The sequence below is a fragment of the Meles meles genome, chromosome 3, assembly GCF_922984935.1.
Source record: "Meles meles chromosome 3, mMelMel3.1 paternal haplotype, whole genome shotgun sequence".
NCBI classification, from domain to species: domain Eukaryota; kingdom Metazoa; phylum Chordata; class Mammalia; order Carnivora; family Mustelidae; genus Meles; species Meles meles.
In genome coordinates, this window is record NC_060068.1 from 38,585,995 (window position 1) to 38,874,352 (window position 288,358).

General features: G+C 45.3%; 1 protein-coding gene across 4 annotated transcripts; it reads right to left on the minus strand.

Annotated features, from left to right (window-relative positions):
- Nucleotides 1-12,347: 12,347 nt before the first annotated feature.
- On the minus strand, nt 12,348-140,269 carry SEMA6A (semaphorin 6A). 4 transcript variants are annotated; one of them, XM_045999131.1, is made up of 20 exons: nt 139,571-140,269; nt 74,728-74,865; nt 72,450-72,567; nt 68,071-68,131; nt 67,032-67,094; nt 66,234-66,335; nt 60,642-60,732; nt 57,582-57,701; nt 56,800-56,888; nt 55,696-55,913; nt 51,782-51,913; nt 49,470-49,625; nt 47,876-48,052; nt 47,394-47,534; nt 47,227-47,307; nt 44,292-44,350; nt 42,031-42,051; nt 41,843-41,893; nt 36,475-36,639; nt 12,348-16,611 (listed from the first exon to the last, which is right to left on the minus strand). In XM_045999131.1, the coding sequence occupies exons 2-20, from the start codon at nt 74,825-74,827 to the stop codon at nt 15,410-15,412; spliced, it is 3,147 nt and encodes a 1,048-aa protein (XP_045855087.1). In that variant the 5' UTR covers nt 74,828-74,865; nt 139,571-140,269; the 3' UTR covers nt 12,348-15,409. The 4 variants fall into 4 exon arrangements, with proteins under 4 accessions (XP_045855087.1, XP_045855088.1, XP_045855089.1 ...); XM_045999132.1 differs by lacking the exon at nt 41,843-41,893 and having other exon boundaries at nt 139,571-140,268; XM_045999133.1 differs by lacking the exons at nt 36,475-36,639; nt 41,843-41,893 and having other exon boundaries at nt 139,571-140,268.
- Between the last annotated feature and the right edge of the window lie 148,089 nt (nt 140,270-288,358).

Here is a 288,358-nt window from a genome sequence, read left to right on the forward strand (position 1 = left end):
GATACAGGACTTGATCCCAGGACCTTGGGATCATGACGTGAGCTGAAGGCAGGTGCTTAACTGACTCAGCCACCCAGGCATCCCCAAATTTATCTTTTTTAAAATGAGGGATTTGGGGCTCAGCGAGATTAAGTCATTTTCCCCCCAAATACCCCCAAGCTTTTCAGTGCTAATTCTTGAACCCCCAAGTCAGGCTATGCTCCCACTTCCTGTCCTTAGATGGCACGTGAGAAGTTTTCCAGAGGACAAGATGACGACTGATCTGCATGGAGTCTCCTCAAAGTCCAGGTATGCTATGATCTGGCCAGGTAGGATCGCTTCCAGGCCTCCCCTGACATCAGCCATCCCAGCCATTGACTCCTGCCCCTGGGCTTTCATCCCAGTTCCCAAGGCTGAGCCTCAGGCTGGTCAGTTTCTGCCAAGCGTGTGCATAGGGAGGTGATGTACTTCAGAAGCTCAATGCACCGTTCTGAAGTGGCCGCTGTAGCCTCACGTGTGGATGCTAGGAAAGCAGCAGTGTCTGGGACTACACCAAGACAGGACACTGGAGGCCAAGGGGCCCCAGATGGTCCCAGAGAGCACCCTGCTTTGTATATTCTGAGTTCCAGGCTCTCGTGAGCCCAGTGAACTCCGGCAGCCAGTCTGTGTGATAACGCCACGTCCTGATAACAAACTGTGATTTTACTTAACTGAAGCTTGACAACGTGTCATGTTAGTTTGGGCCCCAAGTTGCACCCTATGTCCAGAAGGTTCCGTGCCCCCTGATTCACCAGTGCTCTGTGCAAACTGCCTTCATCACCATGCCTTCCAGAAGATTGGCAGGGATGATTTAGCTGAATGATGCTGCCAGTGGTCCCACTTGTTCTAGATGCATTACAGCGGCTCAGTCGGTAGCTTCTGTTTCCCCTCTCACCTCCTTGTGAGCCGACACGCGCTCTCCCTCTCATACAGCGCTGGTCCCCGTCCTTAGGGGATGTGGACCTTCTACCATCTCTGTATTCGGAGAAGCTTTTGGCTCTGAAGCCTGAGCCTGAGCTTTCCGGGGTCCATCTGCTGAGGCGTGAGTACTCACTACTGAGGGCATCTTTCTTTTGAAGATTCTGGGGAAAAGCCTTTGGTCTAGCTTGGGCCACCTGTCCACCTCTTGTTTTGGGGAGAGGAAGCAATCATTAAAAAAGGGGACGCCAACTCTCCAAAAGAAAAGTGAGATGATGCTGTTATTAAAAAACAAACAAACAAGGAAACATGACCTCCAAATGTCCACCTTTAAAAAAAAAGATTTTATGTATTTATTTGACATAGAGAGAAATCACAAGCAGACAGAGCAGCAGGCAGAGAGAGGGCGGGGGGAGGGGGAGCAGGCTCCCTGCTGAGCAGAGAGCCTGATGCGGGGCTCGATCCCAGGACCCTGAGATCATCACCTGAGCCCAAGGCAGAGCCTTAACCCACTGAGCCAGCCAGGTGCCCCTTCAAATGTCCACCATTACCTGAGGCTTTTTTGTGTATCCTCCGCTCATTTTTCCCTGGGTCCTTACCATACCAAGGCAAATGGGAAGGTTACTTTGTTCTTTCCCCATGTATGGCACTGTATTCATTTCAGTCCAGTTCCACCTGCATTAAAAATGTGTAGGCTGGGGTTGTAGGTCCCTCCAGGGCCTGCCACATCCTTTCGAGTGAGCTGGATCCCATGAAGCCCCCATGATGACTGACCATCATGCCTGTCAATCTTCTTCTGTTGGTTTGGCATCTCATGGTTTTTTATTTTCATTTTTGTTTTATTTAAGATTTTATTTATGTATTTGAGGGAAAGAGTGCACACAAGCAGGGGGAGAGGCAGAGGAAGAGGGAGAAGCAGGCTCCCCTCTGAGCAGGGAGCCCCATGTGGGGCTTGATCATGACCTGAGCTGAAGGCAGCTGCTTAACCAACTGAGCCACCCACGTGCTCTCTCGGTTTTTTATCTTAGTGAAAAGTCTTCAGGTTCTGGGTTTCCCTCCTCCTCCTTGGATAACTGTCCCATCCCAGTAATTAATCCCATTAAAGGTCATTATTAAGTGTGTTTCAAAGACCCTAAAGACTTAGACTCATTCTCCTCAAAGATCCTGAACGAGACACAACGGTATTGTCTTCAGCTTGAAGAAGTTTCCTCCGGGAATAGCCTTACCCAGACTCAGTGACGGTGAAGAAACGGTGTGCGGGGTCTGCTGCCACTGCTGAGAGGGGTCCGTTACCAACAGTCCTCTGGACCCACCACCTTCTCTGGGCTCTCCCCAGTTCTCTGCACAGATGTGGGGAGAGAGCACCCACGAGCGAGAACCTTCGCAGGAGGATGAAGCCCCCTCCCACCCTTGCCCACCCACAGACACATCCCAAACTTCTTTACAACAACATAATGATTTTCCTCTTCAATTTTTGAACAAGTGAAACTTGAGGCTCGGATGCCTTATTTATTTTAAAATCAGACTTAACTCCTTCCCACACAGCCCAGATGTTCCTTCACTTTTCCTGTTTTGATTTCCTCTTGACATGAGGGATGAATGATAGAAACTGGGGCCACCGGAGGTGTCCCTGGAAACAGCCGTGAGCTCCTTGAAGGATTCCTGACCTGCAGACTCCCCCCGTCCCTTGATCCAGAGTGTCCCGACCACCTCCCCACCCTGGAGATCTTGCCTCTGAACATGGAAAATGGGTAAGCCTGCTAATTCAGGCATCCTTGGCCAGCCTCCATACCCTGCCACATCACAGAGACAGGTGAAGTTCCAGAATAAAAATAAACCTAAAATAAACGGTATTTGAAGACCTTGAAACAGATTAATTTAGACGGGGTTTGAAAAAGAATGGGTTGGCTTTTTTCTCCCCCTCCACCCTCTTTCCTTTAATGTTTTTGCGGGGATTTGTTGTTGTTTCTTTTCTTTCTTTTTTTTTTTTTAAGTGATGGAGCAAAAAGTTCAAATTCTCTTCCTTTAATTTCTTACTTCAAATTGCTGCAGAGAGTAATGAAGGCTCAACTTGGCGCCGATGTTTTTCCTTTGTGTAGAGCGGGCACGCAATTAACGAGAGGACACTCGGGCTGCTGGGGACCCGAGAGCTTCTCTACCCTTCTGGCTCCCACCGCAGGGAGAGGGAGAAGCAGATATTAAACACCGTTCCAAAAAAAAAAAAAAAAATTAAATAAGTGAAGAGGAGTCCTGGTCCTTGAACTACCTCTAAGAGATATCGTGTTACATTTTTTCAGGGTTTCCTAGGAAACTGCTTCTGTGTAAAAACGTATTCTTTGTCTTCTGCTCTTTGCAAAATTGTTTGAACCATCATATCTCATAAAAGGTTGCTTCACAGGCAATTTGAACAGCATTTAAAAAAAAAAGTTTAATCTGCAGTTTGCTGCACCAATGAAGGCGATATACCTTTATCGGAGGCTTGAATGCCTGATTGTATTTGCTGCAAACGGATAAGATTATGCCATTATTTCTGAAGCATCTGTGAAATCAAATCTTGTTGTCTTTTCCCCCTCCGAATCATGAGTCTCCCCCCACCCAACACACTTAAATTGCACTAAAATATCTCCTAAAATAGTTTTAGGAGGTTCTTATCAGCACTTACACAGCAAAGCATCAACGGAGGGAGAAACAACCACCCCTCTCATATTCAGCGCACATGGGCTTGGTCACCAGAGCGGAGACATTGTGTGTCCCCAGTACCACCCCCCACCAGGTCAGAATCCCACCAGGCCCTTTCTGCCGCCATGGGTCAGCTCTGATGTATATTCCACTACCCCTGCAGATTCAGTGGGTGTGACAGTTTTGCAAACACTGGGGTACTTGACCATGCACTGGGGCGGGGAATCTCAAGATGGGTAAGGTTTTAGGGTATTGGAAAGTTTGGTGGCTTTTAAACATTTGAACTCTCAGCTCCTAACTTTACGTCTTATGTGAAAAGCTCCCGGAAGATAGGACGAGCATGTCCGCAGCATCCACGCAGATGCGCCCCTATGAATATGTGCGGGATGGGCTGCACGTCGCTGTCTGGGTTGTTGGACATGTCACTAAGGGCTTAGTCTGCCTACCATTCCCGGTGTCATTAATATGGGGTTCCCTATGGTGTTGGCTTTCTCTTGGTTTCTTATCTTTTTTTTTTTTAAGATTTTATTTATTTATTTGACAGAGAGATCACAAGTAGGCAGAGAGGTAGGCAGGGAGAGAGAGAGAGGAGGAAGCAGGCTCCCTGCTGAGCAGAGAGCCCAATGTGGGGCTCGATCCCAGGATCCCGAGATCATGACCCGAGCCGAAGGCAGAGGCTTAACCCATTGAGCCACCCAGGCGCCCCTTTCTCTTGGTTTCTTACAGGCACTCTTGGTCGTGTTAAAAAAGCATCCCCTAGGCCACCTCGCCTGATCAGATCCAGGATGATTAAAGACACCGGCCATGGATTCACCCAAATGTACATCGTGGGTCCACCAGTTACCAGCTCCCTGAATGTAGGAAAGTTCTTCCGTTTTCTCTGTGCTTCAGATGCCTTATCTTTCAAATGCACGTAACGAAGGGTAGGATTCTCATCAAATTAAAGGAGCTCATCCTGGTGCTGAGCTTGTGCTGGTGGGCGTGGGGTCCATGCTGCGGCTCTTCGGACGATCGTGGTGGTAATTTTCTTTCTGTATGGATGAATTGTTGTACACCTACTATATATAGTTCCTGCCCTTGATAGGCTAACAGTCGAATGGAGAAGCAAATCTTTCCAATGCATGGTGGTAACTATTAGAGACCTTTATGCCTGGAGTACTTTGGGGGAGAAGAGAAGGAGAGCCCGGTGCTGCCTGGGAGCACAGGGAAGGCTTGCTGGAGGCTGGGTTCCTAAACCAGGTCTTGATATAGCACATGCACTGGCTGATTGAATTTTATTTTTGTAAAGTGTGTCTATTCACGTATGCACGCATGTATGTGTCTACAACACGTAGGCACCATGCAGTGAGTTGTATGTGTTCTTCTGTGTGCAGAATGGGGAAGCCTGCTGATGTCCTACAGGATCCGTTCCCGCTTGTGTCTTTAAAGTAGTGCATGAGGACACCTGGGTGGCTCAGGGGGTGAAGCATCTGCCTTCAGCTCAGGTCATGATCCCAGGGGCCTGGGATCAAACCCTGCATCGATCCAAGGATACCTGGCGTCAGGTACTGGTGGCCACCGGCATATGCCTCATGGACGAAGGGGGTGAGTGACCTTTCAGTTTTGTCCTTTGCAGTGCATTCTGGGGTCCATTCTGGAGACCAGAGAGTCTGGCCCGGAGGGAATAGTTCAGGCCGAGCAGGTAGGAAGAATCCTTAGGTAGGAGGCAGAGGCCCTATTCAGTGAGGGCACCCCCCTGCCCTCCAGAGCCCTAGCATCGGGGGAGGGAGGAGGAGGAGAGCAGCTCTCAGGTGCTGGGAGGCCCCCAGCCCCCGCTGTGCAAACATCCTGTGCCTGAGGGGGTTACATGTGTGCCAAAGAGCCAGACTCTCAGGCCAAGCTCCTCTTCTGTTTAACCAGGCCCGGCTGGCTGCTTTTGTTGGCACATGGGAATTTAGGAGAGAGAGAAAAAAAAAAGACATTTTCATTATCAGCAGGATGGGGGACTTCAAGTCATTTATTTAATTTGAAGATTTTAAGGCCCGGGATCTCGGTTTGGAATGCCAAGCTGGAGGAGGAGGACACAGCACGATTTCTGAGTTTTCCAACCCCTGGTAAACATTCACCTCGTGTGACTTTTCCACACTCCTGTGAGGCAGGCAGGGCAGCCGTGACTTAAATCGACTTTGCAGATGGAGAAAACGAACCTGGGGAGAGTTTGAAAGACTCCCCCCCCCCCAAACACAGAGGCCAGCTCGGACCGGAAGCCAGGCCCACAGACTCACAATGTGGGTGCTTCTGTTCAAGCTCCTTTGGCTGCAAGAAGCAAAAACTCTAAGTTGCCAGATTAGGGACAACTGTTCCTAGGAGCCTCTGGGGGCTGGCCTTTGGAGGGGGGAGCTGTCCTTGGGGTATGCCACCCTCCTGGTATCTTCCCCCCTCCGGCCCCCCCGCCCCCTCCCACTGAGCCCAGTTCTTCCCTGGGCCCAGGCCTGTCTGCTGCTCTGGCCAAGTAATTAGAGAGGATCTTTCTGGGTCACTCTTTCCTGAGGACAAAACAAGCCCTTTGGTTTCTCGATTAGAAAGCTCAACAGATTGAGTGACAAGGAAAAGTTTTTGATCTTGCTCTTAGAGTCACCTAATTAAAACGAAATGCAGATGCCGAACACCTAGTAATTTTCACCTCACTGACTTTGGATCCAATTACAGCCCTTCCCTACTGACTTACACTGTTTAAATTACAAAGTCAGGAGGAAATATGATGATTTACCTATTTCTGTTTATACATATAAGTCTAACACGTTATCTTTTCTCTCCAACCAAGAAATGTGATCACAGGTCTTCTCTTCACCCTGGAAACAGAGGGGGATGAATCCTGGTCCTTAAATAAAATTAGACACCAATAAGAACTGAATTCAGCCAACACCTGGGTCCAGCTTCAATAGATAGCTCTATTTCCCACACCCCCAAAAATGTATCCTTTCCCCAGGAATGTTCTAGAAGGCAGGTCTTTTCTGTTCAGCACGACTTTAGCATTTGGTGTGGTCCTGGAATGCATGCTTTGGCCCAGAAAACTCCCTTTTTAGAGTCAATCGGTTATTGACTGGCACCCTTCAGATCAGAGAAAATCAAATGTTTCTAAAGGCTTGCTACCTTTCCTGAGAACATAATTGAATAGGTAGCCCTGTGTAGCAGTTGGAATTACATATATATTTTATACCAAAGTTATCATAGTTGGTGGCAACCCAGCCTAAAATGAATTTTTCTGTCCTGGGAAGAGGCTTTGTGGGAACAGGGCTTCAACTGGTAAACAAACAAATGAACCCAACAACAACCAACCAACCAAGCAGAAAGAGGACAATGGAGTTCTAAAAAGAACAAGGGCACCTGGGTGGCTCAGTGGGTTAAGGCCTCTGCCTTTGGCTCAGGTCATGATCTCAGGGTCCTGGGATCAAGCCCCACGTTGGACTCTCTGCTCGGTGGGGAGCCTGCTTCCTCCTCTCTCTCTCTCTGCCTGCCTCTCTGCCTACTTGTGAGCTCTGTCTGTCAAATAAATAAATAAAATCTTAAAAAAAAAAAAAGAATGGCCATTTTCCTCTCCCACCGAGTGACATCCGTGTGCAGTTTCCTGTCATGGCGGCTGGTGGAAGATGCTGGCTTCTTCACAGCACTGCAGAAGAGTTCTGTGTGGTGACTGGCTGGGCCATGTGTCCCCCAGGCAGGAGGGAGGCTGGGCGCCCCATTGCGGAGAAGATGGTCCTGTCTCTTCTGCACTGATGCACTCACACCAAGTAGCTTATCAATCATGGGAGGGCCAGTCTCTGGCCATAGCAACGTGGAAGAGGAAGATATATACCGAGCGAGAGACAGTCTCCACCTTCTGTCTCTTTCTGGGTGATTTTGCTAGCTCGCCACCAAGTTATCCCACCACTGACACCAGAGAGGAAGGCTTGGTGTCGAGTTGGTACCCTAAGTGGCTGATGGTGCCAACTTGAAAAGACAACAGTGATATTTCTTACTTATCTTTCCTTTCACACTTCCTTTACCTCCATCTTCGGTGATGGGAAGGGTGAGCAAATTCTTTACCCTTGCAGGTGTAGGGCTCTTCTTCTCTGTTTCCAATCAACCCTGTGTTCTCTTAGACGCTTCCTAAACTTCTCTTGTGATGTGTGCAGCTTGAGTAGGATGAAGAAGCTATAAAAGCTGGCCTTTCACCTCTTTTTTGGTCCACTGAGGGTCTTTGTCACTGCCCTGGAAGTGGCAGGGTGCATCTCAAGGAGGGAGGTCGCTGAATTTGGCTTTGGCTCTCCCTTTTCCTGCTTTGTGGACAGTTCCTAATAACACGGCAGGCCTCAGGACTTTGCAGACACAGGAAGGAAGAGATGTGTTCTTTAATGATGGAAAAAATCTTAGAGCACAATGCCCTTAAAATAGAACGTGTGTGCCTAGCCTTTATTTTGGGGCCTTTATATTGTTGTAATCATCTCTCCTGGGAAATGCTGTGGGAGGCTTTTCCCCTTTGGTGAAGCCGAGGGCTGGTGTAACCTGAGGTGTCCCCAAGAGGGTTGAGGGAGTGACGTCAGCTCACAGGTTTTTGAAACATTACTACATTTTCACGGTAATCCGTGATCCAATGGATTCCTTTTCTCCCAATCCCAGTCTCTATAAACTGAGGACAATCCTACATGGGCTGACCCAATGGACATGATTAGGTTGCAAACTGTAAGATGCTATCAAGGTAAATTGTCATCATTGCTGACCATTGGAAGCTCTGCCTCCCTTGGGTGGTACCATTCCCCTTGTAATGTCTTTGAAATAAACCTTAGCCCTACTGTTGAAATTCGTGCTTTTGCACTATGCATGCAGAAAGTTCAGTATCCACGCCAGAGAATGGACACTAAGTTTGCCAAGGTCGGCTCACATCCTTACCAGCCCCATAACACAATGAGGGCTGTTGTCAGGATGAGCGGGAGACAAGAGAGCGTTGGGCTCTTGACACAGATTTTCCATCATCTGGCTCATCCTAGGACCCCTGGGAATCCCGCCTGAATTTCTTTCATGTTGGTTTCCTGGCGTTTGGTATTATGTCCAATGTCACTTCCTCCGTTTTTTTTTTTTTTTTTTTTTTTTTTTTTTTTTTTTTTTTTTGCTGAAAATCGCCAGTGAGAAATGCTTCTATTTCATGGTTACCTATTTTCCCCCTTCATTAGCATCCCCTTATTTGGACCATTATTGCGGCCCATTAACAGGACCAATGACTTGCTCTGGGTATGTTAATGATTCTCAAGAGACTCATCTATGTGAAAGTGATGAGAAGAATGAGAAAGTCGCTGGCCACCTGAGTTCATTGTCAGGGGAGCTGGAAGGGGCCTGTGTCCAGGCACCTCTGCTTCTGTCCCTGAGGCTGTTGTTGATGACAGTTTATTTTTTACCAGAACGCGCTCAGGCAGAACCCACATTTTACCAGGAAAAGGGGCAAAAGAACTTCCAAAGGGTCCCCCTTCCACAAACACGGGCTCTGACCACTGGGACGTTTTGGGTATTAGACCCAAGAGCAGAAAGCCTTGTGATAAGCATTTGTGGGCACATGTCTGCGTGGACGTGTTTGCAGAGGGGGATGGGGAACTCCCCACGACTCAGCTGCCTCTCTTGATTTGCTCGGATTTCATTTCCATTTGCTAGAGGGACATCTGCACATTTTCCTGCCCAGGCACATTTAATGCACATCAGTGCAGCCCAGCCCTCTGTGGAGGTCACCCGCCCCCCCGCCCCCAGGCATCCCCGGGGGGTTAGAGTTAAGGAGACACAATACTCTAAATGGAATATTGAAGATCCCCATCTGTCTGGCAGTCCCGATCAATAAATGGGAGCCCTTCCTTCCCGGTTCTGTGCAAGAGATACGTCACCACCCGGGGTTAAGACAAGCATGAGATGGGGGTTTCTAAGGGTTACCGAGTGCATGAACCCAGCTGTCACCGTGCTCAGCCAAGACGAGGATTATGCCCTTAATCATGTTATTTTGTTATGGAGGCGTTCTTTTAAATTCCCCTCGCCCCTTTCCCTCGAGCAGAAACATGCCAGTGCCTGACTTTGTAGTTGCCTTCTGGATACTTCTACGCTCAACTTCCCGAATGACTTTTTTTGAAAGAGCTTTTGTTCGGGCAATTCAAACGTGGGCACTGGGGTTCTGGGGTCACGCTTTGTGTGGCTCCTGCCAACTTATAAGGCTGAACTACAAGACCTGTTTGGGTTTCCTTGACACGGCACTTAAGGAAAGCTGGCGGTCTCAGACGCCAGCTGTGGGCCCCCCCCGGCTGCCTAGCCCGTTGGCTTTATTGGGACAGCCACCCCTTAGGGCCTGCGGTCTAAAAGCCCTCTGCAGAAACCGCTCACCCTGCCACCAGCAAACAACAATGAGAGAGCTGGGTTATCTGAGGCACTTCTTGAGTCTGAGCGAGGACATCCCAGGGGTCCCAGCAAGAATGCCGGCTGCACCTGTTCAGTTCTTGTCACCCCTTCACCAGACCGGAACAAAGCTGACTGCGGCGAGAGCCACCATAGCGGGTATCCAGTTGCAATGCAGGGATGGCTTCCAACCGGTCTGATTCTAGCTCCAGCCCGCCCCCTTGACTCAGCCCCCAAGAAGGCCTTCCCCCACCTGGAAGGGGGAGGCGTGTTCTAAGAGAAGGGTTGGGGGAGGCATTGGGCAGTGCGTGTGGGGGCTGTGTTGAGGTCTTCCTAGCCAGTCTTGCTCTAATGTTATAAATGATTGCGGGTATGAGACAATGCATCTGTTCTTGGAAGAGCTGCTCTCCCACCAGCTCTGGGATCACCGCAAATCCTTTCATTCCCTGGGTCTCAGCTTCCCCATTAAAAAAAAAATAAAATCAGAGGAACTGTCGGTCATTCTTTCAGTTTTATATTTGGCTGGAGCCGGGCAGGGCAAACCCATGGGTCACACGAGGGGAAGGAAGGTCTTTGGTTTGGCAGATTGGGGGGACGGTCCCGTTTCCTAAAGAACCTGAAATCAGGCGAGGAGTTATTGCTCGTGGTGTTCCCACCTACTCGGTGCGCCCTTGGGCACGTTGCCCCGCAGCACGGCCTTTCTCGGGACCAGTCCGTTTTCCACATTGCTGCCCGGTAGCTTTCTAAAGCACAGACACGGGGTACCTGGGTGGCTCAGCGGGTTAAGCTACTGCCTGCGGCTCAGGTCATGGTCTCAGGGTCCTGGGATCCAGCCCAGCCTCAGGCTCTCTGCTCAGCAGGGAGCCTGCTTTCCCCTCTCTCTCTGCCTGCCACTCTGCCTACTTGTGATCTCTTTCTCTCTGTGTCAAACAAATATATAAAATCTTAAAAAAAAAAAAGCACAGACACATGTGGCTTCTGCCTCGTCTACTCCAGAGGCTCTCTGCTGCCCATTCCGCTCGATTCCCAGCACACGGTAACCAGGCCTTTCCTGGTCTCCCCTTTCCCAGCCTTGCTTCCAGCAGCTTCTCTCATAGACCCTGCTCCAGGCCTGATAAACCTTTTGTCTCTCAATGGCAGCGTACCTGGCCACTTTGTACACGTCATCCCTTGCTCCTGGTTAACTGTCCAGAGAGCTCATTCCCTAAAGAACCACCCCAGGGGCGCCTGGGTGGCTCAGTCGGTTGAGGGTCTGGCTCTTGGTTTGGGCTCAGGTCATGATCTCAGGGTCCTGCAATTGAGCCCCAAGTCGGGCTCCACACCAGCGTGGCGTCTGCTTGAGATTCTCTCTTTCTCCCTCTGCCCCTCCCTCCACTCACATGCTCTGTCACTCACAAATAAATCAAGCTTAACAACAACAACAAAAGAATCAGCTCAAACGTAGTCTAGTGCTCCTCAGCCTCTGGGCCACTCTCTCAGCACTTTGTTCCTATGTCCTGGTGGCAGTTTCAGAGAGCCTGCCCATGTCTCCTTAGAAGTGAGGAGCCAGGAACGGTATTCTAGACAGCTTCGTGCCTGACACGCCTGGCCCTCTGGGTGGGATTCCCGAAATGGAGCCGGAAATACCCAGAGGTAACTGCATCACTATCGGGGGGAAGCGAGGCCCCACCTGTAGCTTCCCACATACAAGCTGACTTAAAACACTGAAAAAAAAAATGACTTCAGAGGGTCAAAAGTAAAATACTGAAGCTGAGGGCTTATTTAAATAACGGTTTTAAAATTACTCCAGAGGGAAAAACCTTATCTTGGCATTTTGCAATGCTAGTGCGCAAAATAACAGGGTTACATCCCAATATGCCTCCACCCCAGTCTTCTGGTTGACGAGCGAGAAATGCTAACAAGGGGTGAAATCCAGCACCCTCCCGCTTATTAATATGTAAAAAGGCTTAAGTCTCATCTGGGCAAGGATCTATTTTTCGTGGACCCTACATACTAAAATCCTAGCCTTGATCTCTTAAACTATCAAACCTGCCATAAATGTTTGATGATGAACAAGCCCATAAAAAGAAAAGGCGTAAAATGAATGGAGGGAGTCAGTGCGTGCCCTGCCTTTTAATTACCGGTGGCTTCTGCTACAACCCAGCTCCAGGCTGGGGTACAAGGAGAGAAAACACATCATAATTTGGGTTGGGGGTTGAGGGCTGGGTAGGGGCTGAGAACTGACCCCATTGTTGTTTATGCTCTGGAAACCAGACAGAGATGGGGAAAGTAGAATCCAACCCCAGGAGGGTGGGATTCAAAAAGGAAAAAAACTAAGAGATAAATAAAAGCATTCAGGACACAAAGGGTAATGTAGAACAGTCTTGTTTTATTACTTTTAAGTAATAAAGAGCCTTTTCCTTGCTTTTTTTTGTCTTTTTTTCCCTTTTTTTTTCTTTTCTTATTTTTCTGTTTTACAACATACATTAAGTCATGAATCAGATGTTACGGGATGTGGAGATGGAAGGAAAGTTGGTGACATCACAATATTTTTTACAACTTTACAACAAATAGAAATCTTGAGTTTGTTGCATCTACCAGTGTCTAGCAAGGGTGGAAAGCAAAGGCACACTCAGGTTTATGGACCCTCCCCCCACACGCAGTGGGGGAAAAAAAAAAGAAAAGGGAAAAAGATACTTAAATGCAAAAGACCAGCTCAATACATATGGGCATTTTAGGGAGAACACCACAAGTGATAAGTTGTTGGGAGGTAGGGAGGGAGGATGAAAGTTTTGACACAGGTCTCCGTAACACAGCAGGCAATGAGGCCCACCCGTGGGGACAATAGAGTGGGCGCTGCCTGGTCAATACTCTTGGGGGACAAGCTTCGGGGAGAAGGGAAAAAACGATGATCTGTTTCTAGAAAAGACTTCTTCGTGGTTTCAGGGGTACAGAGTTCAGGGGATGTGAACATTGATTCCGCTAACAAAAGAGAAGAGAAACATAACCACACAAAACAACAGAAACCTACCCCAAAGGACAGCAAAGCCGTGAGGGAGGTTTGCAGGAATGCGAAGCTAATGCAGGAGTCCTCGAGACACACCTAGTCTCACTCTGATTACAGAGGTACCACTTTTGCACCAGCCAACTCAAAATTGTCCCCAATCGTCTTTCTTTAAAAGATTTTTTTTCTTTTTAAAGACAAGACCAAACCCAGAAGATCAAACTGGAAATAAAAAGAGACAAAGAGGCCACCAAATATACTGTTTAACTGTTTAAAAACACAACAACCCCAAACAATGCTCACTGTTTACACTCTGTTGACAGTTCTTTTGTTCGTGATAGAGTAAACAATGGTCCTCTCTGTGTCCTCGAGCTAATGAAAACCAAGGGGGGCAAACACAACCCCCACCCCGCCCCTGTACAAACAATAACACCAAATGGATGAAGAAGTTTGTTAAAAAATTTTAAAAATCCTCTGCCCCAGTCAATGTTTTCGCAGCATCCATTGCCGTTGGCTTTGTACTTGGAGTTACTGATCCATCACACCACGGACCAGCCTGCCTGCATCTACTTCCATGTCATTTCTTTGTGTGCTGAGCCCACGGCTTGGAGACACTTCCCAGGTGCCCGGCAACTGCGCACCCGGCATGTTCTCCAGCCAGTGGACCCAGCAGAAATGAGGGCTGGGACGTTAGTCCCTTCTCTGCTGGTCAATGAGGATATCACTGTGTTGAAATGATCTGAGAATACCGGGGAAGCAGGGAGCTCTGGGGGGATACAGGGTATTGTCACCCACCACACTGGTGTCCATGCTCGATAGCACGGCCAGAGGGTGGTTGGAGTTGGCACTAGAAGGAAGTGTGAATTGGAGGGTGTGCTGCCGCCTAGCTTTCCCAGGGGGCAGGCTTCTAACCACCACCACTGCATTCTTCTTCCATCTGCTAGATGCTAATCTTTCCGGAGGGCTGGAGTGGGGGTGGGGGGAGGGAGGGTCAAATAAATATCTGCATTTATTTCAAAAGGCGGGGGGAAAGTTTATCATAACGACAGTTTACAAGTGTACACAACTCAGGGTGTAAGGCACAAATTTACATGTGGAAAAGAGGCTATTCACAGATGTAACCCCACGAAAAACCCGTGTGAGCAAACCATTAATTTATGCAAGGTAGCAGCCAGCATATTAATTAGTTCACGCCTTTAGTGGATTTTGTTTGCTGTCTCACATGCAAGGTGAAATGAGATGGGTATCACAAGCTGGTGCCTTCACAGAAAGTAAGAACCACTGACAAAGCCATGTTGGCAGCAACGGGACGTTGGACGTGTCATTCTAAAAGTTCCTCTCCCGGTTGCTTTAGAAGTTAGGATCTGGAAGGACTTTTAAACTAATTAATTTTTTTTTTGCATGTTATAGGCCAGAGACCTGACCAGCAAATTAATGGGTTGATTTAAATAAATATTCCCTTCTCAACTTTTTCCTTTAGCTAGAGATCAGACAGTCCAAACAGAAAGCTCAGAATTGCAGCTCCAACTTATTTACTCAGTGAATTTATTGTAAAAATAAACTCAATTATTCCAGTTAATGGATTTCCCGTTAAATAGTTTGAACTTTCAAGGGGCCTTTCTGAAGCGCTGTTCATAGGATGGTATGTGGAAGAGTCCTTTCCTTAAGGAAAAAAAGGGTGAACAATAAATAAAGAGTTACTTGCGTTAACGGTCACGTTATTTCATTAAAAGAGAGGAGCAGAAATCTATGACATAGTTGCCCAACATGGCATTCATCTGCTAATAACAGAAAGCTGTAACACTGGTGGGCATTTCACAGTATCTGCGCATAGTAAACTTCTGCCATTGTTAAAGTCTGAGTTAGAATTATCAAGGAATTCTTTATTTTTTATTTTTTTTGTCTTTTTAATTTTCATGATTTTTAAAAATGTGTTTTGTGTTTTGCCAGTGGAACGCCAGCCCTGGTGGGCAGCGCCCCGTGCAGTCCTGGACAACAGGTTGCAGTCATTGTTCCCCTGCAGGTGCGCACGGTGTGGGTGTGGGTATGGGGCGTGGGTGCGGGTGTGGGCGGGTGCGCGTGCGCGGGCGCGCGCGCATGCATGTGAAGGTTGGGGCGGGGAGGGTATGTGCTTTTGGCTCATGTTTGTGATGAGAATTCAAGTCTCTCGTGAGTCCGACCTGCTGCACGGCGCGAGGGGACGGTGAAGTCAGAGAATGGAGGTGAGTCCCGCGTCGCAAACCTTCACCCCACCACGTGGCCCAATTTTCCAGAGTCCCCCTGCGCCCCCGAGCGGGGGACCCAGCGTCCTCCGCGCCGCCGCGGCCATCTTGGTCTGGTGGGTACTCAGGCAGTGGAGGGCCTCGCCGAGCTGGGCGCGCGCCTGGCCGTTCCTGCTGGTTCGACACCTGACCCCTCCCCCTGGGATTATGTACACGCGTCATTGGGCTTCATGGATGTGGAAAGAGGGGCGAAGGAGGGTTTGGGGGGCACGTCCGGCTTTAGCGAGGGGGTGCGCTTCAGCCCCGACCTCGTCAGCGAGTTGTAGGCGTTGAGGCTGGGCTGCCGCGAAACAGTCACGGCCTGGCCGGAGGGCTGTGCGCCGTGCACCTGGATCGAGTCCACCCTCTGCGGGGCAGGGGGCGGGTTGTCTCCCCGGCCAAAGCTCTGGTTTCTGGACAGGTGGGAGGAATTGGAGCAGTTAGTATTGTTTCTTTTGAGAGTGGTGGCCTGGTGGCTTCTCGTGAGTGAGTTCGTGGTGGGGTAGCTCCTCTTATAGTCAAGGCCGTAGGAGGAGGAGTGGTGCATTTCCAGCCGCTTGCTCAGGCCGTTCTGAGACAGGGAGGCTCCCGGAGGGCCCAGGGAGGCCTCCCGCTGGGGGACTTTGGGGGGCAGGCTGTCCAGGTTCTCCACCAGGTTCACCCCGTGGTTGGGGCTCTTGCTGCTGAGATGCTCCTTGATGGTCTTATATTCCAGGGTGGCGGCCTGGTCCTCCAGCGCCATCTGGGCCACCTCGCTCATTTTGGGCTGGTCCACGTACTCGTGCTGGTAGCCCTGCTGTGTGATGGGCAGGACCACCACGCTGGGGATGTGGCTGGGGGAGGCCCGCAGGGGCAGGTCCGTGGGGATCACAGGGGAGCCCATGGGGGGCATGTCCTTGGTGCAGGCGTTGATGAGGTTCTGGTTCCTCTCCCACTCGCGGCTGCCGCGGCTGGGCTTCCGCTTCTGCTGCAGCGTCGGGGTGGACTCCGGGGTGGGCAGGGCCGCCAGGTCTAAGTGGTGCTGATCAGCCTTGATGAGCATCTTGGCCGTGTTGCCGGGCGTGGCGAGCTTGCCGTTGTGCATGAGTGGCGTGAGGATGGCCTCCGGCTTCGGGTCTTTGGACTGGGTGTCCCCAAAGAGGCCGCTGAGCTTGGTGACGCTGCTCATGGAGCCGCGGCGCGAGTGGGTGAGCTCCTTCTCCTTACGCTGCACGGCGGACACGTCCTTGCGCCTGTGGTCGCAGACGCAATAGACGATGATGCCGGAGAAGACGGCCCCCATGACAAAAGCCAGAATGACCGCAATGGCCAAGAGGGTGACAGGGACGAGCTGGTCATTGCCTTTGAGGTAACTTTCCCGAATCACTCCTGCAATAGACATCGTATTGGGTGTTAAGAAGTGAAAGCACGCCGCGGGGCTTTATTTTCGTTTGGCGTTCACCCCGTTAATTAATAACAGTAATAAGTGACAATAGCACCTCTGCCTAACTTGTCTTGGGGCGCAGCTTGCCAGACATTAACTAATTAATCCTCTCCAAGTCGCCTCCCCTCCCCGTGACATATGTAAATAGACTTCATTTGTTGCCTTCTTTGTGTTCTGAAAAAGTGCCTTTTTTCCTACCCCCTCTCTCAAGCATATGCTCTTTCTACTTGCTTCAGTCTGTGGAATAGGACAGTTTTCATTTATAAAATTTGCCCCCCACCCCAATCTTTTCCCAGTCTTCCCCTCAGGAAATTGGGATAAGGGAGATACTTTGAGTCTGGGTGGTGGGTGGGGAAGAGGCAACAATTTTATGCCTGTTAAATGAACAAATGGCCCAAGCTGCAGGGTTCCAGGGTCTTCTGTGCTGACCTCTTTGTGGGCACCATAGTCTCTATCTGGAGAAAAAGCTATGTGTGCATTTCAGGCAACTGGAAGAAAGACTTTGTGTGTCATTTATGGTAAAAAAAAATAGCTAAAGCTCACATTATAAATGTTTATGCTGATTTTGTATCATCCTTCAAAAAACCAAAAACCCATGCACGCTCAATTTCAGGTAAATATGCTGAATATTTGAATGAAGCTCTTCCCTTACTTGAACTGAAAGAATATTTAGAAAAAAAGAAAGACCATTTGGGGCCTTGGAGTGGGTTTGAGAAGTGTCAGGTCTCATTATTACGGCTAGAATTTGCTGTCACGGTGAGATTCTTCAGCAGAGCTAATCTCTTCAATTTAATAAAAATTATGTGACTACACCCGTCAATAATCTTACACTACATTAACCCAGAGGCAGTGTTTCTCTGAAGAAAGTTGCCTTCCCTGTTCCTGCTTAATCAGCCACCAAGCTGAGAGACTATAATCAAATGCAAACACTGAGGCTTTTATTTTTTAATACCAAGTGAGAATACACATCACAATTGTCAGATCTTAAGTGCTTGATGCGGTAGCTAAAAAATAAAATCTCAAATACCTCAATTCCTGCCTCTGAAGAGTGGAAGAACATGAATACATTAGAGGCACTGCATGGGCTGAGGAAATGTAAACATTGTTCCTATTATGGAAATGATAGTAAGACAGAAAATGTACCTTCTCTGGTCTCAGGAGACACATTTTTCATCTGCTAAATCAACTCTTTCTGGAATAGGTTTAATGTATTTTACTGGCAGATATCACTGGCACAGAATTAGAATGAAATGAAATAAAAACCTCTACCCCTTCCTAAACCCACAATTCGCAGCCCTTCAACTTCTGCTGAAATGCTTCCTATGTCACAGCTGAGACCTTGAAGAAATGCAGCTTTGTCATAGGGTCTTTCTGCTAAAATATTATGATTAGGGAAGCAATGGTTTTAAATCTCAGGTACCTTTGCCTGTGGAAGAGAACATTCTCTTTCTCTTTTCTTTCTAAACATTCCTCCTCCCCTCTCTTGTGACATCACAGTTGGTTGCTGTGGAAATGATTGTCCTATGACAAAGGATTGCGACTTCAGGGGGAATAAATAGAAGCAGCAAACATCTCTTGAGAAACAAAGATTCTGTGATTAAACAATTGCCCTTGGTAATGAAGAGCAGGGCAGGGGATTCACCCTCTGGGGGAAAGAGTGTGTAAGATGGCAAGACCCTGAATAATTTCCAAATGTGACACTTCTTAAATATTTCCAGATTTATCTTCGTGAACTTTCAAGGGGTAGAAGTGGAGAAGCAAAAAAACAGCAGTAAATTAGGCTATAACTCACACCTTTTATAACCTGGAGCTCCCCAAACTGTGAGGTGTCTTGCTTTCAAATATGTTTAAATACCTAGTCACCAAGAAACTGTGCTAATGAAAATTTCTTCCTTAACTTTGCATTTCCTTGTTTTAATACTAAAATAGCAACTGATTTTCTTTCCGTTTTGATTGTTTGGGGTTCTATTGAAGATCATTTTTAACCACCTATGTACAATGGCACAAAAATGTACACCTGTGAATAAATGGGTTTAATTTACGTCATTGACTTGGAGATCTCTGGAATCTAACCACTCTGGAATTAAATCTAGATTAGATTTAATCTAATCTAATCTTAGATTAGATTCCACTGATGTGGGTGTGGGGGGTACTAGGTAGGTTTTTCATGGCACTGGGCATTTCAGGGATCCCCTCCTGGCAATCACCTTCATGGGGGCTGTGTCTTTCCAATAAATGCGTCCTTAGAATAACAGGTATCTACAATTGGCTGTGGTATTTTATGATTTAAATTCACCTCTCAGCTTAAGAGGAATAGGGGAAGAAGAAGGCTCAAGTAGTTGAAGGCTCAAGTAGTTCATTTGTCTCATTCATTTTTTAATTGGGAAAGCTGCAAAAATTTCAAGTTTATTCATGGCTTTTTTTACTTAAAGCTATTGTTCTTTCCCGTCTGAAGGTCCTTGACTATCTTAATCTCATGGAAACCACTTGCTCTTTCACTGGGTCAAATGTTTTTAGGGGATGACATTTGAGTTCAGGTTTTTGGCTGTTAACAAATCAAGTAGGATATGACCTTTGAGAAAAATGGTGTCTCAAACAGTCCCCCCACCCCATCTCATTTTGTTATGTAAATAGTGCCCTTAAAAGCCTGCATCTCTTCACTTTTGGGATATCTACCCCAAAGCAGGTGGCCTTCCCTCATTTGCTTGTGCAAATTCAGAAATCCCATGTACAGAGTTAGAAACAGATGAGAGATTAAGTTGAAAGCACAAGTCAGGAAGATAAGTTTTAAGTCATTTTTGGAAAATGCCTTCCAAACTTAAAACTTTCTGCTTAAACTGGGAAAAGAGCAAAGGGGCATTCATAGAAATGATTAAATAAGCTTTGTGACATTGGCCACTGTGAAGGATTGAACATAGTGGTCTTGTCAGAGACGTGGGGGGTGGGTGATGGTACAAGCAACACCAGAGATCTCTGCGGGCTTGGGGTCTTTGGTGCCCATGTACTGCTGGGTGACCTTTTAGCATCTCTGGGCCTCAGTTTTTTTCATTTGTGTTGTGGGGTTAATACACTTAATGCCTTACTGGGTTAAGAATCAAATGAAATAACGAATAAGAAAGAACTTAAATGCTGTAGTTTGCTGGACAGATCTGTAGGTCGATAGAAGCCACAAATGAGACCTGGTGGGCCAGCAGCTCATGGAGGGCTTAAGAGTTAACAGCTACAACCTCTCCATTTGGTTGCATTTGCTATGGGTCTCCCCAGGGAGAGTGCTGTTCTTCTCAGCACCAAACCTTGTGCCGTCCAAATGTTGCCAAAGGGATTATGTTGAGGCAACATAAGGGAACACGTACCTCTGTCTCAGGACTGCCCATAGGTCTTGCATTTTGAAATAAGTAAAACAACAAAAGCAGGAAATGTTGAGCAAAATGCAGTAATTCTAGTTAGACGCCTACTGGAGTAATAATCCTGCATCTGGCCCCTTGAGGGTGGGGCCTTTTTTTTTTTTTTTTTTTTTAAATGCATTTCTAACCCTCACTGTCACCAGGGCTCCTTAGTTGGACACTTAATAAATGATTATTGGATAAATGGTTTTGCAATACATTGAACAGACACTTTCAAATGGGTCTGTAAACTTGGTGGGGCATTTTTGCAGTGACCATAACCTTCTGAATTTGCAGAACCAAATTATATCTCCATTCACAGAACAGAATATCGTCATACAAAATCCATTAGACAAAAGAAATCTATAAAGGTGCTCAGTATAAGTTCAAATAATAATATAAACTATTTCAAAAATGAGAAACTCATTCTGAGATAATTCCAAAAGAGACGATGAGGGTAGATGGGTTACTTGTAAGTGGCTCGTCTGGTTGAGTTGAGTAATTGAATAATTTGAAATAAATACAGCTTTGCCAAGGGAGCTGGTTGAACGTCATCAGTGCTTCACATGCTGCATGGAAACTCTGGCAGGTGGAGGGGCTTTTGTAGGGGGGAAGGTCCCTCTCCAGGTATCTCCCCTGCCCCCCACCTCCCAGGGAGACCAGTAAGACCTGGCGTCTCTATCCTGGAGCTCTGAAGTGCCTTCCTTTACCAACCCCTGGGCCTTCAGCTCTCTGCAGTTGAAAATGGAGCATTATAATGAAAACAGTATCTGAAACATCCTTCGCATTGATTCATTAACCACCAGCTATTTCTCACCAGTCATGAGGTGCTAAATGGTTATTCTTTCCACCTTCCTATTGCAGGAAGCAAGGCACACAATGGCTTAGAGATTTCTCTGAAATCATGCCTTAAATTGGCAGAACTGAGAAAGAGAATCTTCATTTTTTTCCTCCCCCTGAGGTGACAGAGTTTTCAGATGCCGGAGGGATGCTAGAGGGAGGTCTCAGAGGGACAATGGGCCACTCTGTAGAGGCTGAAGCAATGAAAAGGTTGTGAAAAACCCCACCCTCCAGGCCCCACAAAATGTAATTAAAATAAGAACAGTTACAAAGCATAAAGAGGAAGTCCAACACAGTTGTGAATTTTCCTCTGATGATCATGTGAAGGCATTTTGAGATTTCAAACATCGGATTCTTTATTTAGAAAACAGTCATTGTCCTGCTGTGGGATTGTCTGCGATTGTCTGGTCTGCATGGGAAGCCTAGTGACAGGCTCCAGGACGGCATGTCCCAGAAAAGGTCTCCTAACTCAGGGTTGAACTGGGATGTTCTTGATTCCTTTCCTCTCATTGTCATGGCATAACAAGGGTTCAGCTCCCATCTTTGTGCGTGCCTTCAGCAAACATTTCCTGAGCACAGACCAACACCTGTGCCAGGTGTTGGAGACAAAGTGAAGAAGGCACAAACCCTGCCATCCACTAGGGGAGAAGGCCTGTGCTAACGCATGAACTGCTTTCAGAGTGGGGAAGCGCCGTGAGATGCATTGCTTCTAGCTCAGGGTAGGATGTCCGCTGAAGCAGAACAGTAAGAGCTAGTATATGGAGGGAAGAAAAGTGGAAGCTGTGTTCCTTGTGGTGAACGGCCTAACTCCCGTCTAGTCTCTCATGCTCTAGGCACGAGCTACTTGGCTGAACTCTCCCTTGCTTCTGGGCATTTACACAGGCTGCTCCCTGTGCCTGGAATATCCCTGCTCACCCCTCATTTTTCTGACCTCGTCCTTAAGGCCTCAGCTTAAATGAGGAAATCTTTTCTAACTTACTCCAACCAGGTTAGCTCTTCTGCGAGTGCCCTGGCGATCTGCACTTCTTTCTTAAAGTCACCACTCTTCTATGTTACTTTATGTTTGTTTTTCTCACCTAGATTGTTTTAGGAGGGAGATTCACCCCTCAGTGCCCAGGGATGCAGGTGCACAGTAAATATTTGCTAAATAGTGAATGAATGCAGGAGGACTTGCAGAGGAAAAGTAAGAACAAGAGCTAAAGACCATTAGAGAAGAAAGCCTTGAATGACTGAAAAAGAGATTTAGAAGACACGTGCATTTTGGAAGGAAAGTTCTTGGCTAATTTACCTGCAATTTTAAGGGTTGTTTTGCCTGAGAAAGCTGACTTTCAGCTTATTCTGCCTGATGTTGGCTCCACCCTTGGATCCAGCTTCAGAGAGTCAGTACCTTTGCATCAGGAGCGCAGCTAGTCCACCTAAATTTATTTTCACTGTTTTAAAAATGAAAGCTTTTTTTTCACCTACACTTATCCCCTGCATCCTAACAGAAATAGCTGGGAGAGGGCTGTCCTGTCAAAGCATGAAACGAGACAAATGCAAACACATAAAATCAACTGCACCTGTTAAGCCACGTGCCAAGGAAGAGCCCTCCCCATGGCCACCCCGTTATCTTGCTCAGTACAGGAGCCCCCGGCAGCCGGGCTATGAAATGGTTAAGTGCGCACTTTCCCCTCTCACCCCTGCTCACTGGACTGCCTGTTTGGGAGCTGCTGTGATATGATGGATGTGTCTGTCTCCATAGTGAAGTGATTAATAGGCATCTGTGTAGACCGGACCCGGTGACCACAAAGACAACAAAGCCTCTCTGTGTCCTTTAGAGAAATATGCAAAGGCAAAAAGGAGGATGGACATTTCCTTCAGGGCCAAGCCAGAGCGGGTTTCGTGTTGGGCCTGAGAGCTAACAAAGATGGCAAAACACCAAGAAAAGCCCTGGAGTAGGATCCCCTAAAAATAAACTCTTGATTTTCCTTTAGAGTAAGACAAGCCTGCAGTTTCCTTGAAATCCTCATAACAACTTGGGTGAATGGAATCTAACAACCCAATTTTTCTTGTTTGAAAATCTTATTGGAGCAAAATGCCAGGCTCCCAGTCCTGCAAGGCAGTATGAATGAATGACCTAATCGCGGGCCAGGCATCATGGATGCTAACCACAGAGGGCCAGCTGTAATCCCTAGTAAGGAGAGAAGAAAACAAAACGGGGGGAAAAAACCTCCTAACTGGAGACAATTTATCCTCAAAGCCACACCCCGCCGGTAGAGATGACCGTAGTGAAAATGCAATGGGAACTCTCTGTGGTTATCTTGGCAGGAAGGAGCCCTCTTCTTGTCTCAGGGCATAACGTGAACCAGATGGTTTAAGAATAAACTGAAAAGCCGGCAGCCATGGAAGTGGGCTCAGAGTTTATAACTCAGACTTTCCTTTTCCTGCCCCCCACCATCCTGAAGATTAGGTGCTGGGAGGAGTCATGGTCCTCAAGGGTATCAAGTTAACCACTGACCAAAGTAGAGGCAACTTCCTGGCTGTATTAACTATCCTCAGTTCAGAAGCTGTTTTAAAGCTCACATAGTGAAATAGTGCTTACTGTGGTTGCCTGTGGATGAAGCCACTTCCAGTATTGTCACCTATGAAATTGATGCTTTTTTTTTTTTTTTATTGTTGTTGGGATGCCATTGCAGGTCGAAAAGGGAGAATGAGTGTGAAATTTGTTCTATTTCACATTTTTTAGAGGAGAAACAGCTTAATTTCTCCTTGTGCCAGTGGGAGCCCTCAGGTCTCTGAGGTCTCACACTTGGCACTGCCCGTGGAGGGCTACACCCTAGCATGGATTGTGGTCTTGATTGGGCCTCATGATAAGATGGTTTTTAAAAGCCAAGCCCTGAAGTGTTGGTCTGTGGTTGCATGTGTTAGAACTGTCACTGTCTTTGTGAAGATAATGATTATTTCACATGGGCAAAGTTTTAGTGCAATTTATGTGGTTACTTTCCTTCTTTGTGAGGTTCTCTTCCTAATAAGACTGGAAACCCAACATCTAAGCAATTTCTCAAACCAGAGAAACTCAAAGCATTTCTGTTCTCCAACTTCCTACTCCCATCGTCTTGCTTTGCTCTCTCACAAGGCATAAAAGCTACAAAATGGGGAAGAGGATCTCCCACTAAAATTTCACTAATATTTGAAATTCAGGTGATTCTTTGAATCATTTGCAGTGCTTAGATTTTTTTTTCTCTACAAAGCAAAGATAAATATGAGGAAACAGGTCTGTTTGAATACTAAAGCTGCCACAGAAATACAGTTCTTGAGACCTGGATTATAGATGAGGCTGGGTGTTAACTGGTGAAGAACCTAAACCTAGAAGTCATACAGACCTGGGTTTGTGTCTTGGCTTTATAACTAACTAGTTTTGTGACCTTGGGCAAGTCACTCAGTTTCTCTGAGCATCAGTATTGATTATGAGACGAATGTTGTTGGAAGGATTAAGAGGTTAAATAAATGAATGCATGTAAAGCATTTGGCATCGTGGAGGACATTTGTTAAGGCCCAGTTAATGTAATTGAAGGGGTGCCTGGTGACTCAGTCGTTAAGTGTCTGCCTTCTGCTCAGGTCATGATCCCAGGTTTCTGGGATTGAGCCCTTCAGTGGGCTCCCTGCTCTGCTGGGAGCCTGCTTCTTCTGCCTGGCTGTCTCTCTCCCTCTGTCTGTCATGAATAAAATCTTTAAAAAAATGTGTTAAAAGTATTTCTGGAATTTCTGACAAGTTACTTGCCTTGTACAGGGTCCAAGATAGGCTTTTTTAACCCGGCACTTTGCTAGGGTTTGACTGTGTCAGCCAAGAGTAGAAAAGTAAAGATTTAAACATAAAATCTTAGAGAATGACCTTCATTAAGATAACCCACAGCCACTTGCGAAGTGTCTTAAATCATTGCTGCTTGGGGCGCCTGGATGGCTCTGGCAGTGAGGCATCTGTCTACCTTTGGTTCAGGGCATGACCCCAGGGGGTCCTGGTCCTGAACCCCTTGGGCTCCCTGCTAGCAGGGAGTCTGCTGGTCCCTTTGCCCCGGCTTGTGCACCCTTTGCCCTGGCTTGTGCACGCTTGCACGCTCTCTCTCTCTCTCTCACATGTGCACTGTCTCTCAAATAAATAAATAAATAAAATCCTTAAAAAATTAAAAAAAAAATCATTGCTGCTCAGCATCAGCATCACCTGGAACTTGTTAGAAATACACATCCTTGGGTCCTGCCCAGATTTTTCTGAATCAGAATCTTTGGAATTGAGGTTCATAAATTGGTGTTTTAACAAGCTCACCAGGTGATTTTTATTTTCACTAAAACTTGAGAAACCCTGCCCGGCATGACGTGAATGATAGGCCAGAAAATGCATGTTTAGCTTTAAAAGTCCAGCCTCAGATACCACCGAGGCAAGCCAGACATTCAGACTGATGGCTAATATAAATAAATAAATGCAGTCTTCCTTGGTGTTCAGAGTCTGGGTGTTTAGCAGGCCTTGGGTATGACGGCTCTTTACTGCAGTTCACATTTTCTGGCAAAGAATACAAAATCAGTGTGATTTTATTGGAAAGACAAACAAATCCCTAACACTTTCCCTTGGTACCTGACAGAAGCTTGACTCAGGGCTTCAAGTGCGGCGGCCCTGCTGTAGCAGAATCAGCCCAGTTTGCTTAGAGCCACAAGCTGTTGGAAAATCGCCTGTGGTTTATGTGCCCCAGCATGCAGACATGGAGGGGAATGTCTGATGTGCCCCTCTCCATCACAGGGGCCCTCCAGGAGGGACTGGTCCTGCAGAGCCCAGGTGGGTTCTAGGTTGGGTCAGCCCCATCAGGACTGGGTCCCAGGGACAGAAGCAGCAGCGTCTCCGGGAGCTCACTCTGACTAGGCAGCCTCCTCAAGGGGCCTGTGCATGACATCTTGTCACCTAGAAACTGAGTGTAGTGAGTGCACAGCCGTGAGGCAACGTTTGACAGTGGGTCAGGGCCTCCTTCCTCCTCCTCCTGCATGCTCTGACAAGAGAATTATGAAACTCCTAAAGTTTCTTTTATATTTCTGAATTAGAGGAGGGACTGGAGCTCATTCCCCAAATCCAGGTCCTGCTTTCTGATCATAAAGATGCCGAGCTCAACAGCGCACTGCACACAGCTTAGTGCTTCCAGATCTGCTGAGTCGAACTGATTCTGCAAATCCATAGACTTAAGATGTAAGACATCTTCAGTTACATTAAATTTCTGCTGTGTGCTTTTAAATCACACAGCGCAAGGCCCATCAGCACTTAGGGTATATTTATTGCCGTAACAAATGTCAGATGATTGTGTCCAGTGTTATCCATTATTTATGAATAACAGAGGCTGTAGGACTGGAAACGACAAGCTTTAATATGTCCAAAAGGTTAGGCATAATGCAGATTGCTGCTTTATAAATTTCTTGACACTATTTTCCCTCCTAATAAAGCACTGTCAGTGCTGACCGTCCTGAACTTTGCATTATTTCTGTACCATTCATGACTGCCTCTGCCTTCAGTGAAGACGTGTAATTGTAGAAACATATTTAACAAGAAAGCATCCTTTTAAAAAGTAAGGAAATTTTAAAAGTAATCAGAGTAGGAAATTCCTCTTATCCCATTAAAAATTAAATCTCTTTATGAAGACAGTTTCTCGGCTGTAGGCTTATGAGAGCTTAAGAAATATTAATTAAAGATGACAAACCCTCGCACTGCCATAATTAGCTTTCTGACACCGATGAAGATCCTGTCTACCATGCACTCGGTATGTTTGAGCATAGCCACCTACTTTTCGCTAGTTAACTTTTCACTGGTTAACCTTTCTGTGACTGGAGGTGCTGGGAGGTTTACAGGTGATGCAGTCTGGGGCGATCTTGTCGGGCCTGCAGCTCGGCGCATATGCTTCATGGAACTTGAACTCTCATTCCTGCAGCCTGTCTCTCCCTGGGACCCACACGTGAATACAGCGTTCCCGTTCTCACTCACTCACTGTCTCTGGTAAGGGTGTGAATTGTGTATTCTGAGCAACACTTGGAGCTTTCGAGCCTGTGCTCACGTATAATGTCAAGAAAAGAGAAGCTGTCCTCAGGAAAATTTCCCAGTTCCCACTTTTTGGACCTTCCTAGGCTACTTTGTTTATGAAACAGTAAGGTTTGCAAAGTGAACCCTATAACAAGCCCTTTCTTTAAAACAAAGCAAAAAACAAACAAACAAAAAAAACTCAAGGAAGTGAGGCTATCAGAAAGCTTTGAGATAAAGCTAATATTATTTTTCCATTATTATGCATGATCCAAAATACAAATCGACTCTTTGATGTTTTATTGTTAGAACAAAACAAATCTTAGAGGAACACTGTGCCGTCCAACCAATTAAAGAGCTAATTTTTAACTTCTCCAGATGTTCAGTTAATAAGATCATGCCTAGGGCACCTGGGTGGCTCAGTGGTTAAAGCCTCTGCCTTCGGCTCAGGTCATGATCCCAGGGTCCTGGGATGGAGCCCCGCTGGGCTCTCTGCTCAGCAGGGAGCCTGCTTCCCCCTGTCTCTCTGCCTGCCCCTCTGCCTATTCATGATCTTTCTGTGTCAAATAAATAAATAAGATCTTAAAAAAAAAAAAAAGATTATGCCTAACCTAGTCCCTATAGTCCTCGAAAGTTCCATTAAGCTGTCAAAAAACTTTATCATTGTGTGTGTTTTTGTGCAGAAGATAGAGAATGGGGAAAAAAAAAGATTGAGGGGAAAGGGTGGGGGGTAAAATGAATTCATGTCAAGGATGATGTGGCTTGGAAAAGTGGCTACAGATTAAAGGTAAGAGGCATCTCTAGAATGTGAATTGATTGGTAAAATACCCTAAGGTGTAAGTTGGTGATTTTAGAAGAAAAAATTCAAGTCCGCATAATCATAATTTCAGGCCTTTTTTTTTTTTTTTTTTGAGAAAATGAATGTTAGGTGAAGAAAAAGATTTTAGTTGGTATCTCTTGAAAAGAAACTTTAAATATTGGTGTACAGATGCAGGCAGGGAGATGAAATAGCTTCTTATACGAATGACATTTAACTTTTTTTTCCCCCCCATCTAACCTTTCCACAATAATCTCATCAAGACCTTAGATAAATTCAGAAGTTGTCAGGAGGATACGAAATTCATTAGATCAAATCTACATCTCTGCCCGCACTGCTGGGCACGTCCTCTCTTTCCACGTGGGCTGCTCCGTCCGGCCCCTCCTCCCAAGCACGGGCTCAAGGGGAGCCGTGCACATCCCGAGTCCCAATTCCTGGCACCCAACCTGCTTATGGTCCCGCTTAACTCTGCCTTTGGTAGGTGGCTTGGAAATAACTAATCTAGTAAACCCTGGATTATATCAGCGTTTCTTTCTCAGCTTCCCCAAATCTCAGAGTCATATCTGGATGAAAACTCGGTGCCATGCATCCCAGAGTTTCAACTAGAGAGACAGAGAAGCACAAATTGGGAGTTGAGCTGGCTTGGAGTTCTACCTAGGATAGAGCTCGTAGCTTGGCAAGGAGTATCTACCAGGGAAATGCCAGTGAGGTGTAGAAACAGACACTTTAGATCCAAAACAGATGTAAAGTTCCGTTTCCCCAACTTGCTGTATATGTGTAACTCATAACCTAATATTGAGCTATCCATTCGTTACATGTCTGTCATCCTCTTGATCTCTGTCCTTCCTTCCCTCCCATGCTCCTTCATCCCCTTTTCCCACCCGTCCACCTTCTATCCGCCACTGCCCACAGCTACAGCCCAAAGCCCTTAGCGTAGCTTTGAAGGCTCCAGACTACCATTTCAATCTCAGGTCAAGTTGTGGCCCTCCAAATAGTCCATCACTCTAGTCACAGCACACTCTGTCTTACACTCTGTACTTTCTTAGCTTCATGTTCCAGTCATGTGGCTTATTTGGCTTGGAATGGCCGCCTTCCCCCTTGTTATCCTTCAGTACTTTGCAAGGCCTTTCCCTCAGATCCCAGCTTGGATTTGAGCTGTGTCTCCCTTCCTACTGTCTCAGATCACCACTGGTTCCTCTTTCCTTCTCTGACTCGGACTTCACTCTGCCCCACTGGCTAGCCAGGAGGTCACCTGCACATAGCCCCTGAGAAACTGATTTCCTTGACTTGAAGACTTAATGTAGAATTCAGATCAGTAGCCACTGTAATACTCAGTTTATGGCTAAATGTTTGTGGAAAGCATGAACCAAGAAAGTGAGGTTGCCCTTTTGTCTTGCTTTGAGCTGGGTTTTTTGTCGCCATTATTAGACATATTTCCTGGTGCTTTCTAGATTCTAGTTGATCTCTTTCAAAGGCATGGAAATGAGAAATGGAAAAAAAGGGCAGCCGTATAATTAAAGAAGAAAAAATTTAACATATTAGGTTTACATAACAGTTGATAAAAACCTGAGGTTAAATAAAATTAGAAAGAACCAATAGTTTTAACCATGCCCTTGTTTAGGAACAGTTTGCTTTCTGAGTCTTTCTAATTTAAAAAGGGCATTTGAGGTGAGCCTGGGTGTCTCAGTCAGTTAAGCATCTGATTTGTGGTTTCAGCTTCTTCTGATCTCAGGGTTGTGAGATCAAGGGGCCTTGGACTCATTGCTCAGCAGGGAGTCTGCTTATCCCTATCCCTCTGCTCCTCCCACCACTCCATGCTCTCTCTCTCTCAAATAAATTTTTTAAAAGTGGCATTTGAAAGCCTACATTCAGTAATTATCTGTTGAATTACTCTATCACATTTCAAATGCATGTATAACTTTTAGTGATAATTCTCTAATAATATTTTTCACAGAATGAAAATTTTAATTCCTCTTATATGGGTTATTCTAGGGTTTTCTCAGAGTTAAAGGGTAGATGTAATCTAGACATTAGATTTTATGTACTCACTGAAGAAATTACTAGGAGCCTCTCCCCATAGGATTGCCAGGTAGCAAGTATGCAGAACATCCAGTTAAATTTCAACTTAAGCGGAATAATGTTATACTAGTATGTCTCAAGTGATCTGTTGGACATACTTATCCTAAAAAGTATTCATGACTTATCCGAAATTCAAATTTAACTAGGAATTCTATAATCTAGTAACTTTACCCTGGTACCCCTAAATAATGTGCTTCTAATGATTCCCACAAATATTCTTTGGACCTGTCTGTACTTTGGAGATGAAAATAACAGAGAGTAACAAAAATGGTGCCAAACCTTTATGGGGCCAGTATAGGATAATTTGCAAATTAAAATACTAATGGACTAAATATCAAAAATTGTATCTTATTTTTCATCAGCAGCAGCAGTAGCAACTTTAGATACTTTTCATGAACTTTGAAGGATTGCTTTCCTCTAACACAGCAGAAAAAAGTGTACTCTAATTCAGAATGGTTGTTGGGACAACAGTAGTCAGTCCCCGTCTGCTGAGTGTTCCTGTGCTCTGAGCAGGCCCACTCCTACCCGGTCCAGTCAGGTGTGGATTGTGGAGGGGCAGGTGGGGCTCCTGCCCCACCCACGGGTAGTCTTCCCCACCAGACTGAACCCCGTGCTCTGAATTCTCCAAGACTGCCCAGCTATCACATTTGAAAATGGCTGTAATGCTATAGGTTTTACTAATAAAAGCTATGCAGATTATCAAGGCCTTCTTTTTGTTGGAACAAAGTTAAGGCTGTTGGAAAAAAAGCCCGAGTTTGGCAGCATTTCTACCCAACCTTAAAATGTGAGTGCTGCATCAACCATACCTCCCACCTCTCCCCTCATCTCCCCTCCTCCCTGTGTCCAGTGGCGCATGGCGCCCACAACACGGTGCTGAAGGAAAAGGGCTAAAGATACGGGTCTGAGAAACTGTCTTCCAAAAGCTGTGTCTTGACATCAGCCAAGCTGCTTTGAGTTGTCTGCTACCCTTTTCTAAAATCTGCTGTGCCCACTTCAGCTTTGTTCACGGAGGCAGTGGTGGCCAGAAAGGCTTTTCGGGGCACTTCTTGACTATGTGTGCTTTGTCTGTCTGACAGTTTGCTGGTTCTTGGATAGGAGCAGCGTCTATCTCTAGCGTAGCCTCTGACTCCTTATTGGCTTCCCATACTGCATGTACAGCCAGTCATAAATTTTGCTTGAGACGCCTCAGAAGACATTTTTGTTACGGCAGTGGTACTGAGGAAATGGCAGAGAAAATCTGTCCCAAGTGCGGGAGTCAGGAGAGGCGGAGGACCTTGTTTTTCTTCCTGTACTGTTGTCCTCCCTAACAATTCTCCCTGGATGTGAGATCACCTACATGAGACTTGATAGGAGCCAAGAAATTACTTTCCCCAGAGAATCGGGGCACTTTAAAATCCCCAATCCATTAGATTTTAAGGATCGGAGATTGTTAAAATGCTAGTGCCATTGGGGCCACACTCACCTCAAAATGGATTTCTCAGCTTGTTAATGAGGAAAGCCTGGCTCTGAGGTTTTGAGGCTCAGAATAGGTAGAGTTTGAATGGGATCAGGGGGACAAAGAGGTCAGGAGTAGGTTACTGCCAGGTCAGGGGACACTGTATCACGAGTCCAGACTGGTAACGGAAAAGCAGATGGGCAGCAGAAATGCTGATGCTCAGCTTTCCCTTGGCCACAACTTGGGGAATCACTAGCTACAGGTATCCTTGGGGGCCCACAGCTGGTCTGGAGAAGCTGCTCACCGGATGCTTAGCAAGACTAGAATCAGTAATTTCCTTTTAGTCTAAACCCGTTTTACTCTCAACTCCTACTTGACCAAACTTCTCATCCCCAGTCACAAAGCTCAGTAGTTGGAAGAGATGTCAGAAGTGCACTAGATCATAACATTGCAACACATGGAGCCCAGCCCACAGAAGCATGGCGGTTGTAAATCTTGTTCCGCCGAATGCCAGATGCCATGTTTTGATAGTAGTTGAATCCCCACTGGACTCCTCTAATTGCCTGAGGCCAGAGTTACCCAAACTTTAGTCATTCAGCTACCGAAACTATAGTTTTAGTGGTATCCATGAGTCTTACCTACCATATTACTTAGTAATTTTATCCCCCTGGACTTCCCGCATTCGCATTTACTTGGTATTTTATTTAAATTACCTTTAAAATGACTTTGAAGTAGAAACTTTGTCGTTATCATAAATGGGGGTAAAAGCATCACTTTTCATAGATAGAAGGTAACCATAAAAAAGATAACTGAAAGCAAAACCGCTTTAATTTCCAGTTGGTTCCAGCTGCACTCATTACCACCTCAATAGTTATAGGATGAATAAATAATATATATTTTTAAATGTGGTAAAACCAAGAAAGAAGTAGCCAGGGCTGCATCCAGTTTCTCAGCTTGGTGATTAAAGGGCTGGCTCTAGAGGCTCCAGACATCTAGGGACCCAGAGATAAAACAGAGCAGTTGGCTGTGTTTTTCCTAATGAATCTGGGGGCTTTGCATAGCAAAAAGCATAGCTTTTTGCATAGCAAAGCCCCCAGCCCAAACCTGTTTATTCTTCTCAAAGTGGGAAGTGGCAAGTTAAGGGAGTTGTTAACAATGAAGCACCAAACTGAGGCTCTTCTCTTGACATAACCAGGAAGGCCGAAAGAGAAATGAAAAGGACATGCCCTTCCTGCACAGGATTCAGTATTCTTGAAGGCCGTGATGTCCCCAGTGACCTAAATCCTGTCCAATAAGAAGCTGCCTGTCCCACTGGGAGGCCCTACTGCTGGAGGCCACACGGTGTTGGAGGAACCGTTGATGAACTCTATCATCTAGAAAATTCTGTTCAGGATTGTTGATGAAGTATGGACAACATACTCATCACCATACTTGACAGACCTTATGAATCTTGGTGCAGTGTTATTTCCCAAAGTAGAAATTGCTTACACAAATGGCTTGTACACTGATTAAAATATATTCAACATTTACTGTATGTTTTAGTTTAAATTATTCATCTGATCTCTAAATTTGGTTTCCACATCTTTTTGTGTGCAGCGAGTATATATCTTCTTGACTAAATGTAATTGATAGTATCTCACTTTAGAGATTTTCCAAAATATATAAGCATACTACAGCGCTGGCATTTCCAATCAAATGGGAACATCTTTGTATATATTGACTATTTTATCTGTTGTCTGACAGCTCACAAGAACTCTATAAAGTCTGAAGTAGGGGATTTTCTCCTGCTCTGATGTATTGTGTCCTAACAGCAGTGGTCAGCATTTACATTTTATATTTATGCTACACAGCTCCCTTGGCAGATCAGTCAGTGCATGGCCAATTTCCTTAAATATCTCGCAGTCTTCTTGGAAATCAGGTTTTATGGTATTATTACTTTTGGTCAGAAACAAGAAGTGCAAGAGTGGCTATTAATTTTCAGTATTGCTTAACCTAAAAAAGAAACCTCTTATTTCTTTGGCTGTGGGAAAGGGGTGGGGGGTGGGGGGGAGATGAGCCAGATCTAAAAATAAAGTGGATTTTCTTTCTTATTCATATGCAATTAGAGCCCCTTTGTAACTACTCATTACCACCTCAATAGTTATAGGATGAATAAATAATATATATTTTTAAATGTGGCAAAACCAAGAAAGAAGTAGCCAGGGCTGCATCCAATTTCTCAACTTGGTGATTAAAGGGCTGGCTCTAGAGGCTCCAGACATCTAGGGACCCAGAGATAAAACAGAGCAGTTGGCTGTGTTTTTCCTAATGAATCTAGGGCTTGAAAGGTATCAGGCAATTTTAGAGAAAAGCAGCAAGGACAAGAGACATTAGACAAGGCCAGTAGGGTAATGAAGGGCAAGGCCAGTTACTGAGAGAGAAAATTACTTCATTTTCGGTGATAATGCTTCTGCGAGCCTTACAGGCCTCTTAGTATGGCTGTCTCTGTACACATACAGCGTCAGAAGGCTACTCACGGTGTAGAAGGAAAGAGCCTTGGAACATTCCACAGAAGGGCAGAGGGCTTGGGTCTATTATTTGGAAAGGGGGGAGGCTGAGAACAATGGTAGCAGAAGGGGTTAGATCGCAAGGTGAGGATTGGTGCTTTGACAGAATGTGAGGAACGCACAGGATTAAGTCAAGACGAAAGACAACAGCAAGGAAAAGAAAGAAAAAGACAAGCAAACATACTCTGGAAATGCAGGATTGTTCGGAGGATGACGTGGGACATAGAGTGGGGCCGGCTCAGCGGTGGTCAGCAGATCTGCGGGGCAGAGCTGCGGGCTCCTGGGCTTGCTGGCCTCTTACTCAGCAGCCAAAATGAAAAAACAAGGCATGGGGCACTTGACTCCTCCTCAGAAAGCTGGTGAGCGGGACACATTTTCTGCTTAGCGGGGAAACGTGTGATGTTTTAGAAACAATTCCAGAGTATATTTAGCTCCTAAAGCTGGGGCACACAAATGTCACATTCCCATGAGACAACTGACCCAGTGAAAAGAGCACCCGCCAGAGGCCCTCGCCAAAACCCATGAAACTCTCGCATCCCGGGAGATGCTTGCACACACGGATGTGACATCTTTAAGGCACCCACATCAGGAAATGAAAAGAAGCGAGGAGATACGGATTGGGCCAAGTTAAGGGACGTCATCATGAGTCAGAAAAGAAACAAGACTTTTCCAATGGAATAACGCCATCACCAAGTCATACCACACGGTGCTTAGCAAAACAGAACAGAAGTTGAAAAAAAATCATGAACATTAAACAGAAAAACAATTCAGAGCAAAATGGAAATTAAAATCATAAAAATCATGGCCAAAGGAACATTAAGCTACAATTTTTTTTTTTTTTTTGGAAAAATTTTTCTGCGTAACAACCCATTGTCATTGCCCCGTCAAAACCGTAATCAATTGTCAGAAACCAAACTTGAATTTGACAGGGCAAGGCAAGGAGTTAACAGCACAAGAACAGTGATCATGTTACACACCCATGCAGTCCCCTCTGCCACCATTGTTTGACAATTTGTAGACTGCTTCCAGCTTTGTCAATATTCATAATAAGACCCAAGAGAATGAACAATGCCGAATTTTAAAATGATCTGTCAAAGTGTTAATTGGACTCTTTGATAACCTCCCTCCCTTGGGGAGTTAACGACTGGAGAAGATTCACGCCACCCGTCTCGGTGAAGTGAAGAGGAAATGATTGGAACCAACAGCCAGCTATTTGGTTGACATACTGAATGCTTTACGGGAACGGCTGTTTGGTTTTTCAGAAAGTCACAGTGGGCAAACACCCAGTGAGTTCACGGAGCCATCTCTTCTGGAGAACTCGGCCAAGACCAACACATCTGCGGTCTGGAGCCACACATGACAAATAATGGCACACGGTAGGCTTGTGGCCCGCCGTGATGGTTCTGTCCCGCCACCCGGGAGCCTGGCACGCTCTTGGAACGGGAAGAGCGGGGATGCCTCCAGCTTCGGGATGCTGCTGAGGCAGAAGCCACTCTTCTTAAGATTTGGGGCAGGGAATATGAATCAGAAGTTCTAGAGGAATAAGAAAATGGACTTTGGAGGGGACACGCTCTGGAACAAGTTACAAGGGCCGCACCTGCGCACGGCGGCTTGGCCCACGCAGCAACGGAGGTGAGTTGCAAAAAAGAGGGCGAGAGTCCAGTGCATGGGTCAGCCTGGCAAACGGCCTCTTGAAGTAAAGATGGAAATGTGTACCTAGAGAACCCCAGGAGGGGGGACGCGGGACATGATAGAGACTGGCCTCCAAGGGTCATGGTGGCTGGTCTGCCCTCAAGACTCCAACCCCCGCTTGGATGAAACTCTTGAAAACATATAGAAGTGAACAATTCTGAATGAGGGGAAGCAGCTCGCGACATAACTGGGCCTTTCAGGCTCTGATTTACAAGACTGTTTTCTGGACAAGTAAAGGCCTCTTCGATTGCAGCTGCAACTAAAGTAGGATGTGTTACCAGAAGCAGCCACTGGCGAGAAAAGAGAGGACATTTCCTGTCTCTCGTTGAGCAAAGAAAGCAGGGGAGAATTTAGGACAGTTCACAGTAGAGTCCCTTTCATTGAGCACAGCTTCCTTTCCATTTTAAATGCATAGCAATTCTGCTTGATTAAATGACATATTTTTGTCTCAGCCGTTGTCCTCAAAGGGCAGTTACAGTACATCGCGGGATCACGGCTCCATTCAAATTCAGCACCACGCGTGAGTGAGGGACGCTACCGGCCAGAGGACACTCTGGCCCACTGTTTCCCCATTCACGCAGGAAACAGGCCTTTGCTTGGATTGCATGCACATGCCGAGGCCGGCCCTGCCATCCGTCCCGTTAACGGAATGGGGGAAGAGGACCTAGAATCCCAGAATGAGCTCAGAGGAGTGGAGAGGGGCCTGCTTTGGGCCAAACTGCACCTCTTTTGGGTGAGGGAGCTTAGAGGATGTGTTATTTGTTTTGTGTGGTTTCTCCTTGATCGCGGAATAATTTGGGATCAAGCCGAGCACAGAAGACTGGATTGCAGTCTTTTTTTTTTTTTTCTTCTCTTTTTTTGAGAAGCTTTCAATCGGAGTGTGTTGGAGGTTCCTTCAACACTGCTACGGTTCAGCTGGAAGCAGTTACACAATCCTCCTCACTTTTCCCTCCCTCTCCCCCCAGAGGAAGAGTCATTTCCAAGGCCTTACCCTTCTTGTCTTGGTGATTACGGGAAGACACCGCCCCCAAAGAGTCTGTGCTGTCGGGTGAATGGAGCAGGTCCTTCCAGTCCAGCATTCCCGCCCTAGACTCATACCCCTCTTGAGCCGCCGTGTCTGACGTGGTGGTACTGGGCAAGAGGGAACTGGAGTGCCCTGTTTTCATCACAAATACAGTTAGGGAGTACATCGCTGGACACCCCCACATTCCCTTTGCTCAGAGGCCAGGAGGGGCCCCCCAGGCTGGCTGGAGGACTGAAAGGAGGCTGCCCTCGAGGTAACAGCCTTGGGGTTGGGGTTCTGCAGAAGACTCCCTGCACTTGCAGGTGGAGGATGAAGGGCCACAGCCTATCTCTGCTGCTTGCTCGGTGAGCCTGGGAGATGCACTTGATCTCTCTGGGCCTTGATTTTCCTTGTGCACAGAATGGGGATGATGACACCTTATCCTCCTCACACGGGGAGGATAAGGTGACATCATGGGGAAAGTGCGTAGCAATGTCTGACACATAGCATGTGCTCAAGAAGGACCGGTGGCCTTCTCTGATACTCATGTAGCACCACTAAAGGCAGGATGTGTCCACTCTGGGGGACACCCTCTGTGACTAATGGGGTGGGTGGATGGTAGTGGAGGAGCCTCTTGCCTGTTAAGAACAACTCTTTGGTCCCAAGCCCTTCTCCCCGAGCCTCTCTCTTGGAGGGTGTGTCTTGCGTTCAGCATCAACTCAGCTTCATGGGTTTCCATTTCTAAGGGAAGTGACGGCTTTCTAAAGGGAGCTGCTCCCACCCCCTCTTCCCTGGAGTGGTATCCTCTGCTGCCCCGTGTTGCCGTGCCTATGCCTTCTGTGTCTTGTTCCAGCAAAGTCAGCCTCATGGCCTCCTGACTCTGGCTTGGGAGAGGCCGTTCTTGAGGCCGCACTGACTGACATGCTTTAGATTAGAAAGGGACATCCAGAGGCTACCAGAGGATGACATCAGGAAAAGCATGGCCAAGTTGGGGCAGAAACTCTGGATGCTTCTGTGAACACATTCCTAAGCTTTCCTGCCACCATCCCACAAGGTTAAATACAGGGCACACCAGGTGCTTTGATGTAAAGTGCCACAGTGATTTAAAGGAAGCCCCACTACCTGTTCTCTCTGGGAGAAATAAATTTTAACCTCTCCGTGATTGTCGACTTGTCTTTGGCTCATTAAACCATCTTCGCTATGGCACCCTCCTCTTGCACGGTGTCTGAAAGACCATCGAGGCAAGTACTGTGAATGTGGAGTCAGTGGCTCAGGCAGAAAGGAGGAGAGTCACAGGTGGCTCCAGCCTTGGGCTGTGATCACCACGTATGTGACAAATAAAATACTGGTGACCAGGAAGGAAGATGACAGTGATCAGTGTACTGCGTTCTTCTTTATGACACTTATTATAATAAGTTGGGTTCCCAGGAGACTCTAGTACTGCACGTAACAGACAACGTACATTAAGAAGACCAAGGGAAAAGCAAAGAAGCCAAGCGGCTCACCTATACTCTAATGATTTCTGCGGAAACGCCACTCTCAAATGCCAGCACAGCACGTGCGTAACATTTAAGAAACCTCTTTCTGCGTAAATTTTGTTCGCCTCCACGCAGCTTCCAACATTGGCTTTGGTGCACATAGTCTGGTTTCTATCCAGCTGCTAGGAACATGTTCTTTGCAACTCAAGAATGCTTGCCTCTAGACTTTCTCTTTTTTTATTTCTGGGTTTCACAGCGCATCTCTTAATACCAATAAGAGAACAGGAGTAGTGAAATTAAGCCAAACTTGAAAATGCAGATTTTCTGACTTCTTTTTTGCTTATATTGCGGTCTGAAACAGAGCCTCTTGTTTTCCACTCCTGAATCCTACACCGCTCTTAGGCGATACGTGGTCATCCCAAGAGAGAATTCAGCACCCAGCCGAGGCAAACCATTAGAAATCATTTTGTAGGGAGTTAGAATGGGGGGTGGGGTGGGGTGAGGAACAAAACCCTTTCCTCCAAGTAGCAGGAATTTCTTTTACCTGAATTAATACGCATTTTGAGTACTTTCAATTTAACTGTGTTCAAGGGGCAATTTTATGGTAATGCCATAAGTATGGTTTAGGGAGAACATTTCTTAATACGGTAATCTAGGGGAAATATATGCCTAGGGGACACATTCTCCGTCAAAAGATTTCCTGGACCATATGCTGCAAATACATGGAAAACTCATTGGTAATGGAAAGCTATGGCTATGAGAGGAAATTAATGTGGACCAGATGGTAGTTAGGTAGAAAAATGCTTTACACAAATGTGAGAAATCAGCTCCTTCCTACTGCTGAAGTGTTAGTCTAATGCCCACTGCGTCCCCATTTTCTATATGTAAATCTAGAGAAACTGTGCATCTGATGTACTCAAGATTAAAGAAAAAAATTGAGCAGCCTGAGGTTTGTATTCTTTTAAACTTCGGCTTGAGATAGGCAACACGTGTCACCACTGAGCCAGACAGTTGGAGAAAGCAATGCCTGATTCTCAAAAATTTTAGAACCACCTTGTAAGAGCACAGTTAAACAGCAGTCCTTCATTTGAAATCAGAGAGGTGTGTTATTACTACTTCTCCAAGCTTAAAATGTTAAAAGGAAATCACTTACATTCTTTCTTAAAATCTGATTCTACAGGCTGTATCATTTTTGTATATTCCCTAAGAGACTCTGTAAGCAAAATAATGCTACGCAAATAGGCATTTATTTGTAGATACGGTGTTACAGGTCAGTAGATTTGGAGCCTATGGTTTTGTCTTATTACTCCATTGAGAAGGGTCATATTTTAATCAGTGGAGCTTAAGATGTGTTCCTTTTTTTTTTTTTTTTAGAGTAATCTCTCCATCCAACGTGGGACTTGAACTCACGGCCCTGAGATTAAGAGTCGCATACTCCACTGACTGAGCCGGCCAGGCGCCCCTGATATATTATTCTTATAATATGCAAAGGAATAGATTTTAGGAGTTAATTTTAATATGCATCATATTGTTTCTCTATATCTACAAGTCTTTGTGACTCCAGAGGTTAGAGACCCTTCAAACCACTGTTATCCATTAACAATGATTGTAGCCAATTAGACACAAAACAAGAGATACTAAATCAATACAAGAAAGGGAGAGAGAAGGAAAACAGGGTCCAATTCACTAAAAAGAGGTTCTTGCAGTGTGACTGCTGTTGCACAGAATTTTTGCCAAGCAGAGAGATTGCAAGAGTTATCGCAATGATTCCTTTTTGTGAGTCAGGCAGTTCGCGTTTCATGGCTCTATGAGCCTCAGCTCAGCCACTGAACATTTTAGGGGGGATGTGCAAAGGACACAGCTAGAAACAGTGGGTGCATTTTAGACTTTGTGGTTGGCTTCTTAGTCTGTGTCCGTGCTCATACAAATAGCAATTTGGTCTTTGATGGTAGAAATACAGTACCTAGTCCAGCACCTGACACCATGGTGGGCATTCAACACATATTTGAGTGAATTAATTAAATCTGTTCTAGGTTTTTTAACTCCAAAATAAGCATCTCTTGGAATAGTTTGTGAAAAGAAAGTCTCCTGTGTTTTTGTAAGTACTGTCTGGACCAGTTCTTATTTTGGTGGTCAAGTCAGTCATCTAGCCACTTGACACTGGACAGATGTAGCTTAAAAATGGACAGGATCATTAGTTGAAAGGAAAATTCAACTCTTCTTTAGTTTCATCACAGAAGCCACTGATCAAGAGCTGAGGGTGAACAGGCATCATCCCTTAAGATGTTAATATGGAGGAATTAAAATGTTCCTTTCCCTTAGTAAAGGAACTAGAGATCCATAGCTTGGAGGGTGACTTTTTGTTCATAGAAAGTGTCCCATCATCTAATTATTCTTTCTGTGTGAGCAATTACCTGGGAGTTAAAAATGGTCTCCGTCCAATTGATGAATGCTGGGGAGGTTGCTGGTTCAATGAGATTTAAGACCTGAATTCCTCAGTATCTGGTAAAGATTATTCAATTATAGGAAATGATTGCAAAGCATGATAGTGGAGGAGAGCAGATGCTCAGTGGGTTCTCCTGAAGGTGAGCTAAGCTAGACGACATCTGCCTCCTGAGAAATTTTTGTTCATTGTTGGTGTTCAGTGTTCTGGCTTGAGTCATAGATAAGACTAAAGGTGGATGAATTCTGTGGGCTCATCTGCTCTATGTGGCCCCCCTTCACAGGGGAGCCAGGCATTGTTTCCCATATCAGCACAGCTCACTTAGGAGTGCATAGGCTTTAGGCCTTCCAAAGAGGCTTTTTATTTACGTTAATTAGACACAGGGAGTAAGAGTTTATTACGTAGAACTGTTAAACACATTTGTAGCCATCTTGAACTATTTCTCTGAGTCCTAAATCTGCCTTGCTTTCTGCCCCCCCCCCCCCCCCCCCCGCCTTCCTTTATTCCCTGCCTCTACATTTAAAGGCTGTCCTGGAATTGTTACTGTTAACATATTTTTAACACAAAAGCTATACGTTTGTGCATCATTGAAACTCTTAGTCCCGGTTATAATGCAAAGCTTCAGTCTTCCATCACATGTGTTTTCCGTATTTAAAAAACACATGAATAGTTTATCCTATAAACGTTTGGGGGAACTCTGAGAAACAGCAGTGGAACACTTCAGTTCCATTTCAGTTTTTCTTCTAAAGGGCTCAGAATATTCTGTTTATGGACTTCATGGCTTTGTTTAATGTAGTGTCTGTGTATTTCAGAGCAGGAACAATGGGGGTAAATCCTGTTTGCACATCGTTTCCCCTGCGTCAGTCTTCCTTGTATACATTCTGAAGAACTCTCACTGAAAATACGTCTAAATACTCATACTCTTTGGGAACTTAAATTTCGATGGCTCATTTTCATGTGATATTGGAAAGGTTTGCCTCCTAAGAACTGGTCTCTGCATGATGTACAGATTTTTTTCCCCCTGCAGAGGGCAGCGCCCTGAAAGTCAGCATTTTCAGGAATGGTACTCTGCCAGTTCAGAGCTATGGCCTATTACTTACATGCACTGTTCTTTTATCTTGGATATACTTATATCCAAAAGCAATTTCTTCTCCCTCAAGAACTCATTAAATATATTCACCGAATTCCCTGAGGTTGGCGAATTTCGTGTTCTGTGGATTAAAAATGTAGGAGCCAGTCTCATATGTCAATTGTCTCTCACAGGCAGTGATTTTTGAAGCATCGTGAGATAGATAAACGATTTTAGTGAATTGGGGCCCTGAAGTAACGAAGAATCTGGTCCATGATGTTTAGGGATGAAAACTATAAGCTATGACAGGGTAAGTGGCTTGGAATTACCAAAAAAAAAAAAATAATAATAATTCTGTAAACTGACCATATACTGTGTTGTAAGACATTTCATGATCTGGAAGAGGAGTTGAAATGTCTATAAAAAAATAATGAGGATAAAAAAATTAATTAAAAAAGAAACCAAAGGTTTGAAAATACTCAAGAGGATTAGTGAAACAGGATTTCCCACATAGATTTCCATCGATATTAAATTATGAGTAATATCTTTCTTACCATTCAGGGCCACGAAGGAATCTGGAAGACAAAAGGGAGGAGAAGGTTACTTAATGTTTAACACTCTGCTTAGTGTGACTTACATAATAAGCAGGAATGAGCTAATAGAGAATTATGCTTACAAATGGTCCCGTACTAAGTGCTTTTTAATTTCTGCGTGTAATACAAGACGCTTTATATCGGGTCCAGTTTCACACACCCCCGTCTCTCCCTGAGTGAGTTTCCTCAAAGTCACTGCCTTTTGTTGTCAAGAGTTAGTAGATGGAATGGGAACTGCGAGTGTATGTGATTCTGGGACTTGAGGCCTTACTTTATAGAGAGGGACGTGTATGTGGGCAAAAGAAGTGACACCTGGACCACACTTAGAAACGCTCTTGTCTTTACGTTCTCCCTTGTGTCATCGTCTCATCCACACGGGTGTGTACACGCTGTGTGTCTGAGTCACATCACTGGTTCATTCAGCTTGCTCTGAGCTCAGCCTCTGACAGTGACTTCAGGATTTCCTCATTTCCTCTTAAAATCCTGTTCAGGAGTCACTGTGCAGTTATCTAAACCCTGAATGCCTGTATGTGAACAGGTCTGTAACAGAAGTAGGTCATGCCTGAGCAGAGAGCAGAGAAGCCACCAGGAAAGGCAGCGGAGGGGGGGTTGTATCTCCTGCCCTGAGTGGGGCTCCCCGAGTGCCTTGCTGGGACTGGAGTTCAAGGTTAGGGAGCACACCATAACACAGAGATTGAAGAGTAAATCGCAGGCTGGGGACCTGAGGGGCTCCCCTGCGTTAGATACAGAGGTTTCCTTTGGTTCCTTTGCCCCAGAACACACAGGTCATGTGGACACGTGACAGAGATGGGGTAACAGCCATTTTCACAGCTTTCATCCAGTCATTCAGTCCCAGTCGACACTCCTGTTTTCTACAGATGCCCATACCACCAGATCATAAAAATAGGAAGAAAATTATTCACTGAAGTCAGCTAATTAAGTTTGCTCACACAGACGCACACACAAACCAGAACTTGTTTCTCTGAAAACGGAGCCATAAGGCTCCAACATGATTAACATGATTTAAGATCCACTGATCAAACATCAAGCCGTTTCATGGCACAGAAGTAATGCAGGCCTTTTGGTGAGGACACTGTCTCCTAGGTAGATTTCTTTCCCTAAGTTTTGTGTTTGAAGACCTAATAAGCTTTGGCCAATATGTAATATTTGCAAATGAAATAATACAGCAAAGAATTTGGGAGATAAGGCTGCCTATAGTCCTCTTTATTGGATTATTTTTGATCTCCAAGAAAAGGTAAGGTAGAAATTTGAGTGGTACCTCAGAGTCTGCGAGTTCAGTGCTCATGCCCCAAGGATTGAGAGTTAGATCCGTGATTTTCATTATGGAATCAGGTATCAGAGTATACCTGATTTTAATTCCCTTAGGAATTTAATTCCCTCAGGAGTTTAATTCCCTCAGGAGCTCTTTTTTGGGTGCCATTTTGAATGAATAAGCTTTCTGGAATTCATCATCTCTAACATGTAAAACACTGCAAACTAACTATTTTCCAAGAAAGTGGCATTGTTCTCTAAAGTGGCATTAATAAACCTTTTCAGGAGAATACCCACGTTAATCAGGTCATAGGACAACTGGGCAGACTTTTGACCAGGGTCTTTTATATGAAGTTCCAGCTAAAATGTTACAACTTAATAACTTTTGAGATGAACTCTAGGTAAGCATAATAGATTGATTCCTATAAAAAAAAGGTTATTTTGAGTCATCTTGCACTTAGTGGGTTCTTTCTGAAATCTTTTTCTACTGTGAGTGGTAATAGACATAAATCAATAAAAAAATAGTTTTTTTATTAGGCAATATGTTCAAGAACAAAACGCTCCCATTCAATTAAAAAGCTAGAGTACAGTGATCAGTCTTTTTATTATTCGGCTAAAAATTATGGTGTAATAAGACATTTTTAAAAACAACAAAACCAGTTTTTTAATGGAAATGCTGATTTGACTTATTGCTAGGCTATAATTAATATCCTCTGGAATGAATCGGTTCCACAGTGTTCTAATAAGGCGCCGGCACTTGAGAGCAACAGCACTGGCACACTGGCTTTCCAGCACACTGTTTTCTCTCTGATATTTAGAAGAGGATTCCTGTTACTTCTGCCTGGTTTGGGGCCATCCACACCCAGCCCCACATGTGGGGTCGTGTTTCTGGGCCATCTGACCGAAGGATCTTTGCACAAAGATGAGCATGGATAAAAAGCAGTACTTACTGTGACAGTCTCCCAGGCCCTCTGTGCTGCCACGTTCTATGTCCTGTTCAAAAGTCAGTCTTAAAAAAAAGGAAAAAAGAACAGGGAGAAGAAGAAACAAATTCAATAATGCACGTCCTTACTCTGGAATGAGTCTGAAGTTTCACTCCAGAAATGAACATGGTTTGCTAAACTGAATGGCAGGTGCAAAAAAAGGAATAGGTAACAGCTGGAAAATCTGTCTCTGAAGTTTATGGAAACAAGTCTTTATGGGACTCTCCAAAGAGAAGGCAGGGTTTAAGCCACTAATTCTGATATTATTCAGGGAGCTAATTAGTTGGTGGATTATTTATATCCTTCTTTTATGGATTCTTTGAGCATTTCTTAAACATTAAAAAAGTTTAAATGTTAACATAACTCTTTTTTAAAGATTTTTATTCATTTATGTAATAGAATGATCACAAGTAGGCAGAGAGGCAGGCAGAGAGAGAGGGGGAAGGAAGCATGCTCCCTGCTGAGCAGAGAACCCGATGTGGGGCTCAAGAGACCATGACCTGAGCCAAAGGTGGAGGCTTAACCCATTGAGCCACCCAGGTACCCCATATTAACCCCCGTTTTTTTTTTTTTTTTTTTTTTTAAGATTTTATTTATTTATTTGACAGACAGAGACCACAAGGAGGCAGAGAGGCAGGCAGAGAGAGGAAGGGAAGCAGGTTCCCCGCTGAACTGGGAGCCTGATGCAGGGGTCCATCCCAGGACCCTGAGACGATGACCTGAGTCGAAGGCAGAGGCTTTAACCCTCTGAGCCACCCAGGGGCCCCTAAAATGTTAACATAACTTTTTTTATAAGTGATATAGAAGTCTATAAATTTAAAAAAAAAAAAAAGAAGGAAAAGAAAAGGTCTCTTTCTCTCTCCTTTTCCTTGACCCCAGCACTGCCTTCCTAGACCTTGATCTGTTTCTTTGCCTAGAAATGACCTGTGTGACAGTGTGTTCCAAAGAACAAATGGCTGGGGGCCTGTAGCACCTTCAAGGGGTGTGGTGGTACATTGTGCTGAGACCCCCAGAGACCCTGCGACCCTGTGACCTTGAGAACCTTGCCTTATTACCCTCGTACTTGCCCACAAGCTCACTCTTCTTTCAAACCCCTTTGGTTACCATTGCGCTGCACAAGGTATATAACAAGACCAGTCTCAGCATCTCTATTTAGATTTTTGAAAGAAGCACGCTGGACTCACTCAGAGGAGTACTGTCCTTTTTGGGGGGACGCTCTGCTCTCCTTCTCACAACATTGTTGACACTCTTGTTTTGCAACTGCCTTTAGAGTTTATTTTATGGACTGTCTAGGAAAACCATCTGGAAAGTCATAGCCTTGATCGAATCATTCACCGTGTTTGCTTTCCAGTGTTTTTCCCTGTTAAAAATCAAATTCGTATTCCACAGATAAAGATTTTCAGAAATATTGGAAGCCAGGATTCATCAGGCTCTGAAGGCTGTTTTTCAAAGGGAGTTCCACATGTTTTGAGCAATGAGATATAGATGTAGATCCTTAAGGGAACAATTTTCGACAACTTAACAACTGAACAATTTTGGACAACTTAACAACTGAACAATTTTTAACAACTTAAAAATTACTTTCTTTTTAAAATTTTATTTATTTATTAGAGAGAGTGACTGCACACAAGCAGGGGGCAGGGGGTGAGGGAGAGGGAGAAGCAGACTCCCCACTGAGCAAGGAGCCCAATGTGGGGCTTGATCTCTGGACCCTGGGATCATGACCTCAGCTTAACCTACTGAGCCACCCAGGAGCCCCTACCTAAAAATGATTTTAAAAAATAAGTCTTACCACCTTTGGTCACACCTTGAATATAGAAAGGAGATAGGTCATTTCTTAGCTTCCCTCCCGTAATTTGTGATCTTTACTCCTTCACCTCAAGGGTTCCCAGGAAAAGATACAAATCTCTAATGCTAGTATGTCAGTATTGCTACTTGTGAAGTGATCTAATCATGAATCATGAGGCAGATTTCCAGGTCAGACTTGAAAACTGTCCTGAGTTATGTTTGTGGGAATACTTTCCCTCAAGTTAGCGTGTGGTGGTCATCAGATCCATGCTCCTGCCTCTCCAGTTATTCTAAAATGGGAGAGGAGGCTCAGAGTGATGCCAAGATGGTTCTTTGCCCTCTTGGATCTGGGGACATGAAAGGAATGGTTCAGATAGAACTGTGCTGCCATATGGCACCTCCCTTGAGTTGCCCTAACTTGTCAAGGACGTGCATTGGATTTCATATCCACCAAAGTAAAGACAGAAAAAACAGAACAAAACAAAACCTTCTAACTAATGCCGTCTAAGCATTTAAAGCCAGGGTAACAATTTTATGCACCAAAATCACAGGCATGATATACTGGCCTGATCTAGCTGATCTGCTGGACAACTGCCAAGAACTGATTGACTCCCTAACGAGTAATAGGGTCAGCTGTTCTTCAGTGTGCGGAATGGCTTACTGGACTCACTGTACCGATGCACCGCTGAACAAATGCTCTATGACCTCTTCTCAGCCCTGCATGGTCCATTAGAGGAGTTAGTTTGGCTGTGGTCAGACAGACCACAGCACTAATCTAATCGGGACCCTGTTGCGCCTTTTCTCTACTCTTCCTACACTGCCGCGATCAAGGCATGCACCTTCTTGTCCCTCTCTTCAGGGAATACTTAGAAGCCCACTGTGTTTCTTTTCCCTGTGTTTTTCAACAGTCTGAGGACGGATGATGAATCAATTGGAAATCTGCCACATGTGATGCTGGCATGTTCTGTGAAATGGGAAAAGGAAGGAGAGGGGTTGGCAGTCCCACTGATGAAGTCTGTGCACAGAAGGCTGGGTGGCAGTGGGGTGACGGTATGTCTAGAATGCGCGGCAGCCTAAGGCTGCCTTACCCTCCCGCACAGCTCAGGTTCCTTACCTGCTGCTGGGTGACAGGTGGGCGCAGGCACCACCTTCCTTTACCCACCCACAGTACGGGTCTCTGGAGGCGATGCAGGTTCTGCGGGAAGAATGGGACCGTGAGCTACCGGGACTGCTCTCTAAGCACTGCAGACCTCCTCATGGTCAACGAGGCCAGATACCTACTTTTTACACTTCCCATGTCGTTCGCACCGGCCAAGGGGAAGCTTTATCACACAGGTGGAGAATGCAACATACAGAGAGCTGCTGGCTTTGTCCAGCTGCATGCCCATGATCCTCTTGTCCTCCACTCCGTCGTAACTGCACCTGGTGGCACAAGGCAGGATGGTGCCGGTCAGAGTCTCTCTGGAGTCTGCTCTCTTTCTCCTGACGTGCCCTCCCACCCTGCCTCCCAGCCATGGGGTGGTGTCTTAGTCTGGTCTCACTGAAGGTGAAGCAGATCCTCTGAGTTGTCCCCCTCCCCTGTGTGTGTATTTATATAAACACACACGTTACTGGCAAGGAGGAAACAATGCTTTTTATGAATTAAAGTATTTTTTGCAAATAATATTAAAAGTCACCTAAACATGCTATCCTCAGATAGTCTCTGCATGAAAAGGAGCATAATAACCAATAATTACTAAGAAAGAGCCAAAGATTCTACGTACTTTTCAGGGTTATAAACGCTCATCTCCTCCAGGAAAAGGCTGTCATTTAGGAAACCACTGTTTCCTACCCTGGCCAAGAACTTCAAGATGATTCCCTTCTCTGATCCCAGGAAAACCACAGTGTGATTCTGGTAAGGGCCGGCAGCAGTGTCCACGGCGATCCTGGTCAGGCGGTATCTAAAATGACGGGACCACGGTTTTTAGCTCTTTGGTCGGTCTGTCATTAAAGGGTCCCCTTTTCCACTTCAAACCGTTGTGACATAGCTTTCTAGTAATAACCCCAAGAAAAATATATGCATGTAGATAATGTTCTCAAGCTGTTCTGGTCCTTTATTTCCACATGCGGAGCATTAGGATGGCTCCAAGGGGAGGACGGAGGTATGTGTGGAGGCCAAATCACATAACAAATAGACAGCCATCGCCATCTGCAACCGCTCAGCAGTGATCTCTTCCATGAGCATCAAGGAAAGGCTGAGGTCTCCCAGGAAGAGGGGAAGAAATACTAACCGAACTCACTGAACATTCCATTTACCACCGCAAGGGCAAGCAACAGATACCAGTTTTCCGTACTCTGCCTCTGAGGTGCAAAGCCTTGTCAGCAAAATGTCGGATTGGAAAGCTTTCCACGTGTATAGAGGGGCTGAGAAAGTGCTGAGGGATGGGAAGGTGGCGTGCTGATGGCACTGTAAATAAAGACAAGGACGTGCAGGCCAAACAGGGTCCATCTGAAGCTGTAGGTGAAGGACATCAGGCCTTCGATAAGTCCTGTCGGGCACCATCTTTAGCGGGTATCTCTCAGCCATTGACCACTCGGTGGATACCTGTTTGTGCCAAGCACCTTGGCAGAAACCAGAAAACATGGGCCCTCCTACAAGTTTTACACCACAGTTTCCAGTTTATGGGCAAGAGCCGTTATAGTCCTTTAACATCTTCCCCTAAAGTCATTGTTTAAAAAATGGTGGTAAAGATGAGTAACATTTTGTTTGATGGCTGCCGCCAACAGGATGGTATTTGGGAAATCCTGTGGAACGGTTTGGAAAAAAACTCTAAAGAGATACAAGAAGGAGTATTTAACGCTAACACAAACTTCTCATCTGCTGTCCCTTCTCTTCTGGCCACCCCTTCAGATTACAAATGGTACAGTGTGACTCCCTCACTCTAGCGTCCTTGCACAAGTGCCGTCCATCCCCGGTCTGTCTGACAGCTAACAAGCTGGGGACAGGACTTGGATGGGATCTGGAGCATGTTTTGCAACCATATCCAACCACACATGTATCCACATCCATCGACCAGCTCTCCTTCACTGCTTCTCTGCTTTTGCCCAGGAGGCTCTCACCCGGAAGGAGTTATCTTTGTTCCCTCTAATTGCTGGCACTGGTCCTTTTAGCCTGAAGATATCAGAACTCTTCCCACTGGGAGTGTGATGGGGGTTTGGTGGCAGACCCCCAACTGGCCAGCATTTCCTAGCTGAAGCAACACCAAGGATAACAGAAGATGTTTGTGGCATTTCAAATCATGATGCACCGGCAGGTTCTCTGAGCATGATATGGAGGAAGGAACAGCCCGGTTAGGGCGTGATCTTCTTGACACCCACCTGACCATTGTCCTCAGGAACCACGGCCTGTTGATGACAGAAGGCACGGCCTCATCCATGAGGGGGTGGGTTTTGATGAAGTTCAGGGTATCATCGGGAAACTCATTGGAGGTTGTGTATTTTTCTAAGGACGATGAGCCAGCGCAGCAACCTGGCCTGGAAAGAAACAAAGGGAGGGAGCTTTTTTTTAAAATGCCTTATGGCAAATTCTTTGAACGGACTGCTTCCCTAAGCATCTGGCATGAGGGAGAATATGCTGTAGGCTGAGAAGGGGAAGTTGAACGGTGCAGAATGCCACCAAACAAAATAGGCTTAGCTTCTCTCCTGGCCACCTCATTCCATAGCAAAGTTGCAGCCAGGGCAGCCTGGCATCTCCCCCAGAAGCCCAGACCAACCTCCCAGACAGTGATGGAGCTTCAGTCAAGGGGGGAGGTGTGTGCTCTGCCCAGGTGGCAGGAGCTCCGCTGCCTGTCCTAAAACCCTGCTGGACGTCCTTGAGGCATATTTGCTCTACCAGAGGAGAGAAGGCAGCTGACTTCTGCATGATGTAGAAGACAGAGGCGCTCACAGAACGGCCAGCCAGCGTAGAGCCCAGCAACACTCACTGTAACTGGCTCTCCTTACCTGGGGCTCTGAGAATGTGCAGGGTTTTTCTTTAGTGTTTTTGATTGATTTGGGCAGGTATGAAAAGCCAGTTACACTGAAGATTCTCTCCTGAAAGGTCATTTCTTTATTTCTGAACAGTGACAGCAGAAAGTCATCTCTACAAGCGGTACCGTGGTTTCAGGAGTCTGGGGACAGCCTAGTAAAGTCAGGTCAGGGAAACCACCACCCCAGTCCTGTCTACACCCTGTCTCTGCTGGTTCAGGAGAGTACACTGGACCCTGATAGCTCTGGCATGATCCAGCCTCATCTACGCACCGTTTTATGGCACTAACCCAGCCAGTCCTGTGAAAGCATCCTGATGTTGGCCAGAGGCACAAGGAGGCACGTGGAAGGATGGGGAGAAACCCATTGTCACCATCCGAAAATCAGTTTGTGTCCTGGCGATAGCTGACTGTCACCATCTTCACACATCAGGGGGAGCACAGTCTGTGAGTATTCCCTGGAATCTCACTCCTCGAGCCTAGCTCCCCTTCCTGCCTATCTGCAAAGCTAACGTTCCCAGGAAGTGACTTTTCGGGGATCTCTGAGCCGGCCACAGTGTGCCTTTTTGCACCTGGTCTGCTCTCCATGAGTAATAGCGAATACACATAGGAGATAATTCAGGTGATGAAGACCGATGAACCACAGAGGGCTTCTTGTGGTTGGGGGGGGGGGCGGGGTTGGGTAACATTACCTGAGTCAGTTCAGTTGAATGGACTGGCCTGCTCTGTGTGGGGGACTAGTGACCGGAGGAGAGTGTTGGAAACCAAAAAAAGGAAGATACTGGGCTTTTCTGCAGAATCCCAGAAATTCAGTGGAAGAACCTGGACACGTTTCTACAGACCTTAGATAGCCCGTGTTCTAATGGAAGTGTACAGCGCGTGCTCTGTGGGGAGGGCAGGCATGGGGGCGGGGCAGAGTTTCTTCCTGTCCCTCTGAGAGAGAACGAATTAGCTGACTCCGTGCGAAGATTTCGCAGAGGTTGCATAGGACCAAGAAGTCTCTGCATTGTCTTGGGATGGCAGGTTCCTCATGAAAATGATTCTGGGGCTCTACATTTTGGTGGAGGGATGTGGAATGTGTCTGGATCCACAACAGACTAGAACCCGGTAGAGCAGAGCAAACACGATGGTCCACTGTACCCACTGGTCTCCACCCGCCCTTGCCCCGGAGTCCTGGACGCAGCTCTGATCCAGCCTGTTACAGAATCCAGGGATCACCATGAATATTTCACATTTGATTAGGGTATGAGGACGTGGGTCTCTGTATAAGGACGGGGAAGCAGGGTGGAGTGGTGGAAGTAACCTACTCAGGTCTGTGCACTTGCACAAGACACATTCTGCCTCTCTGGGCCTCCCGTTTCCCAGCCGTACACCAGCAGGGCTGGATGGGATACTTCCCATCGTCCTAGGATTATACTGGATAAGCCACTGGGATAGAGGTTAAGTAGAAGACTTGTTGTTTTGAATATAGCTAGAGGTAATGCTGAGTTTAGGTTAAGGGAATAAAGGCAAATGGCCTTCTAGGTCTTTCTGTTGTTCCAGCATTTATATTTCTGGGGCCCCATGGAAGGTCCCAATGTGCGGTTCTCTAAGGCATTCACTGTCAGAGGACCAAGGTGCCCATTTTCCGCCATTCAGAATCTCCACAGAAATCTTTACACATACCTGGGCTTGGGTACTCGTTCATCAGGAACTGGTGTCCAAGTGGAATCTGGAGACTTCTGCTCTTTGAACCTCCCCGTGAAAACATTGGCAATGTCGAGCATGTCATAGGCACACACTGCAGACCCCGGGATGCTGTAACATAGCAGTTCATGCCGCGTTATTCTCACAACTGTTAGGCACGCAGCTTGGAAAACAGACTCCAAAGCACCTCTACTGTTACAGGCATTGGAAATTTCAAGTCCACACCCTGATACTGTAAGGAATGCTGGTATACACAGTGAACGTTTCCCTGAATCCCGTTTGCATGGGTGGCTTTAAAGTAGAAGACTTGAGCCTTGTTGTTTTGAATATAGCTATTGAGTAATGCTGAGTTTAGGTTAAGGGGATGAAGGCAAATGGCCTTCTAGGTCTTTCTGTTGTTCCAGCATTTATATCTCCGGGGCCCCATGGAAGGTGCCAGTGTGTGGTTCTCTAAGGCATTCACTGTCAGAAGACCAAGGTGTCCATTTTTCGTCGTTCAGAATCTCCACAGAAATCTTTACACATACCTGGGCTTGGGTACTCGTTCATCAGGAACTGGTGCCCAAGTGTCCATAGTTTGCTTACCGGCAAACTCATAGGAAAAAAACCTCTTCCTTTGGTTATTGCCTTTGGAACTGCATTTGTTCATAACTGGTGGTTCAGAAATTCCCTGAATTTTCACTCACTAACCTTAAAGTCTTTGGAAGACGTTTTACATCTCTAATATTGGGGTACATTTGAAGTAAAAGTGTCTCCACTGTCCACTCATTGCTTTTTTGTGTTCGGTTTATTCCAGCCAGAGACCCCGGGAGGGGGAGTGTATGTGTGGGGAAAGCACACTTATTTTCTGTTTGCCCGCTGCCCATGTCAAGATTTACTTCCTGTTTATTTGCTTCAGACAAAGCAGCTTAAGTCTCTAAAGCACCAACGTTTTGCAAATAAAGTGCTCTGTTACATGCTAAATAATAATAATGGTGGTAATCTCTACCTGTAATTACATCCTTCTCTGGTGCTCATGGAAGGACTGGGGGGTTTTTAATCAGCGGGGAGAAGGCATGAATTATTCATTCACTTGAACCCGTTTGTCTCTAACTATGGTCATTCCTTGATTTTGATCAAATAAATGGCTGGCACCAGCCGGCCAAGAGGGTTCACCAGACTTTGAGGTAGTGACCAAGGCATGGGCGGGAGCACCCAGGCCGGGGCGCTGGGCGCGGTGACTGCGCCGTCCAGGGCAGAGAGACCGGTTTAGTCTTGACTTTGCAAATATTGAAAGGGTATGGAAATCACTTCCTAAGTGATTAGGGGAATTTTCTGCCATCTTTAATTTCATAACACAGTTATTGAAGTATTACTAATAAAGCAAGAATTAGGGAGAGGATTAGAAAGCTTGTTTAAAACGAAGTGGCAGGATGAATTTTCAAATATGTGGACTATATATACATTGTGTACAGAATTGGATAGATAAGACAGCAGTCCCTTTGGTTCTGAATCTCAGAACCCTAGCATGACTTACTTAATTTTGTGAAAATCTTTTCACATCTCCCTATTCTAACAGTAACGGGGATACATAATGTGAATATTACGGTGAATAGGATAGCTACTGAAGTATTTTATGAGGCATTTCATAATAACTAAAGTTACCCTAGAGTTCGATAATCTTCCCAAGGTTAGAATCACTTGTGAAATCCTTTTGTCTTCCTTCCTTTACTCCCTCCCACCTTCTGTTCATCTTTACTTCATTCATCCTTTCTTCCCACCTTCTGTTCCTTTAGCGTGTATTTTCAGAATCCCTAATCTCCAGCAACAAATGCTCAATAAATGACAGCAGTTCTCAGCTAAGACGCGTTGGTGGGCCTGGCAGACCCAGCAGAGGAGGGCACAAATGGGCACAGCACATCTAAGAACTACCTTTTAGCTCTAGCCCGTAAGCCTGTGCAGCTGGAAGAGGAGAAGGGCCTGACCATGGAGGGACCGGTGTACTCACCAGGGAACTTGGGTTTTGTCCCCAGGGCAGAGAGGAGCACCTCAAGGGCTTGAAACAGCCTTTCCCGACCAAGTTTGCGTGTGTGGAGGATGGGGTGGAAAGGGACGAAACCAGAGCCAGTAAAACCAGAGGCAGACTCTAATTTATAGATGAAAATGGGTATGTGCATTGTTACCATTTTCTCATTTTACCGAACAAGTAAGGTTTCTTTTTTTTTTTTTTTTTTTTAAGATTTATTTATTTGACAGATAGAGATCACAAGTAGGCAGAGAGGCAGGCAGAGAGAGAGAGAGAGGAGGAAGCAGGCTCCCAGCCAAGCAGAGAGCCCGATGTGGAGCTCGATCCCAGGACCCTGGGATCACAAGTAAGGTTTCTGAGACTGCATAAGCATGTACTAAGTGAGGGCTTCCTAGGGGACTTCTAAGAAAATACTTTAAACAGCGTATCTGTAACAGACGAGAGTCTACTACTATGTTGTAATTACACAGGAACTCCCCCTCAACTCCCCACCCAGCCCCCCATCAAACTAGAAATGTGCTCTGAAATTCCTCTAGCCCCTGCATTCCTATGTAGCAAGACAGGTTCTTTTTAAACAATCCTAGATACTTGGGTTCCAAAGTATGAACAGTCACGGCCTGAATTTTGTATCTTTTCTATGCTCAAGCCTAAAAATCCCCTCAGATGATTAAGTTTACTCGGATGGAACTGAACACTTCTTGTTGTGGTATGGACTCATATTGTCATGTGTCTTCTGTGGAGAGCTCTTGACTCTCGCCCTCCAGCTAACTGAGGGACGTCAGTGAGTCCTTCGGTGTGTTCTGCTTCAGACTCTCCGTGGCTCGTAAGCATTTCTGTGTGCTGTCCTCCAGTCTCCTCATGCAGGTGCCTGTCATATGAACACCTCTCAGCTTCTTAAAAGTCTTCATCAAAAGAATGATTAGTACTGCAACAGTGTTTATCCGGAAGAGGGGAATACAGAACATCCCAGGTTCTCACAGAAATGAGAATGATATTCCGTGTTTTTAGATTTTATGACTATGTCCGGTCATAAAACAGTGCTAGGACTCTTAGGTTTAAGGTTTGGAAGAGCTCAGTACCAGGGAATCTCTTCTTGCCTTCCTCCTATTTTTTAATCTCTGCACAGTTATGGTCCAGGAAGAATTTTTAGTTTGTCATTAGATTACTCAAAGCCGTAGCCTAAGTAAACATGAACATAGGAATGAACAGGCTGCCAGTATTTCTAGGTTCATTGTTGGATGTCTTGTAAGTCCTCCCTCACTCAAGCCTCTGGAGTCATTGGCGGTTGGGGTCCAGGTTCCTTGAACAGGGTAATAAGCAGGGTCCCTTAGGTAGGGTGCACGATGGACTTGTTGGAATCCCACATGTCACTCTGTAGCCTTTAAATACATTTTCAGTGGTTTTGCTTCTAAAGTTTTCAATCCAGTCGTAGAAATATTTAAAGTCACATAGAACGTTAGATGACCATGAGGAGGAAGGAGGAACGCTCTTGAGTTCCAGGGGTGCCTCTTTCCTCTCCTGACTACTTGGACCAGGTGACAGAATTGAGATTAGTTTCCTCAGGTATAAAAAGAGGGCAACAGTATCCAATTTCTGGTATGACTGGAGAGATTCAGAAATAACACATGAGGCATGTTTCCTTGCCAGACATAGAAATAGGAGATACTGTTATAATTTATCTAATTATTTCCCCTAAAATCCTAATCTAATAATGCTTGTAACTGACTGTTAATTTGTTGATGAAAACCGAGTGTTAAGTGCTTTTAACCACAAACAGCGGGCGGCACATTTGGCGTCAGTTGTGAAGCTTGTACACTGGGAGAGACCCCCCCAGGGAAGAGGAAGCCGGGAAGGACGGGCGAGGTGAGCACTGCCAGGGCACAGTTACCTGTTATAAGGTGTGGAGAAGGTTGCCAGCACGACATCGCGCCCATTGATACGAATCACGTCCGTGACCGCCTGGAGTATGTTAAAATAAAAATGAGAGTCTCCGGGAACCGAGCAGTTGAGGCGAGCCTTCAGGAAAGATGTCCACTGTTTCTCCAGGACTCTCTGAGACCCTCCCATGTCATTCTTACACACCTGAGCCACTCTCGGGAAGACTACCTGCAGAGGAAACACACCGGGGAAAATCAAATGCACGCAACGTGGCGAGATCTTGGTGGAATTTGCCTTTCTTCGAAAACAGAAACACAACAAGGTGCTTAATTTAATCCCGTGTGTCTAAAATTAGTAGCCAAAAAAAAAAAAAAAAAGGCAGGGGTGGGGAGACTCATTGGAACAGCACGTTTTGAAAGATAAGGTTGTGGCATTTAATACAGAGCCACAAATCCTTCAGGGGATCAGCTCCCAGCCAGATAAACTCATTTCCATACCGACTGCTTAGCTTTTTATTTCCTCAAACAAAAGCATACTTGGGAGGCGTCATCTCTGCCATCCTCACTGGCTGCCTCCGGGCCCTCTCAGGCTCCCCATTCCTCCAACCCTGCCAGCTGCTGGGCACTGACTTTGTGCCCTCCAGCTTCCGGACCGCCACCCACCCTGTGGTAGAGGTAACTGGAATGGACTTTCAGTAAGCGTTCTGCCGTTTTTTGCAATAAAGACAATCAACACTCTCAGTTTGCTTAAAGGTGCTGGATATTTACTCTCCTCCTGTGGAATAGCTCCGTTAAAAAGAAAAAAAAAAAAAAAAAAAAAAAAAGAACAGAAAACGATGAGTACACCGGGAAACCACCTCTCCAGACACTTGAGACTCAGTGTGAAGTCAGCCAAACAAACATTAGTCAGTTGCATTTTTAGAAGTGGTTCAGAGGTTCCCTGTGATCTGGGACTGTGCTGAAAAAGGCTCCCAGGGCTCCGAGGCAGAACTGTGTTAGTTGTCACCAGTCTTTGGCCAAGTCTTGTCAAAATGATGACCTTGAGCTTAGATTTCTGGTTCTTCTTTCAAGGTCATTTGTAACAATGGAGCGAGTGAGACTTCAACCCTCCTTACCTTTCCCATGGTGTTGTACTCCACAGCTATTTCCCTGAAGAAGAAGTAGATGTAGTCTCCATAATCCACTGCTTGGACAAAGTACGGCTCTATGGGCAAATGGCATTTTAATTGGGGACATGTCACACAGAGTTAAAAGAACTTCAAATCAGTTGCAACCGGAGACATGGCATTAATTAAAAAGTGTAGGGCCATTAGCCGTGGGGTTAACGTGAACCATTTCTAATGACCACACATGCAAGTGCTAGTGATTCCAGGAGGCACTCAAGCCTACCAATTCTATCTTTCAGAAGTGGTTGCAATGAACAATGAAGAATAAATGAATTTTCATATGTCTCATTTTATTTTCCACAGTGGAATGCCCGCATCGCGGAAGGGATTTTGTACACATCTCCTAGTGAACCCTGACTCATAAAGGGTCGTGAATAGCTTTTTTCCTGCTCCCCACAATCTCCAGTCCCTTGTTCCTTCCATGAATGAAATGTTCAGTTCTTTTCACATTAGACTCTGAAAGGAGAGCTCGAGGCAGGAAAGATGAATGTACTGCATTCTGTTGTGGTGACTCTGGTTGTTGTGTTAATACTCCTGAAACTCACGGGAAGTGAAAGAGGGAGGTAAAGAAATCAGCTGGGGCAAAAGATGGCATTTCCACCTTCCTGTCTGTCAGAAGCCATTACTAAAATGAAACTACAGTCTGGTCTGTCCAGGCTCTAAATCTCCCTCAAGCTACGTATCTCTACCCCCACCGCTCACCCCCCCGCTTCTCTTAATTATTTGTTCACCTTTCAGCCATTTGGAATCATGCTTGACGGTCCGTAGGGTTGGGCTGTCTCCAAGACTCCGGTAAATGACTGCGTCGATGGCAAGGAAGTCAGTCACTGTGGCCGAGTATAGTTTTCCATCTTAGAAGAAACAGAAAAGAGGTGAGCAGGGTGGGAACAAGGCAGTGGGTGTGGGGGAAATAATAGAGACATCCCCCGGACGGCTTTCCTACATCAGGCAAATGAGATAGGACAACTGGGAAAAATCCAAGAGTCGCTGGGAAAATACTTGGCCCGCATTCCTAACCATTTTAAATGAACATCTTGAGAGATGAAACATTTTTCATTTTTAAATTGCATGGCAATTTCTGAGCAGCAGCGGCAGCAGCTCAGGGAACAGGGCAAATGAAAAATGTTGTTTGCGTCACTTGATGAGATGGACCTTGGGTGGAATCTCAAGGCCGAGGGCCCCCGGACGCTGTTGCTGCCACCACGCCGTGGCCAGCTGGATTAGGTGGGAGCCCGGGGAAAGAGAGAAAGTGATGGTATCACCAGAAATGTGAAGTGTGAGAAGTGATGGGAGTCCTTAGCCTGGGCAGGTGAGGAGAGTCAGAGAGAGGGGTTTCAGAAGCAAAAAGAAGTGGCTGAATTGCGACTTTGATCATGAGACTCGCTGCTTCTCTTTGCGTCAGTCGCGAGAGCCACGGAGCCCTGCCCGTGGAGCTTCAAGAAGAGATATATACTTCAGTGTTTCAAAGTCCTAAACAGAAAACATTCTGACACTGAAGATACCAAAGCAAGGAAAAAAGGGGAAGGGGTACCCCAGTTCAGCCTGGCCTTTGTTTGAGAACTCATGGCTTTTGGGAGATGTGCTTTAAAGGTCTATCCAAGGCAGAAGAGCATGAAGAAAGTTGAAGATTAATCCCTAATGCTTTTGGTTCTCTTCCTGGATTCATAAACGTGCTGCGTACAAATAATCCAGTAGGATCTTGTGGAATAGTAAAATCTACACAGGTTGTGAGACAGAAACAGTAATTACGTTCAAAATAAAAAAGAGTCCTTGCGTGGTTCATTTTTAGTGGATGACTTCATTGGCTGTGTGTCCACGTGGCTTACATACACGGTAGCATCGTTTCAGCTCTCCAGCTGGCGGGATAAGCATCAGGTTTTTTTAGAAAAGTTTATCCCAACAGATCTCAGCAAAGTTCTCGATGTCTCCTTTTGGTCTAAAAATAACTGAAATATGCTGAGGTTGGAGGTAGAGCTGTCTTGAGTATCTGCATCGTTAACAGCCACCTATCAATAACGTGCTGACTGGTTAGATCGGACTCGCAGATGGCAGACCTAGCTATTGATAAGCGCACGTCTACAAAAATCACAGCTTTTCTTCAAGAATCGATCAGAGCCCCAGGTTGTGCAGGTATGCCAGGTAGTGGGGGACAGCGTGTGTGCGGCCGTGTGTGTGTGTTTATGTGTGTATTTTCCGTCCTCTTTCCGTTATGCTTTTGGTTTTGCATTCAGCGCTGGGTATCTCACCAGAACTTTTACTTACAACACAGAGCACTGTTCTGCCCTCTTGCTAAGATGACAGTCATTTTCCTTGCAACAAGGATTTTCTATTAATCAGGGCTGAGTTTTCATGAGATTTCCAACAGTCCAATGAAAAGCTCCTCAGGTACGCTTGTCGGGGGAGTAGGAGGGGTGTTTGGAGTGTGCCTGTTGCTCACAGGGCTTGCACCATAGAGTCCTGGAAGGTTCCTGGAAGGCTGGCGACCTTAGCCACTCCTCTGATGCTCCCACCCCCTTTGGTTGACAGTTAACTTCTACATGGTGGCCCACAACTTCCAGGGGCCCAGCAGGTTCAAGTGTCAGGAAGGGGCTGTAGCAGAAGTTACACACTTGGGTACTCTTTGCTCTGGCTTTGCTCTTACCCGTGCTGACTGACGGGTTTGCAAGACTCTTCTACAGTGTCGCACATCCCCGATACTGTGCGCTACTATTGGGGAAAAAGCCTGAGGAGCCCTTCTTGGCACAAGCCATTTCTCCACCCTGGGACTGCAGCCTGAGACTCACAAGCACGTGGCACCGAGGATGAGGTTCAGGGAGCTGAGCTTGTTTCATAACGGAAGCCCTAAAGTTTCCCATCAAGCTGGGATGTGCCAGTTTTGAGCTGTTGTGATGGAAATTACAGCTAACTGCTTTATTACATGCTATAACCACCACTATTACACCAACACTTCTCCCCGCACCCACCTTCTTGCAGCTGGCAATGAATTCCTAAATAAATTCCTAATTAAAACACACACACACACACACACACACACTCTCTCTCTCTCTCTCTCTCTCTCTCTCTCTCTCTCTCTCTCTCTCATATGCATGAGAATCCCAATCTGAAGATAACGGCTTAGTTGCTGCTGCTTTCTACCCTTGGCAGGGGAGGCAAGGGGAAAGGATGAGGAATATGCATCCTGCCCCCCCCTTTATTTTTCCATCAGAGAGAAGCACATACCCTAATCAGGTCAGTGGTATTCGAGGTGTCTGCTGGAAACTTGCAGGCTTATGGACTCCCTGCTTGGACATCTTCCTGCAGCTTTACCTTGTCTCCTCCCTTTCCCCTTCTATGTGTGCACAAGAACACACATGTCTGTGAGAGCAGTCCATCCCTCTCCGAGGAAGAGTTGAAAGAGCAGAGACATGAAAAGGCCCTGTGTCCCAGGTCACGGCGCTGAACCACTGAATCATACCAGCCCCAAAGTCCATCCCACCTTGAATAATCAATCTACATTGGCCGTTCAAGGGGGGATCTTTGATTATTTAAACCCAAACATGCCCTACACAATATGTCACACACTGAGTGTGAAGCTGTGATCCTTTTCTGAGGCACACAGGCACGGGGTGGTAGACAGTCCTTGTAAGAAGCAGAAGTACAATTTCCATGCGAATTTCAAATGGAAAAGGCACTGTTAATTACAGTATTCCCCAGAGAATCAGAGGACGGCCGTGACTGCAGGAATCCTCCAGAGGACCTGCAGAGACAGGCATGTGAGAGCAGATGCAACGAGAGGAAATCACGTCGTTTACCTGCAAACAGTGCGACGTTGGCATGTTTGGCATCATATGGGCATCTGGCCATTCCACTGAATTCATCTCCAGAAGGTTCCAGAGTATCCATCTAAACGAAATAATGGGACTTCTTTAGGAACAGTAACAACCAACAGTAGTCAGAGCAACAAATACCTATAAATCACTTAATATGCGAACTCATTCGTACACATAGTGCAAAGGATCCTCAGATCCCCTGAGATAAGTCTGTTGGTTTCAGGTGTGGAAACAGCTTCGGAGAGATGAACTCACTTGTCTGAGGTTCTGCAGTTAGGAGAGCCTGAGCCTCAGTCATGTTTCCTCGACTCTTAACTGTTAGAGTCAATAGCTTCCCATATCCTTTAGGAACAGCCTAGAAATACGCGTTTTTTTTCCTTGGAAAAGGAAATTTTAAGGCAACCACTGGGGGGGAAAACAAAAAACAAAAACTTCCTCCTTTCCTCCCGCACTGCCTCTGAATTAAATGTTGAGTCATAAACTCTAGAGAATGATCTCAGTCTTTGGTTTTGTTTTGCCTGAGGAGCCCTGTCTTTGTGGGTTAAATCCCAGTAGAAGACACTGGAATTCTTCCTCTGGCTAACTGGCAGAAGAGGATGGCGTTAGGAGAGGCACAGAAACGTTGATGCAAGTGGAGCTCTGGTGGCCCTTTGCACCAACTTCAGAAACCTGTCCCACCCTCCAGTCGTGTAGATGAGAAGGAAAGGTCCAGAAGGTGAGGGGCTCACACAAGTCAGTGGCAGTCAGGAGTGGGGCTGCCGTTTAACATCCACATGTGTGCTCACCCCAGGCCTTGTCCCTGCATGCTAGAGGTTCTTATGGTCTGTCGGTGAGTTTTATTTGGCCATTTTAGTATGGAAAGAAAGAAGTGGGGGAGGGGAGGGAGAGAAAGAAAGAGGAGAAAAGAAAAGAAAAAAAAAACTGAGCTCTATTTTAAAACAGGGAGATTGTAAATGAAACCCGATTTCTTATTTTTGAGCTAGCGGAAAAGTCACCTCAAGCCTTTCTTACCCAAGTGGCAGCAACCAGCTGTAAGAGAAATAACGCCCCCCGCCCCCGCCACTTTCTTCCAACAGGCACACAGACCTCAGCACCAAGGCCTCCTTGCCCACAGAATGTGAGCACACCCTGCTTGTCTTGCTTCTGTAAGTTACCCACCTTGCTTCCTAGGGTTCGCGGGTATGCTAAAGCCTCACCGAATTCTATTTCCCTTTCCTCCACGTCACACAGAATTCCGTTTCCCACCCTCCCTTGCAGTTAGGTGTGCTCACAGAATGAGCTCTGGCCAATAGAATGTGGGCGGGGGAGGCTGTGTTCCCCTTCTAGGTCTTGCCTCTGAAAACCTTCCAGTGTCCTCCACTCCAGGTCTCTGTACTCCACCCTGCTAGATACAAAGGATCCAGTCCAGAATCCCAAGATCCTAGGAGATGGCCGGGGTAGGAGCAGGGTGAAGTTTAGCCTTCTGCATAACCTAGTGGAGCAGAGCCTCCGTCACTGACCTGAGCAGGAGAGAAAGTTCTCCGGGCCAGCCCCTGGCCTCCGTCAGAGGTCGGCGGACCTTGGCCAGTGATTTGGTGGTCTCTGCCTCCTGCCCTATGGTCTTTCTCCCGACACTGTGGGATCTCCCTAGCATTTATAGCTCAGTACCAGAGTCCATACAGTTATCTCCTCCATGTTGTTATTGTTTTTATAACCCTCTGTGGCTCAGTCTTCTTTTGGTAGTGGGAGGTATCTTGTTTACCTCTGGTGGTTGCCTTGTTTGACTATAGGACCACAGTTACAGAGCTGGGAGAAGAGAAGCCTGAGGCAGTGCAAGTGCCCAGGGACGACCCGCTGATAGGCACTGAGTCAGGGACCGTTAAATCACGGTATTTGGAATAGTCGTGCAGGAGGAGTGAGATGCTTCCTGAGCAGCTGGGAGTGGTGTCCAGTTGTGTTTTTTGCCCTCAAGCCCCAGGAAAGGGTTTCAGGGAGATAGCAAAAGTTCTGTCTTCTCAACTGCTTCGAAATAGCTCCTATTAAAGCCCGTCCTATCTGCTCAAAGTCGTTCACAATCCCAAAAGCAGTAGTAGTAGAAACACATATTTTTAGGGGAAAGATATTCAGGTGAGATATCCTTTAAATGCACTCTTCTTCCTTAGCACACTTATGAAAGGTTTGGTTTTTTAAATTTTTTAATTTTTTTTATCCCAATAATAGCATTGTGTTGAACTGTGACAGACTTCACGGTCTTTGGGTCTGGCAAGCATCCAGAGGTAATGCTTAGTCCACAGTGATGCACTGGAAATGCCTTTTCCCCCACCCATGCGTGCTGTAATCCTGGCAATGGGGAGACCATAGACAAGGGGGGATTTATGTTATTAAGTGTGCCTACTTCTAAAAAAAAAAAGGGGGGTCATAGCTATAGCAAGTCAAAGACAAGAAGCAGTGAAGTATTAATGTTTCGGTTTGTGAGTCTGGAAAAGTCCAGAGACAAAACAATGCCATGGTGAAATCCTCTTTCCATGAAGTTAGAACTAATCCTTGTGGTAGTCTCCAAATCTTAGACTTAACAGCAGCCCCTGGAAATTAAATCACCATAGGGTACAGGTAATTATACTAAGAACCAGCCTGACTTCCCGCACAAGTGGAAGAGGTTTAGAGAGCAGGAGGGAAAAGACAGGGAGTATAGTTTTGGGTTTGTAGTGGGCGGCCTGCGGAGTGCTTCCCTAGGTAATCTTATTTGGGGCCTGTAATCTTTCTGATATATTTGGCTTACTTCTGTTTTAAAACTGTGCAAACTGGGGCATAGTGCAGAGGTGGGGACCAAAAATTTGTCACTGTCCTGCTTCAAGTTAGTATAATTCACTTGATGCCTCTGTGCTAAGAGACTTGGGTTTTTGGTGGGGGGGGGGGGGGAAGATGGGCCATTGTTTTTGCTTTGAACCTGTAGTCCTGATCTGTTCATAAAAGGCACTTAAGAGAGACTGTCCGTTCTTCCTGCAGCCAAGTACATTCTTGTCTCCTACCGTCAACAAAGCCTGCTGTGCCAAGTCTGAAAACACACTTGTCTGAGCACTGCCAAGGCAGACAGGAGGACTGCGCGGGAAGAGCGTCCCATGTGTGGTTTCTGAGAGGCCCAGGCTTCCGAACAGGTCCCAGCAGGTGTGGCTAGAACAAGGGAGAGGTGACGGTCTCGCCACGTGAGGCGTCCCGGGGAACGGAACATGTGTGGGGAGAATGAGCGAGACCGTTCCTGGTCTGTGTGTCACAGTGCCAAGAAAACCTGTCATTTGTCATAAAAGATAGCTTTCCAGCTAGGGAATTGGTTGGGAATTGTGAAAAGCATTAATCTTAATGAGTCCTAAACAATGACAAACGGGGATTGAATATTAAGGGGAAGAATGGAAGTCAGCATGTCAGCTGTCCCTGGCCAGAGGAAATGTTTGCACTCACTGCCTGCTGCAGACCGAATGGGTCCTGTTGTTATTAGAAGGTTTGCTATTTTAGGACAGTGTTTTTTACATTAATTTAGATTTTTCTGAATTATCACTTACCTTACCTTGCCACTGAATGTTTTTAGTGGGTCCCCTACATTTTGTGCCTGGGGTGAATGCCTCCCTTGCCTCACCCTAATCGCGCCCCTGCAGGTGCCCACTTCCAAGCGTCAGATGGAAGTTGAGCATGAGATTAATAAGACAGACTCTCCCTCTGATATCTGTGTGAAGGCTGAGGGTCTTTTTTTTTTTTCCTAATTTTAAAAAATGATTTTATTTATTTATTTGACAGAGAGAGAGAGAGATCACAAGCAGGCAGAGAGGCAGGTGGGGGGGGGGCGGGGGAAGCAGCAGGCTCCCCGCTGAGCAGAGAGCCTGATACAGGGCTCAGTCCCAGGACCCTGAGACCATGACCTGAGCTGAAGGCAGAGGCCTAACCCACTGAGCCACGCAGGCACCCAGGCTGAGGGTCTTTTAAAACTATCCCATGAAAGGTTGCTTTGGATATTAGCCCATCATTTCTCTTTGCATTCTTTACACCCCTAGGGCTTCACTTTATGCTGGTGATACCCACATGTGTATTTCTCTCCACGTCTCTCCCTAAATCAAGGATCATCCATCCATCTTCTTGTTAGCTCTGCCTGTTCACATCTCCCAGGCAGTGCCGTCCACAGGGCTGAGCGTCCTGACTGAGCAGGAACCCAAGCCCCACCTCTGACAACCTGCTCCCAGCCCCAGTGCTCCTCTGCTCTTCCTCCCTGTCCCAGTGTGGGCAGCTCCATCCGTCCACTTCCCCAGGAGTGAGCACGCAGTCATTCTTACCCCCTCTCTCTCCTTATCCTGGGCTGCTTATCCGTTATGACGTCCTACTGGTTTTTGTCCCTTGAGTATTTCCCGAATCTGTTCTTCTGCCTTCGTCCCTAGGGGGCACCTACCTCTCCAGTCTCTGCTGTTACTACTTGTCGCTTCAGAGTCTAGCACTTAGACCCACAGGAAGTTTCTCAAGCTCAACAGACTGTTTCTTACTCAGTGCCTTTGTTCCTGCCGTTCCCCCTGCCTGGAATGTCCTCCTCTCTTCCTTTGGCTAACGTCTACTTTAAAACAAAGGTTAGGTGCCTCAGTCCCTGTCACCCCACACAAATGAACAGAGCACGCATTGGGAGGCACTGGGTCAGGCTCTGGACAGTCGTGGAGCTTGAGGGTATCTCCCGGGCTGGGTGCGTTCGTGTTCCCTATGTGAGAACTGCTGCGGGGAGCATCTTGAGAGTGGGTCATCTGCCCCCTTCTGGAAGCCTTCTCTGATTGTACACCTCAGGCTAAGGTGAGCACCTTTCCGTTGTCCTTCCATAAGGCTCGCTGCTCATGGAATTATAGTTTTCTCCCTGTGTGGCTTCCCTAAGGATGGAGGCCCCCTTTTTGTCCTTACAGCCTCAGTGCCTGGCACGTGAGGAACACAGTACATGTGTGCGGGAAGAAGGGCTGCGGCGGGAAGGGTGGGCAGGGGAATGAACAGATGTGGGGCTGCTTCAGCAGCGCCTCTCTCCGCCGCTCAGAACTAACTTGATCTTTTAATGCTCCGAGACTTAATTTTGCTTTCCCTTGCATGAAGGCCCACAGTGGCGAGTACTAAATGGAATTAAACTTCTGCATTCTTAGAAGTCTCTCCTAGAAGAAGCCCACAGTTTGCACTGGTGTGTGTTTGAGATACCTCTTAAAATAGGAATCACTCACAACCTAAGTGTGTTTTTGTGCTCAGAGGGGATGGTGAGGTGGGAGGGAGAAGGTGGGAGGGAGAGAGAGGAAGTCCACATGGTGTACATGGAAAAGTCTGTTGGCACTCTGAACAATGAAGAATAGGGTCTTAGAGAAACGAACTTTGCTGGGAAGGCTCCTTAAAGATGTGTCCGTCAGTCCTGCACAAACAGGAAGCTTAGGAGCCTGCTCAGAATCACTCATGTGGAGCAGTACATTAAGTCCAGTGGGTGAGAGGAACCCAGATGGTGTTGAATTACCCCTCTTAGGTCGCCGCAGGTACATGCACAGTAAATCACGGAATACCTCCGGCCCGTGTGGTTCCAGCAGACAAAACCGCACTTACCTTATAGTTTCTGCAGGAAGGGTTGAAGGCATTCGTTCCACAGACAAACAAAGTATCATCGTTTTTCTTTAGAAGAACTTTAATAAAGTTGTGACACTCATCCTGAAAAATAATTCAGACTCTTTTGTATTCAGTCTCGCCAGTAGAGAAACCCATCCTTCACCATCTCCCACCATCTGCAGACGGTAAGGTTAAAGAGTTCCCCTGTTCAGAATTCGAGCTACTCCTGATGTTTAACCAAAAAATGACGTGGACAACAACGGCTTTTTTTCTTTTTTTTTTTTAACAGTAACTAAAAGCACAGGGTAGAGAGAATGAGCGTACAAGTGCCAACCTCCCACTGTATTAGTTTTAATGCCAGATGTCCCAAGGTCCCTTGCTGGGCAAAGGCTCCTGGCTGAAGTATGTTTTTATGCTGTTCTGGGACTCAAGGTACAAACCCCTGTCTGTCTGCGCAGCTCTGTTCTGAGCTGTTCCTCACCCTCCCCAAGGACTCTGGTCTGTGTGGCGGGCTACTGGTGAGTGTGCTCAGAAGAGCTGGGGCAGCGGGCTTGGTGTCCATAATCCCTGGTGCCCCTAAGTAGTTCGTGATGCAGCCCTAGCAGCTGTCGTAATATTTCATCACATTAAAAGCAAACTGTTTTTGCAAATTAAAGCCTTCAATAAGTTGATGGAAAAAGCAATTACTGGGGGAAAAGGGACTAGCACGATCCATTCCACATCACGGTCTACGGCCGGAGATAACCGTCAAAAACTTAACCCAAAGTGGCAGCTGCAGGAGGAATGAAAATTGCCTACCTTATGTTTTCCCTTCATTCTGCATGTGTCTACATCAGCCTGTCTAGATTTCCATGTCAGTTTCTGCGGGGATCAAGAAAGAAATCAATTAGAGCCTAGAGGTTGTTGCATTTGATTTTAGAAGTAAGAGTTCCCTTGGGGAGATGGCGGCTGAACATATATTTATTGAAAGCTTTCCGCACTCTTTCTCCATGATTAATTCACCATAACAACAAAAGATCAGAGATGGGAACCGTTCATTTAATTTTGAACTCCTATCTATTCATTAAACTACAGAATGATCTTCTTCTCCTTGAGATAAAGATGAAGGAGAAAAGGAAAAAAGAACAAACAACGGCATGGAAATTTCTCATAAAATATCCAAATCAACTTGCTAAGCAACGCTCATTTTGATAAACTGCATGTCCTTGCCCTTTCCTTTCAGTTGATAAATCACTTTTCATAAAGCACGCTTTTCCCCTTAAAATATGGAAGTCATTTACTTAAACATAAAGGGGACATTCACTTTCGGTGGACAAAGGTTTAATTCAGGTTCCACTCCACGTAAATTCATGGACTGAAGGGATCGTCTACTTCTGTGGCAGATTTTATTAACTAAAATACCTCCATGTGGAGTTATAGGGGAAGCTTAAGTTGTATTTTATGTCTTTCTGAAGTGGTTAATGATTAGATTCCTGAGCCACAACAGGCAAATCAAACTTAATACTGTAAGACGTGGAAATGTAACATTGAAACATTTGTGGGGCAAAATTTTACATATGAAAACTGTTATTTTCCTGGACAAACATGGTAGTATTTTATTAAAGGAATTTGGAAATGACCTAAAACTCCAGAGCACACAGACACACATATTTTTTTTGAAGTAGATAGCTCTTTTCAAACACGGATTCACCGCAGATTCGTAGGACCGCAAAAAAAAGTTCCAAATTATTCTAAATTGTTAGTCATGTCATCTCATTCAGTGCTTTCAAATACATAATCCCTTCTAGAGCTGTCCTAAACCCCTTCATTTTAGATAGATGGTTTTAAAACTACTTACTTTGCTACAATAGATTTCTTCTGTGTGTGAGGTGTCCATATCAACAGTATAAATATGGTCCCTGTAAACAATGAGAAATTGATACAGTGTCAGATACAGGGGTCAGGATAGTTAATTTTCTCCTGAATGAGTGTCTGTCTCATTCAAGGCAGATAAATCCATATCCACGTTATTAGAAAAGAGACCTCCGCACGCAAGAAAAAGGCAACAGTTCAGTCTGCAAGAGATACCCCTCGATCACACTTTGCTACTTCTGACAAATCATGGCATCTTGCTGAGAGGGACACCTTTTATGAAAACTTTGCTGTCGTCTCCCTCATACCAGTACTACAATCTCTGTATGTATGTAGTTCAGGAGAGAGGACTTTGAAAGTGAAACTGTCCCAAACCCTAGAACACAGGTGGTTTCCCCACGCCCTTTCAGTATCTTCCAATCCATGGACCAAACACTTGCTATTCAACAGACCACCTTCCTTCATCATGGGAGCTAAAAAAGAGCTCATCTAGGGCTGTTTTTCCCCGTACGAAACTTATTTCCGGCCTTAGCTTTGATGATGTGATTGACAAGATGGGAGATGATAAAGGTGAAATTATTTCCAGAAAGCACTGTTTTCTTCACACAGTGATGGTCAATTAAGGTCTAAAATGTGCTTGAGCTAAAGTTTACATTTCTTGCTTCTGTTCACCTTCCTGTTCTGCTGAGAATCTGGTTGCCTTTACGATCTGCTGCCAATCTCCCCCTGGAAGGGAAGAAACAGAATCAGCAGCTCAGGTGTGGGGCTATATTTAAACATCCCCTTCTGTGTGAGCCGAGTACAAGGGCGTTTTTGTCTGGAATTCAGAAGAAAGAGAAGAAAAGAACCCACTCAACTGGGGAGATGGGGGGCTAGTGAGGGAAAGCAAAACAGCTCATTTTCCCTTGAAATAACATTGACTTTTTCTAAAACGCAGGAAGTCCTGGGGCTGGAAAATTACCCACAGCTTTTAACCAGGACCTCAAGGCTCCCATGTACTTTCAGGGCCCCTCATTACTTAAGAGAAAGTGGAGAGAGTGGGGAAGGAAAAAAAAAGGAATGCTCTGCTGTCAGGATTCCCTTTAATTCCCCCTCCCCCCACCTTCTTTGGAGATCTGGTACTGCTTTTAGGAAAAGTACAACAGAGAAAAACAGAAATACAAACAGGCTTTCTCATGTGAAGATAAAAGTTGGGGGCAAGGCGATTGGCTTACAGAATTTCCTTGCAACTGTGAGCCTTTGAGCCGTGTGTGTGTGTGTGTGTGTGTGTGTGTGTGTGTGTGTGTCTCTCTCTCTCTCTCTCTCTGTCTCTGTCTCTCAGGGTGGTGAGGGGGAGAATGGTGAGCCTGTTTTTGTAAATTGCTGAATTGGGAAGTTCTTGGAACCTCAGTAGGGTGCCAGAATCACCCTGCCCTTTAATTTCAAGGCAGTTTTATTGCATTCGTTTATTACTTGTTTGACTTTATTGGTGGTGCTGTGGGTCAGGCTCATTATTGGGATGGAATTGCCTATTACTTTGGTATCAGGTTTGAGATGACTCTAGGTTTTTCCTTGCCCTTCCTCCCCTGAAAACTTTAAGTAGGAGCTGAACATATGAATTGTAAATTAACAGCTGATTAATATGCACTGGCAAGTCCTCTGAAAGCTCTGGGATTGCCCCCTTCTGGCATGGCCTGTTTATGTTAATTAGCAGTTTGGAGATTACACAACAACAAAAAAGAATTTTCAAAATGGATAGTAATAAGGCAGAATTGAAGGGTCCCTGCCATCAAGGCTCACTCAGTCTCTGGGTTCTGGATGGGACTTGGCTTCTGATGACTGACTGACACCACTTGTCTATAAGAATCAGGAAGCCTATTTTAAAAAATAGAATTCTGTGAATGAAATCTTTTGGACCCCTGCAGTCTTTTTCAGTATCCAAGAGATCATACTACCTAGCAAACAGCACACTTTATGCTAAAACTAAGGTCGTGGTGGGTGGTTATTCCCTCCTGTCCATGTGTACATCCCAGGATTCATAAGCTTCTGAATTCAGTTATTTGAATACAAATTGACTTAATCTGAGGACTTCCCTCTCCCCCCCTCTAGTGAGCAACACTGAATTGTGTTGCTGTGGTTTGAGCCTGGGGGAAGGACTGGACTTCACATCATGTCACTTGCTGCCCAGGAACTGGGATATCTCTGGGCTGTGCTAGGAAAAGGGAGAGGAGAGACCCTAAACATAGTGACCAGGAAACTCCTTCAGGAGTTTTCCCAAAGGTGGGTACTAAAGGCGAGTGGCTATGTGTAGAATGGAAACCGATAGGTCAGTGCAGGGGTCTTACAAATTTGACCTTTATGAAAGGCAGGTCCGTTCTGACCTCTACAGGTCTGTTCATTTTTTAGTTTTAAAAAAATGAATTTGTTTCTCTCCTTTTTCCCCCTTACGTTTCTCCTTTTGGCAGGGGAGCATGGGGAGGATAACACTGTCTGGGTTTTAACGAGCTGGAATAACTGTCACTTTTTAAGTTTACACAGCACTTTGCTCCTGACTCAGGGGCCACTCTGGACCTGCAGTCCACACCCGCACTAAATCATCAGGTACGAGGGTAGTCTGTTACCCTGTTTTCCCCCTTAGAGACTGAATCGCAGACTGAATCATTCATAGAAGATTCTTGACTCAGCCTATTTCTCACAGATCCAGTGTTGAATCATTTGTTTTGACCAGCCTATAGACAATCAACTACACGTATGATCTTCAAGTGCTGCTACATTTAGGAATCCAAAAATGATATTTAAGAAGGAACTGATGGGGGCGCCTGGGTGGCTCAGTCATTAAGCGGCTGCTTTTGGCTCAGGTCGTGATCCCAGGGTCCTGGGATCGAGTCCTGCACTGGGCTCCCTGTTTAGCAGGGAGCCTGCTTCTCTCTCAGCTCTTATCCGCATTCATGCCTCTCTATCAGATAATTAAATAAAATCTTAGCGCCCCCCCCCCCCAAAAGAAAGAAGGACCTGCTCTTCTACCAGAGGGTCACCTACTGAGGACCTCATTGTAGCTGAGGAATACCCATGCTGGCTATGTTCCTGGGCAGAAGCTGGGAGAAAGTTACTGCCAGGACCAGTGGTCCCAGCTCTCCTCCTCAGCAGGCTGCCCAGTACTGGGAGTAAATGCCCAGCTTCTAGAGCAAGGCCACCCCACTTCAAATCCTGCCTTTGTCATTTTGGTCCCAGGCATTTCCCCCTTCGTCTCCCTGGGTTTCTTCCTGTAAGACAGGGAGATAATAGCTCCTTCACTGAACGAGGATTCTTTTCCAGGATCGAATGAATGAACATTTGTAAAGAACTTACACAGCACATACGACTAATATGTAACATGAACGTATTTGTGATGTACAGTTGTTGGAAAGGGCTTCGGCATTTCTCCCCGGGACATGTTGTGGGGTACTCGCAGGATATTGTAATGTGGCCATCGGTTTTTGGTTTATGTCGCATAGCTTTTCGTTTGAGAACACCTAAGTGCTTTAGAAGAATGAACCACTGCTCTTATTGACCCGTTCCTTGTCCACGCTCACAGCCATGTAAGTATCACGGACATAATCTCTGTTTCTTCTTCCCACTGTGACCCAGGTGAAGATCACTGTGGAACCCCACAAGATAGTGTTCCTTGTCGCTTTTCATTTAGAATTTTTTTGAATGAACTAGGCACCTCCAAGATTGGGGATCATCCATTGTTAGCACCCCAAAGGACTTCTTAAAATAATCTGACGTCTCCGGACACATCATGGCCAGAGAGGTTGTGGTCCAGGTTAATGAAGAATAGAATTAAGCCAAAAGCCTAAATCCATATGAGCCCTGTTTGGGCTGTTTTCTTGCTATGCTGTTCAGCCCTTAAGACGCGGTCTGTTTAAACGACATTACCCAGTGGTTGAGTATTTTCTTAACTAGATCCAAATCGAAAACTCTTTTAAAATTGGTGCTACTGTCATTCTGTTGCAGTAATGATATATACTACATACTCACTACAAAGTGACTCTTACACACACACTGGATAATACATGTTTACACATTTGGATTAATTTAACAAGTATCAAGGACAGAAGTGCTCTCCTGGTTGCGCGATTAGATATTTGCATATATGTTCAAGACAAACAGTGGATTATTTAAGTCTAAGCTCCAGCGTATGCAAATGTTTCCATCTAAACCTACCTCTAGTTAAACAGACACAGAAAATCTTGAAAGCATGGTTGACCAACAAAAGTAGCCTTTTTAAGCTCAGCAGCGTGTTGTTTGGGAACGTCATGGTCTTTAAAATGGTGCATCACAGGTACGTTCAGATCTGAGCCCTTCAGATGCTCTTCAGGCAGACGTGAGGGAAAGGTCACTCACCTAGCAGCAACGTAGAGGGTTCTGTTCATGGTCATAATCATCTGGATGTCCAGTCGGTGCCTCTGTGTGGTGTTCCGTCCTGGCTTGTGGCCCACAAACACCGGATACTGTTTTGTATCTGTGAAAAGAAAAGATGGGGCAAGGGAGGGAGAGGAAATCAAGCCAGGAATTGACAGGGCAGGGAGGGGAGGGGCCTGGCCACAAAACAAAACCATATTTAAGTCAGTCCATGCCACCCCTTTCCCTGTCCAAGGAGTCTTGTTATTTTAGGAAAGCCTGTGATAGATGGGTGCTCTTTGAGGACGATCAGGTTACAGTTTCATTTCCAGATGATAATCAGCCCGGACTTCTCTTTCTCCGTGTCACAATTTCTGACTTGTCCCTCTTTTGGGGGGTTAAACTTGCAAGTGAACCCTTTACATGAAGGTGCTCTTTTCTTCCAGTTTTCTTTTCATCTTCTTTAGAGTGCTAAGCCTGAGGGGCAGCCTGCCAAAGATCTTGTCTCCGGACAAAACTATTTCAAAGCAGCTTTCCCATCAATCACCACAAAGGCAATGTGGTCTGGAGGCGAGAACCCTCATCCAGGAGCCAGAAGAAAAATACAGTCTCCACAGGCGTCCAGTTGGAATAATCTACTATTGAAGGCAGCCCCGCTACGTTGGTTGGCATTCTAGGAACTGTGGGAAGTTCACTCTTGAGTTAAGCAATTGGCTAATCTCACAGAAGCGGGGGCTTTGACAGGACAGGGTCAAACGGAGTGTAGCCAGTCGGGTGATCTGGAATTTTCCCTGACTTGGAGATCCGTCAATGAACATATTTCTGCTTTCCTCTCGTTCTCCTGAGCTGAGAGCGGGCAATTTGTAATAATATCTGACCTTTAGAAATACCTACATTTCAAAAATCTCTCTGCCTTTAAACCTACACTCTCCAGAGCACTGGCAATCCTCCAGAGAAACTGAGAAGGAAAGAAGGATGAGTCATATTTAAAAATGTTTTTTTGGGGTGGGTTGTGAATAATGGCTTGAAAGCCATTCACAGATTCATGCTCAGACCCCAACACTGGAATCCCCCAGAGTATCTGAGCATTACTCACAGTGGGTATCAGAGAGCCTTGGCATATTTGACTCACAGTCAAGCTTGGTATGGGATTATCTTGTGCGTTCCCCTGCACCCTCGGAAATTTCATTTACCCATTCATCAAGGAGCTTGCTAAGATAGTTCGTGTCCCTCTACTCTCAAGGATTTGAGTGTCCACTGACATTTCCATTTTCAGCAGCATATTTGGGCTGGGCACTCTTCTTTATGGGGCACCAGAGATCAAGTACCTATCCCAAATGGGGATTAATAAATGTGTATGAAGACTTGGTACCTTGAGTCAGGTGGACTGCCTCTTCAGTCATTTTGAAAATGTGTGAAAGCACACCCTGACTTTTGTGCCCTCATTCTTCTTCTGTGCCAAGTCCTGCCAGCTCACTTTCATGAAATTCTTTCCCTTTTCAGGGACCGTCCAGCAGAAAGCCACACATTGGTGGTTCTCCTTCATATCCCCTGTAGCTAAATACTTTCCTTAGGGTCTGTTCAGTGTTTGTTTTGGGATGGCTATTGGGAAAATGGATATTTGGGTAAAAGGGCTCCCTTTCACCTTTACTACGATAAAACATTTTGTCTTTTGGAGGGAAGGGAAAGAAGAAGTACATGGGCTGATGATCCCATGTGCAGGTAGAACTTTTCCTCTTGAATAGTCATCTGAACTCTTAATCACATGGCTTTCTACCCTTCACAGTGAAGCAGAGACCAAAAGACAGTTGTAAATAGTTAAAAGTAGGTCCTCTGTGAATTCAAAGTCCGGCAAAGTTTTTACCTCGAAATCTAAAAGAAGAAAATAGTGTTCTTTCTTGTTCTCATCTTGTAACAGTGCCCACACGTTGACCACATGTGAGAAGGCACGCTCCGGGCGATACTCACATGATAGTGATATTCTCCCACTGCTGGTTTCCGGGCACGATCGAGGATGGCCTCCTTGTCATGGCCGGACGCATCATCAGAGGGACTCGAGGAACATTTCAGATCCTCACACACATGTTCACACAGGGGTCGCCCCGACAGTATTTAACTGAGTGACAGAACAGCCATCTCCCCAATTCGATGAGACCCCACTGTTGTCTACTAGTGAGTCTCCTATATTATTAAGTCTTAGAAAAGGTGGGTGTTTTGTTGGGTGATGCAGCCTAAAATGCCCACAGAAGAGTGAATGATAGTGATGATCGTGGGTACTTACAGTTGCCATGCGAAATACTGATTGGCTCAGAATCTTCTGGGAAGCCAGCCCCAGCGAAGTGTAGCAGTGTGAAATATAGCAGCAAGACTTCTGACCTCATAGTAGTTCAGCGGGGAGACTTTATTTCTCTACTTCACCCTGCCAGAGAGCAAAGAAGGATATTAATAAATATATATATATATATTTTTTTGACAAGTCAGATCTGTTATCTCCATAAAATGAAAAGACCTTGAAGATAAATTTAAGAGAAAAGGGGTCTCTGTTTTGTATCTTTTCCTTTGTGAATTCACAGATTACTGTGTTTTATATTAGTAACCTCTGTCTGTTACCCACGGCAGCCTCCTTCCCCGCACATCAGAGCCCTTTCACAAAGCTGCTCCCGGAACACAGGACCCAGAACCTTGTTAGTTCCTCTGTCCAAAGCCATTTTAAGACCTTCATAGGTTCCTATTCACAGTTATGAAAACACATTCCAAAAAGTGTGGATGACTGAGAACGCATTTTTTTTTTCTTTTTAATGTAAATGGTTTTCTTCTCAGCAGGTATAAGGCAGCCTGCCATCCCCCAGATGTGTTTTGTTTGTCCAGCTCCGGTTCTTTCAAAAATTTGAAGTGGTTGCCAATATTGGGGGAAAAAAAAGGAGGTTTCTAATAAAAATCAGAAGAGCTGACCTCTTGACCTAAATGACTATTCCCTTCAGGCACCACACCCCACCCCCAACACACAGGCAGACTTGCTTATATGTGCTCGCATGCACACACACACACACACACACACACACCCCATAATGAGCCCTGTTTGTTAATTTCTGTTACCTGCTTCACCCGTTTGTTGAAATAATTCCATAGTAATTCTAGAATGACCTTAGACATCAATAAAACCACACAATCTTTGTTTAAAAAGAAAGAAATGGATCCTTTTAGACTCTGAAGAATACTATAGGGAGAATCTGAAACCACATCCTGAAATGGTGTTTTTTTTTAAAGACTTTATTTATTTATTTGAGAGAGTGAGTGCAAGAGTTGGGAGGGACAGAGCGAGAAGCAGAGACTCTGCTAAGCAGGGAGCCTGACCTGGGGCTTGATCCCAGGACTTGACAATCATGACCTGAGCTGAAGTCAGACACTTAACCAACTGAGCCACCGAGGCATCCCCTGAAATGGTATTGGTTAAAAAAATTTCTCTCTGTATATTTTAGTTTCAAATACTGCCTTGCACTGGAACAGTAGTGAATAAAAATGCCAGATATACTGTTCTGACCAGCTGTGTATGTTCTTAAAAATGCTCTTTTGTGTAGAAAATTCTCCTAAATCTTAGAAATAAAAGCAATCCCATTGGGGCTGCCGAATACAGTGAAAGAAGGCACATAATTCAGTAAATACCGCATAATTCTCAGGCATATTTCAAATACGTGTTAATCTATAGGGGAAATCATGTAAAATGGGGATAACTTTTCATCTTTCCAGAGTGGTAAAGCCTTTGAAGTAGCCTGCCAAAGATGATCTTTGTGGAACAAAGCTATTTTACAGTAGTCCATCGATCGTTTAAGATTTGTGTGTAGGAAGGTCAAACTTAGTAAGTGAGGGGTCTTTGAAAGTTAATTTGGTGAACAAACTGCCAACTTACACTTTTGAGAACACTTAATATTAGATACCTGTGTCTCCTTCATGCCAAAAAAAGCAGTAACAAGTCCCAAGTGTAGCATTGCAACTTACAGTTTCACAGACACAGCTGGGTCTTAATCATTTCTTCAGTTGGAAAGTACACATTAATTAATTTGATTTATCTTGAAAAAGAGGGAGAGAGTCTGAGAGAAAAGCCCGAGCCGTTCCGTATCTCCATCTCTGGTGTGGAGATTAAAATTAAGCTTTACATGATGACTTGCTCACCAGGGCAGTCCATTACCCAGAGACATAAACATGCATTTACAGACAGGTTAAAAGTGATCGTCTGTTCATTCATTGATTTGCCAGTTCTTCCTACTGCAGAAACTCTGAACCCAAAGGGAAGAAGCCTTGAAGTCCCCTTGTTTGTTTCTCCTGGCTTCTGTTCAGTAGAACACTAAAGAGGGGAAATCAGTGACGGGAGTAAGCAAGACATAAATCAGATCCCAAGCAGCTGTTAGATGTTAGATGAGAAACTACACTGGGCAGGCACAAGTGGCAGCATTTACCGAGGGCTCAGGAGCGGTATTGTAGCCTAATACAGAAGCAGATACCTCAGGTCATTTGCAGTGGGTGAAGGAAGAATAACAGACTCAGAACGCTGGTTCTCAGTCTTGGGAAATACATGTGTACTTTCAAAGATTAATTTGTCTCAAGTCTTTGGCCTTCCCCAATTGGCATTCGTCTTTGTACATATGCCCTACAAGCCAACGAGCCTGAGCCCTGGCTATTTTATTGTATCTCCCAAGTTTCGTGGTTCCCATGGTAAGACGGCATGGGGCAGACACACTGTGCTTCACCCCCAGAAGTTGGCCGGCAGGGGGACGCTCACAGAAGAAACCTGTGCTGCGCTTCCTTTAATCCTTACACTTAGCCAGGACTGAGACTGCGATGGGGTATTTAAGTATCTCCAGGTTTATAGTAGGGCTCCATGCCAGGAAAAATAGCTGTTTCATGTGTCTTTCTATCATCATATCATCAGACTGTTAACATGTACATCATAAGGGAGGAAGCGTTCTGGCAGGACCGCAGGTCGTCCACACGAACACTTTATAGTTGTCTTCGGCTGGGGTTGTGATGTATTACTCCCTTCCTACACAACTTTGGGCTCAACCCTTGTAAATACGTAGACAATATATTTTCTTGTTGAAACGATTGTTTCGCGGAGAGATCCCCATTCAATCACATTGTCATTTCCCATTCCACGGAATGCGGGCTGGGTCTTCCCGCTAAGACTGCAGCGATGCAGACAGGCCTTGAGCTTCGGAGAACAAAACACAAAATAGGCACTTCCCTCTGAATTTCAGACTCTGGAGCTAGCTGGGCTGTTGCAATTAAAGAGGTTGTTTAAGGAATTTTTGAGACTTGGAGCAATGCTACCCACAGACTGTGTGTTTCTAGGCATCTACAGCCATTTGATGGTTTCCCTCTCTGTTGACTGTGGTTCTCTGGGCTCCCCTGGACTTAGACTTCAGCAGATACCCAGACAGTGAGATAGTGGGGAGGCAGTCAACACGAGCATTCTTTTTTTTTTTTTTAAGATTTTATTTATTTATTTGACAGAGATCACAAGTAGGCAAAGAGGCAGACAGAGAGGAAGGGAAGCAGTCTCCCTGCTGAGCAGAGAGCCTGATGTGGGGTTTGATCCTAGGACCCTGGGATCATGACCTGAGATGAAGGCAGAGGCTTAACCCACTGAGCCACCCAGGTGTCCCAATACGAGCATTCTAAACAAAAACACTTACTTCAAAAGTCAGTTTCTCCTGCCTGATTTCCCATCTCGTTGTCTCAGCTTTCCACTCTTCTGAGCCTGAAGAGAAAGGGCCTTTGTAGAATCCACCACTACTCTAAAGGTATAACCCTCCTCTTCTCCAACCTGCAGTATTTGTGGAAAACCTTAAGAGCATTTTTCATTTTAATAGGCATCTGCCGGGTGAATTTACTAGATCTATTTGGATTCATCTAAAATTAATTACATGACTTTACTCTGAGTCACATGGGCGAGAATTGTGTTGACTTAACTATATGCTCTCAGCCCAGATAAAAATTGTCTTTTACTGTAATTTTTCCCCTACAGTTTTTAAGACCAAATTGACTTAACAGATCCACGGCGTACAAGTGGTGTTGGGGCTATTGGCTGCCGTGAGCTGAATGATCTGTGCGGAATGCTGATTGGCCAGGAACCCAGCCTCCAGTATTCCAGATTGAGGGCTGAACAAAAGGGGCTGAAAGGAAGTCTGTCTGAAAATCCTGTGGCTGCATTCATGGTGATAATTGTGTTTTGAAATGATCGAGTATTTTCAGTAGTTGGAGCTTCCATCCACCTCCCTCCTGCACACCCATCATATAGCAGCAGGTGACTGTCAGCAAAGCATGAAGTGAAGGGGATGTCACTAAGGTCACAAATGGCCACGTCTTCCTTCTGATTAATCCGGTGCCACGAGGACTGGGGAGCCACGACAAGCCTGTGCAGCCAGAGTACCACTCATGCTTAACCCCAGTCCTCTGCCCAGCCATTCCCCCAAAACCTGCCCTGGAAAATTCTACTCGGGCTCACAGACTGGTAGGACTTGGCCAAAGCTTGGCTCACAGAGCAGAAAAAAAACAAAATTAGTTGCCAACATTTCGGGGGAAAAAAATTGGAGATTTAACATAGAACTCTGGGTTTCTGGCTTCTTAAAAAAAGAAAAAGCAGCGATCTGCCTTCACTGGCCAACATTTCACATGGCTAGTGCTCTGGAGCTGAGTGGGGCCTCCCCCAAGGAGAGCATGCTAGCCCTCTCCACTTGGAAACATTCCCGCCATTTTCCATTGTCTTAGGAAGCCTCATCACCCACTCACCTCACCTGTCTGACCCCTGAAGGCTCTGAGGGCAGCCTCCATGCCCCTCAGGAAAAGCACATTAGCATTGCAGACAAGGGAAAAACAAGCAGAATAGCTCACATCAGTCTTAGTATGTGAGCCTTGGGAGACCCAGTGTCTGCACACACACGTGAATGGATGTTGCTTTTTTGAAGACCCACGTGGGTGCTCCACACATGGAGGACATGTGCCCCAGCAGCATGGGGTGCTTGCCTTTGTATCTGGACTTGGCTGGGTAGATACAACTTGAGGTACTGTCTTCCTGAGTGTTGGCATCTGATGAACTTTTTTTTTTTTAAAGATTTTATTTATTTATTTGACAGAGATCACAAATAGGCAGAGCAGCATGCAGAGAGAGAGGAGGAAGCAGTCTCCCTGCTGAGCAGAGAGCCCAATGCGGGGCTCGATCCCAGGACCCCAGGATCATGACTGAGCCGAATGCAGACACTTTAACCCACTGAGCCACCCAGGTGCGCCCCCTGATGAACATTTTAATAATAAGTAATAATAATAATAAGGGGGAACAGTGAGAAAAATAACTTATCTGGAGACTTGCTAATGCAAAGTACTCTTGGTCATAACTCTATAGATTTGTTCTAGGAATGAAGAGGATGATGGTAGTGGTGGGTTTGATTTTTTTTCTTACAAGGTAAATCATTTACTACTGTGTTTCAGTAATTCTTTTAAAAAGCCCATTTTCTTCTGACATCATAGGAAGTTTTACAGCTAATCAGTAATTCACACTGTCATTAAAAGAAGGAAGGGCACACTAACAGGGTGACCGTAGGCAAGTCACGTAGCCTTGCTGGCTCTGTTTCCTCACCTGTAAAATGAAAGCATATGAAATGTAATGGACTCTGGAGCTCATCCAGGCTCTGGGGTTGTATGATTCTGGGTGATTCTGCCTTGGTGACGAAGGGAGTGAGTATGTGGTGATTAGGGAGCACAGGACATGGACTTTGAACCTGGGCACTCCTGTTTCAAGTTCCTTGAGCTGGAGCTGAGAAATCCGGCCTGTGACACCTAGTTTCAACATCAGGACAAGGTTCAAGTCCCATAAGGAGTTCTGATCTGGCCAGAGAGACTGCAGTTGTTACCACTTAATTATATTCCGATAGTTGGGTTTTACAGTAAGGATGACGTTTCCATTTTTATTGCTCTAGCTTAAAAAACTTTTTTTTCTTTTTTAAAAAATTGATGTGTAACTGACATATAATACCTTGTTAGTTTCAGGTCTACATCATAGTGATTCAGTGTTTCTAGACATTACAAAATGGTCCCATAATCAGAGTGGTTACCATCTGTCACCATATGAAGTTGTTGCAATGTTATTTGGCTCTGCTCCCTACACTGGACCTTACATCCCATGACTGACTTGTTTTATAACTGAACTTGGGAACCTCTTAACCCTCTTCTTCTGTTTCACCTGTCCCCCTCAGCCATCTCCCCTCTGGTAACCCACAGTTTGTTTCCTGTGCCTTTGAGTCTGTTTCTGTTTTGTTCTGTTCATTTATTTTGTTTTTAAGATTCCACATAGAAGTGAAATGTGTTATTTATCTTTCTCAGTCTTCCTTCACTTAGCAGATTACCCTCTAGATCCACCCATGTAGCAAATGGCAAGCTTTCATTATTTTTTATGGCTGAGTAGTATTCCGCTGTGCATATGTGTGTGTGTGCGCGTGCACGTGCACACGCATGCATGCACTCACACACACCACTTCTTCCTCATCCGTTCTTCTATCAGAGGACACTTGGCTCACTTCTGTACCTTGGTTACTGTACAGATTTCTGACCTCGTACTTTGTGTCTTTGTAATGTCACTTTCTTTTTTAAAGATTTTATTTATTTATTTGACAGAGAGACAGCAAGAGAGGGAACACAAGCAAGGGGAGGGGAAGAGGGAGAAAGCAGGCTTCCCACTGAGCAGGGAGCCCGATGCCAGGCTTGATCCCAGGACTCCGAGATCATGTCCTGAGCTGAAGGCAGATGCTTAACTGACTGAGCCACCCAGGCTCTGTTTTTAAAAATCTGAATTGACATCGGTGTAAAAGCTCCTCAGTGAAACCAAACTATTGCTCACAATGTAGGGAACAGAAAGATCAGAGGGTTTTGAATCCCACTTACCAGCTGAAGGTCTCTGAGCCAGATTCCTCAGCTTTAGGGTGATCAAAACAGCATCTCAAGCTTGGATGTGAGCTAATAATGCTCCAAAAAGTTGTACCCCTCAATAAATGTGCATTCTTCTGTTGAGAAACTTAAAAACGGCCTTTTAGTAGTTTTTCTTAGAATTCTTTAAGAAATTCTCAGGTGGGCCCCAGATTAGCAGCTGGTGTTGTCTTTCTTCAGTGGGAGAGGAAGCCCCTCCTCTTCATCCTTCCGTTTTTCTCCTGCCCTCACTCCCCCCTTCCCCTTCCAAGTCACGAAGCTTCCTGTCTCTGGGTGGGGGACCATCTGGGAGAGGCGGAGAGCCCATCTCAGAATGGCGTAATTCTCATCGTGCGATTGTAAATTGTGAATCCTGACAGTCAAAGGAAAATAGCAGTGTGGAAGATGGGCAGGGGATGAGGTGGGCATGGAGCTTTATTACGCACTCTCTGTTACAGGGTCCATATGCATACTGTCTTATTTAAACATTGTGGCAACCCGGGGAGACGGGCCTTATGGTCTTAAGGTCTTAGGCGCACAAGGAAACTGAGGCTCCGGGAGGTTAAGGGATGTGCCCAGGTGTCACAGTCAATCTTTACAACACTGTCAGAAGGGGAGCTGCAGACGTGAGCCCAGGTCTGTGTGACGCCAAAGTCAGTGTCCTTCCAGGACATCGAAGAAAGGGGAACAGAAGGAAGGTTGGAAAAGAGAGAGCTGCTGACATAAATAGCGACTGTACTTAAGATAATAGTTGCATATATGTTGATGCATCTATGCCCACGTGGACAGAGTGGCTTGACGTTCCTAACGGCTTCAGTAATAAAAATCTATCAAAGGAGTACACAGTTGCTTCTACACATATAGGCATGCAAAGGCTCATTCCACTCTACGGCCCTGTGATTGCAGGCTTCACGTAAGAAGACGCAAATGCTCCTGAGCCACAGCATTAGAAGTGGATTGGCTCATGACAACACTGTGGAGCCACTTGCCCGCCAGCCGCTGCCTCAGCAGCAAGATTTTAAAGTCAGTACATCCTAGAGAACAGAGTCTGTTACAAAGGGTAAAAACAAGCTGCCTGCTTCAGCAGCTGATAAGATAAACAGATCTGGACACCCCTCAAGGCAGCGGAAGGAAGCTCTCTGCCCAGAGACAGGAGGGAGAGCAGGGGTTGGTGCAGAAAGCCCAGCTTGCCCAACGCTGGACACTTGTCTCAAGGGGACCCAGCTGCTGATCGTTCTTGCACCAGAGGACCAGTTCAGGGATTGAAGAGTGCTGAGACAGGAGGTGGCCCTCCCGGGCCTGCACAGCCCTGTTTCAAGGCCTGCGGACGCTGAGACGCTGCTGCAGTCCTCGGGATGCATAACCGGGCCACCAGAGAACACTTCCCGGGTGGGATGAGGAACAACTTGGGCCTGGCGATGCTGGTGGAAACCTCCGCTCTACCCAGGCTTCAAGGGCCACATCCACCTCTTGGGTGATATTTGCCTTGAGATCTAAGGTTCATGCAAATGAGAAAAGTGGCCCTAGCCTCGTAATAAAGACCTGATCTCCTCCTCTTCTCAGCCATAAGCAGAAGCCTAGAAACCCCCATTACAGGGGAAATGCCACAGACCCAACCTCAACAATGGCACAGGCATTCAGGGGCGTCTAATCATGAACAGCCACTGTGTGTAATATCCCATTTTAGGCCTAAAACTGGTCACAAAGGAGCAGGAAAACAGCTGTGGATTCAGAAGTCCTGTTAGGAAAAACAGTTTTGTTGGAAAAATAAAGTCAGGTTGTAAAGCATCTTAAAAGGGGAGGAGGCAAGTCTTCTCTTTCAGGAGGTTCTGTGTTATAGCGGCTTTCCTTGTGTTTCCCCTCCTCCCAGCACACGCACCCCTAAGCCGGCACATCCGGTGGGCTTCGCTTGGACGTTTCGGATACAGTCCCCTATCTCACTGGCGCTCCTCAAGTGAAGTCATGACCTTGGCCCCACTCTCCAGAGCTCAGAAGGCTACAGCAGTCCCAGCTACAATGTAGCCGCATCTCACACCAGCTTCTGGGCACCTCCATCTTTCCAGCTTTTATAACATGGCTGAACTCAAACATCTGCTCCAGAGGCAGAAACACGCGCCCCCTTTGTTTTACTGCTAAGGAAACTGAGGCCTGAGAAGGGAGGTCACTTGCCAAGCGTGGCACAGCTCAAAAGTGGCAAAGCTGAACAGCAGTGGACTCCCGACTCCCTCACTGAGCTCTGTCCCTACGTTACACTGCCTTCAGAAAGGCAGCCAAGACTCATTCATTTCTCCTGGGCTTGCTGCCTGATGCTCATTCCTGCCACTGCCCAGGTCCCTGCCTTCTGTCAGGAGCCAGGCTCTGTGCTAGCTGCCGAGGCAGGCAGCGATGGGAGAAAAGGTCTCCTCGTCCCCCCCCCCAGAATGCTCTCTTTAGTAGATGGACCCCACAGCTCCTGCCTGTTGACCCAAGATAGAATACATAAACAAATACCCGTAAGGTTTCACAAAGAAAGAAAAGAGTCCTGTTGGGAAGAATACTGTCTAGAGGGAGGTGGTGTTGTAAAGGCAAGTGGCTGGGGACATCACCCTAGGCCTCCAGCTGGAGAGAGGCTTGGCAGGTTGCGGGGTGGAGGGTCAGTGTAGACTGGGGAGGGTAGAGGAGGCGCCGGTGGGAGCTGAGAGATTTCAGGCTGACCAGGTCTAGAGAACAGTGTGTTAACCATGAGCAACTCCATGCCGATCGGGTTTTCAGACACTGGAACTGGACCATTTCCCTCTTTGCCTAAGGAATTTCAAATACTTGTCTAAAGTAATGGGTGGATTTTTGCACTTCTCCCGAAGTTCAGTTTAAAGAATTATAGGTGAGAATAAAGAGTGTATCACATTACTCTTTCCTTCTAAGAATATGACCCAGGATGAAGAAGGATGGGGGTGGGGAAGCTCTGCAGCAGGAGCTCAGAATATTGGTGGGTGTTCGTTCACTCGAGGTGCTGATTATGGGAGTTTTTCCCTCATTACTCTCCCTGGTTTTCTGTACATTGCTAATTTCATTAAGAATGAAACAGGGCAAAAAAGTAATAGGCTTACATTGAAGGCACTTTCCTTCCGCCTTTAGAAAGATACTTGGAGAGTGACTCTATAGAGAGCAAACTCGAGATTAGTGTCTGGGGCTTTCCACGAAACTTTGTCAAAATCCTGAGTTGCTTTCAACTAAAAAGGCAGCAGTTGCCAACCTTTGATGGGGTGACTCTCCCCAGTCACTACTCCTCTGCTTGCTCTCAGCGCAGTTAATGGAAAACAGATTCTCCCAGCCGCAGCCCTCACCTTACCGCTCCTCACTGGCCTGGGATTGCCTCTGGCTGAGCTGGGCTGCCAGGCTCTGTTCTTACTCCTGTTGGAGTGGAAGTCAGCTTCCAACATGGCTCCGAGAGAAATGAAAACAACCTGCAAAGTCTCTCCTCCTTTGAGCTCGGAATAACAGCCCAGGGGCACCTGGGTGGCTCAGTGGGTTAAGCCGCTGCCTTCGGCTCAGGTCATGATCTCAGGGTCTTGGGATGGAGTCCCGCATCGGTCTCTCTGCTCAGCAGTGAGCCTGCTTCCCTCTCTCTGCCTGCCTCTCTGTCTACTTGTGATCTCTCTCTGTCAAATAAATAAATAAAATTAAAAAAAAAAAAATAACAGCCCAAAGTAACAATATCATCAGTCACACGTGATGGATGCTTTGACTGAGCCCTACACGTTTTATTGCCTCCCCCCCACCCCCCCCCCACCCCTGGTTAAAACAGCCTCAAGATCAGGCAGTGAAAAACACCTTCTTGCATTAAACCTTTTGGATCAGGTTCTCTGGTGTTGGCTGTGTGCTGTCTTTCACCGTGTCCCTTGTCTCTCTCAGTGAATCTGATGCTCTTCCAGTAACGTGAAGGCCAAAAATGGAGTTTATGTTTGACGACAAGCTTCTAATCATATATAGAGAAACATAATATCATTTCAGGATCTGCTCCATAACCAGGCATGTTATTGCTGACTGGTTCTTATCATCTCTGAAACATCTACACGCACAGTGGATTATCTGTGTCTCCGTCTAGACGAGACTCACCCAGGACAGAAATGAGATGGAAGCATTAGCTCTTGGCTTTCCATGATTTTCTTACATTCTTTAGGAAATTTATTTCATTTATTAAGAGGAAAAACCGGTCGTCTTTATATCCGGGCGAATCGGATGAAAACCGCAAACCCATGCATTTAAAGCAATTTAAATTTACTAGTGCCATTGGTAGATAACTGCTGAATTTTCCTGAAATTGAATGAATGATATCTTTATTGGCTTTCTTCATGTTCTTTATTCGGCTGGCTTGATTGACTTCGAGCAGGTATCCCTTTGAACTTGGGTAGAGAGAGCACTGTTCACTAGTTCCTTCTTTTCAGATCAAGTCCAATCTGGTGCTAATACTCCCTATAGTGTTCGTTTATTTGTAATGTGAAATCCTACCCTGAAAATTAATAACGATTTCCAAACATCCTGAAAATATGCTTCCTTAAGGCCAGTAAGCGTAAGTTCCAGGAAATGATGGGTTTGTTTAAATGTCTCTGCCACTTAATGACTTGATTCCTTACATAGGTGACTTCAAGTTCACTGCACAGAAACTTTGAGATTTAAAGCCCTGTTCATGGAGAGGAAGGCAGTAAGCATCTGGATGAACTATTTTCACAGCAGTGGTTGTTTTGAAAAATGCCTCACTTTTTCTTAAGTGTAAAGAAAAACAAGATTTGCTTTTCTGTTTCTCTAGATTTGGATGAAGTGAGTTGGTTTTTGAAATAGAGGCACACAGCCCCTCATTTGCAGTTACAAAAACCAGACCAAACCAAACCCAGGGAACAAACCCTGAAAACCAAACATTCTTTCCTATTTATGTGGTGACAAAATTTGACCTAAATTGGCATGAGACCATCTATAGACTTTATTGATTCCTCTTGGGATGAGTATTTATACATTTCACTGCAAAAAAAAAAAAAAAAAAAAAAAAAATTAATGGAAATGTAGTTGCCATACACTGTTACATTCGTTTCAGGTGTAGGACATGATCCTATAATTCTAGACATTACTCAGTGCTCACCACAGGTGTGTAGTGACCATCTGTCACCAAACAGCATTCCTGCAACTTGACTGTGTTCCCTGTGCCCCACACTTCAGCTCTGTGACTTACTTAATTTGTAACTAAAGGTGTGTACCTCTTAATCTCCTCCATTTCACCCATCCTCCATTCTCTTCCCCTCTGGCAACTACAAGGTCCCTGTTTTTAAGAGCGGTTTCTTGTTTGTTTTGTTTCTTAAATTCCAAATATGGGTGAAATCATACGGGATTTGCCTTTCTCTGTCTGACTTCTTTCTCTTAGTATAAGATCTTCTAGGTCCATCCCTGTTGTTGCAAATGGCAAGGTTCCGTTCTTTTTGATGGCTGACTAGTACTCCATTATATTCATATGCTACCTCTTCTTTATCCATTCATCTATGGATGGACACTTGGGCTGCTTCCACATTTGGCTATTGTACATAATGCTCCACTGCCAAAAATATGAACAGTTTGGTTACTGGATGCTGCCTTCACTGGGGGAGATGTCCCATGCCACTTCTCTAAAATCTGAAGAATTAAAAATGCTGAAGCACATCTGTTGCAAAGCTTTGAGAAGGAGACTGTGGAACTATATTCCTTGGTCCCAAGGAGATTAAAATCAGGATAAAAGACAAGAGCAAAGGAGACGCTTTAGAGCCTAATTCCCAGCCCTGGCTTTGCTAAATGCAGGAGCTCTCTAATTATCCCAGACATACTGCATTGAGTCTCACAGTGAAAACAATGTAATCTGATTTCCCTTTTTTCTTTCTTTCTTTTTTTTTTAAAGTGTATCATATGATACTTGAAAGAATAATTCAGAGATTAGGAATTGCTGACTGAATCATCTTGTTTCCATTTCCTCTGTTCTGTGCTCCTGGTGACGGGTTTCTGTCCGTACTAAGGGCTGACAAGAACAGGCTTCTACAGAATGAGCGCAGCTCACGGAGCGGAGGGGATCTTGGTAGAGAGGGTCTCAGACACGGGTGGGTGAGTAGTGACATCCTGCACCAGCAGAAGGGACTGCCTCCCCATGGGCAGCGCACCCCACTCCCCGCCCCACCCCCGTGTGCTACCTTCCTCCTCCCACCTGACAGCCTCCCTCTCTTGCCCAGCGTTCAATGGGTAGACTTCACGGCCATTTCTGTGCAGCTAGTGGTAGTGTCTCCAAAGAAGCATTCTTTGTCTTTCCCCATGAAGTGACCCTGCTGGTGGCTTTTGCCGATGCCCGTAATCAGAGGGAACTGTCAACTGGCAGTATTTGCTTTATGTACTGGCCTTTAGTTTTCAAATACCTGCAGCTTTGTTTTCGTAGGTAATACCGGTCCACTGAGGGATCAGTTAGTAGAATGAAGAATTTGAATTTCAAGAATATTTTGGGAGGAGAGCTTTTATGTCGGGCAACAGGTGAGGGGAGGGGAGGAAGACATACTCGCTTCTCTTCTCTGAGGGCCTCTGCATAAATGACCCCCTCCACAAACTGCCTGCCTCCATTGCCTCTCACAACAGGAGCCCTGGGCATCAGGCTCAGTGGTGATCAATTCTAGCTCTAAGGTAAAAATAGAGGCAAATGGCGAATAGCAGATAGCCTGGACACAAGGTTAATCACCGCGGTCCAGATTATCTGGAGGGAAAACAGCACATTGTTATCAGCAATTAACCCCTAAATCTAAGAATGAATGAATGAATGAAGAAATAAGTCACAGTTCCCTTAATTAATAGCATGGCAGACAATCAGTATAATTACTGTCTGTGTGAGAGACCAGAATCTGGAGAAAAGTGAAATTATCCAGGAAGCCCGAGCATGACAGGTAGAAGCCCAACCTAAGTGCTGAGGGTCAGACAAGAGAGAGGCAATAAATCAGGGCGGAAGGGAGGGCGAGACCCGTGCCCAGCCCAGCAGACACGCCCAGGCGGCTGGTCACCCTGGGACAGCATGGGGGTCCCTGTACACACATGCAGCGCATTCCTGGGGGAGGCAGTGGTGGCACAGGAAGTGCAGAAGTGGCCCTGAGAGCTCGCTATCCTCTGGTTACCGGACAGCGTAGAAGGTCTGGCTGGGTCCTGCAGGCTTCCTCCCTGGGAAGGATCCCTGGGTCGGAGCCGTGAGATGGGGAGAGCACAGCTATGGCGTGCACGGAGAGGGAGTAACGCACGAACTTCTTTCTGAAAGGGAGATTCCTCAGGTTCACTTTGAATAAGTAAAAGACTAAGGCAGAATAATTTTCTACTCAAATAGCGATACTCTGCCTGTTGAGTTAACAGTCTTCAGCTCTCCGAAGAGCGAAAAAGGGAAAAAATTCATTCAGAAGTGTTCTGCAAGGGTAGGCACATGGACTCCCCCACATTTCTATTGAATCAGCCCTTTCCGGCAGCACTAAGCCAGGAAAGGAAGGCTGTCTCCTCCCGAATCTTATGGAGGAGGGGGCAAGGTACTGTGTGGCATTTGGCTGTGAGGACCTAGGCTTGGATGCTGTGTCTCCGTCTGAAAATCAAGGCCGTGCGGGTGCCCCTCCTCCCTCACGGAAGGTAGACATGGAGGTTGAGAATCGCCAATAGGAATTTTTCCGTTTTTTGCACGTGCTTTCATTCTGAAGGAACGTTGCTTTTGTGCATCATGGATTACTTCTTTAATGTTTGGGGAGTGAGCAGTGAAAATGTGAGACATGGGGAAGTATGAGCCAGGGTGTTGGCCTGGGAGAGGACGTTATTGTCAGTGTTCAAGTTGAATAAGCAACTGCCTTTGTCAGTGGTTTCCCTTCATCTGTCCATCTGCTCCACACATGGTGGAGTTTCCAATGTGCCAACGAAGCTGGGACACGGGGATACTGAGGTCTTGGGCCCCATAGTGGGTTCTGTCCTTTCGGAGCCCCCAGACCACTGTAGGAAGCGTCAGCAGCTGTAACAGAGCAGACAGCCTCAGAAGCTCAAAATACTACAGGTTCAGAGGACTGAGGGATAACACCGGGTAGAAATTTTACAACTGAAACACACCATATCCGTCCGCCTCTCCACGTGCTAACCTAGGACGGTCTTTTGAAAACTCAGGTCGCACTCTCCCCTGCATAAACTCTCCAGTGGCTTCTAACTACATTTATGCCACAACTGAAACTGCCAATCCTGGCTGCAGAAAGCACCACCTGATCTCCCGGACCGCATCGTGTTCCATTCCACCCTTTCACACTTGGCTCCTGCCACCCTGCCTTACCGACCTGTGCCCCCACCCTCCACTTGGAATTACCTCCCATTCTTCAGTTGTCTGTTCACCTTTGACCCTTAGAACCATGTTAAAACATCACTTCTGGGTGGCTCAGGAGGTTAAGCTTCCAGCTCCTCTGGTTGTGACCTCAGGGTTCTAAGATCGAGCCCCATATCTGGCTCAGGCTCTGTGCTGAGCAGTCTGCTTGAGATTCTCTCTCTCCCTCTGCCCTGCTCCCTACTCCCACGCTCTCTCTCAACTAAATCAACCGATTTTTTTTTCTTTCTTTTTTTAAAAGTCACTTCTTTGAACAGAACTTTCCTGACCTGGAAAACAACCCAATCCCACCCACCCCCCCCCCCCGTCGCCCCGTTAAAAAATCACATTGTTCTAAGTTTCTGAGTGGATTTGTCCTTAGTTGATATTTCTACATTTGTATTCTTACTTGCTTTTATCTGTCCTTCCCCCCATCCATCAGAATGTAAGCTTGGTATGGACCAGCTTGTCTTGTTAATCAACATATCCATACATTCTGGAACAAAGCTTATTACTACACAGTGAACTTTTAACAAATATTCATTGAATAATGAGTAAATGTTACCCCAAGAAAGAATATCAGAACAATTTCTGACAGACTGGCGTGAAAAGGGAGTGGAGATGCAAGGAGCAAGGGCGGGTGTTCTCAGATACCTGAAGAGAAACCCTGAAGACAGGAGGGTAGAGCTAACATCAGTGGGTAGAAATTACTAGTGTATAATTTCTGCTCAAAATAAGGAGGAACTTTCTAGTAGTCCCAGGAACACAAAGAAGGACTGGCTTGCCCAAGGGGCAGGAGGCCAGCTGAGTGCTGGAGTGGAAGGAATATTATCTAGGGCAGTCAGACATCGGATGTGGGGCTAGACTAGACAACATGTAAGGTCCCACTGGAGAGCCTTATTGCCTAGGATTCTTGGATCCTCTGACAAGTTCTTCCTCCCACGTACTGAGGAAGCACTGCTTAGAGCAGGAAACCACAGATGGTCCAGGAAAATCCTGCTGTTGACACAGGCTTTTGCTGGAGGCTGCCCATAAAGCTCTGTTGATGAAGTAACCTGCCTAGAACCAAAGGACCAAAGAGAAAGTCCTCAGGATTTGTCCAGGCCTCATTCTTCCAGGATCCCAGGTTGACCAGCTTTTGTAGGGATTAGGTCTGTAGCCCAAGTGTGTACGCCAGGAGAGGGATGGTCATAACCTAATGAACATCATGGGCACTAGCCAGAGGTCTTTTGGCAGGGGAACGTCCAGCATCCGTACTCCCCCACCTCTTCTCATCTCTGCTCAGAGGGCTCAGAGGAGGTCTTCAAGCGTGGGATCCAAAGTTAAGCTCTGGTGTGTGGCCTTTCTGGGCGTGAATGTCATCCACTGGCTTGTTCCTAAGGCACTATTGCCAATGACATAGAGACCCCAAGAGATGATTTAACTCCCCTCTTGTCTCAAATCCCTTCCTGGTGACTCATAACTTTCTCTTGACACCAGAACAGCTGGGCCAGCCAGCTGGAGAGAAGACATACAGATGTTGCTGGCGGGAGCTGGGAGGGCTGTGGGGCGCTCATCAGTGCAGTCAGCCCACAGCACCTCAGTGGGCTACGGAGCTGGGGGTGTTTCCCCTTTGCAGACCAGACGTGGGTGGGGATGCCGGCTTCATCGTGGCGCACGTCTCATCCGCAGCACATAACGTCTTTCCACACAGAGTGCCACAGCTCTTCTGCAGCTTGCAGAAGTTTTATTTTTTTGAGGAACATTAGATCCTTGAACCCATCCATCTGGAGAAGGTGTGAGAGAGAGTTCTTTGGCCTAGAACGTACCACCCACCCAGATATCTGGGCTTAAAACAGATCTCAAAGTAGGGAATGTGTGAAAGACGCAGAAGTTAAAGGAGGGGGTGGAGGTGGGGGGGGCAAGAAAGAGATGATCTTTGTTTCTGAAAAAAAGATTTAAAGCAAAGACGTAAAATTAATTTGATGTGTCAGTTATACACCAGAAGACCTGAAATACGTGTGTATAAAATCCTACATACAAAAGCCTTGCTTAAGCACCATCTTGTACATTGGACGTACTTGCTAAATATTTGTTGATTTTGATTCAAGTGGCTTTGAGTATTTTTAAGTATCATCACATTGAGTTCTACGGTGGTTGTGAAAGAGGCATTTTTTAAAAACAAAATTTAAATATAAGCCAAGACTGATTTTCCGAGGTGTTGTGAATATTCCAGTTACATTATACAAATAAGTAGTAACCCAGGTTCGTCTCTGAGGGAGGGGGGCCTGGAGGTCAGATGTGGGAAAGAAACGCACTTTTTGTGTTGTACTCTTCTAGGCTTTTTGAAATTTTTATTCCTCGTGCATGTGTTTCATATTGGGGGAAAAAAACCAAAACGAGTTAGTTTTTAAAGTCTGTGTCTCCCGAGGCGAACCTGGAACTCGGGCCTACTGATACCTGCCAATTCCCACAATTTTCCCCAGGATCCCATCCCTTCACAATCTGTTCAGCCAGTGGTAATATTCTGGAGCACAGAATGAGGGTGGGGGAGGTTTACAGGCCTTGTGGCGTCAGTCGTGGTAACTTTGGGGGTTTATCTGTGACACAGAGGGGAATATATGCCGGCTGGTAGTTTACACAACACCATAAACCCACCTGTAAGCCATATGAATGGCTGCCTAATGTATCAGCTTTCAAATAAAAATGTAGCCAACTCGCAAAGGCAGGGCACAGTGAAGTCAAATCCAAAGAATCAGATGAGCTCAAAGCAAATACCCTACATATTTTTTATTTTCCATAAACAAGATTCCAGTACTGTGTATGGGAACTGTATTTTCCCTCCATGTGCATCTTCGTTTCTGGGCAGGCTCCTGCCCCCGTGTCCTCTGGCGTCCCTGCCCCCTTTCTTGGGGTTCATCCCCCATGTCAAAGGAAGGCCAAAGGCTGCTTCTCGAGCTGCCCTAAAGGATGCAGGACTTGGGAGAAGCAGGATGCATGTTTTCTTCTGGGAGTGGTCATCTTAGAGTATCCCAGAATGACTGTTTCCTGAGAGGAGGGAACGTTGACTGGTCTAGAGAGAAAATAGGACTTGAGCAGCAGAGCAAAGAGGGCAGAGTGGGACGATCCCCAGTGTCCTGGAGTATGGTCAGTGAAAAGTCTCCTTTATCCTAGTGTCCCTTTCTGGGAGCCGAGCTCCAAGGCTCTGTTCCCCCTTCCCTCTCCACTTGTTTTCTGCACAAACTCTGAGCGAGGTGCTGAGCCGGGCGCGAAGACTGATTTCCTCAGAATGGCCTGGAGAGCTTCACACATGAAGGATGCCTGTGTCCCACACCCTGTGATGGTGACTTAATTGCTCTGGGGGTGTGACCTGGGCTTTGGATATTTTCATAGATCCCCAAGGGATTCTCCTAAGCAGACAGGTTTGGGAACCATGGATATCAACAGATGGGCTCCAAATTACAATCCTAATCCTTCCATTTCGGTGCCTTCCGTTCTAACCAGGGATAATTGATCATGATTCAAAAACCTGTACCCGTGCCAGCACAGAGTGGCTCTTAAAATCTCCAAGTCTATTTAGTGCCCACCTCCCCTCATGCCAAACCACTAAGAAAAGAGAATTTAATCCATTAACAGTGACAGGGAGCCAGGCGGAGACTTCTTCTCCAGCATGAGGCTTGCGATGTATTTTTAATGTAAACACAGACAATAGGTATGTTCTCTTTTATGACAGACCTCATTAACCCTCCCAGGTGCTGTGGTGTAGAGGCCCTGCGAATCCTGGGTTCAGAAGCCTATCTCCCAGCCTTATTGAAACGGCTCTTCTCTTCTACCGTGCCCCGGTAACCTGGGAAATATAAATTTTGATTACTGATTCCTGCATTCGTTAGTAACAGACAACGTATCATCAGTAGCTGGTCACCAGTGTCAGCCCAGACTTAATCATCTGAGCCGAGGAGAAAGTAACCCCACGGAAGAACTGCTTTCCAATTAAAGCAGCACGGAATATGGGATTTGTCTCTCCGGCGATACTCAATTCATACTCCTTTTCATGTTATTTGTGTGGTCTTCTTTTCCTCATTACAAGCTCAGATTTGTGAATCTTGGGCTCCCTAGCAAGAAACACATAAATATCAAGAGGCCAGCTGTCAGACCTTAAAAAAAAACCAACCCTGCACAGTCACCACCAAAAACACAACAGTAATTACAGTTTCCACTAGCAAATGCTACGGTTACGGTTAAAAACCTCTTTCAATGTAACCATTTATTTTCACAGGTTCCTAACCTCTGTAGAATGTATGATTATGTGTATACAGACACACACATGTACACACACTCTTAATTTTTAGAAGATACTGATTCAGGGGTCAGATGTTCTGTGCTTTGTCTTAGCTCTTGTTTCAGTAACAAGGGAAACATGTTTCTCCTTGTACAAGAAACAATATTTTGGGGAAAGGCCTAGGCCAGACTCTTGACTCTTCCTCCTCCCTGTCTCGCTTGTATTTCCTGCTGTTTGTCTTCTATTCTGCCCGCCGGCCTGTCTCAGGTGTTGCTCCTTCCCAGGACCAAGTACAAAAGATGGTCTTCTCCGAGACTAACTTGACCCTGACCACTTTGGAAACACAGGCTTTGGAGCTTGGGTTGTTTCAGAAAACAATCATTGAGCGCCTACTGTGTGCTGGCCATGTTCTAGGCTCTGAGGACAAAAGAAGTCTCTGCTCGACGGAGCTCAGATCCATTCTAGTGTGTTTCCATCCCATTCCTTCTCTCCGTGGCTCCGTGGCCTTGCATCCGTTTATTTCGTCTCCATAAGTCCCAGGTTTGTCTGCTGTATGGTGGGATGAGGGTGATGTCTTCATAGGGTCATTAGGTTGAGAAGAACCCAAGTACCTCCCATAAAGACCTGTTTAATCAACGTACACTTCCACTTTCTTCTCCATCCCCTTTGAGCTTGGGGTTGGCACTAGGAGACCTTTACGTGGCCTCACATTTCCGCATTTTGATTTTGTATCTAGACCCAGTGCTTGCTTCCTCAAAATACTTCCTCACTAGAGTTTGTTCTCCCGTTCCCCCCACACCTCCCAACCACAGCCTTTGTGTCTCGCGGGGCAGAGCTGCCCTTCTCCGGAGACCGCACCGCAGCCTGGTGCTCCACCAGGACATCACTGAAGTTTAAAGTACTCCTTGCGGAGGGGCGGGCTGGTACTTTCTGGTGATGCAGTAGTCAGAGCGGCGTCAATGGAAAAAGGAGGAACCCTTTGTGGTCACTGGTGTTAGTCACTATCGACCTGGCTCACTCATATCTCCCTTTCCAGCCACATTATAGGCACTTACAGGGAGAGGCCCTTTTACAAAAGACAACAAAATTGAGCATTCATTGACTGAATTTATGAGCAAGACACTGTCTCAGGCACTGTGGCCAGTACGAAGATAAGGGATGGCTAATGCACAAAAACTTGGGAAAGAGGCAGCATTAGGAGCCCTCTGGAACCTTCCCACCTGGCAGTCCCAGGTGACGGCCTTGTCCTAGTGCTGTGACCGTGGCTTTTCTGCCTGTGCCCAGGGTTAAGTACACCACGTTTTTGGTAAACTGCCTCTACCAGTAAGGTCGTGAATTTCTCACAATTCAGTTGAATTGGACGAGTTTGCAAGAATGGCTCCTACCAGATTTTCTTTTGCTTTCTTTTCTCTACTTTCATTCTTTGTATCTTGTACTGCTTTTCCCTTGGCTAGGTTTTTTCCAGTGCTTTCCCCATTGCCTCCCACCTGCTGCCCCACCCAGTTCTCCACCGCATTCTTTTTCCTGCCTTGGAAATTCCTACCCTTCCCTTAAGATGCTCTTTAACAAATATCACCTCCTCTGTGAAGTCTTCCAGGATCTCCTCTCCACCCCTCCAGTTAATCACTAATCTCTCTCTTTTTTCTTTGGCAAGAAAGAGCTCTATCAGAGCAATCAAACTGACATTATTTGTTTAGTAATCTACCTGCTACTAGACTGTGAACCTGACAAGGACTGACAAATGTTTGAGGGACGAACAAATGGATCCGAGTGGGAATAATTGCAAATACAGTCACTGTCCTCGGAGGATTAACAGTTTATGGGGGACACAGACGTACTGATAACTAATTGCAAAATAAAGTTCAAATATATATGTGCTATGAGAAAAATGATGCATATTTTAAGTTTTAATTTTTCTAGCAAGGCTTAGACATATTCACTTAGCTCACTTTGTACTGGATTGGAGCCTTGAAGCAGTTACTACGCATTATACTAGAGTTTATTTTTTGAAGGCCTTAGAGCTAGCTGGTCTCAGAAACCCTATTATGTCTACAGGCCCTGGTAACCCATATCAGACTGACATTGCACTAGCCTTTGAGATGCATATATGTACACACACAGGCTCTTGAAATATATATGAAATGTAAGATGCTGGTACCGGTGCAGTCACAGGCAGCCCTCCACCTCCTATGAAATCCCTGACCTAGTTACATGACTGAAAGCATAGCTTAAGTGCATACAGTGCCCCGCACGTGGAAGAAAGTGTTATCGTGAGAAAAGTAAATTTAACATTCCCCAAGTTCTGGATTATTAAATCTGTGACCTTAATATTGCATTAGAGTAGATATTTTATTCAATTGTGTGGACAATGAAATAAGAACTCAGAAAGATACAGCTGGCCCAGACTCCCCTGGGTGTGAAGAGATGATACTTATTTTATCTACTCCTGACAATGAAGTTTAAATTGTTACTTAAAGCTCCTACCAGCAAAATATCCATTCAGACAGAGGTTAATTCTTCACAGCAGTACTTGGCGTTGACATTTTGTCATCAGAGCTAAGCAACTGAACGTTTCTGCCCTAAAAATGGGTGGAGTTGGATCTTCCAAAATGCTGGATAAAGAAAATTAAACATGGCCAAAAAAGACAGCTGTTGCCAAAACAAACAAATGGATTTGGGGCTGGCTAAATTCACTATTTCTAATGATTCAATGCAAGGAAATATGTGGACTTTCTTCCAGTGCGTTGTGAAGTATTTCTCACCTAAGTACTCTGAGAAAGTGATTTTTCCTACACTGTAGGTCATGAAAAGGTGCACGTCTACAGAGGCTGGAGAAGGAAATTCTTTTCCATCGTCCTCCGGACAGCTGATGTTCTAGCTCTGTGCTGGGGCAAAGGGCTAGATACATGTCCTCATGTATCTTTGTCAAACCAGTTGGTTCTAATGAAGTCTGATGGTTCCTCTTATGCAGTCGGAGTTAACAGCCTGCAGGAAAAGCTGGTACCAACTCTCAGTTAAAAGTCAACTCTGAGATCACAAAACCTTAGATAAGATTAAACTTTAACGTCCAAACAGCTCTCAACTGATAACTCCCAAGTCCAAACATCATAAAGCCATCTTAGAAAAGGAATAAAGATGCAACTTTGAGGACAAAAAAAAAAAAAAAAAGGAGGATGACTTGGGTGGAGGCTCGGGAAGAAATATAGATTTTGCTTTAATTAACAGCTTGGGCAGGATGTACGTTGCAGGTACAGTTTCCTGAAGGTCAGATCATTTCAGTGAAGGTGGCCTCATACAGCCATTTGCACTCTCCAGGCTCAGGAGAGGTTAAACACCTAATCAACAAATGTTTAGCCCTCTCTCCACTGACTTCCTTTTCCTTTTTGCATTTCCTCTCTTAACAATTGGATACTATTCTTGAGTGATTAGCATAGCGCCATGTTCTCTTTTCTCATTTTCCAACTTCATCCTTTGGAACCAAAAGTGAATAACAAGGCTTTGTGAACTTCCTGCCCTGTTTCTCGCTCAGGAATAGAATAGAATGCAGAGTTCTGAAGTGCCCAGTTAAAGGGCAGAATGCCCCCTAAGCCCCAGAGGCCCTGTGAGCAGCGGCACCCCACACCCCACTCCATCCCCGGGTCCCCCCGGGTATGGTGCTGAGACTGCAGAAGCAGTGGATAATCAGGCAGTCCAGCTCAGGTAAATTAACTTAATGAAACAGATGACTTTGTATATGTATTAAGTATACCTTTAAAACTGATGAGGTTCAAATTTCCACTCAGCTAATGAGCCTGTGATAGGACCTTGGCAGAAGTGTCATCCTTCTGCCGCCACTAAAAGCCTTTCTGCACCCCTGCATCCTATCTCTCTCTGTTTGGGGGGAGGGGAGCAGTGGGGGAGTAGACAGGACCTTAACAAGCTGCCAAGCTTCCAAAATGCAAACAGCAGTAGTGGCCTATCTGCGCTGTGATTGATGGTACACAAGAATGTGCGGCTCCTTCACAGACGCTCTGGCCGGCAGCAAATGAAGGATTTAAACCTTTGCGCTCGGCAGATAGCCAGGGTATTGTTGGGGACTGCTGTGGCTCTCTAATTATATCCAGCCTGATAATCATCCACTCGGCTGCTGAGAATGGCTGGTACCCGGGGACTTTAATTTCACTGTCCCCCTCCACCAGATAATGCCCGACCCTGTGTCACTTGGTGCCGCACACTGAAGGAGACAAATGAGTTTTCCTCTGACTCTTGTTAAATTAACTAATGGATTCTGGTTGTGAAACTGGCATGACGATAAGCCAAGCCTCTCTGTGGGTCCTGGGCGGACACGTAGACAGTCTCTTAAGGGTGTTATTAACTTCAGGCGTTAAAGTACAAGAGCAGCGAAAACAAGAATCTGGCCAGGGTCAATAAAGATTCTGTTTACTATGAACAGTGATTAACCGGATGGTTTATATCTCAGCCGGTTATTTTAGTATCTCAAGACACAGCTGTAAGAGAGCTGTTCGAAACTAGGTCTAAAACTAAGGATTAAGTGACCAGTTTTAATCAGTATCTTCCTCTTTTCTTTGAGTGCTATGCTTTGTTTCTATCAGAAGGTGGCTTTTATTCAAGATGGCGGTACCTCGGTCCATTTGAAATCAACGTTGTAAATCCTGAAGGACCTTAGGATGAGAGGAGCTGCTATTTACATTACTTTCATTCTACTATAAAGGGCCCCAGCTCTTCTAGTAATTGGTGAAGGACATTGTACTCCGTATGGCAGGGTAACTGTGCAGATGCTAACGCTGTAGCTGTGTAGACACTCCTGCTCCACGTGGCCTTAATTTTTAATATGTATTTTTCTTTCACTTCACTCAAATATTGTGGGTCTCGTTTTCATGCAGCTGAGAAGATAAATGTCCTTTCCCACGTTCCCATCAGAATTCTGTGTGTTCTGGGAGGTTAAAAAATTAAACCTCAGCTGTTCCATACTGTATTAAGACCAAAATTTGGCATCCCAGATGTGAATTTGTTTCCAAAAGGAAACAGAATCTGGTAATTTTTTTTTAGAGGAAAAAATATTTTAAAAGCTTAATTTATTATTTAAAAAGACTCCCAGTTTTCTGCTTTGTATACTATTGTATCCCCTTTGAACTTCTGAAGAGTGAAAACCCGTATTAATCTAAAATTTTTACGTTTAAAAACAGGCGTGGAGTTTGTAGGAAGGAGTTGTAGAACCTTTCTTAATCAGTGACCAAAAAATGCCTGCTTGCCGTCATTTTAGGTGGCATATTTTCAGAAGAGGTCTCTCTGCTCACGAGGAATTCACTTTTGCAAAATAATCATATTTTGTTGTTTACCGTGTGTCAGGCTCCGATCTAATGCTTTACTGTCATGACTCATTCAATCCTCACAACACCCTGAGATGCATGCCATTATTATTCCCATTCTACAGGTGAGGAGACTTCCCCAGGTCACATACTAGTACGTGGGGCAGATGGACTTGAACCCTGGGCTAGCTGGCTCCGAAGCCCGCATCCTTAACTACTGTGTACGCTGCCCTCTAATTACAGTATTTCCCAAATATTAAAGTCACTACACGTTTCCTAAGTGTCTATTTGCGCGCAGGGCATTGTATTCCACGCTGGGTGGTGAGGATGTGGGGGAGGGTCTGGAGTGGGAGAAAAAGAGGGAACAAAGTTTTGAAAACACACATTTTCGACCATAGTTTTGTAAGCCGGGCGGATCTGACCCAGTGGCCGTACTAGGATGCAGCGAACCCTGGCCTCTTCTGATCGGTCCTTGCGGTTTGAGGAATCATGGGACCCAGAGCTTATGTAGTGTGTCTGAGGCATCTGGGTCCTTGATGGGAGTATAAGGGCATGATCAGGCCCAATCTACCTGGAGATATTTGCAGGGCTACCCTTCAACCCTCCCCCCCAAAAACCCCAGGGGTAAAAGTCCTCACTTCCGTTCCAGGGCCTTGTTATTTTCCCTCAGACTCCTGGACTTCAGTAACAATGGCTTTGTAACTGCTGGCACTTCGCGCGGTCACACACAAGCCGGTTGTTAAAGTGTCATTAGCCCAGACCCAGACGGAGATGACAGGTATCAACAGTTTATAATTTACAAAGTGCAGGCTCAGGTTTCCCCATGGCCTCTGCCAGCAGCTCACCACCACACCTTAGCCTGGCCCTGGGTGGGGACTGTACACATTCTTCCAGCGCTGTTTTCAGGGGGATCCATCCTCTGCACCTAGGAAACGCCCCTCTTTCATAACATCTCGGTCTTCTGAGTCCTTTAAACTGTTCACTCAAACTGTGCAACGCTGTCGATCCATTTCCAGGTTAACATTTTAAAATGCCCCATGCAATGAAATAAACACAGGTGCCGCAGAAAGCTCCTGATGGACTGTTTTTCTACTCTGTGTTGTAGGCTTCCTTCTTTGTTTTCCCTCTTTTTAACCCATGGTGCACCAGTGCGCTGGGTGGGACGGGTCTGGAATGACCGGCCTTCCCAGAGCCACTGCCTGGCTACTCTGAGTGCAGATTCGGGCTTTCTGAAGCTCTTTCATTCAGCCTGCTTAGCTGCCTTCTGCCTTTTTTGATGCTGACATGTTTCAATAAAACTTGGGACTAACTGGAATACTTGGGGGAGGGGCCTTTTGGGTCAGTGATTTCCTGGTTAAGCTAAAAGTTGTTTAGAAGGCCCTTGTTATTGAAAATCTGTCCAAAGTACATCAGTGCGCTTCTCTCTGGAGTGAGGCAGCGCTGCCGGAGAAAACTGGTAGGGAGCTGTTGGGAAGGACAGCCAGAAACTCCGCAAAGCTGCATAGGGCTCGGTGTCCCTCTCTTGCTCAGAGGCAGCCCCTCTCTGGGTTGGTGAGGCAGCTAGGACTCCACACCCTCACTGCTCTCTTCTGAACCCCTTTCCCATCTCAGGCCAGAGGCCTCACCTCTACCAGGTGGATAAAACGAAGGCTAGGAGGCCATCGGCCCTCCCTTACCTATCCACTGCCAGACTTCTAGTCACCGCTTGCACCCAAGGCTGTTGCCCCTTCCTTCCGTTTGGGATCACCTCCCACCCTCTGCAGGGAGGCTGCCCAGCAACTTAGTCCTTTCTCTCCCAGTCCGCTGACCTCCTCACTGCCACTCAGAAGTGCTCGGGCAAAGCCCATCAAAGACAAAATCCAGCGGCTTATCTCAGCCAGCCTGTCGATTCCTGAATACGGCTGGAGCTCCTTTCCCTCTGTCCACCCATGCTGCCACCACCGCTGTGCTGACCTCCCATGCAGAGCATAAATCAGACCTTGTTCCTCACTGCTTAGGCCCCCTGGGACCAACAGGCAGTCTCGGGCAAGCTTGGCTCCTGAGAGCCCTGCCCCCTCTCTCACATTGCACATGAGCTCATGGTTCCGCAGATACCAGAAGCCCTTTCTTGCCTGGGGTTCCCTCTGCCTTCCCCTTGGGCTCCCCTGGCTGTCTCCTCCTCCTCCCATGGTGCCTCCTGGCACCTTATTCTTGCCCTTTTATGCTAGTTACCACAGGCTGTAATGGAAAATGTACTTGTGTGCTTACTGGGTGAATTCAGCTCCTCTAGTCCCGTGAGTCCTTGGGTCACGCCCTTTTCATTCACCACGAGACACCTAGTGCTGAGCCCCAGATGGCGCACATAGAAAATGAAGGAATGAGTGAGTGAATGGACACACACAGGGAGACTTTATACTTCTACTACGGAAGTCTTCTCCAGAAGGACTGCAGGAATCCAACCAGAGACTGAATAAGGAAGGCCGGAAGAAATCTGCATTGTAAGCTTTCTAGCATTTGAAATGCCTGACCTAAGCTTACCTACACATAAATTGGGCCACTCCTCCTGGGGGAGAAGAGCATTTAGCCTAATACAAATATCTGTCCTTTTCTAAGGAAATGAGTTTCGAAAGCAAAGCACAGAGATGCTGTGTTGAGAATAGTGACTGGGGTGGCCTGAAGGCAGGCAGGAAGGAGAGCAGCCTGAGGCCCCAGTGAGGGGACTCCAGTGTGAAGAAAAAGCAAGTGGATGGGGGGTAACCTTGCCCAATGGAGGAAGCTAAAGTTAGACCAAGTAACAAGGTCATGAGCCTGACCGGAAACAGGGAAGCTGGATAGCAAGTGGGACACAGAACTGCAAGTCTGCACAAAGAGTTGGCTTTTAGCGGGAGAGGACAGGAAGGATTTGGGTGGAGATGAGTAGAAACTGCAGTGAGGAGCAGAAGGCCACAGTGGCGGGCGGAGGCTGTTGTGAGCACAGACAAGTAAGCAGCAAGGGTTTCTTAAGAGGCTGTGCCCTTCGGAGTTTGCATAATTCAAAACTGACCCTGAGTTTTTGTTCTGACTTTGCAAATGGGTGTTTCAGATGGGAGTGAATGTCAAGAAAGAAGGCGGCCCCCAACCTGCGGGAAACAATGGGAAACAATGGGCAGCTGCCCATCAGCCGAGGTTCAGCTGTAAGGCCTCCCTGTTGGTGCTGATACCCTGCTCACTCCAGGAGAGCTGACATCAGCCCGAGAAATGGCTGGTGCTGAGCCGAGGGAGAAATCGGGCACCTTCCAGCACAGGTTCAGCTTTTATACAGGTCATGATGTAACGGAGAAAGGAGCTGCCGCTTAAGAGGCTCCACCAACCCAAGATTCTGGGACATAGGCCACACCCACTCCCCTTTGGTTTTCATCCACCCAGGTGTTCCTCTACTGGGGAAAATGCTTAGAGCAGGGAGGGATCTTCTAGAACGTAGAATGTACTAAACCAGAAAGAGACACCAGGTATTAGGCACAGCCCTTTAGTTGTGCAAGCATTTTTTTTTAAACATGGGGCGGGGGGGAAGAAATGCCATCCCTGAAATAACTCCGTCAGCTCACTGCTGTTTATTAAAAAGGAAGTGGTTTCAGATAAAGATGCCCACCTGGCTTTTAGTCCCCCCACCCCCTCAGCTCTGTCTACCTGCAAGGAAGATAGTAATTTCCCTGGCACTGGCAGCTTCTCTAGCATCATCAGAGGACACAGAAGGCACAGGGGCGCAGCCACAGCCAGCACCAGTCAATCTGCCTTCATCGCCCTCCCTCTACCTCCCTGTTGCAATTAGATTAGTGCTTTGGTATTATTGTAAGAGTGATTGGAATTTAATTTTAGTTAGGAAGATCGGAGTCCATTGTTTACTTACAAACAAACAAAAGAATCCTCTTCCCAGCACTAGGATTCCTGCTTGGCTGGTTTTAAATTGATGAGGCTGACCAGATATTTACCATCAGCTTGGTGAAGAAAGAGACATTGTCCTGCGGAACCAGAGGCCTGGGAACTGAGTCCGCGCAGTGATGTCTTGCTAACTGGGAGTGGACGCTGACCAGTCGCCGGCTCCCTGTACATTTCAAGAGGTGGGACCAAAACAGGGAAAGAAAAAGTCCCCAAGTCCCTGCAGGGTGGGAAAGGCATTATCACAGTCACCTTGTGAAACAAATGACTGGCAGGCAAACCACAAGGAAACCACAACAGCACACTGGCAACATGCTGATTGGGGTCTGACCAAGAAAAAAGCCCCCCCGATCTTTCAGGCAGTGGACGGTGGCAGAACTCCCAGGTCCTGCCACTCCTGAATCACGTCCTGTGCGTGGCTGCCTTCAGGTACCGCATTGTCAGCAGTGAGATGTTCTCAGAGGTCAGGGAACAGCTCACTGTGCATGCAGCCTCTGAATGGCTGGAGGGCTTTTTATTCAGGTCTCATGTGATTGCAAAGACAAAACAAAACAAACAAAAACAACCCCTACACCACTGGTGTTCTTTTGTACTTTACAAAGGCTGTACTTTTCTGGCTCCAAGTTCAAGACTCCTGGGCCATTGGGAGAGGCAAGATGGACAAAGTATTAGCATGTGTGGAGAAGTAAAGAGGAGGCGTGCCTTAAAATCGACGCCCTAGGGGCGCCTGGGTGGCTCAGTGGATTAAGCCGCTGCCTTGGGCTCAGGTCATGATCTCAGGGTCCTGGATCTAGCCCCGCATCGGGTTCTCTGCTCCGCAGGGAGCCTGCTTCCTCCTCTCTCTCTGCCTGCCTCTCTGCCTACTTGTGATCTCTCTCTCTGTCAAATAAATAAAAAAATAAAATCTTAAAAAAAATAAAATCGAGGCCCTAATAAGAGGAGCTCAACATTTGGAACACCTACCTAGCCAGAAGCCATCCAGACAGCAGTTTGAAGTTAAGTATTTTGATTAACGAGTTGTTGATGAACATACGAACACACACACACACACACGCACCAACACGTACACTTGCAGCAACCTATCAGTAGGAAACCACAGCACATATTCATAATAAATACGTATCTTGAAAGGGGGGTGGGCATAGAAAATGACAGAGCTAGATTGGAGCTAGAGATCATCGAATCCACTACCCAAGTCTGCAGGGAATCCCGCTCTTGCAGAGCACTTCAGTGTCTCGCCCAAGGACATACAGACACGGCACAAATCAGCAAGCCCTGAACACCCCTTAGGGGCACATCCTGGTACTTGGATGTTCCCTTCCATGCGGCACAGTGTTGAGCAGTCTGTGGAGACCAGATTGTGGGTTTTGCCATCAGTCTGGCTTGAACCCCTAGAACTGTTGTTTTCCTAGGGAAAGATTCCTCTACAGAATTTTTTTTTAAGATTTATTTATTTATTTCAGAGAGAGAGCATAGGCACAGTAGGGAGGGGGAGAGGGAGACAGAGAGAGAGACTCAAGCAGACTCCCTGTTTAGTGCGGAGCCCCACGTGGGGCTTGATCTCACAACCTAGAGGTCATGGCCTGAGTAGAAGTCAGGAGACCAAGGCTTAACCGACTGAGCCATCCAGGCTCCCCTCCTCTTCCGAATCTTAACTAACTTGACTAAAAAAAGGGAATGGTAGTAACACCTGCCTTCAGGGTTGCTGCAGAGATTAAATGAACCAACAAGAAGTACTAAAAAAGTGTTGCTGTTAGTAGTAGTAGTCCTAGTTGGGTTTCCACCTTCTTGGGAATTTTAATACATTGAGGAAAAAAGAAAGAACAGGGAGGACATACAAAAATAACCACAAAGAAAGATATAGGAGTATGCATATGGGTAATAAATGCAAGACAGATCACATGGGCAGAGCGTTTAATGGCTATATCTGCTCTTTAAAAACACAGGCCACATGCTCTGTGGGAGTAACTGTCTGCGGTCTTCACCAATGAATATTATACCTCCAGTCCTGCTTGGGCTTAGTGGTTTGAGTTTGTTTTTTTCCAATGTTAGTAACAGGCGTTTGCTGATTCTTTAAAAACGTCCTCTTTTCCTCAGAGTAACGGATTGCCAGGCTTTACTATGTTCTTCCTGATGACCAGTGGATGTCCTGAAGTAATGAATTTGGGGGGGGCTTTCCACTGGTGGAGCCACCCAGAGGGATGGGAAAATGAATTCTTCTGTGTCCCTTAGACTCTGCGTTTCCCAAGGCTCTTCTAGCACTATTAGTTTGTGTGAGTTTTCAGGGTAGTTGTGTTCAGAGGAGCAAAATTTCACTTGAGTGTGGTTACCTGTGTTTCTGCTTTCATCAATAGTTGGTAATATTTTTGTCTGTTACCTTGGTTAACATATTATGTATCTGTTTGAATGTACTTACTAGGTGCTTTTCATGTACTGACATTAATCTTGGAGTTGGCAGTGTTTTTCCATGGAAGTCACTTGTGGGAAATAACATTTTCTTTTTTTTTTAATTCAAATTCAGGTAGCCAACATATAGTACATCATTAGTTTCATATGCAGAGTTCATTTATTCATCAGTTGCATACAATACCCAGCGCTTGCTACATCACGTGCCCTCCTTAATACCTACTGCCCGGTTAACCCATCCCCCACCCACTTCCCCTCCAGCAACCCTCAGTTTGTTTCCTAGAGTTGAGTCTCTCGTGATTTTTCTCCCTCTCTGATGACTTCCCATCCAGTTTCCCTCCCTTCTCCTATGATCCTCCGGGTTGCTTATATTCCACATATGAGTGAAACCATATGATAATTGTCTTTCTCTGATTGACTTACTTTGCTCAGCATAATAACACTCTAGTTCCATCCATGTCATTGCAAATGGCAAGATTTCATTTCTTTTGGTGGCTGCATAGTATTCCATTGTATATATATATATACACCACATCTTCTTTATCCATTCATATGTTGATGGACATCTAGGTTCTTTCCATAGTTTGGCTATTGTGGACGTTGCTGCTATAAACATTCAGGTGCACGTGCCCCTTTGGATCACTACATTTGTATCTTTAGGGTAAATACCCAATAGTATGATTGCTGGGTTGTAGGGTAGCTCTATTTCAAACCTCTTGAGGAACAACCGTACTGTTTTGCAGAGTGGCTGCACCCACTTGTGTTCTCACCAAGTGTAAGAGGGTTCCCCTTTCCTCACCAACATCGGTTGTTTCCTGACTGGTTAATTTTAGCCATTCTGACTGGTGTGAGGTGGTATCTAACTGTGATTTTGATTTGTATTTCCCTGATGGCTAGTGATGTGGAGCATTGAAAAGAACATTTTCAATCATGTGTTCTATAGTGAAGCAAACTTTTCTTCATTGTGTATAAGGTGCAGTTTTAACCATCCACACCTTATCCTTGTGTACCACAACCCAATGCCCCACCTCAGGAAGTCAGAATAAATGGCTTTTCTTTCTTCAGCACCAGACAGCTTTTTACAAAAGTTGTGATGATATGGGCAAACATCGTGTGGTACTTTTGTTTCTTAGAGCTGGAGGCGATATTGGGTTGGTTCGGTAGTTTTTGTTGGATTTTGCTGATCTTCTGAAACATAGGTCACATATTCCTAATTTCAGGCTGTTAAAGTTCTATAGAGTATTGAGTACACACATCACCTGATGTGTGACGGAAAGCATTTTTCCTGTTTCGCAATCTCACAACAAAAGGAATCACTCACAGTTTTTGCTTGGAGAAATCGTCTTGCCCCTATAGCTGGGCGAGCCAGCATGTGGAGCTGCCGTCCATACTCTCTGGTTACACTCCAAAGAAATGGCTCCCAGTATACCAGTGGGATAACCGGTACCTTTCATTGCAGTACATTTCAGTAATTCCTCTAATGCTGACCCAAGTGGATTCTGAAAACATGTGTACCTGATTAATTCTGCTCAAATCACACATACATGTAAAAGATGGATTTCCTTCAATGATGGGACACCAGTAGAATTGCGGACACCATTTCTATCCATGGTAGATGCTCAGGTTAAATTATTATAGCTCTTTGAAGCCCAGATGCTTTATATTTTAGTTTTTATTTTACTTCTGTCCTGGACATTCTTAACCTTTTGATTTTTACATAAAAATTTAATTATTTAGGTCATTGGTCACAGCCCTTGCTTTTTCCAATGTGTCATAAATTTACACTAGACACAGAATGCATGATATTGCTTTAGTTAATTTTTAGTTTGTTGAATAAGTGTTTTTGGGAATCCTCTGATGTCATTGTTGTGTTAAGTCTTACTTTCCATTACAGGTTTATCTTAACTCATTTTCTTGTGCTAAACTGTGTGTTTTTACTCCTTCCTTACATTGTAACATCTTGGTTAGGTAAAAGATGGATCTTCTTTCTATGCTCTGATATTTTCTTTAGATAATGAGATAGCATTAAAAATCTCATTGTTTTCAGGGCATGTAGTTATTTTAAAACAAAGAGAGACAGACAGGTAGATAAATGTGTTTTTAATTAGGAAAAATATCCATTAATCATGCTTCTGATTCACATTCATTTCAAATACCACTTCCAGGGGCGCCTGGGTGGCTGGGTGGGCTAAGACTCTGCCTTCCACTCAGGTCATGATCTCAGGGTCCTGGGATCGAGCCCCACATCGGACTCTCTGCTCAGCAGGGAGTCTGCTTCCCCCCCCTCCTCTCTCTGCCTGCCTCTCTGCCTACTTGTGATCTCTGTCAAATAAATAAATAAAAACTTAAAACCCAAAACTAAAACAAATACCACTTCCAAGTAGGTGAGAAAAACACGAGTACGGTAAATGCGGGCCATTTGAACCCTGTTCTCATCCCCAGCATTGTGGCCGGCACACCATTTTCTGGACCCAGCCTGTGGGTTGAATCCACCATTGGAGACCACTGGATAAACGATTCCTGCATAACCTCCTGCTGAGGGTGTTCCCAAAGATCCCCTGATTTCTGGCTGTTGTGTCTTTCCAACCACTTTTGCGGGAGGGGCTGTCCCCTTGTCCTACTCTGAAATGCCACTTTGGTCTCTTGCAGTTAGAGCCAGGACATGGCAGGATGAGGGGGTGGGGCATGAAGCTGCCTGGGGTTGTTGCCCCAGGATTCCTTGTTTGCTTGTAATCGGGCATAGCTCACAGAGACTGATGTGTTGTGTAGGCCTGTGTTATTACATACCTAATTTCAAGAATGGGAGAGAGAGAGAAAACTTGGCCCAGATTATCATTTTTCACTTGTGTCTTCCTTGGCAGGTTATTCTCCTCTGACTGGCACGAACACCAGCCCACAACTTCTACTTGAGATCAGCATCTTTTGGCACTCAGGTGGCAGGCTCTTTCTGCATGGCTGAATGCAGACAGGAAAAAGTCTGGTGTAAATAATATTTTCCATTAGCAACATCAAACTGATGTCAGAGCTCTCAGTCCGTCCCAAAGACAGTGAAATTCACAGTCACGGTCATAGTTAAGACAGCAGTGTAAATGACTTACAGTGGAGATTTTTGGGCCCCACTTGATGCTGACTGGGGCAAAATAAAGGAGTCACACCGGGATCGTGTCCTGCTCAGGCTGCAAAGGCTTGATAACATTCATGTGGATCAGTGTGAGGACTGGTGGGGGTGGAGGGTGAGCACAGAAACAGTCGACTCACAAGCTGGCCTGGCTGCCCAAAATGCTAATGAGCGATGATCCCTGTCCGGTGCATTTTTAATATTTAAAGTCACAGTTCAAATGAGCGGCTTTTCACCTAAACTGGTTGGGTCTGGTTTTTTTTTGTTTTTGTTTTTCGGAAGTCCTATTATGTCTGTTGTGTGCTGGGGAGGAGAGAGGCAGAGTCATCAAAACCATTATTTTATTTTTAAAATGATAACTAGCCTCCAAGGACATCTGAAAGCAATATTTGTAAAAGGCAACAACCCCAGATTAACATGAGTCAATAAAGGGTTAATTGCTGTGCATGCTTCTATGCTTGGAGGCCACCCACACAAGTTCATTCTGTCAGTACCCAGCCCCAGAGTTACTGTCATTACAAGTTCAAACGCTAATTAATAGTTAGAGTGAACTTGGTAACATCTTACACATGACTGGGTATCTAGGGCAGAAGAAAACTTTTGGAGTTGATTAAGATGCTCTCTTTGTCCAGTACAGCAGTTCTCATGTGGAGCTAAGCCCATGTCCTGTCTGGGTATGTGCACGCAGAGTTGCCCATTCCTTTGGATAGGGAGTTTGAGATCATCATTTCTTACGTCCCTTCCAGACGATGTTTGCTAACCCAGACCATGTTAAGTTCAAGAACTATGCCACCAACACTGCCTCCCACTCTGGTGTTTATAGAAGGCCAGAATCTGGCTACTTCTTTGGGAAGTAGAGTATAAAGGACACTCAGCATTTGCCTTTCCCTCTTACTCTGTTGTGTCTTATTTCTTCCCAGGAGACATCCTCACTCCCAACCTCTCTATGTACAGATAGCATTTTCGATAGCCTTTTTTAAGGACCTAACAGCCCCCTTTTCTTTCATTAACAGGGTTCAGAAAACACTGTTTTTCCCCCTCTCATTTACCTTAGACTTCAGGGAATTTAAAAGCAAACGGGCCCATGTATCTGCTATTCAAAGAAACTAAGTAAACAAGCACGCAAAATTTGAAAAAGGGCAGCTGTCACACGTCAGGATTCCAAAAGAATTTGGTCCTCTTTGAAGGTGAAGTTGGCCTGTGTGTCAGGGCCAACTGGATACCAGTGGGTCAGGGCCAAACTGGTGGGGGTTTTCATCGCTTGAAGCCTTAAATACAGCTGGTTCCTGCGATGGGCTTGGAGAAGCTAGACATGTCTCTGGCAGAGCGTTGAGAGGTGCGAGGAAGTGAGGGCTGTCCGGTGTCCTCTGGAAATTTAGGGCTACTTCCTGCACTCCATCTTTAGTTCCCTAGACTGGCACCCACTTCCTTTACTCCCAGAGGCCGATGCGTCAGCTGCTTGAACCCTTGCCCTGATACTTGTTTGTTATTTTGGAGAGAGCATCATTTCTCATTCTGAGCATTGAAATTCTGTGCATGTATGTCTGTTTGAATATCACAAAGCCCAAGCAGCATATTATGAAGTTGAAGATTTTTTTTTCCCCTGCTAAGCTCAAAAAATACTAGCTTTTCTCTTTCTAGATGATGTCAGTTTCATCTTTTAACTGCTGTGGGATGATGATCTCTTTCCCTGTTAGGCCTGTAACTGAATTTCTTTAAGTCAGGGAAGTGCTGTTTTCCTATTTTATGACTAACTTGTTGGTAACGTTTTTGAAAAACTCTTAGGACCTCTGGGTTCAGTTGAAACTCCCTTCCCTTGCACCTTCCCACAGAGCAGGTGAGCAAAAGGACCCAGCTCCGGAGAGGTTCTCTATCTGGAGCCCCTCTGCTCTGGGGGAGTCTTCCAAACTGTAGATGGGCCTCAACTTCTGCTTTTCCTCTTGGTCTAGTTCCTGCCAAAAATACTTTTTTCTTCCTGGAATAATTCTCATTACTCTTGAAACAAAACAGGCTGTATAGAAATACCCGCTAATATACAAACCCTCATTTGTAGCATCTAGACTTTTAAACCAGGCCAAGAATTTCTGTTTTAAATTCAGAGTGGTCAAGACCAATCAACAGCAGGTGCTCAAGACAGATCTGCATGGGATAATGTCTTCTCCAAAGGTTTATAATCTGACAGTCTTCCTGACCGTCCAGGGCTGTTTAGCCCAGATTAGGTAGCAGAACTAGCACCCCCACGTGCTGACCAGAGTCTGTGCTGGAGGAAGAAGGAAAGTAGGACAGTAGGATAAGGCAACCAAATGCTAAGATAAGGTGGCCCAGCCTCGGGGCTCTTAATCAGGTCTCTCGTGGGGTTGAATTCAGGGCCAAAGTAGACCCTTTCACGTTTGTGGTGGATTGTATAGTATAGACTCTCTCTTCTCCTTTACTTCTCCATTTCGTGCTTTAGTCTTTCAGGCAGCTCTTAAAAATACATCTGGAGGGGGCGCCTGGGTGGCTCAGTGGATTAAGCCGCTGCCTTCGGCTCGGGTCATGATCTCAGGGTCCTGGGATCGAGCCCCGCATCGGGCTCTCTGCTCCGTGGGGAGCCTGCTTCCTCCTCTCTCTCTGCCTGCCTCTCTGCCTACTTGTGATCTCTCTCTGTCAAATAAATAAATAAAAATTAAAAAAAAAATACATCTGGAGGGTCTTTGATGATATGGCAGTCAATGTTCTCTGCTGCATTTCTCATTCAAATTAAATGCCCCTTGTCGGGGTAGGAAAAAAACTCCCTTTGGCCTGTAATACTGCGAAGAAATAATGTGGCTACCAGAAAAGCTGGAATAGACTCAAGGCTTTCTTTTAGTAACATATTCACACTTCTGGTGTCTTACTGTTGAAGGTATTCCTAACTTCTGGCCTGCGGGTAGCCCTTCCTTATCAAAGTGGCTCTCTGGGGTCACTGAGGAATCTCTTTCCCTATCCTCGGTCCCAGTCCCGGGGCTGGGCACAATCTAGGGCCCAGATGCAGGGTGCAGTTTCCTTGTGTATTTCTCAGAAGAGGTCCCCCCACCCCCATGGACTCTCAGGATGGGATGGGTTTTGTCTGCCTCACAGGACTGAGATAATTTTATCAATAAGTTACAAGGACAAAAACTTGTGTAATTACTGTGATATCACCATTTCTAGTCAATGTTTGTCTACCTTGGTATTTATTGCTTTTAGACTTTGGCACAAAAGGTGAAACGTCCGAGGGTTTATCTACAGCCATACCTTCTTCTGTTGTAGAAAACTCCTCGAGAGCCTTATTGGACTTGGTTGCCCAGGAAAATGGCAGCCCGGGGTGGGAGATTTAAGACAAGGGCCAGTCTGGTCTCTCCATGTATGCCTGGGGATGGCACTCAGATGGGGCGACAGTTTGCTCTGCAGAGAGGGGATCTTGTCATCCCGCCATCATCTTGGCCCTGTCCCGTTCCCTTGTCCACGGAGATGGTGGGGGTGATGGCAGAAGCCAGGGAAACACAGTACTGAACTGAGTTATCTTGTGAGGCTGTTGTGATGATTAAGATAGTTTTGAAAGGACCGTAGAGCATTTTGGAAGCAGGAAGCTTTAATAAAATGGTAAGTCATTTTAATAATAAGTATGTGCTGGAAACCAAGGGCAGAGTCTTGGTTGACTGGAGTCAAAGCTCTGGAACCAGACAAGAGTCATAATCTGCAAGGCCACTGAGATTAGTGTCACTCCTCTCTTACCTCAGCTCCCATGGGGTTTGGCTATGGGGCAAACTTTGGGCTCCTATGACTCTAGAAGGCTTCATGAAAGATAAACTGCTGACGGGACATGCTCACAGCCCTACACCGTGGTCAGTTAGCTAATCTAGAGAGCCTGCTCCGTTTTCTAAGACAACCCCGTTTTTGGACTCTACCCTCCATGTGTTCTCCTAGCTTATGTCTAGGAGTCCTTTTGACCGGTGCGTCTCACACATGGACATGGATACCAGCCACCTTGTTGAAATGCATACTCTCCTTCAGTCTGTCTGTCGTGGGGGGCCTGAGCATCTGCATTCTTGTATGCCCTCAGGTGGGGCCGCTGCTGGCTGGTGAGCAAGCAGGTTTCAGATCACCTGTCCGCTGGACCACAGGGCTGTGACTCCCTGGAGCCAGCTAACTTTCCAGATTCCCTGGAGAGCCCCCAGACTGCTCAGACGGACCCTTAGCCTCACAGCCCCCCTGCAGTTAACAAAGCAGCCTAAGGGAGAACGACAGGACTCTCAGAACTCAGGGTTCGGATCCAGAAAGCTGTCCAAGCCCACCCACCCATTCTCCCCGGCTCCCAACTCCTCACCCTTCAGCCATTCCCACCTCTTTTTATGGCTCATTATCACTAGTCTGAGCAAACACAAGCTTCAGCCTGATAAGCAATCAACTGACTTTTCCATAAATATAGATTGCCATGAAAAACAAAAAGAAAAAAGAGAACAGAATGGAAAGGTGTTATATATTCAATTTATTTTCGGTTCCAAACCTATTTTTTCCTCTAGACTTGTTGCCTGATTTCCATTAAGTCATCCTGTTTGCTCTTTGCTTTTGCATCAGTTTTTCCTGCTACTCTAGAAAGATTTTTAAAGGATTTAAAAAAAAAATCTATTAGCTTTTTTTAAAAAAAAAAAAAAAAAAAAAAAGGAAAAACCTATCCTTTTTATCCTTGTGGCCTCAAAGAAATGGTAGGTCATACCGGGCCTGTGTACCAAGTGTCCCGAAGGGCCACAGCCCTGGTTCCACTGAAAAACCTCGAATTCGGAAATACTTGCTTTCATGCTGTTCTTCCAGGTCATCCTAACTGGACTCCTAGTCGAGGCCTGTGCTGAACCCTGTCAATATGTTCCTCCGACATTTGTATTTGCTTATTTTTCAATATTCAGACATAAAAAGCGACTCCTAAGACTTAACTCCTGAAGCGTCAGCAAACAAGGGGTGCGCAGAAATTTGTGGTTTGTGTGTATATGCTCCAGGTGAAAAGGCCTGTGTTTTAAAGCACTTGCCATCTTTTTCTTTTCTCTCTTAACTATTTGATTAATATTAACATGCTGATTAAGAAAAGGCCGTTGTTTTTGTCTGTTAAGGAAGCTTCTACAACAGAAGCTTTTATTTTATAACAGTATTACTGAGAAGCAGGCATTAAGACTGGCTAATAATGGCTTTGGATCTAAACCAGAGGAGAAGCTCCAATGATGTAAACTGCTATACATCTGATACTTAATAAAAGAAGCTGAATAATCCCTTGAGTCAACACCCATGAGTGTGAAGCATTCTGCAAATAAGGAGGGAGCATGATTAGCACTGGTAATGAAGGTATATTATCCCGAGAACCTTGCAATATGTAAGCTCCTCTTTGAGAGGAGCTAAGGTGTCTTCAGGGGCTGTAAATGACTGCCATCAGCAGAAGCACTGTACCTTCTCCCCCTGCGTCCCCTGGTGCTGGGAGACTGGCTGTGTGACTGTCAGCGGTTCTCGTGTGGGACCGTCTACCCTGCCGCTGACATCTGCACCTGCAGACCGGGATGTCTGGCAGCCTTGGGACTTAACTGTCGAGTTTCGGGTTGATGGGTCTTGAGCTGGTTCCAGAGCTCTGTGGGCATCAACAGCTGGCCTTCCAGCCCAGCCCGGCTGTAACACCTTTACCCTCGTTGACAGCTCTCTTTTTTCTTTCTTTCTTTGCTGTACTTGAGGCTTGATTTATGGACCTTAACTCCTGCTTCCAGGGAGGACTGGCACGGTCCTGCTACTGTCCATTTAGTGGCCGTGTGCGTGTCGGCCCAGCGCCGGTTCTGTGTTCTCAAGGCTCACGGTGCGTTTCACTGAGTATCACGTTTCTTGTCACACTGGAGCAGAAAACTGGCTTTGGGGTGGGGTGTGGAGGAGAGTTTCAAGCTACTGCTGTGGGGGACAGGAACCGCGCATGCCGTTCCATACAGACAGCTTTGCAGTGGGCTCTGGAGGGTCACCGCGGGCTGCTGACACATCTCTGGGTTTTCAGTGGTCAGGAGTCATAAAACACACCTCCCCTGTCTGCATTCATTCAAGGCTCTTTTCAGTCTGTAGTCTGTAAATTTCATGGTAGGGACCATACAGACACTGTTGTCATGCTTAAATAACACATTTGTCATTGATACGGCTTTTCCTGCTGGAGGGCTTTAAGATCTGTTTCCCAGCATCCTCTTTTCAAGTGGAAAACTGAGGCCAGGGAATGAATGGGCCTGCCCCCAGATTATGCCCAGTCAACAGAAGGTATAAGCAGACATTTATTTTCTTAGGCTATACAGCTTAAACTACCTATAGTTTAGGTATAAACTATACCTATACTACAGGTAGTATAGTATAGTATAGTATAGTATAGGCTTTACTATAGGTAGTATAGTACCTACCTATAGTATAGCCTATACTACAGGCTATACTACCCGAAAACAGTCCTGCCCTGCCCAGTCCCATTCCTTAAGCCGTAGAGGATAACCACAACAGTTTTATCCAAATGATCCAAAACAGTTTTAAACTCTGTTCTCATATAAATGCTGCCTTGGAAGCGAAAGGAGTTAATTGGACAGGCCCAGTCTTCTCTGCCAGCAATTTTTACTTCTAGAAAGAAGTGTATAGTAACTAAAGTGTCATCTTGTAGCTACAATATCCTGAACCCCTAATTTAAGGTTCTTGGGGCTAGCTGATGGGAAGAACAAATCAGCACTTTTCAGCCTCTCATTGGATCAACTAAAACTAAAAATCATTATAAGCAAACAAGAAAATGGACATGATTTATCATCTCTTAGATGTCTCTGAAAATGAAGGGTGAGAAAGCACATACTAAATTCCCTTAATATAGCTAAGGAGCGCGAAAGAGGCTGCTTTATAACCCTGTGCCATTTGAGGACTGAATCAAGAAAGAAACATGTCTCTCAGAGACTGAGGAGTTAGCCTTAATGGATAAAGTCTGTTTGTCGCCATCCCAAAGCTTATGGAGATCGCAGGTCCTGGAACACCCACCATTCAGGCTAAAGCCTGCAGAGATAAGAAGCAGAAGGATCTTGGTGATTATGAAGTGTGTCCTCTAGGGAAGTGTAAACTTCCACGAAACCCTCCTGTCATTAAGAAGCAGGGCAAGCGTGGGGTACCCGCATGGGTATGGGCCCCCGCTGGCAGCCACAGCTCCCCACTGTTGCCCATCCTCTGACTGGCGGGCTGGAGATGCTACCGTTCCACCTCTGCCAGCACTGACCAGAGAAACAAAATGGAAACAGAGTTGGAACTGGAGATGGGATATACAGGATTTTATTTATAATATCCTGTATTTTATTTATAATGATACATTTATATCATTATTTTGTGATTTTATTTTATAATAAGTGAGAAATGACACTCTCCTCTTCTAATGAGGTGTGCATATCTAATTGTCGTTCACAGAACATGGCACCTGAGTACTTTTCCAGTAGCAGTGGGAACACAGTACATCTTTCATGGAAAGTTCGCAAGAGCTTTCCCTTACATCACTCATATCACGTACAAATTACAAATTTTTGGAGTCTGTAATGGTACATGTATGATAACCAGAATGCTCAGCCAACATGGGTGGATGGTCACAGACTCTGCTCCGCCAAAGGCCAGTGCAGCCTTTGAAGGTGGTGACAGCACATACTCCCTTCAGGGTTGTGACTGCTGTCACTGTTCACGGGCATCCTAGGATCGCGTCTAAATCAGTGATGGATCCTAACCTTCAACAAACAGAAAATAAGCAACCGCATTTCTTCAGGATCTGAATGGAAAGGGGCTGGTGACTGAGGAATCGATCCATCTAGAGGCATTTTTAAGCCACCGTCTTTTTAAAATATAAATGTTGTGACTATTACAACATTATCATCATTATCAATAATCTCAGATCATTGATTTCCATGATACTTATTTCTGTGGTGACTTCTGACCCTCCTCAGTTGTATTTTAAAAGCGAAATAAACGTATGTACTGAAGGTTGGTCACAAGTTTCACACGGTCAGCATGTCTGGATTATTTTAAGAAAGGAGAGATTACCTAGAGAAGGATCCTGGCCAAGGTTATCTGACACCATTACCCCACCATTACCTTTTAATTCGTGAACTTGAAACCAAGTCTGTGAGATAATACTCTTAAAAGTGCTAATGTTAATATCTTAATGGTACAGAGAACTCCATGCCAGGCTCTGCGGGCTTGAAACCTTGCCTTTGACTAGCTTTACTGAATCCCAGCCAAAGCAGAGACGATGCAGGAGAGATGTCTCCAGTGACCTGGAAGGACGTGCCTGGGAGACAGCTCTGTGCCCTGCAGACTTTCCATGGCACCCAGGTGGTCTGCCTCTAACAGTAAGAACAGTGCCTTGGATTCTCCTGGGGCTTTACACAATGTAAAAACGTATCATATCACTTGTTCTGCACCACAACGCTGGGACAAAAGATCGGCTGTCTAATCATTTCACACACGAGGAACGTCATTCTCAGAATGACTCATTAAATCAGAGGCTCCCAAGACTGGCTGACTATTACAGTTACCTGAGGGATATTGACTCTGGCAGATTCCTAGGCCTTACCTCTGGGGGTTCTGATCAGGTTGGCTTCTGGCAACCCTGTTTCGCAAATAGCTTCATTCCTACAGTTCATACCCTTCAGGGTAGGAATCCAGCACTGGCAAGAGAGGTCTTGGGTCAGCTCTGTTTTTAGTATTAGCTTCCATTGGCACATTCAACAAGTAACTCTGAACGCAAAAATGATTGGGTATAGTCTCTGTTCTCGGGGACCTGAGAGGGGAGGGGCCTTAATGAATTCATAAAGCCTCACTTAGGTGAGATATAGGCCATGATCAATGAAAACATGGGTGGAAGACCCTGAAGCAGGGGGCATGTGGAGGAGGGGAATGGCAGAGCAGGGCACCAGGTGGAGAGAAGGTGTCAAAACGGGTCAGGTAGGCATCAGAAACCGAGTTCGCCCATGTTAGAGTTCAAGTGTGGAATCAGTTCTGCTTGATAGTTTCTAGTGCATACATACACACACAGACACAGACACACATACACACACACATTCTCTTTGTAGCTTATGCCTCATCAGCATGCTTACATGAACAGATTTTGGGGGAAAAGAGTAAAAATAGGAGATACTTAGCTAGCACTTACTATAGAAAAGGCCCTTAAAGCAACTTACACATATTGACTCCTTTTTCCTCATGGCAACCCTGAGGCAGACACTACTACCAGGCCATTTCACAGAGGAGGAAATGGAGGCACAGGAGGTTAAGTGGTTTGCCTGAGGTCATGCATCTGTTGAGTGGTGAATTTTGGGATTTGGACCCAGGCTCCTGCCTCTCTGCAGGTGACGGCGGACTGGCCTGACTTTCTCTCTTCCCTCTCACCCTTAAGTTCTGACCTGATTATTGAATTCAGTTATAATAGGTACCTCAGAGGATGTAATCACAACAAGCTTGCTCTTCTGGCTTCCTGTTTGCAATTAAACACAGACCTCCTACAACAACATCATCAATAATCCCACGAAGGAATTGGAATGTCTGGGCTGACACGTTCAAGTATCAGGTGCCATCAGCTTTCTGACAACTAGGGCAGGGCTGTCAAAAAAGTACCCGCTGATGCTCGCCACAAAGACCCTCCTGAGAGGCTCTCACAGGATCCTGTCTATAGATCTGCACTCAGTCCTTTACATTGACCTGAAGAACGGTGACGACAAGAAGTGTAGACATCCCACCCCGTCACAGACACCGGTGGCAGAATTACTAATTAACCTGGAGAGAGGGAGCCACGGCCTTTGTTCCTCTTTCTTTAAAATTTCCCAGAATGTGTAAAATAGCTCTATTCCCAGCCTAAGGCTGCCTCCGATGTTCATGTTTCTTTTTTTTTTTTTTTAAAGGATTTTGTAGCCAGCCGTCCTTTTCAACATGTTTTAGTTTGCCAAGTTGAAAATTACAAAGCGCCGTAGTTGGGCATAGGGATGAGAACACGTGACTTTACCTCGACCATCTCCTTATTCAGGAGGAAGAATGTTTCTTCTCTTTCTCCTTGGAAGGATGAAAGGGGGTGATGCCTCTGAAGAACCCTGAAGGGTCTCGCCCCCATTATTAAGTCCTTGCAGGTCATTGGGTGCTTTGGTACAAAACGAAATTCTCTAAGGTTGGGCCTGTTGGGAGCATGCTCATTCCCGTCTCTCGGCATAGCTGCACAAGGTCAGGGAAGCAAGTTGGATAAGCCCCCCAGAAGGTGAAAGGTGAGAGAGGGCTCCGTCTTAAGCGGGGGCATTAGGCTGCATGCTGTCTGCCAGCAGAAGCCTTCACCCTACGTCGGCCTCTCAACCTCTGAGCCCAGGTCAGTGTCGCTCACAAACCCTTCTGACACCAGTGGAGGACAGTCACTTACACTTACTTCCAGGAAGTGTGAATACTGGGCCAGTTTTACCAACCCAACAGAGACTGACTTCCTAAGTGGTGCCACATGTTGCCAGAGGGGAGGAAATGGAAACATGGTCATGCAACCATTGCCAAAATGCAGGGATAAATAAGCAATGGTGGCGATCCTTCCTCTAGGAGAAAAGTGTCTCCCTGCACTGACGAGGGGCCAGGGGATGCTGGCTGTGCTTTAGAGAGCACTCATTCATCCCCAAGGATCCTTGTGAGTTGCCGAAGGACGCTTCTCCAATATTGCTGGCTTGCAAACTGCCTTGAAACCTATACAGGAAGCCTAAGGAGGTGTCTTCCCTTTGAATAATGTATTCTACATTACATAACTTTGGATCAGACCTATTTTTTTTGTGGCTGTATTGGGAAGCTCTCACTAATACGTTCACTTTAAACCCAAATATCCACCTCATTGACTTTTAAACACTTGGGAAAAAAATAAAAAGCCCCAAGCCTAAGTTTTAGCCGAATTTCTTATAAACCTCGGTGGAACACAACAGGGATACCATCTCTGAACCCCCAGGTTCCGCCCCTTGAAGGTACGAAATCTCAGACCCGCCCTCACTTGGACCGCTTTGGCTGATCACGCTTGGTGTCCTTAGTGTCTGTGGACTATGGCACCGATGCCTTGTGGGCCCTTGCGAATGGAGGAGAGCACAGCCTTGGAGAGCAGCGAATTCTAATGGCCTTCCGCAGGACTGTGTGGCGCTGCCCGTGACAGCGGCCAACGGGGAAAATAGGAAAGCATTAGAGAGGGTCTGTTGTACTGACAAAGTGCAATTCCTAGAACACACTGTGCTATAAAACGAGATTTGGCTCCACAGTGCTGAGAGCAAACAATGGGCTCAATAGGGCCCAGCACTGGTTGCCGGGCATATTCTAGCTCCTTCAGTGGGAGCTGCCTTTCATTCAGAGAAGCAGGAGCCACGCTAGAGAATGGGAAGGAGGGAGTGTTATTACTGGCCCAGAGAAACCCTGAGAGTAAGATGTTGGGGCAGGGGAGAGCCAGAGACTTTCAGCCGAGGGGAAGATTACAGTGCGATTCCGTCAGATGCTCAACACGCTTCAGCCAAGTCGAACGTTTGGGACAGAAGTCACTGCAGATGTGACGAGTAGAATGTGTCCGCCCTCTTTTGCTGGGTTAGTGTAGTATAGGTTGTGTTTGAGAAAGATCTGGGCGGACGATGGGTCTTCCTTAGCTCTTTCTCTCTGGAAAGGCGTGGGGCCACGGAGGCATTAGTGAGTGTGAGTGGGGGCTGCAGAGCTTGGGAGGGTCTCTGTTCTATGTCCTAATCCACGTACGTATGATAGGAGTCCCCGGAAAGCAAATAGTGAACAGCGGCCTCCGTCAAATGTTCTAAACCACCTGCAGTAAGACTACATTCCGCCTCAGAAAACAGTTTTTTTGTCAGTCTCTAGCTGGTAACAGATTCTGGTAGGAAGAAGCTAGGAGTTAAAAGTTTGCTCCCAGCTTGCAAAACAGGAAAAAAAGAGAGGAGAGTAATTCCTACTCAAAAAAGTGCTCCGGGCACTCCGACAGTTGAACTGTTGAAATCAAAGACAGTAAACTGTAGCCTGTACATGTGGGGGCAAGTCCACCTAATTATGAATGGGTCATTGTCAAACCAGTTTGCCCCTGAAATCCTCCCTTTAAACTGATTTAGGTTTTTCAAAACTCCATTTGAACCAAAATCTTTGGGCAAAATCACATTGCAGTCATTACAGTTACAATCAAAGGTATGAGATGAAGTTAACATTCTGCTTGAGGTTCACATGAAGGCAACATATAATTATTTCTGTGTAGAAACTATCTGTCCAAGAATTACCACATCGAAACCAAATTCATGGAGAAAATCTTGCATTTTAAGACTTGCCTCGAAAGGAGAGGCGGGCAAAAGGCAAAGGACCCTCGATTTGGCCACCTTCTCAAAAAATTTCATCCGTTAAGCACGTCCCTAACAAGCATACATAGACACAGAACAGACAATGAAATATCCCTTTTGGAGAGGTTTTATGTCCAGGAGCCCGGGGATCCCCAAACCCCCGAGGATGGAGAAAGCCGTTTCCCACCAGGCCTTCCCCCGTAAGTGGGAGAGGCAGGCAGGCCAGGCTGGGGAAGTGGTCATGGGCACATCCCGCCCACTCCTGCCTCATTTGTTCACATCATTAGGAAGGTGCCAATTAGCGCCTATTTTGGTGAAGGTTTTGTGTTGGGAACATCTGTCCACTCGCATCTGGCCAGGGCCCAAGTCCATTTCACAAGGAACACCAAACAGCTGTCAGATGGTCCTGGGTTTGGATGGAAACCAAACGAACACAAACCTCCTGGCCACCGGGGAGGCGGGGCACCAATCCCTATTCTCCAACTCCGGATGCACCCAGTCTCTGAGCTCTGACTTGTTAGCATATTCCCCAACTCCTGGCACGCAGCTTCCTGATTTTTGTATATACGGCTTTGCCCATCGCGGTAAATACTCGGGATGGATAAAGCCAGAATTAACTTGTGTTTACTCGAGAGCTAATGAGCAGTGTGACCCTGGTTTTTCTTCCGAGATCACCCAGCTTCTTCTCTGCCTTGCCGTTACACCGCAGGAAGTAGGGGGGAAGGCTGGTTGGACTAGGGATTTACTTTGCAGTCCACCCACTTTGCTGTTTTGTGGTTCAGCTACCAGGTTTTCTGAAAAACAAGGGTTTACAGCCAGAGAACCACTGTGACGTTTTCAATTTCTTGGTACAAGTGGGCAGTGCCAATACTCCAAGTCATATTGTAGAAAATGACCTTTTCGTATGTATACATTGGTTCTGAGTCAGATACTAAATTAACAGAAACCTGAATTTTGTGATTTTAAATATATTAACTACAATCAAAATATTGCATACAGAAACTCAGTGATAAAATCTTAGGTATTATTCTCTGGGAATTTGTACATCCTCTATTTCCAGAAGACAAGAAAGTTGTAGCTTGGGGCATGTGGCAGAAGCCTGATAAAGTCAGGCTCCTACCAGAGCACCAGACCCCACAAAGGCAGATTAAAATGGAACAAAATCTGGTCACCTCACCTAACTCCATATTTAATATTTTGGAAATAACCAGTAGGATCCAGTCTGTAATATAGCTTGATCCACATAGTAGGTATGCACTGAATATTTCCTAAATAAAATAAGGAGTGATGATTCAGTCAGTTATTATGAATCATGCCATGATGTACAAAAGAGCAGAGAGACAGAGACAGAAGCAGGCAGAAAGACCCTTCTGGATGCTATCATCTTGTCATCATCTTGTCTTTTCAGTTTTAATTTATATGCCAAGAACCATACTCTGCTGGTGACACAAAACACTGAATTTAGTCAATTCTAGTAAGAGAACCTGTTGTCAAATTATAATAGGCTCATTTTTATTGATTGCTTATTATGTACCAAATATCGTTCTGGTACCTACAGTCTCATTTAGTCATGAGAATGGCTTTATGAGATAGGCGCTCTTAGTATTCCCATTTTACAGATGAGGAAGATGAGGCACAAAAAGCTTGGTAACTTCCCCAAGATCTCAGCCAGGAGAATCGGAAAGTCCAAGAGCTCATACTTTTAACTACTCTCTCTTGTCAGCCCTTCAGAAGACAAGAAGTCAAATCCCAAGGGGAATGTTGACCCTCAGCTCCACTCTTTGTGTGTCTAGCCCTCCTGTGGTCTTGTTCTTCCTGAAGGGAGTACTAAAATGGTAGAGAGACCCTCATGGTCATCAGTAACCATTTTTATTGAATTCATGTCAGTCATTCTGCTGCTATGAGCTGGATGTTCTTGGAACCTTACCACGTTACCTTCGGAGCCTGCTGAGAACCCGCTGAGATGGCCACCGAGTGGGAAATCCACTCTCTCCACTTACTGTTGAGTCTGGAGTATGCTTATTCTGACATCCCAGAAAGAGCAGAGTTGGCACTACTGTCAGAAAGTACTTCATGCCACAGTTGAGGCTGTAGTGCGTACATTTCGCCTTCTATCTTCAGAGAAAAAACTACAGAGTGCTGGAATGGAGTCTTTGAAGGTTTGGAGCAGGGGAGCGTATGGACGGTTGAGAACTCTTCCCCGAGGGCTAATCATGCCGGAGCCTTGGAGGCCATCGAGTCGAGCATCTCCCACCCAATGGTGGCTCAAAGTTTTTTCTTGACTGTAGTAATTTTTAGTTAAACTTATCGCGGAAGGCCTTTTAGACGTATTTAGCCCTAGTTTATCATCTGTCGCTCTTTTGTGCACACAAACACACAACATATACGTGAAACCGGTAACGTCCTCACACGTCTTGTTCAGTGCTTGACTTCATATTCGGGAGCTCGACTTCAGTGTGCACGTCATCAGGGCGTGTGGTTCTGGACACTGTTGTCCTGTGTGCCATCAAGAGCCTTGGTGATGGGCACCTTCAGATTTGTTCACGATGTATGAAACCTGCGCAGCCTCAGCTTCTTGACCCTGTAGTTAGAGGCAGTGTCTAGCGGGGTCGGGTTCACTGCAGACCAGCTGGTGGGAATCTGTGTTATGTTCTTTCCCCTTTCACGGGCGCTGAACAAAAGTGGTTGTGTTGAGATGAAGTAACACTAGAGGGCAGCCTACAAGTTGGAAACAAGTCGCAGGACACCAAAACAATGATTGGGCACACACCAATAGGTAAATAATCCATGGTTCAGTCTCTCAGCGCTCGGAGACAAACTCATATATGGGGGCCCCCACATAATGAAATTTCTCCTTAACGTTGCATTTGAGTCGACCTTTAAAAAAATGAGACCTGAAAGCAACCGTACGAAACTTGTCTCCCTTCTGGAAACTCCCTCAATTTTTTAGAGCCGCCTGATGAGACCCAGCCGGTTTTGTTTCCCTTCTGTTCTTCAACCTCTTCTTAAAACACAGACCAAAACTTTCCCATTATGAGTTGTATTTAGAAACCCCTGAAAGAATGTGATGTGAAGGGTAAATATAGAATCTTCCATCTTTTTGGATTCTTTTTCATAGCATTAACATTAGTTCTTCTCAACTCTTAAGGGCATCAGGGGAGTCTGCCGGACAGCTCTGCTATACTGACCCTTATCTAGAGGTTGAAACCATGAAGTAAAACCCAGGATACCTCAGTCACTGATGTAATGAAGGTTTATTTCTTCCCAAGTGAAATCTTATTAGATGCATTTTTTTCTTCCACTCTGTAAGCAGTGTCCAATTTTAGCACAGTGCAGCAGATAAGGCCTTGCGGTCTGCGAACACTGTGTTATTAAATAAGCAACACAATTTAGGTGTTATTTGTGTTTTGTGAATGATGTCATCTGTAACATTGTACAAGGGAGCCGAAGAGGTAAACACATATGCCCCAGCACAGAGCGGGGTGGGAAGGAAAGGACCAACCATGTGAGTCTGACTTCAGAGCTCCAAGTAAAATTGTTCAGAATGAACAATTGTTCAGAATGAAGTAAAATTGTTCAGAATGAACGGGACAGGAGCAGGGGGCTTGGTATCTGATCTCCCATGCGCCCACCATCGGCACTCACCTTTCCAGCGCTGTGTAACCCATTTTTATAGATGCGCCGGGCGGTGCTTTGGTTGTCCTCTGATCACCCACCTCCTGTGTTGGTATTAACCTCCCTAACGGGGAAGAAAGAGACCCCAGCCGCCAGACCAAATGGGACAGTTGAAATGCTCTGAATTTCAGCCTCTTCAGCACTCCCTTTGCAGAGCTGGGTGTGAGCACAGTAGGGCTAGGCTTTGGTGTCTGGCCTACTAAATGTCGTTTAAATACAGGGTATGTTGGCTGTGAAATGTGTACTCTCTGGTGTATAAACCTGAGTTCCGCTGGCCCCCCACTATCCTCTCAGTTCCCCCAGTAGGACAGTGAGGAGCCATTTTTCCTCCTCCTCCTTCCTTACCCCACACATTCAGCTGGTCGCCAGGTCCGGACGGCTGTATCTTGCCAACACACTCTGATTCTGTTTCCTTTTTTCTGCTCCCAGTGCTAGCAGACTTATGTTTCTCAGACACACATCTGATGACGTCATCTTCTTGCCCAAAAGCTTCAAAAACCTGCAGCTCCGGGTCCCCCTCCTGAGCTAGGGAGAGCCTTCCACAGGGAGCTCCCAATCTCCTTCTGTCCTCGGGCTTCCATGCCACATCCCCAGTCGCCAGGAAGACCCCCTTGCTGCTCGGGAACCCAGTCCTCCATTTCCCTGCCTTGGGCCTTTGCTCCTGCTCGTCCCCAGACCCATGGCTCTTCCTCCCCTCCTTCCCACCTCCTGAAATCTCCTTCACGCAACTCAGGTGCCTCCTCCTTCACAAAGTCCTGCCTCGCCTCCCAGCCAGACAGAGCGCCCCTTCCTGCCCTTCTTAGCATCCTCAGCTCAGGACCTCAGCTTAGCAAACACACTCTGCTGTAGGGGTGGAGAACTGTCGGACTTTACACCACAATGATTTTTCATGTTATCTCCCTTGCTTGGCAGACGGGGGCCACCTGTGCAGCCTCTCTTATCCATGCGTTGTGAACTAGGTCATCACGGTGTCTCTGCAGCACCCCGAGCTTGCCTAGAGTAAGTGCCACCTCTGTACTCTGCTGCCTTCAGTAGACCTGGTAGCAGGGACCAGAGAATAAAATGACCTTTGTTGGAGGGAAGATCCATCCACGTTGACCTAGACAGTCTGTGTACTCCTTGATAGAAGCCTGCGTCTGTTTGATGAGCTACGGGCCCGGGAGGATACTCCTGCTGGAGTATCTTGTTCAACTTTCTGCCCCTCAGGATCCTCCCTGTACCACGGTTGCTGTTTATTTGTGGCCCTTCTGTAAAACAGGACCAGAAGCCCCATCAAAAACATCCTCAAACAGCCTCCATTTTTCAGTTCATCTCCTTTCAGAGGACCACTCTAGCCCCTAAGAGCCTCTGGGGACAGTGTCCTGAAATGGCGTTCCACTGAGAAGCAGGAACTTGGGGCCCAGTTGCACTGACACCACACTTGGTGTCCTCGGAAAGCTACTTCTTTTTAAAAAAAATTATCATTATTGTTATTTTTTTATTTGAGAGAGAGAACGAGCAGAAGGGGAGGGAGAAGCAGGCTCCCCGCTAAGCAGGGAGCCTGACGTGGGGCCCCATCCCAGGACCCTGGGATCATGACCTGAACCAAGGCAGATGCTTAACGACTGAGCCACCCAGGCACCCCTTGGAATGCTACGTCTGAACTTGTTCTTTGTCTTTGTTAAACCTGCGTAACAGGCAGAATGTGATGGCGTCTGTGCTTGGGAGGCTGTAATCATTTTTCAGAATTGTTTATGTATTGAGAAAAACGTGCAGAGGAGTGGAGGTGTCCAAAACTCGGACTCAGAAGGTTGGGTACCCCGTTCCAAGCCCTTCCCTCTCTGGAGGTGTACTCAGGCAAATAATTTGACCTCTTTGAACCTCGGCTATCTCATCTTTAAATTGGCATCACAATCCCTGCCCTGCCTAACCCAGTTTGTAATGATGTCCAGTGAGGCAATGTTTATAAACGCACCTTGAAAGATATCCTTGTAAGTAAGGTCTTTTTTATTCATAATAACTCTTATTTACTGGTGATGCTGATGGTTATCAGCTAGCCTGATTTCGGAATGTGATAGCCTTCCTAGGCTGAACAAGTCCCATGTTTACACTTTGTTGCTGGAAGCCAGTCCATCCTCTCCCCGAAAAGGTACCACCTGGGCAAAGTGTGTCTTCACTTGAAACACAGGCAGTGAGAAACGATGAAATATGCAAATGCGTTATGATTACTTTCAATAGAAGAAGCACTTGGAGTTACCACCACTAGGTAGGGTGGACAACAAGCAAGAAGAGATACTGTCCTAGTTCTACATTTAAAACCTTTTCAAGTTCTGCTCAGAAGAATTTGCATTTCAATAACACTGTGATAATGTCAAGCTATTCACAACATTTCAAAGCCTTCTCTTGCACACCTGGCAGTTGTAGGAGCTGCTGGGGAACTGGATGTGGCTGTTTCCTACCAGCAAAGGCAATTATGTTGTCCTTTTCTTCTCGGGAACGGATGTGTTTGGGCAATATTAACAGGTCTTATGTTCTGGACATGACAAAATATGGGAATGAAAGCTCCACCCTCCAAGATATCCCACGAGAATTAATTAATCAGCATGTTCAATATGGTGAACTTCCCCTCACCACAAATGAGAGGAAACACCTTGTAGATAAAAGTTGACTTTTGAATAGAAAACCTTTCCCTGTACTCTGTACATCCCTTTAAAGAGAAAAGTATCCAGTCGATGTTTGTTACCTTTTTTCTTGGCTACACAGGAAACTTACTCTGTTCTTTCTACTTTTGATACCATCAGCATCTCCCCTTGGCTGGGCAAGCCCGAGATCTTTGGGTAGACTTTACTTCCACTAAAAGTAAAGCCATATTGCATGGAACAGGACAACCATCTTTAAAATTATCTTAGATAATCACTACCCTAGAACACAGTAGAGCAAAATGACAGATCAATTTAACTTAGGTAATTTCTCATTATAATGCTTATAGATTGGTAAGATTAATTATGAAAGTTAAGCATTTATAATTCATAAGCACAAATTATGCCCAACTAGATGGGCCATGTGCTATTAGAATTTTATATAAACTATAGAATGATTTCTCACACAGAAAATTAATAAGAAACTTATAATATATCTAATCAATATATATGATATCTTTTATATTAGACCCTCTAGTTAAAAGTTGAACATTAAGTAGTGCATTAACTTGATAAATTCAGCTTCTTGGTATCTGTTGTAGAACTCATGACACAGGGAAAAGTACTTTTAACCAAAAGTAAGACCTATTTCTCTCCCGTGCTTACAGTATTCCCCGGTCATTACATTTAGCACATGGTAACGGGTACTTTAGGGCAAAGGAAATCCCACTTGGTCCACCACCCCCAGTTCTTTCATTTGAAAGAATTCAAAGTCCCATTCAGTCTTGGGAAGGAAGGGCCTTGGGTCCCCCTAAGTGCCAGTAACTATCAGTTTTGATAAGTAAATTCCTTTAAAATGAAAAATGGTTCCCCCAAAGATTAAAAGTGCTCTGTATCAAGTAATAAATTTCAATTGTCCCTCAAGTGATACTTCTTCCTTTGACCATTTTGCAAATGATGCAGAATCACATTCTTCACATAAGAATCTAATATGGTTTGCAGAGCAAGATAATAGGAAGCATGTTCAAGTCACTGCTGTCTGGAAGTGTTCCACCAAAATACAGCCTCCAAGGTGTTGGTGTCTTGGAGGCACAAAAGAAAATCTGTAATCAGAAATCATTAATTAAGGTTAATTAAAGTCCACATTGTATCTGACCGACGTTCATACAAAAGTATTGCTTACTTTTCTTTAGGCTACGTGCGCAATACTTTGTCTGCCCGGATACCAAAGAGTAATGATAATCTTGTTATTGCCGAGAGGCCAGCCAGTTGAATTCACCGAAACTCTTCCTCCAACGAAAAAAAGCTTCTGATCTGAACTATTAGTGGCAATGTCCTCCCCATGCCTTTGCCTTTTTAAAAAACCCCCCAAAACAAAAAACCAACTCACCTAGGAGAATACTGTAAAATGAGCAACACCTATTTTCTACCCTGCCAAAATAATCAGAGGTCCATCATACTGAATTTACAAATGCATGTTTCCTTAGCTTCCCAGAGATATGGGGAGGGAGCAGGGGAGAAAGGCTGGGGGGGTGGGTACAGTAATTGCAGCCTATGGGTAAACCAGACCACATGATCAGAAACTGCTGTGACACTTAAAAGTGTTTCTCCTCAAGGAATTCCGGTGCCCAGAAGCCTGGTGAAGCCAGTAGCAATTAAGGCCATGTTATCCTTTTAATTTACTTGAAATTATTGGCCTCTAAAATCAGTCATTTAGTGTGGTTGCGTGGGGGAGGGGCCAATATAATAGGCACGTGCATTAAAAATGCTTGTTGATCTTACAAAAAATTTCGGCAGGCTGGATCTGGGGAATTAAAAACGGCTGCTTTGAAGCTCACCCTGCAATAAAACCCAGTCATTTTCTAGTAAGGAAAAAAAAAGTGACTAATTTTCTAGATGAGACCCCTTTGTAGTGAATTCAAGGTTTCCTTCCTGTGCATCTGCCTGGCTTTGTATTTGATGCCTTGCATGTCCTGAATTCAGGGCTGTTTGCTTCAAGTGTGGGGTGGTTTTATTTTATGTTTTAATCTACAAAGGAATGAAATGGCTTGGCTTGGACTGGTAGGAGTCCTTGAAAGTCCACTTGAGAAATGGGAACTAAAGCATTAAGAAGTGTACCAGTATCTGTTACACGAGGCCAAATGTACCTAACAAAGAAAAGCTGTGTTCTACATCACCCACGAAGCACATAAATCACAGAGTGTGTGTCTCTCCATCTTGCAGCAACTTACTCCTGCCCGCCTTTCCTTGACTCGGTAGCCCAGTGGATGTACACAACCAGACAGCTTTTCCTGATCAACCCTGAAGTCGCAAACCTAAAGGCAAAACGGCCAATGATACTGAGTACAGAAAGGAAAGAAATGCTCCCATACCCAAGAGCTAAGAAAGCAGGAGCCCCCACCCCCAGCCCCCGTCCCGGGGCCACTGTCGCGAAATGCGGTGAAATGGTCGTTAGTAATGGGCGCCAACCCTAAAAAAAATAATAGAGGTTAAACCTGAAGCAAAGCCCAGAATGTTTCCACTGCCGTACCAGAGCACAACACGGCCAGCTCTCCTGAGGTCATTCTGTTTATTTAGCCATCCGCAGAACTGAAGCCGAATTACGAACCTGAAATTGTGAGCGAAGCCATGAATGCCCTCATTTACCTCTACACTTTTGAGGAGCCTTAATGAAGAGCTCGCACCCTTTCGCTTTCTGGTGGAAAGATGGAAGTGACATCAGTCCCTGGACAGTAATTTATTTATTTACTTATTTATTTATTTATTTTTTTACCAGCAGGACTGAGCAAGAGGCAGATCCTGGAGTAAATATCAGCTGGACGTGCACATAACAAGGTCCAGGGAGACACTCAGAAGTTGCCTTTTTTAATCCAACCCTGACTTACACGCGAGGCAGTTTTTTTGGTGCTTTCAGAGCCCCACCGGCGCCAAAGTAACTGCCAGGCTTGCAAGCCCCCATCTACCTCAAACCTTTCCCCAGACACCCCAACACTATCTGAGGCACTGAAACTATGGCAACCGAATAAGAAAGCAGCCTCCATGATTAATAGATGAAGATCCCAGTGACAGTGTCTAGCTAGGGCCATCATTCATGACGCGAGAAGAATTAGCCCAGAATCCATCTTGCGGACCATTTACACGTATTCTCCTTGTCAGAATCCACCCAACTGCCATTCTGCTACATAGACTCCGGTTTGGAGCGCGAGAAACAATTTGGTTTCTATTTATCGCTCGCCCTGCAGAGATGAGAATGTTCTTAGTAACTCAGATGCTCATGTTTCTGGAATAACGAAAGGCTTCCTAGACTGGTTTTCCACCTGGGTATTTGAGGCCCAAGAACAAATGCGTTCAAACACCAAGATACGTGAATGGAGTCCGTGGTTCTCCAGGGTAAAAAGGAGGAGAGAGAGTTGTTGGATTGTGTGTGTGTGTGTGTGTAATGCAGTTTTTCATAAAGCATTCCATTTTCAGGAAAGGAACGTTTCCATTCATCAGTTCAATCAGTATTCTCTCAGTTTCCTCGTTCAAGGACAGTAGGAGTCTGGGGGAGGGGTGGGGAAGCACAGAGTCCTTGCAACATTCATGAAAAGGTTGAATCCTCTCCTTAAAGAAAGACTCGGAATAGGAAAAAGGAAAGAAGAATGGATGCGTCAAAGAAAGCTTGTCTCTAAAAGTCTTATCGAACATCCAACTGTAATTAGTACCTTCTTTATTTCGTCCTAGTTCCTAAAATGTTGGTTTTCCCGGGGGGGGGGGCATGTTTTCACGGTGTTCAGTGTCAGATCCTGTTGTGTTCTAGAAGTGCTTCCCATCAAATCGTGGCCAAGACTTGGTTTTAAACATGGAGGAGGACAGAAGGAATGAGAGAGAGGTGAAAGAGCATCATTTTAGAGATTCTGCTCAATTTTTTTTAATTGGCGTGGATTCTTTGGATTAAACTTTCCACAGATGGCAATGATAGGTTAGTTGGAAACCACCAGAAAGTGCCGAGTTGTGTTCACTGAAAGCCTCAGGTCCATGGGCTGTACGTGGAAATACCTGCCTAACAATATTTTCAGAGCCACAGTCAGCACACTTGCTGCTAGGAAAACCTTGCCCTTCAGCCTTTGGGGCATGTTAATTGTGGATTTATTTCACTCTCTTGACATCCTCTTTCCACTTAGAAAGTTTAAGAGACATTTCTTTTTTTTCTCCTGGGTGAAAATAACTGTAATTCTAGGCCAGGGAGGGAGTCTTGTTCCCTCTGGGTGCAAGGAGGAGTCTGTCAGGGAATTGTGGTGATCATACCAATTTATTGCCCCTTCTGCTGTGCCTTTTAGAAGTGAGATTCTTCTCACTGATAAGAACTTGGATGACTATCATTTGAGTCCGATGTCAGGTAATAGGACAGGATACCAGTCAGGAGAGTAAATACCAGCTCTCTTGGGGTCAGCCAACTAACTCTTTGCTACATTTGGTGGGGAAGGTTAGTGTTTTGCTTCTGCGTGGAGACTCACTGCTCTCCCAAACTGATTTCAGGCTTGGCCAGGGAAGAGTGACTGCATGTGGACGGAAGGCCACGACGACGGCCCTCAGGCAGAAGTCCCAGCCACAGCCTCCTGGAGCAGTCAGACAACAAGCTTCTCTCCTGTGACAGGTAGGGCCCTTGGGGTCAGTTCATCTCGACCCTGAACCAACACGACGGGCTGCTCTCAGATTCTCAAGTGCGTGCAGACTGTGTATTTTATTTTAAGATGTTTGAAGTGAAGGCAGTCCTTTTTTTCCTTCATCCTTTAGGCTCTTATCTAATATAAAGTCTTGTGCTGCCCACAGTGGTTTTATTGGTATAATGTCTTTTCTTCCATATTCTGGGTGTGAGATGTCAACATCCAAAGTCAGGCAAAGGATCACGGCTCCTCTTCCCATGCCAGTGATTTGTCCACAGGCTTCCCAGCTGAAAACCCCCGTCACCAGGGCCAACCCACAGTGGGAATGTTCATTTCTGGTCCCGAGATGGCTTCCTTTGTACCCTCTCTGACCGTTACCGTTTCTACTCTCCCCACCAGGGCACTCTCCCGGACTTTTGTCACCCAAATAAAAATAACACCTAATGTTTCATGAGCGAGTATCATGTGCCATGCCTTGGGCTATGAATTTTACAGATGTTACCATATTTACTCTTCCCAACAGCCACATTAGCATCCTACTAGCATCTTACGGATGAAAACTGAGGCAAAGAAGTAACTGGCTCAAAGTCACGCTATTTATAATTGGCCAAAAAAAAGGGATGTGAATCCCAGTGTGTTGAGTCTGCCTAAGAAGTGTGGTCTCTGCATTGTCCCTTTTGCTGCCCACTGCCTTCCCCTGACCATCCCTCCACACTTGTAAACACGATGTCGCCAAATCTTAGTGAATTCGCCCCTATTATGTGGCAAGGACCCAAACTCCTCTCCTCCTTCCCCTGGTTCACCCTGACACTTCTGTCCCACATTAATGCTTACAGTGACATGAATTGTTTTAGGACCCACCTCAGCAAAAACAATGCCCTTACTTTTTCCAATGCCTGGCTGAGTGCCACGCCCGCGACCTTGCCCTCTTTAGTGGTCACACTGAAAGCCATTGTTGCTTGAGGCAGTTGGCCTTTCTAATGGACAGGGTTGCTGCTCTCCATGCTCTGTGAAGACTGAATTTCCAGTGAATTTGAGGATCTTATTTAATTTCATAATGTGGTTTATATGAAAATGTGACATCCACGGAATATAATCTCTCTTTTATGATTTAGAAAACAATGAAGCAAGATCTCTGCTAGGCCCAGGATCTGGGGTGGGGAGAAAGGAACTGGCATCATATTGTCCCAGGTCTTCAGAGTGCATTCCCTATTTTACCAAATACCTTCTGTATTTGTGTATCAAATATCTTCTCTGTCTGTGACTTCCTTTTATTCTCCCAGCGGTCCTACAAGGTGGAACACACAGGTTTACTATGCACAGATTTTGTTGAAAATAATGCAGCCTCAGAGAGGTTAAATGACTCGTCCAAGATAGTAGAGTCTGGAACTCAGGACATCCAAGTACAGGATCTTCAACTACAGTGACCATAGTACAGGGCAGAAATGTGGGTTCATAAACATGTTGTCCTCTCCTGCCAGAAAGGTGCATTTTAAAAAGGACCATCAGCAAACTCCCAAAAAGCACAGCAGTTCTGTGGCCAGTGGTTAGAAAGCAGAACAAACGAGGCCAAGGTCAAAAGCTCAAGCCCCATCAGTGCTGGCTGTCTTCCTAGCTCTGTTTCTTGGCACGTTGCTTTTACCTAACTCAGAATCCCTCCAGCTTCAACCAGGTGTCCCGCAGATGTGTGCTCTCCGCCACAGGAAGGAACTGGGTGAGAGTGTGGGCATGAGCAGGCTCCAATCCATCAGCAAGGCTGGGAAAACAACCCGCAGTGAATGCTCCACTGATGGTGCACGAGACAGATCGCCTGCGTACATGGAAGACAGTGTGTCTCCCCGCCAACACGGAGAAGTGTTTCATTGGATGAAAACTTAAGATAGATGGGGCACCTGGGTGGCTCAGCGGTTTAAGCCTCTGCCTTTGGCTCGGGTCATGATCTCAGGGTCCTGGGATCGAGCCCCACATCGGGCTCTCTGCTCAGTGGGGAGCCTGTTTCTCCCTCTCTCTCTGCCTGCCTCTCTGCCTACTGTGACCTCTCTCTGTCAAATAAATAAATAAAATATTAAAAAAAAAAAAAACTTAAGATAGAGAAACAAGGGGCGCTTGGGTGGCTCAGTCAGTTAATCATCTGCCTTTGGTTCAGGTCATGATCCTGGGGGCTGGGATCGAGTACCGCATCAGGCTCCCCGCTCCGTCTCCCTTGGCTTCTGCCCCCTACTCGTGGTTGCTCTCTCTCTCCTGGTCTCTTTCAAGTAAATAAAATCTTTTAAAAAAAAAAAGTAAGATAGAGAAACAAGAGCAGATAAGAGAGAAAGATGAGATGCTTGTAAAAAAGATTCGCCCTTTTTTAATTGATGAATCAGTTAATTGACTGAACAGATACTTGTTGGGAAGGGCCGTTAGCGTGCCAGGCACAGGTGCCGGAGATGAAGCAGTAACACGTGCAAAAGTTGCTCCTCGTGGCATAGGTTCTAGTGGAAGACAAGATAAACGGGAACAACGTACAGTCTCGCAGGCGGCAGAAAGTGAGAAGGGAAAAACATTGAGGCAGGCCAGGGGGCTGGGAAGTCTTGGGTAAAAGGGTGGAGTAAATAAGGTGATCAGAAAAGGCTTCATGGTGAGAGTGACATTTGCACAGAGACCTCAAGTGTGTGAGGAGCCAAGCACACAGCTATCTGGGGAAGGAATCATCCCAGGCCAGGGAAGGGCAAGGGTGAAGAGCACATGCCAGGCACAGTCACGTAACCCCGAAGACGGGGGGAGATTTGAGAGATGTGGGCAAGGGAGCACCGATGGCGTAGGGCTGCGAAGGCCCATACGTTGGACTTTGGCATCTGCTGGGCGAAGATGGGAAAGAATCTGAGCCAGGCCTTGATTTGGGGGGTGGGGATCACTTTGGCTGCTGTGTTGAGCATAGACTATAGGGGTCCAAGAGCAAAGCAGCGGGACCAGTTGGGAGGCTGGTACAATAGCCTGGTGGCTCAGCCAGTGTGAGGGCCTCAGAGGTGGAAGAGTTTGGAGAAGGCCTACATGCTTTGGAAGGGGGTTGGGGTGGGCAGCAGCATCTGCTGCTGGGGTGGGTGGGGGCCTGAAGTAAGAGTCAAGGATGACTCTAAGTTTCTACCTGTGAGCAGCTCCAGGGATGGCAATGCATTTACCGAGATGGAGAAGATTGTAAGACAGCATACTGGGGGAAAGAGGTCCAGCATTGGTGCTCTGAATGTGTTGTTTGACACGCCTGTTAGGTCCAAGAAGAGCTACCTAACCTGTGCGGTGTATTAGTTGAGAGACGCATGAGAGAGGTCTGGGCTGAAGAGGTTACTCGGAAAACTCTGTATTGAGTCCTGATACTTCTAGGATACTCTTCCTTCGTGTAATGGGAATTACTCTAATCAGAAAGTTTTGCAAGAACTCACCTGCTTCACAGAGCAGGATACCCTTGTGTATATGTGCTACTGTAATGGTCCCATGCTGAGAGGTCTCCTGTAAGCCCTCTCCCCTTGAGGTTTGTGCGGTATGACATCTTCCTTGCCCATTTCAGAGGGATTAAATGCCTCCCTCCCTCCCCTACCTTACCACATCCCCAGGAGGCCACCAGTGTGGTTGCCAGCAGAGAATAGCTCAGTTGATGAGAAAAGCCTTCACTCTGGAATAGAAACATCTCTGAGACAGCTTGGCTCCAGGGAACCTCAGAAGAGTAGGGGACACTGATACGGGAGGCTGAGCAGGCAGGACTTTGCCAGGCTCCACCTTCCTCTGGAAGTGGGAACACCCCGGGAACACCCACTCTGAGAGGAGGACAATAAATTGTCTAAACCTGGGGCGGGGGAGGCAGAGGGAGAGGCAGGCAATCTCTCTCAGGCTTTATACTGCTGCAAACGGCAGATGCTTAATTAAAGCATTTGCAATTAGTTTGGCTTGTTCTGTGATTCTTTTCTGCAAACAAATAAGATAGGAGAATATATTCGCCTTTGGCAATCTAGTTCTAAAAAACTTCTCCCATGATCACGCATTTGTCCTGTTCAGAAAAGAGCTGAACCGCTATGCGCACATAGTAAAATATCTGCCTTACCTCCTTGTTCAAAACAGTATTTGCCTTCTATTTCCTATGGGAGTGCAGTTACCCATTTGCTTTTAAAGCATGAGTATTTATTTTGAATTTAATACAAGTTCTTAATTTGGGTGGCTTATTTTTATTCAATGAAGATAACAGTCTTATAATTCTTGCTACCCTTCTGATTCAACATACTAAGAAATGCTATCCGCCTACTCAAGATGCAAATGCTATATTTTTTTAATGATGGGAAAAAGCATTCACTAGACTTGGAAAGAACTCGAGGGCTGTGTGTTTGTGTATGTGTGTCACTGTGTGTGTAAATACAGAGCTGCACTTACTGCCACTTGATAAGAACCACTCTCACTTGAAGCCACTGTAGGAGGGAAGACAACCGGTCCACTCAAAGTGGAGAAATAGGAATTCTGTGGCCCTTTTTCTTCCATGCATCTATTCAACATTTACTTGGGTTTCTACTCCAGTTCTTAGGAATTTTTAACCTATTGAAATGTAGATGTTTTATCCAATAAGTATATTCTGCAGATGGCTCCTGAGACCATGATTCTTGGGTGGCTGCTGGAATTTGCATATGTGCTTCATATGCATTCTTGAAGACTGGGGCCCATCTCTACAGGGCGATGGCTTGCAACACACAACCCTTCGGGAAGACTGTCCCCACACAAAAACCACACGCACAGGAGATAGAGCGCTTGCTTTCTATCAAGCTGAAAAAAGACCTAACACAGAAATGAGGTTTTAAACCTGATACTCCATTCTTCTCTGCTTTCAGATTGGTTTGCAAAGTGCCTCATTCAAGAATATCTTAAAATCAGAATCATAGTACAGAGTGGGGGTTACTCAAGAGTCAAATAAAAGTCACCATATAAGCAAGCATGGGTAAACCAAATTCAAATAGTGCAATTATCTTTTAACAGATAAGTTTAAGTTAATAGGTGGAGGCACCGTTCTGCCACAGTATTTAAGGTTAGGTTAATAATTAACTTTGGGGCCTGGAGTAGTTTAATCAAAGCTTACTATAAATCATAAAACTCCATACAGACTAAACAGGGTATTAAAAAAACACACACGAAATGCTTGCAGTCTTGACCTGTCGTAGCCATTTGGATAAGGTGCAAAAATACTATATTTTCATTCAGAATTGAGCCCAGGCATCTTTCCTCCGCATGAAAAAGCCTAAATAAAGGATGCATGTGTCTGGTACCAGCAGTCTTTCCCCTGCCATCAGAGTGGATTTGACACCTGAGATGTATGTCTGAAGGAAGACTGACAATTACCAGGATTAGAGAAAGACAAGGCAAAGACATTCGACCTTCCTACCCCGGAAAGACTTAAAAACCAGCGCTGGGGGGCATTACATAGCTTTCTTGAGACCTGCTGGCAAAACGCTGCAACTGGGTTAAACATCTTTTCAGATTTGAGTCAGAGAAAGTTGTGCGTACAAGCGTAAGCGTCTGAGTGTGTGTGTGTGTGTGTGTGTGTGTGTGTGTGCCTTTGCCTATGTTTTAAACCTTTCATGGATCACAGTCAATAAGTAGCAACTTGATTTCCATCCAGTGTAAGCAGAGAGCAATCCCACCGTGGCCATGACTTGCCACCGCATTTTCAAAGCAGCCGCCTTGCTGCCAAGGACCGACAGACTCCAAGGGCCACTGGGGCTGCCCGCTGGATGCAGGCCTGAGGCCCCTGCTGGAAGTTCTTTCCGTGGCTGTGAAGACAGCAGTTCCTCCCCCGCTCCAGGAACACCTGGCTCCCTGTTCCATTCCTTGCTGGAAACCCGCCGTGTGGAAAAATGCGCGTGGCACTGGGGGTGAGGGTGGGAGGCTGGGGATGTGGCACTAGGAATTGGTACCTAGTCCCGGCCTGTTTCCACACGCACCCGTGGGCCAGCAGCTGTCCATTGGCCGCACCAGCATCCCGAATCCTGCCCCTGAACTTCCCTTCCTGCCGCCTCGCCACCGCTTTCTCGACTGGACCAGCAAATGCGGCGCTGAGACCCCAACACAGCTGACTGCTGGATGGGGGAGCCACTGGCTGTGGACCGGCACCTAACTCCACGCATCCTGGGCGGCCCACCCTCTTCCCTCCGGGTTCGGTTTCCCATGGGCTGCACAGGCAGAGCCCCAGCCCTGTCGTGCCCGCCGCCCCTGGCTTTCAGAGAAACTTTCCAGAAGCGCCGGGTCGAGTGACCCCGTGCTGGGAAAGGAGGCGGCTCTGGGCGGAGGGGTGGCGAGGCGGCGAGTGAACGGGAAAGACGGCGGAATCCTGTTTCCTTTCCCGAAACGCACAAGTTCGGGGCTGCTCCCTGGCTCCCCCTGTACGGCTCGGGTCGCCGAAGGAGGGAGCGGACCTCGGGATCCTGCTTTGCAGCATATACCACAGTAGGGAGCTGAGAAAAAAAAGCAAGAGAATCTGGAGCAGAGACACTTGCCACCCCAGCGGGGTCGTACTGCGAGGGTGGGCACTGTCGGGCTAGCTCCCCAGCGCCCCACTGCCCTCCAGGCAGCTCTCTAGGACCCAGCGAGTAGTTCGGACATCCAGACCCCGTGGCCCGGACAGAGCTCTCGTCCGGGTAGCAAGCACTGGGTCATCTTTTGCAAGTCTTTCCACCCTTCCCCCTCCGGGACAACTCCTTTTAGAGGGACCTCTTAGATTTTGGGGGAGAGCGCAGCAAGGCGGGCTCTGTGCTGGAGGGGGACGCAGCCGCGACAGATGCTGTCCTCGCCGGCCAGAAGGGAGCTGCAGCGGGGGATAGAGGACCCAGGGCGGGGGGCGCCGCGCCACACCGGGAGGAGACCATTCCTGGGCACTCGTTCGAGCAAACAAAGCCCGGAACCCCTGGTGCCAGTGGCCGCGAAAGCCGGGATGTCACCAAGTGGCAGGGCGCACGGGTACCAGGGCCATTACAAGTTTCCCGCACTCCACAGAGCCCAGCCCAGACCCCGAGCGGACAACAAAAGATTCTCTTCGCTTTCCCACCGTCTCTGCGGAACCCCTTCTCCCACCACAGAACCCAAACCTGGTGCTGGGCGAAAACAGCGCTCTTCTACCCAACGTCCTCCAGCCCTCGAGGGCAGAACCCTTTCCCCAGCTTGTGCACCAGGACCTGGCGCTTCTAAGGATCCCACCTTCTCGGGGCCTCTCTGCTCCCTGCTGGCCCGAAAGTGAGGACGAGCCCCGGGTCCTGCACACACATTCCCCAGCCAAGCAGCACCGCGCGGTCGCGGTCCCGGGCGGCGCCGGGCGTGTGCGCAGCGCGGGTGGAGAAGCTCGCGACGCGGAGCCCCGCGGTCTCCCGGGCACAGGGCGGAGAAGAGCGACGGGCTGGGCTCACCACTGCTCCCCAAGGGCCGGACAGCGCTCGGGAGGCAGACACCAGACAAAATAAAACGCAGCTACCACAAAGCCGACAGTGAGTGCCGGCCGCGGCCCTGGGACCCGATGCCTGGAGCCAAGCCGCCGGGGAGGTGGGGCGCGCCGGGGCGCCCCTGCCGTACCTTTTCGGTGCATCGACGTGCAGGCGGCCGGGGCTCGGAGCGGGCTGGTACAGCGTGTATCCCATTTAGTAATCCATTATCGAGGAGATCTCTCCGGGCCGCAAGCTGCGCTCTCTCCTTTGCAAGCCTTTGTCATTCCTACATGTGTGCTTGTCTCTTTGGGGGTAACAGTCGCGGCGACTACTTTCTGGGAAGCAAACGCGCCGTGATCATCTCCAATGACAGGCGCAGAAGGGGAGAGGAAAAAAGAAAGAAAAAAACCAACAAGGAAGGAGTAAATGTTCAAGAAACTCTTCTCCAAATCCAAATTCCACTTGGATTCCACTCCGGTGAGTCCCTTCGGTGGTGTCTGCGCGGATTAACAAGTCATTTCAGGGTGGGGGGCGGGGTGGGGGCTGGGGCAGGGGGCGCGCTGTGGCCCCGCTCTGCGACCGCGAGCGCCGCTGCCGCGGGCGTGGCGATGCTGGCCGCTGCCGCTGCTTCTAAGCGGGCATCGCGGGCGGTCGGCCCCGCGGAGAAGCGCCGCTGCTGCGTCCCGAGCGCCTGGGTAGCCGAGTGCGCGGGGAGCGGAGTTGGCTGCAGCCTCACCGGGTGCCGCTCGCTACTCCTCTGTCACCGGAGAGGCCGCGGCTCCCGGGCGGAGCCAAGTCCCGGACTGGATTGCGCAGAGCGGACTCTCCTCCTGCAACCCCGCCTCCTTTGGCTGGCGTCTCCTCCGACCCAGAGGAGGGCTGTGGTGTTTGTGTGTGAATGTGAGCGAGCGTGGCGGAGAGAGGGAGAGCCTACGCAGTGTGGCTGCAGGTGGAGCCTTGCACCGACTGGCCCGCGAGGCTTCTTCCGCCACGACTCCCGGCCCACGCCGCGCTTTGGGTGGAGGTCCCGGTGGGGTTGGCTCCGGCTGGAGCGCAGCCCCAGTTCCCCCCACCCCCGCATCTGCTCTAGCCAGTGTGTGTACGTGTTGCCGTGGGGGGGGGGGGGGGGATGGAAATCCCGGACAGCATCGCTGAGCCCTGCCAAATGAGAAAAATAAATAAAAATAGACGTAGTGCAGGAGCGAGTTACAAGAAAGGATCTGTTCATCGATTTTCTTAAATGGAAAAGTTTTAAAGGAGGAGGTTAAGTGAACGATGGGCCTTTCTAATTCTGATTACTGTATCAAGAGGTAGATCCCAGAAGTGATGGACGCTGGATGCACCCAGAGGAACTGGATAAAAGCCGGTGCGTGCGGTTAAAAACACGCTTCGAGGAGATGAACACGGTTACTAGTTAACGCACAAAGAACATGTTAATAAAGCATTTCAAGCAAGCGCGGAGATTGTAGTACAAAGAACGGGGTTAACAACAGCCATACTCTGTTGTCAGACTTGGGACCTGTGCGGACCGTCCTCAGAAATCAGTAAACTTAAGCAGTAGGACGCACACAGTCCCAGAGAGGATCCAGCCGCTTCGCGGGAGAAGTACATCGCAACTTCTTACCGGGCGCTATTGTTACGGCCGCACGGAGCAGGGCAGCACAGCCGTCCTCCGCCGCGCGAACTTGCAGTCGCCCAAACGCCCTGCAGTTCCGGGCTGGTGCCGCCGCGTCCTGCCGCACCGTGTCCCACGCCCCCCCCCGGCCCCCCGCCGCGCCCGCACGCCCGGCTACCCCGTGGGCTTCGCAGACGGTGCGGGCCGGAGCCACAGCCTTTACAGAAAGTAACGCTGGGCAGCCGAGCCGTTCTCGAAGCCGTGTTTTACCAGTCGCGGGGGCGGCCATCCGAGAGAAACATGGGGAGGAGGACCAGTGTCTCGGGTGCCCTTAGGCCGAGGGCCCGCAAAGTGCATGTATTAGAAACGGTACTTGTTCCCTAATTGGGGCCGGGGCCCACGTTCTCTTTTCTGCGGGGGAACCCAAGTTACGTACAGACATCTGCTCGCGAGGAATCACGAAGAATAAACACACATGCGACAACACGACTATATATATATATTCCACAAACCACCTGGAAAGGGTGGCGAGAACGGTGAGAGCAGTCAGTCTCTCTGCTGTTCGTCAGAGCTGCCAGCAGGGGCCGCTATCCCCACCTTTCCCCAGCAAAAGCCACAAATCCTGGGTGGCGGGGGGCGCGGCCCTGGGTGCGCGCGCAGCCCCCGCAGCACGCGAGCGGGCTCCGGGACCGTGCACATGGCTTGGGGGGCCGGCGGGCTCGGCTGCGCGTTCCGGTGGTACGGATGGGGGCCGGCCGGCCCCGCGAGGTCTTTCTGGGATCCGGGCCGGATTGGGGGAAGTGCCCTCGCGGCCCGGGCTGGCTTGATCCTCAACTGCGCTGTTTAACGCCCCGATTTCGGCTGGTGACGGCTGGGCCATTGCGAACCCGGTTCTGGAGCCAGCCCGTGCGCCCCCGACGCGCTTCCTCAGTCCCAGGGTCGAGACCAAGAGGCCCCGGGGGAGGGTGGGGGAAGGGGTTCTCGCCCAGTACCTCCACCCCGCCGGGATCATTGAGGCCCCTTTTTCGCTCTCTGTCGCCGCTTTACATGCTAATTGTGTCTGGGAAAAGTTCTTTAATTGGCAGAATTAGGCAGAGCAAACGAATTGTTTCACAGGCTGAACCAAATTAATTCCGGGTTTAGCGTCTTTCCTTGGAGAAACAATTAAGCTGTCTTGTTTGCTTTATGGATATATTGGAAATGCCCCACATGAAGTTTCAGGATATGTTTTTAAAAGGGAAATTATTTCAGTTATTAATACTTGCGTGTTTAATTTGCAGTAACGCTGAGCTAGGAAGGGAGAGATTAAATTTACCTGATTTTAAATTATGGAATACAAGAAGAAAAGAATTTGAGTTCACTTTTCACACGGCTAAGAAATACCACCCAGAATCTTCCTGGCATTTGCTAGATCCCAAAGTTTCACCATCCAGTGAGGCGCCCATCTGTCCTGACAAGGGGAGATTACATTTCCACCTGCCAGCCACCGGAGAGATGCTCTGGGAGCTGGAAGAAAAAGCCAGCTATTGTGTTGCTCCCAAAGCCCTCAGGGGAGCACCTGTAGGGAGGCTACCCAATGAAACCTCATGATATCATTTCCCCTTCTGTGCACCTCAGACTGGCTACCAGAAGCCTGCCTTAACTTTTCAGTAAAACTGCTGCCTTTCCAAAGCCTTTGAAGTCTACAGTCTACCCTGTCCCTTTAGGGAAAGAAAGTCAGTGGGGGTTAAAGAGTCCCAGAGTGTAAGAACTGGAAGGAAATTTAGACTGCTTGTAGGTAAATGGCATGAAATGTAGTGAAGCAGGCTCCACTTGGTCTCTGGAGGGGGACGATGCTTACATAACTTAATAGCTGGTGACCTTGGGCAAGTCACTTAACCTCTCAGAAGCCCCAGTGAGCTCCTCTCTCAAGGGGGACTCATGTCCTCACTTCCCAGGGAGCATGTGGATTGAATGAGAGGCTGAGTATAAACCGTGAGTCTGAGTCTAGGGCCTGGTGCACCCCCCTCTGTCAAGGTTAAGTGGCGTGGCTGTCATCCCATCCTCCCCGTTGGTCCCACCAGCACGTTTTCCAGCAGTCAGGTGGAGGTGCGGGGGGAGGATGAGGCTTGTTTTGTGTCCGTGCTGGGAGCTACCCCTCACAACTCTTCCATAAATGTTCCTGTGATGACACCACCTGCTTTCCCCTCCACCCCCCACATCACATGGGAAAAGTGTGGAGGAGCATTAAAAAGGTAGACTCATACGGATCCTTTTAAAGACCCCATCTTGTTGTTCGATCAGAAACTCTGCTGTAAGACAAAAAGGCATAGTGGACTGGGGAGAAGAGGGGTCTGCTAGGCCTACCATTCACCTTCTTGTGGGTATGAGTTCCTGAGGGAGCCTTGGGGAGTGCTATGTGTACATTCACACAGGTATCAGTCATAAACCTCTGGATCTGCAGTACTTTCTCCAAAATTTCCATCAATTCCTTGCCTTAAATCAGTGATTTTAAAATCCATTTACATGTCAGAGTTACTGGTGAACTTTTATGTGTTTTTGTTTGTTTGTTTGTTTGTTTGACAGAGATCACAAGTAGGCCAAGAGGCAGGCAGAGAGAGAGGGGGAAGTAGCCCCCTCCCCCCGACCCCCCCAGCAGAGAGCCCAATGCGGGGCTTGATCCCAGGACCCTGAGATCATGACCTGAGCTGAAGGCAGAGGCTTAACCTGCTGAGCCACCCAGGCACCCCTCTGGTGAACTTTTAAGTGCCGCAGGTCCCAGGCTTGAGAGATTCTGAAGTTACCAGGCTGGGGGCAGGACCTGGACATGGTTATTCTTCTCCAAGCTCCCTTGGCGATACCAGTGTGTGGCCAGAGATGAGAACCACCATCACGATGAATCCTGGCTGTGTTCTAGAGCACTCCTGGGGCTTTCCTTTTCCCTCTTGGCCGTTTATTGCAGTGTTGGGAAGTGAGGTCATTGGCTTCTCAGATCCTTTCTCCTCTCTAAAGCTCCTAGAGTTTTGGAGTCTGTGTTCTACAAATACATTGATGCTGTTTGTCATCCACAGACCTCATTTTGTGCCATTTTCCAAAGACTTAGCACCAGGCGATATGTCCCCCTAGGGGTCCCACCACCTGTCACCACTCATGGAAGTGTTAGCGTCCACCTGACTGCTGACCCTCTGTTTTTCCCAGGTTCTTGCCTCCCTCATCTACACTGTGCTTTTCCCTTGCTTACTTTTGCCCCCCACTCCAGGGCTTCATGCTGGGCCTTATTATCTGAAAAGGCTCCATTTCTTAAATCACTAATTCGACATCCCACTCTCCAGACACAGCTTCCTCTCATCACTTGCATACCCTCTGTACACACTCTGATTTAATGAAGGCCTGCAAGCTGTGGGTCCTTCCACTCTCTGTCCATCCGTCCGTCTGTCCATCCCTCCATCTCTCCATCCCTCTAGCCAGCCAACTAGCCAGCCAACCAGCTGTTTGTCTGTCTGTCCATCCATCCATCCCTCCATCCCTCCAGCCAGCCAACAGCTGTTTGTCCATCCATCCTTCCATCCCTCCATCCCTCTAGCCAGCCAGCCAGTCAGCTCTTCTTCTGTCCATCCAGCCAGTCATCTGTTCATCCTTCCTTCTTTCATTTGCTTCTCCATCCGGCAGAGCTTCATAATAACAATGTCTCGTGAGCAAGCACTTGCACTTCCTTGAAAACCAGACTGTTGGTCACTCCCATCTGACTGAAAACCAATTCTGAATGATATAGCTGTCAGCCTACTTTGCCTTCGCGCTGGCCCCTGAAGCCTGATAGAACACAATTTCAGTTACCAACTTCAGTTGGTTGAACACTGCCTCCTTGTCATCCTCCCTTTCTCTCGTTAGGCTCTCATTGTCTCCGCTTGGCCAGATCTTTTCACCTTGGTGCCTCCTACTTCCCTGAAAACCGAGATTCTGTCACATGGGAAATTTTTGCCCCTGTACTCATTCTTTCCTATGTATCTCCTTGTCCAGGGGAGGTCATGCCTCTCTTCCAACCTAAGGCCAGGCCCTCCACCTGTTTGATCCTTTATACTACTTAGAAATTCTTTGCTCTCTCTCCACCTCCACCGTATCTCCCCATTGGCAGGTAACCAAGCTTGAGTCTCTTCTTCTAGTCTTAGAAACAAGCCCTTCCTGGGTCCTACATACCTTTCAGGCTTCCCCTTCTCTCCTTTCCAAGGATTGGTGGCAAGCACCACTGCTGTTCCGTCCTCTTCACTCCTTCCCATCTGGCTTCTGTGCCCAGCACTCCAGTGGCCAGGCTTTTGCCAAGGTCTCAACAACATCCGTGTCCGTAAATCCAGTGGACACTCAGAGTTTTCCTGTTATTTGTATCCTGAGCAGCAATGAACAGGACCTCTTCTTCTGTGAAATGCTCTTTGCCCGTGACTTCTACAACACGTTGCTCTCTCCTAGTTGTCTTCGTTTCTCCCATTCGTTTCTTGAATTTGCTTTTCTTTTGAGGAAATAGGTACAGAATTTTGCAGAGAAAAATTGAACCTCCCAATTTTCATTACGTAGAATTAGCCGCTGTTAATATTTTGTCATATTTGTTTCCTGTCTTTATTTCAAGACACGAAACAGGGCATCTAAAACTTCACTTCCGGGGCGCCTGGGTGGCTCGGTGGGTTGAGCCTCTGCCTTCAGCTAGGGTCATGATCTCAGGGTTCTGGGATCGAGCCCCATGTCGGGCTCTCTGCTCAGTGGGGAGCCTGCTTCCCTATCTCTCTCTGCCTGCCTCTCTGCCTACTTGTGATCTCTGTCTGTCAAATAAATAAATAAATCCTTAAAAATAAATAAGTAAGTAAATAAAGCTTCACTTCCGTGTGGTCCACACTGCTCCCATCCCCCTTCGCCTCTCCTGAGTCTTCTCTGCTCCTCAATTCCTATTCTTTTACATATACCGTAGGTACCCAGAACCACAGCAATGTTTTTGGTATTTTTTCCCCCAAAGTTAGTGTAAGTAAGATCCCATTTACTCTTGTCCTCAAATTCATTCTCCAGATTGTAGCTAAAGTGATCTTTGAAAGAGGAATATCTGATCACATCACTCCCCCACTTAAAATACTTTAGCGTACTGAGGCCCTCATAGGGCCTTCAAGGCTGCGCATGATTTGGTTATCATTTACCTCTCTGGTCTCTTCTTTTTGCCATGCTGCCATCAGTTTTGTTCTTCTGAAATGTTGCTGGTGTGAATGTTCCATGCTCCTTTCTAAACACAGACCTGCCCTTGTGCTTCTGCCTGGAACACTTTACCTGGTTAACCCCTACTTATCCTTCAAGGACTTCCCTGATGTTGCAGAAGACATCATACCCCTCCATCATGTGTTCACAGTCCCCTGCCAGATGAGTCCATGTATCACAGCTAGAATTAACTGTCGGTGCAAATATTTGTTTGGATGCTTCTCCGTCTTGTTAGGGAAGAAGCTCCTTGGGTCCTGGGACTCCATCTCTTTTGTGTCTCTTGTATCTCCAGCATCTAGAAGAGAGTAAGGCCTCGGCACAGAAAAGAGTGATGAATCAGTGAAAGCAGTGAGTCTTTTTCAAGGATTCGGTAGGAAAAATAATAGATTTTTGGATGGCATAGGATCCTTTAAAAAGGGAAAGAGAAAACAGCAACAATGCTAGAAAGTTGTTTTGAGTTTCCAGTTCTCAAGGTGCACAAAAAGTAGGCTTTCTCCCAACATTGAACTTCTAATGGGTAGTGTCTGATTCCCTGTCGGAATGAGGAAAAAGGGATTTGTAGATGTAAGTGATGGGTAAATAACCACAATTACAAAACGAGGTGCTTGAAAATCTGCTGCCTTGAAGATAGAAAAAGGACTCAGAAAGACCTGTGGAAGGAGATAAAGTGCGATTTGAATCCACCGGGAACAGGGTCGGAGCATCTCGGAGGGCCACTCTCCCAGCAAGCTGGAGTGCCCTAACAGTGATTTACTGTCTGCCCTCCATGAATAGCTTCACGGGCGACACCCTCTCGGGCTAACAATCCCTCCACTGTACCACCCAGAAGCTGGGGCCGCGCTCACTTCTGATACCAAATGACCGTTTAGAAAATAAAGAGAATGGAAGATTCGAAATAAGGTAATGAATGAACAATAAATGTTAAGTAAACCAGAACTCCCATTTCTCCCCCCATCGCCACCCGCAAAAGGTCTTTACATTTAACGGGAGTCTTTGGTTGTGGAGTACAGAGCGAAGGCTGACTCTGGCCTTGTGGTTGCCTTGCTTTTCCAACGTAACTGCTCTTAACTGCCCTTCTCACTAACATTTAGACTTAAAAGTATCGACTTGGATATAGGTTTGTTTAAAAAGGCAGTGACCTAAATGTAATTCATACTTTTCATAACCAGATAAACCAGATGATTAAACACCACTTTGGAATTTGCTGTTTGGCCAAAGAATGATGAAAAGCAAAATAGAACGTTTTTGGAGGAGAGCCGTTTTCAAGCCCTTTGCTTCCAGGTAGTGGAAAGCCTGGCTGGAAGAGGGAATTGTTCTGCCTCGTGCTTAACTGTAAAATTAGGCTTCAGCTGTCTCCAAATCTACGTCGTAGATAATGTGAGAACACACTGAACTGATACCAACTGAAAGACTTTTTCCAGACTGTTTAGGATGAATGTGTATTTAAGAGTAATTTTATAACCAGAGAAATGGAGACAATGAGGGTGTTTTGTTTGCTTTAACTTTAAAACAGAAGACAGCTGTTTTAAACATCTAAACTTTGGCTGGATAATTGTGGACAGTGAAAGTACCTAAAAAAACGATCCAATCTGCTCAGATCTTAAGCCGGTTTTTTAATGAAGTTTAAAAAATGACGTCATTACATACAAAGTTATCCCCTGAAGACTCGCCTATACGTGTAATTATAAAACATAAAGATGGTTTCCTAGTGTCTTAACCTGACACTGGATTTCGTACCTGGGCAGGTCTCTAGTTAATAATCCCATAAAACATTGATGCCACTTAACAAGGTAGATTTAAGAGTGTTTTCTGAGATAACTTGTGGGTGGAAATGAGCGCAAACATTACATTTTGAAATAAGTAACGTATTCTTTGGTACTTCCTGAAAGTTTCGGATGATTCACTAGTTTTTCATTCTCAATTTGTACTTGACCGAAATTTAAGACACGTGAAACGATCGATGTCAGTAAGTGAAGCCTTCAATATGTTTTTTCATAACCAGGTACTTATTAATATAAATGAGTGTCACATTTTTACATCTGAAGACCTACACACCTGTTTTCTTTAGAAATCCTGTGTCAGGAACTGTTAGTAAGACTCTTATAAAGATACATGTTCGTTTCCACATAGCCACTTTCTTTTCCATGCTTCAAAGCAATGGAGACATTTCCTTTCTTCAACCATAGCCTTTTAAAGCCTTTTCTTGTTTAAGAAAACTTTTGAAAGTCCCTAATGCTTTGCCTCTTCCTCACCACTATTGTGCCCTCCTCTTCCCTACCCTCCAAACACGATTGCAAACAGATTTTTCAATTTATTATGGTCCAACATTGACATTGTTCCACTGGATTCCCTTGCCTCAGGGACTTCTCCCTTTTTTCTTTAATCAGTATATTACTTTTCCAGTTGCTTTTGGAGGGGGGTGTGGGAGAAAATGTTTAGCTATTTTTCTTACAAAACACAGCAGAGAAGCTGTAATCAGAATGTAGTGTGGTGGTGTTCATTCACTCAGATGGAGCAAGAATCAGCCTTGTGCTCTTTGCTCCCTATCAGTGTGTTACTGGGTGACAGTAACCCACGTGATGGTCCTTGACTTATCAATATCGTGTCTCTTGATCACAATGCAACATCCTCCTTCCGGCTGCTCAGGTCCGACCACTCAGAGTCATGCTCGACTCCTCTCATTCTCCCGTTAGTCACATCAGCTTCCTCAGCCAATCCTGTTGGTTCTACCTTCAAAATATATCTAGAATCTGACCTCTTCTCTTTTCCACCATCACCACATGGGTCCAAGGCACTGTCCTTCTTATCTGGGGCCTTCCAGGAGCCTCCTAACTGCTCTCCCTGCTTCTGGACTTGCTGTATTGTAAACCCTCCACTCTAGTCCCCCAAGAGCAGCCAGAATGTTCCTTGAACTCTTCTGATGAATTCCTGTCACTCCTCTGCTCAGAACTCTCCAGTGGTTTCTTTCCCATTGCCTTCAGAGCAAAAGCCAGAGCTGGTGTCCTGTGGCTTCCCTCCCCAGCCTCCCCTCTTCTTTTACCCTCACAGTCTCCACACTGGCTGGCCTCCAGCCTTCTGCATATGGTGCCTCTGGCTCTTCTTTCTCTTCCTCCCGAAACATCGTTTCCGCAGCTATCCCTAGGGTTCCTCCCAGTCTTGGGTCAAATGCCAGTGCTCCTTGACCACCATATAGGAAATGAGCGCCCCTCAAGGTGGGGTACTTCCTCCTCTTCCCTTTTCCCTGCCTGGTTTTCCTCCTAGCCCTTACTGCGGGCTGACCCTGTATGTCCTTAGTTGTTCACTTGTTTAGTGTCTGTCTCCTGCCACTCAGACGGAAGCTTCCTCAGGGCAGGAACCAACTTTCACCTGCCACCATATCCCCAGCTCTTAGGACAGCACCTGACACACCCCAGAAACCCAGTAAATATTTGTCGAGTGAACAAGTAAAGCATCACACCATGCCTTACCAACATTTAATGTCAGTCACGCAAGGGTCATAGGGTGCATGCACTGTGTGCCCCATCACAGGGCAGAGCGAGGAGCTCTCTTGTCAAGAAATGCCCGTCGATGGCGTTCTCCTTGACAGGCTGTCAGCCTGCCGTGACAACAGGCAGCACGCGGTGTGTTGTTTTTCACAGTTTACTTTGAGGCAGTTCGTGTTGTTTGGTGGTAAGAGAAGGAGCCGGGATGCTGAGCTAGGAGGTTCTGAAGGAGAAACCCTGGCTTGTGGACAAGGAGGATTTTTGTTGCTACTGGGCAGTGACTCACATGATCACACGGAGACCAAGAGGAAAAGGAGACCTAACCTCCCTTGTAGCTTGGGCTGCATTGGTAATGCATCACAGACGGGCTGTCTTAAACAGCCCATGGTTTCTGTCGAGAAGTCCCAGATCAAGGTTCTGACAGATTCTGTTTCTGGTGTGCACTCTTCTTGGCATGCATGTTGCTGCCTTTTCTCCCTCTCCCTGTGTCCTCCCCGTGTGCTCCCACCCGTGAGAGACAGTATCTGTCTCGCTGTTGAAGGACACTAATTCCCTTGGATAAGGACCCCATGCCTATGACCTTACTCAACATTAATTACTTCCTTATGCCAAATACAGCTCCCCTGGGAGTTAGGATTCAACACAACACAGGAAGAACACATGCACTCACTCCCTAGCAACCTTCCTTCCAGGCTTGGCTGAATCCTGGGACATCCCCTGTCCACTGCCCCCCGGCAGGCTTTGACACCACGGAGCAGCCCGTAGGCCGTTTGCTGTGAGTCTCACATTCAAGAACATTCTCCACTAGTCTCTTTTAAACTTTTCTTCATATCATATTCATGCATGCACCCATACCATATACAAGAAATATGTGTAACATATGTATGTATGTAAAATATGTAGAATATGTATAACCCATAAACCGCCATGTTTTATTTTATAAATTAAATATTTGTACAGTGCTTATGAGCCCATTTTAGCACTTCTTATCTTTTAGTATGGTGGGACATCTAGCCTCTCATCACAGGGACTGCCTTGTGGATTTGGGCTCTGTGTCCATCCTGCGTGCCATCCCTGTTACTCTTGGTTATTGTCTAGACGTTGGCTCTCCGGTCCAGCGATCCTTCCCTGTGTCCGCCTGTCCATACAGCTGCATGCTGCTTCTCCCCCAGTTGGGCCTCCAGCTCCCTCCTGCCTTCCAGACCTCTCCCTTCATTGTCCTTTCTCTTTGCATTTGTCTTTCTCTTCTGCAGAATGAAGAGTTCCCCGCCATATCCTCAACATCGTTATTAACTGATCTTTCCAGCTCTGGTTCTCCCTTAATATGGCATACGATAGGACCCCGGGCTCTTCGTGGCCATTCCTGGGTGATGAGGACTTCATCAGTTGTCAGGGAAGAGCCAAAACCATGTAGGGCTCATGGTGGGGGTGGGGTGTGCAAATAAGGACAGAGGCCTGTGTTCTATAAAGTAAAGGGCTCTGCTAAGAACAGTTGGGGGAATGGGGAGGCAGCCTGTGTGCTCATAGCACAGGTGGGGCTCTGGACACCCCTCAGATGTACCCCGTGATCTTCTCGCTGAAACCTAGCACAGTGCTGCTTACAAAAAACCCCAGTCAGTCCACATAGCAAGCACGCTCTCAGATCTTTGTGGTGGGTAGGAGCTGCGCCGGCCAGGAGCTGACTTTTCATGGCAACTGTGAGAGAGGATCTATGATGGAGGCTCAAATTTCTTTGGAATCAAGGTGAGGTACGGGGATCTGGACGCTTTCCTCATCAGACTGGCCACCAAGACATTTCCCAGGTTTCTTTGACAGTGAATTTGGGACGAAGGCTCTATTTTTGAAAATATACAAGGAAAAAAATAGTAATAAGAATGAAAAAGAGAAGTGGATCTGAAAACATGGAAAGTTTTTTCAAAAGGACAAAAGTGGGGCATTATGAAAGCAGATATCTGTAGGGCCGAAGGCTGCCCGGAACACTGAACACTGATCATGCTGGAGATTTTTCTAGAGCTTTCTGGGTATTAACCCATTTTGTTTTTCCAGTGATTCAAATAAGTGAGTGTTTTTATTGTCCACATTCAACATACAAGGCAAACAAATATGGCCAAGGACGCCTGGGTGGCTCAGTCAGTTGAGCATCTGCTTTTGGCTCAGGTCATGATCTCGGGGTCCTGGGATCAAGTCCCACATCAGGCTCACTGTTCAGCGAGCAGCCTGCTTCTCCCTCTCCCTCTCCCTCTCCCACTGCTTGTGCTTTCTCTCTCTCTCTTTCTGTCAATGACCTTTAAAAAAATATTTAAAAAAAGAAAAAGAAAATATGGCCAAAGCAGTGTGGTTATAAGGTGGGTAAGGTAGAACTCAAGCCCAGGTCTCCGGCACCCAGCCACTGGCCACACTGAACAGTCGGGCAGAGGAAGCGTGCATGCTACGTGCATTTGTTTCCCTGTTCCAGCCCTTTCGAGAAACACATGCAAGTCCACAGCTTCCTTGAGGCATGTGGTGTTTAAGGCTGCTGCTGACTTGACAAAATAGCGTCTGGTTCAAAATGTGTGTAGCATTATGGTGAATCTTCCTCTAGCCCAGCTTCCGAAAATGCTTTAAATGTAAACGTGTGCTCATTCAACCAAAAACTCAATTTGAAGAAAATCTTAATTATAAAAGAGATAAAGCAGGGGTTGATAATTTAATTTATAGAAAAGACAATTTGCTGTTGAGAAGAAGCATCAGTGTTGAAGTGATCTCTCGATTCTGGGTTAGTATTTAACTTACTAAAATATCACCTATAAGCAATGTCTGTTGCATGAGGAAACGAGTCCCGGAGCCCGGTGGTTCCCAGGTATATGGTCCTGTCCTTGTGGAGAGCGCTGAGTCTGCCTGTGTAGACCAGCTCATTTCCTCTTGACCTGGATCCAGAGACAGGGAGACAGATACGTGGTTTCTCATCTTGGAACTTAGGCTCCCTACAGAAAGAGTCAGCTTGGAGGGCGCCTGGGTGTCTCAGTCTGTTAAATGCCTGACTCTTGATTTCGGCTCAGGTCATGATCTCAGGGTTGTGAGACGGAGTCCCATATCCGGCTCCGTTCTGGGCGTGGAGCCTGCTTGGGATTCTCTCTCCATCTCCCTCCTCCCCCCAAAATCAACTCCCTGCACTGGGACAACTGACCATCCGTTCGGAAGATAGTAAAGTCAGCTCCTACCTCACATCCTGTTTGAAAGTAAATTCCAGATGGATTAAAGACCTAAAAGGAGAAGGAAAAAAATGTAAGAGATAAACGAGCATGTAAGAATATATACTTACGTTCTTGGCACAGAAATGGTCTTCTTATGATACTAAAAGCAAAGTTGTCTGAGGAAAAAATCAGAAAGTTTGACTCTTTCCAAAATAAAAACTTTCATAAGGCAAAATGTACCATAAATAAAATAAAAAGGCAGTTGGCAGATGGGGAGACAATATTTGCAACCTAACTAACAGACAAAGGATTTGCATGTATATGAAGGAGTCCTACAGATTGAAGAAGACCAAGATAAACAATTGGGTAGGAAAAAATATGGTCAAAACACATGGAGACGCAGTACTTAGGAGGGAGTGCTTAGGACTTGGCAATAAATATCCCAGAAAATGCTCAATTTCACATCGAATAGGGAAATACAAATATAAATAATAAGATAACATTTTGGGTGCTCATGGGATTGGCAGAGAATATTCAAGTTTGATCATTTCAAATGTCGTCCGGGGGGTTCAAGCAGCCTCATAAATTACTAGTGAGAACATAAATGGGCTAGCCACCTTGGAGGCCAATTTGCCAGGATCCATTAACATTGATAATGTGCATATTCTGTGATCCGGCAATTCTGCTTCTGAGTATCTGCCTGAGAGAAACATTCACCTTTGTGTGCAGAGATAGGTGTAAAGATTTTTATTGCAGAATTGTGTGTATTGGGGAAAAAAGATCATAAATGACTTAAATGTTTATCAATATGGTGGTAGTTATTTAAAGTAGCTGTTAGCTGTTAGGGGACACCTGACTGGATCCATGGGAAGAGCATGGGTCTCTTGATCTCAGGGTCGTGAGTTCAAGCCCCATGGCGGGCATAGCGATTACTTGAGAAAAATAATAAAGTAGTTAATAGGATCTGGTAGTCCTTTTATAGAATATTTTGCAGCAGCTAAATCATCACCATCATCATCACCCTCATAAAATAAGTTGAGGTCTGCATTCAGGAAGATTTTGAAAAGTGCACAGAATAAGCCTCATACAATCTATAGGTTATTATTTTTTTCTTTAAAAAAAGAAAGTGTAGATAGATTTCCATACCTGAGGCTTGGTCATGGTGTCATTTTTTTTTTTTTTTTAAGATTGTATTGATTTATTTGAGAGAGAGAGAGAGTATGTGTGTACAAGTAGGGGAGAGGCAGAGGGAGAGGGAGAAGCAGACTCCTGCTGAGTAGGGAGCCCAATGCAGGGTTTGATCCCAGGACCCTGAGATCATGACCTGAGCCGGAGGTAGAGGCTTTAGCCCACTGAGCCACCCAGGCACCCCCTCATAGAGTCCTAATTGGAGAAGAAGCATCTGGGTGGGGGAAGGAGGGGACTGTTGTTATGGACTGGTTGTGTGTGTCCCTCAGAGTTTTTATGTTGAAGTGCTAACCCTCCAGAGTGGCTCTATTTGGAGTAAGGGAGTAATTAGATGAGGGCATGAGGATGGGGTCCCCTGATGATGTTAGCGCTCCCATAGAAGCGACTCCAGAGAACCTTCTCTCTCACACACACTACCATGTGAGGACACAGTGAGAAGGCAGCCATCTGCAGACCAGGAAGAGTCCTCACCAGAAACTAACCCTATAGGAACTTGACCTTGCACTTCCAGCCCCTGGAGCTCTGAGAAGATAAATGCCTGTTGTTGGAGCCACCCAGTCTGGGTTTTTTTGTGACGGCAGCCGGCAGCCGGAGCTTTAGCCTTAGCTGACAAGTTAGCGCTTTTAAATTTATTCTGGGATGAGAATGTATTTACCTATGACCCGTGTGATGAGAACATTAACTTTTTAAAGTCAATTTCATCTTCCCTCTTCCTGTGTAACTGGCCGTCTCTGCATTTCCTCACCTTTCCCTGAGCAGTATTAATCCCAGCAGAACTTTCCAAGGGGACCTCCTTTCAGGTCAGGGGACCCACCCATGAACCTCTGAGGAGACACCATTAAATGCACCTGAGGTCACTTCACCAGAACAAGGCAGTGTGAATTGGTAAGGGGAAGTAGTGTGGTGAAGGGAAATCGCTTTTTGTTAGTGTCAGAGGACAAGGCTCAAGTGAAAAAGTCACTTTCTGTCATCTTTGACTATATAACATACACTCAGTGTTTTAAGTGTATTACGCTAACAGTGATGGCCAACATTTATTTCTTCCTCAGTGTGGGGCAGGCATTCCCTAAACATTTTTGTTTGTTTGTTTTTAAAGATTCATTTATTTGAGAGAGAGTGCACATGCATGGAGGGGGCAGGTGGGAAGAGGGGGAGAGAGAGAGAACCTCAAGCAGACTCCGCACTGAGCATGGGGCCTGATGAGGGGCTCGATCTCACAACCCTGAGATCACAATCTGGGCCAAAATAAAGAGTCTCACACTTAACCAACTGAGCTATCCAGGAGCCCCCCCCCCCCCACCAAACATTTTATATAAAACCTCTGACTTAATTGTACAAAACCCTCATGAGGAAGTTGAGATAGTCATTCTTAAATCATAGAATTTTCTCACTAGATCTTATTTATTCTTAAACAGTGTTGTACCAAGATCACAGGACAATGAAAGAGGAAACAGCTTTCCTCTTCCCCTCCACTGTAAACACAAACACAGTTTCCATTTTCAGTGTTCCTTCCTAGGCTACATCTCCATGCTTTGATGCGTCTCTGTTGTCATTAAAGGCTTAGGTAACTTTGTACATACCTTATTTCACTTAGCATCCTGGTTATACGCGCTTTGCAGTTGTCGTATTAATGGCTGCCCAACGTTTCATTCAGTTGCTGCTTTGTAATTCACTTACCTGTTCCCCGGTGGTTGACGTCTGTCCATTTCCAACTTGTTGTTATAGATGATGCTGAATAGACATTGTCACACATGTGAACGTCTAAGTTGGGGTTCGTTCTCTAATATTTTCCCAGCTCACCATCCACACCCTTGCTCTAGGAACAGCAGGCACCCTGAGTTCCTCTGCTCTCAGTCTGAGTGGTTGGATAGGACCTCTGTCCCACCATCAGATCCAAGGGCTCAGATGTAATCCAGCATCATGTCGGTCCCTCCCTCTCTCTTTCTTTCTTTCTCCCACATACACATACACACACATAGATAGAGGAATGGAATCCACAAAAGGCAAGCAGAGCCCCAAGGAAATAGTGACTGTAAATTCTGGTGACCGTGTTTGAGTCCCTAGACCCAGCTGAACCTGATGCCACTTACCCTTGAAATCAGGGCTGCCATGTTCATTTGAGCAATTTGTGACCTGTGCAGGGTTCCCAGATAGTGGGTTCTGTGGGGATGAAATCCGTACGGTGCACTGGGGAGCAGGGCTGCACCTACCAAGAGGAAGGGATTGTGTTTTGTTTCATACAAAGGTTCCCCTCGCTCGCCGAGCTAAGTGCGCACTTGGGACTCCAGGTTCCCATTCCGCAGAAAGGGCTCTGGGGGTTGCTGGTAGCTCTAGAGCTGAATGAAGCAGCGGAGCTCACCCCTCCTTTCACGCTATGTCGGTTTGAGGTCTGCTTCCGTCACTTGGAATCGAACTCATCCCAGTTACTACATCAGATCAAGAGATTTTTCAAACCAGGATAGACCTTAAAAATTCCAGAGTTCCTGTGGGTACGTGGCAGGTGAAATGACTTGGGGGGTGGAGTCAGTTGCCGAGGGTCAGGCTGTGTGTCAGGGCAGGCCAGGAGTAAAAGGCTGCTTCCCAAGCTAGCGTTCTTTGCAGTGTAATAGATTGGCCCTCCTTACTGCCTGCAGTGCCCGTTCATAAGCTTGGCTTTGAGAGCCTCACCTTGCAGAGACACCTTGTCTCCTCTGGGCTTCCCTGCCTCCTGCGTCAGGGTTGGCCTCTTGGATCTGGCTTTGCGACCTGACCCCGTACACGTCTCCATGGCCAAAAACACAAACATGGGGTTCGAGTTGATCGATTGATCACTGTGTATAAGCAGTCAACTCAGAAAGCGCCAAAACAGCGTGAATACTGTATGACCAGGGTATTAAACATCTGTGCTCTTTAGTCTAGATTGAAAGAAATAAATGTATTTAGATGTAGTTGCTCCTATCCTTTGGCTGTCACCAAAATCTATTTAAGGGGCTCCTGGGTGGCTCAGTCGGTTGATTGTCTGCCTTTGACTCAGGTCATGATCCCCGGGTCGTGGGATCAAGCCCCACATCCACCTTCCTGCTCAGTGGGGAGTCTTCGCTCTCTCTCCCTTTGCCCCCTGCCCCCCCCCCTTACTCTCTCTCTCAAATAAATGTAATCTTAAAATACATACATATTATTTGAGTTGTGTGTGGTCTCTTCCTGGGCCTGAGTAGAAATTCATGAACTAGGTCCTCTCAGACTCCCAGGTGACGTATCAGAGGGAGGTTCACCTGGCCTGTGCCCAGTAAATGCTGGAAGGAATTACTGTGTCTCCTGATCTCGACCCATTAGGTTGGTCATTTCCCCCTACTTACTTGGACTTGCTTGAATTTAATGTATCCTGGAGAATCTGTCTTCTGTTCTTTATGCCTCCTTAAGCTGGGAACAGGAGGGAGCTTTCAGCGTTTCAGTAAACACGCAGAAAAGGCTACATGGTCTCTCTAGGTTTCTGTCAAAGCCCGTAATTTTCTTGTACCAGACAGCCTTCTTCCAGCGCAAATTTGCCCTGTGACAATACAAAATCAGATTCTGTGCCAAATTCTATAGATAACCTCTTGTTTTGAGGCCTCGTTTCTTTGACAATGACCTTTGAACAAATTACTTCTCAAGAAGTGAAGCCCCTTTCCTTCTGCTCCTTGTGAAATGTGCTGGAACTGAACTCTTCAAGGTAGCTCCTCCCCTGTCCCATTTTATCAGTGAAGTAGCATTCAGACAAAGGTGTGGAAAAGGTACTATCAAGGGGCGCCTGCCCCCGCCCCAGGTGCAGATCTCCCCTCCTTGCACTGCTCAGGAGCACTCTACTCTCCACCGTCCTTCTGTACCTGGGAACCACATGTTAATCATAGGCGAGGCTCACTCACGTAAAAAGCCCACTTCTTCACCCAGAAATTTCTTCCAGGTATCACCTTCCTTGCCTTTATTCTCTCCCCTTCATCTCCACGCTCGCTAAACATCCTGACTTCCACTCCTGCTTACTCGGTTCTCCCTAGGTGTCCTCCTCCACCTCTCCATGAAAGCAGCTTTGGCTGAAGGCATTACTTAGGGAAACATCTGGACGCCCGAGTGGCTCAACCACAGTAGACCTTCCCTGAACACTCAGTTTCATTTCCTGCTGGCTTTTTCTCCTCCATCCAGTCTCCAAATACCTAATAGCTAGAAAACGGGCCCATCATTAATATACGAGAATTAGAAATGATGGAATGGGTATCTGAATGGCAGTATGGCCGGATCTGAAAACGTACTGCTGGAACGCTCGGATGGCTCAGTTGGTTAAGCATCTGCCTTCAGTTTAGGTCATGATCCCCGAATCCTAAGATCCAGTCCGGCATCGGCATCGGGCTCCCTGCTCAGCGGGGAGTCTGCTTTTCCCTCTGCCTGCCACTCCCCCTGCTTGTGCACATGCTTCTCTCTTTCTCTCTCTCTCTCTGACAAATAAATAGATAAATAAAATCTTGTAAAATAAGAATAAAAATAAATAAAAACACTGCTGAGCAAAAGCACTGTGAAAGGAAATTAGATCTATCACACAATGCCGTTTTAAAAAGTTAAAAATACATGCACTCAAAATAGCAGTTTTTCAAGAATACCAACAAAAAAAGAATACATTAACATATTAGAATGGCTGCTTCTAGAAGGGAAGGATGGACATGGGAAATAAGATAGAAAAATAAGTGAAGTTCGAGGGGCAGACGTTTGTTGAATGAACAGTGTGTGCAGGTGGCGTGAGATTCCAAGGTGAGCGAGCTTGGACAGGGAACAGCCAGAGAAGGGATGCACGTGACAAAAATGCGTCTGTTAGCTGGGAATTCCCTGCCAGGTTTTGAAAATAATGATGGAAATTATTACCAGGCACTTACGGCCTGTTGCTTTATAAAAGACAGAATTTCTTAGCACAGACAAAACAGAAAAATTCTGATTTCCACTAGCATCCAATGTTCCAAATAACAGTGCGAAATTGTTCTCTCTGTCCTGAAGGGCAAAGTCCTGGAGGGGAACGTTCCACTGTTCTTTCCTCTTGTGCATGCTCGGCAAGAATGGTCAAGTTGTCGTGTCCTCCGAAAAGTGGTTTCTAGGTCTGATTTTGCTGATCACCCTGAGAGCTCCATGCATCCTCCTAATTCTTCAGACAAAATTTGTTTTAGTTGGCTTTAATTAGGACAAGTATATTTACATTCTGCAGCACTTTAAAGAGAAAAAAAATGGATCATCACAACAAATTAATGAGGCTAGTAATGATAGGTGGGGCCATGTTGTGTTGGAATCAAAACCTTGGGCCCTGTCCAATGTCATGGAAAGGTTTGAGGCCATTTGACAATTTTCCAAGGTCATCATATGATCTATTAAGGGCTCAGCCTGAGCACAGAAAGCCTGTGCCCAGTGAGTCCAGCACCTAGAGCACTGGTGGGGCCAGAACAGAATTTAAAATCTAAGCAGAGGGGACACCTGGGTGGCTCATTCAGTTAAGTCTCTGCCTTCAGCTCAGGTCATGATCTCAGCGTCCTGGGATAGAGTCCCACATTGGGCTCTCTGCTCAGCGGAGAGCCTGCTTCTCCTCTCACTCTGCCCCTCCCCCTCTCATTCTCTCACTCGCTCGCTTTTGCTGACAAATAAATAAATAAAATCTAAAATCTAAGCAGACATTAATGAAGGAAGAAAGGGAAAGCAGGCACAATTGCAATGAATCTCATTATAATGAAGTTGATGAGTTTTATCCAGGAAGGCCAACCTCACTATCACAGATACACACACACAAACACAGACTCACTTTGTTGTATAAATTAGACAAAATTCTAAGGACGTTTTACAACTGCAGGTTTTCCCATGAGGTTTACTATTTGGTACCTGCAGTGATAGCATGTAGTTGATTATGAGATAGTTGTAAATTCAGGGGCTGTGAGTTCCATGCTTTACCACGGAATCTCTTGTATCAGTTTAATGGTCGTCATAAACTTGGCTTAGCATCGGGATCACCACATCCTGGGGGTCTTGATCATCTTAAAAGTTCCACCATCTGCATTTCCAAATAGAAGAAAGAGCAAACATTGCCTGGGGATCAGTTCCCATTTATAAACTACGACCAACGTATTTTGTAGTGACAGATAAGACCAGACTGTTTTACTTGGCTGCAGTAACGAGTTTGGCACAGGTAGTTGGATTAAAGTACTAGTAACTCCTTTTTCTCGAATACTCACTTTGCGCTGGGTTGGGTCAGTCAGGCTGGTCTGTCCCAGTGGTTCTCCAACCTGAGAGTATTAGTGGAATCACCCACGGGGGCTTGTTCCATCTCCAGACTGTCTGAGTTCATGGTCAGTGGTGGGCATTTGCATTCCCACCGCGGTTCCAGGGGATGCTGCAGTAGAAAAGAAACTCTCAAATCTCAGTAACGTGACACAACCATAGGTCTGTCTCTTGCTTTCGTTAAGCTCCATGCGAGTGGGCAGCCCTCCTCCACCTCCTGTATACACAGCCTCTAAGAACAGAAGAGGCACGGTACCTTCTCCACCTGCCTGGACCACGGCTCCCTTGGCTCCCGATCCGCTGACTAGAAGCGGAAAGGTGGGTGTGTGCACACTGGGTTCAGAGGTAAGAAACTGAGTCTCCAAGGGAGACTCATCCAACATCAGTCGCATGGCCCCACAGTTGCAGGCTGTAGAAGACTCCTCCCACAGCCCCTCTCTCCATATAGTTTGCATATAGGGACTCCTGAGAGTCCCTCGAAGTAGAATGAAACAGCTTGTGTATTTTTACAATGGCTTATGCCCTTGCAGTGGCTAGATGGTTAGAGGAAAAGGATCCAGAGAAAGAGAAAGAGGTCTTGGGAGGAGAAACCCCGAAAAGATGGCAGAGGAGAGGTCAATATGTCATTACGGATTCACTGCTCAGTTGGGAACACTGACCAGAGTCTGCTTGGCTCTTGGTCTGGTCTGTTGTTTGAAGAAATGCACCTTTTCTCCCCTCCTTCTGTCCTCAGTGCACCTCCCTGTAAACAATACCTACTTGATGTTTCAAATATAAATCTTGAGTGAAGCAGAACACAGTGATGCTCGCGCATTCAACCTGCCCTCCCCCTGCCATCCCCAACATGTGCACTGTAGTTCTTCGAAAGGGGAGAAGGTCACTTACTCAGTACTGCTTTCACTGATGCTCAGAATGGTCCTGTCTGTGGACCCCGCCTGTTTAGTTCTTTCTCCAGTTCACTCCTTCTGGTTGGTCTAGTGTTCAAAAGAGCTTTCCAGAGAAGTTGGTGTGTTACAGACGATAGAGCCAAAGTCATTCCTTCCACCAGCCCACCCAGGCATGTCGCCGTCCTTCTAGTCCTTGCAAGAGAATCAGTGGCAAAAGAGGACTGAGATATTGGCCAGAAATTAACATTTTCTGTGGATTTGCTTTATCCTTGCGCTGTGGCTAATTGAGAACTTACAAGATTTACCAATCCCACCAGTTCTCCAGGTGAAATTTCATGTTCCTAATAAAAGTCATCCAAACTTGCATCTGCTTCTTTAAGGGCGGGTCTGTAGAGATTTCTGAGCTAATACTCTTTCAGATAGTCTTTAAAAAGCATTGTTTCAACATATCTGGGGGAAATTTAAGGATCTGTGTGATCTATAGCAGTTTATTTCATTTTGCTTGCACAATAATAAAGTTGGTATCTTCAAGCCTAGATACTACTTCAGTATTAATGAAAGAAACCCAATCCTAAAATATGTGCCATTTAAAATGAATCACTGACATGGTAAATAAAAAATTAATGTGGTATTGTTCCTTGTTCCTTTTTGGTTCACAAAAGTAAAATTAGCTATATCATAACAAAAAACAAGTGTTGAAGGTTTTTTTTTTTTTTTTTTTTTTTTCCAAGAAGTTGTCATGAAACTGCTAAAAATGAACATACCCATTTGGAAAGAATATTAATGTTCTTGAAACTTTCTGTAAATGAATAGGCACATTTTAACTATATTTGGAAATACAGTGACTGGGCATTAAGGAGAATCACGTTACTAAGTGTTGTGATGTCTTCATCCGTGATCCAGTATGACTCTTTGAAGAAGGCCCTTCTGCTTAATACGTTTGGTTATGCTAAAGGTAATTTGAGCCTTTAACAAAATTTTTTGACAGCGAGGTCAGAAAATGTATGTACGTTCGCAGTGATGTAACTTGAACAGATACAGGGTTTATCAGACAAGCTCATTTCAAAAAGCAAGCCTAAAGAATAACATGCAGATCAAAATAAAGTGAAATGAAGCATTTTAAAGTTAAAACAGACTAGGAGAAAGAGTTTGTAGTATGTGACAAAGACTGAATTTGATATCCGGAATGTAGTTTTTAAAAATGTCTGTAAATCAATAAGAAAACAAAAAGTGGAAAAATCTGTAAAGGTCATGAGCTGACAGTTATCCACATTAGTTCAAATAGAACTGACAGGTGTGTGAAAAAAAAATTCGAATTCCCCAATGATCAAAGTTAATCCAATTGAAACAAAGCAAGATGCCATTTCTTGGGTTTAATTATTTTTTTTTTAATTTATTTTGTAACTGGAGTTTGTACCTCTTAATTTTCTTTACCTGTTTTACCTTCCCCCACTCCTCTTACCTCTGGCTACTGCCAGTGTCTTCCTTGTGTTTATGACTCTGTTTCTCTTGTGTTGTTTGTTTGTTTTTTTAATTCCACATGTAAGTGAAATCACACAGTATTTGTCTTCCTCTGACCTCTTTCCTGTAACCTAATACCCTCCACGTCCATCCATAGTGTTGCAAATAGCAAGATTCCATTCCTTTTTTATGGCCGTGTAATATTCCATTGCATATATATACACCACTTCTTCTTTATCTGTTCATCTGTGGATGGACGCTTGGCTGCTTCCATGTCTTGGGTATTGAAAATAACATTGCCATAAACACAGAGGTGCATATATATTTGTGGAGTCTTGGTGAGTGTCTTTTCTTGAGTTTGTTGGCCATCTGGATGCTTTCTTTGGACAATGTCTTTACAGGTCCTCTGTCCATTCTTTAATCAGATGGTTTGTTTCTGTGTGTGTTGATTTGTATAACTTCTTTGCATATTTTGGCCATTAACCCCGTATCGGACATATCAGCAAACACCTTCTTCCATTCAGTAGGTTGCCTTTTTGTTTTGTTCGTGGGTTTCCTTCACTGTGCAAAAGCTTTTTAGTTGGATGTTGTGTCATCCAACAATGGATGTTGCTTTTTTTTCCTTTGCCTCAGGAGATGCATCTAGAAAAATGTTGCAGAGGTTGATGACCAAGAGATTATTTCCTATGTTTTCTTCTAGGAGTCTTATGGTTTCCAGTGTTAAATTTAGGTCTTTAATCCATTTTGATTTTGTTTCTGTGTATCATGTAGAATAGTGACCCACCATTATTCTTTTGCATGTAGCTGTCCAGTTTTCCCAATTCCATTTATTGAAAAGACTGTCTTTTCCCCATTGTATATTTTCCCCATTTCAGTTGTAAATGAAATGACCATATACCCGTGGATTTATTTCTGGGCTCTCAATTCTCTTCCATTCATCTATATGTCTATTTTTGTGTCAGTACCTCACTATTCTTTTTCTTTTTTTCACTTTTCACTCCAGCTTTGATCACAATAACATCGACTTCTTTTGTCATGTAATTAGGGGAAATTCCTCAAAGTGTACAATCCACACACAGACACTGAACTATTGATAATGGCTTTGTGGCACCTTTTGAGGTTGTTCTCTAAATGGTAAGGAAACCTAGTCCAGAACAATACTGAAGTTATATATGGGGGACATTTTCATATGAAGATCTAATCAGCAGCTTTCTGGAAATGTTGATGTATTTTAATTATTAACAGTCAGGGCCGTGGATCTATCACAGAAATAGGTTGACTTCCACGGTTCCACGACGGCCGCTGCTAGTACTGCGATGTCTGCTCTCAACCTGACGCTGTTTATTAATCTTCTTCCTCTGCTCTGACCACTGTGTATACCCTCCACAAACATCCAAATTCTGTTTCACTGGAGTCTGGTCTTAATAAGGATGAGTTTACTTACTCACGCATTTATTCCGCAAAGATCCCCTGAGCACCTGTCTAGGTAATTGTGTAGGTATGTGAGATCCAGAGGGTCACAAAGCAATGTTTCTACTTTAAGGACGTTTGCTTTCTATTGCAGGAGTTAGATAAGCAGCAGTTGAGAAAGTAATATGATTTTTCAACAGTATTAAGTCCTAGGAAGGAAAAAAAAAAAGGAAGAGTAAGGCCGTGAAAGCAACCCAGTCGGGGAGTAGGGAGGGAACGTTATTTTAGAAGGTGTGTATGTGTTTCCTATTGCTACTGCTGAAAATTTCTGCAAACCTAGCGGCCTAAGATAACACAACCTATTATATTACTGGTCTGTAGGCCAGAAGTCCACAATGAGTCTTACTGGGCTAAAGTCAAGTTGTCCACCATTTGGATGGTATACATGACTGAACCCAGTTAAGGCCTCTGTATAAGAGTTTAAGAATCTGATGGCTGGTATGGAGAGCCACCCGTCTCATGTTTGCCAAAGACAAGCCTTGTGTGTAGGAGTTCCCGTGCTTATAGAAATGGCCACCTACCACTCTGGAGTGGTCTTTTCCTTCAGATTCTCTTTGTCCTCTGTGTATGGGAGTCAGTTTGCAAACCAACACTCACCCTCTTATAAAGACCCTTTTGATTACATTGGGCCCACCTGGATAATCCAGGAAAGAGCAAGTACAGGAACTATTCGGCAAGATGAGCTGGGCACATACATAGGAACAGGAGAAAGGCTTGTGTGGCTGGAGCAGAGTAGACGAAGGGCAGGAGAAGGCGGGGGCTGAGGTCCTGAGAGAAGCTAGAGCTAGCTATATGAGCTTTTGTAGGTTTTTTTAGAAAACAGCTGGGGATTTCATTTGGAGTGGGGTAGAAGGCTTACTGGAGGGTCCTGAGAAGGGGAGGCGCCTGATCTTGTACATTTCTAGAAATCCATGAACTTGTACTCATTCCAGTCTTAGCAGAGGTTTTAGGAGTGCATGGGACTGCTTCCCAGGCTCTGCTGAGTCAGTCATTGAAGCAAGCAGTAGTTTTTAATCAGAGTGAGATGTTGTTTATGTCCCTTCCCTCATCTGAGGGACTGAGTCCCATGTTGAGGGGTGTTGTTGGGTGTTGAAGGTGTCTGGTGGGATGGAAAGTAGAAAGTGACTGACCTTCCTACTAGCTGAGTGGAAAAGCTGAGATGATCTCTTCTTCTTTATTTTTTTTTCCCCAACACAGAGAAAATACAAATGGTGTGTAAGTGTTGGGAATATAAGCCTTCCGACAGAGACCTGGAAAAGTATACATTGCATAAAATAGTTTGTTAGCAAGAATTGTTCTTAATTTAATTAAAAATCACTGTCATCCTGATTTATCACCCAAGTCCTTAAGTTAGCTAAAGTTAGCTACATAGAAATATTTCTGAACTGGTGTACCTTGATTTTTACCTTGACAGTATATTGGTCCGGCATGATTTTCCCATCACACAGCCATATTGGTTGGTGTTTCCTCATTACTGCTTATATTCTTCCAGCAATTTCATATTTAATGTAGCCCTGATTTGGGCTGGCATTAGAATCAGGTGGTACGATCTAGTATTGGAAGCATAATTTTTCTCCCTTAAATTATAGAGGATTTCAGGAAAAAGTCATTTTTTTTTGGTAATCCTCTGTAAGCAAAAAGGAAACCCAAACATTCAGATGAACGTGACATAGCTCACTATGTCCAGGACTCACGCAGTAATGATTTTAACACCAAGATATTTTCCCTTTTCTTTTTGAAACTGTTGTGTCTTAAAGAAGAAGCCAGCAGGTTAGGACCAAGGACAATAACATTCTCCATTTGGCAGCTGGTTTTCCTGTTTGTATGATCAGAGACGACAGCTAGCCCTACAGTGTTATTTGGAGAAGAAAAAGCCTCTCTGGAAACGTGCAAAAGCCATCCAGACAGGAGCATCATGGGTTCAATGCTGTGTTCACAGCAGGACTTCAGAAAGGCAGAGCGTCAATCAGGAATTTAGGGGAGATTGCATTTGTCTTGGCAAGGTCCGGAGTATTACAAAAGAAGACTGTGGACCAGTGTAGACCATAACCATGCCTCCCAAAATACCCTAAAGTCAAGAAAGGGTGTAATTGCCGTAATTTCAAGTAAGTGGCCCAGAGGCATCTGTATTATATCACGGGAGGTTTTATATACACTTAAAACATTGAACAGATTGTTAAAAAAATCAATTGAAAAATAATAGGAAAAGCGTGAATAGGTAAATCCAAGGCTGCTCCGGTGACCTTTCCCTGGAATTCTGCCACAGACGTGGTCAGGTCGATCGGACACAAAGCAGCCTCCCAGCAATTTCGAAGCCATTTTATGTCATCAGAGGCATGGCTGTTGGGTTTTAATTGAAAACTTCATTTGTTCTGAAGCCACTCATTTTTCTTCTTGGATTGGAAAGGAGAGCACACTATTTTAAAAGTTTTATGGTAGAGGTTGTACTAAAGAGAATAGTCACAGTAAAAAAGAGAGAGAGAAAGAAGAAAAAGTATAAAAGATAAAGAAGTTAAAAGAAACAAATGGCGGGGGGGGGGGGGGTGAATAGAAGAAAACAGAGAATATACTCCAAAGAAGAAGTAGAACTGGGAAAGTTATCCTGGAAAAGCTAGGCAGACAGAGGGTTTTATTTTCTCTGTTAGTCTTTAGAACACAGCTCATAGTTGGCTGTTCTCTGGAGCTGAAATCGGCTGACTGCCAAATGCAGATGAAACGTGAAAAATGGAATCAGTTATCCAGAGGTTTCCAAATATCTGGATTTTTGGCATCCAACAGATAAATCAGCTCGGGGAGGGACTGAATTTTCGGCTTTGCTTGTGTATATGTTGATATCATGGGACAGCTGGAGGTGGTCACCCGTATGGAGTGTGTTTCCAACTTGAACCTGTCGCACATAGAGTGACAGCGAGGGCGGCCTCGCCAGCCATGTGTTTGCCCGGGTTCTGGCTTCGTGCCGTGCTGCCACTATCTCTGTAGATCAGAATTAATGTGAAGCACGTTGTCATCACCCATGAAAAGAGGTGACAGTGTTTGGAAAGATATTGCAAAATACTTGGAAAGAATGAGAATGCCTCTCTTTCAGCAGCTTGGTGTTTGCTGGGGCTCGAGAATTTCGAAAATCATTTTTATTTCCTTCTAATCCTTGGGAAAGATTGAAGAGGACATCTCAAAGCCATTTGGGGAGGTGGGGGGGCGGGGCGATGGGCCTCCGCAAAGCGGGGCAGAAAATAGGTTGGGCTCTATGGGCCGTACCCTCTCTGATGCTCCTTTTCACCTCTGTCGCTGTGCCATTGGAAACAGCTGTAGACCGTCTATATGTGACTGAGAGTAGCTATGATCCAATAAAACTTTACTTATGGACAATAAAATCTGCATTTCATGTAATTTTCATGTGTCATAAAATCGTTTTCTTCTGATTTCTTTCCATCCGTCTAAAAATGTAAAAACAATTGTTAGTTCCCTGGCGGCACAAAACCAGGTGGTGGGCTGGATTTGGCCTACGGGCCACAGTTTCCTAACCTCTGCCCCCCCGAACAGGAGAGATTTAGATGAATAAAAATGCAATCATCGTAGTAAACATTTGCAGTATGTTTACAATGTGCCAAATGCTCTACTAAACACTTGACGTGTTCTATCGCAGTTTAATCCTCAAAACAGCCCCATGAGGTAGATACTGTCATTTCCTTCAGTATATGAAGAGGAAATGAAAACAGGGGTTGGAACTCATAGAGCCACTGTGTACGATCATGTAGATCGCTTCCTGCATGTGGTTGCTCAGTTGCCGTGCAGAGTGGAGGTCAAAAAGGAGCTCTCGCCTCCTTGGGATTTCCTTTGCCTGGAGGGACACCTGTTTGCAATTGCAAGGAGGCCTTAAGGGCTGGTCTTTGAAGTAACTTGGCCAAGGGTGCATGGTCATTAAATGGCAGAATCAGAATTTGAATGCAGGATTCCGTCTGTAAAAACACTGCTGGACTGTTGAAGCAATTCTTTGTATGCCTCCTGGGGATATTTTATGTTCCACAGGTTTGGGAGGTTTTGGTGTGTATGTGTATTTTTTGTTTTTTTGGGGTTGTTGTTGTTGTTTTGCACAAATCTTGTTTGTTGCTTTTTAAATTCTCACTCACTTCCCCAGGACTAACAGATGGCAAGTGTTCCTGCAATTGGACACGTTTGTCTTCACAGTTGCCTTGTGCAGTGGTGTGTCTAAGTGTGGGAAGACATTAAACAGCAGTATCACCGAACGTTACAAGAAGGAAAACATTTCACTTTTGTAATTCCTTCCCAGCCCAAACCAACACAGCACATTTCCTAAGGGACTAAGGTGAACAGCAGCTTAAAATAGCAAGCTAAAATTTGTCACGTGACTCTTGCTGGTCACATTACTTAGATGGAACGAACTGTCTTGTGCCTAGTGTCATCATTTGGTTGGACACCCAGCTAAACAGAATGCTGAAATGACTTTCACTGTTTGAAGTCTTTCCTTCCGCTCTTTTATACCCTCATTTCTTCTTCCATCCACCCCGAATGCAGGCCTTTCCTCGTGTCTTCCCTAGGTCACAGAAATGGCAGCCCATACTGCTGCCTTCTTCCGTACCACTGGCTCTTCATGCTCTGTTGATTCCAACTTCATATTAACCTTAGAATATAATTCCAGAAACCACTGCGCCGTCCGGGTCAAGGCTCTTAACGGCCTGCCGTATCCCATACAGATTTTGGAGCCAGACCCTCAAGACCCTCTGCAGGGCAGCCCCCCTTTTATTTTGCTGGTCACCCACGCTTCCCTCAGTCCAGTCTGCTAGTTGTGTCTCCTTCTTAGCGTGCTTGAAGATGCTCGCGCTCAACTCTCAGTCTTCATGTGCTGTCCCATGGCCTGGAAAGCCCTGCCTCGTCCCCTGTACCTGCTGGTTTTACCACTCTGCTGAGAGACCAAGTCAGAGTCTGCCCTCACCAGAGTTTTATTTGGGGCGCCCTCTCTCCCCACTACCACACATTCGCCATTTTGCTACTTTCTGCATTCGTTGTTGTCAGATTCACTTGGTGCTGCAACCCACAGAGGAGATTATAAACTCTGTGGTAGGATTCACCGCACGGTCCTGGTGCGGCCACGAGTCCCCTACCCCCAACTCTGATATACAAGTGATGGTGCATCCTTTCACTCGGTAGGTCTCATCCTGAGATCTAAGATTTGCCCATTTGGTTGGACCCATAGAAAACAAGCCATCAAGCAGAATGCAACTAAATTTCAGTTCTTTGAAAGATATTCTAACCACTTCCCTGAAGTTCTAGGATGTTCCACAGAGCCGAGGGCTGGGGAGGCAGAAGACAGTGGGTCCTCTGTTAGTGCTCCAAGACAGCGGAGGCCTGAGAGCTTGTGTCTCTGTGCTCAGTTTTAATGGTCCTCTGCTGTTCCCACGTCCTGCTGGGGGCCAGGGAATCTTCATGAAGGCTGCTTATATTTCTGTCAATGTGCACAATGTAGCCGTCCCTCTCGGGGCTGGCAGGCTTCCTAGCAGCCTGCTTAATGCGGGGCCCAGCTTGCTGCTCTTGGGACTGGTCCCAGACTCCTGCCTCTTGCGCACTTCCCCTAAGCCCAGGGACCTGGGAGAGTTTAGAGGAACTTCTCCATTCCTGTGTCTCTGGGATGGGAATAGCGAATCTCTTTCCCCCTGGGTTTAGGCTTTTGTACAACGAAGACACAAAAGCTTGTGGTTTGCCCTTTTTTCCACTCTATTGTGGGCCCTTCCTGAATGAGTGGAGATCTGGTCTTATGCTGGAATGGGGTGGGGTGGGAGAGCTTTTCTGGGAAAGGAAGAAAAAATGAAAAATACAATGGGGGAGAAATTTAAGTGAATATTTTAAAAAAATAGTAACAACCTCCAGGCCTTTTTTGTTTGTTTGCTTTCTGTCACGCTTTATGCAACATTAGAGATAATGTGAAAGGAGCTCACTAAAAACTGTCTCATTTAACTCCTTGAGCTTTTAATTTGTATATTTATAGTGAAAGCAATAGGGGCATTCACTTCTAGCATTGAAACAAAACGAATGATCATAAGAGGGGAAAAAGAGAGGGGCAAACCAAGAAACAGACTCTTAACTCTAGAGAACACATTAATGGTTACCAGAGTGGAGGTGGGTGGGGGGATGGAGGAAATAGGTGATAGAGATTAAGGAGGGTGCTTGTGATGAGCACTGGGTGATGTTGGGAGCTGTTGGATCACTAAATTGCACGTCTGGTGCTCCTATTACACTGTATGTTAACTAACTGGAATTTAAATAAAAACTTAAAAAAATTTATTAAAAAGAAGTTTTAATACATTCTTCTGTTGTAGTTACTTCTATAGCTGGGTTGGGTTTAACTGACATTGTCACAATTGAAGCAAAAAACATCTCTTCCAAAGAGGTGCCTTTCCATCCTGGATATAAACAACATTCTTGTCTGTGAGGGAGAAAGGTAGAATCTGTTTACGGAGAAGAAACCTTGGCTCTCAGTGACATCAGCGGTTAAGTAGGTGGCCGTGAAGTCTGTGCAAGTAACTGGCAGGAGACCTCCTTTTGTTTACCTAATTCTTTGGCATGAGTCATTTGCAAACACTGTCCATGGAGGCTCTGCCAGGTACATCCCTGCCAGGACGTCTTGTTTCATCCAGATGAATCCTAGGTATGCCCACTGGTTCTCAAAGGAGGCTGCACACAGAGAGCACAGGGAATGCCCAGTGTCGACACTGGGGTGTTTTTACACATCTCCTTACATTAAGGAACAAAATGGCGGACACTGCAGTGGGTGACAGTCCAGCACGGGAGCCAGACCCTTTGCTTGATTTGCGGCTGGTATTAGCAATTAAACACCAATCCCATTGCAGGGATGTGGCGTTTAAATAAGCATAATATTCCATAAGATGGTTCTGAAGAGTAATTGAGTTAATATGGCCACTGCCAAGAAGACTGCTGGGCACTCGGTAAGCGCACTGGAACATTAGCTGTCATTGTAATCGGATCAGTGTTCTTTTTTCTCTGCCATTTCCTTCCTGATCACACCTCTTTATTCCCCCCTAAACACTCAAAAGGCCCAACCTGCAATTCTTCACAGTTTACGTTCTGTTCGACATCACTGGCACCACGAGAGCGCCTTACTATGATCTGTCATTTTGAGAAGCATAGACTTGGGCTGCTTAAAGCCATTGCTTTGAAAAGGGCATCTGCCTTCTGATTTTTGTGTTCCACGTAGGTCTTTAGGCAGCTGGGTTTCCCAATCAGTCTGCAATTGTATCTGTTTAAATGCATCTGATGCAAAGATTCAAAAAACCAACAAAGACACACTTCAGCATTAAAAGCACGTGGAGGAGCCTGGAGAGCCCCGCAGTTCACAGGTAGGACAGACCTTGGGATTACTTCAATTCCGTAGCTCAGCAAGGCAATCAAGGCTTCTATTCATTTCTCCTCTTGGCTCACCACAACAGAGGGTTCACCCGTAGGCTGGTCTTACCTCGTTGGGGTAGTCTGGCTGCTAGCAACTTCTCAGGATGCTCGCTTTCACAGGTATCCTTGGAGAGGTCCAGAGAGACGGCCAGTTTCAGAAGCGCTCTGAAAAGAATAAGGATGGGTCTTTCTTGGAAGTTACAGAAGAAAAAAACAAAAAAAGCTTCTTCAGTCTTACTAGCCCATAGTTGTCTGCCCATTTGGTGGACAGCCCACTTGAGCCAATCAGGGGAGCCAGGGGAGGAGAGCACGTGGATTCGCTTGAGCCCAAGCTCCATAGCCCATCCTCAGTGGGAAGAGGGAACATTCACTTCCTTGAAAGCATGAGGTACTCATGGAAGGTGTGGCTACCTGGAAACAGAGTCAGGAGAGTTACCAGAAGTGGGAACAGGTGCTAGGGGGTGTTTTCAATCTCAGATACCATAACCGTGCCACCTGGCTCGAAGCTGGATTTTAGCTTGTCTAAAAGCCTCGTCGGCTCTCTGCTAAAAATGTCCCTTCAGCTCATCACCCTCAACAAAACTGGTTTTGTTTTTTTTTTGTTTGTGCGCAGGTTTGTTTCATTCTGTATTGAGAGCACACACCCAGATCTGTACGTGTCTTGGCTGCAGCAGTGGGTCAGAAGACTCGACCCTCTGCCAATTCCGTATTAGACAGTACTCGAAAGGGTTAAGTGCATACCAAGGCTTAGTCATATAGTTTAAAGTAATTCTTTATGATGCCCCACTTTCAAGAGAGAATTTTAGTGGAATGAGACTTTCATAGGTTGGAGGTGCATTCAGATACGTTCGATTTCGGTTCCTAACTAACCCGAGGAAGCCACGGTGGGTCATACACAATCCGCGAAGGAGGCAGGTGCTTCCGCCCTCCGTCCTCGCGGCTCCAGTGTGACAATCTGCTGTTCTCAATGCTTTTCCCACTAACTCACATGGGAATGAAGATGTTCACCCTGAGGACAGGCTCCCGTGGGCACTTCTCAGCGCATCTATGTCTCCTTCACCCCCTCCCTTCCCCTCAACAGAGCTCATCAGAGTGCAAGTGAGTGTAAGACCTGTTTTTACAGGTATGAACTTGAATCTAATTTATAAAAAGAGACAAATGATTGTCAGACCTTAATTTTTGCATTAGTCAAGTTAGGCTGGATTACGCCGTGGTCAGAAACAACTCTCAGTGGTTTAATGCAACATTTTGTGTCTTACTCACTGGGAGCTTACGGTGGAGGGGGCCTTCTGCCTTCAGGGACCCCAGCTGGCAAAGGTGCCATCTCGAAACAGCTCACACAATCACAGAGCTGGGAGAAGAACCAAGTCCCCATCACCAATCCCAAACTCGTTCTTCATGATCTTGCTCTGGAACAATGCACATCGCTTTTGTTCCCCCTTTGTGACCGAGATAAGTCACACCAGCCATGCTGTGTGGAGACCGGGAAACGCTGTCTTATGATTCGCTCAGAAAAGGAAAATAGGAATATTTGTGAAAGCCTGAGTGGCCACTGACGATTTAAAAAGAGAAGAATGCTTAGTAAGAAATGAGTTATGACATACCTCACTGCTCTGTGCATTAATCGTACCTCCTGCTAGCCAAGGAAAGCTCAGCTGGGCAGCCCCATAAGCAGACTAGTGCTCTTCTTGTTTCGTTTTCTCTTTGTTTTGCTACCTGGAAAGAAGGACTTCTTGGATATTTTGCTGATAGGGGTTCGTTGCGCGCTGTAGTTGAGCGGAATTTAGAACTGTGCATCTGTACACAGGCACGCAAGCATATTACACAGATAAACACAGGGCTGCTCTATAACATATGTTCAAAATCCGAGGATGAAAACAGCAAAGAACTGGGAGCTCAGTTGCAATGGCTGCCCAGTATCACACAGTGCCATCTCCACCCTGTAAATGCCCACCTGTGTATATGTGTTAATGCTTAGGAGAAAAACTGGAAATTGAGCCACTAAAATGCTGAAAGTGACTTTATGTGGTTATAATAGTGAACGGAATATTCGTTTGTATTGAACTTCTCTTTCATCTGTATTTTCTCAGTTCTCGATAATAAATGCCTTCCATAGAAAAAGGACTGCCGCTTTTGTGGTTAGGCGAAACAGCTGAAGAGCGAATTCTGAGATGGCCCCAGGACCCCAGGGTGCGTGCCTTGAATCATCTCCTCCCCTGAGTGTGGTGGGACTGTGAGTATCCTGGGCTGTCACTCCCCCACCCTTAGGTTCTGTGTGTGGCTAAAGAAGTGTTGCTTATATCATTAAGGTGCTATCAGTTGATTTTGAGTTCCTCAGAAGGGGAAGGATCCTGGGTGGACATGAGCTACTCAGGTGGGCTTTGCAAGATGGCTTCTTCTTGAAAGAACAGTCCGCTCCTGACCTCAAAAAAGTGAGTTGCCATGTCGGCAGAGAGGACTGGAGGGTGGCTTCTAGGAGCCAAGAGCAGTCCCTGCCTGACAGCTTGCAAGAAAACAGGGACCTCAGTAATTCAGCCATAGGGAAAGAAATTCTACTACCAACCAGTATGCTGGGGAGAGGGTTCTGCAGCTCCAAGGAGACAGTAGCCGTGGCCTCTACCTCGATTTTAGCCTGGTGAGGCCCAAGTTGCTAGCTCACCCGTGCCTGGACTCCCAGCCCCTGGGCATTGAGAGAGAACACATTTCTGTTGTCTTAAGTCACTGAGTTTGGGTGCTTCCTGACACGGTAATAGAGACCTAAATTTCTATGTCAACAACCGCCAAAATCTGCTATTGAGTAGAATCAGGAGAACATGAAAATGAGCATATATTTGCAAAAAGAAGAAAAAGATCCTTCAACTAGAAATCAGTGTTGCACACTTAACTTCGTGAGGAGTTTCAGGGAAGGTGCACGGGGAACTCGGGAGCAGTGCGGGGAATTGTTGACCTCTTGTCATGGGGACTTGATGTGGAGCGCTGGTATGTACGCATATTACAATGTATTGAGACTTGCATGTATGTGACTTGTGTCCCAACAAAAAATAATGAAAACCCAGTGAGCTTGATGCCGATCACTACCAAAATTCTATAAGGTAACAGTCTGGGTGTCTTGTGTATGGTAGGCATTCAAAGAATACTTTCCCAGTGTGGTGTAGTAGACGTCACACGAAGTTTACCAGTTTAATCATGTTTTTAAAAAAAATGTTGTTTATTTATTTGACAGAGAGATCACAAGTAGGCAGAGAGGAAGGCAGAGAGAGAGGAAGGGAAGCAGGCTCCCTGCTGAGCCGAGAGCCCAATGCAGGGCTTGATCCCAGGACCCTGAGATCATGACCTGAGCTGAAGGCAGAGGCTTAACCCACTGAGCCACCCAGGTGCCCCCAGTTTAATCATTTTAAGTGACATTAAGTAGATTCACACTATTACTTTATGCACCCGGCACCACTGTCCATCTCCAGAACTTTTTCATTATTCCAGACTGAAACAAATAGGTTTTTATTGTTGAGATGCCTGGCTTTAGTTTCTTTTCACCACATGGACAAGCCAAGAGGCAATACAGTGTGGTTATGAAGGCAACGCTAATATTATGCTTAATTTATGTGTGAGGTTTGCCATGTGCTCTCGTATACTTCTGAGTTTTAGTGGAGTAAATCTTCTTGGAAGACAGCCATTTATCTTACCTAGTTTCATAAACTGGGATTTCTAGAATCCCTTTCCAGGTCCCCCTCTCATCACATCCTTGCTCAGACTACCTCTTCCGTTGTAAAAGGCTTGGTTCTGAGAACTAAGACCGTTGATTCTTGTTCCCGACCCCCACCTGAAATGCTGTCCTGTCCTCCCATGCCTGGCTGGCTTAGTTAACTCATTGAGAAAATTCTGTTAGGCACCTCCCACGTGTTAGGTGCAAGGGGTATACCAGCAGGTGTGACGTTAAAGGACTTCTTCCTGTTGTCCTGGCACTAGTCCTTTAAATCTTCCTTCAAATACCAGCTCTATGTGAAACCCTTCTCAGTCTTCCTTCTGTACCCTTCTCACCCACCACCATCACCTGAGGCTCTTTAAGCGATTTCTACATACGTCCCCCTTCGGAAAAATCCCTCCCTGCATCACATTTGTGTATATCTTCGTCTGCCCTGCTTAACCGAAAGTTCCTTGAAAATTGGGCTCCTCCTCGTTCACCTTTGTGTCCTGCGTCCCAAGCACCCTGAGTACTCGTGGAATGAATTGGTGTGGGTAGGGACATGAAGGTTATAATTAAATTAGAGATGCTTACCCAAAGATCACGGCTCCTTCACATCGGTAAGCCCCTAAAAAGTTTAGTTAATCGTTAAATGGGTAGAGAAAATGAGGAGGGTGCTTTCAAAGTCTCCTTCTGACGGATTTATATTATTAATTAAACAGAGGTATGTCGGAACCTGTGAACATGTACTTCTTCCTCCAGAAATCGGCTCCCTTTCTTCTTAATTAAGTTGGCTGTGGCACGGTGTAAATCTCCCAATGGTTATTCCACTCATTTCATACATACTAATGAGGACAGGCATATGAGTGTGGTGGTGGAGGTGGAAATCATTTATTCAGCTGTGGGAAAAATAACATCAGGACTTGTACCCCCTGCTGACTTTGCACACAGTTTTTCAGAGCTTTAAATTGGCATGCTAATTAAGTAGCTGAGTGCATTAAATAAAGGGCACATCATCGGCCTCCCGGGGGGTTGGAAGGGACTCCTTGTGTTTCTCCACTTCACATCTTGGACGTGAGGGTGGAGAGCATAGACCCATTCTCCACATCTTCCCTTCAGACGTTATCTCCCATTTACGAGTTTTCTGCTTCCGTCAGAGACTAATCGCAGGGAGTTCAGAGGATTTTCAGAGTTCCCGGTAACTATAGGAGGACTAGTTTTGCAGTCAAATGCTCTACCACTGAGCTATACCCCCAGGAGGACTAGTTTTGATACAAGATGTCAGTTATGCTTGTCACTCTTATACCGTGTGCATTTCACATTTGAAAACGTGGGTGACAGTTCTCTTAACTAAGAAAGAGTGTCTGAAAACATCTGCTCTTGACTCTTGAACAACAGTGGGGTTAGAGACACAGCTCCCCCAACCCCTCCCCAGGCAGTTGGAAATCCATGTGTAACTCCTGACTGTCCAAAGACTGAACCACTAGTAGCCCATTGTTGACCGGAAGCCCTACCGATCCTGTAACAGCCTTTGTGTGTTACATGTATGATGCACTGCGTCCTCACAACAGAGCAAGCGACGGACAAGAAAATGTTATTTCAGGAAATCTTAAGGAAGCACCAATTTGTTTACTCTCCTGTGCTCACTGAAGAAAATCCACGCGTAAGCAGGCCCTTGCAGGTCAAACCTGCGTTGCTCGAGGGCCAACAGGATTCTGAAAGCGGATACTGAGATGTGGTGATTATGCCTACAACATTTGCTAATTTCTAGTAAGAGATAAAAGGTTAAGTTCCCGATTCATTGTCGTATCTGCAGGAAATGGTGTGAGCTCTTCCTGGAAGAGAAATGTGTGTTACTCTCTACAAGCCCACCTGCTTAGTCAGCTCTGTCTATACCCCCGCAAGGTTCAGGATGGCAGACCTGAAACCTGGCAGTGTTAATCTCACAGTCTATCCACCTCCTATTTTTTTCTCAAATGTCAGGACAAATCTTTCTTTAAATCACAGGGAAAGCATTTGTGTGTGTGTGAATATGTAAAGATGACTTTTCAGTGATTTCCTAGGGACATTGAAATGTCCTTCCTACAAGAACCTTCCTACAAGAAAGCAGGTGACTTACTGTCGCCATTTTCTTCCCTCCCGTGTGCTTCTCTGAATGTTATAGGCATAAAAAGGTCGGAACAATTCATGCCAAGCAAGCGCCAGTGGATTGATAAATTGGTTGAATGTGTTTCGATGGTTCCGGGACCAAAACCTCAAACGGAGGGGCCGGAAGCGGGCAGTGTCTTGGCCAGTGTCCCACAGCTGGTTAGCAGCACAGCCAAGACCAGACCCTCAGCTCCCACTGCTAGTTGGAATACCATTCCACCAGAGATCAGAGACACAGTTGCCAAAACTTCCCTCTTCCTTTTGTTTCCTTATTTATTTTTTCCCCACATTTTCCTCCATCTGTATCTTAATATGGTATATATTAGCAGCAATAAAAGAACTCACTTTTGTTTTCATTTCTAATTTTTCTTGAGGCATCCAATTTCCACCCACCCCGCCCCACAGGGCTCCCACCCAGCTAACTCTTTCCACCCCTTCTCCATATTCTTTTCCTCTGGGAGCTGGGTCTGTTTTTCCTGTTTTCCTGGCTGAATTGAGACAGCAGGAAGAATTGGAGTGCTGACTTTGTCTTGTTCCTTATTTTACTAGAAAGTAGAGGGAGGGAGTAGAGGGAAAAAGTAGGGAGGGAAGTCTTAGGTAACAGTAAATTAACTGCTTTTTATAACTCTTTCATAAGAGTGTCTTCCCATCATACCAGTTACCTTGTAGTGCTAACTCAGGGGTGGAACCCGTTTTCCCATTTGTATTGGGAAATGTATTTCCCATGATTGTATCGGACAGGATGGGATTTTGTTTTCACCCCGTGACACCCTCCTGGACCGGCACTTCAGCTAGAGAGACGTGGGGGGGAAGCACCAAAAAGTAAGGGGATGTGTCCGACGTGTCTAGTAAGAAATGTAATGTACCACTTAAGGACAGGCTGCAGATTTGATCTGGGAAGGTTATGACCGCTTTGTGTCCTGTTTCCTCCTCTGCAAAGTGGGGATGAAAAATCCTATCAGCTTAGGTTGGGGAGATTAAAGTGTTTGGCACAAAGCCTAACCTGGAGTTAGTTAAGATTTTTAAAAGTTTTTTGTTGTTGTTTTGTTTTGTTTTTTAAAGTGAGAGAGAGAACATGCAAGTGTGGGGAGGAGCAGAGGGGGAGGGGTGGGAGAATCTCCAGCCGACTCCACGTGAGGGCGGGACCCAGCACCGGGACTCGATCTCACCACCCTGAGATCCTGACTTGAGCCCAAATCAAGAGCCCCGTGCTTAACCAACAGAGCCACCCAGGGGCCCCTTAAGTTAGTTAAGATTTTTATTAAGTGGCACCAATAGGTGAGGCATAGTTTTTGGGAACACTCACAGATTCTCTCTGAACTTCTTAGCCACGAAACAGAGCTGTTTCACCAAATTGCCTTTTTGTGGGCCATGGTAGAAGGTGTTCATGCTTCTGGAAGGGTGAAGGAGAAGGATGGTAAGACCCCGATAGGACATCAGAACCTCAGTCAAAGGGCCCGAGTCCCAGCTGTGCTCTAACCCCGGAAAAGGACTGCAGTGCCAGGCTGGAAACTGAGGCAAAGACCAAGCCCCGAGAAGAGCAAGGCTCCTTCCAGTAATTCCCCTGCCCGCTGGCTGGAGGTTCTGAGCTCTCTGCTAAGGACTGCTTCCCAGCTGGGCCTGTGCAGTAATGGCATCACTTCATCCCACCACGCTGACTTTGGTTCCAGGTTCTCTCACCACCTGGCAGCTTGGGATGCTCTCACGGCATCTCCATGGCTGCGGTCACATGGGCCCTTCCTTGCACATGCGCACGTCGCTTTCTCGGGTGCTCAGGTTGCTCTGCACCCTGAGGAGCTGCAGCAGACATTCTAGGCTCTGCCCTCTGGGCACTCGGAAGGTTCTCATGCTTTCTGGAACGGTGGCTCCCTTCATGCCCACATTGTAAGACCTGGCGTTTCCAAAGCCACTTCTGTATATGCCATTCAGTCGTGTCAGCCCTGGTCATTCCTGTCTACACAGGAACCCCCCTCCTGGCCCCCCACCCCATGCAGAGAAGCAAATAGTGGCTGCTGGTCTACAAGGGCCCTCAGCGGACCTGGAATCTCTTGTCTCAGAGGGACTTGACAGGATGCTTCTGTGGGCCATTTCTGGGTCACGCAGGGTCTAGACTTCCAGCCCCAAGCTTCGCTGAACCTCTCCTTTCTCGTGCCCAGTGTGATGAGACGGGCGATGAGGCCCAGTATCCTATAGCGCAAAAGAGCAGAGAGGAAGCAGAATCCAGGGTAGAAATTCATTTTTCTTGTTGCCATATTTCTTTGCTTGTTACACTTTCTTTGCACCCTCCAGCTCTTGTCAGAGACCCATTTGTGAATGGAGACATTTCTGCTTTGAAGTCATAATTTATCCTGCAAGAGCTGCTAAAAGAAGCACTTTTAAACTCGGATCTGAGCGTAGGCTGGGAATTGTAAGTCACCTCCTAGCACTTGGGCAAATTGCAAAGAGTGGAGTCTTTTTTACCCCAGGGAATCAATTTTAACTTATTGCTTTTTTTCTCCGAAGATACTTTCCTCAAACACTTCACCCACCCCCCCTCCCTTGCTTTCCTTGCAAATTCTGACTTAGGTTGTACGAACCAGCCGTCTGCGATTTATTGATGACGTTTCGTTGACTGCAAGTTAACTGGTATTTACCTTATCATGAACCATCTAGCTAAACAGGAATTTTAAAAATTAGCCTATGGAAAGCCTAAGGAAACACTGTATTTTTCCAATCTACTCCAAGAAAATTATAGTTACAACCAGTCATCTCTCTCTTCCAGAGCCTCAGAGAGAGGACATGGCAGAGGAGGAGAGATGGTGGATACTGGCATCTGCGTGCCTGGATTCAAACCGTGCCCTTAACCGCTTACCTGCTCTGTGACCTAGGGCAAGTTACTGAACCTCTCTGTGCCGGAAAAGCGAAGCCCCTACTTTCCTCATGTATTGTTGCAAGTAGTAGCTGAGTTCAGATACAGCTCAAGACAGAAGGGTGCTTGGCACCTAGAAAGGAAAAACGTAAGTACACTTTTTTTCTTGTTAAATTGTCTTCTAAATGTGTAATATTTGAATTCTTGGAGGAGCAAAACCTACAGATGGACCAGGACAGCACAGATTTCTAAAAACAGCTATCTTTTGCTTTTATGGTTTGACTGATTATAAAAACAGAGGTTAGAAGCAGATCAGATTGAATGCAAAGGGGTCGCTAGTTTTAGTCACTGGACGTGTTTTGGTTTTTTGTTAAATGTGGTCAGGTGCATTATCTATATGAAGCTTCTGCGTCTTTTGACAGCGCTTTTTTGAGTCTCCTGTTTTAAAGGTTGGACAGAAATGGTGTAAGTTTGCACAACACAGCCCATCTGACCCAACAGGACTATATTTAGTGGCCAGCCAGCGCCTCTGGCAGCTCCCCCCACCCACCCTTCCCTACCTTTCCATACCCGCTCAGGAGCCAGGGACAAGGAGCACAGTTTATGTAAGCTTACAGAACAGAAACATCATAAAAGCACGTATCTATCTCCATATGTTCCTGTTCTTCCTACACGCTGAGGTTTCAGGGTAACTATCTTATTAAATTTGCCTATTGCTGACAAAGCTATTCAGGGATAAACAATACCCTCTGTCATTTGCTAGGCGGCCAGATTTCCCTCAGAAGGTTCTTTTGGGGCCCCTTAAAATGTCCCTTTGTTGCAGTCCACAGAAAGTCATAAGAGAACAGCTGAACTGTGTAACTGAGTTTAATTTATTTTGTGTTCTCTCTCTCACACACACACATACACACAGCGTCCTTGTCCCTCATTCCTTTGCATTTTTCCTGGGGGTGGGTAGCCAAGAAATGTGGGGCTCCCTCTGCAGGCCTGGGGGCTGTGACTGCTTTACCTTGCTGGGAGTTCACATACATTGCAATCATTTATAATCTTCGCTGTGACTTCAGCAGAGCTCTCCTATCATACTCATTTTATTGCCAGGGATTTGGCCATTTTGGAGATAAAACATAGTCATCACTTGGCAGTTGTGTTTCAGCCACATGGACGCAAGCAGCTCTTAAATTTTGGGGGGAGGGTTCTGAAGGGCAGGTCATACTGCTTGAATTTGGGGGGAGGGAGGGATCTAGGGAGTGGTTCGCACAGTCTCAACCTGGAGGCTCAGAGTTCTGTTTCTAGCACTGTTCCCTTCCTTCTGATCCCACGCAACAAAGGTAAAGCCCTCCTCTATCTTGGTTTCTGTGTCTACAGAAATCATTTTCTGCTAATGTGTATCATGTTATAACCTTATGCTGGTCCTTATGAGCACCCAAATAATCTGTCTTCTCCAGGAGGGCAGCAACTCCCTAAGGAGAATGTTTGACTAACCACTGTATTCTCAGCATCTATCCTGGTGCCTGGCATACAGTTGGTGTTTAGTAAATAATGACTAGCTGAGTGCTCTCCTCTTTATGCATGTTTCTTAGGGCACTTCTCCGTGTCCTCCGTAATGCCACGGACTCAGCGCCGACGGGGGCCAGATGTGATAGGGGAGGGGGAAGTTATCACAGAGCTCTCTGGGCAGGTGCGTGTTCCACCAGCTGATAGTTTAACAAGAATTTATTAGATTTGCACTGTAAACTTCTGTTTCTCTCAGCTAAAAACTTGAGGGAAACATCAAAATATAATGGTATCCTTGCCTAGAGAATTTCCAAGCCTAGCTGGCAAGGTGAGTCTTGCCTATCTGTGGGATTCTGGGATAACTCAGTGCTAACCCAAAACCCCGCCCAAATCTGAGACTGATTCTAACAGAAATAACATTTCAGAGAGTTGGACTGCTGAAGGTATTTTGAGGTGGCAGGAAAGGTTCATACAGAGTTAGTTCCTAGGTAGGAAAGATGTGTGGAGTTGGGATGTGTCAAGGGGCGGAGACGAGACTTCACATCTGGCAGGGGTGGGGGGCGGAGAGAGCATGAGCGAAGACGTGGAGCCTGGTGTGAGTACCTGGGCACAGGCGATGTGAGGAGAGAGGCCACTAACCTGGCCGGAGTGGCATGTACTTGAGAGAGGACATCAAGGCCAGGCAATGGAGAACACAGACCTGTGGTTTATTATCATGATACCCCTCCTTGATCAGCCCCGTCAGGTCGGGGGACTTTGGCACCCAGAGTGGCTGAGAAATAATTTGGATAGTAGTGGAGTTTGGAGGGAGATGCAGGAGCCTATCCTGGTGCCTCCACTCCACAGTCTCCTCTTGGTTTTGATTTCACTACAGTCAGCAACATTTCCCATTGATGAGCGAGCCTCCTCTCTCTGTAAGGCAGTGGTGCTCAAACTTGGGTGTGCATCAGCATCCCTTTGGGGTCTTACTGTAAGGGCTGATTTCTGAGACCCGTCCCCTTCCCCACACCTGAGTTCTCATTCAGTAGAACTGGATCAGGACCTAGGGATCTGCGTTTTTGCAAGGACCCAGCACGCCCTATGGACTGCACTTGGCGAATAGAGCCCCAAGGAGTAAGTGGTCCAAAGGGGCAATTAAAAAAAAAAAAAAAAAAAAAAGATGGGCAGCCAGCAAAAGATACTTGTAATAGATGCAAGCTGCACAGTTAGTTACTAAGACTCTGTTCTCTGATGAAATTTAAACACTGTCCAAACAATTCTTATCTGTCTCATCATTTGGAGCTTACCTTAATTTGATGGGCAGTGTGATATGTACAATAGGCATGGAAATGATCTGATTTCCAGAAGCCCGGCTAGGGAGAATATTAAAGCTCACCTCAGTCCAAGGACATCCTAAGAGCAGCTCTTGAATTTATTCTTTGCTATCAGCTGGACCCAGAGTAGCTCATTTTACACTACAATTAGTAGCAAATTACAGTCAGACCGACTTTCAAAAGAGCTGGTTACATTCTGCTAGGAGACAATTTAAAGGATCAGATCGGTGCTCCATTAAATCAAGCAAGCTCATCTGGCTCCTGAGACTTGGGTCTCCCAACCCTGCACGGCGTGCACATTGGCTTCCCTTTTAGCAAAAAGCTGAGCTCTGGGCTTTGGTGTTTCTGATCCGTGTTCACTCTTGACAGTGGCCCCATCTTGGGCTGGGTGCAGACACCTCACTGGCAAAAACATAGACTGGTGAAGACACCAGGTCCTCGTACATGTCCACGTGGGCAAAGTGCCAGTGACTTCCGGGGCACTTGACCTGCTTTCTGCTGTCGAGAGATGTGGAGTTTCTGCAGACCTCCCTCTTAGGTCAAGAGGGCTTCGTGGGTGGATGCAAAGGAAGGGAACTCTTCTCTGTCAATGGGTTTTTTTCTTATTCCGTACACACTGAAGAGGTGGGTGCCTGGGGGGCTTGGTCATTAAGTGTTTGCCTTTGGCTCAGGTCATGAGACCATGGTCCGGATATGGAGTCTTGCGTCAGATTCCCTGCTTGGGGGCTCTGGCGGGGTGGGGGGGTGTCTGCTTCTCCCTTTGCCTCTCCCAGCGCTTGAGCTTTCTCTCTCTCAAATAAATAAAATCTTAACACACACACACACACACACAGGCAGTGCAGAGCAAAATCCTTCCAGTGGCCTTGCCGCAGAGTCACACCATTGCAGTGTGACGCCTGGAACAGTGTCCGCTGAGATGGTGAGGTACAGGTTGGAATGTGAGGTACACAGGGTGGGGCCCGGTTTTGAATGGATGAATCTCCTCAGAGTCTGAATCTGAGGAAATTGCAAAAAAGCCTTGTATTCTTATAGGTACAGGAGGGAGAAGCCTCCATAATACTCACTTTACTGGCAATCTTTCTTTTCTTTGTGTTTGCCACTTTCCTACAGTTTTATAATGAGAGAAAGCAGAGCAAAGAACTCTTAATAGTGAAGAAAACACATTTTAGGACGAATCCTGCTTCTCTCTCTCTCTCTCTTTTTTTTTTATAAGCTGCCAGCAAGAAGTGTTTGGCTTCATTTTATGTGATGCTGGCTGGGCAGAGGCAGGCATTCATCAGAGAGGCAAGCATTCACAGAGCTGTCTGTCTTAAGGTTAAATGGGTCCAGCATGGCTACCTCAGCTCTTTCATGTCCAAGTGCAAACATCTGTGATGCCTGGAGTTAGGGAAACAAAATCCCCCCACTTTTGTGGATCTCCAGCCTCAAGCACCAAAGGCCACCCTCAGCTCGCTCAAGGACAGGCAACCTTCGGCTCTCCCACAGGCAACACGGGGCAGGGAAAGAATGTTGTTGAACTGCACTGATTTGGAATCCAAAGCCAACACCCTTTTCAAAAATGTAAAACATTTGGCGTGTGTAGAATATCTGCTAGGCCCTGATGGGTCCCCCAGTGCTGGCAGTTCTCCAGGACCACCCAGTTCTTGGCCTGCCACCCAGGTATCTTCCAAACTCTGGCTCAAGTTAAAGGAGAGACACCTAAAAGACATCTCCTTTGTTTTCTTATTTCATTTTCTCTGATCATTCACCGCTTAGAACAGGAGCTAGTGGGGCATCTGGGGGGCTCAGTCGGTTAAGTGTCTGCCTTCGGCTCGGGTCATGATCTTGGGGTCCTGGGATTGACTCCCACCTGGGGCTCCCCTCTCAGTGGAAAGTCGGCTTCTCCCTCTCCCTCCCCCATCTCCCCTGCTCATGCTCTCTCTCTCTCTCTCAAATCAGTAAATCAATATTAATAATTCAATCTAAGCCAGACTGTTTGGTGTCACCACAAGGGACCAAGACTGTATCTTATTTAAAAAAAAAGAACAGATGAGTTAACTGTCTTAAGGCCGTCTTAAGAGTGGCTGCAGACAGAGTCTGTGTCTTCAGTCCTCAGCTGTACACCGAGGAAGAAAGACACACAAACCCTGGACCACATGCTCCTAAACATTTCGGGAGTGGAGGGAGGGAGCTGTGTCTTCACCCTCCTAAGCTGGGCCCTTGGAGACCCGAGGAGAGGGGGGCGGGTGCCCCTTCTGAACAACGCCTGGTGTTTTTTTCACCCCCGAGCTGCGTCATAATGAAACCTCTCACTCGGCTGTTGTCTCACTTCACCTGTATCTGATACGAAGGAAAGGGTAAATTCCCAAGGTAAAAAGGGAATAAGATGACCCATTTCCAAGACAGAAGGGGAGGCTAGAGTGTGCCTGTCAGGCGGCACGTGCTCGGTTCCTCGGGAATCTGTATGTTGACATCGAAGCTGTCTGGGGTATTCGCAGTCTACGCTTTGACGTGTCTTCAAAATCCCAGTAATGCCAGTTGAGGAGCGAGGCTGGAGGAGGGTGTCTGTGCAGCAGGGATCTGCTTGAGCCTCTCCTCCGCCTGTCCACCTCTCGTCCTCTTGGCTCAACAGAAGGTGTGACGGGAGCCAAGGAGGTAGAAGCATATTCAGTCTAAGTGCAGCATTTTTAGTGTGTGCTATTGAATGCGTACCCTGCCTACGCTGGTTGAATTGAATGTATGCTGGTTGAATTCTGGGATTGGTGTCTCACTGGGATGCACAGGGAACCCCCGTGGTCCCCTCCAGGGAACCCCCGTGGTCCCCTCCAGGGCAGCGATTTTAGTCTTCGTGGAATTCTGTGATCCTGTCTGCCATCCTGCTTTGAGATCTGCCATTCCTGAGCTCTCTTACCTCTTTTCTTTTCTTCAGTCCTGGAGTGCTTCGGTTCTTCATGGGATCATCAAAACCGGGCAACCCAGCCTCTTGACTTTCCAGCTGAGGACGCCGTGGCCATGAAGCTTGAGTAACTTGTGCATCCAGCTGTGTGTTCCTCTCCTGATTTCTGTACCCCTTGTGTCTTGTCTTGCCTTAAGTGTGTCTGTGAGAGAGAGACAGGAGGCCTGATAGTTATTGGGATCTGCTGTGTGCAAGCTTCTTACCTGTTGTCTCTCTGAGCCTCCTCTCAGCTCTGTGAACTTAGGCGTTACTGCCACACGTACTGTAGGAGAAAATGAAGGCACAAAGAGGTTGAGTAACTTGCTCAGGGTTACACATCTGTGGGGAGCTGTGTGGAGAGCCCAGATGTCCCAAGGGAGGAGGCTCCTTCTCATGGGGGGTTAGAGGTGGCCTGGCGGGAGCCAGTGTAGGCCCTCAGAGGATGGGGTCCTTACCTCAGGAGGGCGATTGAGGAGATGGGCTGTGTGTGTGTGCACACGGCCTGAGGACAGCAACCCAGGCAGGAGAGGCTGTTCCGCTGCTCCTAAACTACCTGCCCTACTTCTCTTCTTTCCACTTTGAGAATTATTCTTTTTTCCCCCGTCTGAATGGACATTGGGAGGAAAAAGGGATCTGGCAGAGATGTTAAGGATAATGACACTAGTATCAGGGTCCCGAGTCTGTGGTCTGGTGGCAAAGGTGCTTCCAGGAACCTGGGTACAGATGGGGAAGTAGAGGTAAAGGAAGGGTGTGGGCGTCCTCCCTTTGGGGGACAAGACTCTGAGGTCACCGAGCCTGTCCGGTGGCCAATGAAACAGGAGGATGCCATTTCCCGGGATGTCAGCAGAAGGGGCTCTTGGGGCAGCACCTCCTTTGAGTCAGTGAGGCTGGATCCCACCTCCCCTCCAGTTGGCCCTCTGAGGGGAGGAAAGGAGACGAGTGAGAAGAACACTGACGTGTGCTGACCAGGTACAGTCTGTCCTCCTGGCTTTCCCTGCCCTTCTTCAGAACCAGGGAATCCAGTGCATTCTGTCGCAGGGAGATGCTGATTGGCACCTTCTGTGTCTGTCTGCTAAGACTCTCTCTGTGAGGTCAGTGTTTGCTAACAGGCGCTTCTCTTGGAGGCACCCCTCTGCAAAGGAACACCCCTTATGTAGGAAGGACACAAGTTCTTTGTTTTCCTTGCTTTCTACCATCATTCATGACCCCTGCTTTCTTACCCCTGGGGACTGGAATTCCTCCCACCTTCTCTTTTTCTCCAGGGATTCAGCTAGAGCTCCTTTTAGGATGGCAAATTGCCAAAACATTTTCTCCCCCACCCCATCTCTCCCAAAGAGGTCTGCAAACTGGTGGAGCTGTTGAAATGTGCATCATCCCCGGAAAGTTCGTGTCATCCGTTCAGACGTGGATTTTACTTTCAGAAGAGTACAACAGTGACTTTTAGGAGTTCACAGGAGCCTGAAGTTATTTTATTATTTTACACAGGAAAGCAAAACCCCAAGATCTGAGAATAACATCAGACTGGTCCTCGGGCCTTTTAATTATCATGAATACTCACTGCCCTTTTCCCCCCCGCACAAACCTTGTTAGGAATACTGACATTACTTCTGCTTTGACAGCCTGGAAAAGTCCATGGGCAGGCATGATTCTGACGGGCCAGATTCTCACTGAAAGAAAACCTACAAAAGTGTGCGTTTTGAATGGCTAGGACAGGCTTTTAAATTTCTGTGATAATCCCTCCTCTGTGTTCTCCTTCGGTACAGTGGGGACTGACCTACTTTGTCCCTCCATTCCTGAGTTTTGCCCAGGTAACGATAGCAAGATGAGGAGGCTCGGAGGTTAAAACTCGTCCCTGACACGCAGCAAGCCTTCTTAGCTTCAAATCCCAGAGCCAGCTTCATAGATTTTATTTATGCATTCATTTATTTCTGTGACGTCTGGTGCCGAGACCTGGATAAGAAAATGAAAACATCGGTTCATCAGAGGGACCCGGAGTGGAGCGGGATGAAAATTTGAACCCACGAACTTTCTGACACTTTCTGCCACAGAAATAACAAGATCCTTACTGATCCGCACAAACAAAGGAAGGTCTCTGCTCCAGGACAAAGGCGGACCTGAGAGTAGTCACACCTCTCAAGACAGCACTCACAACATCCCAGACCAAAACAAAAGCGGTGTGCCAAGGGGCCAAACAAACAGGCGAAGAAATCAGCAAGCCCTGGTGAGTTGCCAAATTTGGCTTCTGGCTGTTTGCCCTGCAGGGAATTACGTAATTCCCAGAGGAGAGCCCTCCCCTGCCTGCGAATCTCAGCCTCTCCTGGGAGGCTTTTCCTCCTAAGGACTGGCAGCCAAAATAGGTGAGAATCTCACTTCCTCTGCCGTGAGGCGGCTGGGTTTTTATGAGCTGATTTTGTTGTCAGTGCCGGTGGGATGGTGTGGAAGGAAACGCCATGTCTGTGACATTATAGGATGGGTCCCACGCCGTTCTTCGGAAAGAGTGACTGAATCATGCCCCCTCCACCCCCCCCACCCCCGTGTGATACTCCTAAGGCATCCACGGCTCAGTTCGCTGAGCTCCAAAGCAGGAATATCCAGAGCAGGAGGCCCTGATTACCTGGTTCTTACAGTGAGATCGCGAGCTCAACCCACAGAACTGGCCTCATGTTGTGGGGGGTTCACTGAAGAAAGAAGTGGGAGGGAGTTGAGGCTGGGGGCTGGGCTCAGAAGCTGTGTTCATGAAAGGATCACGGGCCACCAGGATTCTCAATTCATATCCGTGTCAGCCCTATAAAGCCAGTGTTACCGTCTTGTCGCAGGGGAGGAAATTGGGTCTCCGAGAAGTCAGGCAGCTTGATTGCAGTCACGCAGCTGGTCAGCAGAGACCTGGCCTGCATGACTCCAAAGCCTATGCCGTACCCCAGGCCGAGAGCGTTACTCCATCAAGTTCAAGGGGTTTACGTGGAAGCATCCGGTGCCTTCATTTGCTCCATGGGACCTTGTGTGATTGAGCCTCTGAAGGTCTTTCTCTCCAGGATGAAGGCCTCTGTATTCCGTAGTGTCTGGGCTGCCCATGACAGTAGCCACTAGCCATTTGTGACTATTGAAAATTTGAATTAAACAACTCAGTTCTAGAATGACAGCTTTCTAGCAGCAAGTTAGAGGTGTTTTTTTTTTAACTTTTGAAATTTATTTGAGAGAGAGCGCCTGTGCACATGAGCAGGGGAGAGGGGCAAAGGAAGACGCAGACTCCTCACTGAGCAGAGAGCCCAGTGTGAAGCTCGATCCCACGACCCAAGACCATGACCTGAGCAAAAGGCAGACACTTAACTGACTGAGCCACCCAGGGGCCCTGCCAACAACGCTTCAGTGCTGAGTAATCATAGGCGGCCATCAGCTATCTTTCTGGACAGCACAGACTTCTAGAACTTTTTCATCTTCACAGAAAGTCCTGATGGACAGCAATGACTGTCCAGAACATTCTAGTTGTTAGTGGGGCCTCCCTTTTCAGGCTGCACCTAGTCCGTCTGGGCCTGGAGAATCTGCTCCTCCTGCTTATCAGAACAGAAATGCTCAGTCCCCTCCAGGGCTTCTTGGGGGGGAGGAATTTTCCCTAAGCCCATTTCTGACCTCTCCCTGCCTGGTGACTCCTGCTCACGGGAGGCTAGAGGTGCTTCACTGCTCGGTTAATTTGGGAATGAGCTACGTGTGGGAATACAAGTTCTGCTTTTCCCCCAGGGCTCTGCCACTGTGCCGGGCAGGCTGTGGGGTGTCCTCAATATCGTCTGTGTGCATTTCAACACATTCTGTGCTCTTCACCCCGCGCTAAGCTCTGGGAAGTTCCCTGTCTGACCCACCTCCTTTGACCTCTGTCAGCCCCGCCATATCACGAGCTCATGCACTCTCAGCAGCAGTTGATGGTGGGATAGAAGAGCTCCGTCTGGCCCTGGACACGAGGAGGGTCAGGCGCCCAAGGAGATCATCTTAGCAGGTAACACAGACACATCTCACCTTCCAGGCTTCTACCGGTGCTTCTCATTCAGCTCCCACCTAAGGCTGCAGGGCCGTGGGAGGGTCTGTTAGTTTGTAAACTGGCTTTTGTACATAGAGGGCAAGGAGAGATCAAAGCAAGAGGCAGACCGTTCCAGATGTGTAGGCCTGGGTTTAGTAAGCAAGGAACTTAGGCATGAGGCATGTTTTGGGTGGCCACAGGACAAACAGATCTCTGCACCTGCCTGCCTGAGTCTTCAAAGTTTACGTAGAGACCTTAAGTGGGTTCACGCAGATGTCTGGTCCACGTGAACTCAACAACACATTGCTCTCTCAAGGCTGTGCCCTTGGGTGTGGCTCCCACTGTGGGAACGATGGGCAGATCATACATTCCAAGGGCGGGGTGGGGGTCAGGAGCCCCTGGTTGTGTGAATCCAACTCACAACTCAACCAGCAGTCATGTCCTCTCAGTGACCTCCTCCATTAAGGTCCCTGTGACCAGCTGAGGAAGGAGGTAAAGGGCCAGACAGAGTTCTCAGATGAGTTGGTTCTTAATGTTGGTGTACGCTGACAATGGGCTGCTGTCCTGTAGCTCCATTCTGGGGCAGCCCTGAAGGAAAGAGTGAAGAGAAATCCTTCTAACGGGGGCTTGGGAGATATATCTGGTTACCCACTCTATGTGGAGACACAAGTAGCTGAAGTAACAATCAGTGTGGGCTCATGGTCAGGAATCAAGGGCTTGTCTGTCTAGTTGATGAGGTTGGTCCAGAAGGAGAAAGAGAAGGGACAAGGAGGTCTGGGGAAGAGGGATATGGAAGCGTCTATGGGCGGGGGGGGGGGGTATGTGAGGGGTGAGTGACTCCATATTTAACAGTAACACCCAACAGAGAGCATGCATTGACCATGGAGGCAGCACCAAACCACCAGGTTGACAGAATAACTCAGCCAGTTGATGTCAGTCCTTGGACACTCCAGTACTGGCAAGATGGGCTTCATGCCACGGTGATGGAGATGGAAGTGATGCTTGGACCGAACGGCCTGGGTTTCCTCTCACTGAGGGTGATCTGCCCCTGCTGAATGTCTGCCTCTCTAGGAACAGAGACCCTAGTAACATCATCCCTTATGGAGGAGACTTGGCGGCAAGTGACTACATTCGACAGCCCCCATCTTGAAGGAGCCTCAATTCAATTTGACTGAATTTAACCCATACACCAGATGGAAGATTGCTTTTTCTGCCCGTAGACATCTGCCAGTGTGACTGTCATAGGGCATCCTGAGTGCTTGATTCACTGACGCAGGGTTCCAGGTTATTGGACCGAGAGACCCAGTGACAGACGAGGAGGTGTAACAGTAGGCACATGACCGTGGGATCCGCTGGCCTGATCACCTGCTTTGTCACTGAGAAGTTGCCAACTGTTGGGGCGCCTGGGTGGCTCATCTGCCTTCTGCTCAGGTCATGATCCTAGGGTCCTGGGATTGAGTCCCACATCAGGCTTCCCTGATCTCTGTCTCTGTCAAATAAATAAAATCTTAAAAAAAAGAAAAGAAGAATTTGCCGACAGCAGTGAAACAGCTTCTGAACAGCCACTGAAGATTCAGCTTGGAAATAATAAGCTGTGAGAATGGACACCATCCTCAGGACACAGTACACACCCAACGTCAACTCCCGTTCTGGGGGGCGTGTCAACCGTGGGTAGCAAGCGTGAGACTGGAAACCAAGCTGTGGCTCTGCTTCTGTCATTCCCAGGGGACCCACTTAGGGCATTTTTGCTTCCTGTTAACTGCACTTCTAGGCTTTTCTGGGTTTACACTTCTCAGTTTCCAGAGGGAGGACATTTCTATCGGGAAACTCAGCAGGGGTCACGTTAAGCCTTAAGCTCTACCTGCTGACTGACCTTTCTGCCAGCGCCTGCCAAACAAGGGAGATCATCTCTATCCAAGCAGGAGTAATGGACTTGGGTGATTGGGAGGGGAGAGGTCTGCTCTCACATCCTGGGGTGTCTCTTGGAACGCGCTTACCCATGTTTCACAATCCTTGGACTAAGGCACTAGTCGTGCCTGAGAATGGCATGGTGACCGTGGGCTCAGATCATCTTATTGGTGAAGGTCAGGGTGACCCCACCAGGTGAGCCACTTGGACCAACAGAGGTGCTAGCCAAGAGCCCGAGGAATCTGAAGCAACTGGGGGAGTGGACAGTGATGTGTATCAGTCACCTCGAAGCCACCTGCAGCAACAGGAACTGTACTTCATGTCACTAACCTTTCTCTTGTAAGTTTATCCAGAAAAATAGGCCAGCCAGAATTCCTCAAGGAGCTGTTCCCAGATTTTACCTTTGAAGAAGGTGGATCCAGCTGACCCAGTGCTGAGCCCTAGTGAGCGTTGTGGGGCACGGCTGGATCCCCCTTTTGGACAGAGGACATCATCCCCCCGCCAAGGTACTGAGAATGTTCATGACTTGGTGACCTGGGCCTCTCAGCCAAGGCCGTCTCCAGGACCTGCCTTGCATCAAAGAGAGCTAAGGTTACTCTCTCCCCAGCTCAGAGTCCACTCTCCAGAGGCAGCCCCCATCCGTGCGTGGTCAGCATAATGGCGCAGGACTCTGGGACGGTTCATCCCAGTCCTTGGATCAGTTGAGGCCTTCACTGCGACTTCTTTGCAGTTCAGCCCCTCCCTCTGCCAGTTAGGCTTCTTTCACTCCCCCACACTGTCTGGGTCTTGAGCATGCTCCCCAGTGGACAGCCAGCATGCTACTCTCTGACCCCGAGCTTTTTGCCGATGGCACCAACTTAAGACGGTGCTGTTCTTCACCTCAGAGTACTTGCTCTGGCCATACTAGTCAGAGAGCACCCTCTGAACCTTGCTGGAACCCTCCGTGATTGGGGGAGGGCCACAGGGTAGGCCTGCTCCGGGCCTCTGACCCCTCTGGGACAGGCTGCCTGATTCTAAGACCACCCACTCACATGTAGAAGCCATAGCCTTAAACCTACTCATGTCAGCTTGATAAAGATATTTTGGTCTCTACATTCATTCTTTGTTCAAATTATTTAAAACAGGAATGGGGAGGCTACTTGGTGGTGGCTTCTTCAGAAACCCTAACCCCATCAAATGCAGTCTGTGCCAGATTTGGGTGAAAGTATTTGGCCCGTACAGGGGCGCCTTTTAGACACTATGTTTGTGTGGAGTGTGGGGAGTGTATATATGGTGTGATATGGGTGTATGTCTGTAGTATGTAGTGTATGTGTGGTGTGTGTGGCATGTGTAGGGTGTGTGGTGTGTGTGTGTGTGGTGTGTGTGTGTGTACTGTGTGTATGTTTGTGTATGTGTGGTGTGTCTTTGGTGGGATTGTGGTGTGTGTGAGGTGAGTGGTGTGTGTGTGGTGTATGTATGTGTGGTGTGTGTGGTGTGTATCATGTTATGCGTGGAGTGTGTATGGTGTGTGTTGTCTGTGTGGTATGTGTACGGTGTGTGATGTGCTCCGTATGTGTATGGGTGGTGTAAGCATCTGGGAAGCTCGGCCTCCGTTCAATAGGACCATCTATTGTCACCTCCAGACAGGGCCCTCAGAGGACAGGAAGGTAGACTGGATCTCTTTTGTTCTCAAGGGGATTTAAGCCACTGATATATTCTGTGTCTAAAAGCTCTTTTCCAAGAATTATTTTTTATTGCATCATCAATAAGTGAATTCATTCTCTTTGTTTAAAAAATAATTAAAACAGGGGCGCCTGGGTGGCTCAGTGGATTAAGCCGCTGCCTTCGGCTCAGGTCATGATCCCAGGGTCCTGGGATCGAGCCCCACATCGGGCTCTCTGCTCAGCAGGGAGCCTGCTTCCCTTCCTCTCTCTGCCTGCCTCTCTGCCTACTTGTGATCTCTGTCTGTCAAATAAATAAATAAAATCTTAAAAAAAAAATAATTAAAACATTCCAGATAAGGCTCAAATCCCTTTCAGCTGTCATACCAGTCCCCTCCCCAGAAGACAGACTATTACCCTCCAGACCTTTTCCAATTTGGCAGTATCTATTGAAACTAAGTTCATTTTCCTTGACCTGGAAATTCCACTTTTCAGAAGTTATACTTAGGGAAACCTATTGAATGTGCATGAGAAAGAATGAGCAAGGGTATGTCTCCCGGCATTGTTTATAATAGCAATAAAGGTAAACAACTTAATGACAGTCTAAATAAATGGGTGTCTATTTTCACGAGGACACTGTATGCAGTGGTAAAAGCCTTGAGGTGGGTCAGAGTCCCAGTGTGGAAATGTCTTCAGGAGGTGGCGTTGAGTGAAAAAGGAAGCTGCAGAATGATAAATGTTTTATCAGGGCTGTTTAGGAAAATGATTGCCTAATACAAATAACCTGGGTTAGGGACCGAGGAGCATGGCGTAAGGGAGGACCATTTCTTCCTCATTTTCTTTTATCATGTCTCCCTCCCCCTTAGCTCCCCATTCTTCCCTCTCTTAATCCTTTCTCCTCATGGGTTCAAAACTGGGAGCCAAATCTACAGACGGCGCACTGTTTCTGTTTACTCTTATTGACAGCCAGTTGAACTCGGTTGATGAACAGTGTGGCCAATCCAAACTGGTACTTAAAATGTCAAAATAAATGGCTCCATCGCCTGAACCCCAGCTCCCACAATCAGGCTGATGACTAATGATTGAGCAGCAGCGGTATGACCTGTTGGATGGAAACCTGCTTGCCTTGGCTACTGGAAACGCTTCAAAGATAAACCAACAATATGACAAAGTTCCCCCAAAAAATACGTAAAAAAGAAACTTTGAGTGTGGGCGCCCTTATGAAAGTCTATTGTTTGCATTAAAGGAAGTGCAGGTTGTGTTCTGTGCTACTAGAACATGTAGATTATTTGAATCAAAGAATTCCTGTCCACTGCCAGCTGTTTGTATTAGAGTGAAGAGTGGCCCAAGGAAGTGAGGTTGCAGAGGGGGACCCCCAATATGGCTGTTTCTGAGGACATATTTTATAGACATTAGATGTGTTTGTTCTCTGTTACTTCGGAAATGGTCTCGTTCTGGTATGGTAGGATGCAAGCGTGTGTTCACTCATAGGTCTGTGTTAGGGGCAAAGTCTTTATGGGATGGACCAAAATGGTGGACACAGTGCTGAATGGGGTAACAGCAGGAAGGACGAGGTCTCAGTCACTCGGGAGCTCTGATTTAAGGATGTCCCAATGCTAGAGGGTCTGGGAATAAAATTATATGGGAAATGGTTATAGGAACTGGACAGTTGGGGTTTTTCTGAAGATTTTATTTATTTATTTGAAAGACAGAGATCACAAGTAGGCAGAGAGGCGGGCACAGAGAGAGGGGGATGTAGGCTCCCTGTGAGCAGCGAGCCTGATGCGGGGCTCGATCCCAGGACCCTGGCATCATGACCTGAGCCGAAGGGAGACGCTTAACCGACTGAGTCACCCAGGTGCCCCAGAACTGGACAGTTTTAACTAGAAGAAGAAATACAGCAGTAGGTATATTACCAGATATATATAGGACATCAGTTACATTTGAATTTAAGATAAATAGTTAGGGGTGCCAGGGTGGTGCAGTGGGTTAAGCGTCCAACTCTTGGTTTTGGCTCAGGTCATGATCTCAGGGTCGTGGGATCAAGCCCCACGTTGGGCTCCGTGCTCAACAGGGAGTCTCCTTGAAAATTCTCTCTCTCCGTCTCCTTCTGCCCCTCCCCCTGCTCATGCTTGCACATGTTCTCTTTCTCTCAAGTAAATACATAAATCTTTAAAAAAAAAAAATGATAAGCACTTAATACTTCTTAAGGATGATTGTGCCCCAGATAGTGCATGGGACAAACTTACCCCAAAAACATTATTCGTCACTTACCTGAAACTTAAATTTGGTTGGGTCTCCAGTATTTTTATTAGTTGAATGTGTCGAGCCTATGCAGGGTACATGCTGCTGTACTTAACTGGCAATGTCTGACAAGCCAGTTAACGAGAGTGGGTTATTCCTCATGCTTCTTTGTCTCCCTGACTCTGAAGTTATAAATTATGACCAATACTTGGAACTCAAACAGTGTTGGCCATTACATCAATTCAAGGACACAGTTGCTAATAACTGGGGTGTCCTACGGTGGAACAGATTGCCTTAAAAATAGTGCATCTCTGAGCCGAAGATAGTAGCGTATCCACATCTTTAATAGCAAAAAACTGGGAGGAACATGGAAGGTCATGAATAAAGGAATGTTTAAAAATGTTAGGGGCACATCTATGCAGTGGAAGTTTCCACAAGTAGAATTGCCCTCTCTAGCCTCGGCGCCTTCTAGCTGCTTGAATGACAGGACTGTTACTGTTCTCATAACATGACCAACCGTTGCCCCAACAGGCAGGTGACCTTCAGGACTCCTCCAGGTCACATCTCGTGAGCTCCAGGATGGTTTCCTGTGTGTACATAGTGGGAAGATTGCTAAGTAGATTAAATTTAAATAAATAAAGAGCAAAACAGCAGCATGCAGGTGAGACCCATTTGGGTAAATTTTAAAAAGCAGAATCATAAATACAGGTTAAAACGTAACTTTTCCTGGTTAAATATCTAAGAAACTCTTTATTTTTTTTTTTTTAAGATTTTATTTATTTATTTGAGAGAGAGCATAAACGAGAGGGGCAGAGGGAGAGAGAGAGAATCTCATGCAGATGCCGGCTGATTTTTGGAGCCCCGTGTGAGGCTTGATCCCACGACCTTGAGACTATGACCTGAGCTGAAATCAAGAGTCAGACACTTAACCAACTGAGGCCACCCAGGCGCCCCTAGATACCTAGGGAACTCTTAAGACTGTTTATTTTAGGGAAGGGGACCAGTTACTGAGGGTAGATGAGCAAGACTTCATATTTATTTTATGCCTTTATGGGCCAGATGAAAGTATCACTGTGCCCATTAAGTCAGGCTGGAAACATACCCGAAGGAAGACGGGGATAACATCCTCAGCAGTGTGTTGGGGTATTGGGTAGAAGGAGGTCATCTCACATTACTTTCGGTTTAAAGACTGCACCAGCGTGAAGAGCTGCATTAGATAGTTTGGGTGAAACCACGGATGACTTTAGGCACTCTGTGCCTCCCCTGTGCACCTAAAAGCTCAGGCGAGAAAAGCTCTTCCCCAGTGTGGCCGTGGCCATTTGCCCACGTTGGCCACTGGATGTGTGTGCAGCACCAGAGGATGAAGAGCACTTCATGGATGAGCCCTGGATCCACAAATCCACAAGCATTTCTTGGCCTTGGGCTCAGGATGGGCCCAGAAACTTAAAAAGACAGGAAAAATAAACATTTTATCCCCCTCTTTATTAATTCAAATCACATGAAATGGCTATTGCATAGGCAAAAAAAAAAAAAAATTGTCTAAATATCAGCAGTTTTACGTAATTCAACTAGTACTACTTCTGGGACCTCCCCCCCTATACTTCCTCCCCTGATCAATTAGGAGAACAAGTTGAAACAGCCAAACTGTGTCTATTTCCGGGCCTCCAAATGCTTCTTACCTTTGATATTACATTATCTATTATTTATGACAGTTATATGTATTGACAGTAAACATTATATAACATTTTGGGGATGCCAGGTGTTTACATCTCTAGGCTCACTGACATTTCACAGTAAAGCTATGAGATGTTTCTGTCTATCCCGTTCTGCCAGTCAGACACCTGTGACACTGAGCGTAAGCACTCTGCCTGGGCTGCTGCTGTGCTAGGTGCTGGAGCAGGCCGGCCTTGGAGCCCAGGCCAGTCTGGCTCCTCCCATCACGGGGCCTCTTCTTTGTCCTGGGCTGTTTTAGGCCTGACACCCCCATCTTGTAACCTGACGGAGGAGATGGGCTGGTCTCTCTGGATCCCACAGCTCACACCCTCCAGGATGGTCCCCCGGAAGCAACATAGGAGTCTCACCAACTGTGCCATCTGGCCAGTCCATCCTGGTGCCCTCGTGTTTGGGATACAGGCCCTCGGGGCAGCCCAGTCCTGATCCTTCTTTACGTCGATGGCCGGTCTCTCTCCAAGGAAATGTAATACTGATGTTTGGACATGGTCACGTGCCTTCACTAGCTCCCAGATGCAAAGCCCAGGGTCACACGGAACACTTGGGAAAAGATAGAAAGAAGCAGAGCTGGGGCTGGCATCCACTTCTGCACCAGTCTGTGGGGTGGACTAACACAGCTTTTCTGGCTTTTCGGATGTCCTTTTAGCAATAACCACCGCATTAAAGGGCGCCTTTTAACTTCCTAATCAAATCTTGGTATCTGAAAGCAAGGCAGTTTAGACCCACTATGTTTCCTTCTAGGAGCCTGCAACTGGGCTGGTGTTGACATCTTGGTCTTGGTCAAGAAGAAGTCCAAGACATCTTCTTGATTCACTCATCCCTTCCTCTGGGGAGATGTGGAGGTGGTGACATTACCTACGTTGGGGACCTTCTCCTTGCCTTTCTTCTTTCTTTTGGGGCCTCATGTGGTCTCTTCTGTTCCTCTGGAGGCTGCTCCCCAGACTCACTGGTTCAGAGTCTGTGCAGGGAAGACGGGTTCCACGTCACGGTTTCTGTTGAAGTACGAGAGCATGGGATTTTTCTGAGCAGTGCATCTCAGAAAGCGCATTAGAATTCAATTTCTCCTTTGTTCACAGACCAGGCTTTGGCTTTGCCAGAAGTTTCAAATGCTAATTGAATGCCGTGCATTGCATATATTCAATATTTTAGTAGGCAGGAGCTACCGTGTTAATGGGAACATTTGAGATTTGCTGTTTGAGATATTTGAATAATTTGATACTAGACTATTACAGACATCCATGCTGATTTTTAAATATGTGATGGCATGTTAGATTTTTTTCACTAATTTTTGTGACTATTTTTCTTTTTTTCTCTTGAGGCCATAGACTCAGTTTTGGAACAAAACTAACACAATATTCATTGTGAACTGTTGGCTCGCTGATGAGATGAAGGAGTCTGTTCCCTCAAAAGCACCTCACAGTTTTTAAAATCAAGTAAAATAACCATAAGGAAAAGTGCATTGTAATGTAACCATCACCCAAACGAAGAGAGAGAACATTGCCAGCGCTCCAGAATGCCCTAGCAGGTGGCCATAACAACAACCCCCATAAACTAAACTATGACCTTGACCTCTCACATCATACATTAGTTATGCTGATTTTTGCACTTCATATAAATGCAGTCGTACAGTATGCAGTTTGTGATATCTGGCTTCTTTTATTTATTTTTATTTATTAGTTTTTACAGAGAGAGAGAGGAGAGGAGGGATGGAGGGAGGCTTAACCAACCGAGCCACCCAGGTGCCGCTGGCTTCTTCTAATTAGCACCACCATATTTTCTTTTCACATTTGCAGGTAATGCTCTGATAGTTTCTAACCCAGTTTTTGGAGGAAAGGAGGGAGGCGGGGAAAGCAGGAAGAGAGGGAAGGAAAGAGAAGGAGAGGGAGTGTTCGTGGGTACCATTTGTCTGTAGCTACTCTGAAAGCAATGTAGTCTATGAAAAATTCTGGGAGAATATAAACAAGCTACATTAGCCAGTTCGTGACTACCTTAGACCTTACCTACACGATGAAGTGAGTTCGCTCTAAATCAAAGTCTTCGTGAACTAACTTGCTTTGGCTGTGAAGTGGGGACGCGGACACATGGGCACGTGATTCTGATGTCTGTGCTCCTTAAACAGGACCCCAGGGGATTGGCCTGGCTGGATTTTACAGGACTGCCCCTGAGTCTCCTTTGCCTTAAATTTATAGTCTGTGCCCCAGAGTCTGAAAGAAATCTCCGTGGGGACATGTTTCCCTCTAGGTTTTCATCATAGTCCTAGACAATAAATAGATGACAGCATCTTAGCTCCTTTACACATCACAAGTCCTTCTTGGAACACTAGGGCATTTTGAAGATGAGGAAGACTGTTTGTCATGGCCATTGTCACATGATAGAGCCAGGCTTCAGGATGGAGGCAGCCATGTTAGCCCTTTCAGTGACCCTCAAATCCTTAGCTTTCTGTTTCTGAGGACACACCCCCAGCATTCTCTTTCAGGCTATAGGAGCCTTTATGTTGCTTATGAGTCAAGGTGGAGGGGGAAGTTGGGGAGTTTGCACGGCTACCAAGTGAGAAAGAATCTCAGTCTAGCTGTCCAACTTCCAATGTGATGGTCATTTATTATACATATGTTATACTGCATGGAGGGAGCCTAACGGTCATAATCTACCTCTTCAATTTTTCAGGTGAGGAAAGGAGATTATATAACTCTTCCAAAGTCCAATTCCCTTTTTGTTTTCCTTTTGTAGGATTTTATTTTTAAGTGATCTCTGCACCCAATGTGGGTCTTGAACTTAGAACCCCGAGATCAAGAGTCATATCCTCCACCAACTGAGTTAGCCAGACACCCCAGCCCGGTGCCCTTTTGACTACCATCCCGTCTCTTGTCTCCCTCACCTCCTTGCCAGCCCCTACCCAACTTTGCACTGTGCTCCTACTGACATCTCAGAATAAGTGTGTGTTTTAGCTACTTGACTGCACTATTCTGGACTAATAATGATGGAGTCTAAAGGCGGCTCTAGTGGGACACCTGGGTAGCTCAGCCCATTAAGCATCTGCCTTCGGCTCTGGTCATGACCCCAGGGTCCTGGGATTGAGCCCCACAATGGGCTCTCTGCTCTGTTTCTCCCTCTGCCTACTGCTCCCCCTGCTTGTGCTTTCTCTCTCTTTGACAAATAAATAAATAAAATCTTGAAAAAAAATAAAACAAAGATAGCTCTTGTAAGCCAGAGAGGAAGGAAAGGTGTTGCCTTGGTATTAAGGTGGGAAAGCTACTCTGGAGATTTTGTCTTCATGCTATTCATTCAGAAATTATTCGTTGAGCACCTTCTATGTGCTAGGCAGTACAGTCTAGGGGCTTACAACACATCTGTGAAAAAAACAGACAAAAAGTCTCTGATCTTGTGAGATTTATATTCTAGCAGGGAGTGATGGAGAACAAACAGTAGACATTATAAATAATAAAAGGGTAAATTAAATGGTCTGTTAGACAACGAAAAATGATAACAAAAAAATAGAGCAGTTGATAAGAGGGAGTGGGAATGCCGAGAGACAGGTCACTTCAGGTAGAACTGAGTGTTCAAGGTAGACTCGCAGAAAAAATGACATTTGGATAAAGACTTGCAGGCAGTAAGGGCATAAGCCATTCACATATTTGGAAGAAGAGCAGTCCACAAAGAGGGATGAGCCAAGGCAAAGACCTTACTGTGGGATCATGCCTGGAACATTCGAAGTAAAGAACAAGGCCAACGAAGGAGGCGGGGAACAATAAAAGGTGAAGTCAGAGAAGTAACTAGGAGTCAGACCGTGTAGTGACTTGTCAGTCATTGTTAGGGCTCTAGCTTTTCCTCTGATTGAAATGGGAAAGCACTGCAGGGCTTTAACCAGAGGAGAGACATGATATGACTGATATTTTAACCAGTTGTTTCGGTTGTACTGTCGAGAGCAGACAGTAGGGAGGCAGGAGAGAGAGGGGGAGACCAGGTAGGAGGCAATTCTAATAACCAGTAATGGAAATAGCTTGAAACGGTGGAGAGAAGTGGTCGTAGTCTTGGATATAGGACCTCCTGATACAATGGATACAAAACATAAGAGATGGAGAAGTCAAGCAGGACTGCAGGGTTTTTGGTGTACACAACTTGAAGATTGGACTTGCCATCAACAGAGATGGGAAAGACTACAGGAGCACAAGGGCAGCAGGTAGACAAGAAGTCACTGCTGGACGTGTTAAGTATGAGGTGGCTCCCAGGCATGGGGAGAGAGTTCTAGGTGGTGAGACATTATGGGAGTTGTTTCCCACATAGAGATGGTAATTTAAAGCTTTGAGACTAGAAGCTTTACAGGGGAGTTTGGGGGGTAGCTGGAGAAGAATTCAAGATCTAAGCTTACCGAACGTTAAAGGCAAAGAAGAGGAGAAGGAACCAAGAAAGGAGACATAGAAGGAATGTCAAGGAGGTAGTGGGGGGAAATTGTAGTGTTTTGGAAACCAGGTCAATTATGTATATGAGGGGGAAGCAGGATGTCCCCTGCATGCTGACAGGTCAAGTGATATGGGGAATGAGAATTGGAAATTGGATTTGGTACAGAGATGGTCCAGTGGTGACCTTGATTAAAAACATCTTTGGTAGAGCAGTAAGTGAAAACCTAATGTGGGTTTAGTTTGAGAGAGAGTCTGAGCAAACACAGATGGAAGAGTAAGTGTGAACAACTCTTTCAAGTAACTATTTTATTTCAGTGAAGGACAAACCAAATGAGCTGGTGGGTCAAGAGAAATGTCTTCTAAGATAGGAGAAATACCATCATATTGATAGGCTCTTGGAACTGGTGAACGGGACAGAGGGGGATGGCCTACTGGGAGCACCATGGTGGGTGGGACTAGAGCCCAGCATTAGAGCAGAGAGACTAACTTTAGAATGGGGCATAGATGGCCATGGATGACAGTGGTGGGAACACAGAGGGCCTCTGTGCAGAGGCCTGGCTGGACGATGAGAGGATGGGGGTCTCTAGGGCCTCCCTTTGCATTGTTCTGTTGTTCACAGAGCAAGGAAGTTCACCAACAGAACAGAAAGATGGAGAAGAAGATGTGGAAGGTTGAGGAAAGAGGAGAAGGTATGAAACAGACATCTGGGAAGGGAAGGTCTAGGGAAGCACCACCCAAGTGCCAAGTACAAGGGCCTCCTTGATGTTCACCGTCATGGATTTAACATGAAACCTGTGAGCATGATTGTATGTTTTTCTTTTCCACTGATGTACAGGAAAGGTGAGCAATTGGATCTTTTCTCCTTTGGAAATTTTTTTTTAATTTATTTATTTTTATTTGCTTATTTACAGCATAACAGTGTTCATTGTTTTGGCATCACACCCAGTGCTCCATGCAGTACGTGCCCTCCCTATTACCCACCACCTGGTTCCTCAACCTCCCACCCCACCCCACCCCCTCCCGCCGCCCCTTCATAACCCTCTGGTTGTTTTTCAGAGTCCATAGTCTCTCATGGTTCATCTCCCCTTCCAGTTTCCCTCAACTCCCTCTCCTCTCCATCTCCCCATGTCCTCCATGTTATTTGTTATGCTCCACAAATAAGTGAGACCATATGATACTTGACTCTCTCTGCTTGACTTATTTCGCTCAGCATAATTTCTTCCAGTCCTGTCCATGTTGCTACAAAGGTTGGGTATTCGTCCTTTCTGATGGAGGCATAATACTCCATTGTGTATATGGACCACATCTTCCTTATCCATTCATCCGTTGAAGGGCATCTTGGTTCTTTCCACAGTTTGGCGACCGTAGCCATTGCTGCAATAAACATTGGGGTACAAATGGCCCTTCTTTTCACTACATCTGTATCTTTGGGGTAAATACCCAGCAGTGCAATTGCAGGGTCATAGGGAAGCTCTATTTTTAATTTCTTCAGGAATCTCCACACTGTTCTCCAAAGTGGCTGCACTAACTTGCATTCCCACCAACAGTGTAAGAGGGTTCCCCTTTCTCCACATCCTCTCCAGCACACGTTGTTTCCTGTCTTGCTAATTTTGGCCATTCTAACTGGTGTTAGGTGGTATCTCAATGTTGTTTTAATTTGAATCTCCCTGATGGCTAGTGATAATGAACATTTTTTCATGTGTCTGATAGCCATTTGTATGTCTTCGTTGGAGAAGTGTCTGTTCATATCTTCTGCCCATTTTTTGATATGATTATCTGTTTTGTGTGTGTTGAGTTTGAGAAGTTCTTTGTAGATCCTGGATATCAACCTTTTGTCTGTACTGTCATTTACAAATATCTTCTCCCATTCCGTGGGTTGCCTCTTTGTTTTGTTGACTGTTTCCTTTGCTGTGCAGAAGCTTTTGATCTTGATGAAGTCCCAAAAGTTCATTTTTGCTTTTGTTTCCTTGGCCTTTGGAGACTTATCTTGAAAGAAGTTGCTGTGGCTGATATCGAAGAGGTTACTGCCTATGTTCTCCTCTAGGATTCTGATAGATTCCTGTCTCACGTTGAGGTCTTTTATCCATTTCGAGTTTATCTTTGTGAACGGTGTAAGAGAATGGTCGAGTTTCATTCTTCTACATATCGCTGTCCAGTTTTCCCAGCACCATTTATTGAAGAGACTGTCTTTTTTCCATTGAATATTTTTTCCTGTTTTGTCGAAGATTATTTGACCATAGAGTTGAGGGTCCATATCTGGGCTCTCCACTCTGTTCCACTGGTCTATGTGTCTTGTTTTTATGCCAGTACCACGCTGTCTTGGTGATCACAGCTTTGTAGTAAAGCTTGAAATCGGGTAACGTGATGCCGCCAGTTTTGTTTTTGTTTTTCAACATTTCCTTAGCAATTCGGGGTCTCTTCTGACTCCATACAAATTTTAGGATTATTTGCTCCAGCTCTTTGAAAAATATCGGTGGAATTTTGATCGGAATGGCATTAAAAGTATAGATTGCTCTAGGCAGTATAGACATTTTAACAATGTTTATTCTTCCAATCCAAGAGCATGGAACGGTCTTCCATCTTTTTGTGTCTTCTTCAATTTCTTTCATGAGTGTTCTGTAGTTCCTCGAGTACAGGTCCTTTACTTCTTTGGTTAGGTTTATGCCCAGGTATCTTATGGTTCTTGGTGCTATAGTAAATGGAATCGATTCTCTAATTTCCCTTTCTGTATTTTCATTGTTAGTGTATAAGAAAGCCACTGATTTCTGTACATTGACTTTGTATCCTGCCACGTTACTGAATTGCTGTATGAGTTCTAGTAGTTTGGGGGTGGAGTCTTTGGGGTTTTCCATATAAAGAATCATGTCATCTGCGAAGAGAGAGAGTTTGACTTCTTCCTTGCCAATTTGGATACCTTTTATTTCTCTTTGTTGTCTGATTGCCCTTGCTAGAACTTCTAATACTATGTTGAACAAGAGTGGTGAGAGTGGGCATCCTTGTCGTGTTCCTGATCTCAACGGGAAGGCTGCAAGCTTTTTCCCATTGAGGATGATATTTGCTGTGGGTCTTTCATAGATAGATTTTATGAAGTTCAGGAATGTTCCCTCTATCCCTATACTTTGAAGCGTTTTCATCAGGAACGGATGCTGGATTTTGTCAAATGCTTTTTCTGCATCAATTGAGAGGACCATGTGGTTCTTCTCTCTTCTCTTATTGATGTGTTCTATCACACTGATTGATTTGCGAATGTTGAACCAACCTTGCAACCCAGGGATGAATCCCACCTGGTCATGGTGGATAATCTTTTTAATGTGCTGCTGGATCCTGTTTGCTAGGATCTTGTTGAGAATCTTTGCATCCATATTCATCAGTGATATTGGTCTGAAATTCTCCTTTTTGGTAGGGTCTTTGCCTGGTTTGGGGATCAGGGTAATGCTGGCTTCATAAAAAGAGTCTGGAAGTTTTCCTTCTGCTTCAATTTTTTGGAACAGCTTCAGGAGAATTGGTGTTATTTCTTCTTTGAAAGTTTGGTAGAATTCCCCAGGGAATCCGTCAGGTCCTGGGCTCTTGTTTTTTGGGAGGTTTTTGATCACTGCTTCAATCTCATTACTAGATATCAGTCTATTCAGGTTGTCAATTTCTTCCTGGTTCAATTTTGGGAGTTTGTAGCTTTCCAGGAATGCATCCATTTCATCTAGGTTGCTTAGCTTATTGGCATATAACTGTTGGTAATAATTTCTGATGATTGTTTCTATTTCCTTGGTGTTAGTTGTGATCTCTCCCTTTTCATTCATCATTTTATTAATTTGGGCTTTCTCTCTTTTCTTTTGGATTAGTGTGGCCAATGGTTTATCGATCTTATTAATTCTTTCAAAAAACCAGCTTCTAGTTTCATTGATACGTTCTACTGTATCTCTCGTTTCTACCTCATTGATCTCTGCTCTAATCTTGATTATTTCCCTTCTTGCATGTGGAGTTGGTTTGATTTGTTGTTGATTCTCCAGTTCTTTAAGGTGTAGAGACAGCTGGTGTATTCTGGATTTTTCAATGTTTTTGAGGGAGGCTTGGATGGCTATGTATTTCCCCCTTAGAACCGCCTTTGCTGTATCCCATAGGTTTTGGACCGAGGTGTCTTCATTCTCATTGGTTTCCATGAATTGTTTAAGTTCATCTTTGATCTCCTGGTTGATCCAAGCATTCTTAAGCAAGGTGGTCTTTAGCTTCCAGGTGTTTGAGTTCCTTCTGAACTTTTCCTTGTGATTGAGCTCCAGTTTCAAAGCATTGTGATCGGAGAATATGCAGGGAATAATGTCAGTCTTTTGGTATCGGTTGAGTCCTGCTTTGTGACCCAGTATGTGGTCTATTCTGGAGAAGGTTCCATGTGCACTTGAGAAGAATGAGTATTCTGTTATTTTAGGGTGGAATGTTCTGTATATGTCTATGAGGTCCATCTGGTCCAATGTTTCATTCAATGCTCTTATTTCTTTATTAATTTTCTGCTTCAATGATCTGTCTATTTCTGAGAGAGGCGTATTAAGATCTCCTACTATTATTGTATTCATATCAATATGGCTCTTTATCTTGATTAATAGTTTTCTTACGTAATTGGGTGCTCCCATATTGGGGGCATAGATATTCACAATTGTTAGATCGTCTTGGCGGATAGTCCCTTTAAGAATTATGTAGTGTCCTTCTGTATCTCTGACTACAGTCTTTAGTTTAAAATCTAATTTATCTGATATGAGAATTGCTACTCTGGCCTTCTTTTGAGGCCCATTGGCATGAAAGATGCTTCTCCATCCCTTCACTTTCAGTCTGGGTGTATCCTTAGGTTCAAAATGGGTCTCTTGTAGACAACATATGGATGGGTCCTGTCGTTTTATCCAATCTGCAACCCTGTGTCGTTTTATGGGCGCATTTAGGCCATTCACATTGAGAGTGATTATTGAGAGATAGGTTTTTATTGACATCGTGTTGCCTTTGAAGTCTTTCTGTCTATAGATTGTTTCTATATTTCTGTTCAATGATATTCTTAGGATTTTTTCTCTTTTATAGGACCCCCCTTAATATTTCCTGCAGTGTCGGCTTGGTGGTTGCATAGTCTTTTAAGCCTTGCCGGTCTTGGAAACTCTTTATCTCTCCATCCATTTTAAATGTCAGTCTTGCTGGATAGAGTATTCTTGGTTGCATGTTCTTCTCATTTAGTACTCTGAATATATTTTGCCAGCCCTTCCTGGCTTTCCAGGTCTCTGTGGAAAGGTCTGACGTTATTCTAATGGGCTTTCCTCTGTATGTAAGAAGCTTCTTTGTCCTAGCTGCTTTTAAGAGGGTCTCTCTTGAAACATAATTCCCCATTTTAACTATAAGGTGCCGTGAGGACTTTCGAGAATCTAAAATCTTGGGAGGAGATCTTTCTGCCTCTAGTACATGAACATTGTTTCCATTCGTGAGATTGGGAAAATTTTCATAGACAACTTCTTCCACTATATCTTCTAGACTTCTTTCTTTTTCTTCCCCTTCAGGGATTCCAATAATTCTGACGTTGGAACGTTTCATGGCATCGTTTATTTCCCTGATTCTGTTTTCGTGGCTTCTGAGCTGTTTGTTCCAGGCTTCCTCCTAATCCTTTCTCTCTATCTGTTTGTCCTCGAGATCACTAATTCTATCTTCTGTCTCAGTTACCCTAGCTTTTAGAGAATTTAGATTGGACTGGAACTCATTGAGAACATTTTGAACATCATCCCTGGTGGCTTTCAGTTCTGCCCTAACATTGTGAACATCATCCCTGGTGGCTTTCAGTTCTGCCCTAATCAATTCTGTTTGGTCATCCATGGCTTTCTCCAACCTAGCTATTGCCTGGATAATTGTTAGTCTGAATTCCTTTTCTGACATATTGTCTATGTCGATAGCCATTAGTTCTGTTGCAGAAGGCCCATCCTCTGTATTTTTCTTCTGTTGGGTATTCCTCCTCCTAGTCATTTTGGTAAGAACAGATGCAGCTGGACTTATCGATTGTGGTGCAGTCAATGTTCACCCTGGAACGCTTCTGTGCAATCAGGATTCCCCACCCAAATGAGAGAAAAAAGAAAAGAAAAAGAAATAGAGAAGAAGAAAGAAAAAAAAAGGGGAAAGAAAAAAGGAAGAAAAAAAAAAAAGAGAGAGAGAGAGAGATAGGAAAAAAAGGGAAGATATAAGAGAAGGCTCAGCCCAAATGGGCCACAAGGTAAGATTTGTGGAGTATACAAACAAAAACAGACAGACAAAGAGTGATAAAAGTATATGACAAGAGAAAAAAATATGTATATATAAGCAGAAAAAAGGGAAAAACCTCCTCAGAAAGAACCCCAAATATAAGATTTATATATTGTCAGGACAGACACAAATTCACAGAAACACTGACAGAAGGAAAAATTGGGAGAATGGTTATAGATTCTCAGTGTGGGTGAGGAAGGTTATTTTGATTCTTCCTGAAGGTATCTTGATGTTTTTGTTAAGGGACTCAACTTTCCTAAGTTACAGGGGGATTAGAAACTGGTTTGCCTATAGGGGTAGCATTGATTGGGGAAAGGGGGTTACCTTGAAGTTTAACTCTATATGTATAGTAGAAAATAAAAATTAAAAAAAGAATAAACTAGACTAAACTAAGTTAAAATTAAAAAAATAGAAAAACAAAAGAAAAACACGGGTGTATGTATCAAAAATTTCAGGTTAGAAGGTTATTAAAGAATTTGATGTACTGGACATCTCAGTGTGATGGCAAATAGGTTAAAAAATTATCTGTATGTATAAAAAAAAAAAGAACCAGAATATTGGTAAAGAGTTAAAAATAAAAGTTGTATTTATGAAGTAGTGGTGGTTGTTCTCTTGTAGTCTTTTTTTTTTTTTTTTCCTTCCTTCCTGGTTGGTTTTCTGGGGGAGGGGCCTGCCAAGTGGGTTTTCAGACAATGATGTTCCCTGAGTTAGGTCCTCCCACTGCCCTCAAGGGGGTGAGCTCTTTTTTTTTCAGGAAACTGTTTTTTTTTTTTCAGCCTTTTGTTCTCTGGGGGTTTTTATGTTCTTTCATCTGCTTTCTCTCGCCTTGACAGCTTTTGATGGTTTTTGGAGGTTTAGAGGAGAGCAAACAGCACCCCAACCTCCCTCTCAGAGAGAAGCCTCAGACTGTTTTGCAAAAGCTGCTGGCAGAGTTGGTTCTGGGTCACTGTCCCTGGGGATGCAGGAGCTCCTCGTTGTGCCCAAAACCAGGGCAGCAGTGGCTGTCTAGGCAGCTCCAGACCGCCAGAGAGGTTCCGAGCAGAGATCGCGCACTGAAATTTTCCCGCTGTCCCGGGCTGGGAATGTCTGGTTTTTCCTGCTGCCAGAGCTCCAGGCTAGCGCCTATGAGCACCTATCCCAAGGGAGGGTGTGGGACGCGCACGTTTCAGGATTGCCGTCTGGCCGGGCTCCCAGCCCCTCACGGGAGCCAGACCCCACTCGTTCTCGGGCGCACTGGCCTTCAGGTGCACTGGCTGCTCAGGGACGGAGACCTGATTTCTCCGCCGCACTCTCTCTGGCTCCGCGCCAGGGGAGGCTGTCCTGGGTCCGGGGACTTAGGTCCCTGACCCTAACTGCCCAGGTTCCCACTATTACCCCCCCCCCCCCCACTGCGATCCTTTGCTGTTTGTTTTTTGAGTGTTTTCAACCAGACTCCAAGTTAATGCTGGTCCCCAGACGCAGAGCACTCTCGTGTTGGGGTGTTACTTTCCAATCGGTCACCTCTGGTGGCTCCCTCCCCCTTTTGTTTATCTTCCGATATCAGTCGGACGTTCCCAGTCTGCTTTACCTGCCACTGGCGTCTTCTGCTCCAGTAGAGATCCAGACGTGTATAATTCTGATCTCAGGCTGATTTCATGGGTGGTCGGAGTTCTTTGGTAGGTAATCAGCTCACTTTAGGGTACAGGTTGAAATGGTGCCTCCTCCTACTTCCCCGCCATCTTGCTCCCCCCCTTTGGAAATTTTTTAATGCAGTGATTTAAATGTTTTGAGAATGAAAGATCCACTTCAGTTATGTCTGCCATTTGGCCTTCCAGCTTCTTCCCCTCCCCCACTCCTCCCCCACCTCCTCTTTTTTTTTCCAAAAACACTTGTGAGTGTCTCATAGGTCCAGAATAAAGTTGATCCTTGACCAACACAGGTTTGGACCGTGTGAGTCCACTTACATGTGGGCTTTGTTTTGTTTTTTTTTTTATAAATATATTGAAAAAAATTTTTGGAGATTTTGCTGCAATTTGAAAAAACTCACAGGTGAATGATGTAGCCTAGAAATACCCAAAAAAAGTAAGAAAAAGTTAGGTGTTATTGTTAAGAACATAGTGTATAATACATATGACATACAAAGTATGTATTGATCAACCCTTTATGTTATTGATAAGGCTTTTGGTCTGTGGTAAGCTATTAGTAAAATTTTGGGGGAGTCAGAAGTTATCTGTGAATTTTCAACTCAGTGGGACAGGGGTCGGTGCCTGAAACGTGTGCTGTTCAAGGGTCAGCTGTAGTCCTACCTGAAACTGGTTTCAGACAATCCACATTTCGTCCATAAACTTTATTGTGGGTTTGCGAAGTGCCAGGAGGTGTGCTAGGTACTGTGAAGGTACAAATAGGGAGAGAAAACCCCTAGAAGCTCATAGAGGGTGGAGAAGATGGCACATGTCTGTGATAATTACAATATAAGATGGAAATCTATAAGCCTCGATTTAAAAATCAAGCATTGTGAGACTTGTTGAAAAAAAAATTATTTTTTTTCCAGCTCAGGTCATGATTTCAGGGTCCTAGGATAGAGCCCTGAATCGGGCTCCCTGCTCAGTGGGTAGCCTGCTTCTCCCTCTCCCTCTGCCCTTCCTCACCCTCCACTTGTGCTCTCTTTCTCTCTCAAATAAGTGGAATCTTTTTCTTTAAAGAAAAAATATCCTTGGGCGCCTGGGTGGCTCAGTGGGTTAAAGCTTCTGCCTTTGGCTCAGGTCATGATCCCCGGGTCCTGGAATTGAGCCTCGAGTCGGGCTCTGCTCAACAGGGAGCCTGCTTCTCCTCTCTCTCTGCCTGCCTCTCTGCCTACTTGTGATCTCTGTCTGTCAAATAAATAAATAAAATCTTAAAAAAAAAAAAAGAAAGAAAAAAGAAAAATATCCTTGCCATACCTACATTTTGAAAAGAGTTAATACCTTTTAAGACAGCTTCATATTCATTAGTTCCTTCTTTCCTTTAAAAACTTGATGAGGTGGAAAGAACCAGAATTAACATTCCCTCTTGTGAGATGAAAACCGGAGGTAGTGGATATTTAGGGCACTTGTCCCAGGTCACCCCGATGCCTTAAATGCTTAACCAAAGCTCCAGAGGAGATTGACTCTCATCCCTCTGTTCTCCCTGTTTTGCATGAAGCTGGCTCCATGAGGACAGTTACTGGACCTCCTTCCCCCATCCACAAAAGTCTCCACATTCATTAGGAAGCTGTGGAACAGAAAGACAAGAGTTCTGGAGTGGCGAGATGCACACCTTGGCTCTCCCACCTGCAGACTCAGTGGTCACCACTGAGTCCTATTGCTGCTCCCCTCCAGGGGCTAATAATAGAGCGATTATAGGAGGGTTATAAAGCAAGGTGTCATGTAATTGGGAAGTGTTACTAGTCTACTTATTCATGCTCTAAATTCTCCTTATATGTGCAGACACGTAGTGACCTTATCATTGACGATTACACCGCATGCTAGTTCAACGTGTGAACAGTTTCATCACAAGGTGGGCTCCCCTTGCTTGATCCCTGTACATGGGATTGGTGCCGTCAGTCCTTCAGGCTTGAATCCCATTTCCTGCAGCTTGTTTTTCTTGCTACCTGTTAAGCATGCAGTAGTAAAGATGTTCGATTTCCAAAGAATAATTAAGCCAAGGATACTGTGTCCCATCTTTGATGAAATGCAGATTTCACATTAAATTCAGATCCTTCATTTTTAAAGGTTGAATAGAATAGCGTCTAAAAAAAGAATTCCCACTGGTTAAATTTAGGCTGCTGGAAAAAATAAAAAAAAAAATTTAATGTAAGATTATTCTTGGTACAGAAACATTTTCACTTGGCTGTAAATTGGATACATTTAAAAATCATTGTCAGCTCTTGCCTTTGGAATTGTGTGTGGGATCATCAAACAGTGTGAATAGACACCTTGGGTTCAGTAATGCTGCTTCCCTGTTTCTACTGAACTGTTTCACACGGTGGGCCAAGTAACGGTGGTCTTCTGTGTGCAGGTGCATTTGTCCTGCATGATGGGTCAAGAGGAGCCAACGCTGATCTTACACCCACTGGCCTCTGCATTCAGGCTGGCCGTACCCCAGGATATGGACAGGCAGGACACTTGTCTTGCTTATTTAAAGCTATTAGCCTTGTGGCTGCTTGGGTGGTACAGTTGGTTAACCATCTGACTCTTGGTTTTGGCTCAGGTCTGATCTCGGGGTCATGAGAGTCAGTGCGGAGTCTGCTTGGGTTTCTCTCTCGCGCTGTCTCTCCCACTGCCCCTCCCTTCCCTTCTCAAATAAATAAATTAATTTAAAAAAGCAAACAAAGCTGTTAGCCCTACCTGTACAGGCCAAGGCACTTAAGTACTTTGTGGGCAGCCATTTCAAGAGACCTACCAGTTTATACTCTCTGTTATGCATCTTATGCATATCATTATAATAATAGATGACACTTCCTGAACTCATCCTAGGTCCCAGGCACTAGGCTGATAACTTTATACAGTGTTTTTCACTTCATGCTGTGAACATAGGATTTATCGAGGAACATAAAATGACTCTCCTGGCCAGGAAATAGTCCCGCCATTTGTTATACACAAGTGTGACCATCACTGGCTGGGGAGGCAAAAAGAGAACAGGGCCCATCTTTCCTTGAAATGTAGAGATGTTTTTACTTTCTTGCTGTTTTACCAAAGAAAGAACTCTAAATACAAAAGTAAGATCATTCTTTCTCACCCAGTCCTGTTGCATTATATCTCCCATACTGAAGGAAGAAAGTAAGGACTTAGGCTAACCCCCCACCCCCCGTGCCTCTAACTCTGTGTGCCCTAATGGACTCAAAAGAAGGAAGTCATGCTGCAGGAGATCATCTCTCTCCCCAGCCTACCCAGTTCATACCAGGCAAAGCTATTGGCATGGCCATTGGGCAGGCTGCCCTTTGATCAGAACTGTTTCCTACAGCCACTTGCAAAGCCTGGTCACACTGTCAGTCCTGGAGGACCTTTTGGGGGAGGGGAGGCGGGCATAATGAGGTTGGGTTGCTTTCCCTGCTGTGGGCTCTGGGGCTCTGGTCATGAACCATGACGATTGACAGAAGAATGGCTGAGTTATAATCATACCTGTCCTCCTCCCCCCTGCAGGCGTGTCATCAGTATGAGATGACATCATGGATAAAGAAGTCCTTTGAAAAGTATGAAAACATAGGTCAAAATAATAAAAGAACAAAAAGCACTGTGATTCCAATGATGTCAGAGCCTTCCACCCCAGGACAATTGGAACGCTCAATGACCAGCCAAGTTCTCTCAGTAGACCTGTGGGTTTTCACCCAAGTTTTTAATAGATTTTCGTGAAGGAAAAAGAAGAATGAAAAAGAGCCATGAGGTCCTATTCTGTGTCCGTACTGCCGTGGGTTTTCTCTCACACACACATGCACAGCCTCAAACCGGTGTGTCTGTAAGACGTACGTGAAGACATACGTCAGTGTTGTGTAACTGCTAAGAGAGGGAGAAAGTGCAATCCCGATGTAGTGAGAAGCTCTCTGCTCTGAGAAATTAGAGTCAGGTGACCTGGGTCTCCAGCTCCCTAGCAGGGAGCACCCCAAGTCCCTGTAAGATTTCTGCGAGTTCCCCGGGTTACACAAGTTCTTCTGGTTTCTGTCCTTGGCTTTCTGCATCCTAGAGGCAGACTCTGCTGCATGACCTAGAGAGACAGCATGGAGAAACTCAGCCCCTCTGAGGCCAACGGTCAAGAGTATCCATCCCAAACACACGGCAGATCATGGAGGAGGTGGGGAGAGTGCGTTGAGTGCGCAGGTAGCACTCAGTGTGTTGGCAGCAGTGAAGCTGGAAGTTCTCCGTTCAGGATATATCCCACATCACCACTCCTTTCCAGGGTGGATTGAGAGAGCCTCTTTCCAAAGGCTGACTCTTCTCCCCGTCCCTCCTCGTTTCTGTCTGCTCCCCACACCCCCATCCCTGATCCCACAGATTTCTCCTCCTTGGAGCACCCGGCTCCCACTCCCATCCCCAAACCCTGATGGTTGGGTGGGGCTCCTCCACTTCCAAAAAGCACTCTTTCAAACAATGAAGAGAGCTTCCGCATCAACCTAGGGGATGAATTGTCTTCCCTTCCTGACAAAACTGTGAAATATTTACACGTTACTTATAAATTCTAGGGCATCTCAGGGCTGAACACTGATAACAGAATCATGTCCAATGCACTATGACTGTGACCCTAAATAGGTCACTTAGTGAAATCTTTCGCTTCGACGCCACTGTGTGGAAAAACTAGCTGAGGTAGATTCATTCCATGTTGCTCTGTTATTCTACTGAGAGAAAGACAGGGGAGGAAAAAAAAATCTTTCTTTCTGTCAGTAGAAAAATGATGAGCTGTCTAAAAATAATGTAAGGAGAACACCCACTACTCCTGTCCCTTCTCAGATGTCACATCGCATTGATCTTGGTGAGCCAGGAAGTCACTTAGGGCATTCTTTAAAGAGTCACACTGTCCAAGGAAAGAAGGACACCTTCTTTTCACTTCCAATCAGCCAACCCGTCACTCCCGTCCTCCATTTGTAGGTTTGCAGAGTAATTTAAGAGATATGAGTCATGTGCTGAAAATCAAAAAGCACATGCAGAGCATAGAAAATGAACCTGGAGCAGAGCAGAAATTAGAGACACAATGTGGCCCTTTGTGAAACACGACAACATCCCTGGGGACCAAGGTTTCTGAGTGTTGTGGAACCGGGGAGGGATGATGACAGGGTTCAGAGTTTGCCAGAGAGGGTGTCATAACATGGGGATTTGGGGAGAAGTGCTGCGAGCCTTTAATCAGGCATCCGAGGGGCTTGCTAATGGGGCCCGGTCTGTCAGTTGTTTATGCGGTGGGTGGGCTGACATCAGAACATAACCGCTTTTTGTTGGGAAAATTTATCGGGTGTTTATCTCATTTGTGTCTCCTGGAAGGACACAGTTGCAGAATGTGAATTATAGAGATTCTAGATTTACCTTTCCTGAAAGACAGATTCTGGAACGTTGCTTTTACTTGAGGTCACCTCTCTTAACTGGGAACTTCAGTTTCAGTGACTTGGCATGTCACTGTGAAGGAATATCTGTGAGTCTGAAGGGATCCACGGGGAACCACCACATTTTGTTTGGGGTGGGGAAGGGGATGGGGTGGGGGAAGGGTATTATTCTGGGCTGCATATTTTGGCTGCTGGACAACACTTTGGGAGGAGCCCAACCCTGCACAAATTTCTACTTGTTATGACTTACAGTTTGGAAAGGTAGTTATTACCTTCTGTTTTGTTTTGGTTTTTGGTTTTTGTAGTGGTAGTGGTTCAGTCACAGAGTGTTATGGTTGAGTCTTTGATCCCACTGCCCAGTTAACTGTAAAACTTTTGAATGAGCCCCTGTATTTCTCCCTGACAAAATGACGCTGTCAGGCAATTCTTTTTATTTAATTTAATTTATTTATTTGGCAGCGAGAGATCACAAGTAGTCAGAGAGGCAGGCAGAAGAGAGAGGGGGGAAGCAGGCTCCCTGCCAAGCAGAGAGCCCGATGTGGGGCTCAATCCCAGGACCCTGAGATCATGACCTGAGCTGAAGCAGAGGCTTAACCCACTGAGCCACCCAGGGACTCCACCAGCAGGCAATTCTTATTGTTGTGGGTAATTGTCAGAGAGAGGGGAAAGAGGATAGAGGGCCCGAATAAAGAATGAAGTAAACACTCACGGGGAACATTGTGCTTTAGAAGAAGGCCCTGAACTGTAAGAGCATAATGATTCCAGTCCCGGATCGGTGGTGATTTAATGAAATAAGCAACATGTATTGGTTCTTAAACTTATGTTGACAGAGGCAGATTGGATATCAGATATTTCCATTGTAAGGTAGTGATTTTTGTGTCCAAAATGTCAGTATCTTCAAAAGATAGTCCTTTGAGGTTGGAAAATATGGATAGTTCCCCTTTTAATCCTCCTGGAGCTTAGCACTCATTGTTTCATCTTGGAAGACGCTTGTTATTTCCACGTATAGACATCATAGTAGGATTTGCATTTTAGCATCCGGCAGTCCCCAGGCTGTTCTGATAGAAAGGCTGGTGGAGAATGCGAAGACTTCTTATTCTGGCTCTCAGAGGTGATGATGGGGTTTACAAATGACTTCAGCTAGAATGACAAGTTGGACAAGGGGAATTCAAATCCCAGTGCTTTCCAGTCAATGTCACGTTCTGCTTTTAAGTACAACTGGCCTCTTCGCTCTTCTTCATTTACCCAGTGACACACCTTTCCTTCATTTCTGGGGGGAGAAGCCTCTGCCGAAGCGTGATGGAAAACTCCTGATTGGAATCATGTCCACGAAAGAACCAAAGGAAGGGGTTGAACCGGCTGGCTCTACCCAAAACAGCTCTCCAGGGTTGGTGCTACGGATTGTACCATCGATGGCAGAGAAGGGCAAAGCAAGTACAAAATTGCGTTCATGTGGCAACTAATGCTTTCCTAACTATCTGCCAAAGGTGGGATGCAGGATTTCACTTATAGTTTATCATGTCATGATCTGAAACTTAGGACCCTTTCCACACAGGACTAGGAATCCCTTTTTTTGGTTTTCAGTAGGATGATCATGTCCTTAGTTACTCACCTGTTGCTTCCTTCCAGTTGTCATTGTTGGACCATACTTCTTGTGTTGGGTTTCAAGCAGTATAAGCTATTTGGTGTTTTATTTTATTTAAAGATTTTATTAATTTATTTCAAAGCAAGAGAGCACAAGCAGGGGAGAGGGGCAGAGGGAGAGGGAGAAGCAGATTCCCTGCTGAGCAGGGAGCCTGACCTAGGGCTTGATCCTGGGACCCTGGGATCGTGACCTGAGCTGAAGGCACTTAACCAACTGAGCCACCCAGGCACCCCAATAATGTTTTAAATTATACCTGCACTTCTCATGTTTCTTTGAGGGCAGATCTAGGAAATTACCATGGAATGAAGAGATTCAGCAGCTCTGGTTTAATATTCTCCTGTCCAGAGGCCTCAAATTCTTTTGCTTACTCCAGTCTTCATTTACCCCACACTAGCATACAAGATTTCAGAGGTCCCTTTTCCGCATTAAATTCTCCATGTTTTTTGTTTTTTGTTTGTTTTGTTTTGTTTTGACTGGAAGAAAAGCTCTCATCATTCACCCAAGAATCCCAAGAATTCATCCAAATTTGAAGAAGGGGGTTAGAAAGTTCAGATGTTATTCCAAATGCATGTTAAAAACAAAACAAGACCAAGCAAAGCCAGACTATCAGAATGAAGGTAATATAGAACTGGCTAGGAAAGAAATGCTTCCCTTTTAAATAAACAAAATTCACAAGATTCTTTTTCTTGAATATCAGCCTTTTCAAGATTTGGAGTTGCTAGTCATTGAAAAGCTTGACTCATTTTCTATAATGGTAACATATATAGATACCACAATTATTCACCCTAGACAAAGACCAAAAAAAGAAAAAAAAAGCCCCCCCCCCCCAACCCAGCCCCATTTCTCAGTTTGTGTGGCCATTCAGATGGGGCCCATTATGTAGATGTTGTATTTCAAAAGGAAAACATTTCTTAAAATTGCTGAAAAAAGTGCCCCTTAAGGAAATAAGAGCTGCTGAAGGAAAGACACAGGTTATCTATTTCTGCAGTTAGTGACACAGTGCTGGTCTTGTTCCTGAAGAACTGTGCGGTTTCTAATTGAAATATTCGAATTCCCTCTCTTTTGCACCCCCCCGCCCCGCCAATGCTATGTAAAAAGGGAGACAGAATCTCAGGACTCTGTCTTGGGAAAACCCAGTTCTAATTTTGTAGCTACAAGAACAGAGTTGTGCCATTTCGCTGATAGTGTCGTTTATTTATTTTTTTTTTAAAGATTTTATTTATTTATTTGACAGATAGAGATCACAAGTAGGGAGAGAGGCAGGCAGAGAGAGAGAGAGAGAGAGAGAGAGAGAGAGGAGGAAGCAGGCTCCCCGCCAAGCAGAGAGCCCGACGCGGGACTCAATCCCAGGACCCCGAGATCATGACCTGAGCTGAAGGCAGCAGCTTAAACCACTGAGCCACCCAGGCGCCCCGATAGTGTCGTTTATTAAAAGTTTTTCGCAGTAAGACAGCAAGCAATTACGTGGAACAGCTGGGTTACAAGGAGGACCGATCACATGTTATTACATGCCGAGGAATTATGGATTAGGGAGAGATGAACAATGTAATTATGCTCACGGAGTGTCACTTATTAATTTTTAAGGTGAGATTTGCAGTAATTTCGTAATAGCTGTAAAAATCAGGGCAAATGCCCGGGTTTCTAAGGGTCTCTAAGGTTTAAAATTGGTACAGGGCTTTCATTTTGTTAAAATGTGGTGGTGGTGATGACAACGTTCAGTGTTGCAAGGAGAATGAAATCCTACCAATGCCAAAGACAAAATCTCAAACTTTTAATCTAAAATTGTCGTTTCATTAACTTTCACTTATCACAGTGCTCTTCCCTTCCTGGGTTACTGTAGTGATGGACTCATACAGGATAGCCCACAGCTGTCTTGAATTTCCTCTGAGTAATTATGCAAAGTGAAAGACACCATAATCCCTGAAGTCAATTAACACCTTTTCTGGCTTCACCATCTAATTATTTGAGAAGTCACCTCCGAGAAGCCTGACAATCCCTCAAAACTCAGGACCATCTTTGCCTTTCTAGGGGCCCTGCCCTAAACGGTTTCAAATAATTTTTCTCGAATATTCTTTCCATTGCCTCTTCCACCCTCTTGCTTCCAGTGTCTTGTTAGCATGGTTGCTAATTAGGCTCGCTTTTTCAAACAGGGTGAGGACAGTCTCTGTTGCCAGGTTAAGTAGGTGGTATTTGCCATAAGCAATTAAAATGAGCTTTGCTGAATTAAAAAAAAAAAAAGACTAATAACAGTAGTAAAACAAAAACAACAACAGCAGATGAGGGTAAAGAACTGAGTGATGGAGAAATTAAACTGAGTTAGTGAACTGAGGTGGCCTAAAAATCCAGTGGGTGTAGGCAAGTGGGTTGTCTGAGCAGTGGCTTTTGGCCATCTCACATAAAAGTAAAAAACAAACAAAAGGAATCCAGAGTCTTTTCTACCTCCTCTCTGATAAATTTTTAAATTTCCCAGCTGCTACCTAGCTTTAATTTTTACCTTTGAGTATTTTTCTCCAAATGGTAATAACTTTATTTTTTTAAGCCTCTAAATGCAATAAAATAGGTACTCACCAGGCAAAATTCAAATTAAGTAAAAAGCTCCCAAAATCCCCGCGTGAAAAGCTCTGCTAAAACTTAGTGTCCATTTTTCCAAGCACTTTCCATATGACACATGAATACAAACGGTAGACACAGATCTTTATCATTATAGATGTAAATATTATATGCATTTTTAATAAAATGTCATTTATTCAGCATAGTATATACTGAGCCTCTGTTGTGTTGTAGGTGATGGGATAACATGGTGAGCTAAAACAGACATGGTCCCTCTTCTTGTAGAGCCTACGCGCCTACCGCAAGAGAGAAATGTTAATTAATCCTATAATATTATAAACGTGACAACTGCAATAAAGGAGATGTACATATTATAAGATCTTATATTGGGGACTTGATCCAAGGGCTTAATCCAAGATACCAGGGATGGTCTATTGGAAGAAGGGATGATAATTGAATTTAGATTTTTTTTTAAAGATTTTATTTATTTGACAGAGAAAGAGATCCCAAGCAGGCAGGCAGAGAGAGGGGGAGGCAGGCTCCCCACCGAGCAGGGAGCCCGATGCAGGGCTCGATCTCCAGACCCTGAGATCATGACCTGAGCTGAAGGCAGAGGCTTAACCCTCTGAGCCACCCAGGTGATCCTGAATTTAGATTTTAAGGCGGAGGATAGATGATACCTAAAAAGGATGGGGAGGTCAAGGAGCAAGAATTTCCTGTCCCCTTCTAGGTACATGTAGCTGGACTAAGAATCAAATTGATATGAGACCAATTAACAGAAAATCAAATTTACTTTCCTAGAACGTACTGGGGATTCACACAGACACAAACTGCAAAGATAATCAAGCAACAGGAGGCGTATTATGGCCTCCTGAGCCAAGGAGAGGGGTGGGGTCTGGGGATAGGAAGGGGAGAAGGGGAGGAAGACCATCAGCAGGAAGGTGAGAGGAGGTGTTTGAAAAATAAAGGTTGCCTTATTAAGCAGGTAAGTTTCTTAGGTAAAGAGGAATCTTTTGTTAATAGGTGTCTTTTTGGTAGAGGCTCTCCTTTCCCATATAAATTTAGGCCGTTGAGGGGAGTTAAAGAGCTACTCTTGAATCCCCTGGGTTGTGATTGCCTTTAACTCAAAACTATGTTCAGTGCCCAACTGGTCCATCGTGGGGTGGCTTCCCCTTGGCCCCTGCAGGAGTGAGGAGAAAAGAAGGATCCAGAGCGGCTGAGCTTTCTAAGTAGAGGAAGCTGCTTAATTAAAGGCTTTATGGTAAGAGGGGGCATATGCATTTGAGAAAAATAAGCAAGGCTAATATCCAGAGAATAAGTTTGTCACTGGGGAAGACAAGTTCAGAGTGCCAGGCTTTGTGGCGCCTTATAGACCCTGCTGGGACTTGGGTCTCAGCCCCAAGAGTAATGGAAACTATGATTCAGTCTTGGGGGTGACATGTGTTTCATCAAGCTCAGCCTGGCTTCAGGGTGGAGGGCTCACTAGTTGCAAGGGGATTCCCTGGGAGGCCATCATAGGCGAAGGGAGAGGGAGAGGGGAGTGACCATGAACTAGGGTATTGGTGGAGTTTGAGAGGAAAGAACTGGTGGTGTATTAGGGCGCCTGGGTGGCTCAGAGGGTTAAGCCTCTGCCTTCGGCTCAGGTCATGATCTCAGGGTCCTGGGATTGAGCCCCGCGTCGGGCTCCCCGCTCAGTGGGGAGCCTGCTTCCCCCTCTCTCTGCTTGCTTGGGATCTCTTTCTCTCTCTGTCAAATAAATAAATAAAATCTTAAAAAAAAAAAAAAAGCTGGTGGTGTATTGCATGTAGGAGAGTGTGAGAGAGAAGAGTCAAGAGAGATTCCTTTGCCTCCTTTCTTCTGTGGTAGCCTTTCAGACTTACCACCCGTTTGACTGTAGCACTCTATCTTACTGAGTTGTAGTATCTGCTTACAGATTGTGAATCTTACCCTTTTTGCATTACACGTTCCGAATATCCTCTTCTCATGTTTTACAGCCTTTTTTACAATCAAGAGTTTGTATTGCACAGTTGTATTTGTCTTTCTTGTCCTGTTCTTCTAGATTTTGCACCTCCTAATGATTTTATGATAATGTTTGATTGTCTTGTGTGGGGGGGATGGTATGTTAGAAGGTAGGGGTTGACCTTCTATGTCCTAGGTGGGTGAGAAAATTACATTCACATCAGATACCCTCTTTTCCCCACTAATTTGAAATAAATTCCCATACACACACACCGGACACAGACACAGACACATGCATATATGGGAAATGGTCAATACATTATTCTACCTCATTGTTCTTGTTGACTTTTCTTGTGCTAATCACGTGGTATTTCAGTTAGTATAGCTTCGCTTAATTCTTAAGAACAATATTGTTAATTATTTTTGTGTGTTTTCTTTCCCCCCAGACATCCAGGGAATTACCTTGTCAGTTCTATGAAAGAAATGTGGGTGTTTTACTTTAGATTGCACTGAATTTATAGATTAATTTGGAAAGAATGGACATTTTTATCACATCAGTTCTTCCTTTCTAGCAATGTGGTCTGTCTCCATTTATCCATATCTTCTTTTATGTCCTTCAGTAAAGTTTTATGATTGTATTCATATAGGTCTTAAGGCGAAAGCATTTTGTTTGACTTGAATTATCTTATAATTTCCTACTTCTTCGCTTCAGCTAAGTGTATGAACAGACCTGTCTTCTCTGTTGAAAATATCTAGACTGGTAATTTGGAGAAGTTTGTATACCTCTGGTAATTAAGATGTGTCCCCTCTCTCTAAAAGGTTTGGCATTTGTTCCTGGCGGGCAGGTATGGGGAAGGTAAATTTTCCTTTTCTTGGAATAAATACCTTTTTGGAGGATTTCAACTCAATCTCTGTGCAAGTGATGGCCTGCCTTCTCTAGGACAGTGTTTAATATGGACAAAGGCTATGGACCTATGGCTGTACAGCTCCATCTTTAGAAACACACTCTATAATATGGAAATTGGAAATATTCTGTTGTCTGTTTAAGGCCCAGCTTTAGAATCACTCATCCTGGTTCTTTTTTTTTTTTTTTTAAAGATTTTATTTATTTATTTGACAGACACAGATCACAAGTAGGCAGAGAGCCAGACAGAGAGAGAGGGGGAAGCAGGCTCCCTGCTGAGCAGAGAGCCCGATGCGGGCTCGATCCTAGACCCCTGGGATCATGACCTGAGCCGAAGGCAGAGGCTTTAATCCACTGAGCCACCCAGGCGCCCCCTGGTTCTTGTATGTTTATTTGCTTGCTGATCTTTGTCTGGCTTCCTACCTCTTAGACTCATTGCACAGCTGAGGAAGTCTAGCCATAGACCCTTAAGAAACTGACCCTGAAGTTCCTCTTCTGTGTTCTTGAGAGACAGTCCCCTCTTCCACCCCCCCCACCTGCTCAGCCAAAGAGAAGAGTTACCATTAGATATTATGGTTGATCATGCACATGGGGGCACACACAAAAAAAGCTTAAGGACTCCAAGCATGTTTCCCTGTTTGATGGATCTAGTGTTCTTTGTTCAAACAGCTCTGCTCGAAACGGTTCTTTCAGTGTCCAAGTTACGCCTGTGTCTGATATCGTGGACTTAATGTAAATTAGAGCGACATGGTGAATTCCCTGGGAGAGCTGGCGGGAACAAAGCTGGGTTCCCTCGGCCTCTCTGTCTCCTCTCTATTTGCCCGCAGCCTCTCCGATGTTGCTTGCTTGTGAGAGTCCGTCAATGGTAACTTGTGTCTTCATTTTGTTGCCATAGCCTGGGCTCTGCAATTTGCAGCTTACTATCGATTTCATTTGGGGTTAATACTTTCCTATTATACCTATTGTCTGGCCCTCACTCTCCTGCCTGGTACCGTAATACACAGCTTTCAGTGTTCTAATGGGATCGCATGGGTCTGCCATCGCCAGCTTGATTTTTAACAGGAAGCCAGGACAATAAAGGCCTTGAGAAAGCAAATGTGAGAAATGCGTGCTTCTGTCTGGGGACATGAGTGCAAAATGAAAACAATACTGTCTTTTTGCTGGCTTCTGCCGCCCCATTTTCACCCGCGAGGAGCTAGCGCCCTTCGCTGTACCGTGGGCACAGACAAAGAAAAATGGCCTCAGCCATCAGACATGGAACTACAAGATATAAAATACGTAAACGTAATTGCTACCTGTCAGCTGCTTTCTTTCCTTCCATTTAGTGCTCAACTGTAAGAGAATTTGCATACCTTGATTAATAATAATAATACGTAGCATTTTGAAAGAGAAATTCAGGAAACCTAGCGGGCAGGTAATTATTGACAACTCCTTTGTGCATTAATTGAACCTAAGTGGGTGATGCAATCCCATTTCCGCGGGAGGACCAGCTCCATGCACAGCCGGCCTTTGAGAAAGGGGCCTCTGGTTCTTTCCAAACCCAGTTAACAGTGCTCTATTTAATAACAAGTTAGCGAGATGTTTAACAGCATTTGGGGACACTTAGGGGAGGAGAACACTGAAGAAGGAATTCTAAGTATTCACTATTCTAAAGGGCGTAAGTAGGAGAGTCAGAAAGGTCTCTGTTCGAGCTGTTAGACAATGTCAGCTTTGCTTAGAGGGTCCTTATCCTCCTTCACTGTGGTTACCTGGTTGTTCTTGCTGACTCCTCTTTCCTTACCCCGGTGTTTAGTGATACTCTTCTCTGCCCTCACATGCTTTCCCCATCTTGTACTGAAAGAGACGGACACTTAGTTGTTCCCAAAATTCTGTTCCTCCTTTCACCAGTCCTAGTGTTTTGGCTTGGCAAGTGGTTGCCTACCTCGAAACTACATTTCCCAGGCTCCCTTTTAGCTCAGATTCTGGGTATAGATTAGGCTCCGCTGGTGGAAGTTCTCATAGGAGATTTAGAAAAAGAGGGACAGGGGTAGTGGCCACCTCTTGAGCTGATCTCCAGTCTCTGAGCACACCCTCTTCTGTCCTGCTTCCTGCTACAGCCAGGACCTCAGGCTCTGCCAGGAGGGTAGCTCTGCCTCTGTGTTTGTTGCTCCTCAGCGAGGCTGGGTCTGGGTTGTTCCGGGACTCCTTCCAAGAAGCTCATCTCTCACCTTCAGTGATATTGCAAGCCTCTCCACTCCTGTATTAAACCCATTTTGTTTAAAAAATAGGTGGGGCAGAGCACTTGGGTGGCTCAGTAGGTTAAGTGACTTGCCTTTGGCTCAGGACATAATCCTGGAGTCCCAGGATCGAGTCCTGCATCAGGCTCCCGGCTTCACAGGGAGTCTGCTTCTCCCTCTGACCTTCTCCGCTCGCTTGCTCTCTCTCACTCTCTCTCAAATAAATAAATAAAATCTTTAGAAAAAAAAAAATAGGTGGGGTAAATTCTGGTTCCTGCACTGCCCCTACTGCAAATAATGTTGATTATGTCCAGTCCCATGGAATTTGAGGGTTAGACTGTCCTGATACAGTAGTAGGCCCTCACAGAGAACCAACAAAGTTCCATGAGCCAGGCTTCACATGAGGAGCTTGACCTACATCCTTTCTTTGGCTCATCCCAACCCCACTATGAGTGGGCATCACCGCCATTTTGTCGAGGTCCCAATCTACAAAAAAGTGAGGTTAGGGAGGTCAGTCGCTTGCCTAAGGCCACAGAGCTAGGAAGTGAAATCCCATCCTTCCTTCAAGCCTTCAGGGACCAGAGAATGGTGAGAGTCTCAGTAATAACTGCTGCCTACTAAGATCTCAGGATAATTTCTTTCATTTTCAAGTGGGGAGACAGATGGACAGAGAGACATGACCTCACTTTGTGGACTCTTCCCTGTGAATATCTCTGCCATGCTGAATGAGACCGGCCCCCTGCATGCAAGTTCTGTGCCTCTGTATGACATGGGGGATGGAGACTCATTTGCTCCTCACAGTCTCCCCTTTACCACCCCACCATTTGACTCTAAGAAGGAGTAGATGCTATCGGTAATCAGTCTCTTACAAGGACTGCCAGTGGCTAAAGATTTCATTATACTCTCTCTTTATTAAAAGTAAACAAAGCCCCAGTGCTGCTGTTATGAAATTTCCAGAAGCTCCCACAAGGCAGGCGTGGAAATAAGGACTGGGACCTCACCTGCAAGCAGCCTGATTCTCGCCTGCTCTTTCCCACATCCTTTGCTTCCACTTATTCGGCTGGAGGTTGTTTTTGTTTTTAAAGATTTATTTTTTTGAGAAAGAGAGCGAGCCTAGGAAGGGGCAGAGGGAGAGGAAGAGAGAATCCCAAGCAGACTCTCCGCTGAGCACAGAGCCCCACATGGGGCTCCTTCTCATGACCCTGAGATCATGACCTGAGCTGCGACCAAGAGTTGGCCCCTTAACTGCCTGAGCCACGCAGGCACCCCTTGGCTGGAGTTGTTTAGGCCTCAGGAGAGCCAGGCTTCTCACTGGGAAACTCCCCTCTCTCTCTGGCTGTCCAGGCCTTGTGCATGCACACACTCTAACTGGCTCATTTTGACTCAGGCTCTGTGCTCAGGATGAGCTTTTCATCAAACCAGAATGGGAAACCTATGATTTGGGTTCTGTGCTGTCGGGATTCTGGGGGAGTCCAACCATGCTAATCTAGATAAGGGCATTTTCCATGGGTCTAGCTTAGCTCCTGACTTTATACTAGGGGCTGAGGTAGGAGGCAGGAAGCTAGAAGAAGATATTAGGTGACCTTGTGTGGACTTTTTCTCTACATGTATACCCTTCAGGACCTTCGAGGAAAAGGACTGGAGAAGCCAACACAGAATTCTGATACTATTACAGTTCTGCTTCATGATCACCCCTTATTAGCGCTCTCTGGAACCACCTGGCACAGTGTCTTTGCAAGCGCCTCCAACCCTGCCCTGGCCTGGGTGAAATGGATCTTCTGTCAAGGCTCAGCTCAGTGGTTCCCCCCACCAGGAAGCCTCTTTGAGACCTGGCCAACAGAAAGAATCCTTTTGTTTTTTAACGGCCCACAAGCTTTGTCGACACAATGAAATAGTCCTACAGCCTTGAACACAGTGCCCTGTAATGAGGTGTTTACTTCTCTGGGTTTCCCACTACGTATTGACCTCCTTCAGGAGAGTGACTACATCTTACTCATCTCTTGTCCTCCACAGCTATGTAAATATTTGCTAAATCACATTGAATTCCCACCCCCAATTCATTGCAGTACAGAATTCTTTGATTTTAAGGAGCTCATGCTGGAAGGTGCACTTTGATTTAATAACTGTTCGGGTGTGGATAGATACAACCACTCATGTGCGTATTCCCTTAAATTGACTACTGATGAGCTGGGACTCTGGGCCCCAGGTCTGTAGTGTGAACACTGGCTCCCCCGCTGACAAACGGGGGCCTTGAGCGAGTGCCGTAACCACTCTGAGCCTCAGTTTCTTCACCTACAAAATGGAACTGAGAATTGTGTCCACATCTCAGTGTTGTGAAGAACAAATGAACCAACACTTACAGAGCATGTAGAATGTACCATGGCACACAGCAAGGGCTAGTTAAATATTTGTTCTAATTATTACCCAATATCAGATACAGTAAAATGCAAAATAAAAAAAATACCTATTCAAAACAATTTAATATTCTTAAAGGCTGGCTCAAACAACTCTGCGTTCAGAGCACTTTCCACAGCACGGGCTACCTCTGGAGTTGGCCTTTCTTCTCTGGACTTGTGAAAGGTTACTCTTTGTTCTCCTTCCATATGGACCTTGCCTACTTTTCTCACGTTATCATTTTTCTTCCTTCTCATTGGTCTTTATTTCCAGCTGAAGGGGTGGCTCAGGACCGTGTATGGTGCGTAACATCAGCTGGCAGGGAATGGAACAAACAGTAAGCACCTAATAAAATAGTAAATGAACAAATGAATCACTGCCAGAACCCACACACGACACCTGGAATCAGTGACTAGATACCATATAGTCAGATACTTGGAGTTAGAACCAACAGGTCAACCAACGAGCCCCCTCCTTTCTCTTCCAGCTCTGACAGGCATATACTCCTGTTTCGGGGACAGATTGGAACAGGTACCGGGTCACATCCACAGCTTGTGGCTGTTTCCTCAGTTCTTTGCCTTGATCCCTTCCCTTATCCAAGTTGAGGTATGGACAGATTTCTTTGTGCTCCTCTTCATTATGGTTTTTCCCTTTTTTTTTTTTTTAGAGAGAGATAAAGTACAAGCATTGCCTGAGTGGGGGCAGGTGTGGGGAGAGGGGCAGAGGGAGGGGGAGAATCCCAAGATGGCTCCACGCTCAATGTGGAGCCTGATGTGGGGCCTGATCCCACAACCCTGATATTTGACCTGAGCCAACATCAAGAGTCACATACCCAACTGACTGAGCCACCCAGGCACCCCTGCTCTTCCTTCTCAGTTCAGTTCTTGCTCCACTTGGTGCTTTCTCCCTGCCCCCTCACTGCCCTCATTGTGACTCTTCTACGTGAGCCCTTGGCCTGTACACATGACAACTATTTCCCCATCTTCTTTACATCCAGAATTTTCAGTTGACCTTTTAGACTTTTGATGCTGTCTTTCTTGTGCGTTCAGCCGTGTGAAGGCCTGAGTTTGCCTGCGTTCTACCACCCCACAAATCCTCCAGGTGCTACCACTGGAAACCATTTAACTAACACTTCAGATAAAATATTGGCACTGCCTTGTATGACTTGTTACATAGGAGATAACAGCATAGATCATATGGCCAGTATAATGGCTCATTCTTGTACTTATTAGACACCTATAGAGCCTGTGAGACTGAGTGCCAGATGCCGACAGTCTTAACTAGAGAGACAAGATTAAAAGGTGTTAAAATATATCATTACTTGCAAACTAATTTGACCAGGCATTGCAGACCTTTGGTGAAGGAACCATTCCCTGGGGAATATCTGAGTGGTCACAGTCGACTTTCATTAAGAGAGGGGAACATTCCTGACTTTGGAGGACTAGAAGATTCAAGCCTATGATGGAAGATAGTCAAGTATTCAAGAAGAAGAGCGTGGCAGAGAGGCAGGAACGAGCATGCCGCACGTGGGAGTGAGACCAGTTTGACTGGAATGGAGAACAGGAAGTTTGAATGCTTGGTCCAGGTATTAGATGTAGACTGAATCAGGTTTCCGAGAGGGGAGTGATGTGGTGGAATCAGATGGGAGAAGATAATCTCCTTCCATTTTGAACATATAGTTGGAGGATTGGAAGCATAGCCCTGGGGAGAACAACTGGGAATACAGCCCATGAGGAATGAGTCAAGATGGCAATATGGGAATGGAGAGAAAACATGGGCACGAAGACACTCAGAAGAGCTGAGCCTTACAGACCATCCTTTTTGTTACTTGGTTAGGCTTTCAGTACATTTTCTTGCCTGTGGAAAGCCCATAGTTGCTTTTACTTCACATTTCTCTAATTATTCTGGCCCCCTCATCTCTCCTTAGCTCTCCTTATATGCTCTTCACATAGAGTAACACCATGGCAGAGTGCGGTAGGTGGTAGGATGGTTAATTTTATGTGTCACTTTGCCTGGGCTACAGGAGGCCCAGAAAACAAATTAAACATCATTCCTAAGGATGTCCATGAGGGTGTTTCTGAATAAGATTGGCATTTGAATTGGTAGACTCAGTAAAGAAGACTGCCCTCCCCAATATGGGTGAGCCTCCTCCAATCTGTTGATGGCCTAAGTAGAAGCAAAGGTAGAGGAAGGAGGAATTCATAACCCTCCCCCTTTTTTTGGCCTCGTCACTCGAGCCTGGGAAATCTCATTTCATCTTCTCCCGACCTTGGGCTGGGATTTACCCCAGCAGCTCCCCTGGTTGTCAGGCCTTCTGACTCAGATTGAATTACGCCACATAGCTTTCCGGGTTTCAACTTACAGATGGCAGATCATGGGACTTCTCAGTCTCTATAATCTCTTGAACAAATTTCTCCTAATCACTCTCTATATAGATAGGTAGGTAGGTAGGTAGATAGGTAAGCAGGCTGGTTTCTGTTTCTCTGGACAACTCTGACTAATACAGGTAGGGAAAATTCAGTCATGTAAAACACAGGTTTCTTTTTTTGGGTTGTGTGATGATGGTGATGGGCATTAATGAAATGACCAGGAAGACCCTCACAGTCGGTTGGCCGGCCTGGGACTTCTGTGAATCTTCCTTGTTAAAAGGAAGTATGGCATCATTAGAGTATGGCATCATTGATCGCTCCCTGACACCCTTCCCTTCTCTGCCACACCCCTCCCCACTTGTAGTAAAAAAAGAACTGGAGCTGGATGGGGGATAGGAGCCAACCAAGAGTCAACCCCCACCCCCTCCCCCATTTCCCTTTATGCTCCGTGTTTGCTGTGTATTTCTGTGACATTGCTGATTCCCCCAGGTGACAGCTTATTGAAGCTGCTCTGGTAAGGACTCCACTGTCCCAGCCACATGTAGGACCTTGACAAACATCATCGCTGATATTTTTTCCCCATTTGCCTGAACTTTAAAGGTCTTTTAGCCGCTAGAATGGCTCGCACTCATGAGAGCTGCTAATATTCTCTGCTGTTGTTTGATGATGTTCAGTTTCCTTTGAGATTCTGCCATGTTTGCACTTTTCCTTACGCCAGGCGTAGATGCTCGCTAGGCAGTGATGGGAAGGAGTGAGTGAGTACGTGATCCCCTGGAGTGTTAGTTGTAGCGAAGAGCTCATAAAGACAACCTAACTTTTTGGGCTGATTGTGATTTTTGAAGGACTAAGAATAAAGGTTTTTTTTTTTTTAAAGATTTTATTTATTTATTTGACAGACAGAGATCACAAGTAGGCAGAGAGGCAGGCAGAGAGAGAGGGGGAAGCAGGCTCTTTGCTGAGCAGGGAGCCCGATGGGGGGCTCGATCCCAGGACCCTGGGATCATGACCTGAGCCGAAGGCAGAGGCTTTAACCCACTGAGCCACCCAGGCGCCCCAAGAATCAAGGTTTTCACAAGGATTCGGATAAGACCATTTGGGACGTGAGGGTTGATGTAGCTTAAGCACCCAGTCTCAGTAATATAGACTTCAGGTTAAAGGAATGGAGGTGTGGCAGAGCTGGCCTTCTGTCTTGGTCACAGATGTGTCGACATTAGGATTGGTCTACTCTGATCTTCCCACTTCTTAACAGAACTTTAGAGGGAAGAAATGACTTGTGCAAGATACCATATCAGGTGGTAGTGCCTGAAAAAAAAAATGTCAGGAATGGGCAATTTCTAAATCTGCTCTCAGGCTGCCATATTTGGGACCGCCTCCATCAGAGACCTGCCTGGGAGATGCGTGCCTGCTGCTCGAACTGGCATCACCCAAACTACCCCTGTTCCAAAGTCGTTGGCTAATGGCTCTTCCAGATCTTTGCCGGTTGATGGAATAGAGAAAACAGAAGTGCCAGCAATAGAAGAAAGATGAGAGCTGGAAGGAGAGGCAAGGGAACGTGGGACTAGGACTCCCTTACAGACACTGGTAAGGGGAGGAGGTCTGAGAACCAAGGCAGTGGTGACCCAAGTTGTTAGCGTTTGAAGGTATGTGTCCCTGCCCCCCAGTGTGATGGTACTGGGAGACAGTAGAGCCTTGGGGAGGTAGATTTATATGAGGTCAGGAGAGTGGGTCTCAGTGATGGGACTTAGTGTCCTTACGATAAGATGAAGAGACCAGAGGTCTTCCTGTGTCTTCCGAGAAAGCAGCTGTCTGGAGCTATCAACTTCATCAGCACCTTAATTCTGGACCTCCCAGCCTCTAGAACTATGAGAAATAAATGTGTGTTGTTCACGTCACCCCCTCGATCGTATTTTGTTGTAACAGCCTGAGCAGACCAAGTCCCAGGTCGATGCCCTGAGTGTTTGAAGAGCCCCTTTCTGTCGCTGGAGCAGAAAAGAAATCTAAGTTTCCAGTGAACCAGATATTCCAAAGAATATTTGCAAATTTATTCAGAGATTTTTTTTTCCAGTTAAATATTTCAACTGGGCCATGATAAAAGTGGGACTTTTTTTTTTCTGCCTGGGGTGTGGAGAGGCAGGGAAGATTATCCTCAGAGAGAGAGGAAAGAAGCTACCTTGCAGAACAAAGGCAAGACATGAACCCTCCAAGATGGGGGATAGAGTATCTGTTCCTTCCCGCTTGCCAGTCCTGGTCTGAGTCCCCAGGTTCTTCCTATTTCACTTAAGCTAATGTAAATGAGTTTTGTTTCTTGCAACCAGATCGTCCATAGCTAATGTCTGGAGTCACTAATTGCAATTCTTCACCTTCCTTCTCCCACAAACTGAAAAACTCCTCATCTGAGAATATGAATACTGAAATAACCAACAATGAGACACCGGAGGGTTAAGCTGTTCAACTGTTCACTTTTGTGACATTCTAGCTTTGTTACTCATTGGCAAACCACTTCTCATGTCTTCCGTTTCAATGGTTATTGCTCTATCAAAATGCACCTGGAGGTCTCAACACCCAAGTTAATGATTGTTTAAACTTGTTTAAAAGTTAATGTTTGTGGACGTGGGTGAAGCACCCTCGTCCATTTGGAGGTTAAGAGTACATTGTTAAGACCAGGGTTGGGTTTGGGTCTCTCAGGGCTGAGTCACTACTAGCCGCAGGACTCTGGACAAGCCGTTTAAGCTCTTTGAACATCAGTTTCTTTGATTATCCCTAAAATGGGGACAGTAATATTCTCATCATTGAATTGTTATGAAGAGTAAATGACTTCATCTGTAGAACACCACTCTTTGACACATAATATAGATTCCCAAAGAATGGTAACTCCTTCTCCCCCACCCCCCCCGCCTTTTTTTTTTTTTTTTTACCATGGCCAGATGAGTTCTACCCATTGACATAAATGATCATTTTCTCAGTTTGTCGGAACTTCAAACACCTCAGCTGTGTGGTTTATTTTTGCGAAGTTCAAAATAGATGAGAGTTGACTTTCGCATGACTGATAACCCTCTTTCAAAGTATGCTGTCTCTTCTGTTATTTCAGTAAGCCCTGGATTATTACTGACCTTAGAAAGAGAAGACAGTTTCTTTTTTATTTTTATTTTTTCCCCCAAAGGCAGTTGACTAAATATAGCTCCTAACTCAAAGAGTTACCGGTAAATGATTCCTGTGTTGTGTAGAGTGATGACTGCGGCATGGAGGTGTGAGGTCTTTGAGAAAGCAACAGGACTGTCATGTCGTCCGATTCTTTTTACAGTCAGCTGGAGGGATTCCGATTTGATTTAGGTACGATTTAGTTTGTAACTGGATTAAACTTTGCACTCCATTAAAAACCAATCAGCTGACTTGCCCTATGGGAGTTTTGCTTTTATGAAGAAGACTTCATTTCAGAGCACCCCCCCCCCCTTTTCTTCCCCCTTTCGGATGAGTTATTTAGCCTACAGCTTTCCTGCTTTCCTTTATTGGTGTCTCCTATCTTCATTTGAATAAGGACATGAGTAAATTACAGAATCCCTGTTGGCTATGGTTTTGTTCTTTGGAGTGGAGATGAATTTCTTAAGAGTTCTTTTCATCCCTTGTACTGTGAATTCTGTCACTGGGGAAGTTGAGAATTACCGTGGTGGGTCTAAGGGTCTGGGTTTAAGAAGAGAATGGAATATGTTTTTAATAGCAGCTATCAAATGATTATCACACAGAACATTGGGAGAAGGAGCCTGGTGACTCCAGACAGGGCCAGAGAACACACCTGATTGATTTTGAGAGTATAAAGCCTGTACCCTATTTCTTCTGTGCATATCATGGACCTATAAGCACGGAGCAGGGAGGGACAGAGGGGCAGATGGAGAGGGAGACAAAGAATTTTTTTTTTAAGATTTTTATTTATTTCTTTGTCAGAGAGAGAGAGCACAACCAGGGGGAGCTGCAGAAGGAGAGGGAGAAGCAGGCTCTCCGCAGAGCAGGGAGCCCAGTGCGGGACTCAATCCCAGGACCCTGAGATCATGACCTGAGCCGAAAGCAGATGCTTAATCAACTGAGCCATGCAGGTGTCCCAGAGCAGAGAATGTTAAGCAGTCTCCATGCCTATGGAGTCTGACCATGGCTTGATCTCAGGAAAACATGACCCAAGAAAGACCCAGGAAACATGACCCAAGCCAAAATTGAGAGTCAGGCCCTTAAAAATCGAGAGCCCCCTTCATGATCCTAGGGTCCTGGGATCGAGCCCCACATCGGGCTCTCTGCTTAGCTGGGAGCCTGCTTCCTTCTCTCTCTCTCTCTCTCTCTGCCTGCCTCTCTGCCTGCTTGTAATCTCTATCTGTCAAATAAATAAATCTTTAAAAAAAAAAAATCGAGAGCCCCTTAACTGACTAAGCCACCCCAACACCCCAATAAATATACCTTTTAATAACATTGCCCATCAATGCATGGGCTGTAGTCAAGCTCTTACATCTGGGTATGCCTCTGGACATGTATTTTAGGAGGTCATCTGTCCTCGTTTTGCAATAGTCATAATATTAACAACAGAAATAAGACTAAAATAAAGAATGGCAAGCATCGTGCAATCTAACACCTCCTAAGTACTAACTTTATGCCCAGCACTGTGTCAGGCATGTGAAATGCGCATTACCTCTTTTAATACTCAGACCCACCCTATGAAGGAGGTTCTGTCCTTCCCTCCTCTTTGCCATTGCTGAGAATCTCCTGAAGTCTCTCGCCCGGGGCCACACAGCTAGCGTGTGGTGCAGTGAGGTTCGAACCCGGGCAGCTGGTCTGCTGGGCAATGTGTACTTGGTATCCAAGTCCATAGAAGATAACTCGCTTAGCAAAGTCAGGCTGAACTGATCAGTGATGTGGGGGACTATTCAGCAGATAGGACATTTAGAACAGTTGAAAATTCAGTTAGTGACAGATGTTGTCGAAGGCACAAGTTCTTACAGACTGCTTGCTTCATTGGTCAAACTAAATTTTATAAAGGTGCCAATTCATCGACACACTTGTTTCATGTTATGACCAGATGCTTGTTCAGTACTTGAGAATCCTCTTGATTCAGCCTAATGGGGAATTAACAAGTGATTTTGGGGGAAAACAGAAAATATGGAAGGGCTGGGGTAGGATACAGATAAGAATCTTGTTCATAAAGGAAATGCCAACTGCTCTCCCCCTCCCGCCCCCCCCCCACCAGGCATCCCAGTTGCTTTGTCTTGATTGACACAAAACTCTGTTGTTTGTCCAGCTGTTGCCAAGTGACACTTTGGCATTTGCATAGCCAGGAAGTCCTGGAAAATAGGGCTCCAGCATTTCCTTGTATTATTTTAATAGTAATTAGGAGTAAAAGTTATTTTTAGCCTTCTGGCAGCAAATTATTTATTGCAGCTTCTATTTTAAGTTGGTAAATAAAGTTCTATTTCCTGGTTGCCTGGAATGAGAAGTTTACGACATAACTGAGTAGATGTCTTTGTGGTTTTTATGAGACGAATTCCAGGACTGAGAAGCAGTAAATTCTTCATGGAAGCACATTTTCAGTGGGAACATAGATGGGGAAAATTACTCACTACGACCCATTATGACATATAAAAATATAGCGCTTTTCTTGTTTGGATTGTTTAAAATCTGCAAAGATCGGTAATTTTTATGGAATCAGAAAAATCCCTACATTGTTCTGGCAAATTAGTATGTGTTGCTTTGGCTCTGCATCTTTCTTGGTTACACACTAGCTCTTGTTCTATTTTAGTATACTGAGTTTATTTCATCTTTGAATCAAGCGAGCATCCATAAAGATATTACAGGGTGCCTGTGTATTATTTTTCTTGCTGCTTTAGAATGTTCTTTGCTTTTTATTTTACCGTCCCTGTCCTCTCTTGTAATCTCATTAGCTGTTGCCTGGGAAGGAAGGGCTTGACATCAAACCCTTGCGTGTGTCTAGGGTACACTTGCTCTGTGATAAGCACTGTGAGAGGGACTCAGGAATGAACCAGACACAGTCTATCCGCTCTAGAATAAGGTAGCAGAAGAGTCACCAGTGAGAGTCCTCCATGGGAAGGAGGAAGAAAGAAGGAGAAAGGGGCTTTTTTTTTCCTTTAAGATTTAATTTATTTGAGAGAAAGAGAGCTTGAGCAGGTAGGGAGGGGCAAAGGGAGAAGCAGGCTCCCGCTGAGCAGTGGGGCTGGATCCTAGGACTCTAGGATCATGACCGGAGCCAAAGGCAGATGCTTAACGACTGAGCCCCCGCCCCCGGGCACCCCAAGAAAGGGGCTTCTTAAAATATGCATCATCACTAGGAAATCTACTCTGCTTCTCTCCAGAGTTTTGGGATAGAAATATTGACTTGTCTGTAGAATCTGACCAGAAATACCAGTGACTTAGCAGCTATTGACTTCTACCTTGGGAACTTTCAGAATTGAGTATCTCATATTCTATTCCCTTGGTAGGTTAGAGAATGCTTTTCTTACTTGACATATTGCATAAGTTAACAGTTTCTGAAAAGCACTAATTGACTTATCAGAAACAATCTCTGAATGCACAGCAAATGCAAAGTCAGTCAAAGAAATCTCCTGCAGGAAACTCTGTGCCAAGTGATTTAAACATGCCTCTAAAATGTGGAGTCTGAGCATGGTTCTTCCTCCTGGATTAAGAAGCTGCGATGTACCTGAAGCCGAAACAGAACCAGAACCGTTCATGGTTTCGTTTGTACTCTACCCCATTCTCATGGCCTCTAAGTACCCTTGTTTGTATTTCGGTTGAACGAGGGAGGTGATTATGTCTTCAGCATGTGATCTTCTCAAATGTACACACAGGCTTTTCTCATCTCTATGAGGTCATAGAGATATGCCCTCAGCCAGTAAGTTCCTGAAGTTTGGACTGGGTTTTGGACTGGGGGCTACGCCAGTCAGATCTCCATCCACCCAGATGTCCATCCGCAGGCCTCAGTTCCTCCTGGGTGTCGGTTGGAGGCTTCTGTGTTACCACCACAGGCCCCTCTCCATAGGGCAGCTCACAGGAAGGGGTGCGGGAGGGGGAAGGAGGACAGAGGGAGAAGAAAAAAAAAGAGAAAGAGATTAAGATTGAATGAAAAAGCAAGAGTGCCCCAAAAGCCATGGTCTTATAACCTGATATCAAAAGTGACATATCGTGGCTTCTACTGTATGCTAATGGCTACGCTCACCAAACCTGATACTGTGTAGGAGGAGACTACACACGGTGTGAACCCCTGGAATCAGGGACTACTGGAGTCCATCTTGAAGGCCGGCTCTCCTAGAATGTAGCTTATGGTTTGGAGAACTTTCTGGTAAAACTTTGCTGTTTATATTATGTTGGTAATGGATACTGTAAGAATGGGACGTTCAGTGACATTCACGTTCAGTGTGGTCTTTAGCTGTAGACATTTGAAATGATGCGACTGTTTTATTACGCTTGCAGTCTGATGCTTTTGAACACAAGATCTGTTTTATTAAACTAGTAATCGTTGACAACACATCTCAGAGAATGTGGGTTTGGAACCGGTTGCCAACGCATGCGTAACAGTGGTGGTGGGAAGGAGCGCTGTATGGCCCGCACACTTCTAAGTAGCTTCGTACACCTGGGAACTTTTTTGTCAGTATTCATATATGAGATTTAAACTTGCCTATTCTTTACTCTTTCAAGGTTATACTTTTTCTCTTACATTGTCTTGGGTTTGCTATAATTCTGTGGAAGGATAAACATGCAAATAGCCTATATTGGAAATACCTTATTTTCCCCCATTTGATGGACTTACACTGCGCAAGGCTTTATGTTCCCATTGTGTTTTGTGGAGCAGAAGGAAGTATGTGTCACAGTAGGTCCTGACACCGTGCTACCTTCCATTAGCTGCCTTCTTTGATTAAGGAACATCCTTTGGAGAATGGTTTATAGGTGGGCTATGAGAGAAACAGAGAGGTCCGGAGATATCGGAATCACTTTAGGACACTAAACCAAGTCTTGTGTTGCAGAAAAGAATACCCAAGAGCTTTAAGGATTGAAAGACGGAGTGTATTCTAGTGATTAAGTAAATCACGTTGAGCTTGGTTTTCATTTCCTCTTATTGTCGTATGTCTGAGGAGCATGGCTTCTTGGAGAAACACAAATGAGGACTTGAAGTGATAGGGCTCTGGGATTTGATTCCTCCTATCTTGAGGTTAAGTGATAATGGGAGTTAAACCAGGTGTATGTGATGGGATATCACAGTTTCTTTGCCAGGGGACTCTGTCCAGCCCTTGGAGGAGGACAGCTGCACGGGGAAGGCTCATGGCACATGGTTTGTGACCCTAGCAGGAATTTGGCTCTTCTTCAAGGGTACTCCGTCCTTCTTGGGAAGAAGTTGTTTAGAATGAAAAATCTTGTTTAGAATCCAGTGATGGACTGGTCAGGCAGGGTTGGTCAGAGCCAGGTACACTGGAATCTCTGGCAGCTTGGATCATATGCCTCTTTGGCTTCTGGAATCTCAGGTTCTGGAAAGTCTTATTACACTAACCCTTTGTCTGTAGTCTCTGATGCTGTCTAGTTGATTTCTTGGATCCTTGGCAGGGGTGAATCGTTTTTAGGGCTCTTTAGGAAAATAGTACACAATTATAAATGTAAGTGACATGTAAAAAGCAATAGGAATTTAGACTGAGAAAAGAAATCACAGTAAGTCATATATTTTAAAAAGCGGTCACATACCACCAGTGTCACAAATCCAGAAAAAAAGACGACGACGACGGAATGGCTTGGGAGCTAAGTGTTGCACAACTCTTTCTCTCCTTTGCCACCCACAAACTTTTGGTGCTGGGCACTGTGGGACAAATTCCTATCATAATATCATCTCAGGCTTTGTCCCTTCGTGTCCCAACACTGGGAGAATTGGCCCTGTGGGGTTGGGACCATCTCTGAAGGCACTTGTAACTCTGGCATGACTAGCAATTGCTTAACACAGAAGCCGCTGAAAACCTCATAAATATAGCATCCTAAACCCAAGCCAAGGGATTCCCAACTCAGCTTCCCCCTCTCAGATACTCACCGTGAGCATGGCCTTTCTGGGTCCTCCCAACGTGGGGATGGAAGTGGAAAGAGTGGAAAGAGACAGTAGTCCCTTTGGTAATTAGCATAATGGCAATGGTCATTAAAGTACCTTGCTTTCACAAGTTTTATCAAAACCTGCGATCATGAGAATACATACTTAGGGTCCCTCTCAAGGTCTGGACTAAGTGCGGGGTCCCGAAGCTTAAGTGTCATTGGCTTCATTGGAAACCTACTTCAGATTTTCAGACTTAAAACCATTATATTGAAACGCATTGACGGGCAGAGACAAACTGGGGCTTCACCCTTTAGGACCTGGATTGGCAACCTCAGAGCCATGAATGCTTCAGCTGGGCTCCTGTCCCAGACTCACTGTGCTCTTCTCTGTTGAACTCAGCATTCAGACCCTGTGTTTTGGAAAACGAAGTGACAGTTTTGGTAGACCATGGCCAGGATTGGCTGTAACATCATTTTCTTTCGGACTCTTCTAGTGGACACTGAACCCCAAAATGGGGTGAGGCGTGCTAATTCAGGGCCTGCTTGCTATCACTGTACATCCATGGAGACGACTTAAGGATATTCTAATTCTCCGGAGACAGGATTGAAACAACTGAATTCTTTCCAAGATAGATAGGAACAAAGCACAATCAGAAAGTGAAATCATTAGCTCTCTGGACCTTGGGGAGCATCAGCATTAACCTGATGGATTTTAAAAAGCAGGCTTGACTCATCTCTGCCTCCCGTCATAAACATTTCTTACTGAGTGAGTGTGTGTTAAGCATGCATCTTGCAATGTAATAGATATCCCAGGTTAGATTTTCATTTAATCCATCAGACATGTCCATGAGCATAAGGAATTTTGTGTTGCACTCCCCACCCCCCGCTCCCCCCAGGGAAAATGGTGCCCAGTCGTGATCAGACAAGCAGAGCTCTGAGGACCCTGGTTTTCCAGGCTATCGCATTCCTATCTTGCTTCCCATTTTCCTAATTTCAACTAATTATCATCCTCCCTAATCTAACGCCTGGCACAAAAGCTTAGCCTCCCCTGGAGGTCCGCAGTTAAGATTTCTTCCTGGTTTTATTTCAGTTCCTTCCACCTTTCTTTTATTTATTAATCACTTCCTAGTTGAACAAAAGTCTCATCTTTCTAGGCCAACTCTGAATTTTCACTGGAGGCTGGCAAGATTTTTTTATCTCTCCTGGAGGGAGACTCGGGCAGAAGTCGGGTCCCCTGCTGTCTGGAGCACCTGGCTGAACTTGGAAGGTAAACTAGGTAGCATGTGACCAATTTAACCAGTAGGCCCGGTGGTGGTTTTGTTTCCTTTCCTCTTCTCTTCTTTCAAGCTCTCATGTGCTGTATAACCCCAAATAAAATCATGCACAACTTATGTATATGTTTAATTCAGAAGCGTTCTGTGTAAAGATAAAGCTGAAATTTCATCTTAAATGGATCTATTCATTCCGTGCTTTGGAGGCCAGCCAGGAATGAACTCCAAATGTGAGACTCTTGCAACCAAAAGTACACGCTCCATGTGACTCAAACCTATATTTTCCAGTGGCCAATAGAACAAGCTTCAAATGCTCTCAAGCTGTGTCTAGGCTCATACGGAGAGATAAACAGAGGCCTCAAACTGTGCACAGAATATATAAGTCATCAAAGCAATTTTAAAATCAATTCAACATTTGACAAGGAGCCAATATGGTTCCCTTGTGATTAGAATGACATGCTCAGGCTACTACTAGGGTAAAATTCTGACAGCAGTGTTTTGTACACACTGGAACATAGGCAGAGCTCCCCCCCAGCTTCCTCCCCCCTCCGAGGAAAGCCATAATGCAGCATGACAATGGTGTATCTGTGAGATCATGAGCACATGGGCGCCATTCGACTGTGAGGGCATTGATGAAATCCTAGTGACTGGGCAAGAGAACCCAACACCCCAGTGTGTATGGGATGGCCCCAACCACGTTGATAGCGAGCCAAAGGAACAATCGTCTCTGAATCTAGAGATAATTGAAAATGGTCTGCGTCTAAGGTTGGGGATTTGTTTTGTTTTATTTTGTTTTGGGGGAGAGAGTCAGGACAGGGTGGATGACCATGACCAAAGCACCATGGCAGGCCCTCATATTTTTAATCTTTATAAGAGAAAACAGAACAGCACTTGTTAATGAGAGGCCCGTTTGCCATTGATTGTCTCCCTCTTCCTGTGCGTCTAAGTCCTTTTTTCTCATTTAAAAAAGTTCTCTTGGCTCTTCAAGGTACAGAGGAGACCTGGCGTGGAAACCAGGGGGAGGAAAATGGAGGGCTTGTCATATCTCGCTTCATTGGATGGGTTCATTTTGATCTTGGCTTTTTCCATTTTTTTTTTTCTCATTAGAACTTCAGAAATAATTACCTCTGTTTCTTCTTGGTGAAACCAAAAGAGACAAGTGTCCCACAGCTGTGATTTCTTTTCTTTTCTTGTTTTTTTTTTTTTTTTTTGATTTATTTATTTATTTGGGTGGGGGAGGGGCAGAGGGAGAGAATCTTCAAGCAGACTCCCCACTGAACACAGAGCCCTGAGGCGGGCTCAATCCCATGATCCGGTGAGCTCATGACGGAAGCCGAAGCAGAGAGACCGGACACTCAACTGGCCGAGCCCCCACAGGTGTGATTCTCTTGCTGAGTCACTCTTTCACTGGAAGAGGCACAAAGCTGTATTCTCCTCAGCCTTTCTTTTCCCATCTTGGAATCTCAATCTCATCACTCCCAATCATTGCATAGGCACTCTTGCCACCGCCTGGCCTGGCCAGTGCCCCGGCTTCCTCCTCCTTGCTTGCATCTCTGCACGGGGCTCCAGTTATGAGAGTCCTTGTTGGCGCTATCCCAGTCTGCCCCCATGCCCCAGGTCCTCATGCTCTGAGAAGAGACTGCTGACAGAAGTAAATGCTGCACACACGGCAGTCATACCTTAGAGACTTGGTTCTCGGTTTGGCCCCGGTCGGTCCCTACGTTGCTGTAGACCCTCCCGCACCTGGATAGCTGATGAACAATGTCGCTACAGATGCTGGGTAAGATTTTTCCTAAATCAAGGTCGCTTCTGTGGTTTGGGAGGCTTCCTGTGGATGATTCCCCAGGAAACTGCTTTGCTCTTCCCCAAGGATCTGAGGAGCAGGTTGTGACAACCTCCAAGGTGGGGGTAGGGCTTGGGGGGGATCTCTTCATGGTCAAATCATGCCAGTCTCCTGGGAAATAGTCCACCTTTTTTTCATGACCTGTGAGGCCCTATAGGAGCTTCCCACCTTTCTGAACTCATTCCAGGCACCTTCCTCCTCCCCCTTTCCCCTCCCTTTTATGTCCCATATTGCATGTTGCTCTTCCCGTGCCTAGAATACTTTCCTAACATGTGTTTCCTGCCTTACCGTCACCCAGGTTTGTTTGTTGTTGTTGTTGTTTTTAAGATTTTATTTATTTACTTCTTAGAGAGAGCATGAGTTGGGGCGGGGAGCAGAGGGAGAGGGGACCCCAAGGACCCCAAGGTCATTACCTGAGCCAAAGGCAGACACTTAACCGACTGAGCCACCCAGACACCCCTCATCCAGTTGTTAGCTTAATTATTACCTCCTTGGTTGGTAGTTCCCACCTCTTCCTCCATTTTCCCCCTTGCAATTATAGCTGTGTGAATTTATATTTTTATCTCACTTGTTTATTTAATTATTTTTGTCTTCCTCTGGTAGAGTAATCTCTATTAAGACAGAAAGCTTGTTGTCTCTTTGGAGGTAGTTTAGACAAAATAGAAACCCAGCATGCATGCTTCTTCCTCTTTGCTCAGTGTTCAAGTCTACCATTTGACCTTTGTTATTCCTTCACACTTGAAGTCTGCTCACCAATCTTTGGATCCACTGTCTAATCTCTAGTTTTGCTCCCGACTCTTAACAGGTCTTCCTGCCTCTGCTCCGATCTGGCTCTCCTCTATTCTCACACTCTTGCTAAAATGGTGTTTCTGAGCTTGAAATCTCAGGATGTCACTCTCCCACTTAGAACCTTCACTGATGCCCCAAACTGTAAATGTGACCTTCAGTGCCCTGTGTGAACTGGCCTTGGCCAGTCTCTCACCTGCATCCCCTCCATCCCTTTTCTACACAGCAGTGGCAAATTTGCATATTCACTTCTCTCCGTGGCTCATGATCTCACCTGTCATATGGCTTCCTCCATAACTCCCTCCGCCTGGACCTCCCACTTATGTCCGGACTCTGCTTGAATGACCTGTTCTCCGTGGAGGCTCTCACCTAAGTCTGTCTGCTTAGACACTTACCCCTTGCCCCTAGGTTCCTATGGCCATCCTCCTTTAAAGCATTTGTGGTTCTGTATGCTCTGTGCTTGTCCGTTTCTCACATTGGAATCGGACCCCCCTTGAATATAGGGACCGTGTCCAGCTGAAAAGGAAAGGAAAAAACGAGCAAAAAAAATGGTGAATGAATGGCCCAGTAAGACAATACAGTGCATGTGCTGCAGAGTTTCCATGGTTGTTAAAGACACCATGGAGAAAGGACTTTGACTTTGGGCTTTGAAGGATGGCCAAATGCATTCTACGACCAAGGAGGAAGTATGACTATTTGGGGCTAAAGGGAATGGAAAGGGGTCTAGGGTGGTTAGCTTACAGCCAGATCCCTGGAAGTCAGAATGCTCCAGCATGAAGTTAACACTAACTGTGAAGGCCATGGGGAGTTGCCTTTGTTTCTGTATAAGGGTATGATGTGGACTGATTTATGGGTCAGAAAGAACCACCTCGCAACAGGGTGAAAGATGGAGTGCAGAGGGGAGAGGTTGGGATCAGTAAAGCCTTCAGAGCCCGAGTTGGTCATCGGGGTGAGCGATGATGAAGAAGCCCAGCGCTGAGGCAGGGCTGGGGTGGTGCGGGTGGTGCGGATGAGGTGGGGGGTAGGTAGGAGAGACCCTGTGGGAGGAGAACAGACAGCGTCTACTGTGGGAGAAGAAGAGGGAGCGTTGAACAGCTGAGAGGATGGTCAGGCAGACGTGCAGCGGGGCTGCCCAGCCGAGCGTCTCAAACAATAACCCACTATACCCAATGCTGCTGAGTGCTTCGTGGGAGGAGTGTTGCTCCAAGCTGTGCGTTGCAGTTTAAGAGGACGTTCAAAAAAATGTAGCCGATTCTGGAGCATGGAAGGGCCTGGAAACCTTGACCAAAGACAAGGGAACTCCAGAACCCAAAATTGTTAGTTTGGTGCCCACTCCCACAACGCCAGGGGCCATGCCATGGCTGCCTTCGTGAATTTGAAGACAGACCTGTTGAAGAGATATTGCACCTGTCCGCAGGTCGGAATCAACCCTAGGGGTGAGCTAGGACTGACGGCAAATTGTATTGTGGCTCCATATAGGGGAGGTCTTCCTAAGAGGCAGAGCTGTGAGCTACCTTGCCAGCTGAGAGCTTCTGTGAACACGTGGCCAAGCAGAGAGTAAGAGACCCTGTTAGGATCCCTAGAAAGGGATATTGGGAGTCAAAGGGGAGATGGGGTATAGTCTTAGAGCTCCAGAGACTTAACGTGTCCTGCCATGGATGTCCTAATTCACGCCATCTTTTTACCACCTGGTGCTGGCAATGGGACTTTGATGGGGGAGGGGACATGTTATGGGCACGCCACTGTCACCCACGGAGGAAGAGCTCGGGGTATAGAGGACCCTTTGGGTACTGGCAGCCGTCTGCCTCCTCGATCATTTCCTTCCTCCTCTTCTCCGTTGTGCACGGATTTGTACTCAGAGCTGATGTGGCTAGAAGGGGCTCTGATCATTCTGGGCCCTCGGTACCAGCCACATAGCAGTCGGGGGGAAGGCCCCCAGTTATTGAACTCGGAATTTGTCCTTCCTTCAGTGTTTTCACACAGAGAACAGGGCCAGTCTGGTGTCTGGGTCCCTTGTGCAGGGAGTCCCTGTTTACCTACAGTGGAGTTCCCCTTCTATCTCCTCCTTCCATATTCATCTCACGACCTCACTAGCTAACTCTCTCTTTTCTCTCTCTCTCTTTCTCTTTCTTGTTCTCATCTAGGGCTTTGTCAGCCATGGACAGATCGGAAATCTTCTCTTCAGTGGTCTGGCAATTAGAGAATATGCCTGAGTGTTAACAAACATACAAATGATGGGGGAGCCAGGTGGCTCAGTCAGTTAAGCATTTGACTCTTCATTTCGCCTCAGGTCATGATCTTGGGGTCCTGGGATCGAGCCACACCTCAGACTCCATGCTCAATGGGGAGTCTGCTGGAGATTCTCTTTCCCTTTCTATCTCTGTCTCCCCCTGCTCCCTCTCAAATGAATAAATAAATCTTTAAAAAAAGAGAAGATTCTCTCCCTCTCCTTTTGCCTCTCCCCCTCTAAAATTACATGTTTATATATGTAGTATATATGATACATAGAACATATATACAAATGATAAAATTTCATAATTTATACAATTGGAGCTAATATTTCTCTACCATTTATTAGCGTCAGGCCTCAAAACAGCCCTGTGATCTCAAGAAACAACCTTGGTGAAGCGAAGTCCGTTATCCACAGTCCTTCCTCTAGGAAGAGGCAGAGTTCAGGGTCTAGGTCCAAAGCGGAGCCTTGACCTTGATGCGCTACACTATACACCTCTTTTTGTCTGTTTCTTCCCCTCCCCTTCCCCAACCCTCCCCTCCGCCCCCCACTCCTGGATAGACCTTCAGGTAACTCTAACTCACAGACAGAGAGTCTTCAAACTTCCACTGTCTTTTCAGACTGAAATTCCCTGGGAACAGGAACTAATCTCAGCTTGAGGCTAAGAGCCCCCCATGACTGCATTGTCTAATATACAGTATTAAAATCACTAATACATTTTTGTATTTCTGTGTGTTGAAATTATGCCCTCTGGGATATACTAGGTAAAGGGGGTGTTAAATTTAATTTCACCTAGTTCTTTTTTTTTAAAAAACGTGGCTGTTAGAAAACTTAAGGGTTACATTCTCTGGCTCTCGTCAGTTTCCCTGGACCTGGGTGCTGTGGGAGAGGTAGGTGGTGCCTTTTCTTCGAGCCCAACTCAAGTGTTTCTATTGAAGGGAAGAAACCAGAGGGAACACCAGAAACCAAATCCCTGTAAATTCTGTGAATGACATTCCATGTGACCAAACCTGGCGCTTCACCGTGATTTCACATTCTATGTCCCTTTCTTCCTGCGGACTCCCTCATGTTTTTTGCTTTTGTTGTTAGAAAGTGGCCTCATGCTCACAGTACCCGGGGTCCTTCTGGCCTTTGGCCTGCCCTCCTTTCCAGAAAGCAGCCCTGAGGCTAAGCGCGTGGCTTCCTTTCTGCCCCCTGCTCCTTCTTCCCACCTGGTTCCCATTCTGTGCTTGGGGGCTGTGGAGCTGTCTGGGGCTCTGGGATCTGAAGGGCACAAAAGCATCCCTGGAAATGTCATGAAATGGGGACATTTATATTGACCAGAATTCCTTTCTGGTTGAGAATGGCTTTGGTTGAATTGTTGGAATAATTTGGCATCGGGCTCTGTGTGGAGTGGAGTGTAAGGAACCCAAAGGCCTTAGGCAGGTCTTAAAGTCACTAAATGGCCTTTAAAGAGTGTAGATTTGGTTAATTTGGGGGCTTTTGTTCTGTGGAGGTGGGTGTGCAAGTTTGAAGGAGAGGTGGATTGCTTGGGGCAGCAGAGAGAAGGCCGGTGGCCATGGGGATTCCACTCCCCTCCCTCTTCATTTAAGCAGCAGGTATCCTCGGTCAGTATTTTAATGAAAGCCCTCCTTGAGAAAGCAGATCATTAGTGTCTGGGGCACCCACAAGTCTTAGGGTGGCCCCAGCATGCTCTGATGAAAAGCATTTTTCCTATAGTTTTTTTTACTGTCCAACCTGCTTTGGGTAGGACCCTGGGCGTCTGTTGACCATCAAAAAAATGAGAGCTGTGCGTGCACGCAATGCATTTCTATGCTCTAAGAAGCCCTCTCCAGGAAAGCAAGGCGAGGACGTGCACGTCTTCAAAAGAGACTATTGATTTCTAGGATTTAGTAAATAGACCTGTTGCCTTAATGAGAAATGCAAACAAATACATCCTCCAACGGGGTTGTGAGGCCAAAGTAACAATGGAAGAGGTAGGGAGAAGGCCTGAGAAATATTTGCTCAGACTATTATCCGTCTGGTCAATATGAAAAGAAGGAAAAAAACAGAAACAAAAAAATAGGACCTTTCATCAGTCTGCTCTTTCCATCTGCTTCCACCCCCTAGATCCTAAACAGTCCTGTTCTTTTCTATAACCCAGAGCAACACCGTCTCTAACTGCTTTCTCATTGTCCCTCCCTACCCTCCTCAAGCCCTTAAGCTGGTAATCCGCAAAGGGTGGATGCTGGCGAAATTAAGATAAGGGACTGAAAAGGGACTTGTTGGCAGGGCCTGGCAGTGAGGGTGCCGTCGTGATCAGTCCTAGTCCACCTGGACCCCCAGGACTGATTAAGAGATGTTATCTTCTAAAGGCCAGGAGGACTCCAGTAAGCCCCCGGCCAGGGGCCAGGAGCCCTCTGCAGAGCACAGGACTGCCGGGCGATCAGGCACATGATCCTGGCAGAAGCAGGTGGCCCGAGCCTGGGGGCCCGGCTCTTTGAGCTGTGCCTGGAGAGTGTGTGAGACACCGCAGCTGTGCACTCCTGGGCCAGTTGGTTCCGGAAACAGAGGAGGGGTGGTAAGTCTGCTGAGCCACAAGGAGTTGTTCCAGGCAGTCACAGGTCTCCTAAGGGTCTCCGGGCCCCCGGGCTTGTCATCTCCACACCCTCTGAGGGGTCTACTCTGCAGAGATGCCCCTAGCATAATCTCTCTGTGAGAAGTCAGAAGATTGCCAAGAGAGATGCACTCCTTCCAAAAATAGAGGCATAGGTTAGTCTCTTCTACTGAGCAGGGTAGCAGCAGTTGGCTGGTAATATTAGTCCCATGAGCAGATACTTATGGGGGCTTCCTGTGTGCCCGTCCGTGGCACGATGGATTCACTAAGTTTATTAATTTTATAACAATTCTGAGGTATTTTCGCCTTTTTATAGATAGGGAAACTGAGGCACAGAGTGGTTAAGGAATTTGGCTAAGATCACACATTTGAAGAGAAGAATATGCATTCGCCAGGAGTCTGGGCTCTTAAGCACTTGCTAAGTTGCATTTCCTTGTAGATTTTCTCCCTGGTGAATTTCTTTGTTTAGACTTTTATTTATGTATTTACTTACTTATTTATTTGACAGAGAGAGAGAGAGAGAGAGCGTGTGCACAAGCAGGGAGAGGGAGAGGGAGAAGCAGGCTCCCCACTGAGCAGGGAGTCTGAGGGACAGGGGGCTTGATCACAGGATCCCGGGATCATGACCTGAGCCGATGCTTAACCCAGTGAGCCACCCAGGTGCCCCTCGTTGGTGCGTCTTTTTGTTTATTTGTTCCTATCCCAGTGAGGGGAGACCGTGGCTGTATTTAGCAGTCCTAAGCAGATTCACTTTAGAGACTGGTTCTGCCCTAAGGCTCAGGCCTCTCGGACTCTGTATAGAACTCTGTAATGCTCCAAAGAGGACTGATGCGAAGTGCATATACCTGTCTTGGTTGCAAGTGTGTGGCAGGAACTTGGGTGGACCGCATTTTTATGGTCTGGTCTGTCTAGTCCTGGTGTGTAGTTGTGGCCTCAGGTGCAGGGTCTTTGTAACTCCATCTAAGTGCAAATCCCAAGGAGGAATCCACAGCCCACAGTAGGAGCAGGGGTGGGTGATGGAGAAGGGGCTGATGGTCCCAGGGGAGCTCTGAGCTGGGAGGCGATAGGTAGGGCCCAGGATGGCCCTGGCTGGGAGCTGCTGGGAAGGCATACTGGAGGGGAGCTTCCTCCTTCCCGCTTCTAGGTAGCCCTTGCAAAGCTGGGAGGTAGGGCCATGTCTGCAGTGGCGGGGGCAGCCCGCAAGGCCAGTATGCTCACTTTGGTCATTGCTTAGAGGCCGAGCACAGACAGGGCTAAAGGGAAAGGGCTAATAAAAAAATCATGATACGCTAGGGGAGAACAGTCAGCGTGAAAGACAGGCACTGCATTTTACAGAAAAAGGAATATCTGAAGAGACGTAATTAAGAGAGCACCCGAAAGGAGACTTTAGAGTGCGTATAATTAGTATTTTCAGAGGGCTCTGAGAAAATAGCATTCTAGACCACATCAAGTAGCAAGGTAAAGCAGAAATGTTTTAAGCAACAAAACACTTAGAAATATGCCACTTGTGAAACTTACATGAATTGATTAATAGACAATATACTTCAGCTATATTAAAAACCAACTCAAAAGGAAGATATGGAAACGGTAGTGAGCAGAAAAATAAGCATAATTTATAATGGAGCATTAATTATTTAATTGAATGTTAATCATTTAAAATATAATAAAATTTAGAACTAAATTCCCATATAGTTTCACGATGTGGAAGCTCAAGGAGTAGGGGAGAGGCTAGGAGGTTATAAGTACTGATTGAATCCAGACCTCAGTAGATAAAATGTGAGCCTTCCATAAATGTAACGTAAGTTTAAATGTATGTGTTAGACACTTGAGTAAACTACTAAGTAACAGAAACAGGAGTACGACGTCTGAGCAATTAAAGCAAAAGCATGGAATAAAAACAATGCATAAAACAAATAACAATCAATCTGATACATTTATCAAAGAATAAATAATAGGGAACAATAAATAGAATACACACCAAAGGGATGACTGGGACAGACAGAAAGTCTGAGAAATAAATGTAAATGGTTTAAAGAACCCTGTTAAAAACCAAAGAACTAGAGCTTTGACAAGTTTATATCTATCTATGTTTTTTATGAGACATGAAATGAAATGACCCAAGAGAGATGAAAATATAGGGATGAGTGAAGATAATGTAAGCAAATGCTATTAATGACCATAATGATAAGAAAAGCCAAACCTATTAATATTGGAAAATCAAGTCCAAGGCTAAAAGTACTGAAAGGGAAAAAGCAACCTATGTCGTGATGATAAAAGGTTGAAACCAGCAAGTATACCTGTCGTGAGCCTTTAGGAGCACCATAGTTTCATACGACTGAAGGCAGAAATCTCTAAAAATGAGAGAAAATGTACATAACATTGTCTTAGAAACTGAGAGGTCAAATGAGCAAAATTTAAAATGAACTGTAGAGAATATGAATAATAATTATCAAATGATATGTTCAAATTATCAGTATCATGAGTTGGTTACTTGGGGCTTTATACGGGATTGAAGATGCGTTTTGTTTGGTAATTTTTTTATACTGTCACGGAGTCCTTCCCTCCCTTCTCCCACTTCTTCAGTCCTGCCCTCCTTTCTTAGATCCCCTCTTCCCCTTTCCCTCCCCCTTTCCCTCCCTTCCTCCCTTCCTCCCTTCCTCCCTTCCTTCCTTCCTTCCTTCCATTCACATCCCCTTTGAATTTATTTATGGTAAATGATTCAGACAGTAGAGGAAGAAGTCTCTATCCCTCAGTCTTCTAGTTCCATATGTACTTACCATTTTCACTTTATGTGTCCTTCAATGTAATCTGTGCAAACACAAATTTATACCAGTATGTATGCACTTACGTATTTAGGTATATCTGTTTTTTTAAAAATGCATACATATGTGGGGGCGCCTGGGTGGCTCAGTCATTAAGCATCTGCCTTCAGCTCAGGTCATTGTCCCACCGTCCTGGGATCCAGCCCTACACTGGGCTGGGCTCCTTGCTCCGAGGGAAGCCTGCTTCTCCCTCTCTCACTCCCCCTGCTTGTGTTCCCTCTCTCACTGTGCCTGTCTCTCTGATAAATAAATAAAATCTTTTAAAAAAAAATGCATATATATGTGGACATAATGTATTTCCCCATAGTAATAAATATTTTTCCACAAGTGTCATTTTAAAGTTCTAAATAAGGTTCTATTGTATGGGTGTATCCTTTTTTTTTTGGTTGCTATTGGAGTAAAGTGTCTATGACCACTCCCTCTACATATTTTGGCAGTCAGTTTCTGTAAGTGGAATCAAATGTGGATCAGTGGAAAGAGATATTTTTAAGACTTTTAAATATGTGTTGCCACATGATTTCCAGGATATTTTATTTTACTTGTGGATTCAACATGAGTTGTTCAGATACTAGAATAACTTGGTATTTTAAAAAGTGGTAAAGTCTTAGCTAGGAAATTTGCTAGTGATGAACTGAGGGTTGAGGAATACCAACCACTTTCTCCCTGAAAACTGTCTATTTTTGTGTGTTCAAATCTGCCAACCCAAATTTGCTGTCACCAAGACCAAGCTCTGTTTGTGTGTGTTTCTCACCCGAAGATGGCTAAGCTGGTGGGGAGACAGTGGGAGGGAATGAACGAAGAACTCAGTATACCTTGGCTTCCTCTCAAGTTTAGCCTTCAGTGTGCTCTGTAACTTTGTAATAGGATGAAGATGGAAATAGTCTTTTTAAAAAAAATTATTTGAGAGAGAGCTGGGGGTGGGGTATGGTTAGGGTTAGAGAGAGAGGAAGAGAAACACTCAGGCAGACTCCACACTGAGTGTGCAGAGGCAAAGAATATTACTCTCTATAGAGGCTGCGACAACATGGCAAATTTTGTTTTAGAGGGTTATACAACTCTTTTAAATAAGTCAGAAAGAAGGCAAACAAAACATGTTTTAGAGCCTAAAGCACCAAATTTAGGATTGACCATGGAGTGTCCAAAGAACAATATACCCCTAGTATTATCCTTTATATGTCCCTAATATCACCAATGAAAGGATTTTCCAGAAAAATAAATTTAGAATTTGAAAATACTACTCATTCCACCAGTATCTTGAGGATTTGTAATTGACATTAGCATAATGATGGCTCCGGAAAGTCCAATTAAAAAAAATTCCTTAACTTATTTTATTCAGCATTTTTGACATTTATTTCATCAGTGATTGACCCCCACCTTTTAAAAACCTGATAAATGCCCTCAGAATGTGTGTTCTGGAGAATACATTTTTAGAAAGGCTGGCCTATAATATGGTGGATTCATTGAGATAAAACCAAAATATTTTGTTGGTACAGAGTCCTAGTAGCTATCTTGAAACTATTGAATGGCGAGACTGGTATTTTGGGAGCCGTCCTTCAGCTGAGTCAGAGAAATGAGTCATGCTGAATTAGATGGCTTTACCCTCTCATGTCTCTGTTGAGTACATCTTAATCCTATGATATAATTAGCTTGTCCCTTTAATTAAGAGCTGTTAAAGAGGTTTCGTGATTTTTTTCAGACACCTGTGGACAGGTATAGGCTACATGACTTAGTAATACTATTTTGTAGAGTTGGCATTTTCTATATCTACTCCGATCATAGTCTTTGGATGTCCATTTATTCTCAGAAAGACAAATTGAAGCAGGCAGGCAGATTAAGGGAAGAAAGAGGAAGCCATTGTAGCAGAAAGCCCATCCCCGTACAGATCATATATTAGTCTAACATCAGGTTGTGTTACCTGATCAGTAATGGCTGACAGAGATTCCTTAATTCTGCCTGTCAGTAATTAACAGGAAATACCTTAATTATATGCCACTATTTTTAAAAATTATAAATAGCTTAGATCAATCTTTCCACTTCACTCACTACTTGTGTCTTTTTTCTTTATTATGCTATAAATTACTTCTGCTAAACAGATTTAAAGCAAAGCTTGGGCTTCGTTTTATTTTTATGTCTTTATTGCTTGCTTTTTTTTTTTTGTTTTAAGATTTTATTTACTTGAGAGAGAGCAAAGCAGAGGGAGAAGCAAGCTCCCTGCTGAGCAGGGAGCCCAATGTGAGGCTCCATCCCAGGACCCCGGGATCATGACCTGAGCCTAAGGCAGAGGCTTAACCCACTGAGCCAAATAGGTGCCCTATTGCTTGCATTGGCTTACAAATTGACAGATACTCATTCTAAAGAATTCAAATAATCAGAAACATCTAAAGTAAAAATTACACGTTCACCTTTTCTTTGACCCTACTATTCAAGTAATCAGTATTGATGGTTTGATGTGTATACTTTTAGATCTGGATAAACATTTACATTTGTATTCATTTATTCACATATACTTTTTATTTTCACAAAATTTTGTCTTTACTAATTGTATGTTCCTAGAACTTGCTTTTTCCCCCCTTAACTATTCCATTTTGGCCTATATAGATCTATCTCATTTATTTTAGGGCTCAACCTGTGTGGTGGGGAAGTCTTTTAGGACTGGACCCTTAACCTGTGGGATCTGATGCTTTCTCAGGGTAGATAGTGTCGGAATTGAGTTGAATTCTCAGACATCTTGCTGGTGTCTAAGAATTGCTTATGAGAAATATGGGGGAACCCTCCTACCCTGTTGCAAGGAATTGGGTCCAGAATAACTTTCACCGTGTGGAGTACAAATCTTCAAAGTTGTGCATATATATATAAATGTATAATATATACAATATCTATGTTTAAATGTATGATGTATGGTATATAGTAGATTTATATAATTTACAGTGATTTAAATATATATATATAATGTAGGGTTGCATTCCTCCAAGTGTGGAGGTTTTATTGTATGTGTGTCTTTGTGCTCATGTATAAGAACTAAGATCTTCTACATAATTTCCCAGCCGAAATGATTTTTTAGATGTAAATTTGATCATATCACTTCCCTGCCTGAAACTCTTCATTGGCTCTCAGCTGAACTTGGGCAATATCCCCACTCTCTAACACGGTCCATATGGCTCTGATCTATTCACCCCTGCCAGCCTCTGCAACTCCCATCTTGTGACACTCTCCCCATCACTCCCTGGTCTTGAGCCATCTCTGTTTCTTCAGTTAGTTGAATGAGACTTTGCATAGCCTCTTCTGGAATACTCTTCTTCCCATTGAGTTTTGGAGAACACTACATGACTGCCAAACCCTACTATTCCTTTGGCACCTTTTTTATTCCCAACTATGATTCTTCCATTAGGAAATTTATCATAACTTTGAGAGTATGTGTATTTGTTGAGTAAGTCAACAACCTATATATTTTTTCTTCTATTTTTTTAGTTCATGTTTTATTTATTTCTGCTCTACTCTTTATTATTTCCTTCCTTCTACTAGATTTGAACTTTGTTTTTCCATTTCCAACTTATTTAGTTGCAGGGGTAGGCTATTTGAGATTTTTCTTTTTCTCAAAGTATTTCTCTATATACCATTATAACCTTCCCTCTTAGAAGTGCTTTTTCTGCATCTCAAGATTTTGGATCATTGTGTTTTCATTTTTATGTGTCACCATGTAATTTTTAAAATTTCTTCCTTGATTTCTTGGTTAACCCATTCATTGCTGAGTATCCTGTCATTTAGCCTCCATGTATTTGGAGTTTTTTCCTTGTAATTGATTTCTAGTTCCAGAGTATCATGGTCAGAAAAGATGCTTGATAGGATTTCAGTCTTCAATTTAGTGAGAATTGTTTTGTGGCTTAAACACGTGATCTATTCTAGAGAACGTTCCATGTGCCCTTGAAAAGAATGTATATTCTGCTGGTTTTGGATGGAGTGTTCTGTATAGTTACCTGTTAGGTCCATCTGGTCTAATGTGTTGTTCCAAACTACTGTTCCTCGTCGGTTTTCTGTCTGAATGATCTATTCATTGACTTCAGTGGGTGTTACAGTCCCCTACTATTATTGTTACCTTTATAATTCCTTCCATTGGAATGTAAGTCTCATGAAGTTTTCAACACTACTATATCCTTAGCCCCTAGCATATAACAGGTACTTAATAAATAGTGGTAATAATAATCAAACAATCCCTTATGAAGCTCTTCATAACACTGCTCTAAGTGTGAGATCTACAAACACAATTATTCCTCACTATGGTCCTAAATTGGTATTACTATTATTCTCGTTTTACAGATGAAGAAACTGACATGGACAAATGGTTAAGTCACCTGCTCAAGGTCATATAGCTGGGAAGTGGCAGGATGGGGACTTGAATATAGGTTAGGTCCCTGCATCTGTGCTCTCATCCAATGAAACAGTGTTTCAAAATGTTTAATGTGAGAGCTTTAATACACGTCAGTTAAAAACAAACAAACAAACAAAAAAAACCACTCTGGAACAAAAGTGCAGCAACTGTCTGCCATTTTTATATTGTTCATAGGGTTCCTTACTGGTGTAAGACACGTTTGCTTTATTTGAGCTTATTTTTGAGGTATTTTATCATGGATCATTACCCACATTATGTTCAAAACTATTATATAGAATAAACGTTAAAAAGCAATATGGGTGTATTTATGATGGGAAAAATTTTGAGTTTAAAATGAAAAGATCTAAGAAACAAATGATTATTCATAGCATCACTGCCAAATTTCCCTCTAAAAAGGTCATATTGCTGTTCTTCACTTTTCATAGTTCATGAAAGTGCTCCTTCCCCACACTGTCCCAAACACTGACTGTGACTGGTCTTAGCTTTTTGGTCACTTGAATATTTATTTCGAATGAAGACGTCAGTCTTTGTTTAAAGAGAAATCAAGTGCATGTGTGTACTTGGTAAGTGCTTTTTTGCTAAGAGCTTGGTATTTTAAGAGCGTTGCATAAATCATCTCATTGAGGCTTCACAGCATTTTGTGTGTGGGGTGTGTGTGTGTGTGCGCACGCACACAGGCGTGCCACTCTAGGATTCTTTTCATCCAGCACAACTATATTCTTAGTTATATGTTTGAGAATAAAGAGGTATACCACTTAATTTCTGCCCTTAAGGAACATGTAATTCAGTGAAAGATGCCAGACTAACACTTAGGACTCAGAGGTGAACAGTGTAGAGCAACACATGAGTCAGTATTAAACTGTGGACCACAGGCCACAAATGACAGATCATCCACAGTGTGTTCTGAGCGCCATTATATGCAGGACACAAAGATAGGCCTTCAAAAGAGCCCAGAGAAGAGAGGTACAGTGCCTATCATCAAGAAAAGCAATGGGCAGATGGAAGTCAGTGATGGCTGCAGATGCGAAATCTGACTAGACCTTGAAGAACAGTAAGATTTAAAGAGATCGGGGTGTGGCTCTTCCAAGGAGGACCACAATGGGAGTGAATTGACAGGGTTAAGAATGAATGGGACCTATTTTGGAGACTGAAGTTTTCTTTCCTTATGAAGAATGATGCTACAAATAAAAATCACTTGGCTGTATCTGGAAATGTAAGAGATAGTCGGAACTAATTAATGAAACACCATGTAATTGCTGTGTGGTAGAGCCATCAGGAATCATCTAGTAGTATTCACTAAGGTAATGTAAACTGGTTTTCAAGGATGAGAGGAACTGAACACTGAAGGACTTCCTTGATAGGATTCCATTTGGCCTCAACAGCTTCCCGAGTGTTCCACTACCCCAAGGCATATGGCAGGTATTTCTGGGCTCCATATGAGGGTTTATGTAAATTTAGCTTACCCGTTTGCCCTTAAAAAAGTAAAATAAGCAATTTGTTCTGAAAACCAAAAAGAAGTCTTCCAAACCCTACCTCTGTGTATCTAGTTACCTACCACAAACATAGAATCCTGAAAGATGAATTCTGTAAATAGAAAAAGAGCTCACCCATCTTCTTTAGTCAGTTGGCTTTTTCAAGATGTCAGTCAAACACATGAAGAGAGCCCAGTTTAGAACTAGCAATCTTCAGTCTCAAAGATTCATTACAATGTGTCCAAAGAAGTCTGTGGCTATTCCCTTGTGACCAGAGTGGGAGAGGAGGTGATGATCCTCCTTTGTAAAACTTGCTTTCGAAATTGTGGACAGTTTTCTTAACCTCCTTTGTGAAATGAGGATAATGATATCTATTCCATACTTGGTCAAATAAGAGAGTATTTAAATGTACAGTGGTTTCCACACTGACCACATATTCTAGATACCAACTGCAAGATATGTATGCTACTTTTTTTTTTTTTCCCCAGAGTGGATTACATAAATTTGAGAGAACCAGGTAACCCCCCAGGGAAAAGGGAAGGTAACTAACCTTCCCTGGTGTCTATTATATGTTCAGTGGCTTATAACACTCACTTTTTGGCTGGACAGTAATGTTCACCCATATGTGTAGGCTGAACTTACGTGTTACTTATAAATTCTAAAGGATCTTTAGCAAGATAAGATACCTTGTTCATGTTAGAATATGCACAGCAGGGGTCCCTCAGTGGCCCTGATGGTTAAGCATCTGCCTTAGGCTCAGGTCCTGATTTTGGGTCCTGGCAGGCTCCCTGCTCAGTGGGGAGTCTTCTTCTCCCTCTGCCCATCCCCCCTGCTCGTGCTCCCTCTGTGTCTCTGTCTCAAATAAGTAAAATATTGAAAAAAATCTTAAAAAAAAAAAGAATATGTACCACAATTTCTGCTATCATTTCAATCCGAATTTGAAATAATAGGCTTTGACCAGGGTTACAGATTTAAGGATAGAAAACCCCAGGCTTTTCACATCTGCTAGGCTGGTGACACACTACACTGTAAGATCAAGTTGTTTTTATGACCTTTGTTTGGGTAAATATAGGCAAGTTATTTTGGAAGTCGCGAAAATGGTATTATTTATGTAAGGCTTTTTGGCTGTTACCCTTAAAGGAGGAATTTGCTTTTTGCTTGCCTTAGAAATTGCCGTTCTCTGATGGCTCTCCATGATTATCACTGGTTGGACACTTAAAGTATTTCTTATCAGGAAGATATAATTGGATCCTCCTACGTTTTGTGTCTTCAAATGTATCTCTGAATGGCCACCTGAGAAAGAATTCTGCAGAAACACTTGCTAATGGATTTTTTCTTATCCTAGGTTTACTTCTAATGTAACAATAATCACATATATTTCGAAAGTGCTTTTATCCCCAAATACAGCCGAGCCCTTTACAAACTAAATGTAATTCTGAAATCTCTTCAACCCATCCCATCTGTGTGGCTCTCTCTGGTCCTAGAGCAAGGGCAGCCACGAGGAAAAGGGAGTGATTCAGGGCTCCAAGGATGAGACCGGACTAGGAGAGGTGAGGAGGCAGTCGGGAAGGGGTTGGGTGGGGATTGTTTTCCCTCGGAAATGCTTATCTCCTAGTGTTTAAGCTGAATGCAGATAAACACTCCAGGAATGAACCATTCTCTCCTGGGCCAGAGTTCTCGCTTTACCCCTCATTTTCTTTTGTTCTGCATTCATCCAGCACTTACATGCACTGCAACCAGGAAACAGGTCTTAGTTGAGAAGAAGAGTGAAAATTGGGCTGAAGAAAAATCAGTGGAACTAGGTGTTTCTGTATAAAAACATCAGTATTCCTTCGATGTTTTCCTCTTCCTCTCCTGATTTCCAGAACCTCTCAGTAATGTTGCCTCCTTTTTTAATTTAGTAAAAATAGAATCCCGTAGTATGTCCTATTTTGTGTCTGCTTCTTTTGCTTAAAATTATGTGGGAGAGTCATCCTGAATCTGGGTAGAGCAGCAGTTCCTTCATTTACGCTTGTTAAAAGTATTATATTATATGACTAGGTCACAACTTATTTGGAATGAGATTATTACTAGGTGGACACATCTGTGTACCCACAAACGAAGTCAAGAGGTAGATTGTTACTACTACTCCAGGAAGAAGCCTCTCGCATCCAGGCTTCCCTTTTCTCTTACTTTCCTGATTGCCAATAGCATGAATTAATTTGAACTGTTTTAAAATTTTTATGGAAACGGAGTCATGTACTTTGCATTACTCAGAGCAAGCTTCTAGGTTTGGCTAGAGCCCTAGTTAATTTGGTTACACTGGTGAACAGCATTGTTCCATGGCATGGATACACTGTAGCTTACTCACCTCTTGTATTGTTGACAGATATATACATTGTTTCTAGTTTTTTCTATTTACAAATCTTGTTGCTGTGAACATTTCTTGCACCTATCTTTTCCTTTCTGTCAGTTATATAACTGGCATAGAATTGTGGGAACTAGGGCATTTTTTTTTTTTTACCAATTTTAGTTTTAATAGATACTACCAAGCAGTTGTCCATATTAATTATACCAATTTACACTTTCACCAGCAGTATATGAGAGTTCTCATTGTTCTCCGTGCTGATAAACACTTGGCCTTGTGATTATCTTTAATTCTAGCCATTTGGGCTGAATAGTAGCATCTCGTTATAACTTTATTTGCATTTCTCAATTACTAATGAGGTTGTGTCTTTTCGTATATTTATGGGTCATAGGGCTATTGAGAATGACTAATTTTCACTTACTTATTTATCTTTCAGTTATTGGAGACAATTTTACTGCATGCATTATTCAGCCCTTCATGATGTTTTTGTCACTGCAAACAGACAAGTGAGAAATCTGCCAAAGCTTACTCCTTATAGCGATCTTATAGGTGTATAATTAAAAGATAGCAGAAGACACTTTGGCTAACCCCGGGGAATGCTGTACCACCAGCCACATTATCAAATTGCTACTGGCCCAATGAGTCCATCCATTGTGACAAGAGCTACAAAGGAAACTACATTTGCTGTTTAAGAAAAGGGAGAGTGAGGGGTGCTTGGGTGGCTCACTCGGTTGGGCATTTGTCTTCCACTTGGGTCATGATCCCGGGGTCCTGGAATCCAGTCCCGGGTCAGGCTCCCTGCTCAGTGGGGAGTCTGCTTCTCCTTCTTCCTCTGCCCCTCCCCCCACTCGTGCTTGTTCATGGGACTCTCTCCCTCTCAAGTAATAAATAAGAGGAGGGAGAGCGTGGAGATGAGGAGGGGCTATTTTAGGCAGTTTTACTGGGAAAGTCTCTTTGAGAAGGTATTTGACGTGAACGTCCTGAAGGAACTGGCCAAATGAAAATGGATTCCATCGGACTATATTGTGCACGGGGTACCTGTGATAGGATGAGATTGTGGTGCTGTGATGAGGAAGGGAGTGTGACGTTGGTCTTTAGCAGATGACTCCTGCTGCTGGGTCAGCAGGGGTCTTCAGGAGGTGCCACAGAGGAACAAGGAGACTTCTCCTGAAGGAAGGGCTGGTGAGTGATGCTGGTGATGTGACAGGGTATTAGTAGTGCAGATGCCACAGAGGGACCAGGTTCTGGATCCACCTTGAAGATGGAGTCCAAGTACTTGGAGAGGGGTGATGGGAGACCGAGAAAAGGGAAGGGACTGAATGAAGCCTGGGCAAGAGGGTGAGCAGGACTCGCGTTTTACTGACTGGAAAAACTAGGAGAGCCTGGTGTGGGAGGGTGGACTAAGGAGCCGCCTTTAGAAAATGTTAGGTTTGAGATACCTATTAGACATCAAAGTGGAAATGTTGAGTGGTTGGTTTATGGATGAGTCCAGAGCAAAGGCGAGAAGTCAGGCAGAGATGTGAATGTGGGAATCGGGTGAAGTTTAATCAAAGTCACAGGTTTGGGTTAAGAGACTTATGGATAAGTAAGCATAGGAAAGAGGGAAAGGAGAGGAATCTGGATTGAATCCTGGAATATGCTAATATTTAGAGATTTGGAGGAGGAAGGAAGAGTCAGAAGAGGAAACTAAAACAAAGTGACCCATTAAGTTGGAAAAAAATAAGAGTTTTTGCTTTTGTTTTTTGGAGACCAAGTGAAGAAAATATTTGAAAAAAAGAAAAAAGGAAGCAGATATGTCAAATGTTGATGAGAAAGGGAGTGAAATGCTGTTTGGCGAGATGGAGAGCCTCAGTTATATCTGCAAGAGAGGTTTCGGTGCAGTGGTGAGGACCAGATCCTCACAGGAGTGGGTTGAGGGGAGAAGGTGAGGTGAAGAAGCATCGACTCTTCTATCAAGTTTGGATATAAAAGGAGGCGGAGAAATGAACAAGAGTGGAGGGGTTCACAGGATTTATGCACTTTCTTTAATGGAAGAAATAACAAACTGTGCGATGGAAGTGATACAGTGAAGGAGGAGAAGATGATAATTCTAGAAAATACAATGAAAGGAAACAAAATGTAGATTTTTAAGAGAAATGGAATTTTAAACTGCAAAGGACACTAGCCAAAAGGAAATGATTCATAAAACTTTGACTATTTGAAATTAAGAAAATGGGTTTTCTTCCCCTCAGAAACATTATTTCCCAAAGCATGAATCATGGATCTTCTGTTTTCTTATTGGCTGTGTTGGTACAGAATATGAAGATACAAAACTTTCAGATATTCATTCTGTATGCTGGTCTGAAAAATTACCTACATTATCCATGGCTTATATTCTCTATAGTTAAGTCATAAAACTGAAGATTTTCTTTCTTTTTTTTTTTAAGCTGTTATTTATTTATTTGACTGACAAAGATTGCAAGTAGGCAAAGAGGCAGGCAGAATGAAAGGAGGAATCAGGCTCCCCACTTAGCAGAGAGCCCGATGCGGGGCTCGATCCCGGGACCCTGGGATCATGACCTGAGATGAAGGCAGAGGCTTTAACCCACTGAGCCACCCAGGCGCCCCAAGATTTTCTAATAAGTTGCCAGATCACTATAAAGAATATCCCATCAAATAACCCAGTAAAAGAAAAAGCAGGTTCAGCTGGCATTTTGGTGGTACTTCAATGTCTTTACAAAGCAGTTGTGTCACTGGCTAACTATCTCAGCAGTTTCAACAACTGTGAAAGTTGACTGAAACCCTTTCCTAGATGCTTTTCAGATTTGCACTAGAAGGAATTCGTGTGTTGCATGTGTGTGTCCCCTCCTTTTTCTTTCTCTTTACTTCTGCAATCTTTTGTGTGTGTGTGTGTGTGTGTGTGTGTGTGTGTGTTTAAAGATTTCATTTATTTATTTGACAGACAGAGATCACAAGTAGGCAGAGAGGCAGGCAGAGAGAGAGAGGAGGAAGCAGGCTCCCTGTGGAGCAGAGAGCCGGATGCAATGCGGGGCTGATCCCAGAACCCTGGGACTATGACCTGAGCTGAAGGCAGAGGCTTTAACCCACTGAGCCACCCAGGCGCCCCATTTTGTGTTTCTGCCTAGATTAGTAGATGTGTTTTCTGAGATCATTTTTTTTTAAGAGTTTTATTTATTTATTTATTTGAGTGAGAGAGAGAGAGAGAGAGAGAGAGAGAGAGACACGAGCAAGGGGGAGGAGTAGAGGGAGAAGCAGGCTCCCCGCTGAGCAGAGAGGCTGATGTAGGACTCGATCCCAGGACCCTGAGATCATGACCTGAGCTGAAGGCAGACGCTTAACCAACTGAGCCACCCAGGAGCCCTGAGATTCTTTTTTTTTTTTTTTGAGAGAGAGTGAGAGAGAACACCTGAGTTGGGGGGGAGGGGCAGAAGGAGAGGGAGAGAGAATCTCAAGCAGACTTCACGCAGAGCAGAGCCTGGCATGGGGCATGATCTGAGTCAAAACCAGGAATCAGATGCTTAACCAACTGAGCCACCCAGGTGCCCCATGTTTTCTGAGATTCTTAAATTCTTCCATCAGCCTATGTCATCCATTTTCTGGGCTCTGTTGACAAGTTAGTAAAGGAACCGTGTAAGCAGCACAGCTATTTCTTGTTCTATAAATAAAGACCATTATTAAATTTAATCCTGTGCAAAATTAAGAGGGAAAAGTGTGCAAAACAAAATAGCTTTCCCAGTACTTGGCTATCGCATACATAATTAGATTTTCTTTTCAAATATCAAACAATGACTATCAGCTATCTAGAAACACTTTTGGGATTCTTTTTCTTTTAAGGAGCTAGTTCTGCTGCTTGTTTCTATTTCTTTCGTTTTTCCATTTCTGACTCATCTCATGCCTTGTGTGCTTGGTGTAACAAATGCAGTTCTGCACCTCACATTTCCATATACTCATTTGTAGGGTGTGGTACTTGCCAGGTTCCAAAGCTTTTTCTTCCTCACCCTCTTGAACTTGGCAGTGATATAGGCAAGGCAGCTGCTGCTTTCCAAACTGGGAAACTGAGGCTCAGCAGCTAAGCTGGGTCCGAAACCCAAGTGTTCTGACTCCCAACATATTGGGAATTATGCCACCTGCCTCCCCGCCGTGTGTTTGCTTCCACATTAAGCTTACCACAATTTCTGAAAGACTGTAATTTCAGGTTGGCTTTGGTAGGATGATCATAAAATTTCATTTCTTTATACTCACTGAAGAATTTTAAAATGTACTTTCTTTAATTTCACTATCCGTATTATTTGTAATCATTTGTTTGAACGTATGTATTGGAGATGGAGGTTACCTAGACTTCCTGTGGTGATTATTTTGGCAACCTGTATGCAAAGATTGAATTGTTTTGTGTTGTACAGCTGAAACTAATGCAACATTACATGTCAGTTATATCTCAATAGAAAAGCATATACTGTACATTAGATATGAGCTAGGCATTGTTCTAGTTTCTGGATACAACAACATGGAAAAAAAAAAGACAGGTTCTTGACTGTTAGGGAATCTGCAATCCAAATGCAGAGTTTTTTTCCAGTATAGGGTGAATTACCAAATGTCATCCTTCTTGGATCAGTTGGAGGGAGATTTTTGGTGAGTGGCCTTATTGGGGAAGTCGTTTGTACTGTATGCTTGAGGTCATTGGTTTGGCTTGGTCAATGGTTCAGGTTTCATGAATTTTTTACAAATGGTGTGTGGTTCTAGTGGTTGAAACATGAAACCATGGATCATCTTTGAAACTGATTTGGGCTGCTCATTGTATAAGACATGGATGGTATCACTCTTGAAAAGCTAAAGGATTGGGATGTTGACATGCTTTAAAGAAAACACGTGAAACCCATTTCTGTTTAGAGATTTTGCTAAATCAAGACAGCGTGCTTATAACATACCATCTAATGATATGTTTTATTTATTGAGTGTCAGGTTTGTGGTGAATGCTTTGTAAGAACCATCTTACAATTCTTGGAGGGAGGCATTCTCATCATCACCTCCATTTTAAAATCGAGGGACCGAGCCTTAGAGAGAGATTACGTAATTTATCTACAAAGTGTCAGAGTTAGAATTTGAGCCCTTGAGATCTAATTCCTAAGCTTTTGCTCTAACCATTATGCCGTAATCCTCATAGTGAAAGACACCTGAAGCCTTACATTGTCAAATCAGGAAGGTTAGTGATGCATGGTAGAGTTTGGTTTACCTGAGAAACTTACAGAAATTGAGAGCGCTAGCAATACCAGTGTATCACAGAGAGCCCCAGACTCCTTGTGTTTTTGCAATTGTAATACCAGTCCTTGGTCTAGACATTGCAGAAAGCACAGTTGACCCTTGAACAGTGCAGTCTACTTTTACTTACTACTTTTTTTTAAATGACTACAGGACAGGGCAGGCCGTGTACAGTCCTATCAGTGTATTTTCTCTTTCTTACGATTTTCTTAACAGTATTTTCTCTAACTTATTTTAGGATAAGAATACAGTATATAGGGCCACCTAGGTGGCTCAGCTGGTTGAGTGTCTGCCTTCAGCTAAGGCCGTGATTCTGGAGTCCTGGGATCAAGCCATTTTCCTTCTCCCACTCCCCTTACCTGTATTCTCTCTCTCACTGTCTCTCTTTCTGTCAGGAAAAAAAAAGTATATAATATATATAACTAATAATTATGCCTTAAGTAACTGTTGACGTTATTTGTAAGGCATCCAGTCAAGGGTAGGGTATTCGTAATTAAGTTTGGCGGGGGCGTCCAAGCTACAGGTGAATTTCTGACTGTGCCGCGCGTCAGTGCCGCTAACATCTGCGTTGTTCAAGGGTCAACTATATTTCAAAATTTTGGTGCAATCCATTGAGAAGCTTGGAAAACTGAAAAAAGTCCACATTTTAGAAGTCTAGTCTACTTTTTTTAAAAAAAGATTTTATTTATTTATTTGAGAGAGGCAGATGTAGTGAAAGAGAGCACAAGCTTTGGGGAAGGTCAGAGGGAGAGGGAGAAACGGGCCCTCTGCTGAGCAGCAAACCGAATGCAGGACTTGATCCCAGGACCCTGGAATCATGATCTGAGCCAAAGGCAGATGCTTAACTGACTGAGCCACCCAGGCATCCCAAGTCTTGTCTACTTCTATCACAAAGATCTGTGGTTGATATATCTCAAAACGGAAAACAACTCCATTTAGAAGTTTCCATAATTACATATAAATGTGGCCTTCACTCTTGCTTTCATTTTGTGATTGTCTACTTAGCATTTGTGACTTCTAACCTTTAGGGGTTTTTTTTGTTATTTTCACCAACTTCTTAGGAGTGGGTAAAATTTTGATTTTGCCGAGCCAGGCTTTTGCTTTGGAGGCTAACTTCTTCTCTAGATTTCTCCAAGCAACCCATTGATAAAACAATGACTATCATGCTTTTTACATAGAAGAATGGGCAAGTTTGGCTTTGGTGAATTGTATAAAGCGTCTTGTCTACATAATCTCATTCATGTTTTTGGCCTGTACTATCTTCCGGACAAGGGGCTAATTGGCTTTCAATGATACATTATCTAATAAATCCCTGTATAAGGACACTTTTTCATAGCTACTCAGCCATGTTTAAAAATGCTTCATAAATCATGGAGAGAAGACCTCGTTGCATTTGTAGGTCTTGAGCAAAAGTTCATTGTGGATCATGTTCAAGGTGAAGTTGGCCAAAGACAAGTAAAAATTTGAAGGATTTAAATAACACAGTTAATCAACTTTATTATATTTCTCTATTTAAACCCAGTAAAGAGGGAACACATATATTTTCCTCTTATGTTTCTAAAGTGTCTACAAAATTTAATTATATACTTGGCCTGCAAAAAGCCTTAACATTTTTTTCTTAAACTGGAACACTTGTAGGACACATTCTGGCCAAAAAGCCAAAATATTAGATTTCATTGGTAAAACAAAATAATAAAAAACCACTTAGAATTTGAAAAAAACGCCTTTCTAAATGACTCTTGAATCAAGAGGAAATAAAAAACCAAGATTATAAATGCTTTAGCAATTAATGCAAATGAGCTCTCTTTACTAAAAAATCTCCATGATGTGAATAGAGCTGTACTCAGAGCAAAAATTATGACTTTATTTTTTTTTTTTTTGCAAAAATTATGACTTTAAATGTTTTTTTTTTTATTTTAATACAAATGACTTAAACACTTAACTTAGAGAACTAGAAAGAGAATAACAAAATAACCCACAAATGAAAGCCAGAGAGCAAGAAATTAATAAGCATAAGACAGAAATGGCGGTATTTTAAAAAAACCTGCTATTGTGATTTTCAGATACACTGGACTTCATAAATAATTTAAACAAAAAAAAAATTTTTTTTTAAACAATGATGCTTAATGGATAGGCTTCCCAGATAAAATACTGCATACTAAGTCAAATTTGAATTTCTGAGAAATAACACATTATCGGGGGTGGGGGGGAGGATGGGGAGGTTATTTCAAATGCTGTCCCAAATTGGGACATACCTGTACAAAAATTATTTTTTGTTTTTATCTGAAGTTCATGTTTAGCTGTGTGTCCTCTATTGCTATTTGCTAAATCTGGCAATGTTACCAGTGGAAGAGAACAGTTCTTTCAGTTTGAGAATCTAGATGAATTAGATCATTCTGTAAGAGAATTAAAGTGACACAAATTGCTTCAAGAGGACAAAACCCAAACTGAACAAAGAAGTGATGCAGCATGAAAAAGGATATTGAGTATCTGTCATCAGAAAGGCATTAGGAATTCTGCTTCCAGCCTTGGAGGAGTAACCATGACCAGGTTTAACCTTCTGCAGTAAAACTGGACAAAGTATATGGCACAACTCTTCTTAGGTTTTGACCACATTCAGCACACACCATGATCCTTGAGACAAGGGAACAGATGACGTAAGCCCTAAGATCTTGGCTTATTGCTTGGAGGAAATATTCAGCCATTGGCACAGGGGTAAGAGACTCAAGAAAGAGAAAGCAAGCTTTGCTTTGTTGTGGAGGATGGGGAGTGGCGTTTGGGTGGGGGGGGGGGGGGGGAAGAACTGGAAGTTACAATGCAAAGTTCCAGGAATGAAGGTCCCTGCAGAGAAGCAGAAGCTCCAAGGCCAATATGGTGTTCTGTTAAGGTTTTGCTGAGAGGGAGGGCATGAAGAGAAACTCTGCAAAGCAGGGCAAAGGAGGACTGGGGGTTATATGCTCAGTGATTCCTGGAGCATGAAGCATCAGGAAGCACACCCAAATGACAGTCTTAGTGATGACTACAGTTGCAGAAATCTTAGACACCACCCCCACACGCGCGCACACACACACACACACACATATTTAAAGATTTTATTCATTTATTTGACACAGAGAGAGAACAAGCAGGGGGAGCAACAGAGGGAGAGGGAGAAACAGACTCCCCACGGAGCAGGGAGCTTATGTGGGGCTTGATCCCAGGACCCCGGGATCATGACCTGAGGCAAAGGCAGACTCTTAATCATCTGAATCACCAAGGCTCCCCTTGATGTCAAGTCTGGATCTCAGAGTGGGGAGTTCAAGCCCTGTGTTGGGCTCCTACTTAAAAAATAAAAAATAAAAAAGTAAAAATCTTAAAAGAAAACCAAACTAGTATAAGACATAAATAGCAACTACCACATTAAATACTAACTGTATTCTCTTTAAATTGGGAGGGGTGGGAGGGTGGTGTTTGTGATTCTTTTTTCCCCAAAGTTTTTGAAGATTCTAATTAATGCAGTAAGATAATTAAAAAAAAACTGCATTTGTGTTAGAGGAGATACAGTTATTGTCTATTATATGCAGAAAACATGACCAGGTGCCAGAAAGTCAAATGGACCTCAGTGAAATAGTATTCAAACTAATAATAAAGTTCACAAAGGTGTCTGGAAGCCAGATGAATATCTAGAGATAGTTTAATTATATCAGCAATAAATAATTTAACATTAGCTTTTTAAATTTCCTTAGTGATAACAACAACCATGGAAAGTCTTGGACTAGATGTAATAAGAAACATGTCTTCGTGAAGTTAGCAATGGCATTTTGTCCAAAGAGATTTAGGGCTAAATAAATGTAGCTTTTAAGAGGGCATCTTTCTTAAATTTGTATTATCAACCTTCTGAAACTCCCATCTTAACCTTAATGTAGTTTTGGTGGGAAGTCAGTAGAAGGAGACTTGCCAAGCTGTTTTTTGTTTGTTTGTTTTAAGATAATTTGAAAGACTATGTATGGAAGATTACGCAAACACTTTAAAGAAATTTCAAAAGATTGAACAATTTTTTGAAAGTGATTCTGTTGTGGAGAGAATTACCTTACTAGATATTGAGAAGTTCTATAATAATGTAATTAAAATATTTTGGCATTGGTGCCGAATGGACAACTAAATCAATGAAAAGTAAAGAGGGTTCATTAAGATTTAAAAAAAAAAGATTGCATTTGAAATCTATGAAGCAGGAATATAGTTTATAATATATGACATTAGGACAATTAGATTTCTCTTTGAAAATAAAAAGTTAAATGTCTAACTCATACCAAGGTATAAAAATAAATTCCATTGAATTAAAAGTTTAGATCTAAAAAAATAGAAAAATGAAAATACTAAAGGCAATAGTTTATTATTTTCAGGTAACTAAAGCCATTTAAGTGTGAAATAGAACTCAGAAATCATGGGGCACCTGGGTGGCTCAGTGGATTAGGCCGCTGCCTTTGGCTTAGGTCATGATCTCAGGGTCCTGGAATCGAGCCCCGCGTCGGGCTCTCTGCTCTGCAGGGAGCCTGCTTCCTCCTCTCTCTGTCTACCTCTCTGCCTAATTGTGATCTCTCTCTCTGTCAAATAAACAAAAAAAAAAAAGAAAAATAAAATTAATCTCTAAAAAAAAAAAAGAACTCAGAAATCATAAATAAAAACATTAAGATGTATCACTATATGAAATTTTAAAAGCATGGCATGGTAAAAAAAAAACACAAAATAATATTAACAAATAAATGACAGGTCAAGGAATAACTTTTGAGTAAGTACATTTATGATCAATTTATATTTTAGTATTATATCAGTTATATGTGAAGAGTTTTTACAAATCAGTGAAGTGGAAACAATACCCAATAGGAAACTACACAAAACCTATGAACAGGTGATTTGGAAGAGTAAATTCAGATAATCAAAGTGCGATGAGAATATTCTAATTCTTGCTGATAATGTTAAGATTTGAATTAAAATGAGATATGATTTTTCATGTTTTATCTATTGCATTTCTAGTCATTTAATAACTTAGAATTCCCACGGGTGGTAGGGTTATGGGAAAAATAAGAATTTTCATGCACTTTAATGCTTACAAATTATTACATTTTAGAAGACAATTTGATAGTATCACATTAGAAAATATTTTTCCTTTTGATAGAAAAATACCATCTCAAGGTTTATTATATTGAAGCTCTTCTACTGACAAGCACAGGTACCACCTGGATTCTCCCGCCACCTTCCTCCTCTTGGTCTTGAAGTCCTCGTACTCCAGATCCATCTCCTAGGTGGCCCCCCTTCCAGTTTTTGGTATTTATGCGTCAAATGACTACCCCACATTCTTTTAGATTCTTTTAGATGAATCCGTTACTCCTAGAATACTTTCCACTCATAAAATTTTTTCTTCTTCCCTACTATTATTCCCTTGTATATGATTTCTTAGAACCAAAACGATGTTTCTAGCATTAAAACTAAGCTCCTGGACAATGACTTCTTCATATGACTATGACTACCTCTAAAGACGATGTTTCTAGCATTAAAACTAAACTCCTGGACTATGACTTCACAAACCCTCTACCATCTACCTTTAAGATGATGTTTCTAGCATTAAAACTAAGCTCCTGGACTATGACACAGAAGTCCTCTGTTCATCTAAAACCCAACTCAGAAATAAATCACTGTGACACCTGGGGTGTATATGTCCCTAGTGTGTCCAGTTACTATTAAACCCCTGGTCAAATACATTTAACCATTATGTTTCACATATGTTAAGATGCAGAGTTTTTTCTTCATTTAGCATCCCTGGAATCATGACATGCCTGAAAAATCAGTAGTGTATTGTCATTGGTCATGTTTTTTCCTTTTGTAGGACAACATAAGGTAATAGTGCATCTTACAATCAATGATATTTCCGTTTCGATAAATTCAGTTGTTATACATAGTTTAATGAAACTGTCAGTCCAGTGTTATTTTATTTTGCTAATGAGATATATCACACGGAGCTACATTAGAGACCTTGCTATTTTGGTTAATTCATCCTCATTATTATTTATCATTATTAGTCTCTCCTTAATCTGTTACCTCATCAGTGTTTTTAGCTTTTTTCTTCGTTTGAAAGCTGATTTTTTTTTACCAAAAGTAGACGTTTGCCACTTGATAATCTGCTTTGGGATTATTCATGACCCCTGACATGAGAGTAAATTTGGGTTTTTTGGTTATCACTTTATTTAGCATTATTTTATTTAGTGTGTTGGTTCATTTTCTCTCTTTCCCCCATCTGACGGAACTATTGTTCCCTTACTTTGGAAAGATGGCAGGAACTGAGATTCAGGTAGTGTTTTGAGATGGGCTAAATCCAGGTTATGCTACTTAGTAGCTAAATAGAATGGGCAGGTTCTTGAAATTCTCCCGGCCTCAGTGTTCTCATTTGTAAAAGTCTGTTCACTGCAGCGTTCTTGGGAAGAGAGGCTAAGGTAATAATATCTGTGGACATACTTGCTTAAAACTATGATATTTCCGGGGATTATTAATAGTCTCAGAGGGCACCTTCAATAATAGCTAGCTTTAACTAATTTCCCAGGCAATGACGCAAGGCACCCCACATACTGAGATGATCTAGGATGAGTTCCTGTATTCCTGCTGTATCTCATTATTGTGTCTTCTCATGCCTGATGGTCCCTGCTCTGTATTCAGATAGCCTTAAGAGAAATGGAGTCACATCAAGGTTACATCAGGAGCCTCTGAGAAAGTCAGGGGGAATTTACCTCTCTCATCAACGAGGTTGCTCTATCTTCAACAGATCGATAGCTTCCCCTGCACAGGGTGTTCATTCCATGCATATTTCTCAAGTGAACATTCTGCTTCTGTAATCTTGTAATCAGTCCGCAAGCAGAGGATCAAGCACAAATTGCTAACCAATGCAGGGCTCTATTCACTACACTATTCTATGAACAATGGAACTGTAAGTCTGGGAGAGACTTGAAGTCAATCCCTTTGCCCTAACGCGTAATCACATCCGAAGCATCTAAGACAAATTATAATTTAGTCTATTCTTAAAGACCTCCCGAGGTGATTTTCCAACCTCTCTGAGGAACACATCCCAATATTTAGCAAACGATACTGTCACTGAATGCTCCTTCGTACCTCAATGAAATTTCTCATGCCTCAGAGTAACTTTTTTGTTATTTTTGTTTCTACCTCAGCCAGATGGGGTCATACTGACAACATACCATCCATTTGAGCTTATCACTGACCTTCTACAGCCCCTTTCACAAAGAGCTTCCTCTTGCCTGTGAGGTGACATTCAGACGCCTCAGTGTGCCATCAAAGACCTAATCAGAATCTGCCCTGGTTCTGTTTCTAGCATCTGTTCCTGACGTGCCCCTTCATGTATTTGTTGTTTAACCTTGTGAAAATGCTTTCCAAATCCAAGAATTTTGCGTTCCTTAACATGTCTTGGCTTCGCACATACCAAAATGCCCTGGAATGTCTCTTCTTCTCATTTCCCCCGTGGACTTTTACTTGCATTTCCGTAGTCAGCTCAAATGTTAACTCTTCCGGGAAGACCTCCCCCAACCTCCAAGTGGGCATGACATTGCACTTTTACCAGACTTCAGTTACAGTAGTTGGTTATTTCAGATGATGTTGTTTCTTGGGTGTTGGCTTGCTGTTCCTCACTTCTCACTAGACTGTGAGGCTTGAAGGCTGGGAATGAGCCTTCTTCATGTACTCTTTGTGTGCAACAGCGGACGTGTAGTAAGTGATTAGTAAATGAGTGCAAGGAAAGAAGAGGGGAAGGAAGGGAGGGAGGATGGAAGGAAAGAAGGGAGGAAGGAGGGAAGGGAAGAAGGAATGTCATGATACTCTCCCTGGTTATCCAGGGAACCAAAAGGTTCTTTGCCATACATCAAGAGGAATGGGAAAACAAAAACACGAAAGACCTGCCCAAAGCACCAACACACTAAGTGTCTGTAAAATTTATCCTGATTCAAGTTAGCATTATCAGAATTTGCTGAAGGACAATTGCAAGTATGTTCATCTCTTTGAGAAACGTCATGGTAGATCTCCATTTGCCATCCCTAATATGAAAAAAAACTTCATGAAGCCAGAACGTCAAGCATTGATGTTTTATTATCAAAGAGTGGTTTTCCCATTGGCCTTCCAGTACCCATCAGCAGGACATTACGTGAAAGCGTGTGGACGTTGGCAGCCAGTGGTGCATCAGATGCTCGCCGGTCAAGCTGGTCAAGCAGCCTCCCAGTACCATCAGAGGCTCCGATGGTCAGAGCTCAAGGCCCAAGGTCTCCTTACACAAAATGTGTAGGCATAGAATTGTGACATAGAATTGTGACATAAATATCCCGCACGCCGTCATGCCGTTGTTCTGATGTTATTAACACATCAATAATATAAGAATGTCCCAGGGAAGATCAAGTGAATCAGAGCTGGGAAGGAACCTGAGACCGTGATGCTGTGTTTGTTACCAATTTGCAATTTGGTACAGTTGCGATTTGCTGTTCTGCTAGAATCTTCTCTTCATGATATACTGTTTGTTATTATTTCTCCATGGTTTTAAAGTCTTTCTATAGGGGCACCTGGGTGGCTCAGCGGATTGGGCCTCTGCCTTCGGCTCAGGTCATGATCTCAGGGTCCTGGGATCGAGCCCCATATCCGTCTCTCTGCTCAGGGGGAAGCCTGCTTCTCTCTCTCTCTGCCTGCCTCTGATCTCTGTAAAATAAATAAATAAAACCTTTAAAAAAAAAAAAGTCTTTCTGTAGCCTGCCTGCCTCTGAAAAGGGTATGTTTTTGATGTCATTTAGTTGGGAGTCGAGGGAGCGCCAAAGGGAAACAAAGGACTTGTGTCATTTACACACTGGAAAAATCTGTTGCCTCTCTCCACCCCCATTACTGTGGCTTTTGGTGGCGTGAATTAGATACTGGCATGAATTAGATACTGACCCTCTCCGGACCCATACATCAACTCTCCAGTCATCTTTCGGGACTCACAGTGTTTCTTAAAGGAAGAGACGGACTGTAGGTCTTTTTAGTAATGGAAGGCGTGTGGTTTCTTGCACACAAACTTTTCAAATAAGCAGGCAGTAGTTTTCTTGCTTCTAAAATTGCCTTCTGAGAAGTTAAATGGAAGCTGCTTTCTGCTCTCTAAGATCCACGTATTTCTTTTTAGGAACTGTTTGCATTGCTTATTTTCCCCATGGGAGTAGTAGTACTACTATCCAGTTCTTTAATGAAGTTATTAGTAAAGTTCAGTGATTGATTTCATGCATCAATCATGACACTAGCAGTCATATCTGTATTTGGAGTGGTTAAGAGAAGTGGGTTTAAAGCCTTGGATTTGGGCGCCTGGGTGACTCAGTCCGTTAAGCATCTGCCTTTAGCTCAGATCATGATCCCAGGGTCCTGGGATCGAGTCCCGCACAGGGCTCCCTGCTCAGTGGGGAGCCTGCTTCTCCCTCTCCCCTCTCCCTGCCGCTGTCCCTGCTTGTGCTCTCCCTCTCTCTCTCTCTAAGTGCTCTCTCTTCCTCTCTCTCTCTCAGATAAATAAATAAAATCCTTGAGAAAAAAACCCAACAACATAGCTGGTTTTAACAAGGGAGGATATCCATCCTACCTTTTCAGTGTTTCAGAGAAGCTGAGTCTGGAATCCTTTTCATTAATCTATGTCAAATACATCTCATCATCACTAAATTGTTTCTTAAGTTGTCTTTCTGAATCGTCCATGCTTCAGGGGAGCATAAAGCCCTCCTCCACACAGGTGGCCTGTGTGAGATGAGACTCTTGATCATGAGGTTGTACCACATGTGGACATTTGTATAGTTCTTTGCATCTCTTTTCTGACTGTGTGGATTTCAGTTGGAGTCAAAGAGCATGTCTTCTAATGTTGTGTCAAAATAGAATGGATATACGGTATCTTTTTGAGGTTTACAGGGCAGTTAAGCCTGAACAAGTTTCTAGTGGAGGGATTGCAAATGGAAATTCATGGCAGTTAACTCATTATCGCCAAATCAGGTTGTGTAAAGCATCACAGATATTCTCAGGCTTCATCTGTTGTCTTGACTGATAGATGTGGGACCGTATTTATGAAAGCTTTCACAGATTCACTCATGAACAGACTTCCCCCCCTTAATCCTTCCATTGCGTTAGTAGGACTCCATTGGTTGTAACTGACAGAAACCCAGTTCAAACTAAAATCTTTAAAGTGGTGGTGGGCGGGGGCTGAGATTTTTTGGTTCTTCTAATAGTCTAGGAATTCATTTCTTGACCTGCCTCTGGCACAGCTGGATCAAGGGAGTCATACCTTGTCTGTGGGACTTGAGAACTCCCGATATCCCTCAGCCTTACTTTGCTCCATTCGGTTTCCTTCTCAAGCAGACCCTTGACCCTGTTGCTCTCAGCTTTGCTATCCCAACGGAAAGAGCTCTTCTCTTTCCCAGTTCTTCCAGGAAAAAGCCTCAGGTCTAGGTTTGATTGCATGTGACTTGGATCATACCTGGTCCTATCCTAATCATCACAGCTAAGGAATAGAAGACAGTGATTCATGAACCTAAATAACATGCTGGTCCCCCCCAGGGATGAGGGTCAAGCACATTGTGAAAAAACAGAAACTGGAGACAGGTCATCACCTCAAGGAATGATGGGGAGCTTTAACCGGAAGAGGAAACACGCTGAGCGGTCATAGGACAGCAAGTGTCCACTATTACCTTGTTAGGTCCTAAAGTCCCTTGACTGTGAAGCCTCCCACCTTGGAGATTTTCACCAGGATTTTGGAGTCTTAGCAAGGGAAGACAAGGCTGAGATCTCTCTTTGGGAGAGACCCAGTAGTTTTAGAAAGGTGTAAATCTGATTTTGCCCCAGACTCTTCTTCTACCAATTTATACAGTTCATGTCTAATTGTTTGCCAGTGCGATGGAAAGGAGAGTTGAATTCATCCGAAGGCTTTTGCACTATGCTGAAGTGCCATATTTCATAATATTTTATTATTATTATTTTTAATTTAAGGGAGTAAATTAAACTTACATGCAAGCCCAAGGAGAGCAGGCCACAGGGGAGAAAATTGTTTTCCAAGAGCCTCTCTGTACCAGTAGGTCCATATTTAATAATATTTAATAACAGTCCATAAATTATATGCTGGGCCTCCTATTATGCAAAAATAGACATCTTTTTAGGAATTCAACATGCTTTCAAGCAGGCATAGGCTCTCCTTTTGCTTGTTCTACTTTCTACCCTTAAGGAACTGGTATAGTTCCCTGAGTTTCCTGATTAGTAGCTTTCTGGACTTGACTGAAGAGACTTGATTCCATGCATTCACCTCATCTCAATAAAGGAAATCCGTGATATGCAGATAATGGGTTTTTAACTATTGTGCTTGGTAAACTTCTATGTATAAATGTTTAAACATCCAGGAACAATTAAACCATGATTCGAATTTGGGCTTCAAAATCTGTGATCTCAGATACCCCATGACCCACCTTCTCAGCACTGCTTGGGTGGCGCAAGCAGAGATGTTGACACACCATCCTTGCCTGGGCAGAAATTATTCCCAGTAAGGAAGAGAACCCTACTGATGGCTCTTCCTGTGACTCAAGATGCATTATATTGAAGACCCCGCCTTTGCTCACAAGGATGTTAAGATTGAGGCAAGAATGGACAATTCATAGGAGACAAAGAGCAGACACTTTAAAGAGGGAACATGTAGTGTCCCTGGGAGCATAGGTTGCTATAATCTCTTGGCAAGACAATTTATCAATAACTGCAAAAATTTGAAATGCAATATCTATAAACATTTAAAAGAGTGCCAGAAAAAGATAAGAAAACATTAAAACAATCACCTCCAGGTGGGGAAGGCATTTCTATGCATGACATAAAGACTTTAACATCAGAGACTTATAATTAGACTCTCTACAAATCCATTTTTCCGCATGATGGAAGAGTAAAGTCAAGGACAAATGGCAAATTGTCATTTACAAGTCACACAAAGGGCTACTTTCCTTAGTTTACAAACATTTCTTACAAGTCAGTGAGGGGAACTCCAAACCAACAAAGCAAATAGACAAACATGAAAAGTCAGATCACAGAAAAAGGAAATATAAATGCTTTTTTAAAACATGTTAAAATGAGTATTTGTAAGAAGAGATGCTCCGACTAATGCCACAATAAAATACCATTTAATTTCTCAGTTTGGCCAAGATCAAGAAGTTCCTTCATGCATTATGTGTATTCTGGTAAGGTGGGAGTTATGGGAAGACAGTCACTCCTAATAAATTTCCACTGAAATACGGATTGGTACAACCTCCAGAGAAGGTGATTTGGCAATAGTTACCATATTTTACAACATAGCTACCTTTTGCCCCTGTAGTTTTATTTCTAGAAATGTATCCTCCTTTGGACATGCTTGTCCTTTTGCCAAATGATGTATCTAGAAGATTATTTATTGCAACACTGTTTGAGCTAGCAAAAGCAAACAAATTGGAAATAACTTACAAATCCATCAAAAGGGGACTGGCTGAATTAAATTATGGCATATCCCTCTACAGGGGTGAGAAAGCATGAGAGCCTCTTTACATGCTGACATATAGCTATATAGCCAAGATCCATGGCTCAGTGAGAAAAAGGAAGGTGAAGAACATTGCATTTCTTGACTTATAGAAAAGAAGTAGGTAACAGAAGTGATGGAAACAGAACGGCTTTCAAACAGTGGTATTCAGAAAGCTTACATTTTCCTACATACACTGTTATACCTTTCTACTATTGTACTATGTGAATATACTCAATCTCTAGAAATTAATGTAATTTAAAAAAAACCAGTAAAATGCCTACATGAATTCATGAGACAGTTCTACCACTAATAATTAATCTAATAGCATAGTTGATAATTACAAATCACAGCCCAGCAGTTGCTCCAGTAGTCTGAGTGGTGGTGTGGAATGTCCTTCAAGACCTAATATCTGGGGCACCTGGGTGGCTCAGTCAGTTAAGCATCTGCTTTTGGCTTGGGTGATGAGCCCAAGTCTCAGGGTTCTGGAATGGAGCCCTGCTTTGGGCTCTGGGCTCCATGCTCAGTGGGGAGGTTGCTTCTCCTTCCCCTTCTGTCCCCCACACTCGTGTTCTTTCACTTACTCTTTCTCTACCTAAAATAAATAAATAGGAGGGCCTGAGTGTTTCAGTCATTAAACATCTACCTTTGTCTCAGGTCATGATCCCTGAGTCCTGGGGATGGAGCCTCACTTCGGGCTCCCTCTTCAGCGGGGAGCCTGCTTTTCCCTCTCCTTCTACTGCTCTCCCTGCTTATGTTCCCTCTCTGTCAAATAAGTTCTTTAAAAAATTAAAATAAAATAAAATAAATAAAATATTTTAAAAAGGGGGAGCAGACACAGTGTTCAATTAAAAACTAGATGCCAAAGCAAACTACAGGAAAAACCTATGGTATATTCCCTTCATGGGAAAAAAGAAACATATATATAAACAGTTTGTATAGGGATGGGACATCCACGAGCATGAAAAGAAACACAGGTATTTAACAGTGACAGACTCTGGGCCTGTGGCCTGGGGGGCTCTTGCTTTGCAGTGTATCCCTTTATATATACCCTGTGAATTTTCAGTTCCCTTGTCCAGATAAAAATTAGTTCAACAAAAAGGAAAACATAAAGGCAAGGACAAACATGTAGTTTTATCAGTCTGTGAACAGCTGAATTGACCTTCTGGACCAAGAGAGGCATGCCAAGTTAAAATCAATGTCAGAGGAAAAGCCGAGCTCACAATGTGTACAGCCTGAGTCCCAGAGACACATCTTTAATTCCAGAATGACCACATAGACACGGCAATCACAGATGATCGATGGCTTTCCATTTGGAGCAATGATAGGCTGAAATTTAAGAGATACTCAGCTATAACAATTTCCTTTTCATAGAAAATGTTAACTTTTCCATGTTGCCTGTTCTGCAAAATTCTGAAATATTCAGAACACGAGAAAGGCACGCAACAAGTACAAGGACGTTAAAGAAATTCTTGGGCAGATGTATTTGAATCCACTTCACATCGCTGATGTCCTTGGCGAGTGGGGGAGCCAACAGCTGGCTAAATGCCTCCCCCACTGCAGCTGGTCTAGGGCTGTGCCTTAGCTTTCACTTTCAAGAGGAAGAGAGAGCAGGATGATGGGAAGTGAGGGTCAGGTGGCAAACAGAGGAGGGTCTGAAAAACACTCTGAGCCTACCTACAGCAGGAGCACTCCATTTGGGGGGAAACCCAGAGATGGGGGTCCCACCTCCAGATGTGAAATTAAGAGTTCGGGCAACCCTTTGCTGCACATCAGCTGTCATTTTGTCACTTGGATAAAATTCCTGTCAGAGCTTGTTCGTGCTCCCTTTCCTGCTAGAGAAGTGTGTCCAAGTCTGGCATTCCTAAGGGACACGAAATAGGGACACGTTTGCTCTTTGAATGTTGACCATTCCTCATATTATCTGCTCTTTTTAGTCATGAGTTTCTCTCCTTGGGCCTCTCCCATCCTTAGACTTTCACCTGTCTGCTTCCTTCTTGTTTTAAGATGGAGTCCAACCACAGATTCCTTGACTTCTAAGGTGGATGTGTGGGACCGTCCTGCCTCACTTCCATTCTTTCTTCTCCTCTGAGCCCTGGGGAGCCATCTCCTTCTTCTTGTTCCGTCTGTGTAGTTCGGGTAGTAGACCTGTGAGTGCCCCAGTACCCCTGGGCCATGGTAATCAGTTTATGACCAACTGATCTTAGCTTCCTGAGAGAGAGCGTCTGGGACATGTTCTTTCCCACTGAATTTGAACTGAGCAGGATGTGAGCTGGATCAGTCATCCTGTCCCACATAGGGTCTGAGGGTGAAGGGCACAACCCTGATAGCAGAGCCAGAGATGCAGAGAGACTGGATCCACAGGTGCTGTGTGATCAGTGAACCCAGTCAGGTCCAAAGCCACATGGATGTTTGGGCTCTAAGAGTCCCTGAAACCCAATTCCCTTTTCCCCCTCCTGTTTCCTTAGGTGGGGTTGGGTTTTCAGTCATCTGCAAAAGAGGGAACTCTGGCTAACATGCCTCCTGTGGGGATAATCAGAGTCCCAAATGTGGGTCTTTACTTTTTCCTATACATCTTCATCTTCATTAGCTCATGCGTTCTTCCAGCAAGCCTGTACAATAGTCAGGACAGTATATATTAAATTCCATTTATATTAGGGGGCATTGAGGCTCATACAAGTTCGATGACTTGCTTGGGATTATAGCTGGTAAGAAATAGAGCCATGACTGATCCTTTCTCTTGGGCATTGCTGGCCAGCTCCGAGGCCCTCTATTCACTTTAGAAGGTGGGCACTGGGGGCCCTGCAGGCTCAGCCTGGAGAGTGTCTGAGGTGTGGGTCGGGGGGAGCAGAAAAAGGAGGCTTCTGCTGATTAAATGGGAAACAACCAGCTTCTCGTTCCAAACAAGGGCCAGCGTAGAGGTTGGTTGGCTATCAGAAAGGAACCATACCCAGGTGAGGTGGGCACCAAGGGGCAAAGCTAAGGACAGGGAGGCTGAGGGAAAGTGACCTTCCTTGGCTGTAGAGTGGGCTTAGGGGAAGGAGGTGAGGGAGAAAGCGCAGGTGATGATATTTCCACGTCTCTGCTGCCATCCTTGTGAACATCTTCTCAGATGGGAGCTCCATGCCCTGCAGCTTGCCACTCAGAGCTCCTGACCTGGTTCTTCCATGTCCTGACTGTCCCCTCCCCTGTATCCCACTTACCTCATCTTTGCATGGTGTCTCCCATGCTTAGGAATGATAGAAACATTAGCATGTGTGACGGTTACAAAAGAATGGAATAGGAATTATTTACATGTTTCTCTTTTTTAAAATCAGAGGATGGAAGCCATTTTATGTATTACAGCAAGGTGAAATTCCTGGATGAGGTTTGAAATCTTCTCTCTGCGTTTATCACTGTGTTTGGGGCATGGGGGATTCAGGACCTCAAGCGCCAACCTAATTACAACAGTTGGGTTAGAGAGTGAAGTGGAAGCAGTGCTAGTTAGCGTGTTCTGTAAGGAAGATGTCTATTTTTTTTTCTTTTAAAAGATCACCCCCACTGCATAAGTGATCAGCGTTGGTTCAGGATTTTGTGGGGGCCCAGGGGAAGCGGCAGGGTCAACGGTGAGCTCACCCTCCCTTCCCCCCCACACCTAACCTCTGCCGACCCCTCCAGCAGCCTACAGTGTTTCTTCTCCAGGACGAGGCAGGTAGTATGTCACGCTGATCTTAATCAGATCACTGCGTAATTATGGAGGGACTGTCAGGGCATTTTCGGTTGTCATCTCCTAACAAAATGCAGATCGCGTGGCATGTATACATAGAATTACTCTGTAATTCAAAGTAAATTGACATTTAATTTCAATTTAATTACACAGGAATTACAGACATGACAGATACAGTCTAATTAGGAAGCCAAAGTAGAAGAATCTGTTTATGGAATGAAAATCCATATCGTGTCACACTTTTAACAGAATCAAAATAACTCCCCTGCATTTTTGTAGAGCATATGTAATAACGAGCACAGCCCTAAGAATTAAAGCCATAATTCTGGCCCATCTACTGGTACCTGTATGTATTTCCTCCCTTGCACGCGCGCGCGCGCGCTCTCTCTCTCTCTCTCTCTCTGTGTCTCCCTTTGTCCCTCCATGTCTTCATCCTTGCACTGACTAAACATGTTTCCTGGGGCCCCCAGGCTCTGTACTGGACGCAGGTGTGGAAGGCCAAGGGAAGCGAGACAGTGTTGTTGCCTTGTGGGGTTTACTCTGCCCGTTCTATCCCCTTCTTCTAGGACCTCTCAAGCAGGCCACCGGGCAGCTACATGGGCAGTGGACCCAGAATGCTTGGCTACACATGCCGAGACCCCTCAGGAGGCAACCGTGTGGGGAGGGGCAAGAGTAGGTGGGGAAGGGTGCTGAGCCCATTTTGTGGTGGTTTTACCCTCAGGATGGTTTCACCTAAACTCGGAGTCTCCCTGGCTTTTTCTTCTCTTCTGGTGGGTCTTTGTTTTTGTTAGTTTTTAATTTTTTTTCCCTTCTTCTCATCCCTGAGCTCATACAAACCACATGACAGTCTGGCCAAGTTCTTGCCTTCCCAAAACCCAGGCCCATCAACTAATCGGACAGTAGAACTCTCTTTCCAACTCACTAATGTTCTTTAACCTAGCTTCCTTTTGTCGCCCCTGATCCCTCCCCCCTTACTCACTTATTGTGATATGCCGAACATGGATATAATACTTGACACTTTGTAATAGGCTCTCCCTCACACTATCTCATTTGATCCTTCAGCACAAGTCTGTGAAGAAGTCAATATTTCTATTATATCCAGTTTACAGGTGGGGAGTTCGATAACCAATCTTTCATCCCCTCCTGTGGCTTATTGGTCAGATTACTGGTCTCAGACTCAACTCTTCTTCCTTTTTTTAAGATTATTTATTTATTTATTTAACAGAGAGAGAGAGAGAGAGAGAGAGATCACAAGTAGGCAGAGAGGCAGGCAGAGAGAGAGAGAGGAGGAAGCAGGCTCCCCACCGAGCAGAGAGCCTGATGCGGAGCTCGATCCCAGGACCCTGAGACCATGTCCTGAGCCGAAGGCAGAGGCTTAACCCACGGAGCCACCCAGGCACCCCAGACTCAACTTTTTTTTTTTTAATTTTTTTTAAATATTTTATTTATTTATTTGATATAGAGAGAGAGATCACAAGTAAGCAGAGAGGCAGGCAGAGAGAGAGGGAAGCAGGCTCCCTACTGAGCAGAGAGCCTGATGCGGGGCTCGATCCCAGGACCCTGGGACCATGACTTGAGCCGAAGGCAGAGGCTTCAACCCATTGAGCCACCCAGGCACCCCTGGACTCAACTTTTCTTGATGCCAACTTGGTTCTGAGGCCATCAGCTTCATGTCTTGCATTGACGACCCTTTATGTTATTCCTCCTGTTAGCTCATCTGTCACCTTTAACATAGAACCAATGCAAATTTATTTTTTTAAAGACTTTTATTTATCTCACAGAGAGAGAGAGCACAGGCAGGGGGAGAGGGAGAAGCAAGCTCCCCGCTGAGCAGGGAGCCCAATGCAGGGCTCCATCCCAGGACCCCGGGATCATGACCTGAGCCAAAGTCAGACGCTTAACTGACTGAGCCACCCAGGTGCCCCCTTAAATTCATTCATTTTAAATGAGGCCATCACACCACTACCTCCGCAGACAACTCGTTTCCCTTGGTAGAGAGAGGTCCCCATTCATCCACATAGGGCAGAAAGCACGCTTCATCACTCAGTTGAAGCTAGTTACTGTGGCTTGGCCGCAATTGCGAGCCTGACTGTTCCCTCAGACGCAGCGAGAGGGGTTGTGAGATGTCTACTACGACTCAGCAGAAACTTTGTCCTTGGTGGAGTCGCAAGCCCTGAAAAGGAACTGACAATGAAAGTGAAAGCAGAGAAGAGTTTTCTCAGCGTGCACTCAAGATTTTTTCATGTTCTGTGTCTTCCTAAAAACACACAGATGCCCTCTTTCTGGCCTGACTTGTACTTCCCATGAACTCAGCTCTACTTGTGTCTACACAGAATACCCAGAAGGTCACGTCCCTTCTGTGAGGTGTCACCGACCGACACTCACCAACATAGCTTTCTTCGTGCTGTAGGGCAGGCCCGATGCCCGCAGCCCGACGCTTTCAGCCAGGGGTACGAGGGGATTATTCTCTCAGATCTCTTTCAGACTTTGTACAGACTTATGTCTCTTACAGAGAAAGGCACCTTATCGAAAAAACATAGGCATAAGAAAAAACGGGCTCCTCAAGTGTTCCGGAAACCTTCACGGGCTTCCTTCACCTCCCCAGACTTAGATTTCAGCCTCCCATCAGTCAGAAGGTCGGATTTGGTTTGCTTATGGGAAATGAAAGTCCCCCATGCTGAGATATGGAGCATTTTGAGAAGGACATCAAGCGTCTCCTTGAAAACACATCTTGATGAAATGGAAATGATGATATAAATGACTCAAACCCAGTGGATTAATCACATCATTAACATATCAGTCATCAACAAGTGGAGTTGATACAAAAAAAAAAATGGAACTGCTCCCACACATATCTTGGAAACTCATACATCGTTTCTAGAACCAAGCAGGTATACATAGACCAATAATAAAATGACAAGAATCGTGTCCCTTATTGTAATTGCAGGTCTTTAGGTGAAGAATAGAAGTACGTAGGGCTTCTTTTGCGGGGCCACAACCGCTGTTCCTGGGATCCTTACTCCTTGTTCAATTGCTGTCTTAACCTCGTGGAAATGAAGTCGAGGAGGAGGCGAGCCACTTCACAAACCACACAGAGGATTCATCCTCACCTCGCAGGAGATAAAAATCCAAGGATGCACTGCTTTCCCTCTGCTTTTTCATCAGTTTAGAAAGAGTGTGTGCAAACAACACGTCTGCTCATGCAAGGGGTGAGCCCATCAAAAAGAGATCAGAAGCAATAAGAGCATCTCCGCCAGGTACAGGACCTGGGACTCTGCAAAGAGACAGTGGCATGGCAGATAGAGAGCAAGGAAAGAGCACATTTCCACAAAGTAGGAAGCGATTCACCATGTCACGCACCCCCTGCCTTTGGGATTAGGAAGGAAATCTATGGTCCTGCCCGCCTCCGTGCAGAGCATGGAGTCCGGGTCGACTGGGGGGGGGGGGGGGGAGTGCCTCTCTCCGATACTGTGTGGTGCTGAAAGGTCAGCTTCTTGCAAATTGTCAGTAGTGGGAACTGGGAGCTCCAAGAGCTCACCTTGGTGGTTCCATTATAACCAGAACTGTCGAGTGGGTTTTTGTGGGATCTCCGTAATCCCTTCTCGCTTGGTAGCTTCCTCTTTTCAGACTCGCTCTACAGCTTGGTTACTCTGAAGAGAAGATGCCCCATTCTCTCTGGATCAGAGACTCTTGCCTCCCTGTGTCTCAGTCCTCATCAGGAAATATCCATCCATGCCGTGTGTCCTAGGCTGAAGAGACCAGAGTTCAGGGGGACCACCTGAGACACCTGCATGGGAGACTTCAGTGCATCAGGGAGCAAATGCTCTCCGGAGCAGTCAAGTTGAAGGTACTGCTGACCTCAGAGCTTGCTCCAAACACATCTGTGGGGAGGCTTCCACCATCTTCTCTTGGCTTCCAGTTTGAAACCCTTGCCAGGTCTGGTAAAGAATCTGATAAAGATAGTGGGATTAAGGTTTTAATGAGTATGATTGACTCAGTGTGCCACCTCTCCCTATGGCCCCCATCTGCCAACCCCCCCCACCCCCTGCCCTGAGATAAAAAGGATTTGCATTCCGAAGAAAGAACCAGTGGTCTGAAGGCAAAATGATGTGTGATGGGTGTGTGCCGGACATGAAGGCAGGCTGATAAAATGATATCACAAACACACCACGGAAAGCAAAGTCGTGGCATTGACCTTAAAGTCGCACTCCCATTCTCTGCCCTTGTATGGCAGCCACTACTCAGGGCACCTTTGCTTGCTGACCCTGGAATCATCAGCCCAGCATGGCACTCCTGGGAGTCACACTGAGTAGCTGGAATTGGCAGGGAGGTCAAAGCTGGAGGAGAGGCAGTGTCTTTACCCCAGGTGCTGCTTGGTGAGGGAGGTCCTTGGAGGTTCACTCCAGAACTCCTCAAAGGCCTGGATAACTCTCCAGCACCACCGAGAGGGTCCCCTGTTAAGAAATCTCTTACACTGGGCGCCTGGGTGGCTCAGTGGGTTAAACCGCTGCCTTCAGCTCAGGTCATGATCGCGGGGTCCTGGGATTCAAGTCCCGCATCAGGCTCTCTGCTGAGCAGAGCCTGCTTCCCTCTCTCTCTGCCTGCCTCTCTATCTACTTGTGATCTCTCTCTGTCAAATAAATAAATCAAGTCTTTGAAAAAAAAAAAAGAGAAATCTCTTACACTGCAGGCGCCTGGGTGTCTCAGTCCATGAAGCATCGGACTCTTGCTTTTGGCTCAGTATGATCTCAGGGTCATGGGATCGAGTCCGTCATCTCGTTCCGCATTCTGCTTTGGAATCTGCTGGAGATTTTCTCTCCCTTTCCCAATGCCTCTCCCGCTGGGTGCTCTGTCTCTCACATACATAAATAAAAAGTGTGGGTTTTTTGTTTGTTTCTTTCTTTCTTTTTTAAGAGATCTCTTAAACCATGTTGCCAGTGATCCCTAGGCCCTACTGAAAAATTGGATTCCAGTGGTGAGTGTGGTCCAAAAGGCCTGCTCTGGGATTTGGGAAGTCTGAATTCTTGTTTTCATCCCTGCATTTTTTAGATGTGAAACCTTGGTCACATTGCCTGACTTCTCTAGACCTTGAGTATTCGGCCGTTAACGTTTCTAACTCCATCACTGCAGTAGGGTCGGAAAAGAGAATAATGGAACTCCTGTCAAGGTGGTCTGAGGCTCAGAATGAGATGCTGTATGTAAATAACTTGGGCAGCGTCCCTAGCGCTTCACACATGTTCAATTATTCCTCTCTGGCTATTTCCAGATGTCAAAATCAGGTGCCGTGGAAAATTGGAAAGTCCTATTCTTGTGAATTCTTAGTCTCCCAAATCCAATGGAAAACTATCAGGCCAGTTTTAAACCTATGTATTTCATATAGTGGAGTTGTTGTTTTTTGTTGTTTTTTTTTTAATGCCAAAATGAAAATTTTACTTACTCTAGAACCTGATGGAAATAAAATGAAGTCTGCAAGAATATTAAATGCTTAACCTATCACTTTCTTGCTCCTGGGAAATATCTATCTATCTATCTATATATAAACCCTGTGCATTGTGTTCTGTCATCCTGTGTCTATACATAATTAAAGATCTCTTTCACCATCCAAGATAATTTAAAGTTCAGGAGGGATAAATGTCACCACTCTCGCAAATGTGCTAAATTCATGTTTTAATAAACTGAATTTACACTGTCTGGTTCTTGCAAAATTAAGAATTAGACACATTCACTTTCCAGGAAAAGTAGTCAATTGCCTGGCTTTCGTCTGAACTAAAATATGATCGTTTCCCCAGCGAAGAGGAAAAAACAAAACAAAAGAAAAAGGCTGGCCTATATTTAGCACTGCTTGCTGACCTTGGGGCCAGCTGGTGGCAGAGGAACAGAAAGGGAGTTGGACATTGGGTATAGAGTAGCCTCAAGAGAGCAAGTCTTAGAACCCTACATTTGGAGGTCTGCAGATCACATCTATTTTCTCCTCCTTGAGTTTGCCTTTGGAATTTCTGATTGCCTTTGGAAGCAACTTTCCTTTTTTCTTTGTCTCAAGCAATTACTTCTGGTCAACATATTTAAACTCTTGATTTCAAGTCAAACATTCCTTTCGACATCATTTTTGTTTATTGAGAAAAACCTCAAGATGTAATTATCTGTGGGTTCAGTAGTGATCATCCCCCAAACTTTATGGGGTAAGGAGGACCCTGAAAAGCCAGGCATATAGTTAAATTTTGTTAATAGCCATGTTTTGTGTGCACTCAGAGACTTTTTTCCAAGATGGTGAATCCTTTATGAAGAACCTTGTCACTTCCAAGTAATAGTCACTCTTGTTTTTTATAATTCTAGATCTAGATTAAAGCTGGGAAAGTGTCTGAAAAAAAAGTTGTCAGTGGATAAAACAGTGTTTCTCAGTAAATAAATAAAAATTCTAAAAAAACAAAAAATAAAAATTCTGCTTACAATGTGGAGTCACATTGTAGTCATTGCTGGAAATTGACTGCAGCTTTTGTTTTAATAAAATATACCAGGTAAGTCCCTGAGGCTGGCTTCCAGCAAAGACGGGGTGTGTCTGAGTAGAGAGGGCAGAGGTGATTTCCAGAAAGAACAATGTTTATCCAAATAGCCTGCTTTCCAAGTACCTCTACGCCTTGTCAGTGAGTCTTAGGGACTGAGCCAATTGTGTGTGTGTGTGTGTGTGTCCCCACGTCTGTTGTGCATGGAGGCCTGTGTGTGCACGTGTGTAGGAGCTGACTCGCATGTGTCTGTGCAGGTGTGTGTACTTGGGCTTGGCAGGGTTTTGTGCACATGTGTGAGTGCACGCACGTGCGCCTGGGAGCGCATGCCTCCGCGCACCTGTCAGCGCATGCGCCTCCGAGCGCATGCACTCGCAGGTGTGTTCTCTGTGGTGGTGAGCCGTCCGAGGGGCACCAGCTCTCTTTTTACGCTTTTCTTCGGTGCACAGTAACCTCTGCAGCTGCAACGTTAAGGACATCTAGCACGATGCTTTTTCTAAAGCATAATCAGTTCCCACAGTCACAGAATTAGAGGGAAGGAAAGGAAGAAAAAAGAAGATTGATGGGTCTGGCAGAAGGTAAGTTGCTATTACTACATTCTGTAAACATGAAATTGCCCCGTTAAAATGATCCTGAATTAGTATGATGTACTCTGGAGAAAAAAGGTTTGTGTAGAACCTCTTCAGGGGCAAGAAAACCTCAGTGAGTAGCTGGTATTAATTAGGACACCACGGTCCAGGGCGGGAGGGCGGGTGTCTGGATGCTACAGACACAGGAGCACAGTTCATGCCGGCGGAGAAGGCTCCCAGCTCTTCTGGGTAAGGCAGTGGGCTGGTCCTGGGCTTCACACACAGGCCTTGGAGATGTTCCTCAGCTCATGGTTCAGACCCTGGGCTTTATTTTAATGATCTGGGACTTCAGGCAAGTTACTGAATTTCCCTGAACCTCTGCTTCCCTGTCTGTACAGTGGGGCTACGGATACCTTCTCCATGGTGCAGCAAGCAATTAAATGAGAGGTATTGGGATTCATGAAATGTTTTCTCCATTCACTTCTGAAGTCTACCCGTAGGGGGATGGTTTTACAAGCAGTCTCTGTCAGGAACTAGATTCCCTTGGATTAATTGGTTATCACTGTCCGGTAGGTCCAGTTAGGAAATTGAGGAAGATGATAAATTCTTGAGTCATGGAGATCTGTTATCTAGTGAAGATTGATAAGGAACCATTGAGTCCAGTGTTGGCTGAGCTATGTCCAGAGGGATCGATCTCATTCCCAGTGAGCACGCATCCCACCAGTGGCATGTCAGTGAGGGGGGTTGAGAGGGGGGGCACTGTGGTTGCAGGATTTGGCGTCAACACTAGATCTTCTACTCTCCATGATTAATCTCTAGATGTCTGTCCTCAGAACTGCGCCTTTGTCAGAGGACATTCAGCTTTCACACAGTGTGGTGGTTAAGAGCAGGACCCTGGATTCACATCCTGGCTCTGAGAATTACCAGGAAGGTGATCTCACCAAATTACTTCATCTCTTTGGGCCTCAGTGTCCTCATCTGTAGAATTACAATCATCATGCTTCCCTTATATGGTGGGTGTGAGGATTAAAGAAATATATATATATGTGTATATATATATATATATATATATATATATATATATATATATGGCTGGCTCATAGCAGTGAATGTCAACATTGGTTTGGGTTGTTAGAGGATGGTGGTTATAACTGTGGAAACTTCGCCACTGCTGGATTCTGGGCCTATCCTTGGTCTGCTGAATGCATTTGAGAAGATACCCAGCACTGAGGCCTGCGAGCCATTTTGGGATAATGAATCCCACAGTCCAAGAGCCAAAAGTGTGCAGGGTTCCCCCAAGCCAACAGCCTTAAAAGTAAAGCCCAGGCCAAAGCGAATAAGAAAAAAAAATTTCGGGAGATTCCAGTTTCTTTATGGCATGCTGGCAATATGAGTTTAAATTCTCCTGTGGACTGGGTGGGGGAAAAAGGAGACTGATTTTGTATTACTCTTCTCCTTCCAAGCAGCCTTCATCTCCTCGCTCACAGTCAATCGACACATCAATCAAGACTCTTACTGCCAGTGAAACGGAGAACATATTTTCCTTTATAATCAAGCTGTATGGTCTAGTGGTTAAAACTACATGTTTTGGAGTTAACTGCATCTGAGTTTGATTTGAGACAAATGAAACTCTCTGAGAGTCCGTTTCCTTACCTTTAAAACTGGGTAATGATGGTGCCTGCCTCACAGCGCTGTGGTGAGGATTGTACGATAAAATGCACACGAAGTCCGCAGAGCAGCATTTGGAGTTGACTAACCAG

Bases quoted from the DNA above. Each gene is read 5' to 3' on its own strand.
- SEMA6A (XM_045999131.1), bottom strand. From the start codon at position 74,827: ATGAGGTCAGAAGTCTTGCTGCTATATTTCACACTGCTACACTTCGCT. The intron at 68,132-72,449 runs GTGAGTGACCTT...CATTGTTTACAG, and splicing joins ACCCTCTACGTTGCTGCTAG to GGACCATATTTATACTGTTG. The intron at 57,702-60,641 runs GTAAACGACGTG...GTTTCTTCTAAG, and splicing joins CAACGTCGCACTGTTTGCAG to ATGGAAAACTATACTCGGCC.